Source organism: Alligator mississippiensis, chromosome 5, assembly GCF_030867095.1.
Source record: "Alligator mississippiensis isolate rAllMis1 chromosome 5, rAllMis1, whole genome shotgun sequence".
Classification (NCBI taxonomy): Eukaryota; Metazoa; Chordata; order Crocodylia; family Alligatoridae; genus Alligator; species Alligator mississippiensis.
The window spans coordinates 141,975,976-142,254,756 of record NC_081828.1 but is presented as its reverse complement, the minus strand read 5'-3'; the positions used below and the strand labels follow the sequence as shown (position 1 = coordinate 142,254,756).

Below are 278,781 nucleotides of genomic sequence, written 5' to 3'. Positions count from 1 at the left end.
GTTCCCTCTGGAAAAATTAAGTTTATTTCCTACCTATGGGGATTTTTTACCAGCTTTAATTTTCCCAGAGCCTGATGAAGGGTGTTTGAGCCTGAACGTGTGCGGGCCAGGAGCGGTCCGAGGCCCTCGGGGGCGCGCGGCAGGCTGTGGCCAGCAGCCCTGGCTCGCGGGTCGGGGAATGCAGGCCGGCGGACTAGAATTAGGCACGGACACATAGTGGTTGATTAAAGATTATTTTACTTACATCGTAGATGGTCACGGTGCAGGCAGGAAAACTTGCTTGAGTTGCAGTTACAGACAGGAAAGAAGAAAAGCGGACAAGAGTTCTAAACTCGTGAACTCTAGCCCAATCTGGTTGAAGGCTCTAAAAACGCGAGCCCGTCGTGTCAACCGAAGAAAACAACTCGGAGAAAGAGCTCTGGATACACTCACACGAAGTTTGCTAGGCTCCGTGGAACTTGCGCGCAGGGAAGGGGTTCGTCGAGGGATCGTTCGGCGACGGGGAGAGGCCAGAGGTTGATCAGACCCCTATAGCCTTCTTAAGGTACACACTGGGTCCGTTAGGCTCCGCAGCGCTTAGAGTTCTTCACAAGACGTGAAGTCTCCTCCTCCAGATGGTTGTGGAGTCCTCCCTTGCGGGGTTCTCCTCCGAGTTCTCCAACTTGGGCGGAAACCGCTCAAGCCTCTTATATGGCTAGCAAGCCAATCGCTAGCCGCCACGTGGGAATAATTTAGAACTGGCCAATAGTGGGACACAAATTTGCATGCGGGTGGCGGGAACTTCTTTGCACCGGGGTTTTCTCTTTGCAACTGAGAAATGCACCCTGCAAAGAAAGCTCCTTGTGGCGGGAAATAATTTAGCAGTGCCGAAGCACGCGCACACAAAATCACACCCTTGGGTTGTGACAGAACACTTGCAGAAAAAGATGATTTTGTTTTGCAATTTCCTAGTTGGTCTAATTAAAGGTATCATTTCTGAACCAAGAGTTTGAGGTGTTTGCATTTCTTTTAGTCTCAGACCAACACGGTTACCAAAAACACCTGAAGCACTTAACACTTACATTTCAAGAAGAGCAAAGATAGACAGTGCTTTTTTATGGAATAGTTGTAATGAGGCTGAAAAACTATATGAAACGTGGGCTAAGAGGAAGAGTGTAGATGCCTAAAGCTCTGGTACTAGAGGGCCACTCAGCACAGACCTGAATTTCACAGAGGATCTCAGCTGTGAGCTGGCAGCCCCCTTCCATGGCCATGGTGGGATGTACAGTATATATCACTCCCATCTACCCCTAGAGGTTTTGCAAGGTTTTCAGTAGGAAGGCTTGCAACTTGCAACCCCAGCAAGTCAGTCCATATTTGTTCTATTAGATGCAGTCTAAAAGTCTGCCTCTTTATTTTCCTTCGTACACCTTTTAGATACACAGACCACATGACTCAGCTCACATCTGGGCACCTTTTGAAGCTAATGGGATTCTCTGGGTAACTGGAAAAAACACAATCAGAATGTCAGGCTCATTTGGCCCTTGGGCAGCCATCGCTATCTGGTGATGATAGCTTGGCTCAGCACGCTGAAATAGTACAACCATCCATAAAGACTCTGGCTAGCAAGGAAGGACGGTCCAAAGCTGTGCTTCACTACAAACTTCTTCTGGCGTATCAAGGGGTCAGAGGTGTGACCAGCACATCTGTACCAGTAGAAATCCCTGGCACACGTATACTTGCACCAGCAGAAATATGCTTTCAGTAAAAGTGATAGCCTGTCTTGATCTGGGTGGATTGTTTTTCCTATATAATAACAGAGTGCAACTTTGTATTTATACCTGCATCTATGCCAGTGTGGCCTGTTGGTATTCTTGTACAGATGAGTCACTCCTACAACATGGTGTGGATCCCTAGAAGAAACCCAGGAGTCTCAGCATTGCTATTGACAGCCCCTGTCCCTGTCAAAGTGAGCCTTCCTCAAAGGAGTGAGTGCAAAAAGCAAACTATATTAAAATCTCCAAATAAGAATATTGCTAGCAAATAATTAATGTATCTAGATAATGTTTTCATCTAATGCGTATCAAATTAACAGAAATAAGCAGTTTTAAAATTCATAATCCTAAGAGTTCCTAACAGGTGACCAGTTTGTTAGAAAGATCTTATCCAAATTTGGGGACAGGGTTGTAAGAGGTGCTGGATTTTCATTCCATCTGAAGACAAGAACTTCAGAAAAAGAAGCAAAGCAATACAGCTCAGGGCTGTAACCCTCCCTTTGCAAACAAACACTTAACAAATGACTTGGTCATGACAAGTGTGCTTAAAAAGAAGATGCCCTTGTGATGCAGCTGGAAAGCCACTAATCAAGATCTAGTGTCCTAGAATTGACAAAGCCTTTCCTAGCATGTTCCTTGCTTGCAACTCAGAGTTCCTTTTATACCATTTTTCTTAATCTTGCTCACTCCTACTTGGCCTGGCTTAAATTTTAAAACAGCCTGAAGCCTACTAAAGAACCATGGTGAAAGCTAAAACTTAACCCAAAGCTCTATATGGTCCAGTAATCTGTACACATGCAGCTTCCTTCTTTATGACTTCTTGCCGAACAAGAGCACAGTGCTACAGCTGTGGCTTTTAAAGCTACAGCGGCAGCAAAAAACTCCATGAATCCTTTATGCTCAGCAGTTTGTTATTTATGACAGCTGAAGAATTATGTCTTTGTTATACTTCAATTAGACACACTTGGAAAAAACAAGAATTTACAGTTTCAATGTTATACTAGGGACAGCATTTTGTTGGTTCATAAGTAAAAGATACCTAGCAGAATGCTTATAGGTCAGGAATAACTGGCCCTAAATTAGCCAGGCTGCTGCTATTTTTATTGTAGTATTACATCCTCTGAAGCAGAGGTTCAGCAGACTTCCACATCAGCTTTCTTAATAGTGGGCTTAAGATCCCAGCAGTCAGAGCTTTATTAAAAGCTGGTGTTGCTATAATGCACAATGCTAATGAAGTTGAATAGAGTTTGGAAGAATGAAAGCACCTGGGCTCCTGAAGCATCAACAATGAAGAGCCTCTTGGTATTTCTACTAAGAAAACTGGAAACAGTGGGCCTCTGGTCTCCCTTGTGAACATATGCTTTTAAATAGGAGACTGCCCAGGAAGTCCACTAGTTTTTTCCACAATTCCTTAGGATAGTATTCCAAGACTATCCACTGCTTCAGGAAGCCATGCTAGTCCTTATGGAATATGGACTGTTTTCTAGGGTGCTATGCATGTCTTTAGGGCAGCGATTCTCAACCATGGTGCCTTGAGATCCTTTTAAAGGTGTTGAGAAGTGCCATACAATATTAGCACTGTTATGTGCGTGGTTCAAAAGATAACCCCAGAGCCTTCAAATAGGAATCCACAGTATTCTGACCTGTTGTGGTCGTTCTGAGCTTTTGCAGCAGCTGAATTGCTCTATTATTCTTTCATAGTCAAGAAATGAGTGAAAGCTAAGCACTGGCATTTTCCAAATGCTTCCTTGAGCCTGATGAGGGGTACTTTGAGTCTAAAAAAGGTTGAGAGCCACTGCTCTAGGGGAAAACTTCACCAAGTAGCAGGTACAGGTCTGTGGGTCTGTATAATTTGAAGTAATCTCTCTGTTCTTAATAGTAACTCCAGTAAAAAAAAACAGGGCCTCTGAAGCTGTTTTCATTGTGAATTTTTGCTTTAGCAAAACTAGCAGCAATGAAGGCCATAGCGCCCCAAACCTAAGAATCCTGTCTGCACTATTCTTCACCCCTTACTTTAAATGAGGCTAGAAAACAGTGGTTAAAAAAAGTATCTGAGTGCCCCACAGCCACTGTGAATTACACACAGGTGCTACCTCTGCCAGCATGAACAGCAGTGGTACAGACTGCTGCTCTATTCAACTCGATACAACCAAGGAATTGTTTGGAGGAGTAGATTTCTGTTTTATTGGATATTTATGCTGTGTCTTCCTAGTCCAATTCCAAGCCTCTCCTACAACAGAGCAGCTTCCTTTTCATTCTTTCCTGTTCTTCCCTCTCCCCCACCTCACCTCCTGAACTCCTGTGCCTATCATGGGAGCTCTTCATTTTCTGTTATCTTAATAGGTCCTGTTTCACATCATCAGCCAAGTAATTAGGAGTTCACCTGACCTCCTGTTGATGATGGCCACTATTCTGGTCTGCAGTAATGCATACAGTAGAGAGAAAGAGGCATTGTCCTGCAGCAAAGCAAGTCATAGATGGTGCACTGCGCCTCTGATAACCTCTCTGTGTCTACTCCAACACCAAGAATTAAACCTTTCAAAATACATGACAGTCACAGACAAAGGAGCTCCCATCCCAGAACTGATCACACCTCTGCAGCTCCACTTTACAAAAGTCATTGTTTTGTATCTGACAGGAAAAATATGAATGAAATGAAAACTCCTCCAATTAATGTCAATCAAATCCTTTTTTTTTCAGTTGTCCTAAGGGACACTTTAGAAGTAAGCAGTGTAGCAAAACCCCCAGTTTTTCTTTTTTTAATTTATTTTAAAATGCATTCCCTCCCCTTCCCCAACCATTTCTGACTTTTCTCTCCCTCTCTATTCCCTATAGATAAGTATAAGTAAGCTAAGATGTAAGATAAGCTTTAACATTTTATTTTAGATAGTAAGTTTTATTTTTCTCTCCCCTCTTTGCAAATAAGTGTCCTGCTATTTTGATATAGATATCCACTGTTTTATAAGTGATAGTTATTACGTTTTGTATTGATTTTTTTTACTGCTTTTATATTGTGTGATTAATGTTTTAGGCCTATATATGTAAGTTAGCAAAAGTCATGTAAAGTTTCCATCTTGTAATGTCAAACCTCCGTCTTATCCCCATGCCTGGTTGTGTAACCCATGACTCACACCTACCCCTCCTATGTAATTTGGTTCCTGAATGAATGGGGATGAATGAGGGTGCTTGAGAGACAATGGCAGTAGGTCTAAAAATAGCTCCCTCTGAATGACCAAACCATCAACACCAAAACCTGGACCAACAACCCAGCCCTTGGAACCACCCATCGGCATTCAAGAAACAAAAGATGAGGCAACCCACCATTGTGCCAGGCTGCACATGCTTGGTAAGAACACCTGGAGCCCTCTGGGACAGGACTGACATTGCCTGGATAGGCCCTCCCCATAGGAGATCAGAGGTAGTCTGCCCCATAAAAAGGGGTAGTGACTAACTCCTGGGGATGCCCTCTCCATCTGGACCAGCACCATGCAACACCATCTACCCACCCAGAGGCTCTGCCGGTGACCTCCCTCTGAACAACACCTGCTGGACAAAAACCCCTTTCCAGCCTGGATAGGTAACTATCACCCTCTACCCCCTCTTCAACCAAGGACTTGGACTCTGTTTCTCTTCCCTACCTGGACTCCAACCCTTCCACTGAGTCTCTTTGTCCTGCTGCCATTGTGTATGTGTGTGTGTGTGTGCGTGTGAACCAGTAACTTCATGGGGCTGTGTAGTGTGTGCTCTGTTTAATAAAACTGTTATTTGGACCCCTGAGTTGGGTTTTCCTTTACTACAGCCTGGCCCTGCTCCAATCTCTGCTCCTCGCCCCTCTAACTTCTGTCTCATTTCTCCCTCTCCCGTTTCTGGCTCACTGCCACCTCCAACACCTGTCCTGAGCTCCTCTCTGCTTCTAAACCCCCTGTTTCTTTGCCACTGTCTTATCCTCACTGCCTTTTCCTTTTCCCCTGAGCAACCAGGTTTCTGCCTCAGTTTCTTTCCTGGCTGTATCCTCCTTGCCACCACTTATCTGCCCCGCCCCCCAATATCTCAGCTGTCTGCCTCAGTTTCCAGCCCCAAACTCTCAGGTTTCTGTCTCTCTCTCTCTTTCCTGGCTGTCTCCTCCTTGCCACCAGGCTTCTTTTTTTTTTTTTCCCCCCCCATGCACCAGTGGCCTCGAGTCACCCTGGGGCCACTTGATCTTAAGTAGCCCCAAGCCTCAGTTCCTCAGTCAGCTTCTCTCTAGTCCATCGATTCTAATCATGGTTCTGGCAACTTTTACTCCCTACACTTTAACTCTCTCTCTCACCTTAACCTTCCCCCCAGTATCCCAGATACCCCAAGCACACACATACATACCGTACCATCCAAGTTGGGAACTTACCTATGTATAGGTGGGTTGTATGTGTGTGAACTGGTGAGTGTGTGTGTGTGTGTAATATATATATATATATATATATATATATATATATATATATATATATATAATCATTATGTGCATGATATATGAATTAGTGATCTGTGTATGTGTACCGAGTGTGCAGGTATTGACAATTGATTTTTGTTTAATTTTTAGTGTCTATGTGCTTGAATTGGTGATAGGTATGCATGTGCCTAGGCTGGTTTGGATGTGTATGTGCCTGAGCTGGTAGTGTGTGTGTGTGTGTGTGTGTGCGCACACCTAGTTGATTTGTGTGTTTGTATATGTGCAATTGTGTCACACCCTCTTGTCTAACAGTGCAATATTGAGATCCTGAGAGTTGGCCTAACCCCACAGGGCAACAGCAGCTGGTTTGAAACTAGCCTTTGCTTCACATAGTACATTTGTGTAGCAGCACTCATTATGAGAAATGGGGGAGATGAAGTCAAAACAAATGTAAAATTTGAAGGGGAAGAACTGAATTCACACTGCATCAACTGATTCCTGTTGGCTATTTTGCCCTCTTGTGGACAGATTTCACTACAGCAATTTTCTAGCTGCTTTCAGAGCATCACATACACACAGAGAACTTGTGCTGACAGCACAACAGGTATACAGTAATTAGCATACAGCTGCTTAACACCTGGAATACTGGCACCCATGTGAAACAGGCTCCCATGTGCCACAGGGAAAAGAATCCAGGACTATTGAGCTATTGTAATCCCTGTCCATTTCATCTAATGGAAATTGGCTTAACTAACAATGTTTAGCAGGAAAAAAAAAAGGCTAGGGAAAAAACAAACAAACTCATTCCCTCAGAGAATGAGCGAGAATAACTTGCTCTAGTGGCCTAGAGTACATAACTGCCCAGTATATGTAAGGAGGATATTAAATACACTCCGTTTGGGATGGTGATGAATGATGATAAATTGGTTTGAGGTAGCTTAGGCCTCCCTCTACACTTACAGGGATTATACAGTTGACTGGTTAATTGCACGATGAACTGAAACCAGCTACACCTGCAAAATATCAAGCCATACAAAGGTCCAGCCAGCTATAACGGTAGACATTGAAAATGTGTACTAATTTTATAGCTGGTTGCAATCCAGCTTGAATTTACACATGTAACAAAGAATACATTGTGTGATAGCTAGCCGCTGGGCCTCTGGCATCGCAGGCTGCACTGCTCCACTCCAGTGTAAACTTCTCTGAAAAAGAACAAGGAGGAAACCTCTGGCTCAGCACAGATCTGAGCCCCAACTTTATACCCCCTACCCAGCAGCATGAAAGACAGGACAAATACTGCCTCCACCACCACCTGAGCACAGAGCAGGCAAGCATGGGGGGAGGAGGAACCCTGCCGGCCACAGTGCAAACCCAGGGTCTCTGAGAGAGCAACAAGCTTGGGGAGAGAAGAAATCCCAGGCTGAGGCCAGGCAGGGTATCCCCAACTCCCTGCACCCCTGGGAAGAAGTGGGGAGGATTTCCCATCCCCCTGTGCATACTGATGCCTGGGAGAACCACTGTGGCTGTGTGTGTGTAGTGGGGGGGGGGGGGGGGGGCAGGGGTGAGAGTGGGTGTCTCCTCCCTGTCTGCCTGCTTGTTGCTGCCTGGGCTGCAATGTGGCTGGGCAGGGTGTCCCCCCAGCTTCCTGCACGCGCTTGCTGCTTCCCAGGAGATCCTGGGGAAAAGACTGCTTAGTAGAGGCATCCTTCAGTGGTGCTGCTGGCCAAGGAGAGCTTCCCCAGCTGTGCAGCAGCACAAGCTGTTAATGGCTTTTGTCCTTTCCCCCGCCATGCTTGTGTAGCTGTACACATGGCACCATGTCTTCATTACACAAGAAAAGCTATGCTGCTTGGAATAACATCTAGTTTCCTAGAATAAAGGTGGGCTGGGCGGTTAAAAAGGAAGATTTCCAAAGCAGCACAACGATCTGGGAGCACAAGTCTCATTAATTGGGCTCCTCGTTCCTTTAGGCATCTTCAAAAATCTCCCCTGAAGAGGTTTTTCTAAAGGCCCTTTCTTTGCACATTAGGAAACAGGAGTGAAAGTCAATAGGGCCCAGAGCATAAAAAGCCAGAGATCTTACAAGAGGTAGAATTCATTACTTAGAGAGGGAAAGGAAAGAAGTAGTTTCATAAGTATATGGGGGGGGGCTGGAGACCTATGGGACTTAACAGCCGTGCTTCTCATATGAAGTTTTTTGTAGATCTCATATGAAGACACATTCCTTTACTTTCCAGGTGATTGGTCTATCATTCACCTCCTCCAGTACCTGGGGACTGCAGCTGATAAGGCATTCCCTAAAAGCCCTATAGCTAAACTGCTCTTTAGCTCGTTTCTAGGCGTATCTCCCTGCTTTGCTCTGTTGGTAGTCAGATTGACAGGAAAGCCCCCAGAGAGGGTTTGATTGTTAAGCCCATCCTAGGAATGTAACAAGAATGAGGTAAACAGCCCAGGAGGTGTCAAAGTGTAAATACTGCTATTCAGTATTACCTCAATGAAGGTGCAGCTTCCTGAGTGATTTGGGAGTCAGACAGACAAAGAATGTGGTGAGCAAATGGAAATAGTAATGAATTGACAGGCAAGAGAAAGGCTAGTCTGTGCATCCAGCTGTTAGCTTGCAATTGGATGGTTCAAAGAACATATATAGATAAGTATTTTCTGGAGAGTTTTGGATTTGTGTTCCTTGGCATATCCCCACTCTCCATTGGGCTGATGGGGCTATTTCTTTCCCTTTGGTTTCTTTTATTCACAGCAGCAGCAGGGCTGGAGAGCTGCCTCTGAAAGTCACAACAGGTCATAGGCAGACAAGGTTCTTTAGGTGAATCTGATATCTTTTATTAGACCAACTTAAATAGTTGGCAAACAATTATTAAGCAAGCTTTCAGGTTCAAAAACCCTTCATCAGGCTAAGGAAGTTTCAGCAGTTGGTGTGTGCTCTTCCTGGATGGAGTGAAAAGTAAAGAAGCCAGAGGCTGGACTGGTATGCATACAAGACAGGTAGTCAGTGAAGATGTAGTTTGAGGAGTCAATGGGTGAGAGACAGGCTGGGTGGGCAGGGAGAGAAGGGGGATGAATAGTGGAGAAGTACCTGGGGAGTCAGATGTCAGGCAGGTTATAATGTGTCATAAATCCAATGTCTATATTTAGTCCATGATTTTTAGTATCCAGGAGGTTGATGAAGTGGAGTTCATAGGCTCGTCTCTGGGAAGTGTTTTGTAAGTTTCCTTTGAGGATCAGGACTGAGAGATTGGAGAGAGTAGTTTTCTTGTGAGAAATGTGCCCCCACAGGTCATTGGGTAGCAGTTATTGCACTGATGGTTGAGAAGGTAACCACAGGCCAAGCTGCGAGAAACCAGGGAATGGTACGAGTAGGCAAACAATGGAAGAATCTAGTCAGAAGCAGGGTGAAAGGTGTAGATGGGGTCTGATTATGCCTACAGATTGCCCTGGCACCATGCCCAAGAGTATGCATTGGCAGCTTGCCTGAATACATTTTAACCTGAATACAAATTCCATTGACCATTGTCACATTAATATACAAACCTTCTTTACCAGATGAGAAGTTGGCCTTTGAATTCAGTAAAGAAAAAAAGAAAAGAAAATCAAGTAGTTGACCTGCTTGGTTCTTGATTACCAGTACTAGAGAGCAGTGCTTCTGGCTGGGCTCTTTACTCTAAGGAAGCAGTTCTCCCCAAGTAAAGAAAGACACTTGGAAGGTGCAGATGTATATACACTTACTTGGCAGGGGAGATACCATATTTTCAGCCTTGAATGACTCAGGTGTAGTTAGAGGGCGAAGGCCTATCCCTTGCACAGTGGACAGGCTGGCCTGCGAGAATCTACAAATGCCTCCAAATGCAAGTATCATGGCTACACAATTGATGGTGATGGGAGATTGTTTTTCGGGCTTTCCCCCTCCTTTGGCATTTTGGCTAGGGACCAGGGAGGCTAAGGGGAATCTGAACTCCAAAGCCCCTGGGCATGCACATAGGATGCCTACTATGGATTTGGGAGTATCTGAAGCCCTAGACTGATGCTTGCTGGTGGTAGCGCCGCACAGACTTGAATGATTGAGCTGTGCTCAGTCAAAATTTGGAACTTGGAATTTTGGAACTGATTTGGCCCTGGAAACAAAATTTTAATAAAAGATGTGCATATATAGAAATTATATTTAAAAGGATGCAGAGATCATAGTGTAGCAAGAAACCTTTTTGCCTGCCTCCTCCATCAAATGTGAAGTTCCTCCATACGGCAAAAGCGCCTTTTGGGGATGCTGTCTCTTTTCTACCTTTTCTTCCTTCCTGTCTCTTTTTCTTTTATTATAGTATTATTATTTTGATATAATGTGTACTTGTAGTTAAAATAGAGCTTGTAGATGCTTTTACAAATGTATTTTAAGTTTAAAAGTAAGTTGTACCATGTAACAACGTTAGCAAGGGCAGGAATCTTTGTATGGAGTGGGTCCCTGAATGAGTCATGGTCGATTGTGTAACGCAGTAGCTAGTCTGGATAAACAAGTTAATGAGCGGCAATTAACACCTACATACCACAAACTAAGGAGAGGAAAGAATCAATACCGAGCCAGGAACTCCCTGAAACTTCACTGTTAAAGGTCCGGAAGCCCCAGTTTGAACTAATCAATGCTGGAAACAGACCCTTGGGGCTGAAATACCCCCTGATCAACCACTTCCAGAGCTTCCTCATGGCAGTGAATCAATCAAAATTCATCAACAGACTCCCAAGACTGCACATACCTGTGCATGTGACCCCTGGGGCTGACAGCTGCCATCCAGCAGCTGCCAAGAGAGACGTCCCTCAAAGTCAACGATCCCTGGATTGGGTAAGCCCAAGAATTGGGGAGCCACCAAAGTCTGCCAGAGAGGGATAAAAGGCAGCAAAGAATGACCCCCAATGGCACCCTTTGACCTGACCAGCACCCTGCCTGTCTGGTCAGAAGTACCAGCTGGTGACCCCCTTCTGAAGCAACATCGCACTGACAGAAGTCTTGACTGGCCATCAACGGTGGACTCCAGCACTTGGGGATAGGTATATCTTGACACCAGTAGTGTTCATAGCTAGCTACTGAGAGAGAGAGAGAGAGAGAGAGAGTGTGTGTGTGCACACGCGCGTTTTTGAGGGGATCAACACCAAGGTTTACAGTCCGACTTTTGCATCCGTCCAATAAACTAGAATTTTATGATGATCTTGTGAGTTGGTCCTTTGTAGCCAACAATAGCAAGCAGGTGCTGCCTGTGTATAATTGAAGTGAAACAATTGCTTTTGGGCTATACTCTGCCCTATTATACTGGTGTAACTCCATTGCTGTTCAGGAGTTCCTCTAGATTCATACCAAAACAACAGGATTTGCCATTATGAGTGGCAATACAAACTTTGTATCCATGAAACTATACCACGTGGTCATCCTACAATTTTTACATTGGTGTTGCCCTTGACTCCTGAGTTAGTTTGTTCCCTACTAATCCACAGCTGCAATATTTGTCTCTGGTTCCTTATGCTTGTGACTGACAGTTTTCTCTCATTAAAGCACATTTAAAATTAGCAGAAGGCCTTTTCCACAGCAATCCCTGACAAATAATACACTCTGACAACTTCGGTAGGGCCATGATTCCTCTCTCACTTCACAATGCAGAGAAATACCTCAACTTATTTCAGTTTCAATGAATAAGACTAAATCTGTGCTCTCAGAGCATATCTGCAGGCATGTCACCATAATTTGGGAGCTGTCATCATATAAAGGGCAGATAGGCTCAGTGGAATGGAACAAATCACCCACAGAACAATGGCAACAATAATAGCTTACAACTTGCAATTTTTTTGGCAGACAGCATTTCCAATTACAGATGTCCCCACTTCTGTTCCTACTCAAATGAGTAGTCTAATGACCTATATTCACTAAGTTAAGGTAGATGCACTTCCCCCAAAACAACTGTCTGGTTTGTGAAAGGAAGGATTATAAGTGTCACTCATTTTTTTCTCTAAGTGCCCCAAGGAAGAATAAAATATTCAGAAAAGCAGCATTGGCATGGGATGTTCCATGCTAACCTACAGGAAACTGCAGATGTGAAATCTGTTTTGAAAGGACTGTTTTAGCCCCAGGCTCTTGCCCACAGCAGTATCAACCATATTTCAGAAGATCCTTTGAGAAAACTCCCAGTGAAGTATCTAACTTTGCGGATCTGTAAACTAAATTCAACTACCCAGATCAGCACAGACAAATGGCCCCTAACCAGGAACTTTAGCATGAAGCAATTTCCTGCAGTTTCCACTAACAGAAGTGGCTACTAATACCAAAATGCTAGCAGCTGAGATGAGAAACAATGTGAGCAAGCAATTTGTTAATCCTTTATTTAAAATGATTACAAAATTTTAGAAATTTCATAAGACAAAAAAAATGCATCAAAAAGACCACAGGCTTAGAGAAGGAGAAAATACTTAAATATATGGAACCACTTTGATTGACATTTCAAGGTATGTGCAGCAAAAGCTAAAGAACCATATATAATTTACATATATAATTATTATATTTCCCTTATTCAATAACTAATAATTCTCAAGCCATGAAAATAACACACATTAATTTTGCTACCATTCAGAATTATCTAGGATTTTATAAAACTGGGGACGGTCATGTTTGGGGCAAGTGGTTGGACCAGATGACCTCCTGAGGTCCCTTCTGACTCTAATTTTCTATGATTTTATGATGCACACTCAGCATTTATAGTGACAAAAGAAAACAGTCAAAAGGAATTGTTTCCTGCATTAGACAAGGCACTGCCAGTTTAGTGAATTGGTGCAATTACATATACTTTTCTAAAAAAAAGCTTACAAGGATATGTTATTGGAGGTTTTACATTTCTATTGCACAAATTAGTTGCTGTGTTTTGAATAGAATTGAAATCAACACAAATACAACTGCTTTCAGGCCAAAGACTCTTTACAGAGCTCTAACCACACTGTGAAATATTCCCCTGCTTTCTAGAGATGGAGTAGAGCTTTAACAACAAAGTACCTTAAAAAGGATGCTGATTTTTTTCCTCTCACTGGTATTCAAATTTTAGGTTAAAACAATACGGGTTAAATATTAAGTAAAAAATAAGACTGTTTCCTCTAAACATTGTCATATAATATTCAAGGGGCTCCCAGTCCTTTCATGCCACTTCCTCCCTTTATAACTGGTCCTCAACAATCCCGTGTGCTCATCCTCATAGTACTTCAAGTTATACACATTGTGGAAACTGGTGGGAAGATTCATTGGCTCTGCCTGGTGTCTCAGACTTAGTCTACAATATAGTGTTTTGCTGGCAGAACTCTGTGTTCACATGCTAAGGCAGCCATGGCACCCTGCCCCAATCCAGCAGAATTATTTCACCTCTGCTGAGTGGAGGGGGGCTTCTCCTGCCACTCAGCTAACAGTTTGCATAGACATTCCTATGCCTTTGCCCAGCTGCTGCAGTCCATTCAATGCACTGTACAGCTGTGCCTCCAGGATGTGGAATGGAGCCACAGGGGCTCAGTGTGGCAGCTTCGGAGGAGTGGCTGCTGTCTGCTACCAGGACTTCAGAGGTGAGTATAGACAGCCTTACATGGGCCAGTTAGGAGAGACCAAAGCTTCTCACAGTGTGCTCAACCAGAGCAGGCTCATAACACCACAGAGCAGACGGCCCTCCCTTGCAGGTACAATGTACAGACTTCCTATAAAAATGATTCTCTTCCAGTTTTTATGATTAAGTGTTCCAAACAACAACACTTTAGTCCAGTTTCAATAGACACTCGCTCGCTCACTCATTCACGTGCACTTTGGAACCATGTGTTAAAAGCAAAACAAAAAAACCAAAGACCATCTGATCCTAGAATCGTCCGACGGGGAACGTCCAGCTGGTTCAAATTAGCTTTTACAGCAATAGAATCGCTCCACTTAGCGTACAAAGGTGGATTGGCTGGAGGATTTAGGCCAATCATTTTCTTTTCCCTGAGGTTGGTATGGCACTCTGCCTTATCCAAACTTTTGTTAGGAACTGTATATTGTCATCACCTTATAGATAAACTCAATTAAACAACTGCAGGCTGGTCCAGTAGTAGTTGCCACAGGAGATGGTTAGATAGCCAACTGTCTGGCAGCCAGGGTATTTAGGAATGTAGCAGGTCTCGCTTCTCTCCATAGAAATCTCCTATGGCTAATCAGAAGGCAAAACTAATTTATTTTCCAAAGGTCATCCATTCTTTTTTCAAAATGTAGTTGATTGTATTGTTTTTTCATTCCTTTCTATTGGAAAACGGCATTTTCAGCTTCTCCCTAGCTTTACAAGACAAATGATTTGACACTCCATTCCACATGAAGGTCACCCCAATGGCTACTGTTGAGGGTGGAAACCACACTACAGAGGCACTTAAAATGAAACTGGATAACAAATGAGGAAAAACTTGCTGCAAAAAACAATGCTGATTTTGCAAGAGGGAGGAAGAAAAACAACAATGGATGGCTTGGATGCTGCTTTATACTACAGGTGTCAAGAGTACTTGGCCTTTTAGCTAAAATCAAGCATTAGAGAAGGCATCCAAAACCCCAGGCCTCTGTGCCTGAGGCTTGCATGTAAGATACTAGCCTGGATATGAGGGGGGGAGGTTGGTAATCTGAACTCCCAGATCTGGCCTGGGAAGTAAGATGCTGGCCCAGCTGAAGTTATAATACCCATGGATTTTTGTAGACACAGTTAAACTCCAAATTCAATTGAGCAAAGCTCATTAATTGGCTATATAGGATATAAATAAAAAAAATCAAAGTGCTATACAGAGGTGGGCAAGCAAATGCATTTGCCATTTTTTTTTAGCAGTAAGACCATAAGACTGGGAGTCATGAGGGCTGAGTTCATATCACAGTTCTGCCACCCACTCCCTGCAATGCCTTGGGGAAAAAAATAATTTGAATTTCTCTTTATTTCACTTCCCTCAGCTGTAAAGTGAATATAATCATTATTTACCTTGAGCACAAAGCACTTAGATAGATATATCTGAGGACTCAAAACTATTATGTACAACTCAAAATTCTTCCTTTTGTAGAAGGCCTCCCAAGAATAGTGCTATTTAAGTCCGTATCATCCTGCAAATCAACAGATGTCTACCACCAGCAATACCTCCACTTCTGTACGGCACACTGGAAGTATATGGATTCTGTGTTGCCTGAGAGCTGAGTTCTAAACAGGCAGAACAAACAGGCTGGCTTTTATACAATGGTAACCCTCAGCCTTTCTAATATAATAACATTACAGTGCAATTTTTACATTTAGCTAGAACTTTAAAAAACAAATCCATAGACACTTTTGATATGAGGAACAAGAATCTAGTAAAAACAACATATAGAAACATTAACAGATACTAAGTAAAAAAAAAGGGACAATGTTCACTGTAGTGACAGATACCAATTTCAAGTTATGGAATTACATGTGATATTGCCAATAACAACATATTACATCTTCGGAAGTACTGTTTGGAAAGACGCTCTTTAGTTTGCTTTCTGAACACCCACAGTACCAATTCCCAACAGCAGTAATAACCATTTTCCATGTGCAGGTTGAGAGTAGGCTTTAGTGCAGATGTGCAGAAAATACGAGCATTCGTCTGACAGAACAGCCCTTTTTCCAAAGAAATAGAAAGAGAATACATATGCATTGCTGATGGCATGCTACAGAGTAAGCATGAAGCCCCATCATTCATGCAAACCACCCAATACCTCTTCTACATTCCTTCAGTAAAGTGTAGTGTTAAGGGTGAATCTTTGAGAGTAGACACATTATAAGAAAACAAACACAGATCCATCAGGGGACGAGAGCCTTGGAAAAGACTCTGATCTCATTTTCAAGGCCTCAAAGGCATTACTGCAACCTCCACATCTTGTTCTGAAAACCCGGTGAGAGTGCCTGACACCCTCAGTCTCAGTGCTGCTCTAAAAGTTTAAAGGCAATTGTTTCATCATAGGAAATGGTGAAGTGCTGTGGGGAAGTTAATGTCTCAAGCCATGGAAGACATAATGCATGTCGTGAAAACAGACAACTACTTTGCATTATCAGCCTTTTTTGTTTGTTCTAATATTTTGTCCCATCTCCTACTCTCCTTTTTTACTACCACTTACCCTGCACATATAGTTGTCCTATTTTCCTCTTCCGCCACCAGATCTCTGAGGAATGCCTTTCTACCTCTTAGCTCTCAAGTACAGCTCTATCGATCAGGACTCCAGCACTGTCTAGTCTTATAGTTCTCATGTAACTATAGGTTGTTGTTTTAAGATTAGAATTTTACACAGCTGTTTGCTTGGTTATTTATCCATTCAACAAAGCTGGACTGTAGCACAAGAATCTCAAACTATTGCATGTATACTGGCAATGAAGAAAATAAATGTAGGCTGTTCCTGGCCAAATTCATCTTAATTATGGAGAAGCAAATTGCGCAAGTTGTTTAATACATGTGATAGGCACTGGAGAGCATCTAAGTTCAATGTTCTCCCTGGTGAAGCTTAATAAAAATAAAAGCCTAAAAATACTTCTTGTGCTGCCTAGTAAGAAAAGGTGAGAATTTTTTTGTTTTGTTTTGGTAATATCTTTTATCAGACCAACTGTGTAGTTGGGAGAGATATTAAACAAGCTTTCAGGCACAAGGTGACCTTTTATCCCTTTTTCTGTTTATAGGCAATTCTGCCTCCTCTTGATTCTCTTTCATCTAATATGAAAATATTTGTCCCTTAAACTTGCTTCATAAGCTATTTCAAGTTTCTCTTGAAGTTTTTATGGCTTTTTAGCTATTTTAAGTGCATTAGATATGACTTCAAAGTTTCAGAACTGTGGAATGCAAAAATGGCTGCAGGATCCACAATGTGTCTATTGCCAAAAAACAATTGGCCAACTGTATCTTTCACTGGGTGCCTTATACTGACTGTCAGAGAGAGAATCTAGAACTAAAATAAGAATCAAACTGTTTCAGCAGCTAGAAACTTCTGTAAGATTCAAGCAATGTCCCTTTTATAGGTATAATTTAACTGACACCCCCCCAAACAAGAAACAACTATGCTGTACTAATTTATAGTAAGCATCTAAAACAAAGTTGAATGTCACCAACATAGATTAGTGAGAATTAAGCAGAATTCTAACCCTGCCCTGCTGTACTCCATACAATTTTAGTACTGTATTTTAAACATAGATCTTGAAATTCAAGCACACTCTATTGGTGTATATCATTCTTTGCTCTTAAGGTCTTATAAGTAAATGAGAACACTGATTAACTATTTTGTTTAAAGAAAAGAATTCTGGATGGAGACAGCTTCTTCCTTTTGAAGTATGCATCTTCAACAATTATTAGTCAGGACAAGTTATCTGGTGAATTGTATAAATCATGATACCTGAGAGACTGTTGTTAAGAAATGTAAGAGTCTATACAAGTTTTTGGTACTCAGTATGAACAAAGTTGGTTAGAAGGGAAAAACAGAAAGAAGACAGTAACTGTCAATGTAGTAAAGTATTTCATCTGGATTTAACTAATAGAAAGAAACAGACTTTTTAAACTATGGCTTCACTTTTCAGTGGCTGATTCTCTGGTGTTTCCTGTCGGTCTGGGTTCTCTGCTTTCTTTTCATTAGCTGGTTTACGTCTTTTCATAAGCATATAGATAAGATCACCCAAAAATGCTAGACTTGCCAGAAATCCAAACACCTGTGAAAGTGAAAGAAAAAGTTAGTTGTTTAACATATATGCATAAATATTAAATGTTGCTGCAGCATTGGCTGAGAACCTGATACAAGGGAACAAATCCTTTTCCACAGGGAAAAAAATATGCATCTTTTGTGTACTTTTCCTGCACACTAATGATCAGGGTACATTAAGCTTCCAGTCTCTTTATGCTCACAATTTAATTCTTATCAGAGACTGGTCAAAATGTTTACTTCTAGCACATCCTGTGTAGAAGCACTTCTTAATGTTTGAATTGCAGTTGGTGCAATTCATATTCATATTATGATAGGACTGAATATGTCATATTTAAAAAGTTTCTTAATACACTACCAGAGGCAGAAATTAATACATTTTTTACAGAAGTGCTGAATAAGGTGTGGCTTGGGCAGAAGCCAGTCAGTATTAAGTCAAAATCATGAAGGAGAAAATGATGCCATTGGAGGGCTAAGTAGATCTGCAGAAATCTTTACTGGGTATGCAAGTAAGAAAATTGCAACTTGATTTCTTGATTTATTGGCTTGCCATTCCTAATCGCAAGAATTGACTGGAACAGAGCGTGCATTTATGTGATGCTTTAAGAGAGTTACATTTTATAGAGCTGACCGCAACCAACAAAATCACAAGATTTAAGAACAAAAATTCCGTTTCTGTTCACTCCAGAAAAAATCTTATGGAAGTATTCAAGTCATGCTATGCTTTCACAAATCTATATTAAAGTATATTCCTGTGCACATTTATGTTCTTCCCACAAATGCAATAAGTCAAATTGAGTTTGGGGCAGAAGTTCTTAACATTTACCATTTTCTGTTAGTTCACGGATAACATTCTTTGATACTGATGGTTTAAAAAATGACAGAAGGTTTAACAGTAAACAAGGTATGAAATAGAAATACAGAATAAAAATACTTACTATTGCAAGAGTTTCAACAGATGACTCGTCATTGGTTGCAGCAAACACAATTGAAGCTAAGATAAAGAAACCGCTCACTATTGTTGTGGCCACAAAATCCTGCAAATAGGCAAGATTATTATTACAAATAAAATACCCATTAAAAGAAGTAATACTAGGAGTGCCCAAGGTAATCTGAGACTGAAGTCAAATGTGAGCCCAAACATTCTTACAAGCCTAGGAAAATGTGTCTTTCAAATAGCATATAAGAAAGCATTCAACTCCAACAGTTGGGAAAGGCATCTGCATTGCATTACTCTTTCTAGTCTGTCCCCATAATGCCTGGAGTCAATCTAACTTTTCTCAGAGTATTCTGTATTCAGGAAAGTCTGTTTAGCTTTCCTAATTTCATTCAATATTTAAAAGATATGGAGAAAAGAAAGCAAATTCATTCTTTCACTACAAATACTCTCCTATCTTTATCCCTTCAATCAAAGAACGTATAATTGTTTGCTATGAAATGCAACAATTCTCCAGTAGGAAGGATGCTTATATACACAATACTGTATCATGTTCTCTTTAACTATGCTCACCGACACTTACTGTCAGTATCGTATCTTCTGAAACGTAAGGAGCATAATTGGAGTCTGAAAGGAGGTGGGTAAGGGGCAAGAAACAATTGTATAAATTAAATTGAAGAAACAGACACATTCTAAATAATTAAATGAAATATTTTGCAAGATAAACCCACCAGTATGTGCTGGCAACATACTGTCCCCAAAGATATAATTTAGGAGCACTGATAATTTGCATGACAGAACATTAAGTCCTAAAGCCCTTTGCACAGATGTGCAGATCTATGCTACTGACTCATCCCAAAAGTAAGATCAGTCTCATTGCAAATCATTTCATTAGCTCCAACTCATAAGAATGAAATGCAGACAGTGTAAAAGGCAAGAGAGGATCTTTTACAAGATAAAATATGAGAAGTGGGGGTAAGTCACGGGAAATCTCAGGTGAGGTTTCAATTTGCTATTTAAGTTGAGAATGAAAGAAATCCCCATAAGCGAAGATGTGTTTGTGCAGTCAGGCTGCAGTGTTGTAGTTGGGATGATCTATGAAATATGTGGAAGCAAGGCTCTTAATACTATCTTTTACTGGACTAACTGTATAGTTGGGAGAGATGTTAGACAAGTTTTGGGGCATAAAATACCCTTCTTTAGGTCTGTGTGGCATGTTTGTTCACATTTAATTAAAGACTGTTTGCTTGTAAGAGTTTTGGTAAACAAAGGTCTGTATCCATGCCACTAACACGAAGGATTTTAGAATTATTAAAAATTAGAATATTTACATATTCTCTTAATCTCTCTTAGCATGACATATATAAATAAATGAAATCAGTTTTGTTCTTGAATTCTCAATAAAACTGTGTTAGGGTTAGTAAAGAATATCTGGCTTTTTTGAAAGAAACTATTCCCGTTAGAATTTAGCAAAGAAGCAAATGTATTTCCTGGTCTCACCTGTTTTTAAACCTGACCTATGGCTACCCATTTGACCGTTTTTGTTTGCAATATGGGAGAGAGACAGGAACAGCAAGGGAGAGTGTATGCACATGCACAGAAGGAGGGACTCTGCAAGTCTTGTACAGAAGTTCTACTAATTCTTTTCCTTCTAGTTTATTAGAGACAAGAAAGCTCAGATGAGCCCATCTTGGAATAGGGCTGGATTTTTTTTTTAAATTGTGTTTTTCATACCAAAGAAATCCTAACTCACTTTACACAACTGAGGTTAAAACAGACATAGCAATCTCCTGCAGAACCAGAAGCAAAAGGGTGAAATTCTTTCTTTTAAAGGGTTTGTGTTATGTAGCAAGTCAGACTAGTTGTTCATAATAGTCTCTTTTTACGTTAATCTAGGAAACCTAATGATACCAAAAGAGAGGCACATGTACGCTCAGAAAACCTGTTTAAAGAAATATGCTTAGTGACCCTTAACTAAACCTATTAACCCCCAGTCTGTTATTCATCCAAGGAAATCTTATCTGGATGTCCCAGCAAATAATAATGTTTACCACACCTTCCTCCTCAGAACAACATGCACTGGCACAGGACTTTTCAGGCAGTCACCAACCCCTTTCTTCACTTTCTCTGTTACCCACCAAATCAGGGGCATGGAAAAGAGCAACCCCAACTGAAGAGAGACTAAAAAGAACAGCCTGTTTCCGTGAAGAGCCAAGTGGTCTTCCTAGTTCTTGAGGCCCAAAAATGAAGCACCGTATCTCATAATTGCTAACATAAAAATGTAAAAAAAATTGTTTATGTAAAGGGGATTCTTAAAGTTGATTATGCTCCTATGTAACATGATGTTTTAAAGAGGCACATAGAAGAACAAGCAAATCACTGTATATACCTTGTTATCAAATAATATCAATCCTCTAAACTCATACATAAAGGTGGATTATGACAGAAAACTTAAATTTAAAGAAAAATAAATATCATCCTTACTGTTTTTCTGATACTGTCGTCCCCAAATCTTTCATACAAAGTAGTGCAATACACGACCAGTAGCAAGAGGCTCAGAAGCAAGGCACTGCAGCTTACAAATTCAAAGAAGTAAAGGCCGCCGCATAAGGTGCAGCTCTCCACCACTTCTTCACAAATGAAGGCTACAAAGGAAAATAACTGTGGAAAAATAGGAATTATTCAAGTTAGATAATTACTTCACTAATGTCTGTACCAGGCAATTGAGTCACTTATCTAAAACCTAGTGAAAATAACTATCTGGAAGAAAGAAGTAACATAGACTTGCAGTTTGTGACCTGACAAACACCAAACTAAATACTTGGTATGTGTAGAAAAGCTATATTGCTGTTAAAATTAAGCACTGTATCTTGTATAAACTAGGTCCACCTGAACAAAAAGCACTAAACCAGGCAGCCACATAGCTTCTTAATTTTATAGTAAAGATAAATAATGCATGTTTTCCTGTAACTGACAGGTAGAGGCCAACTGGAAATATAGGGTATAAAAAACAAAAAAATTCAGTCAGTGAATTCTCTGGCTGCCTATTGGCAAATTGTAAGATCACATGTAGTCTCATGCACACTGGCTGGTATTCACAGCCAGGAGGCAAAAATGGGAATGTTAAAGAAATGGCAGAAGATGATCATTCAACTGGGCTCCTACACTGCAGTTCTTCCTGCAGCGCTGCTGGAGTGTTTGAACCCTCTGATGTACTGCACATTGCAGACTAGGTAAACACTCCCCCCTAAACTGCATTTCCAAAGAGACTATGGCAGAAAGCAAATATTTCCATTTGGACTCAAGTCAGATACATGTGCTGTTCCGTCTACCCAGTGGGGGTGCATCAATAAAGATTTTTTTGTCTGATACCGACGGCTGATTATTAACCAGCCATATCGGCTGGTACGGGGCAATATGCAGCCTGACAGCTTGAAGAACAGCTCCCTGCCGGTAAGTCGGGGGCGGGGGACGGGACGGGACGAAGAGGGGTGGGAGCAACAGATCAAGGCCCACATGGTGAGGGAAGGAGAGGGGCAGGGGCAGATGCTGCCCAGCCAGGGCAATGAAAGCAACCCTACTGGAAGCAGGGCAGAGCCATGGGTGGCTCATCCAGGGGGCATGGTGGGGTGGGGCAGGGTGGCACCCCACCATTGTGCACACCCCTGGGGGAAGCATGGGGGTCACGGTTGGGCCAAGGCTGTGCTTGGGGCAGGCGGCAGCAGTGCTGGGAAGGGTGGCCACAGGGTGAGCTAGTGCCACTTCAAAATCACCAATGCCACTGCCACCCACCCCACTCCCGCCTATCCCAAGCACACCCCCAGCCCCATACCCACTGCTGGGAAAAGGCTGAGCAGCTCCGTCCCACTCCTGATGGGGTCGCTTTCACTGCCCTGGCTATGCAGTGCCTGCCCCAGCTCCACTCCCTCCCTCACCATAGAGGCCTTGCTCTGCCGCCCCCCCTTTACCGACCAGACACTGCTCTCCAAGGTGCTGGGCTGCATTCCTGGCTACATGCATGCTGCAGCTGCGCTCATGCACACAGCATTTACTGGTGACATTATTGACTACGCTGGCCAAAAAAAGCTGACTGCCAATAACGTTAATTTTCCTTTTATTGGTGCCGATCCAATAGGTGATCAATATATTGGTGCATCTCTACTACCCAGACTTCACTGCACTGTATATCTAAAGAAAAGAAGCCAATTACCCTTTAAAGAAAACTTTAAATACAAATATTTGAATACCAAATTTGAGAACCAGGCTCCCCACAAACAAGAAATGTTTCTCTGTTTTGAAGGAAGTAGATAAAAGAATCTTTCCCCTAGCTGCATACCCTCAACTAAAATTTGCTACACAGATGCCATTTTCTTCCCCACAAGGTTGCTATATCTGCTGTTGTAGGAACCATTTTCTATAATATTATTCTACTTAAAAGAATATTTAAAAATTGATGCATAATTTACTGTGCAATTCTTGATGCCTGTTCCGATAACAGGCTTGTCAAATGATAACAGAACTGAATAAATGACACTTGTAGGTCTATCAGATTTGTAAGCTATTTTATGATATTCTCTAAGCTTTTGTGCAACAATTTTGTTTGCAATTGTGTCATTTTGGCCACTGTCCTACTGCTAGACTTCCCCGCCCTACATAGCCAACATTAGGTACAAAATCTATTAGTGTGGCTTCACTTGCCTAAGACATTCAGGTACAGAAAACTTGACTGACCATAAAATTAAAAGTACATTGATAATGCCTTTTTTTTCCATGCCCAACCAGTCACCTCAGTAAAAATAATTCCTTGTATCCTAGGAAGCCTTCCTAAATGCTGGGCTTACCTTTATTTAGGCATTTACCAAATACTACTCTCTGGGAGCTCCCTGCTAGAAAAGAGCAGGACCAATTTAGAGTGGTCCCGTGAATACTAACCAGGTTTTATCAGCATTTCATTCACAGTCAACTGTATCAAAGGCCACTGCAAGATTTAGTAAGATCAGCAGGGCACAATTACCCCTGCTGATCTCCAAGTGAAGATCCTTGACCAATGCCATGAGCATAGTCTCTGTGCTATATCCAGGGCAAAAGCCAGATTGGCAAGGGTCCAGAAATCTGATGGCATCCAGATGCACCTGGAACTGTCCAGAGACCACCCGTTCAGTGACCTTTCACAAAAAGGAGAGACTGGAGGCAGGACAGTAACTGGCTGGGGGACAGTCAGCATTCAAGCTTACTGAGTAGGAGCTGGACAGGACTCTTGGCCTGCATTATCTAATAAAACATGTTCACATATCCACCACCTCTCACAGGCTCTATCCACATTGGCAAATTTCAGATTTATATTTTACATCTCTTGCTGTAACAGCAGAGGTTGCGATAGAGATGAGCATTTTACCAGCACTCTAGTTGTGATCATTTAACTCAGGGGTCGGCAACCCCTGGCACACGTGCTAAGCATGGCACATGAGGCCATTTTCTTCAGCACGCGTTGGGGCCAGGGAGGCAGCAGCTGTTTGCAGCCTCCCGGCTGCAGCCAGCTCCAGGTCTGGGTAGCTGCGGCCAGTCAGGAGCAGGCAGCTGGGATGCTGCAAGCCCTGCTGGGAGCAGCCTGGGCACCGTGGCTATCAGCAGCTACCCAGAGCCGGGGCCATCTGCAGCCTGGAGGCTACAAACAGCTGCTGCCTCCTGGCTCCAATGGGTGCAGTGCTGGCACCTGCTGCCTTCCCAGAGCCCAGGCCAGGACGGCAGCAGCTCTTTGTAGCCTCCTGGCTGCAGCCAGCCCTGACTCTGAGTAGCTGCTGATAGCCACGGAGTCCGGGCTGCTCCCATGGAAGCCCCGCTGCAAGCAGCCCAGGCTCTGTAGCTATCAGCAGCTACCCAGAACCTAAGGCAGCTGCAAACATCTGCTGCCTCTCCACCCCAGCCCCAGCTCCAGACCCGGCCCCAGGGACGCAGCACATACTGGCAATGCTCCCCCCATTGTACTGCCTTCACCACTTCTGCAAAGCAGTGTTGGAACCTGGCGTAGCAGGGCACAGTGGGGGGTGGAGAAAGCTGCCTGCTTGCTCCCAGCTCCCCACTGCCCTGCCATACTTCCCCTGCAGGTGGGGACATCAGAGAGGGGCACAACCCTGAGCTGCTGCCCAGTGTGCACAGGAGCAGCATGGGCAAGTGTGGCAGGGCAGCAGGGAGCTGGGAACAGGCAGCTTTCTGTGCCCGCCACTGTGCCCTGCCATGCCAGGTTCCAATGCTGCTTTGCAGAAGCAGTGAGGGCAGCACAGCAGGGAGCATCGCCAGTATGTGCTGCCTCCCTGGAGCCGGGTCTGGGACTGGAAGACAGCTGGGGCCATGGCCGGGGCCAAGAGGCAGCAGATGTTTGCAGCTGGCCCAGGTTCTGCATAGCTGCTGACAGCCACAGAGCCTGGGCTAGGGAGCAGCAGGGCTGAGGGGCAGGGGCTTTGGGTGGGAGGCAAGGGTCATGAGCAGGGCTGGGAGGCAAGGGCTTTGGGTGTGGGGCACAAGGCAGTAGGGCTGAGGGGCAAGGGTCATGAGCAGTGCTGGGGGGCAAGGGCTTTGGGTGGGGGGCACAAGGCAGCAGGGCTGGGGGGCAGGGGCACAAGCAGGGCATCCTGCCATGTACCCCCGCCCTCATTTTGTTTTTCTGGCATGCCAGCACTCCGGCACCTTCCAAGGTAGGCATCGTGGGGGTTTTCAGCACTCTGGCCAAAAAACGTTGCCTACCCCTGATCTAACTCTATTCTAAATAGGTGTGGGTAGAGACAAGAGTAAGAGACCTGTCTAAAACATGGAATCTGTTGATGCTACCAAATGCAGAATTGCAAAATAGCAAAATCAGGATCCTGTAATTCACCAGAGTGAACAAGATTAAAAGCCAATGGCATTATACTTTCAGCACTACTAATGTCCACCAGATTTAGTGAGAATTCAGGATTTAGTTGTAAGCAGCATAACACTCGTCCCTGATTCCAAAGTTATGTGCTTTAAAGTGTTCAATGGAAAAAGCAAAACTTGCAAGAGAGATGCTACAACTTAACATCACCTCCTGCCAGTTTAAAATTATTTCTTCTGTGCTTTAGAATGCCTTACCAAGCACACTGCTTCTTTCTTTTGACTGTGTAACTGAATTAGGTTAGATTCATCTCCAAGGCCAAAGTTCCTGTGTTAAAATGCTGGTTTCCCCAAGGTCTTCCAAGGCCTTGTTCATACCTCATAGTTTTGAAACGTTAATTGCTGGCATTTATTTGTACAATTAAGTAAGTTGAAGATAACATTGAATGCGTCCCCTGCAAAGATAAGAATGGCAGCCTTCATCCTGAATTTTCCTATGGTACATATTGGCTCAGTACTTGTGGATCGTATAAATTCCACGATTTAAACCATGCCCGAGAGACAGCACTTCAGATTAATATTTTATATTGAATACTTAACAGTAACAAATTTAATGCGTCTCAGGAATGGAAAGAACTAGAGCTCAGCAACTAAAACAATATGTCTATTTCTCAGCATATATTTCCTGTGTTTCTGGTCATAGATCCTATTCTTTACTAGCACTGAAAAGTTCAATCAATTGCAAGAGACAAAGAAAGAACATTAGATGAGAAAATACATGCTAACCCAACTCAGAACAGAGCTCCAAGATCCAAATAACCAGAGTCAATCTATATTAAATTACCGAACTATTAGGTGTAAGCCACAGGAGGTGACAGTGCCATTCTACTTGGTGCTGGTTAGGTCTCATCTAGAGTACCGTGTGCAGGTCTAGGCTCTGGATTTTGAAAAAGATGTGGAGAAGTTGGACAGTCCAAAGGCAGATGGAACAAGTGATACAGAGGACTGGAGACAAACCATACAAGGAAAGGTGGGGACAATTAATAAGCAAGTTTAGCTTGCAGAAAAGGCAATTAAGGGGAAACATGACAGTAGCCTTCAAATATCCAAAAAGCTGCTATGAAGAGGGAGACAACTTATGTCTCTCTTGCTGCAGAGGGGGCAGGATGCACAGAAATGGCTTTAAATTGCAACACAGTAGGCTTAAATTGGGTATCAGGAAAAAACTTCTCTCACTGTTAGAGTGAGGCAGTGGAACCAACTGCTTAGGGAAGCTGCAGAATCTCCTTTGACAGTTTTGAAAATGAGCTTGGATAAACACTGATCAGGGATGATTCAAGAGTAGCAATGCCTGGAGTGTACTGTGAATACAACTCAAAAGCTAGGAGACTGACCCCAAGACCTCCCAGAGCATTGCCATAAAGAGTTCTGCAGCCCAAAGCAGGCCACAGAAGGTGGAAATAGGAGACTACCATGCGTAGTAGCAGAAGAATGAAGCAGAACTCCATAACCGGCTTGGTTATGAAAAAAGATTAAAGGAGCTGGGGCAAGTTTAAGAAAGGAAACAAATGACAGAAAAGGGAATTCTGGTCTCTTATTTCAGTTATGCAATGTATTGAACTCTATTTGGGGTCCTCAGAGTAGAATAGAAGGGTCTGATTATCCCATGTTTTCAGGATCTGCTTGTTGCCATACAGTGTCTGGGTTGTCTTCCCCCCCCCCCCACCTTCCTCAGAAGCATTGGGTGTTGGCCACAGCCAAGACTGGAGATTTTGACTGGGGCGTGTTGATACTCCTGCTGGGACTGAGAAAACCAACAGATTTCAGGCTAGAGGGTCTTGCTTCTCTGTTCATGGAGACCAATCACCATATTTGAGATCAGGACACAGAGTGTGAGGTTATTTTACTTTCCTCTGAAATGGAAGGCATGGTCCTCTTCCTTGGATTTTAAGCATATTTTAACAAGCATTTTTTCTGTCTTTATATTAGCAGGACACTGACAGTGCTGTCATCCCCCTGCTTTACCTAGGGCAAGTTAAAAGGAGTCCCTTCCAGCACTACTTATCTATGATTCCACTACAAGAGGAGTGCACAACTGCTTTAAAAAAATCATACTTGGATTAGTTTTACTGCTACACTGTCAAACAAGGAGGACTTCTTAAACTGAGTCCCCAAAGGATGTGTCCAAAATCCAATACCGTTCAAATAACATTAATCGTCAGAGATGATCCAAGTACACTGGAGCATGTCTTACAGCAGGTGGATGGACTACAACATACAATGGTAGCCCTTGAGAGATTAGCAAGTGGCCTGTGGGCTCCTGTCATCCCCCCACAGAAGGAGCTGAAGTGCCCAAGCTGTGCACATGGCAAAGAAGGGACCCACTGTCACACTGCAAGTGGGTGGTGCGTGCAGTTGCGAGGGATTGTTGCAAGTGCAGCAGATGGTGGGGGGAAGCCTACATGGCTGGGAAAAGGGGGAGCTGGGCTGTCAGTGCTGTGTGCACAGCAGCTGCAGGGAGTGGGGTGCTGGGCCTCTGAACTTCCCCTTTCCAGATGCATGCACCACAACACACACCCTCCTGGCTGTGCAGGGAGAGCTAGGTTGCCTGTGTTGCAGAGATGCCCATGGTGCAGAGATGCTGTACAGTGGAGGAGGGGCACTAGGCAGCCCAGCTTCCCTCCTCTGCCAGCTGTCCATACTGTGTGAGCATTCCTCCCCTACCTGCTGCCTGTGTTGCCAATGTGGCTGGGAGACAGGGGGATCCAAGCTGCCCACACTGTGCCAGGGGGCACCCGTGTGGTCTGCAGCCCCAAGTCTGGCCTGTATGGTATGTGGACCCAGGGTGCCTGAAAGTTCAGTAGTCTCGGACTACATCTCTTGAGGTTCTTTCCAGCCCCTCCATGTGTATTACAACAACTTTGAAGCAAGAGTTGATGATTCTTTGTTTTCTCTAAAACCACAAGATTTATTAACGTTTGCTAACAGGATAGATAAAAATCAAAGTAAAAACAAAAAAAGAACTGGATGTTTTATTTAAATCAGATTTTTTTGATTTAATCATATGGGGCTTTTTTTTTTTGTTAGGATGCTTTTTAAAAAAAATAAACCTACATAAAGATAGTTTTAATTTAAAATATGTTAGAGCTCAAAGATATCATCATGGAATAAGGATTATAACTTCTAATTATATACTGCTGAAACAATATATTTGTGTCACTTTTTTAGAAAAAAATTATAAATAGGTCACAACAGGTCATGGACTATATTAAGGGCCCAATCTTATGAGGTTCCCAGAGGCTCCTCTATAGATCAGTAAAGATTAAAGAAAACCACTCAACCCAATGGGACTTAGTGCTCAGTCTAAAAGATCCCATTAAGCATCTCTGTGATGCTTAGTTTCAGTTTTCAAACTGTGGATTTGTGTCTCCAGAAATAACATCCTTGTTAACAGCAGTATAGGAGATGAGAGATAACAGACCTGACTACCCACCCATCAGCCCTATTGTCTCTGCAAGTTTGTGTACAGAGTCAAGCCCTTACCTTTCTCTAAAAGTGCAACATTTCAAGAAGTTAAATAAATGGGGGGGGGAGGGGTGTAGATCTGGAGAAGGAGGAGGAGTCTGGAAGCTAGGACCCTATTTTATCACTGTGTAAATATATGGGTTTTCCTCAAACAGGGACCAGGAGTTCCCACATAGTGCATTTCTGTTTCCCCAGAAGCACTGTCATGGATACTAATTTCACCTCCAAAAGCCTCCCTGGACAAAAGCACCTATGATGGACAAATGCCTCCACCCTATTTCCTTAACCCTTCCCTACAAGAAGCTTCTCAGAAAGCTATACTGCCATATTGAGGTCCCTGTCACCAGATACACAGCACATCTTCTCAGCATGACTTTGAACAGCAGTAATTTTGGTTTAAATTGCCACGAAGAAATGCTGTGACGAACACCTGCTCCAGAACTATAGATTAAACTGTACAGAGCAGAGATATCTTCTGCACTAACAATCAGGAAACAGGTACCCAAATTCTCTCCTGACTCGCCCCCCAGCTTTAGGATTACTACATCTACAGTATGCATCACATAACAGTGAAACATGTGAGCTGTAAAAGGCTTTTTGCTATTTTTAAATCATTATCCTTATAGTTCTGTCCACGCATACCAGAAATGAATACCTCCTTTTTCACTTGAGGGTAAAAGTCATTCATTGATGACATCATCATATATACTGCTAGTAGTTAGTTTAAGGATGTCCCATCTCTAAGATAGTCTTTCTACACAATGAAAAGCTGTAAAGGTACAGTGTAATTATTCCTATAAGACTGTAAGAGCTTAAGGACTGTTGCTGGAGTCTCAACAGTGGCACCTCACAAATGAAATCTTCTGGTTTAGAATTATATTGAAGGCTGCTATTCAAAGATTCTTCTGTTACAAGTGTCCTATATAGTACAGCTTGTGCAGGAACTGAACAACTAAAAAACCAGAACTCATCTCTCATTGATGACACTTTTTTAGTCTGAGGTTATGCATTGGTATTTTTACACACAAAATTTGTTTTTAATTCCTCAATTAGATGACAAATATTACTCCTTTAGGTACAAATTCAGATCTAAGATCTTGGCACAACATGTCTTTCCCTATCTACTTATGCAAAGAATTTGAACCAGATTTTAGGTAGCAAATAAGATTATTTTCATATTAAGCAACTGAACTCCATAAGAAACACAGTAGGCATGTCTACATGTTCAATAATGCGCTGTAAGTATGGGGCATTAGATTTAGTACCTGTAACGACAGGTACTAACTTAATGCACTGTATTTAGTGCTACTGCGCATTAGCGTAGATTAATCCTTTTTTAGTGATGTTAATGCACATTAGACTAAATCTACTGCGCATTAGTGCTTTAGCATGGGCTTTGCCTGCTGTGCTAATGTGCAGTAGAATTAGTCTACTGTGCATTAAGCGTCTTGTGTAGATGTGCCCATTGTTCCCAATATTGCTTTGGCCATTACATCTTTATGGGTGTAGCAGGGCTCCTGAAGGGACCTGGATTTATGTAAACAACTCTGCAGGCTTGGGAACAGAGGCAAGTCACCTAGGCAGAGAAAGATGGGGGGTTTTACAGGCAAGTAGAAAGGGTTTGAGGTATTTGCCAGAGGGCTAAGATGGTTCTTTTCTATTTAACTGGCACTGGTGGCTTAACCTTGAGCTCTGCTGTGGCAAGCTCAAGGCCTACTTAGAAAACTGGTAACTCAGGAGCCCACAGACAGAGCGGGGCCCAGTCAGGGGTCCAGGTACCTAGGGACCTGGACCAGAGGGTCCATGTGCCCAGGGAAAGATTGAGCCAGGTTAGAGGGGTCTAAGTTGGACTAGAGGGTCCCCAAGCCCACAGAAGGGCTAAAAGTTGGATTAAGGGGGCTGAGAGCCCAGAGGAGGGGCTGCATGCAGGACTAGGAGTCTGAGAGCCTGGAGGAGGGGCTGCGTGTGTAACCCAGGGGCCTGTGGCCTTCCTCTGAACTTCTGTAAGGGACCAGGGGTCCAGAGGCCCAAAGGGGCCGAGTGTATAAACAGGCAACACCAAAAAAAGAACCCCCAGGAGGTTTGGGTCATGGTGTTGGGAAGGCATGGAGCTACGCATTGAGCCCTTAAGGTTACAGGTTCCCTGGTGGGGAGATATGAATGTAGCCCTTAAAGCTACAGGTGCACTGCAGGGGCACAGACCAGTCAAGAGGGCCCTTTGAGCTTAAGGGTTGAACTGAGGCTATTGGGGGTCCGGGAGCAAATGGACTAAGGCTCACTCTTAAGGCCTGTAGGCAGCCTCCATTATTCAACCTCTAGTAAAAACAAGGCATAGCTGGTAAGCAATCAAGGGAGGGCTACAATAGAGACTGAGCTGGGAAAGAGCCACACAGCCATCAGGCGGTGTCATAGTTGCCCCTGGGGCACAAAGCTGCCACAAAGGGATCCAAAAATAAAGTGCTCCAAAGAAAAGCTTAAACAGAAGCAGTTAGTAATACACTTGTATTACCATGTGCATTTATAAATTAGGAGAAAAGTGATCCCAGAGTAATACCTGAATATGATGGAACTTAAATCTGGAAAGTAATTTCCTGCAATTGGTTTTACTGTATTTTAGGGAACACTGTAACAGTGAAGTCGCAGGTGATCTGATGAAGCAACATCCTACTTAAAAGTATGCTAGATAGTTGACTGTGCAATATTAACTTTAAGTTATTGTTATGCGTATTATTATACACAAAAGTCTCTAGAAATCCAAAAATGCTGCCTGGTGTACAACTACAGTAAGACAGTCTCTACCCCAAAAAGCTAAACAGAAAATGGCTCAAAAACAGACAGGTAACAAGACCTGACCAAAGCTGTGCAGCAGGTAACCAGTAGTTTCAGGAGTAGAACTCAAGTACCCTGAGTCCTACCTGAGTGTCCCATCCATTAGATCACTTTGCTTCCCAAAAGATTGCAGTATCATGTTTACCTGATTTTCAAACAGATTTTTTTCAGGATTTTTAATAAATATATTTTAATTCAATATATTTTAATAAAATATAAAGACATAGGTTTTCTTCCTTAGAAAGTGGTATGTCACTCACCTTCACCTATAATAATCAAAAAGACTGATTCATGATTTGTGCTCTGGCCAAGGACTCAACAACTTGTATATTTCAAGACAGGGGAGTCAAGGTAAAAGAAAAAAAATTAGCTGCCTATTGGGGAGTACAAAGGAAGTCTCGCTCTTGATACTTTCCCTTTTTGTCTCCCTGCCACTGATAGGCTCCAGTAATAAACTGCCAAAGCCTTAGAAATATCAAGTTTGCACCCATACAGGTCCACCAGTTTCCCGTCTTGCTTAAGATTGGCCCTAGTAATTTATTTCCTTCCTTCCTAGAAAAGCTTTTAAAAAGAAATGCCCCAGCCAAGTAAACGCAAGCATGTGAGCAGTCTACTACATAAGTCAACAGGACTGTTTATACCAGTCTAGGTGTTTCCAGAAGTTTGTTTTGTGATAAGCATTAAAACAAAAAGTACAAGTTAACCCCCAAAATAGCTGAAATAGTGTTAGCTTTGAGATTGTTACAGGGTTCTTTAAAAATTCTTTTCAAGTATAACTTTAAAAAACACTAAGTGCCTTCTCTTATCAGTACTTGGTATCTTTTCTCAAGTGATGGTCATCCATTTTAAAATTTTGATTGCTTCCTTTTCTGGCAATGCCCAAATAAAAACAAGAGGTGGAAACCACCTGGTGCTCTCATGGTGATGACACATTTCAGACTCAAAAGTCATGCACATCAGAGTCAGTTCCTATTAACTGCATCTATGATTGGATGCCCTTTTCCATTTGGGTTTCACTACCTCCTTGCTAAGGTCTAGGCTGCTGCTCTTGCCATTAATTACAGCAAACTGCATTTTCCGAGACTCCATATATGTGATATTTTGGATACCCTAGGACAGCGGTTCTCAACCTTTTTAGACTCAAGTCATCCCTTGGAAAATGCCAGCTCTTCACTTTCACCTACTGCTTGACTATGGGAAAATATTAAACTGCAAAAAACTCAGAAAGACCAAAACAGGTCTGAATGGTTTTGACACCAGATTCCTGTTTGAAATCTCTGAGTTTATCTTGTGAATCATGTTTAGGGATATGCATATCCTTAAAAGGATGTCAAGGCACCCCAGGATGCTACAGCACCCTGGTTGAGAATCACTGCTCTAAGAGTTAGGATTGAACACTTGTCAGATGCTATGCCAAAAACTCACTGCTGAGCTGATGCAGTAAAATGGATAAAAGATAAAAGGACAGAAGGATGTTCTAAATGGATTGTATCTGGGAGCTTATTAAAGTTCATTTCTGAGCTATCTCCCACATTTAAGAATAAAAATCAAGAAACATTATAAAATACACATCAAGAGCCTAAAGGGTTTAAGATTCTCTGACTTGAAGTGATGCACTGTATTTCCCCATCCATGCTACAGCTGTTCACCATAACAACCATCAGAAGACAGAAGTTCTGGAATAGCCTTCTAATGGTTTTTGGTTTTAGACCGAGCTTAAGACATGCATGAATTATTACATACTGCAGTTTCCTGTGTCAGGAATGGACTTGACTAGATGACCCAGAATGTCCCTAGAATGAGGTGTCACCAAGGTCTACTGCCAATTATGTTAAAGGATTTTTTTAGTGCAAAGCATTAAATTTTCCATGTGGGTTTAGCCCATTTTAATTTCAGATTAAAATGGTAAGAGCACAAGTATTGAGGTGACAGTTACACTGGCCTGTGCTCTCTCCTCTTATTTATCTGAACCGACAGCAGACTGAGATAATTTGAAACACAGCATGCTAGTACTGTGAAGATGCCTCCCTCTTCAGAGGCAGACTCCAATACTTGAATCAGTTGCAAATATTATATTATAGCTACAATACCAGTGAGTCATCTTCCTTCCCGGCCTTTAAAAGTTCATCATTTCTTACGCAGCACTGGATTTAGGTTATTTTGTCAGTGTTTTAATTTTTTAAAACTAGACTTTTTAGATAAAGTTAAACTCCCTCTGAAGTACATGGCAGCTGTATGAAGGATTTTATTTTAGGGTCTGTTTTAATTTGGATAGGATAATGCCCTTCCCTAACCTCCTTCCCTTTTCTGTACCAACAGGTGCACTTGCACTCCGTTTTTGTTTCCTGCTCCACCCAATAGCTAAAGACAACTGCCTGGCAGTGGCAGCAGCATTTTGAGTCAAGCAGTGCCCAGAGAGTCCACTGACTTCATGGCTCATTATAATCTACCTGCTCCTTTCTCGACTCTTCATTCTAGGCGTTGTTAAAAACCCTCTCTTCTTTTTAACAGTCTTGATGGTCCACCATTGAAGCTCACCTTTCTTCTGCCATCCTGTTCAGGTGCTCCTGGTCAGGAAGTTCCTCTATCAGCACCCAGCAGACTGTTTTAAACTCATTCCAATGAAGGTAGGTTTGTTTCTGCTTCCCCCTCAAACTGAATCACTGGGCCCTAAGGCCTTCATCTTAGTAGTGAAGCTTCCAGCTTAGTTTTAACTGGGGAAAAATATGTGTGGCATTGCACCTCGCCGCCTGCACCCCACTCTTCAAAATCCTAGATCCACCCACCCTCAGGTTTTGAATTACTCTTTGACTCTTGGAGAGGTCTGCAAAAACACTTAAACCAATTCACTGATTAACAAGTCCACCTAAGTGAAGGAGCAATCGGCTTGGAGACCCCCCAACATTATCATTTTTCACATCTTACAGGGGGGCTCTCCTCCCCTGTAATTCACACCCTGCCCACCCCCACTAGTATTGTTTTATATGGGGAGCAGCGGGGGAGACCAGCACCAATTAACAAGTTTAAGGGAAGAAAGCAGCTAGGGAACAAGAGATAGCTCAGGCATGAGGTGCAAGGGGTGTGGAGGGAAAAAGGGTCAATATAGTTGTTGGTTGTAACTGTGTGGGTCTAAGGAAGGGTGTTTGCACCCAAAAGCATTGGCGACGTGTAGGGGGTGCACGCGCACCCCCTGAGATTGGCCGTACCCCCCCCCCCCGAAAGAGGCGCCTGTGGGCGGTCTCCACCTCCCCGCTGCTGACACCGCTGCCTGCAGGCGGTCACCCTGCCCCCAGGGGGGGGGCCCGCGGCATTTGTGCCCGCAACCTTGCAAAGAATTTTTCCAACCGTTTACCCAGTCTAATAAAATTTATGGCACCTACCCAAAGAAATCTGTCAGTCAGTGTAGTGATACTGACAGCTTCGAGAGGCAGCCTTCACGGCCAAGCACCCTCCTCACAACCCCTCCCACCCCCCCGGCCCGGGGAAGGCTCAAGGCAGCCCCTGCCCCCGCCGGGATCCCCTCAGCCTCCGAGGGCCGCGCTGGGCACAGCCTGGGGCCAAGGTCCCCCGCCCCCGCCCCGCTCACCAGCTGCAGCGCCTTGAGGACGAGGCGCGGGAGGTCCAGCCGGGGGGCGCCGCAGAGGCGGGCGCGGGCGTCGTGGGGCTCTGTGGTCTGCTCGTACACCGCGCCGTTGTCCATGGCCGCCACCGACGAAGCGAAAGCAAAAGGCGCGGGGCGGGACGGGGCGGGCGGAAGCGGCCTGACGCAGCGGGGCCCGGCCGCCCCACTCCCTCCACAGCGCTCTCGCGCGGGCCGGCGCGGCAGGGCAGGGCGCGGAGGCGGCTGCGGCTGCGGCTGCGTTTGCGCGAGGGGGAGCGGGTCGGGGCTCTCGGCTCGCTCTAGTCAGTCCGCGCTTCAGACCGACGCGATACTCGGTCCCGGCCCCGGCCCCGGCCCCGGCCGGCCCCCAGGTTTACAACTGCTAGTCATGAAACAAACCCCGAGGTGTCAACACAAAGCCCTCAGGCGCAGGCCCTCGGCGGGCTCTGCCACAGAAATGCCGCTTGCTTGGTTTCCTGCCAAGAGAAGATCCGGGATTTTCCAAGGAGCGCCTCACCTAGGGGGACTGCTAAGGCCCGCCAGCACGGGGCCCCGCGGTAGCGCCGCCGCCTCCCTTCCCGAGGGGCAGCGCCGGCCGGAGGGCTGAGCAGGGTCGGCTCCAGCAGGGCGCCAAGCAGGATCCGATATTTTATTACACCCTACTCAGGTCCTCAAAAAAAAATCACCAATACAAAGAAGGTCGGGGGGTGGATGCCCCTGCTTTTTGTGACTCCATTTGAAGGGTCACTGCATACAAAAGTAGATGCATTAAGGGATTCTTCGGGGCCTTGAGAACAGGGTGGAGGAACAGGATCACACTTGATGCGCTCAGACACGTCAGAGGTAGCATAGGATCTGTGCTGTCAGAGCAGTGGTTTTCAACCTTTTTCCATTTGCAGATCCCTAAAAAAATATTGAACGGCAGCGCAGACCCCTTTGGAAGTTTCTAATGGGGTGCAAACCCCTTTGAATTGTAAATGGGTATTCACACGCTTTTGATTGATCACAGTCCTCTTTTGCCTTAGACCACAGGTTGAAAAAAAAACAGTGCTATCTATACCAGTGTTTCTCAACTTTTTCCAGCCCAAAGGCACACTTACATTAATACGATTTTTCTGTGGCACACCTGTTAAGGCATTCCCCATCCTCACACCTATTGTAGCTCATTGCCATGGCAAAGTTCTGCAGCACACCTGTTCATTTCTGATGGCACGCTTTTGTGCCGTGGCGCACTGGTTGGGAAACACTGAGCAATACCTTTAGTTTACCAGCTAAGTCAACGCAGCCCCCTGGTGTAAATACAGCGCATAGCAACACAACAGAATTTTCTGCTGGAGTAGCTAAACCACCTCCTGTACACTACTCACTAAACCTGACAAGCATCCTTCTTTTGGCATCGCTATGCTGGAGAAACTGCTGGTACAGATGCAACCAGAAGGGGGGGAGAGGGGAGAGGCAGAGGTTTAAAAAAAAATTTCCTAGCCAATTTAACTACACTAGCAACACTTTAGTATAGCCCAGGCCACATGAATCAGTAGCAAGTGAGAAAAAGTAGCAGGAATACTGGCCCACATCTCAGAGGAGGTCAGCCAGTAGCAGTGCCTAAGTTAGAACTTGTCCAGACCTCACTGGGAAGGTACTAGGATATGCAGACGATTGCCTAAATAGAGAAAAAAAAGAATCACATTATAGCTGCTATCAAGGCTGTGTCCAGACAAGCATGGATGTGCAGTAGGCACCACACATACAGGCGTTCCCTGGGCTGCTGCCTTGCAGCGTGGGGAAGAAGGGGGTTGATCCTTGGAGATCCTGGGGTCAGAAAACACATACCAAAAAAACAACTGCAGCAGCACGCACGGTGGCAGTGTGCACTGCCCAAAGCAGGAGCCTAGCTGCAGACCAGGCTTCCTGCTGCGGCTGCTGGCCGCAGCACAGTTGCTGGCCCCAGCCTCCCCTCAATTTACGTCTTCACTGACTGGCTTTCTTGCATGCATACCAGCCTTTGGCTTCTTTACTATTAATTCCATCTAGCAAGAGCACGCACCAAATGCAGATGCTTCCTCAGCCTGACGAATGAGGCTGAAGTTGGTTCCTTATTCCCAGTTCCTTATTCCTTATTCCCAGTTCCTGGTCCCAATAAAAACTTGTTCTTAATGAATTACACATCCTAAAGAGACAGAATTTCATTACCTATGCATATGTACTAATTAATATGTAAAATAATATCTCTTATCAAGAACGGAGCCCTAAATGAAGGTCAGATTAAGATGAGATTATAGGGCAAAATGCTTCTTGGGCCACCCCAAATATAGTGGTGATGCCACTGGGGGACTGTCCCAAAGAACCCTGACCACAGTTCTGCTCAGCCCAAAGCACAATTTGGCCATGCCAGGCTGCCAACTAACAGCCCCAATGCCCACTATACTCAGTATAATAGCTTGAATAAAGAACTGGCTCTCGGGCTGGGGTTATGGCTAGAAATTCTGATTGGGCCACCCATCAGAATACCTCTGTGCCACTGGGGAACTGTCCTGGACATCTTTGACCAGAGACCTACCTGGCCCAAAGCATGGTTTTGCCGTGCCAGGTTGCCAACTGTCAGCATGCCCCAGACACTGTGCTAAGTATATGGAACTGAATAAGGAACTGGATTTTGGCCAGGATTATACCCAGAAATCCTTCTTTAGCCACCCCATGCCATGCCTCTGTGGCACTGGGGGACTCTCCTCCACATTGCTGAGGACAGACTTGCCTGGCCCAAAGTGCGGCTTGGATGTGCCAGGCTACCAATTAACAGCCTCCCAGCCATAGTACAAAGTATATGGATCTGAATAAAGAACTGGATTTGCGCTGGGATTATACCCACAAAACCTTCTTAGGCCACCCCATGCCATGCCTCTGTGGCACTGGGGGACTGTCCTGGACATTACTGACCACAGACTTTCCCAGCCACTTCATGGTTTGGCAGTGCCAGGTTGCCTACTGAAAGCAGCCCAGCCACAGCGCGAAGTACATGGATCTGAATAAGGAACTGGATTTTGGGCTGGGATTATTCCCAGGAATCTTTCTTGGGCCACCCCAGACCACACCTCTGTGCCATGGGGGAGGGGCGCTTCTGGACATCTCTGAATAGAGACTTGCCTGGTCCAAAGGGCGGTTTGGCCATGCCAGGGTGCTAACTGACAGCACCCCAGCCACTGTGTTAGATATATGGACCCGAATAAGGAACAGGCTTTTGGCCTAGGATTACAGCTAGAAATCCTGCTTGGACCACCCCATGGCATACCTATGTGTCCCCAGAGGACTCTCTTGGACATCTTTGACCAGAGACTTGCCCGGCCTAAAACGCGGTTTGGCCGTGCCCTTCTGCTATCTGACAGCACTCCCCCAGCAGCTGTACTAAGGACAATGGCTTGAATAGGGAACTCTTTTTGGACTGGGTTTAGAAATGAAAATCCTTCTTGGCCACCCCACACTATGACTGTGGAACTGGTGAACTCTCCCAGACATCCCTGACCAGAGTCTTGCCTGGCCCAGAGCGCAGTTTCTTCATGCCATGCTGCTAACTGCAGCCCACAAGAGTCCCCCAGTGCCACGGAGGTGTGGTCTGGGGTGGCCCAAGAAGGATTTCTGGGTATAATCGCAGCCCACAGTCCAGTTCCTTATTCGGTTCCATGTACTTAGCACAGTGGCTGGGGTACTCTCTACTGGCAGCCTGATACGGCCAAACCGCGCTTTAGGCTGGGCAAGTTTCTAGTCAGAGATGTCCAGGAGAGTCCCTCAGTGGCACCAAGGTATGGTCTGGGGTGGCCCAAGAAGGATTTCTGGGTATAATCCCAGTATAAAATCCAGTTCCTTATTCGGATCCATATACTTAGCACAATGTCTGGGGGGTGGTGTCAGTCAGCAACCTGGCGTGACTAACCCGCGTTTTGGGCCATGTAAGTCTCTGGTCAGAAGTGTCCAGGAATGTCTGCTGGTGGCACAGAGACATGTTCTGGGGTGGCCAAGAAGGATTTGTGTATATAATCCCAGCCCAAATTCCATTTAATTATTCAGGTCCATTAATTTAGCATGGTGGCTGGGGTGCTGTTAGTTGTCACCCTGGCATGGCCAAGCTGCGTTTTGGGCTGGGCAAGTCTCTGGTCACAGATGTCCAGCAGTGTCCCCTAGTGGCACAGAGATGTGTTTTGGGGTGGACCAAGAAGGATTTCTGCTTATAATAGTCCGGCAGGACAAATTATGCTGAGGGGAAACCAGCACGGGTTCATGGCAGGCAGATCGTGCCTGACCAATCTAGTCTCTTTTTATGACCAGGTTACGAAACGCCTGGACACAGGAGGAGGGGTGGATGTCGTATACTTAGACTTCAGGAAGGCCTTCGATATGGTATCCCACCCCATACTGGTGAACAAGTTAAGAGGCTGTGACTTGGATGACTACACAGTCCGGTGGGTGGCGAATTGGCTGGAGGGTCGCACCCAGAGAGTCGTGGTGCATGGGTAGGCTTCGACCTGGAAGGGTGTGGGCAGTGGGGTCCCGCAGGGCTCAGTCCTTGGCCCAATACTCTTTAATGTCTTCATCAGTGACTTGGACGAGGGAGTGAAATGTACTCTGTCCAAGTTTGCAGATGACACAAAGCTATGGGGAGAAGTGGACACGCCGGAGGGCAGGGAACAGCTGCAAGCAGACCTGGACAGGTTGGACAAGTGGACAGAAAACAACAGAATGCAGTTCAACAAGGAGAAATGCAAAGTGCTGCACCTGTAAGGAGTGACCTAGAAAACACTACCCAAGACAAAGCAAACAGAATGTTATGTGACGAATGCCCATCTGCAATGATAAGGAGGAGACAGTCTGAGATAAAGGGGGCTTGAAAACAAAAAGGAAAAAACAGAGAACTGGGTTAAAAGGGCTCATTAAAATACTAAAAATCATGCCCCTAGGTGGGGAAAAAGTATGCTAATGAAACATACATGTATGTAAATGAGATACATAGCTAAAACACAGGTATAGAGACATGCTCAGTAAAGAACTCCTTGCATCACTCCTTACAACCAATCAGCAAACAAATACGCTGGTGAGAACTTGAAAACTCCTGTATAAAAGATGCTTAGTGGTAGTGATCTGGTGTGCTTGTTATGTGAAATTATTCCACTCGCACCTTTTATTGCTAGCAATAAATCTTCTTTATACTTTCACCCCTGGTATCTTTATTGGCCTTTGCATACCGGGCACAATCCCAGACTTGAGCTGGGGCTCAACAGTTTTTGGCGACCCAGATGGGACTGCCTTAGATAAGCTTTGCCCGGACTAACTGACGACCAGCTGATTACTCATCCAGAACGAATGTCAGACGCGCCTCGGGATCTCTTTTCCCGGTGAGACTTTTGCTTCGGGGGAGCTGGATCGCTGAGGCGGCAGTAGCCTAATGGTGCAACGCCAGAGAGTGAAAGTACCAGTAACAGGCACCTGGGTGAGAGGGTAGAAAGGGCATAAGGCCTACCGTCAGTACGCCTGCCTGGGATTATCTCTGTAAGTATTCTGTCTGGCCCGAGTCCAAGACCAGTGATTTTTCCCCTGTGAGGACGAGGACTAAGAACAGATCCCTGGATCCCAGGTAAGTCGGATGGTCAGAACCGGGAAGGCAGCCCTGAGATGGGTACTATTAAATGTACCCCTCTCTCTTGTGTATTGGGACATTGGGCAGAGTTTGGTGGGGATCCTATGACTAAGAAGAAAGCTAAATTCTTCTGTGAAACTGCGTGGCCACACTATAAGCTAGATGATCAAGAACATTGGCCTCCGGAGGGAAGTGTTAATTATAATACCATCTTACAATTGATTTTGTTCTGCCGGCAGAATGGTAAATGGGAGGAATTGATGTATGCGCAAGCATTTCTGTAGAGATAGAAAGGTTTTGGAGGAATGTGGATTGGGGGAGGGGGTTGGGATCTGTGAGATGGCAGTGGCTCAACCAACTGCAAATCCTGTCCTGGAATGTCCGGAGCCAGAGGCTCCCCTCCCTTTGCTGCTTCCACCTTATCCTCCTCCTCTCCCCCCTCCTCCTCCTCATTCATCTGATTCCTCGTTGGCATCTGCTTTTCCTGCTTCTTTCCCCCCCCCGAGGCGGAGGTTGAGAACACTCCCTGACCCAGGGATCTGGAACAGCACCAACCATGGCCGTCAGGTGCTTGGCAATCTCCAGAATCCCCGACTTCACCTGATATAACCCTGGGAGGTGGGTGGAGAGTACAGTTAGGAGCAGACTCCGTGGTTAAGGGAAAACATCACAGGGAATCTGATCCTGGCCGTGGGAAGGGAAATGGGGTATTTCCCCTAAGAGAACAAGTGGTACCCGGGCCTCTCGAAGATGACGGTGAGCCAACCTACCGTCGAACCTTTGTGCACATTCCTTTCACTACATCAGATTTGTATAATTGGCAGAACAATACCCCCAGCTTGAGAGAAGATCCTGAAAAGGTACGAAACCTGTTTAAAACGATTTTCAAAACCCATAACCCAACCTGGGCAGGTGTTCAGTCTCTTTTAGATATCCTGTTGACACCAGAGGAAAGGAGGATGGTAGTAAACAAAGCCCGTGAGTACGTGGAAAAGGAAATTACCACAGGGAACCTGCAAGGAAATAGGGACGATCATGTCCCCACCCAGGAGCCAGATTGGAAACCAGACCAAGATATGACCTCCATCCGTGCCTATCGAGAATATATCCTCCGAGGATTGAGAGATGCTGTGAAAAAACCTCAGAATCTCAGTAAGGTGTATGAGGTTCGACAGGAGACGAATGAGACCCTGAGTGCCTTCTTGGAAAGAATTTACACTACTTTCAGACAATACACTCGCGAGGACCCAGAGGGTGCATTGAACGCTCGTGCGATAAATATGATCTTCATAGGTCAGAGTGCACCAGACATTAGAAAGAAATTGCAGAAGACAGACGGAGCAACAGGTATGCCTATTTCCCAACTAGTAGACATTGCTTACCAAGTATTTACTAGCTGAGAAAGTGTTCAGGAAAAGCAACTGGACAAGAAAGAGGAGAGAAAGATGAAAATGCAGGCAGCCCTAGTGGCAGCTGCAATCATGGGAAAACCCAGAAATGAGGGATCCCAGAGACAGCCTCAGAGGTGGGGTCCATTAGAGAAAGATCAGTGTGCCTATTGCAAACAAAAGGGACACTGGAAGCGGGAATGCCCCTATCAGAAAGTAGGTGAAGGTGAAAAGAAAAAATAGGAGAGCAGTGGACTGTTTGCTTTTGGAAGGGATTCAGATTGAAGGGGACCGGAGACCCGGGAGGGAAAGATAACCCAGATCCCGGTGTCCCCTGATGAGCCTCTGGTTAAAATGCAACTAGGGGACAGAGATGAATTGGTAGAATTTCTCGTCGATACAGGTGCTGCCCATTCTGTCTTAACTCAAAAACTGAAACCTTTAAGTAAAAAGACTGTGCCGGTGGTAGGGGTCACAGGGAAAGCAGTAACACGACCCTTCCTACAGCCAATGACCTGTAATCTTGGGCAGGCTGAAGTCACCCATCAATTCTTGTACATGCCAGACTGCCCCGTTCCCCTTTTAGGGAGAGACCTCCTCTGTAAACTGCAAGCTACGTTATCATTTCAGGATGGGCAAATGTTTTTAACAGTGCCTCTTGAAAAGGGGTGGCATTTGCAGGCTTGCCTTCTCGGCCTTCTCCGAGAGGAAAGTGCACCGGATATTCCTCAAACTCTGCTCAATGCTGTTGTTCCATGGGTATGGGCAGGTCACCGACCCGGGAAGGCTAAAAATGCTGACCCTGTAAAGATTCAACTTTTGCCAGGGGCCCAGCCTCCATGTGTGAAACAATATCCAATGCGGATGGAAGCCAGGAAAGGACTGAAGCCGTTAGTTGAACGGTTCCTGGAGTATGGCCTTCTCCGTGAATGCACATCAGCTTTTAACACACCCATCTTGCCTGTGAAGAAGCCTAAGAGTGACGAATATCGTTTTGTCCAAGATCTGAGAGCTGTAAATAAAGTGGTCCTGAGTATACACCCGGTAGTTCCCAATCCATACACTCTGTTGTCTGCCTTAAACCCAGTTCATAACTGGTTTACAGTTATTGATTTAAAAGATGCTTTCTTCTGTATACTGGTAGAGAGGGGATCTCAGGAAATATTTGCATTTGAATGGGAAGACCCAGATACTAGCATTAAGACTCAGTTTTGCTGGACTGTCTTACCCCAAGGGTTTAAAAACAGCCCAACCCTATTCAGCACTGCATTAAGCAAGGATTTACGTAGGCTAAAACTGCCACTGTCCTGTGCTCTTTTGCAATATGTGGATGACTTGCTTTTAACAGCCACCACTGAAGCAAGCTGCCTGGAGGGAACAATTTGCCTCCTTAATTTTCTGGGACAGGAAGGATACCGGGTGTCCAGAAGTAAAATGCAATCAATATCCCAGAAGGTAACATATTTGGGATTTGAACTACAGCCTGGTCAGAGAGCCCTGTTGCCTGAAAGAAAAGAAGCTATATGCCGGCTAGCACCCCCAAAAATGAAGAAACAACTACGGGGATTCTTAGGTACAGTAGGTTTTTGCAGGATTTGGATTCCAAATTTTGGGGTTATTGCAAAACCTCTGTATGGAGCTACACAAGGTGATGAAAAGGTGCTCGAATGGACTGAAGAGTGTGAGCAAGCATTCTGCCAGTTAAAGCAGGCTCTCATTGAAGCACCCGCCTTAGGACTACCGGACATGAGTAAGCCTTTTTCCCTTTTTGTGCATGACTGAGGGGGGGTAGCCGTGGGAGTATTAACACAGAAATTGGGTAGCTGGCAACGACCAGTGGCATATTTGTCTAAAAAAATTAGACTTTGTGTCATCTGGATGGCCTGCTTGTCTCCGGGCTGTTGCTGCCACCTGTCTGCTAATACAAGAAGCTGAAAAGTTAACCCTAGGCCATGAAATGATTGTATATGGGCCTCACACAGTGCTTACAGTCCTGGAGCAGAAAGGAGGGAACTGGTTAACCCCGGGACGAATGGCTCGATATCAGGCCATCCTCCTAGATAAGCCTGAAATAAAATTGGCCATTTCTCGCACTGTAAATCCAGCAACACTGTTGCCACCTATGGCTGACACACCAGATCTTATACATGATTGCCTGCAAACATTGGAAGCTGTTTACCTGAGAGATCAACCCCTTGAAAATGCTGAACTGGAATTCGAAAATCCGGATACGCTATCGTGACTACGCAGAATGTGATAGAAGCAGGACCTTTAAACCCATCTGTTTCAGCTCAAAAGGCTGAACTCATTGCTATGACTCGGGCTTTGCAATTGGCGGCCAACAAAACTGTCAATATATATACTGATTCTAAATATGTTTTCCTTGTTTTACATGCTCACGGAGCGCTGTAGAAAGAGCGGGGTCTACTTGATGCTAAAGGAGCAAGCATTAAGCATAGCAAGCAAATAAAAGCTCTCCTCAAGGCAGTCTGGGAACCAAAGGAGGTAGCGGTAATGCATTGTAAGGCACATCAGAAAGGGAACGACCCCTCCACAAAAGGTAATCGATTTGTTGACGCTACAGCAAAGAGAGCAGCTAAAAGACCTCAGACAGACTTGCTGCCCAAAGTAAGTAATCTGTTACCGCTCCTCCTAGACCTATACCAGCCTGTGACACCACAGTATGGGGAAAGAAACAAATAATTGATAAAAGAGTTTCAAGGAAAGAAGGGGGAGCACAGGTGGTTAGTAGCAAAGGATGGCCGCATTATCATCCCAGCTGCCTGGGTTCATGTGGTAGTAAAGAGTGCTCATCATGGCACCCACTACGGACCCAGGGCCCTGGTAAAATGGATCAGTCACTATGTAACTGGAGTGGGATTAAGAGAGGCTGCCAAGAAGGTATCAGAGACATGTGAGGTCTGCCAGAGAAATAACCCAAAAGGAGGGAAAAAAGAAACTCCAGGACATCAGAGAATAGGCAATGGGCCAGGAGAAGAATGGCAGGTGGATTTTACCGAGTTGCCCCGGCAACAAGGGATGAGATATCTCCTTGTCTTTGTGGACACTTTCTCTAATTGGGTTGAGTGCTTCCCATGTCGGACTGCCCAAGCCCGAGAGGTGGTCAAGGCACTCCTACAAGAAATCATACCTCGCTTCGGACTTCCAAAAGGAATAGGGTCAGACAATGGCCCACATTTCATTGCACAAATTGCTCAGAAGGTTTCTGAGTTCCTGGGAATCAGCTGGCATTTACACACCCCTTGGAGACCCCAGTCCAGTGGAAAGGTGGAACGTATGAATCAGACCTTAAAAAGACACCTTGCAAAGATTTGCCAAGAAGCTCGACTCAAATGGCCAGAGGCCCTACCCTTGGCCCTGTTACGAGTAAGGGTCGCACCACATTCTAAATTGGGATTATGCCCATTTGAGATAATGTATGGTAAGCCTTACCCTCTGAGTCTGCCCATGGGTACTGAACAACAGTTACATGTTTTAGGAGAGGGAATGATTAGAGAATATGTATGGTCCTTGGTTTCTGTTTTGTCTTCCATCCATCAGCAGGTACGGGACATGCTGCAGACACAGGATCAGTCTCCTGCCCCGGAAAATCAACTATTACCTGGGAGTTACGCCCTTGTGAAAGACTGGGACGAGGAACCACTTTGAGCCAGATGGAAGGGCCCATATAGGGTACTTTTGGTGACCCCGACGGCAGCAAAGCTCGAAGGAATCAAGGCTTGGATACAGTCCAGTCGCCTAAAGCCGGTGGCTGGACCAGAACAAGAAGGAACCCCTGCAGACTCCAGGACTGGAGACAGAGAACAGTGGAAGGTGGAGCCAATAAGAGACTTAAAATTCCTATTCAAAAGAAAGGAACTTTAAATAATTTGTCAATCTTTGATCAAGTTTTACAGGCCTTATCATGAAATTGTTCAAGGTTTTATTGTGGGGCACCCTGATCTGTCCACTCCTTCTCATAGGAGGGGAAAACCTTTTACAACAAAAATTTGACCCTCAGGAAAATGTCTGGATTTATCTGGCCCAGGAAATTTTAAATAGAACGGACTTCTGCTTAGCGGGAGGGATCAATGCTCACCTGGTTTTTACCTCATGCTTAATCGCAGTACCAACCCCTTTGAAAATTTTACAAAATTATACTATGCTGGAAGATGTAGAGAAGGAAAGTACATATCAGGATATATATAAGTGGGGGACTATTGTAAAAGAGAAAAGCAGAAACATGTTCTCCTTATGGGTTCAGACAACAGCTAATGCTTCTGAATGTTTCCTAATGGTTAATTGTACTGGTAATTGCCTTAAAATTGAACCAAGGTAAATCAAATGATTTTACAAACAAAGAAAGCTGATGATACTAGATTTTTGTTAAGCCAAATTGAATGGAGCAATCATAATAATAATTAAAAATGCTCCATAGGGGGGAATGTGAGGAGTGACCTAGAAAACACTACCCAAGACAAAGCAAACAGAATGTTATGTGACGAATGCCCATCTGCAATGATAAGGAGGAGACAGTCTGAGATAAAGGGGACTTGAAAACAAAAAGGAAAAAGCAGAGAACTGGGTTAAAAGGGCTCATTAAAATACCAAAAATCACGCCCCTAGGTGGGGAAAAAGTATGCTAATGAAACATACATGTATGTAAATGAGATACATAGCTAAAACACAGGTATAGAGACATGCTCAGTAAAGAACTCCTTGCGTCACTCCTTACAACCAATCAGCAAACAAATACGCTGGTGAGAACTTGAAAACTCCTGTATAAAAGATGCTTAGTGGTAGTGATCTGGTGTGCTTGTTATGTGAAATTATTCCGCTCGCACCTTTTATTGCTAGCAATAAATCTTCTTTATACTTTCACCCCTGGTATCTTTATTGGCCTTTGCATACCGGGCACAATCCCAGACTTGAGCTGGGGCTCAACACACCTAGGGAGGAAAAATGTCCAGCACACCTACAGCCTAGGGAATGACCTGCTGGGTGGCACGGAAGTGGAAAGGGATCTTGGAGTCCTAGTGGACTCCAAGATGAACATGAGCCAGCAGTGTGACGAAGCCATCAGAAAAGCCAATGACACTTTATCGTGCATCAGCAGATTCATGACGAATAGGTCCAAGGAGGTGATACTTCCCCTCTATCAGTCGCTGGTCAGACTGCAGTTGGAGTACTGCGTGCAATTCTGGGCGCCGCAATTCAAGAGGGATGCGGATAACCTGGAGAGGGTCCAGAGAAGGGCCACTCGTATGGTTAAGGGCCTGCAGACCAAGCCCTACGAGGAGAGACTAGAGAAACTGGACCTTTTCAGCCTCCGCAAGAGAAGGTTGAGAGGCGACCTTGTGGCTGCCTATAAGTTCATCACGGGGGCACAGAAGGGAATTGGTGAGTATTTATTCACCAAGGCGCCCCCAGGGGTTACAAGAAACAATGGCCACAAGCTAGCAGAGAGCAGATTTAGATTGGACATTAGGAAGAACTTCTTCACAGTTCGAGTGGCCAAGGTCTGGAACGGGCTCCTAAGGGTGGTGGTGCTCTCCCCTACCCTGGGGGCCTTCAAGAGGAGGTTAGATAAGCATCTAGCTGGGGTCATCTAGACCCAGCACTCTTTCCTGCCTATGCAGGGGGTCGGACTCGATGATCTATTGAGGTCCCTTCTGACCCTAACATCTATGAATCTATAATCCCAGCCCAAATTCCAGTTTCTTACTCAGTTCCATATACTTAGCACAGCAGCTTGAGTGCTGTCTGTTGACAGTCTGGCATGGCCAAACCATGTTTTGGGCTGGGCAAATCTCTGGTCAGAGATGTCCAGGAGAGTCCCCCAGTGGCACAGAGACATGGTCTGGGGTGATCCAAGGAGGATTTCTGGGTATAATCCCAGCCCAAATTCCAGTTCCTTATTCGGGTCCAGATATTTAGCACAATGTCTGGGGGGGCGTGTCAGTTCGCAACCTGGGGTGGCTAAATCATGTTGTGGGCTGGGCAAGTCTCTGGTCAGAGATGTCCAGTAGTGTCCCCCAGTGCCACAGAGATGTGGTCTGGGGTGACCCAAGAAGGATTTATTGGTATAATCCCAGTCCATAATCCAGTTCCTTATTCAGTTCCATATACGTAGCACACTGGCTTATAGATTCATAGATGTTAGGGTCGGAAGGGACCTCAACAGATCATCGAGTCCGACACCCTGCATAAGCAGGAAAGAGTGCTGGGTCTAGATGACCCCAGCTAGATACTCGTCTAACCTCCTCTTGAAGATCCCCAGGGTAGGGGAGATCACCACCTCCCTTGGGAGCCCGTTCCAGACCTTGGCCACTCGAACTGTGAAGAAGTTCTTCCTAATGTCCAATCTAAATCTGCTCTCTGCTAGCTTGTGGTCATTGTTTCTTGTAACCCCCGGGGGCGCCTTGGTGAATAAATACTCACCAATTCCCTTCTGTGCCCCCGTGATGAACTTAAAGGCAGCCACAAGGTCGCCTCTCAACCTTCTCTTGCGGAGGCTGAAAAGGTCCAGTTTCTCTAGTCTCTCCTCATAGGGCTTGGTCTGCAGGCCCTTGACCATATGAGTGGCCCTTCTCTGGACCCTCTCCAGGTTATCCGCATCCTTCTTGAAGTGTGGCGCCCAGAATTGCACGCAGTACTCCAACTGCGGTCTGACCAGCACCCTATAGAGGGGAAGTATCACCTCCTTGGACCTATTCGTCATGCATCTGCTGATGCACGATAAAGTGCCATTGGCTTTTCTGATGGCTTCGTCACACTGCCGACTCATGTTCATCTTGGAGTCCACTAGGACTCCAAGATCCCTTTCCACCTCTGTGTCACCCAGCAGGTCATTCCCTAGGCTGTAGGTGTGCTGGACATTTTTCCTCCCTAGGTGCAGCACTTTGCATTTCTCCTTGTTGAACTGCATCCTGTTGTTTTCTGCCCATTTGTCCAACCTATCCAGGTCTGCCTGCAGCTGTCCCCTGCCCTCCGGCATGTCCACTTCTCCCCATAGCTTTGTGTCATCTGCAAACTTGGACAGAGTACATTTGACTCCCTCGTCCAAGTCACTGATGAAGACATTAAAGAGTACCGGTCCAAGGACTGAGCCCTGCGGGACCCCACTGCCCACACCCTTCCAAGTCGAAACCGACCCATCCACGACTCTTTGGGTGCGACCCTCTAGCCAATTCGCCACCCACCGGACTGTGCAGTCATCCACATCACAGCCTCTTAACTTGTTCACCAGTATGGGGTGGGATACCGTATCGAAGGCCTTCCTGAAGTCTAAGACAGCTTGGGTGCTGTCTGTCAGCAGCCTGGTACGGCCAAACCATACTTTGGGCCGGGCAAGTCTCTAGTTAGAGATGTCCAGGAGTGTCCCTCGGTGGTCCAGGGGCATGGTCTGGGGGGGCCTAAGAAGGATTTCTGGATATAATCCTGCCCAAAATCCAGTTCCTTATTCAGGTCCATATACTTAGCATAGTGTCTGGGGGTGGTGAGAGCTGGCAACTTGGCACGGCAAAACCGTGCTTTGGGCTGGGCATGTCCCTGGTCAGAGATGTCCAGGACCGTCCCCCAGGACCACAGCGTCATGTTATGGGGTGGCCCAAGAAGGATTTCTAGCTATCATTCCATTCCAAATTCCAGTTCCGTACTTGGGTCCATATACTTAGCCCAGTGGCAAGGGTGGTGTCAGTTGGCTGCCTGTCATGGCCAAACCATGTTTTGGGCCAGGCACATCTTTGTTCAGAGATGTCCAGGAGAGTCCCCCAGTGGCACAGAGGTATGGTCTGGGGTGACCCAAGAAAGAGTTCTGGGTCTAATCCCAGCCCAAATTCCAGTTCCTTATTCAGTTCCATATACTTAGCACATTGGCTTGGGTGCTGTCTGTGGGCAGCCTGGCACAGCCAAACTGTGTGTTGGGCCAGGCAAATCTGTGGCCATAGATGTCCAGAAGTATCCCCCGGTGGCACAAGGACATGATCTGGGGTGGCCCAAGAAGGATTTCTGGGTCTAATCCCAGCCCAAAATCCAGTTCCTTGTTCAAGTCCAGATACTTAGCACAGTGTCTGGCAGACGGTGGCAGTTGGCAGACTGGTACAGCAAAGCCACATTTTGGGCCGGGCATGTCTCTTGTCAGAGATGTCCAGGAGAGTTCCCCGGTGCCACAGATGTTTTGGGTGGCCCAAGGATTTCAGGGTATAATCCCAGCCCAAAATTCAGCTCTTTATTCAATTCCATGTATTTAGCACAGTGCCTAGGGAGTGCTAACAGTTGGCAACCTGGCGCAGCTAAACTATGTTTTGGGCCAGGTACATCTCTGTTCAGGGATTTCCAGGAGTGTACCCCGGTATCACAGAGGTGTGGTCTGGGGTGGCCTAAGAAGGATTTCTGGGTAAAATCCCAGCCTATAGTCCAGTTCCTTATTTGGTTCCATATACTTAACAGTGGTTAGGGTGCTGTCTGTTGGCAGCCTGGCATGGCCAAACCATGTTTTAGGCCAGGCAAATCTGTAGTCAGAGATGTCCAGAAGCATCCCCTGGGGGCACAGAGACATGGTCTGGGGTGGACCAAGAAGGATTTCTGGGTATAATCCCATCCCAAAATCTATGGGATAATTTTGTTTCCATGCAAAATCCATTATTCAGTTCCATCCATTTAGCACGGTGGCTGGGGTGGTATCTGTTGCCAGCCTGGCACAGCCAAACCATGCTTTAGGCTGGGCGAGTCTCTGGTCACAGATGTCCAGGACAGTCCCCCAGTGGCACAGAGGTATTCTGATGGGTGGCCCAATCAGAATTTCTAGCCATAACCCCAGCCCGAGAGCCAGTTCCTTATTCAAACCATTATACTGAGTATAGTGGGCATGGAAGCTGTTAGTTGGCAGCCTGGCACGGTCAAACTGTGCTTTAGGCCATATGGGACTATGGTCAGGGTTCTTTGGGACAGTCCCCCAGTGGCATCACCACTATATTTGGGGTGGCCCAAGAAGCATTTTGCCCCATAATCTCATCCTAATCTGACCTTCGGTTAAAGCTCTATACTCAATACAGGATATTATTTTACATATTAATTAGTATATATGGATAGGTAATGAAATTGTCTCTTTAGGATGTGTAATTTATTAATAACAAGTTTTTATTATGTCTAGACTAACTTTGAAAATAGGGAACTGGGTATAAGGAACCAACTCCTGCCTTATGCCTGACAGAGGGTATTTATACCCAAGAGCTTGCTAAGAAATTTTCCAGCTTTTTGAGTTGTTCTAATGAGAGATAGGCAGACATGGTTTTTTGGGTAAATCTGATTATGTCCTTAGACCAACACGGCTACAACCTATACCCCTTTAATCCTTTGTATTCTTTCTATGGTTATTTGATTCTTCTGTAGGATTTTAAAAAGGGCAACAAGCAGTTCAAGGTCTTTATTGATACTGAGACTCCTCTTCAACTAAAGAAGTTTTTCCTAAAATTGAACGCGAAGATGTGGGGTTGACATCAATTTACAATAGAAAAAAAACCAAAAACAATAGTTTAGGTAAATCCTACACTAATTATTGACTTGAAATTCCCAGTGCTTCAGTCGTCAAGATTCAAGGACATTCAAGCCTACTGCAGAAAGTACAAGCTACATTAAATGGCATTTGAATCACCATGTGCACTGGAATGTAAGGAGGACAGGTATTTAACAATTAATGTTTCCTTTTGTGTATTGAGGTGCTTTTTTAGAGCAAGTAATAAAATGCTTAGTTGTAAAAAATAGTTTCACCTGCATCAGTTGCTTGTCTTTCCCCCAATGGAATAAACAACTGCTTTATTATCAAGTACTTTTAATTACAGTTTTTGGCATATTTTCCTCAAAATGAAGATGAAGAACTCAACTACTGAGGATATCCCAACATCCTTCTAGGTCTTCTTTTATCCCTGCAAAGGAACAGCTAGGATGATACTCAGTAGCTTCAAAATATATCAAAATAGAATTTTAGATTTAATGAAATTTCATAAAGAAATTTTAATTCTAAAAAAGAATCCACAAGAAGTGTAATGGACCTTATCCCTTCTGAAGTGGGACAAATAACTCCAGGGTTATCTGATCCTCTGACTTGAGACACTTGAACAAAACTCAAGTGTTTGCCAACTGAAAGACTTTCTGGCAAAAACTGAACAGTATAAAAATAGCGTTGAATTTAAGTATGCTAAAATTCTAAAGTTTCAAAACATGATGTGCTGTGGTACTGTGTACCACTGAAATTTAGACAGGAAAACACACTGGTTTCTTCAAGAGCCAGGCAAATTCCTATACGTATGTTAAATACCATGCTAAGAAAGTACACATGGGCACACAGAGCAGGTTGGCTAAAGAGTGACATGCCATGGGTCAATGACTAGAAAACCTTACATGAAAAATGTTTTTAATTCTATATTTTTATTCCTGTTGGGAAACAACTGGATCACTATTATGGTGGCAAAATTTCGCTATCATTGCATCCTACATTTGTTACTTCCAAGATTGAATAAAGCAACTCAAAAGAATAAACAGGCTACTATTTAAATACTCTGTTAGCTAAACCGACTCCATTTACTCTCAGATCACTAGCACTGATAAACAGCCAAACAACCCCCCTGGAAGCTTAGGCAAAAATAAAGCAAATAAAAGTGCATTGTTATGCTGGTCTCAAGAAAGTGAAAAATGTTATTTAGGTATACAGACAACTCTGAAACTTTTTGCAACTCCGGTTTGGAAATAGGAACTTCAATGCCTAATATCACTATACTCAACAATAATATTAGGATGTAAACATTAAAAAGTTTTATCGGGAAAGACTGGAATTGAAAAGAAAATTCTATTACACCAGTACTTTTAGCAAAATTATTTCAGAAAAAAACAAATATATAAAACCACCCCACTTGATCACACTACTATCTGTCCATTTTTTAGTTTCACTACACAGTGAAAACTCTGTACCACTGTTACCTTGGGTAGAACACTACACTAATTAGGAAGAGGGCATATTTGCTGAGGTGTAGTCATGCTAGTAAGGTTATGCAGCTTTTTGTACCTGAGCTAGGTCAAGTACTTACATAGCACTACATTCTGCCTGCAGTAACTTGCTTAAAAGCTTACTAGTTGAGCTTTTAACAAGCCAACCCATAGAACCATAAAGAATTAGTATTTATTGGTTACTTTAAGAAAAACTTGAGACCATAAACTCAATATGAGAGAGATCTCTCACAAACTAATGAGGGGAAGAGGGAGGAAGCATGTGCAAACAAACGAACCAAACCAACCACACACACACACACACACACACACACACACACACACACACACACACACTAGGTATACTACACACAATTTGCTTATTTAGAAAGTTACTAAAAAAAAGCATTTGAAGGAAACTAACATCTCAGTAGTGTTGCACTGTGTTGTGTAGACAAACCACATAAATGACAAATCTGGCAAGTTTGCTTCACTCCTAAAAGTGTTAGCACAAGATGGTGTTGTCAAAATGCAGACTCAACAGTTTCTTTGACAGTGGCAAATCTTAGGAAGGCTTAAGGCTGGACCAGTGTCAGTTAGCAGAACAAAAGCTGAACATTAAGTATTTAGCGTTTGAAAATTAATAAATTAAGTTTTTCAATTAACATACAAACAGAAGGCAATAAGAATTATTGAAATTTGAATGCAGAGAATACTTTATTAACCAATTACAGTTTTGAGGACTGATTTTAAAAACCATAACTTGTGTGGGAAACAAGGGGGATGTTAAGGCTGAGCCATATATATTATAGACAAAAATCAGGATACTGATAATCTGTACATTTAACCTCTGCTTTTCTCTTTATACATCTTTTATTCGGTGTCGGAAATTATAAAATAAACAAACCCATAAGCTGGCCAATACTTAAAAAAATTATTCTTGAACGGAAGTTTAGCCAAAATTTTTGGATGCTGCATAAATCTCACGAGATCAAATACGTTTGCAGCCATATTCCAAATGAAGTATTAAAATTTTTACTTAATTTATTGTTGGTGCGCAAAATTATAAATGATTATCTTCCTTTCAAGCAAAACTAGTTCTCTCCCTCAGAAGTTAAATCTGTTTAAGATTGCATTAAACTCAACTAGAATAGTTTGGGATACCAATATAAATTAAGTGCCCATGTTGCATATCCATTTTTCAACTCTAGACAGCCTTTAAACAGTATATGATTAAGTGGACATACTTGCAATATTACAGAAATTACATAGACTTTCCAACAAAATTCAGGAATTAGTTAATTCTTTGTCAAATTGCACTAACAGTAGTCCAACACGGTGTGGTATTTTTCCCCATCTGTACAGCTCCCTTTTGTGAAGTTGGGCAACATACAAGATCAAGATAATTGTTTGTCCTTCTCTGAGAAAGGAATTTCAGCTCCTTAGTTCCAGTCACTGAAGGAAGAGGCAGAGGCAAGTTTGAATTATCCCAGAAAAGAAACAGAATAAATGGCTTTATTTGGTGTCTTCAAGATGCTTCACCTTCTGTAGGGGACGTAGGTGTTGTAGGAGAGACCAGTTCAGGTTTTCGTGAAATTCTGTCTAATTCTGCCTGAACATCTGTTAAGACTGGCTTTTGGCCTATTAAAAAAAGAGAGTACATAGGAGTTAGGTTTAAAAACAGAAGGTACTTTTCCCACAACCACATTATTTCTTAAGACCATCCTTCAAATCAAACATTTAAGGTTTCCTTGCTTACTACAGCTCATTTGCCACTTTACTTATACACTTCAAATGTATTGCAACAGTACAAGACCAAGTCATCAGTAAGAAAACAGAAACCACCAGATTTAACTTTTATACTACAGACCCCTCCCCCCCCTCAAAAATCAGTTCCCCACCCCCAAATTGGGGTGCATGTCTTAAGGGGGGAAGCCAATTTCCTCACGTGGAAAAGCAGGAAGCTTGGAAGCAATGCATGCTACGCTGCTGTCTTGTGATAATCCTCTCAGCCAACAGCTGAACACCCGAGGCAGCAAGCAAGTTGCTGGTAGTGTCTTGGTGAGGCTTGTGGTGTGGAAACACTTATTTACAGGAATGTATAATAAAGAACTATTTACAACAGAAAAGTAACACATTTTGCAACTGCCCTTGTAAGGTTTTAAGGCCTAACTTCATGGGACAGAGTATGTCCCCTGAGAACACAGTCCAGGAAACATGGCATTCCAGGAGATGGCTTAGGTGAGGCAGCAGTGACTTCTTAGAAGTCCCACACCAGGAAGTTCTGGCTGCCTCACCCAGACTGTCTCTTGGGATCCCATACTTCCTGGACACTAATGTTCCATAGGGACTTACTACTGTCACAAAGTCAGCAAGGACTTTGGAAAAAATTCCTACATTACACCTTCCCAAAACAAGTGTGCATGTGGTATGCGAGAAAAATATAGTACTGTAATCTGCACCTTCTGCCATGTTTCTCTAATAGGCTAGTACAGGCATAGGGAACTTTTTCCAGACGTAGGACACAATGACCTAGGATGGGCCAGAGGCAGGTACCCACAGACAAAGCCCCCCCACTGCCAAAGCTCTACATCTGTAAGCTGAATCTAGCCCACAGGCTGTAGGCTGCCAACTCCAGGGACTAAAACTCACAACCTAGTTATTTGGGAGCTGGCTTAGAAATGTGTAGTGACCTTCACTGCAGGATCAGTGATACAATAGAGTTCATATACTAGTATGTTAGCATCATCTTCCATATCATCTGTGTTTAAAAAAAACCAAACTTAAACATGACTCATTATCAGAATGATTCATAATTCCCATCATTGCAAGGACTTCTTCACACTTAAGTGTTACGCACACTTCTGGAGCTAAAGTAAAAATGATTTCATTCTGTTACATTAATATGTAGTTACAGCAAATTAGTTCCACATACAGAGATACAAGAATAGACAGATTAAGAGCTTTCAGCTGAATGCAACCCACAAAATAATGGTCTAATTCATAACCACTACAATGGATGTCCCCATCTTTAAAATGTAGCTACACAGACAGATCAAGATACATGCGCAGAGTAAAAAAAAACAACCTGTATTCTATACTAGTACTCACTCTCGAGTCAGAAGTGGATGAAACAATATTAACTGAAGAGCCACTATATGACTTGTGACATACAAATCAACCCAATTAAAAACCTCAGAAGCTACAGAATAAGGCACCACAATTGATAAAAGATAAATGCAAGTGTGTATTCATGATTGCAGGAAGATGTCCAATTTATGCAGTAAAAAAAAAAAGTTAATTTTCTTGGAAGGAGTGGAGATAAGATGTTAAAAGGCCACTTTTAACTTTTAGCTTCCTAATGGCTGCTGAAGAGCTGGGGAAGGGACAAGGTTCCCACACGCGTCGCATCAGCTTGACATTGCCGACGCAGCGTGTGTGGGAAGAGGAGTAGCCACGTGCCTCTCGGGACAGGATGAGCCCAGCCGGAGCAGCAGGGGATCAGCTGTACTTTCCCCCTACCTGGGCTGGTCAGTCCCAAGCAGCACATGGCTCCGCTGTCACCTCTGCTGGCTGGTGCCAACCCAGGCGGGTCTGTCCCATCCAGAGCAGCATGCAGCTGAAGCCAGATTCCAATGTGCTGCTGGTTGGAACCAGCCAGCAGAAGCAGCAGTGGAGCCATGTGCCACTCGGGACTGACTGGCACAGGCAGGGGGAAAATGAAGCTGAGCCTCTGCCCCTCTGGCCAGGCTCATCCCATCCTGAGCAGCACATGGCTCCACCGCCGCTTCTGCTGGCTGGTGCAGACCCGGCCGGGCTCCTTCTGTCCTCAACAGCTTGTGGGAAGTCAGCTTCAGCTGTATGCTGCTCCGGATGGGACGGACCCAGCCAGGTCAGCACCAGCCAGGAAAAGTGGCATGGGACAAGTGACGGGACGAGCCTGGCTGGAGCGGGAGGGGCTCAGCTGCATTTTCCCCCTGCCTGTGCTGGTCAGTCCCGAGCGGCACATGGTTCTGCCACTGCTTCTGCTGGCTGGTGCTGACCTGGCCAGCCTTCTCCCATCCCCAGCACCACGTAGGAAGCCAGCTTCAGCTGCACGCTGCTTTTCCTGGCTGGTGCCAACTTGACTAGGCCCATCCCATCTGGGGCAGCATGAGGCTGAAGCTAGCTTCCCACATGCTACTGGGGATGCCCAGCTGGGTCAGCACTGGCCAGCAGAAGCAGCAGTGGAGCCTCCTACCTTTTGGGACCAGCTGGTGCAGGTAGGGGGAAAGTGCAGCAGCACATGGGGAAGCCACCGCTTGACAGGGGACAGGATGGGCTGGCCAGGCTGCACCAGGGAGGAAAAGCTGTGGCTGAGCCCCCTGCAGCTGTGCTGTATGCTTGTTTAAGACTGAACAATATGCTCAAGAATAGAGCATGAAAGATCTGGGCTCCAACGTAAATTTGGAGCAGGTAAAAATCTTTGTAAAGACACTGTCCAGTGTTTGGATTGTTTGCTTCTGTTTCTGTGCGTGTGGGATTGGGGGTTCAACTTGTTAAAGATGTGTTACTAACAAGTTATTAATTCAATAAATCTTGAAGATTATTCTCAAAAATGCCTGTATTTTGTTGCTTTGATTAGTTTCCACTCTGGCTGATATCTTTTCCACATTTGATCTGTTGACTTGCATTATGCGTCTTTCATTCATTGAGAAATGAGTAGAAGTGAAAGTGTTTATTTTAGTCAAGCGTTTGGTATTATTTCATTGTTGCTTTTATATTGTTTTTATTTTGGATTTTAAACCACATTTCATTTTCACTTCCTGCAACTTCATTGGTGTCAAAGGTCACATGCCTTAATTCTTGCCTGTAGAATGCACTCCAAGTGGGACTTCCTGATGTGATACCGCTTCCTGTGAGGTCTTTGAATATGGCTCACCGGCCCACTGGGTGATAAATTCATGATCCAGCCCCACATTCAAAAAGGTTGGACACCCCTGGTGTAAAAGTTCTCAACTTCTATAAGGTTACACTGTATTTAGTTATCCCTTCTAACTGCCTGCTGGGAAATAAAAGAAAATAGCTGAAGAACTAGAATGCTTTCAGAATAAAAACAAAGTACTTGGAGTGCATTCTACAGGCAAGAATTAAAAGACAGAAGGCACTGGAAAAAGACTACTAAGCCTGCATAACAGCCAATTTGGACCCTAAAAGGATAAAGGAATAAGAGACCAAGGCAATAACTATTTGGAGACAGTCCATTGTTACACTGGCTTCTATCCTATCATAGATAGGTAGAGATAACGTATTCTCCTGTATTTCTGCCCTACTCCATAACCACACACCGTTCCAAATTTGATATCATTTTAGAAACTTTTCTCCTCTACAACCAAATTAGTAAGTCTTCCATTAAGCACATCTACCACTATTCAGCAAAGCTATGTAAAAGCTTGCTACAGAAAACACTTATCCCAAAACACAGTATTATGGACGGTAAAAGTTTTCTGAAGGCAAGATGCTTGCTGCTCTTAAATTTTTTATTACTAACGACCAGTAGGTTTGCATTTAGCTTGAAGACAACATTTAAAGGGTATACTGTACATATGTGCATAGGTCATGTTGTGACTTCGTACAAAAATGACTAGTAACAGATAAAACCAATAGTTTTACAGGCCCTGGCTGTAGTATACATTGCAAATCAATTCACATTATAGTAAAAATCTCATTTAAAAATTATAGAGCATATCATAACAGTGTATTCTTCATTAAAGTACTGTATTTCAATACCCAGTTTGCATGAGTGATTAAAGTGATGGTTTATCCTATAAGCCATTTATCATAGGGTAAAAATCATATGGATACAACTCCATCTTACACAGCTGGGTAACAGCATGAAATAATTTAATCCTCTTGAGAGAGGACCAATACTATCAGTTGTAAAGGAAATGCGCTTAAATCCAGAAAGTGATCACTTTAGCAAAACAGTTACAAATTCCAGTAACTCTTTTGCTCTAGTGACCACCTGCTGGATTTAAATGTTTGGGAATTTGTAACCAAGTCAAAGGCTAAGGGACATAGAACTTGTAAATTCAAGTTACACAAGCAGTCATTGCATTTTAAACAACTGCAGGCTAAAGGAAATTTAAGCCTTTCAGACAGTACTTTTCCCTGTTTAAGAAGCCTTACACTGTAATAAGCTATATGTAAATGTAGCTCTATCTTGTGGTATGCTTTCAAATGGAGTTGAAGTTGTTTGTTTTCCATGAAGATTTTAAAAGAAATGCTGTCAATTCCTTAAAGAGACATTTTGGATGTGAACAGTGAAACACTAACAAAACAACCCTCCTTTCCCATGCACACAGTAGGTCTTCATAAAAGCTTAATTTTAGTAAAGAATTCATTTTTAAACTTAAAATTTAAAAGGATGATGGCAGAGCCAGCCAAAATCTTAAGTTTTAGTCCTACATACCAGTACTGTATTTGCGTCCAACACACCTTAACCTAGATTTTAGGTATTACATCAAATATTCCACTATTTGGAACTATCAGAAATTTTGTATTACGAACGGAAACAAAGTTCTTAGAACAGTATTTTTCTCCCCTAAGGATTGCTGTAATCTTGTTAATGAACAGCAATAAAGGTTTCATATTAGTGCCATATTAGCTGTCAATATAATTGGGTACATTACAAAAGATTAAAATCCATTCTACAAAAGAAATAGAGCACTAAATTCAAATTGCACCCAAGCTGTCTTGTATACTAACTCCAGAGAGAAACAGGCCAAGTATAGTAGAATCCATTATCTAAAATTTCCACAAAATTAAATATTTATGTGTAGGTTCCTCATCTACATTTAGCTATGAAGCAATTTTTACAGTTACTCTTTAACATACCCTGTCGGGCATTGAGAGAGTCAACAGTTCCCATTTCATAATGTTTCTGGAAGATTCACTTTTCAGACTTTTCTTAAAAAAGATTTTACCATGCTCAAGACCTTTAGACTATAATGTTGTGACAAGTTATACACACACACACACACTTTAATATTCGGTAAAATGTAGCAAGATACATATACATACATTTTACCGAATATTAAATGCTAGAAGTAAAAAGGATTCTACAAAGTTGCAGATGATGCTTTATGAATAATCATACCTGATTTTTTTGCTGAGGCTGGTAAATTGCTGCCAGCACCTCCAGTACCCCCTCCTCCTCCAGGGCTACCACCACCAACGCCTGGACTTCCTGGAGAACCAGTTTTTTTACTCAATAAACTGTTGAAAAAGTTTGCAAGGACTCCTTCACTTGTGGCTCCAGCTACAGTAAGAAAAAACAAACAAGCTACATTCTCCAAAGAAATGCTGATTACACTTTAAGTCAGTACAATGAAGGGCAAAGATATTTTTGCCCGCTTACTTAAAAAGGCTTAAAAAATTCCACCTGCAATATCCCTGCCTACCAAAAAAGTTACCTTTCATGTTAGGATCAATTTTTTTTGACCCAGTAGGAATAGGTGTAACACTGGCAACATTGGATGTTACAGATCTGTTTGGGGTCCTAGGAGATCCTCCGGGAACTCTTGGCGAGGCATCCTAAGCCAAAGCACAAGATAAAATACTCAACTGCTGTTATGTTCTATGTCTATTATAGAAACTGAATTAATTATATTCCATTTTTTTACGGTATGTTATTTTTATACTGTAATACAATAGTGAAATGCTGCATATGCATATTTTTACAGACTTCATGTTACATGCTCTAAGCCCCTGGTACTCATTATATTTAAGATGCAATTAATCAGTTATAGTAACCCAGCTACATGTTCAGGTAATTAATGGTACAATAAAACAAGAAATAAGCCACAGAATTGTTCCACAAGTATGTGCAATAATTTTGACACATTCCCATAGCACCTTAAACTAAACATGTATAGCAGGGTTCCCCACTATGCTACATTGCAGGCCTCTGGGACAATACTTCAGTGCAGATCCAAAGCTGGGACCCATAATCAGCTGACTATCAGGTCTCAGTCACATAAGTTCACTAGACACCCAGCTTTGTTTGCTGGTGTAGGGGGAACCCAAGATCACTCTGCCAGGCTCCTCCTGCACTGGCAAGTAGTAACAGCACAACTTCTGGTATTTGGCTCCCCCAAAATTATACATCCTACCACACATATGGTAGGAGAGGAAGTGTGACTGTTGGGATCAGGGAATAATAGATCCCATCACACCATTAAGTAAACATATGCTGGGGACATAGATGTACATGCCCTGTGGGTACATACATACATAGTTCCAAATGTTAATATTTCCATTAATGACCCTAGACCACAACTGGAAGCAGTACAGGTGTGATGCAGTTCCTCAGACTGGCATACAAAGGGAACACCTTGTCAGGTGTCAAGTCTCTGCACTGCCTGGATTAGGGGTGGCCAACCTGCAGTATGCATGCTACAGGGGATACTAGCAGCCTCTGTGTAGGGCACATAGCAAATTGGGAAGGGAACAGGTTGCGCAGTGGCAGGCAGGGCAGCAAACAAAGCAGAGAAGCACATCAGACAGAGGAAGGGGATAGAAGTGGCACTCAGGGAGGGCTCATTTATGGCACGCCTGTCAAAAGTGTGGCCTCCACTAACCTAGATCATGGAGAAGCTACACCCAACTCTGCAGGCAAGTAAGTTGTCACAAAATGTGGGGAAAGTCATTAGAGAAGCAAACAGCAGGGGAAATGAACTCTAGGGAGAAAACGCGATTTTTATCATCTTACAAAAAACCAGTGTAGTCACTCAAATTCAAGCTTAAAAAGGTTCTTAGAAGAGTGATTAACTACAGAAATTCATCTAAAAATCTTGGTCAATATTTCCGTGTCTTTAGATGCACTCAGTCCCCAAATAAACTGAGTAAGTCTTTTTAGAGCAATAAGTCTGAATATTTATTTTAGTAAAACAAAACCCACAGATTGCTTAATATTTCATCATCCTATTAGCAAACTCAATGTCCCATTTATCTATTTTATAAAAAGAAAAAAAAGTTTTACTAACCACTGGCCTTCCAGCTGCAGTCGGTGGTTGTTTTGCTAGTTGAGACTGAAAAATAAGATCAGAGATATTATTAGTAAGCTTTTTAACTGTAACCAAGAGAAAACAATTAATAGACATTATTAGAAGGATAATTAGTTGCTTAGCCTAAAACAGAAAGGCACATACATACCTGTTGCTTCATAAGAAACACTTGGTCATCTTCTGCTACTATTTCTTTCTCGTGAACAAACTGCAATATAAAAACATTCTAATATGTATGTGACGGAGAAATTAGGATACAATTAAGAGATAAATACTCTCCCTTTATACCTACAGAATAGTATGACCAAGCGCAAAGAGGTGTAGTGGAATCAAAACATTGTCTTCAACCTAAAAACCACTAGAAAGTATGTTATATCTTCACTTCTGCATTTATTTGACCAATGTTTTTATTAATTACAACTAAAGACAAGATGTGAGATGGAGAAAGTATAGTTAAATATTTAATATAAGATGGTCAGTTTATATTCAAAAGGTGTACTCAGAATGATTGCAAGACCCTTCAAAGACTGGATGGTGGCAACCTAAGAAGTGTACGATTTAGATTTAAGAATCTCAAAAACGCATGTCCAGAGATCAAGTATTACAGCTTATGCCTCATCTTAATTCCAAAATTCTAACATTTTGGCTCAGGCATTTCTGATATGTTGACTTTTGTAGCTGCACTGACAGACGGCTATGCTTTTTAATACATCACTCCCATTTGAAGCTTGGACACAAAAGTTGGCAATATTTCAGAAGCTACCTGGATAGCCAGTGTGATAAAACACATGAGCAGCAGCAGCAGCAACCATCATCATCATAAATAAAAATAAAAAGCAAATCCATATTCCACTGGATTTTTTTTTTTTTTTTTATTAAAAAGAACCAACAGCTAACAGTGCAGCTGCTTCAGATATGCTGTCAAACCATTACAGCTGATCTTTCCTTTACATTTGTAGCTGAAATTCTTGAAATTATTTTAAAATTACTTTTTTGAACTCAAGAGAAAAACTAAAGCACTCCACACTTGTGATCCATCTCATTTTTGTAAATAAAATCACAAGCTCCAGTAAAACAGAAAACCAATATCCCTGCATTCTACTACCTACCACCAACTACTATATGAAAGCAACCATTCTTTAATAGTGCACCCCCTTATATTGCAGGCATTTCATTCAGTTTGCTAGCTTTTGTAAAAGCTACTTTTGGAAATTCCATTTGAAAACTAACTTAAGATGCCAAATGTTCACTGGTACAAGGTACTCTGATTTTCAAGTGTACCTTTCAAGTAAGGCTCCCTAGGAGCTTTACTTTTGAGCACGGAAAAATGTATAAAGGTTTAATCCTGTGCCACACTATGGGTCAACTGCACTGGAAATATCAGGCAATGACCATGAACACCTAAGAAGCAATTAAGTCAAGATTGTTTCCTTTATTGCAATATTTCCAATTAAAGTATTAAGTGAATACTAAGTGAAAGAATCCAAGGATAAATCAAATCTGAAACAACTTGTTATTTGCAGGTTCCACTTTGGAAGAGAAAGAAGCCCTATGCATTAAGTGAGTTTCCCAGGTACTCATTTTACTCTATCAGTGCTATTAAAAGCAGACCAAGTCACCTGCTTGGTAGGAGTAACAGCAATAAATCTGTTTACCTCAGGATTTGAGTATTTGATAAACTATTGAGTTTACGCAGTTTGAGACTGGAAAAGTAACTGACATTTTGACCATGGCAGCTCTATTGAGTTCAGCTCTGGACACAAGTAGTTAGGCAATATTTTCTTTCCTCTTTCTATCTAGTGGAAAGAATAAAATGCGTCTTGGAAGATACTTTACCCGATTACAGTTTCATTTTTCAAGAGGCTTTCTTCCAAGATTGACCTCGGGTTCAGCCTTTAATTTTCAACAGGTATCTTTCCCCTGAAGAAAGATACTGCTAGTCAGGATAAGAGGGAAAGATCCACAAAAAAACTGCACTGGGTGAAAGAGAACTCTGCCTATTATGGGAGAAGCTGGTGACTGAGGGGAGCAAACAGAAGACCTCACATCTTTTTTGGAGAGAGCTTTCATGATGGACCATGCATAGTCTCACTTTACACTGTGTTCCAGACTTCAAAGTGAGAGTAAAGATCCTATGGGTCAAGTGGTGCTTTATCTTCACATATGCATCACACAGAGGATAGTCTGCAGATTCAGTTTAAAGAATCTCCATAAGGACACAACTTATCAGAAACAACCCAAATTAGTTTTTGTGCCATTTCCAAACTTGCTGTTGGAGTCAGCACCTGCTCTCAGACAGAGCAGAATAAGCTAGTTGAGGAAAGCATTATTACATGCAGAAACAGAACCTTCTTCCTCTATAAGTGTTGAACAGAAACAATACAACAAGGCAAACAGCTGGTGGCAAACTGTTAGCTTCCATTTATCTAGAAAATATCTAGAGAACTCACTGAAAAAAAAAGAGAGGCAACAGAATGGACAAAGTTTTGTCAGTTGATGGAAAATAACCAACAGTGGGGAAAAGGAACGTTCTAGAGATTAGTTAACTACTTCAGTGGGATTGCTAAGTATTTTTCTTTTAAATATACTGAAATAAAAGTTACCTTTCTGACAGGAGGCTTTGTTATTATATCTTCAAAACTGTCATCTGCTTTTAGCGTCTGAAAGTTCTCATGTAATATTCCTATCTTCTTGTCATTATCCCACCCTGCAGGACTGGAGGCAAAAAACAGTCACTGTTCTTCAAATTCATTCAAGTTTATCCCTCATTCATCCAATCTTAAATGTCAAAGTACTACCACTGCTAAAAGCCAAAGACCAAGAGGTCTAACAACTTTTCCTCCATTCCAGTTAGTAGTCAATACTGCTGCCTGAGTAGTTCTTATTTGCTCTGCAAAACATGGTAATGAAAGTGTTCATAGTGAGTAGTGTATTTTAAAATCCAACTATGAAAACTGAGTTTACATTTCCCCTTAGAGTTGCAATTGCTCATCAATTCATTAAAATTAACCCTCAATAAAGGACATGCCTGTTCTTACACTTAACTTGTAACAACATACTGGTTCCAAGCTATTTCTATATCAATTATTTGTTTACATGTTGTACTGGATACTAAATAAACATGGATAATGTAACCCACTTACATAAATACTGCATCTTTTTCCACAACAACAGCTGGTACATTAAAAGGAAATCCATATAATTTCTGAACTATATATTTATACACTAAATCAGTATTTTTATTTTCCTTTACTGAAGTGTAAATGAGTGCTGCCCCATCTGAGTACATTTGTTAAAGAAAAGCAAGAACCAAAAAGGCTGTTAAACAAGTTAAACTGACTTTTTTAGAACTGCTTCAGAATTGAAATTTGATAAAACTACTTCCAGCACCAACTCTCAGCTCTACAAACTCATTTAAACAAAGATACAAAATTTTGTAATTTGTTTGTCTTGCCCCACACCCCCACAAGAAAACACACAGTACAGTCATCAACATTAAAAGGATTGGGGGGGGGGGGGGGGGGGGGAGGGAGAAGAGAGAAATGCTGGTATCTTCAGAACTGTCAGCTGAGGCTCTAGCTGTTAAAACTCATTTGATTCCTCTCATAATGTGCTTAAAATGGAAGACAAGACAGTTATGCCCTATAAAGTGAAGTCCTTTGGAATCTAGGGCTTAGTTTGTTTAAATTTAAATGAGAATTCTTCAAACAGCTGGATGCTGGCCCTTACATTTTTTTTTTTTTTTCCCCAGATAATGAAATCTATACAGGCAGTCCTCAGACTTACAACTTAAGACGTGGTTTTCAGGAACCAATCATCAAGTCGAAACATTGCAACTCGGAACTAATTTTCTCATAAGAAACGACGTTATAAATGGTGGACTGGTTCCTGAACCAAGGCCTGATATCCTATTTTCACCAGAAATACCCCAGAATTTTGTACTTGATCAATTATAGATGAGTAATATAGCTACATTAATGTACTTATATTGTAAAATAGCAATCATACTGATTTGGAAGGACTTCTTTGAGGCAACTTTGCTGGACTTTTTGAAGGGCTTTTGGCTGGAGTCTTCTCAGGCGTCTTGGCTGTAGGTTTTTCTGGAGTCTTGTCTGCTTTCTTAAAGAAGGTGCCCAAGGAAGTTTAGACAGATGTTCTCAAGGGAAACAAGTGACACAACGAACTTGTTCGCTAGCATGGATCAACCATTATAAAGTTGAAACTGATGTCATAAAGTTGAAACAGGGTGTCAATTTATAAACGTAAGTGCGAAACGTTGTAAACCAAAACGTTGTAAATCGAGGACTGCCTGTTTAAAAGATTAGCATAAAATAGTGTTGCAATTTTAACAGAATCAAGAGGTGGCCTGAGAAATTGAGAACTATTCTCTGGGATTAGAAGCTAAGTGTCACTAAATTAAATTAGAAGTGCATTGCAGCATATGAAACTCTACTCTTTCTCATAACTGCTAGGCATATACATACACACACTGGAATCTGACATTCACTTGAGGAATTTATGTTTAATATGCAAATTAATCTTGTACACACTAGAACACTGTTTCATTGACTAGATGCCATTTTTTTCTTTCTTTTGTTTCACCCACCTGTAGTCTCTTACCCTGGATCCTAGTTCTGCAACCAAGCATGCCAAGTCTCAGCTGCAAGACTGGGAGCCTAAGGTTGAAAACTAGCAAGTTGGGCATTGTTCCAAGCCTGATTAGGGCTTCAGATTTTTTTTCCAACTTTATGTTCTTCTTTTCTATAGTCTTTCTAGTCTAAAGCAGTGGCAGGCTGGATGGGTAGTGCTTATTCCATCCATGGGCTGGATCCAGCTGGTGGCTGCGATCTAGTGCCCAAAGCGGGTGTGGCAAGGCCCCATCCAACAGCGGTTGATAACCCCAACCAGGCCCTGCTGGGAGCAGGGAGGGTGGTAATGGCATGTCCCAACCCTAACCCCGCTACGCAGATGGAAGAGAGCATGACACAGGCTTTGATCTGCTGCAGGGCTTGGGATTTAGGAATTTAGAATGGGAAGGTGGTCATTAGTAGCTGCTGTTCCCTCGCTGCCAAATTTTGACCACTCAGAGCCCCGCAGGCCAGAGGTTGAGTACCCCTGGTCTAAAGAAATTCTCTTTAAATTTTCTTTTTGCTGTAGTGCTAGTCAGAAGTATAGTCTAGGGCACTGGATATTTTAAGATGCCACTAGCATTTTAAAACATTATTTAGACCTTCTCTCAACAAGGTCAGATGACTATACAATGCTGATTTACAGTACTTTTACTGGTATTTGAACAAATGCAAGAATAGCAATAGCTTGTACAAGGACATCACGTACATGTGCCCAAAGGAAATAAAGTCAATTGATCTTTCCCTGCAGCACTTTTCAATTTTATGTGCCTTTCCATTACACCCCTTGCCTTTTATTTATTAAGATTTACAGAACTGTATTGCAAAGAATTGGAACCACTGTCAGGTCAAAATGAATGATATGCCTTACAGCTGTATAGAATTATATATAAATTCTTGGGGTGGTACGTTACCATTTCAGGGAATACCTTAAAATCCAAGTTTAGTGGCCTCCTGGTCCTTAAGTTACCTGATCAGCAGGGAACCAGGTTTTCCATTTCCCATGGAAGAAAAGTGGAGAAAACCATGGATTCCCTGTTTTTAAAGTTGGAGAGAATGCAGATTTCCCCTTTTAGCAGAGAAATCCACCAATGCTCTGCTTTTGCAGAGTTATTGCAGGCCAGCACAGTTCCAGCTTGCAAGAGCTTGTTGCAGAAAGGGCAGGAAACCCCCAGCCCTGCCCAGAGGAAGAGGAGGAAGGGTGGGGCCCGAGCCTCTGAGTTAGCCACAGCAGGGCTCAGGCTCGCCCTTTGCCCCTGGAGGTAAGTGGAGGTAAGGGGATGCTCCAAGCGCCACTGCCCCCAAGCAGCACATCGCAGCATCTCCCGTCCCCCCACCTCAGGCCACTCCCAGAAGCAGGGCTGGGGGCCAAGGGCAGGGGTTCCCTTCTGCAAGCCACAAATGTGCTAGCCAGCCAAAGGGGTTTGCACATAGTGGCTGCCACCGCACTGCTACCACCATGCCCCATGCTGCCTTCCTGCAGCCGGATGCACGGCTTTGCAGGCAAGCAGCAGAGCAGTAACAGTGCGGTGGCGGCCACCATGTGCGGGGCGCACACATGCTACCTTGTTGGCTGACTGGTGGAGGGGGTGACTTGCGTGCAGTGGCCACCACTGCACCACCACTACCGCCCTGCGGCCAGCCAGTTGGCTCCATGGGCATGGCTCTGCGGCAGCATTGACAGTGGCTCTGTGCCAGCTGGGAGGTGCTCGTACACGGCAGCCATAACTGTTTGCCTGTGGAGTTGTGTGGCTGGTTGCGAGGTGGCAGCAGCAGTGGTGGTGGCAGCTGGAGCTGCAGCACATGAGCTGCCATCCCCCCAACCACAGACTTACCTTCTAGGATAGGTACCTGTGTCTGTGTGGGGCTGGGGAGCTGTCATGTGAGAGTGAGGGGCATCAGGAGGGCTGAGAAGGCTGGGGGAGGGGAAAGTGAGGCAGACCTTTACATTTTAAATCAAATCATGGATTTTGGGTTTTAAAAATTTTTAAATCAGAGAAAACCAGGATCCCTGCTGATCAGGAAAGGGATATTGAAAGGAAGTCAGAGAAACCATAAGGGAGGCAGCATACAAGATTTGTTCCATTACCCTGTAAAAAAAGATCACAGTAATTTATAATACCAAGGAAGCAAACTGGACATGGCCTAGTATACCAGAATCTAGTTCTATTTAAAATAGTTCCTAACTAGTCTTAGGCTAATTTCTAGAAGAAATGTGTTAACATTGTATCAAAACTGTTTGTAATTTGCACACTTAAGATTACAGGATATGCAATTTTTCTCTATACATTTTGAATATTAAAAGGATACACTGTAAACAAAACCGTCGAATATGTGACTGAATGAAGTCGAAGTGCTCATCTCTGTAATCATGTTCTTTTTCCAGGACACTAATGGCATCACACTGTCAAGTTAAACACAAGTAGTATTGTACATTAAGCACCTTATTAAATTAGCACCATCACTTCTCATCTTGAAGTAAAAAAAAAAACTGTCAAAATACTTTTATATAACAATTCAAAGAAGCATAATGGAACACATCAAGAATCCCATTTTGAGTAAACTCCCTGCAGGGTAGTTTTAAACAGTGCAGTATCATGGCCACAAGATTATCTGGGCAGAAAAATATTTTACCCATGATGAGTAAAAGGCAGAACCACAGATAACTATCATGGCAGTACCACCTGCTGCAAGAGAGGAAAGATCAAAGAAGCACCCCAACTGAGGAATAATCAAGGCAGAAAGCACCCAAATGATTAACAATCACTCCCCCCACTAACTATTTACCATCTCCTCCATCTGAAAATAGAGGGTAGTGAGCGAAGGGAGGAAATCAGAAGAGTAAACTTAAAAAAAAAAAATCATTTGTCATATGAAGTTTAGCAGGATGGGAAAATCCTACTGATAAGACTGTATTATTATTTCTTTAAACTTAGTTGATTTAGTTAATTTTAAAGAGAAATTCTACAAAGGCTATAAATTAGTGAACAGAAATATCATCCATGTCATATTTATTTTGGAATGTATGTTACAGACCTGCTTCTGTTGACACGCCCATCAGTAATTCACATAGACTAGTAAGACAAATTCCACAGCTACCTTTTGTCCACAAAAAGCCACTTCCAATTTGACATGATTTTATCCTCATCTATTTTCTCTTCCTGTACAGTAAGAGTTCTTTTCTCTACAACTGCCATTATGTTTTGAATATATTGGAAGTTTAATTAAAATAGCACCCCAACATCCAGACATTTATTGATCAGTTTTAATGCTCAGAATTGTGTTGGTCTGTTCCAGGAGAAGAGTTTAATAATTAGCTCTCCCACCCCCAAAAAAAGAGGGTTTTTTTAAAGCATACATACAAGCAAACCATTTCAGAGTCAGCATGCTTTCTCCAGTTTAAAGGTATTTCCGCCTCAAATCCACACCTGCCAATTTGTTTTAATTAAAATATTCAAAAATTAAAAGTCTGAAACAAACCTTTGTACAAACTACTACTACTGGAATGCCTAAATTGCATGTTAATGTATCTGCACCCAGAGGTAAAATCACGCTGTCATCTTTGTCTTCCTGTAACGAAGTATTTCTTCTCTGTGGAGAAGCTGGAAAGTCCTCTCCTGGTTCTATATATTCCTGGAAGTCTCTTACCACTGAAAGGAAAAAGAAAAAGAAGAGCAGTATTAATCCACTTAATGACTTCAACAGTTTCCACTGGAAAACCTGATTTGTGTTTCTTCATCTTCAAGTTCAGCAAAACGCCTGAGACACTGCCTATTGCTTGGCCTGTACAGAACAAAGGACAGCTAATATAGTACCTACTATACCTACGACTAATGAAGAAGACATTAAAAATTTGCTAACTATATAAATTGTAAGAGGATAATATTGACCCAATTGTTTAATATTTACTGTTAAAGTGCCTAGATGCCTCAAATCAGGTCCTTATTGTGAAAAGCCCTGCACATTAGGGCTGTGCAAAGCTTTGGATCATGAATCAGGTATGATACAGATGCCGAATCTATGAATCCGAATCAAATCATGGTAAGCTTTAGGCTTTCCGAATCAATTTGGTCATAGGGTATAATGGGGAAATCAATGAAATATCTATAACTTCCTTGTCTTGTGTCTGATTCAGAAGAAACTTGCAGGGACCGTGGCCTCTGCTGAGGGCATGATGTGTGCCAAGTTTCAAGGTGATAGGTGCAGGGGTTTCTGGGGAACTGCACCCGAGTTCTGAAAGCAAAACCCATGTCGTGTATGTGTGTTAAACCACAGTGGGGTGAGAACTGCAGGGATGGTAGCTCTTGCTGAGCCCACAAAGCTTGCCAAGTTTCAAGGAGATAGGAGTAGGGGTTTGGGGGAACTGCACCCCAAATTCTTGAAAGCAAAAACACACGTGACATGAGTTAAGCCACAGCAGGGTCAAAACCGCAGGGGTGGTGGCCCCTGGTAAGGCCACAAAGCCTGCCAAGTTTCAAGGAGACAGATGCAGGGGTTTGGGGGAAACTGCACCTCAAGCTGCAGACAAGCAAAACTAGTGACATGGGTGACAGTGTGTGTGTTAAGGGCCCCAGAACCCCTGCACCTATCTCCTTGACAGCTGGCAGGCTTTGTGGCCTTAGCAGGGGCTAGCAGGCCTGCAGCTTTCACCCTGCTGCGCCTTACACACACACACACACACACACACACACACACACACACACACACACACTGTCACCCATTTCACAAGTTTTGCTTGTCCACAGCTCGAGGTGCATTTTCTCCCAAACCCCTGCACCTATCTCTTTGAAATTTGGCAGGCTTTGTGGCCTCACCAGGGGTTACCATCCCTGCAGTTTTCACCCCCCTGTGGTGTAACACATACATGTGACAAGTTTTGTTTTCAAGAATTTGGGGTGCAGTTTTCCCCGAATCCCCGCACTTACCTCCTTGAAACTTGGTAGGATTCATGCTCAGCAGAGGCTACCACCCCTGACAGTTTCATCCAAATCAGACAAAAAACAACAAAGTTATAGATATTTCATTGATTCCCCATTATACCCTATGGCCAAATCTCTGAATCAGCTTCGAAGCTGATTTGGCCAAATCAAAGCAGGAATCTGATTTGGAGCTCCAAATCAAATTGCTGGCATCCAAATCAGCCAAATCTGAAACCAAATCAAATAGTTCCCTATTTACACAGGCCTACTGCACACACATTGTTGAACAAGGTGACAGGGGAAAACAATAGAACAGATATACTAGGTAAGTATCAATTAGTGTTTTTTCCACAGACAGCCAGATATACATAGGACTACAGTAAAGCATGTTTGTATATGATACAGCAGGACAACACATGTCTTGTACATAAGGTAATTGGGCTACTGTAATAACTATGCTTAAAGAGCAGGCTTCATGCAAACCTGCTGTCAATTTTTCTTGCGCATTTACCATAATTAATTTATGAAACTGCTTCTCTTCAGCTTATTTAAATTCCCGAATCTTGCACCATTTTGGTGGTATTCACTCAAGAGCCTCGTCTCACTCCCTAAATGAGAAGAGAGCCCTTAAAATTTAGCATAGCTGGTACACTCCACACACAAAAAAACCAGAAATCACACTCAGTCATCTCGCATTCCTTAGCAGAGCTGAGCTAGAGACTACATACAGGGCAAAATTTTGAGCAGTCTACAATTTGCATGAGGAAGCCAAGAGTTCTGCACAATTCCCCACCCTACTGCCCCACTTCTCTCCAAACTGTTCAGGCCTTTGTACCATTAAACAGAATGTATTACACACCTTAACTCATTTCAGTTACTCTATTTGCCTCCTGAATCATTTTCTCTACCAACTTCAAGAAGGCCCAGTAACAGAACTCTTGTGCCATTTATGGTGTATATTCATTGCATAGTTAACTCTGACTATCACTTTTTGGTCCAAAAAAACAGCCTTCCTCTCCAAGTCTGGTGGTGCTTTCAAGAGTGGACTATTTGGCTCATCTGAGTCAAGCTAAAACCCAAGCGAGATTGTTCCCTCAAGCTGATATCCCCCCCACTACGGGGTGAAGAATTACCAAAAAAGAAATCATCACTGAACAAGTTTGCTACAATGCCTTCCTACAGACTTACACAAAACATTGTCCCACAGCTCACTAGGAATTTGCATGGTGCTCAGACTACAAAAAACCCCTCCGTAATTCATCCATCTAAATAAACCAGTATATATTCCCTTTACGTGTTCCACCACAATTTGATTTCTAGCTTCAGCAACCTACATTTGAAAGCCACAAAAAAGCCAGCAGTGAAGGAACAATTTAAAGTGAACCAACTGCAATACTATAAGCATGAAAAAAAGCCAAGCAGGAACAAAAAGATTTGTACTAGCCAAATACTTGTCAGGAATGATGGCGGGTGGTCAGGGACAGAGCACTGTACCACCTCCCAGGACTCTCCCACCCTGCACTGCCTCCCAGGAGCAAGGGGGAGGGAAGCTTGCCCTGCCATCCCCTCTGTCCCCCTTGGCCAGCACCCCATGCCGCTGCCACCTCTAGGGAGCAGGGCAGGGCCAAGGCTGCTGGTCTCACCCCCTGCCCCGCTTAGTCCCTGCCATCATGGCAGAGCACCACCACCACTGCCTCCTGTCCAAAACACTCTTGGAACACTCTGATTGGCTGCCAAGACAACCAATCAGAAAGCAAGTAAAGTGACAGACAGACAGGACAGACAGACTTCTGTTAGAAGACATGTTAGAATTCTTATTTGTATTTTATGGCTCCCATGCCTTACGATGAATAAAAACATTCCCCAGTTAAAGGCTGCCTTATGATTCTTTTGTCTTCCTGAAACACAAAAAGCTACCATCGCTGAACTTGCGGTATTATATAGGCAAGTCACAGAATTTCAAGCCTTGAGAATTTCAGTGCAATACTAACTGACTATGTTGCCAAGAGCTTTTCTGATTTTTTCCTTTAAGAAAGGAAACTGATTACTGCATACTATTTGTGTTACTGAAATATATTATGGTACTTAGATATTTAATATCTGAGCTCTTCAAGTAAATGAAGACTAGTTTTTAAAGAAAAAATAAAATAAAGAATGGATGTTAAATCCCACAGTAAGGCAGAACTTATTTTGAGGATGGAACATTGAATCTCATTGTAAATGCTATAGTCATTAGCCCAAAGCATCCACCTCAATATAAAAGGAAGCTGCCTCCATACTGGTTCTAATTAAGGACAAGATTCTGGAGCAATATTTTTCCATCAGTTTAAGCATTTTTTGTGTAGCAATTGAACAAAACTAAATTATTTTGTTGTAAAAATGGCCTCAACAGATATTTAACTAAACACACAATGAAAGTTTCTTAACATGCTGCATCATTTCCAGAAGTTTGAGCTACTGTAGTAAGCCAGTGATGCTCAACCTCTTTAATTGGCAAGCAAAATGGGTAGTACCAGGTCTGTCCACAGACCCAATCAAGCTGGTGGCCCTGATCCAGTGCCCAGTGTGGGTGCAGTGAGGCAGTGGGTGCAGTGCAGAGCATGGCAAGGAGCAACCTGACTAATGGGAGAAGAGAGCTTGACCTGGCCCCACAGAGAGGTGATGGGGGGGGGGGGGAGGGGGAGGGGAGGGAGGCCTTGACAGCCCCAACCTAGCCCTAGCAGGGGAGAGGGGGCAGGGTTCAGCCCAGAAGGGCTGGGGGAGAAAAAGGCGGCTTAAACACTGCTCCAATGTGCCCTATGGAGGGGACGGGGTCAGAGGAGGAGGCGGTGGCAAGGCCCAGCCCCAATCTAGTCATGTTAAGGGAAGAAGGCATGACAGGGACTCTGACCCATTAAAGGGCTTGGGAATTTGGCAGCAGGGAAATATGGTCATATTAAATGGCCACTGCTCCCCCACTGCTAAAATTCAGCCCAGAGCCCTGTGGGCTGGATGCTATGGCTCTGCAGGCCACATTTGTCCATTAGGCTGGTACTTGAGCACCCCTGCAGTAAACAATTTAGCATAGCATACTTCTAGCTTCTAGCAACTTGATAGCTGTGATCTGTTTCCTCAAGTGCATCATAGCAGTTGATCTCAGCCAAGTCTGAGGGCTATGATTTAACATTGCTTACATATAATAATGAAGGATTCTTATTTTAAATATCCTTCTCCTCTTTTGAGAATTCAGTTGTCCTCAGACTAAGAATGAGTTCAGTAATCCCTGTATGGAAACTACTACAGCAACCCAGAGTTATTCTTTTCAAAGTTAGATGAGGAGTAACTTAGTGTCAAAACATGCTGTTGATGTCACATGCACTTTGTTCAAATATAAATGACTGTTTTGACACTATCTTGTGTTTTGTATATCTGAAAGCTCTATGTGCACATCTACGCAGTTTTGTATACTTCTCTGTAGTAGTACAAGAGTTCAAACACTGAGGAAAAAAACTTCAGCCCTAGATCATGGCATATCCAAAACAGCTATTCTACTGATAGAATTTTGGACCCATTTTGTCCAAGGAAGATACGGTTAGTAACTTGACCGAGACAGAATGTGCTTGTATACTGCCTTTTAAGACTAACAGCATAAATCTAAGATGTATTATTTGAAGCAGATGTTTACCTACATACAGTTTTGAGAAGCAAAGTTTTTAGAAGGGTTTCATTGTTTTGTTTTGTGAAAGGGAAGGAACACAGAGAAAGTTACTAAAGCCAGAAGGTATTTTAAAACACCTGAGGCAATATTAAAAAAAACACAAAAAACCAGAAAATTGGAATGCTACAGTTCTAATTTTTCTAAGTCCTAATTGTATTAAGTTTCCAAACCATGCAAGAGAGACTGAATCAGAACAGAAGTTAATGATTCCAAAGGTCATTAAGTACACTTGACTTCAGGTTTTTCCCCCCCATGCATTCCGAACACTCACACGTTTGTTCCATTTCTTTAATTTCTTCAGGAGGAATTTTTAATTTGTCAATATGCTCTCTTACAACACTCGCCCATTTCTGTAAAGAATCCAATGCAGTCCAGGGCCTAGACATGTCAACCACCAACATAATCAGAGTGTCCTTTAGAGAGCTAGCCTCCACTGCAAATTTAAGGAGGCCTTTATGATATAGATCACCATCCAAGATCCACACATTGCATCTTGTTTGATCTGTAATAAAAAAAAGACAATAGTTTTTAGTTTACATTTTAAGAAAAGACACTTTATCCAGCAGACTGTTTCTAAGTATTTTAAAACTGCTCATTCTAATTTCTGCTCATTCAGCCAGATCTGTGGCAGCCACTGTGCTCTGGTTCCAGCAGGACAGGAGCAGCTGAAGGCCCCTTCCAGCAGGGCAGTTTGGGGAGTGAGGGGTACCAGCAGGGCCAGAGAGCTGTGAGTCAGGACTGGCCATCAATATTTTCAAATATTTTCTAATTTGGTCTCTTCCCAAGAAAAGGTTGTGTAACACTCAAGGAAAATAACCTATGAATATAGAATGGGCATGAGGGAGATTTTAAATAAACTAAATAACTTTTAGACAAATTAAGATACATTTAAGTGGGCTCTCTCTTAACAAATAAGTTTCCTTAAGCAGATACCCAAAGAAGTTAAAGCCCACCACAGCCAACACTTAAAGTATTCTGCAGTTTCAAAAAGTTAGTACTCATAGCATTAGTGGGAAAGAGTGCTTCATTCTCAGCACTCAATATTTTAAAGAGTAAGATCAGTGGTTCCTAACCTTTTTAGGCTTAAGGCACCCCTAGATAAAAAAAAAAAAAAAAAAACTCAGCTGTTTGTCGGTCCCAGGCCCCTCACTGCAGTCTTCCGATCATATTACCTCTGTGCAGCAGTCTGACATTAGCTCAACATGTTAGCTAATACTACTCAAGATACTCCTCGCTGATTGAGATGCTCCTTGCTGGGAAAGTGCTAACTTTGCTCTGGTATGATAGCATTTAGCACATTTTACTGCTTGAATGCTCAGCTGCTAGTGTTAAGTACAGTTAACACGTCCTAAGTGTCTCTAAGGGCCTTGTCAGATGTTACCTCAATCCTTCCAGCTGACACCACCCCTGCATCTCTCCCCCACCCCAACTTCATCAGATCACAAGATGGTTTTTGGGGTCTCCCTGCAAATCCTTCTAACCTTCTTTCTGCTTCCCAGTCTCTCTCCCTCTATTACTTTCATCTACCATCCATATCGGCTTTCATCTCCAATTTTGACAAACTCCCTTTCCTCATCTGATAAACTCTACCCTCCTCTTGCATCTGCCACCTCTTAATGCATAGTATCTCACAAAAAAGGACAAAATGCAATGGGACAATTCACCTCCCCTTGGTTTCCCTCGTTCCCCTTTTGTAACTTTTACCACTGGCTGTTATTCTTTAAAACAAACAAACAAACAAACAAACAAACCCCCCTTACTTGCCCTAGTAAACTAATCTCATTTTTCAGTTTATGCTAATCCCCACTCCCTTACTTAACCCACTTAAAGTGGGTTGCAAGAACACTTGAAAGTGTTGTGAGCAAGTCCCAGAAAGATGTGGGAAAGCATGGGTTTCACTCAGGAGGCTGGCAGCATTCCAACCTGCAAGGAGCTGCTTAAGGCAACTGGAGGCAGTGGGCGCACATAAATTTGCATATGCACACGACCAGCATGCAGCCAGGTAGGGTCATGGGAGCAGCCCCAGCAGCTGGATGCAGGTAAGTATATGCGAAGTGGGGGATGGAGGTCCAGGTCTTGGGGACTGTCTGGCAAGGGGGAGTGGGGAAGGGGTGGCCAGGTGCCAAGGTGAGGGAAGAGGCACCTACCCCTCCAGCAGGGGAAGGGGGCAGTGGGGAGCTGCATAGCTGGGCTGGTGGCACTGGGGCCAGTGTCCATCCTTGCAAGGGCAGGGCACCTAGGAGACTGCCTCAGAGGTGGGGGGAGGGAGGAGCTGTAACCAGGCTGCCTGGCTCAACACCAGAGCCCCAGCCCAGGGCAGAGGCGTGCCAACAGGCCTCCCCTCCTCCTTCCAGCCCATGCTGGAGCCAGACACACTCCACAGCCACCTACATAAGCCAGATCTGTGGCAGCCACCGTGCTCTGGTTCCAGCAGGACAGGAGCAGCTGGAGGCCCCTTCCAACAGGGCAGTTTGGGGAGTGAGAGGTACCAGCAGGGCCAGAGATCTGTGGGTCAGGACTGGCCATCGATATTTTCAAACGGGTTCTGGTACAAAAAAGGTTGAGAACCACTGTGCTAAGCAACTTCATTATCCTCTTTCCAACTTTTGTTTGCCACAATGCCTGCAAACTAATTTGATGGCAGTTAGGCTGCTAATGTGCTAAACTAATACCCACAATTCTGACAAGCATCTCACTATTTTTATGCATGTCATTTTTTGTTTTTGTCTTGCAGAACAAGCTCTCTCTTAGCTTGTAATAAGACAAAGCTAAGATAGAATTTGGGGAGAAACTTGCTAGGAGACAAAAGGTACCAATACATGTTTATTTAAGTACATTAGAAGCCAAAAACCTGTCAGGGAGTCAAGTAAGCCTTTGGATGATCAAGGTGTAACAAGGGGGCTAAAGGAGGATAGGGCCATTGCCGAGAAACTAAAATACATTCTTTGCATCTGTCTTCACTGTGGAAGATGTTAAGGAAATTCTAATCACCAATTCACTCCTCTCTAAGGACAAGTCAGGCTGACTCAAACTGAGGTTTCAATAGATGAGGTCATAGAGGAAACTGATAAACTAAAACAGTAGCAAATCACCAGGGCCTGATGGCACTCACTCTAGGGTCCTAAAGGAGCTCAGATCAGAAATTACCGACTCCTATCTGTAGTATGCAACCTATTGCTAAAGATACCTTTAAGTATGCTCCAGAGGACTGGAGGTTGCCAATGTGACTCCCATATTTAAAAAAGGCTCTAGACTCTACAGGGAATTACAAGCCAGTAAACCTAACTTCTGTTCCTAGAAACTGGTAGAAACAATAATAAAAAGAGCTGTTCAGCACATGGATGAACATCATAGAATCATAGAAGTAGGATCGGAAGGGATCTTGTAGATCTTCAAGTCCAACCCCCTGCCTGGGCAGGAGGGAAACTGGGCTCAAATGACCCCAGCCAGGTAGGCATCAAGCTGCTTCTTAAAGACCCCCAGGGTAGGAGCCAGCACCACTTCCCTTGGAAGCTGGTGCCAGATCCTAGCCGCCCTAACTGTGAAGTAGTTCCTATGGATGTCTAATCTAAACCTACTCTCCAACAACTTGTGGCTGTTATTCCTTGTTATCCCGGGGGGCGCTAGGGGAAACAAGGTCTCCCCCAAACCCTTCTGGTCCCCCCTAGTGAGTTCATAGACGGTCACCAGGTGCCCCCTCAGCCTTCTCTTGTGAAGGCTGAACAAGTTCAGGTCCCATAGCCTCTCATTGTAGGGTCTGCCCTGCTGTGCCCGGATCATGCGGGTGGCCCTCCTCTGGACCCTCTCAATGTTGTCCACATCCCTCTTGAAGTGGGGTGCCTAGAACTGGACACAGTACTCCAGCTGTGGCCTGACCAGTGTCGCGTAGAGGGGGAGGATCACCTCCTTGGCCCTACTTGAGATGCAACATGACTTGCTGGGGAGGAACCAGAGCAGCTGTCAAAAAGAAGATCATACCTCACCAACCTAGAGTTCTTTGAAGGTTTCAATAAGGAGGTGGATCAGGGCAATCCAGCTGACACAGTATATTTGGACTTTCAAAAAGCCTTTGACAAGATCCCCCACCAGAGGCTTTTAACTAAATTAGGTAGCTATGGGATCACAGGGGATGCACATGCATGGATTAGAAATTGGCTCCATGATAGAAAGCAAAAAAAACCAACCAACCAACCAACCAAAAAGAATAAATGATCAATTTTCAGAATGCAAAGAAGTAACAGTGGAGTCCCCTCAGGGATCTGTGTTGGAACCAATGCTGTTTAACATATTCATAAATGATCTGGAAAAGGGGGCAAGTAGTGACATGTGTCATTGGCAAATTGGCCCAATTATTCAAAGTAGTAAAGACCAAGGCAGACTGTGAAGAACTGCGAAGGATCTGGCACGATTGAGCAAATGGACACATAAATGGCAGATTCAATTCAATGTAGATAAGTGTACAGTTATGCACCTGGACAAAAAAGTAACCCAAACTATACCTACACTATAATGGGCTCTACATTAGCTGTTACCACATGGGAAAGATCTGGGAGTCATTGTGGATGTGGATAGTTCACTAAGAACATCAGCTTGGTGCTCAGCAGCCATCAGAAAGACAGAAGTGTTAGGTATTAAGAAAGGACCTGTAAACAGAAGTGAAACTGTCATTATGCCCCCCTTTATAAATCCAGTGCATCCATGCCTTGAATATTGTGCCCAGTTCTGGTCCCTACACCTCAAAAAGGACATAGAAGAAATAAAGAAGGTACAGAGAAGGGCAATAGGGATGATTAGCAATGTGGAGGGGCTTCCATATGTAGAAAGACTAGGCTAGACCTAATCCAGTTTAACGTCTGAGGGAGACAGAAGGGTTTACAAAATAGTAAATGGCAAAAGAGAAACTGAGTAATTATTTACTCTTACGACAAGAACTAGGGGGTCACAAAATGAAATTAGTAAGTAGTAAGTTTAAAACGAGTAAAAAGAAGTTCACACAGTGCAAAACTCATCGTCACCAGATGTTGCGGAAGCTGACAATTAAGCCAGATTCAAACAAGGACTGGACATATTCAAGGAAGAAAGGGACATCAGTAGCTATTCAGCATGGGAGTTAGGGATACAGCCTCTGAATTAAAACTTCTTAGAGCAGAAGCTCTCAAACTGGTTTGTGGACCACGCCACCAGTCCACAGAAAAGTGACCCAAGGCTAAAGCTGACAAAAGATTATACCCGACTTCCCACAACTTTGCTCAAAAAAAACCAACCAAACAAACCAGGCACATCCATCACATTAGAAAGGTAGGACTACTGATATTAAAATACGAGTTGTGCACTTTGATTTGTAAAACAAAAAAAGGTTTAAGTGGTCCACCGAGACCCTCAGCGATTTTCAATACGTCCGCAAAAAAAAGTTTGAGAACCACTGTCCTAAAGCTTAAGTGTTGGAGACTGCAAGTTAGAGGGAAACAGTGGAGTGGGGAAACCCTGGTCATACCCAGTGCACTCTCCCTTTCAGCATCCACTCTGCCACTGTGAGATGTGGGATACTGGGTCCATCTCGTGCAATAAGTGGCAATTCTTATGTTCTTATGATTTTGATCCTTTTGTGTAATACCTAGCACAGCTGAGTTCTGGTCCTTAATTAGGGCTCTCAGGATATTTGTATTGCCATACCACCCAAAAGAGCCACACTACTCTATTTTCGTCTCACCACTCTATTCTCATCGAAAAAGAAGCCAACCAATATATGTATTATAAGTTATGCAAGAACCCCTTTATCTGGACTTTAGACCTATCAAAAAAAGCAAACAACCAATTTGAGCAAGTTAAACGCACTATCTTACTACTAGACCTTTCAGCCATTCACTCTGGAAGCAAAATAACAACTATTATAGATTCACATGATACCTACCATCTCTATCTTCATCATGCACATTTAAATATAGATATTCCATTCCTCTTCCTTTCTTGTATTCTTCTATTCCTTGAATTTTTCCTATTAGACTAGTTTTGCCTGCTCCATCTTCCCCTAGAGAGAAAAAAAGAAAGAAATTATATTGTGATTTTTTTTTTTTTTAAATGGCTCATTCATTTGTCCAAAAAAGGTAAGTAACCACAGGAATCACTCAGCTGAAGACAATCTAAAAACACTGGTATTGGGTCAACTATTTTTTTTACAAAACTTATGCATCACTGTCCAATATTAAACAGTAATATTTACATCATGTCATTAAGTACCTATAGCTTGCATGAAAAGGAATTTCTACCATTTGATGTTTAATATTACACACTGAAAAGTTAACAAATTTTGGTTACCCCTACACATTTAAGTGAATATTTGAAAGGTAAGAAAAATTAATTTCTACAGAGCAATATATATTTCATGCTCATTAACACTAACCTGCAACTGAAACAGAGAAAACTTTGGGAGCTGAAGTTGCTTTTTCTTGCATTCTAGAAAGCCTACAACCTTTGTGTCAAGCTTAAAGTCAAGTGAACACTATTTCAAATAATATGGAATAGTAGGCAATGACACAGCACCCAATGACATGCTAGTTTCTTGTATCCTTGTCTTGTAAGAAAGCAAACTTTTTTTTTTTTTAAATATGCAAGGCCTAGGAAGGAGGAAACCACTGCTTTAGACTACAAAAGCATAAGTGTGTGCCTACCATTCTTCAAGCCAAAAATATTAAAATAACCTTGATATTTATTATTATTATGACCAAGATTAAAGCATTTAGGTATATTTACAGCACTAGTAAGAGTGATACCAGACACCGTAATATACTAGGGTAAGACTAGGGAGAATACTGCTATACATCTCACTTCCAAAAAGCCCTAAAGAAATTAACACTGCAACGTGACCATAACATTAAGAGTTAATTTGAATGCTGCCAGCAATTATTCTCAACAAGTCAGTGCTTCCCAAATTTCAAGGAGTACAGTGATACAACTATACATAGTTAGAGCCAAATTGAGACGTACATATAAATGTAAGGATTCACCACTCACACTGGGTGCATCGATACATGCGCTTTACTGCAGACCTAATTAGTCAACTCCGCAGTAAAGCATCACCATCCACACGTGCATCAGTATTAGAGTACAGTAAAATTAACTCTGCCATAAAATAGTACCATCAGGGACAGTGCTATCTTAGGGCGGAGTAATTAACTGCAATTAAACGTTCCTGCGGACAGTGACTGCCAGGCGCAAGTTGCACTCAATCAGTCCAGCCAGCCAGGGACCAGACCCCCTGCTCCAGTCAGCGCCACTATTGCCACCTGAAGCCGGCTCCCAGTGCCTGACACTGCCCGCCCTCCCATGACCCTGGCAGCCCAGGGCTGCTTCGCCCCAGCTCTAATTGCCGCAGTCCCAGATGCACGCGTAGACCCCACATCCAGGAGCAATTAACATCGACACAAACTGCTCCAGAGTTTATTTCATTGCCTTAATAGCACGTGTAGATGCACCCACTATGGTCTAAATGTATGCTTGCAGAAAGTTATAAACACTTATTCAAGTACAGAAACAGTTTGAGAAATCCAACCATTACCTAGTTATTAAAAGTTTGGTACAAGGTGGTAGGCTGTGTCTTCTTAGGTAGTACAAAAGATTTTTCAAACTTGTCATATACTATGAAAACTCACTAGTCTTGAAGAATTTTAGGAACTATTTTTTACTATTACTCTTAAATATAATTTCTTTTTCAGCAGGTCTATATATGTAACTAAAATTCTATTGAAGTTTATTTCTAATCTACAGAATAATTTAAAATTGCGTTTTTGCTGCCTTTATTATTTAAAAAAGGATTTCAAGTTAACCCCAACCTCTCACTTGGAAATTAGCTGTATGATGTTCCTAGTTTTAAAATTCAGAGAGGGTTTTTGTGACAGGAAGTTTAAGAATGTTACTAAAAAGAATCCCTGCTTACCCAATTACAGTGATATAGTAGATTTTGGTCATATTTTACAAGATTAATCTTTTGGGATGAAAAAAGCATGAGAGGTTTTGTTTTTTGTTCTGAAAAAAAGAATTGAATCTTGTATTTTTATGAACTCAAAAAGCCACAACATAGGCAATTTTCCATTGCTTCTAAGTTTAGCAGAAGTAGAGCCGTTGCTCCAAGTGCAGCACACTTTTTACAACTTAAAAAAGGGGGGCAGGGGGGGGAAAAAGCATATTTTTGTTCTTGAATCATTTCTTTTTTTGGTTGCATAGAACCAAGCCAGTAGTTACAAGTCACACATACAAGATGTCTGTCTGCTACAGTTCAAGCTTTCCTTAGTATGTGAATAAAGTGCCCAGAGCTGATCTTTGTTTCTAATTTCAGCTGAGTTTCCTAAAATTGTTATCTATAAACAACTTGAAATAGTGGCTCTTAAGATCTCCCAACATATAGGTTGCTTAAGTTAACACAAACTATTACCAAATTTCTTTGAATATTATAATTTTTGTAAGGATACAGCTTCACTTGCCTCAGCCAAAGTAACGGCTTAAGAGGTTTCATTATAGCTACTGTTTAAAAGTGAGCACAACCCAAGCTCAGGGCTAGAGTCAGAGCTGCAGCAGTCACCTGCCCCTTATGCCACCCTGTACTCAAACCCAAGATGCAAGATGTACCCCCCTCCCCCACATTCCAAGTGGGAAAAAAACCCTCATCTTGGAATCAAGTAAATACAGTAAGTACCGTCTTGCTGGGAACTATATTAAGCGCCCCTTATATCAGGGGTTTTCAACCTTTTTTTTTTTAAATAAGTGTACCAGAATTGGAGCGGGGGGACGGGGAAGAGTGGTGGAGCATTGGCTGTGCAGTGTCTGCATGGCCCCCCCCACACCACCCCAGTCCTGCTCCTGTGAGGCAACCGCATGGAGTGAAACGACTCCATCCATGCCTGCCCCCGCATACCCCCTGGAACCTTTCAAAGTACCCCCCCCCACACCCTGAGGTATGTATACCCCTGGTTGACAACCCGTGTAGCTCTCATTTGCTAAACTAATTGAGGAATAGACAGATTTAAAAAAAAATACTGAGTTAAGTAAGGGTAATTTCCCTTCCTTCACCCTCTCAAGAGGGTCAGCTTTTCCACCATAAACTCGTGTGCACCCCGTGGAAAGTAGAGAAAACCATTACTGTCCGCTAGTCCACAGTAGTAGCCTCTCCTTTTAACTAGCTATAAAAGGCATTCATACCTTAAAAGTTATTTTTACTCTTACAAAGTTCTTCAGAACATTGCTTTCCATGTTATGAAAATGTGTGTTCTGAGCTACACCCTTTTCCTGAAACTCAGTATTAACATTGTGGAGATCAGCTGTAGGCAAATTGGGTTTTGTTTTGTCTGTTTCCCCAACCCCACCTCCTTACTTAAAATTTTTGGTTTTTAATAGATACAGAAAAGTGAAATAGTTGATACATTTTCTCCAAGTTAAACACTTCGGTCATACACCTTACTAAAATAAATAAAGTTAATGATTATGATCTTCTAGCACAGAAGTTAAAGCTACTTCTCACTTTTCCCCTTTGTACTCCTTCCTACCTTTTCCTTGGCAGACTCTCAGATGTCCACCCATTTGAACTAGCACAAATTGGAGAGTGAGTCATAAGAAATAAACTCGTGTAATAAAATCATATTTACTGCAGGGCATCATAGAAGTTAACTCCCAGTTAATTTAAGAGGAGGAGGTAAACACATCTCTCAGATAGTGCTTTATCTACAAAGATGAAAACATTTTCAATGTATTGAATTGTTTAAAAATATACAATTACTAAACACTTGCACTAGTTTGTTTTTAATAATACTTTGTATTTTATGTTTTACTACTTAAGATCTCCACGCTAAGTGATATTTGAATGTTTTCAGGTAAGCTATTTTAAAAGGCTGTGCCTTTTAAAAAGAAGGGTGGCTGTGCCTAAAGGAAACGATCCTTCGGGCACAAAGTATGACGATCCCCGAGCGAGGCAAAAGAGGGAAAGGGGCCAGGAGGCTTCCATGGCTGACCAGAGAAATCCAGGGCAGCCTAAGGGCCAAAAGGGGAGCACATAAAAAGTGGAAACAGGGTGAGATCACTAAAGATGAATATACCTCCTCTGCTTGTGCTTGTAGGGAGGCAGTTAGGCGGGCCAAGGCTACCATGGAGCTGAGGATGGCAACCCAAGTAAAGGACAACAAGAAATTGTTTTTTAGATATATTGGGAGTAAAAGGAAGGCCCAGGGAGGAATAGGACCCCTGCTAAATGGGCAGAAACAATTGGTGACAGACAGGGGGGACAAGGCTGAACTCCTCAACGAGTTCTTTGCCTCAGTGTTCCTAAGCGAGGGACACGACAAGTCTCTCACTGGGGTTGTAGAGAAGCAGCAGCAAGGCGCCAGACTTCCATACGTAGATCCTGAGGTGGTGCAGAGTCATTTGGAAGAACTTTAAGTCGGCAGGCCCGGATGGGCTCCATCCGAGGGTGCTGAAGGCACTGGCTGACGTCATTGCAGACCCACTGGCAGGAATATTCGAACGCTCGTGGCGCACGGGCCAAATCCCAGAAGACTGGAAAAGGGCTAACGTGGTCCCCATTTTCAAAAAGGGGAGGAAGGAGGACCCGGGCAATTATAGGCCGGTCAGTCTCACCTCCATCCTTGGTAAAGTCTTTGAAAAAATTATCAAGGCTCACATTTGTGAGAGCCCGGCAGGGCAAATTATGCTGAGGGGAAACCAGCATGGGTTTGTGGTGGGCAGATCGTGCCTGACCAATCTAGTCTCTTTCTATGACCAGGGTACGAAACGCCTGGACACAGGAGGGGGGGTGGATGTCGTATACTTAGACTTCAGGAAGGCCTTCGATACGGTATCCCACCCCATACTGGTGAACAAGTTAAGAGGCTGTGATGTGGATGACTGCACAGTCCGGTGGGTGGCAAACTGGCTAGAGGGTCACACCCAAAGAGTCGTGGTAGATGGGTCGGTCTCGACCTGGAAGGGTGTGGGCAGTGGGGTCCCACAGGGCTCGGTCCTTGGACCGATACTCTTTAATGTCTTCATCAGCGACTTGGACGAGGGAGTCAAATGTACTCTGTCCAAGTTTGCAGACGACACAAAGCTATGGGGAGAAGTGGACACACCGGAGGGCAGGGAACAGCTGCAGGCAGACCTGGATAGGTTGCACAAGTGGGCAGAAAACAACAGGATGCAGTTCAACAAGGAGAAAGGCAAAGTGCTGCACCTAGGGAGGAAAAATGTCCAGCACACCTACAGCCTAGGGAATGACCTGCTGGGTGGCACAGAGGTGGAAAGAGATCTTGGAGTCCTAGTGGACTCCAAGATGAACATGAGCCGGCAGTGTGACAAAGCCATCAGAAAAGCCAATGGCACTTTATCGTGCATCAGCAGATGCATGACGAATAGGTCCAGGGAGGTGATACTTCCCCTCTATAGGGCGTTGGTCAGACCGCAGTTGGAGTACTGCGTGCAATTCTGGGCGCCACACTTCAAGAAGGATGCGGATAACCTGGAGAGGGTACAGAGAAGGGCAACTCGTATGGTCAAGGGCCTGCAGACCAAGCCCTATGAGGAGAGACTAGAGAAACTGGACCTTTTCAGCCACCGCAAGAGAAGGTTGAGAGGCGACCTTGTGGCTGCCTATAAGTTCATCACGGGGGCACAGAAGGGAATTGGTGAGGATTTATTCACCAAGGCACCCCCGGGGGTTACAAGAAACAATGGCCACAAGCTAGCAGAGAGCAGATTCAGATTGGACATTAGGAAGAACTTCTTCACAGTTCGAGTGGCCAAGGTCTGGAACGGGCTCCCAAGGGAGGTGATGCTCTCCCCTACCCTGGGGGTCTTCAAGAGGAGGTTAGACGAGTATCTAGCTGGGGTCATCTAGACCCAGCACTCTTTCCTGCTTATGCAGGGGGTCGGACTTGATGATCTATTGAGGTCCCTTCCGACCCTAACATCTATGAATCTATGAAAAAGTAACCTGAGTATTTTGGGTGTGAACATACAGCGTATTTACCATTGGAGTAAATTAACTACTCCAAGTTAACAATGAAACAGACATATGGCGCACAGCTTTACACTGGTGTAGACTACTCCACTAGTGGGCACAATTACCCTCATTAAGATGGGAAGTTGCTATATGCTGGTATTAGTTCCACAAATGTACTAGCTGTGTCCACTAGTCTATACGCATCCCTGACCACAAGACTCCTTTCCTGATATCTAACACCCAGGCACCGCAGCCAGTTTGGGAGGGTTGTCTGTTCCTTAGTAAATTTACTCCATAACAGAACAAAATCAGGATAAACTATTTTGTAGTAATCATGCGTCTTCACCATAAGGGTAACTTTTTCAAGTTTTGCTTATGGGTGCTGGAAACACTTTAATTTGCACACAGAAAACCCCCTGGTTTTTGACTTCTCAGTCACAATTCTGACTTTCAAGTACTCTTTGGGATAAATATAAATGAACCAACTCAACTGCAAATGGCTAGCTGTTACAGCTTCCAAGGATCAATACACAATTTAAACAGCATCTGTCAGCACCATTTTAAAATACTGAAAAAGATATGAAACTTGTTAAATTACATAGACATAAGAAAATTTCAGGGGGAGGGAAGAAAGAAGAATCCATATAAATTTCACAACTGTGGTGTGGCAGGATTGTAACATCTTTTCTAGCACCCAAAGGAGTATGAAAAGTTAGAGTATTTAGGGTTGCATCTCAATACCCTGCTTCAAACATGTAAAAAAACAAACCCAAATCTGCTTTAACACTTCAGCATCATGGAAGCTTTTACGAACGGACAGAGGAAACAAACAAAGAAACCCAACAGGCAGAAAAAACAAAAGGCAAAAATCAGAAGCAAATATCCCTTTTTGTTCTGGCTGAATTATTTCTGTCCTTATATTGAGCAGTGGACTGACCATGAAATTTCAGTAAAATGTCTATAATAATTGAAATGTTCTACATTTTCAAGCAACATGAAAGAACAGGAGACAGAACAAAAGGTTATTTGGGAAACACGTGCTACCCAGTAATTGGGGAAGGAGGGGAGGGAGGTGGAATCTCACTAGTAATATCATATGTAGAAATATTTGTAACCTGCCACAGAGGGAGAGGTACGCGCGCGCACGCACACACCTGCCATAAAAGTTACATTTGTCTGAAAGAAGAAGCCTTCGTGAGAGGAAACACCAATTCAAATTAATCCTGGTGATACAAAGATTAAAAAACTAGAATTTTGGTGATTTACCAGCAACTATTACTGAACCTCTACTGGCATCCTCCCTATGGATAGTATGGTGCATTCTTTGTCCTATTTCACTCATGTAGACCTGAGCAGTAGCCCAACCCCACTCCCAATTTTTGTTTAATAAGGAGATTACAAGATACAATATATGCTTTAACTTTTAAGTTGGCCAATCAGGACTTGCTCCTTTACTTAATTTAACTTTATAAGCAATCTGAACTCCCATTTGGTACAGCAAAAGCTGCCCATCTGTTCAAATTAGAGCAGAGCTGAAACAGCTCGTATCCTGAGTCAGTTCCCTCCCCCCAGCAAAACAAAAACAAACAAACAAACAAACAAACATCAGTATTAGTAAAATGGTATTTTCTTCATCTGCAAAACTTACACTTACTTAGTAAGACCAGACTCTACGTCTAACAGAAGAAATATTCTCGCTCGTACAGCTTTTGAAGAACTAAGAGGTACATAAGCATTATATGTAGTTCAGAAGTTAGGAAAGAAGAATTGGCTTTCCAAAGATCACAAAGCAAGTTAGTAACAGAATGAAGAATCTGTGGGGATTTGTCCACTGGAAACCACTCTTATTCTCTGAAAGGATCAGATGTTGCAGCAAACTGACAGAAAAACTCCCAGAAACTGGAAGTAAGGCATCTAATGGTAGGAGAGTCCTGTATATGAAACTGGAGGTTAGGATGGATTTATATTCAAATCCTAGTGCACAACACCCCATACCGTCACCCCCTTCTTGCTCTTGTACAGAAAACTAAGGAGTTCTCCCTTACTGTTAAGCATCTCTTCAAGTCAGACCTCAGAGTCCCCCATATGTCAAACAGCAGTAATACTATAAATAGCATTTGGAACCTAGATGTTATAGTGATGGCAACAGAAATGTGATAGTTTAATGACATTAGGTATCAATGTATGATCTACACTAAATCTACACTTTCACAGTAAAATTGCATGATAAGTATAAGTGAAGCTACAAAATAATGAAAACTGAAGAAAGAAACAAAGATGACAAGAATAGCACAACTGCTAGTATATACTATGTTGAAGCATCTATGTTGGACAACTGTCTAATTTTAACATGAAAGCCAAAGGGCATTTCAGAATGTCCTTTTTTCTCCCCAGTCACTCCCAATTCATACTCAGTCCACTGCCTCCCTTGCTCAAATCAAATTCAGGTTTCTGCTTTCCAGATATTCTCTGTCCAAGGTGCTATTTATACTGCGCTACAAAAGTAAAACCTGCAAAAAACCCCTTAAAATAAAGTTGTGTGCAATTCTACCAAATGATCTAGAGCAGAGGTTCTCAAACTGTGGTCCACAGACCACACTAGTCCACAAGCTCCATTCAGGTGGTCAGCAGACAGGCTGAGGAACAATTCAGAGTATCTGTACTTGTAAGGCAAGACTACTGATGTTAATATATGATTTGTGTGCTTTGATTTGTAGAACAAAAAAAGTTTAAGATCCTCAGCAATTTTCAAGTGGTCTGTGAAAAAAAAAAAAAAAAAAGTTTGAGAACCACTGCTCTGGAGTATAATATGCAGCGTCCTTAAAATGTAGCAGCGCTTCATTTGTCAACCCTCATCAGGTACAACTGTACAGCAGGGTCACTGATGTACAATACCATCAGGGCCTCTTTCTTTAGAGAACATAGGAAGACAAATTCACTTAATTATAAATATGAAATGAAACTTTAATCAGAATATTTTTGCATTATGACAATCATCAAAACTTTGGTAGAAAAAAGTAATGACAGACAAAACAAAAAAAAAAAAATCAAACGGTGTATTCAAAGGACAAATCTGAATTCTTATTTGTGCTTCTAGCTTATATTAAAGAGTCATCTTAATAAACTGATGAAACTTAAATGTTCTGTGCTTTTATTTCTCTTTGCACAATGAAAACATGAAACAGTTAATTCTCTCATTTTTATTTACAATTCACCCAAAAAAAAGGGTGCTAGGAAGAGTTTGAACAAAATTTAAAAGTTTCTGAAATCTCATTTTAAACAAATACTAACTTTGTAATCCATTTTGTTAATATACACTCATCACAGTCAAAAACATTTTAATAGACTAGCTCAAGTATTTTCAAGCTGAACGATGCACTTTAGGCATTTGTCAGGAAACAATGACTATAATGAACCCACCCTTATTTATTTGATTTATATGCCACTCCAAGAAGGGCTTAGGGAAGTTCACAATAAAAAGGCATAATAACTATTCCTGCCACACCACAGTTGTGAAACTATATAGATTCTTTTTTCTCCGCTGTGAAATTTTCTTAGGATGTCTATATAAATTTAACAAGTTCCATTTTTTATTTTTTATTTATTTATTTTTTTACAGATTCTAAAATGGTGCCGAAAAATTGTTTAAATTGTGTATATAATAAAAACCAAAAATAGCTAACAAAACTGTAACAAACTCCCTGGACCATACCCCAACTTAACTTTGCTTGCTAACTGCCTACCCAGATAGAGGTGTCTAGGCTCAAGAAGGCCACAAAGGAAAGGAAGTCCAGAGCAGTGGAGCCACTACCGAGAACCTCATCCCACATTTCTGCCATGCACAAGGTTGCTCTCAGCTGACCTTAGGGACAGAAATAGAAGACAAGGGACCACTTTTCTTCTTCAAGTGCACAGGGCCCAGACCATTTAGGGCCTTATAGGTAAAAACCTGAAATGGCACCCAAAAAGCTACTGGGAGCCAGTGCAGACTCTAGAGCACTGAAGCAATTTACTCATGCAGACCAACCTTGGCAGAAGAGACATTGCTGCATTCTGCACCAACTGCAGCTTCCAGACAGCCATCAAGGCTAGCCCCACATTTTCTAGAAGTTGGCTTCCAAATGTAACAAGTCTCACTTTCACTTCATCACCAGTGTGAAATTACTAGAATTAAAAATTTCTCTCCTGCAACATCAGTAAAATTAAACATGAGTTAAGCTTCTCACAGGAGAAGTGCACATGAAAGGGACAACTGGATAAGTTAACAAGGCTTTCAGTTCAAAACAGCTTTTATTAAATACAAAGAACTTGAAAGCTTCAACTCAAACCCTTTAAATTGTAGAGCACCTAAAAATGGAATTTCTTTAGGAAGAATAGGGCAACCCAAGTAAGTCACAAGCAAAGCAAGCCATTTCACTCATTGGGTAGGTCCTAGCTACCCTTCATATCAGGAAGTTCCCACCAAATTTTTGCCTTGTATGGTTCTGGCCCCATCTACAGCTTTAACAGCCTTCATGTTACACACAACCAGAATCAGGAGTAAACTCAGCCAAACTGGTTACAGAGCTATTTTCCTTCCTCATTTTTTGTCTGCTATTCTCTGCTTCAGCTTAGCATTTACCACTTTTGTTTTTACTTCTTCCTTGCCATGGTATTTGCTTTCATGTACCCTGATTATATGCCATTTTGTTACTAAACTACAGCAACAAATAAAACTGATAGTTTTGCAGATTTCACTGTGTTATCATAGGTTTCTTCAGAACAGCAAGTCAGCCACTGGTAGGGCAGAGGAAAAAGTTATCCTCTTACAACCCTTACAATGCAATGAGAAATAGAAACCAATAAAAATATGTTATAAACACGCACACTAAGTTCTGCTGTTGGCAATACTCTACATGACAAAAAACTAGAGTTAATTGTATTTAAATGATGTTTAGCAATACAAAAAACCCTCCAAACACAGTTTAGCTTCTGCCATCTTTGTTAGCAAGACCTAAGAAATGTTTCATTTTATGCATTTTTCACATGGGGGGGGGGGGAGGAGAAGAGTTGGATCTTGTCCTCTAAAAGAGGAGTTAAACATCATGATGATTTCAGAATAAATAGGAATACAATGCCACATCATCAGAAGTGAGCTAATTTCTATTCTCACTGCTTAAAGTGTAATTTTGATCTCAGAAAAATCATGTCATACTTCTAAAACCAAGTCCTCCAACAAAGTCAGGAAATATCACACATACCCGCTTCTGATGAAAAAGCAAGCAAAGTTTCCTAAAACCTTTCATGCCACTAAATATTTAACTAAAAAAGAAAACCTGGATATAGACTTTTGCCACTTCTTGGAAGGTTATCTTCAAGGGAACTTTAATTACGCAGGGAATCAAACACTTTGTCCACACAGCCATTACATTAGTGAAAAAACAGTTAGCAAAGACTTTCTACTGCTTGTAGAAATAAGAATATAGATTTGAGATATACAAGGTATTATATCATTATGAGATCTTGCTTTACAGAAGGCCTTTAATCTGAAGCTCAATATCATCTGTTATTTTTAACATGATTCCACAGCCAGAATTAAGACGTTCTGATCAGATTTGCATATTCTATAAAATCACCTCACATGCAAGTTATGAACAAAGATTACACATAATTCACCTAAGCCACATTTTTTACTCTTGGGAAAGAAAAACAACCCCACAAAAACAAAAAAACAAGAACACACAAACCCATTTCTCCAGATTAAGTTTGCTGTATTGAAGTTATCTTTTCTTAAATAATTATTTAGGTGACTTACAATAAAAGAATGCTGCTGAAGTGACTACATGGAAACACATGAGATTATGTAGTTATCTGACTAAAGAATTTAAAAATAGACAGGCATTAATTTATGAAAGAATTGTCTTACTAAAAAATCTAGCTTCACCCACAATTCCAGAAGGCCTGGGTATTCTAGGAAAGGAATCACAGATGTAAAACTGGTTCTGAAAAGGAACAGCAAATAGCTAAAGACCACCAGGAAGGAAGATGAGACCAGAAAGTGGTACAATTTGTTAGAGAGCTATTCCTGGACCTTTGCTCCTTCTTTGCCTCTCGCTAGACCACATACAGTTGTGGAAATTGGGAAAATATAGGTATTCAAAGGTCACTATCAGAAAGAAATTGTACTGTCCCCATGAGTGGGATGTCTATCACTATGTCCAACCCAATCTTTCTTCTGCACAATGAGACACTACTGTATCCCTTTGTTATCCTTCATCATGAAACCACCTGAAACTAGCTTCAATACCCACAATAAGTACTTAAACAAGTAGTAAGATGCATTTTAATGTGATTTAAAATCAAACTTTACACATGCCCCCAGAACTCAGAATCACAAACTCACTAAGCATTAAATTTAGTTCCTTCACTACTGCTAACAACTTCCCCCAAGCAGCAGCAACATTAAAACAGTTCTGTTTTAGACTTAACCCATATTCTGAAGACTTAATTTTGCAATTATAAGGTTTTAAACCAAGTCCTATTCTGTGTGAAAACCCAGTTCTTGCACTAGCCAGGAGTTCACTTGCCACTGGAATTTTCAAGCTGGTGTTGAATATAGTTTATGACTCTGCCAAATATTAGGTTTTAGGGTTAATACCCAACTGCAAAAAAATGGGACACCTCAAATCTGTTTCAGTCTACAGTCTGAAACAGGATGGTTCATACTATTCTCTCCTTGTTGAAAGTGAAGGATTTGGAGTTAGGGGGGTTGAACTGGAAGGAGTGTCCTGAAGTTGAGATTAAGTTTTAAGGTGGTGTAGACAAACATTGTAAGTACCTGAAAGATTTATTGTGGTTAGGAATGGCTGACAAGCATTTCAGTGAAAATATTCTGCAGATACTGAGAGAAATTTAAATGAATGATGACCAGAGAGGAAGAAGTTACTTAGTTCCATCACAGACAAAAAGGGGCCTTTTTCAGTTCTTTTTATGCATATTGGAGCAGCTGTATATGCTATTGCTTGAATCCAGCTTCAAAATTCACTGAGAAGTAATAATTTGAATCTCTGAACTAGGATTTACAGTACTCCATAATTAATCAATATAGAAAGGGTGAAAGCAATTCATATTGGTAATAAATAGCTTCTCCCTCCATTTAGTGTTTATACTGCACTAAGCCATAGAAGACAAAAGCCCTCTCTCGCAAAACTCAGTTCCTCTCACGACCACACTGTTCTGGAGATGATACAGGTTAATTCCATTACTGAGCCAAACAGAGGAAATACTAGTCCAAGCAGACACTCCTCTAGGTATCTGCAGGGAGCAGGCAGAGACAGCATTAGGCATGCCCTGCTCTCCATACAGCAAAAGTTGGCAACGAGCTCTCCAGAAGCTTGCTACCAGGAGAAAACATAACCATCATAATAGTAATTCTCTGTTTGGTCATTATAACATTGCCTGTAAAACAGAACATGTCTAGAACACTATGGATTATGCAAACACCACCCTAACATTCAGAATTATAGAAAAATACCAAAATCTTTATAAAAGAAACCAAAGGCTCACTGAGTGAATTTAAGGGAAATGCCAGCCATCCAAACCAGGAGAAGCTGTTGTGCAGTCAAGTACTGTACTCAGCTTCATCTCACAAAATAATGCTTCTTTTTCTAAAGTCAATACTCAACACACAGCTTCAAGAATCCCAGAATACAGGACAGCTACATTTATAAGAGTGTGCTGCATAAAGATGAACAAGAACTTTTATCAAAGACAGTATAGTGCAACTGATACCTCAACTGTTTCTATGCTTGGTTCTTCAGTTTTTCAAGGTCTCAAATTACTCTTATTTTAGAATTTACTGAAAAATAACAAAAATATCTGAAGAAGCCATGTCATACATTAACACTAAACAAGCTCCCAGAAAAGCTAGGCATGCAAGTAGAAACAAAGCAGTTTCATTTTCAAGCCTTAGGCAAGTGAATAAATCTGTTTTGAGAAATGACTGAACGTATCCCAGTAATTTCTACACATTTTAAGAGACACACAAAAAAAGTTAAGCACTGCATCCTTCTTATTACAAACAAAACTTCTGTAAGTTTGCAGAGAGCAATCCACAGCATCTGCTGCTTTTTGTTTAATAACTCTCTTCATAAAAAGCAGAGTAAAGTAACAAAATCCTGGTCAGTTTTACAGCTGGTATTTTAGGAGTCTTTCGGAAATCGACAAAAATCACATGCTAAGACTTGCCAGAATTTTGAGTAGCAGCAAAAGCAAACTATGAGCTATTAACAAAGGATGAGGAGTCAGAAATGAATGAAGCACAGAACAGTGGAGGTCATTGCCTATACCTGCTTCTTATTGACACCAGGATGCTCCAGATGAGGAAACACAGAAAGCTTAGTCTGCAGCAACATGAACTCCAGATAAGTAAAAAAAAAAAAAAAAATGCAGAGGTCACAAACACATGTTTAAACTTAGCCACTTCGGGTAGTATAAGGTTAGGATTCTCACTGTGACTTTACCCACAGGCTTCTCTGCATCCCCAATACTAAGTTTTTGGATCTACCAATAAACCTTAACAAGAACTAATCTTAGAGAGAAAAATAAAGAGCATGAGTTGGGCATGAGCAAGCTAGATCAAGTGTGGGTTATGGAAAAAATTAAGCTTTTGGACTTCTAAGAGAGCCCCAAAACACCCCAGGAAAAAATGCTGCAGTGTTTAGTCAGTGTATTTTTTGTTTGCTTTATAGCTGGAATACAGAACTTGGACCTGGGGGACAAACACAAGAGAGTCATCAGCAGTCTGCTACATTACAATTACATTTAAGTAAGGAAAAAAGGAAAAATCAAATCAGTTCTTCGTATATTTCCATAATGCTTTTTCCCCCCTTTGTTCTTAGAAAAAATCCTGATTTTCAGCATACAGAAAAGGGTACTTGCCCAGGTATTAAGACACAGAAAATAAGTAGTGAAAACATGGATTAAACTGTACCCCACTTGGAAAAGTTCCCTCCCCCCATTCCAAGAAGCTATTCAAAAAGTTTGTTTGAGCTTCTTATAGAAAAGTGCCAGGAGAAAAAAACCCAAACAAACATGAGTGTGCGCAACAAAGAGAAAGCAAGCTCTTAAAGAAGAGAGAAAAACAAAAATAAAAAAACCTTGACATTTCAAAGCCCTGCTTGCCTATGCCTACACCATAATGCAGGGTGCAGTGGAGGGAAAGAGAAGGAGGCAGACCCAAGAAGAGCTGGAGAAGCAATACTAGGGACTGGATGGGGCTTCAACTGAAGGAGTGCACAAAGCAAGCCAGGCACAGGGCCCAGTGGAAGAGGCTGTTACAGGATCCAAGGTGCCCCAAGGGTCCCAAGGGCCTCGGAGCTGCCTTGACCAGGTTAACATATGAAGAGACAGATCAAAAATGAATGTCGCCTAAACCAAGCCCAGGAAAAACTTCCTTATATTCACACCCCCCCAGCCCCAGAACTGGGAAGCTGATTAACTCAGGGAGGAAAAAAAAGCAAGACCGGCTTTCTTCTGAAGACAGAAAGTCTCAATACGTCTCAGTGGGGCAGGAGGCAGAAAGTCTCCACCCAGGTCTTGGCCTGAATCCACCAGAACGGGTCTCCTACCGGGTCTTAACACCTCACCACCCCCTCGGCCCCCTGCACACAGACCCCGCATTTGTGATACCTCTCCCTGCCCCGCCCAGCTCGGACAATGAAGCAGCGGCACACGCGGACGCACGGCAGGGACCGAGATGCCGCAGCGCCCGCAGGCCCCGCCCGCCCGTGGACAGATGGCGGGGCGCAAGGACCGCCGCCCTCCCCGGCCCGCCCCCGTGCCCGTCCCCGAGGGCGCGGCTCACCCAGCAGCAGGACGCTCTTCCCCGAGGGCAGCTTGGAGCGGGAGCGCGTGGACACCTCGCTGAGGATGCAGGACCTGCGGGGGAGGGGACAGCGCGGTCAGCAACTGGGCCCCGCTCCAGGCAGGGCGGGGCCCGCTTGGGGCGGGGGTGGGGTGGGAAGGGGTCGGCCGTTATCGGCCGCCGGCGGTTACCAAAGGTTCTGCCCGTCGTCCTCCTCGCCGCCGGCCCGCACCTCCGAGGCCTGGCTGCCGCCGACCAAGCCGGCTCTCGCCGCCGCGACCGCCATCTTCGCTGCTGCTGTGGCTGCCGAGCTGGGCCCCTGCCTTGTCCCGCCCCGCTGCTGGTGCTACAGCTGCTGCCGCCACTGCCCCTTTCTCCTCTCCTTCTCCTCACTGACTGAGGCGCGGCTGCGGGAGGGACCCGGATGTTGGGAACCAGGAGGGGGCGGAGCTTACGGGCGTTCGGGAAGCTCCGCCCCCTCTGTCCAAGCCAGTGAGGCGTGCCCCCCGCGTGCCCCGCCCACCTCGCCGCAGATGGGGGGAACTGGCCACGTGGCGCCCGCGTGCGCCACGCCCAGGTGCGCGCCCTCCCCTCTCCCTTAGGAGCGTGGGGAGAGGTTATTCCCGCCGGAGCTCTTGGGTGGCTGATTCTGGACCCGGCGTGTACTGAGGGAGGGAGGGAGGGAGGGAGCTAAGGGCCTGGTTCCTGCTTTGCTCCTTTTTCCAACTATGCGCCCAGCCCAGGAAGGGCCTGCCTGAGCGCTATGACCGTGGGGGCCTTCGCCTCTGGTTGCTTCTCTTGAAGGGCCAGCAGGACTGTGGCTGTGGTTCACCCCCACAGCTCCCAGCCCCGAAGGCAACAACCATAGGCCGGAGGACTGCAAGGGGGAGAGGAACAATGAGGGGACAAAAACCTGGTCGGACCTGGTTTCCTCTCAGCATCCCCTCTTTGCCTGTGTGTGACCCTGGAGACTGGACACAATGGACCCAGTCAATGGCACTTCTGCAGAGCTAAACCCGTTGCTCTCATTTGCCCTCTACCTTTTTCTTTCCCTGGCCAGGATGAAGGTGCTTGATACCCAGAAGCTTATCTGGCCTGTCTCTCACTTAGGCCAGTTGGTTCAATTAAAAGATTTGATGTCTCAGCAAAATGCTCTTAAATCTAAGAAAACTGGGGGGGAAAGGTAAAACACAGGTTTTCAAGGACTTGCTCTAGTTGGCTTGTTATCTGTCTGTTAGTGGCTTTTAACATGTGAAGAAGTGGCCTTGTGGGGGTCCAACATGTAGGATCATAGGAAACTAGGGCTGGAAGACACCTCATGAAGTCATCTAGTCCAGCCTCCTGCCCAGGGCAAGATCATTCCTTGCCTGAACTTATCCCTGTCAAGTGTACCAGTTTATCTGTGAGGAGACCCACGGGCAGTTGATGATGAGGCAGGCAAGTAGGCATCTGAGTCAACTTCACCCAGATGTGCTGAGAGAAGGAAATGTCTGCCAGGGTAATAAAGCAAAATCTGGAAATATAAACCATCTTAAAATATTCAAAGCATCAAACATTTTCTTACTGTGAAAAGGGTCTTAGAACCATAGGCAATATAACGGAAAGGGGAAACACCTCCCTGTTTTTCCCACCTGCCCAAAGGTAACATGGATATTTCCTGGAGTACTTCTACCAGACATAAAAAAGGTAGAAGTAGCAGAATAAAAAAATTAATAGTACCACTCTGGGGAATGTTGAGTAGGTATACATGCTACATACCTCTCTCCCTACTTAAAAGCAGTTTTTAAAGATATGTTTGTAATTCTTTATGCAAAAATCTTTTTAGTCCAGTGAATTTACTTAAGTTAAAATAAGCGCTATCAGTAGCACACTCAATCTTTTCTTTCAGTCTGTATGTTCTATCAATAGTTTTCCAATGCTCTGTAGCTCTACCTATAACCTTTTTCCCAGTTAATGTTATGGTGGAAATTGGATAATGTAGCTGAAAAGTATAGAAGCCAATAGTCATCCTTTAGATGACGTAAAGATACATTTCATTTTTGGAGTAATATATCTGAAACAACAAGAACCAAAACAGGCCTTTCCCCAGTACAGTTAGAAGTAGAGCTATGTGGGCAGAGGGTTTTTGCTGGGGCTGAATTAAAATGCAGGGGCTGGGCATTGTTTGATGGTGGTGCATGGGTATGTAGGCAGATGCAGCCAGATATTGGTAAAGAAAAGCATCTGGAAAGCCAAGGACACAGCAAAAGGAACCTCTGATCCTTACAGAAAACCAAGAGATGTTTTTGGGCAGTGTTAGCTGAAAAAAAGGCTTGGAATCGGAAGCAAAGAAGCTGCCTCCTGTTTTCTGGGAAAGAGAACCTTATATACATTTCTTTATAAGACAACAACTGCATCAAAGATGTGCCTAATCTATCATTTATTTCTCCTAATTGAAACATCTCAAATGCTGACTAACTTCCTGGGTCAAAGGGGTTAATGATATACTTAATGTGATTTTAATTTAATTTGAAAAGCATATTCCAAGCTGCCATTTATCTTGGTCTGCAATTGTGAGCTATTTATGTTGCTTTCCTGCTGAAAAAGAGCATAATTTTTATAAGCCCAGGAGTTACCTGCTTACAAGTTTCCTGATTTGAATGTAGATGCTGGAAATAATGAGAATTGTGAATGCTCAATCTTTCCTATTATTTTAAACCAAATGTGCTGTATCATGTTGTGCGTATGGTATTGAAATATCTTGGGCTACATAAATGCCTTCTGCCTAGGATATGCATAGTATATACATACCACAGCAATCAAAATTTAAATAAGCATTCCACTGCAGAAAACTAAGAAAGAGACAAACGGTTGAAATAAAAATATATAACTGTGCTGGGGAAACGTACGATGATGATGAAAAAGGGAGTGCTCTGAGAGTGAGCTGTAGAGATGCTGCTGTTGTTCTGCTCTTCTGTTTTCATGTAGACCATATTATTTTCTAAAAAAATATATCTGATGACAGCAGACCTGCCAAATCTTGTTCACTATGAAAGAGAGCCCACCCCTTCCCCCTCCTCCCCTGCACCCATTCATTCATTGATGATTTTTCTTAAGGTAGCTTTTTACTATTTCATCCACTCTTAATGGAGGATTTTGCCATGTGTTTTCATGGGGGTGTTAAAAGACCCACTTATACATTTCTGAAATGTCTTTTTTCAAATTGTTACAGCTTGCCAGCCCTGATGTTGGCTGTCTGGCATATTTGCTTCCTTTTCCATGTACAGACACAACCTGTTTTATGTCTTCCTCAGGAGCTGCAGAAGAGAATTTTAAAAGAGAAATGCTTGGTCATTGTGCAGTCTTAAATCAGTAGGAGATCTAGACTGAAACAAAATAGTGACAGAATCAAGCTCCCAGCAGCTGTTTCATTCTGGTATATAAATCTTTGTGAATAGTCAAGATTCTTGTTATACAGAGATTGCTCTCCACAGTGCTCCCTATACTGTCTACAGCCGTGCAGTGTGAAGAAGAACAAACATGGTGAAAACTGGGGGAGGAGAAAAGGAGAATAGCTACATGAGAGACTGTGTTTCCCCCGTATATCTGTCCTATCTATAAATAAAATAATACTCTATGTGGCAAAGGGGTGTGTACTTGGTTATTAAAGGGATGGAGCCTTTCAATATTGCCTGTTCCCTTGAGATAGTTACAAGGAATATTAAAGGTAATGCTGTTTCTGAAAAATTAAAGGTCTGATTTTCTACTTTCCCACATGTCCTTCAGTTATTTACCCATTCAACGTAAATACAGGGTGCATTTCTTTATTTTTATTAATTTCTTTATTTTTAAAAAGGGAAGTTTGCTCTGTTATTTGCATCTTTGCATGTTGAATAATTGAAGAACATTAATAAAAATGTTTGGTTCTTAAAAATGTCATAAGTTTTAGCATTAATGATTAGTTATCTGAAATCATCCAATCAGGAACCAGGAAAAACACATATGTGACTTCTTCTTTCCTAGGACATTAGATTTGGAAGTCCAAATCTATGAGCTACTGTCTAGTATTATCACTCTTGTGTGTGGATTCCATCTATCCCATCTTGGCATTCGTAAAGATTGCAGCTTTTGATTAAGTGCTATGCTGCTTGTTGGACACCGCATTCACACAGGGGCTAATTACACAGCACAAATAGCAAGTAGTCAAAATTAAGAGAGTAAGAGCAATCTGCAAGTTGACATCTGTGAGCACAAGCTACTTGGAGAATTCTTAGGAAAAACACAGGGGATACATTCATAATAAATATATAATACATCTTGCAAAATTCTGAGCACTTCCTAAGAGATGCTATATACCTTCAATTCTCACTAACATCATTGAAGCCCATCATTGAAACTTGAGAACTTAGTATTTAACCAGACTGAACTCCTTAACAAGAATATTCTCAATACTGTATTGGCATCCTTATCTTCATTATTTAATTTAGTGAGTCTGATAGCCTATACCCATTAAAACCAATTCCATTTCTGTTCCAGAAGTTCTGTTTTGTCACTTGGCTGTTGGCAGATCTATTTTGCTATTCATAAAACAACCTTTGATATATGTTTGTATGTTTACATTAGCCAATATGTCCCAAATGTTATTGATCTCTGAACCTCTATCCTTTCCTTCTTAAGAGTCTGTTGTCTAAACTACTGATGTTTTATGGAGCTTAAAAACTGTTCCCTTCAACTTCTGTGTTGGTAATTGCTACTTTAATGCAGTGATATGTTGTCTCATGGTGAAGATATTCATGGCAATATTTCCCCTTGATTTTGTAGGACTAATGCATACTGTATAGCCACTAGGAACCCAGTCTTTTGGGGTATTGTCTACACCATGTCCCCAGTACTCTCAAGGAAGGGACATGCTCTGGCATGTTATGCCATCTGCTCCCATTTGCACATGCCAAACCCAGAATACAATGGTGAAACTTTTCCACAGGGACCCCATATGGCCTTGAGACCTCTGTCTCCGGTAGGGTCAAGAGTGGCTATGTGAGTTGCTTCCAATTTGGAAGTTCCAAAATGGTTTTCCCACTATTTTTTCAAGTTTGGTGCAGATCAACAGGGTGTGTTCAGGAGCATCACTCTCCAAGAGCACTGGGGATGTGGTGTAGACATACCCTAAATCCTTAGTAAGACAAAACTGCTTATTCATATGTACTCTCAATACAACATAAAAAGGGTGGCTGCTTGGTGCAGACAAGGTTCTTTTGGGCCTTTCTACAGTTTTATATGGGTGGGGTAAGGGGAATAAGGAACTTTGCTTCTTTTGTTCAAAGGCAGTGTATAACTGCGTTTTTTGTATTACAGTCAACCTAGGTACTGCTTTTGGGGGCGCAAGGTACAGCACTGGTGATCTAAGGAAGATGAGATCAAGTCCTTACCTATTTGTTACTATGGCCAACAGGGTTACCTAGTCATGAAGAAAAAGAGAAGCTTGTTGAACCACCTAAGAGATGGGTGGTTCCTGAAAGAATTGTGCCTCCTGAGGCATGATCTCCACATGCCGCAATTGTAGAGACATGGCAGTTAATAGCACAGCTAAGACTTAATTGCATCAAAAAGGAAAATTAAAAATAATCTATGCTTTGTTGATTGCTCTACTGGGAATTTTTTAGTGTCCATGCATCCATGGAGCTTGTCCCAGTATTACCAGCCTCAAGCATTAGAAATCATGACACAGGCCTCTGAAAATCATAAGATTAGCTTAAAAGTCATGAAGGTCTTTTTTTAATAGTACATGTGTTGTTCTTTTAGTTCCTTCTTTTGGCTTCCACTCTATTCATGTTTTCAAGCTTCTCTCTCCCTTAGCAGCGTGAAAATTTTACTTTTTCCTTTAAAAGAAAGTTTGAATATTATCACAATCAGCAGGAGCTGGGGCTTTAACAAAAAACTCCAGCTATAGTTAGACTTTTTTAAATGGTGAGTGTTGGCAACCTCACATGGAGCACAAACAGAGAGCTTTTGAAGGCACCAGGAAGAAGGGGAACCTGCCACAGAACTAACAGTCCCCCTATCTAATGCCATTCTAGTCTTCATTTGCAAGAGCAAAGGGGCTTTTGTATCCTATAATATTGAATGATTTAGAAAAGCTCTTGTATACAGATGGTAGAAGGGGAAAAATGAGGGTTTCCAACTTGAGGACAGACCCAAGAGGAAGAATACTATATTTTTAATATAGAATTATAGGTCTTAAGTGGGTCTTATAAGTCTTAAATGGTGAGAAAGTCTGTTGTAATATTTTGCTCTATGCAGGGGAGTTACCTGCACAGAAGATGATGATAAGTCAGCCCTGAGTACTATTAGGATGTGCTATTCAGTCATGATAATAATATGCAGGACTATATTTGTAAAGTAAAACAAATAAGCAGAAACCCAGAGTCCAGCACCTGGCCTCACTCAGTAGCTAGCCTGAATGATAAGGTCTGTAGGCCCAATGGTAGGGAAGAAGACCATGCAGTGTCTCCATGGAGGCTTGCTCCACCTGAATGGCTAAAAGAAAATTGTGCAGGCTCTAACATAGCTCTCTTTCCTCTTAAAATGGGGGAGGACAGGAACAGGTGCACCAACAGGTGTTTCAGGCTTGTTCCTGCCCCTTTCCAATCCTGGTTGGGCCCCCCAGACCTAAAGATCTTTCCCAAGGGAGGCACAGTGCCACATCACTTGTTACTCAGCAGGGCTGTAATTTAACAACAAACTGTTCAGTCTACCTCCTACAATTCAGTCCCTGGCTTATTTAAACTACTGTACTGCCAAGTGGGCCACTATATCTAAAGGAGAGGAGTGTGTTTACTTCTAAAATGCATGGCAGCCCTCAATCCTGCCTTAGGTAATGTCACTGGGGTTGAACAAAGGTAGCTATGAATATTAACTGGGTCTTCAAAATAGTTACATGTTTTGCATCTGAATATAAAAACCTTTATAGTTACATCATTTTCATCCTACTTCAAAAACTAGAGACAGAAAAATAAATCCTACAACCCCTAAGACAAACTTTGTTTTCTTCAATAGGAATCTTGCCAGAATTAAGACTGAAGCATCAAACCCAAAATAGTTTGAATGGATCTATTTCATTTTCCATTCTTACCTTTAAAACTCCTCCAGAGCAAAAAATACCTGAGGCTTAGTTTTATAAGCCAGGAACAAGGAAGGAAGGAAGATCACTTTGTTTTATTTAACATTACATGTTTTATAACCAATCCAGTGTTGTAGCTAGAAAATGTTAATTTTTTGCTGATAGACCTATGGGTGATAGCCCGGTATCCTGTCTTGCTGGGTTGCTGGTTTTGGTCCATTTTTTTTTCTTTTATTATTACCTTCTTTTCTACCTGCACTAAAACTTAAAAAAAAAAGAAGATTTATAATAAAAACCTGATGACTTTTGAATATAACAACACAAACAGAATATATTTCAGAAGTATTCAGGAGACTTTGGGCATGACTGCCTCTGAAATTAATATTTATTAATACAATGTTCAGTAGTTTGGAAAAAAGATTAACAGTGACACTCTAGATTAAGAGTTTTGTCTAGACTATAAGCACTTTATAAAAATCATAGAGAAGTAGGACTGGAAGGGAAGTCCAGAGGTCATCTAGTTCAAACCTCTGCCTGAGGCAGTATCATCCCTATCCAAACTAACAATCCAATATAAACACTTCATAAGACTATCCTAAACCCTGAGACAACACAAGACCTAACACCCTAACCTGCCACAGGTAAAGCAGGGAAATCACAGCAGCCAATATCCTACTTCTATAAAAGGTTGTTAATATACACTCCAGAGATCACAGGTAGAGGGCCATGCCCCCTGCTCCAGAGAGGAAGGCAACGCCTGCAAACAATCCATACCAATCTGACCATAGGGTAAAATGTTTTCCTGATCTCAAATATGGTGATTAGTTTCACCCTGCACAGAGTAACAAGACTGTCTATCCAGGAACATCCAGCTTTGCTCCTAGCAGGAGCATTGGTACAACCCAGTCAAAATCCCAAGCCTTGGCTGCAGCGAACACCCAGTGCCTCTGAGGGAGCCTTAAAAACACCCTGACACATGTAGCAGAAAGGGGTGGTGGGGCAACCAGAAAAGCCCAGAAGGATGGGAGACTCATAGTAGAACATAAGCATAGCTACACCTAGAATAGATTATCCCTAACCAGTGGCTGTCCAACCTCTTCCTGAACACCTTCAATGATGGCAAGCTGACAACTTCCTAGGCAGTTCCATTGCCTCACTATTCTCACAGTGAAGAAGTTTTTCCTGATATCCAACCTAAGCTTATTTTACTGCAACTTCAAGCCATTGGTCTTTGTCCTCTTCTCTGCAGCAAGAAAGAAAAGGTGCTTCTTTATGGAAGCCCTTCGAGTGTTTGAAGACTATGTCCCTTCTTAAGCACCTTTTCCACAAGCTGAACATGCCTAGCTCCTTCAGCCTCTCCTCATAGGGTTTGCTTTCCAAGCCCTTTATCATCTTTGTTGCTTGCCTCTGGACCCTTTCTAACTTCTCCACATCCTTTTTAAAACATAGAGCCCAGAACTGCACACCATACTCCAAATGGGACTTAACCCTTAAGCAGCCCTTAGCCCGGCAAGTCTGCTGCTTCCCAGGGGCCTGCATCCGGGACATTGCAGAGAGGATCCCCAAGCTCCTCAAACCCACAGACCACTATCCCATGCTCCTTATTCATGTGGGCACCAATGACACGGCTCGGAGCACTCCCAGCCAGGTCATGAGGCGCTACAGGGATTTGGGAGCGGGGCTTAAGGGTCTGGGGGCACAGGTGGTGTTCTCGTCGATCCTCCCAGTCTCAGGCTATGGGCTGAGAAGGGAGAGGAGGATCTATGTGGTCAACCAAAGACTGCGGCGCTGGTGTCGTCAGGAAGGCTTTGGCTTTCATGACCACAGCCCGCTCTTTGGCGAGAGAGGCAGCGAGCTGCTGGGAAGAGATGGTCTCCACCTCTCTCCCCTAGGGAGGAGGCTCTTCTCAGCCAGACTGGCTGACCTGCTCCACCGGGCTTTAAACTAAGCCCGCTGGGGGACGGGGGGACTACCGCCACTGCTGGCCCGCTGAACAATCCTTGCAAAGCCAGCGGATCACGGCACTCAAGGGAGCCCACCCCAGCCCCAGCCCTGGTAAAATCTGTGGGCAAGGAAGGAGCCCCCCAGGGGGCACTTGCCTGCCTGTACACAAATGCCAGGAGCTTGGGGAATAAGCAGGAGGAGCTCATCCTCCTGCTCAGTGCAAACAATTACGATGTCATAGGGATCACGGAGACCTGGTGGGACTCCACCCATGACTGGACCACGGGGATAGATGGCTATACCCTGTACAGGAGGGATCGTGTAGAGAAAAGGGGCGGGGGTGTAGCTCTCTATGTTAAGGAAAGCTACGCGTCCCTGCAAGCCGATATTGGCGACCAGGGTGGACGGCTGGAGACCCTCTGGGTTAAAATCCGTGGGGAACACGGCACAGGGGACACAATGGTGGGAGTCTATTACAGACCTCCCACCCAAAGTCCTGAGCTAGACCAGGAGTTTGCCCAGGAACTGGCTGAGGCAGCTTGCTCCAGGACCATGGTTGTCACGGGTGACTTCAATTACCCAGACATCTCGTGGGAGGATCGCTCAGCAAAATCTGAGCGGTCGCAGAGCTTCCTCTCGTGCGTGGATGACCTCTACCTGACTCAAGAAGTCTATGGGCCAACGAGAGGCAAAGCGCTGCTCGACCTGGTGCTGGCTACTGGGGAGGACCTAGTCGGCGACCTAGTGATCGATGGGAAGCTGGGTGACAGTGACCATGAGCTGATCACCTTCACCATCCGCTGAAAAGCTGGCAAGTCAGTCAGCAACACGCAAGTCCTTGACTTCAGGAAAGCCGACTTTAACAAGCTCAGGAGGCTTGTCAGTGAGGCCCTAAGGGACTGTGACCACAGGGAGAGGGGAGTTCAAGAAGAGTGGTTGCTCCTCAAGGGAGCGATCCTCAATGCACAAACTAAGTCTATTCCATCTCGGAGGAAAGGCAGCAAGAGGGCACAGCAGCCCCCCTGGCTCTCCAGGGACCTAGCAGACCTCCTGAGGCTAAAAAGAAAGGCCTACAAAGGATGGAGGATGGGAGTCACCTCCAAGGAGGATTATTCTGCACTGGTCCGGTCCTGTAGGGAGCAGACCAGGAAAGCCAAGGCTGCAACTGAACTCCAGCTAGCTTTGAGCATCAAGGACAATAAAAAGTCCTTTTTCAGATATGTGGGGAGCCGGAGGAAAAGCAGGGGCAACGTTGGACCCCTGCTGAACCAGATGGGGCAACTGACGCCCAGGAAAAAGCCAACCTATTAAATAGGTACTTTGCGTCGGTCTTTCATCAGCCCCATGGGACGCCCGTGCCCGCTACAGGGCCGGGAAGTCCGGGTGAGGGTGATCCCCTGCCCTCCATTAATGCTGACTTTGTGAAGGAACATCTTGAGAAGCTGGATACCTTCAAGTCAGCCGGCCCTGACAATCTTCACCCCAGGGTAGTCAAGGAGCTGGCGAGCATCATAGCCCAGGCTCTAGCGCGGATCTTTGAAAACTCTTGGCGCTCTGGTGTAGTGCCCGAAGACTGGAAGAAGGCCAACGTGGTGCCTATCTTCAAGAAAGAGAGGAAAGTGGATCCGGCTAACTATAGGCCCATCAGCCTGACTTCTATCCCGGGGAAGATCTTCGAAAAGTTTATTAAGGAGGCCATCCTTAATGGCCTGGCCGACGCCAACATCTTAAGGGATAGCCAGCACGGGTTTGTTGCGGGTAGGTCTTGCTTGACCAATCTCATTTCCTTCTACGACCAGGTGACCTATCACCTGGACAAGGGAGATGAGATTGATGTCATATATCTTGACTTCAAAAAAGCCTTCGATCTGGTGTCCCATGATCGTCTCTTGGAGAAACTGGCCAATTGTCGCCTTGGATCCTCCACGATCCACTGGCTGGAAAATTGGCTCCGGGGTCGGACCCAGAGGGTAGTAATTGATGGAAGTCTCTCATCGTGGTGTCCTGTGACCAGTGGGGTCCCCCAGGGCTCTGTCCTTGGACCCATACTGTTCAACATCTTCATTAATGATGTGGACACTGGAGTCAGAAGCGGACTGGCCAAGTTCGCCGATGACACCAAACTTTGGGGCAAAGCATCCACACCAGAAGACAGGCGGATGATCCAGGCTGACCTGGACAGGCTCAGCAAGTGGGCGGATGAGAATCTGATGGTGTTCAACGCCGATAAATGCAAGGTTCTCCACCTTGGGAAAAAAAACCCGCAGCATCCTTATAGGCTCGGCAGTGCTATGTTGGTTAGCACTATGGAAGAAAGAGACTTGGGGGTCATCATTGACCACAAGATGAACATGAGCCTGCAATGCGATGCTGCGGCTAGTATAGCGACCAAAACGCTGGCTTGCATCCATACATGCTTCTCAAGCAAATCCCGGGACGTCATTCTCCCCCTGTACTCGGCCTTAGTGAGGCCGCAGCTGGAGTACTGCGTCCAGTTTTGCACTCCACAATTCAAAAAGGATGTGGAGAAGCTTGAGAGAGTCCAGAGAAGAGCCACGTGCATGATCAGAGGTCAGGGAAGCAGACCCTACGATGACAGGCTGAGAGCCCTGGGGCTCTTTAGCCTGGAAAAGCGCAGGCTCAGGGGTGATCTGATGGCCACCTACAAGTTTATCAGGGGTGACCATCAGTATCTAGGGGAACGTTTGTTCACCAGAGCGCCCCAAGGGATGACGAGGACGAATGGTCACAAACTACTACAAGATCGTTTCAGGCTGGACATAAGGAAGAATTTCTTTACTGTCCGAGCCCCCAAGGTCTGGAACAGCCTGCCACCGGAGGTTGTTCAAGCGCCTTCATTGAACACCTTCAAGATGAAACTGGATGCTTATCTTGCTGGGATCCTATGACCCCAGCTGACGTCCTGCCCTTTGGGCGGGGGGCTGGACTCGATGATCTTCCGAGGTCCCTTCCAGCCCTAATGTCTATGAAGTCTATGAAGTCTATGAACCAGTGCTGAGTAGAGAGGCATGATCACCTCCCATGTCTTGCACCTAACGCTTCTATGGATGCGGCCTAAAATTTGCCGTTTATACAGCTACATACTACTGCAGACTCATACAGCATCTGTGATTTGGAAAAGATTCACAGATCCTTCTCCATAGTGCTGCCATCCTGCTGTCATTTGTGTTTTTGATTATTCTCCCAAGGTGTAGCACCTTGCATTTGTCCACATTGAACTTTATCCTATTACCTTTAGCCCAGTTTTCCGATCTTTCAAGATTCTTCTGAATTACACTCACATCATCCATCGTGTTCACAATCCTCCAGTTTTGTCATCCACAAACTTGCTTAACAAGCTTTCTGCACCAGCATCCAAATAATTAATAAACACATTGAACAGCACCTGGCCAAGGGCAACCCCTTTGGTACTCCACTCAAAACCTCCTGCCTTTCTGACATGGATCTGTTAATAATTACCCTTTGCTCACAGCTTTTTAGTCAGTTATCTATTCACCTTACAACTGTTTTGTCCAGCACATTTTTTCAATTTGTTTATGAAAAGATCGTGCAGGACCTTGTCCAAAGCCTTGCTTAAGTCCAGGTACACTGTATCCACAGCATTCCCTTCATTGACCCACCTTGTCACTTTGTCAAAGGAGATCCGATTTATTTGACATGATTTGTTCTTCATGAATCCATGCTGGCTGTTTGTGATCAGCCTTTCCTCCTTCAGAAGCTTGAAGATGGACTTCCTTAGGATATGTTCCAGTAACTTTCCAGGTAATGAGATTAGGCTAACCAGTCTATAGTTCCCTGGGTCCTCCTTTTTGCCTTTTTTAAAGAGGTGCACTACACTGGTCCTTTTCCAGTCTTCTGGTACATTGCCCATCTCCCACAACTTTCTGTAGATTATTGCCAAGGGCTCCAAAATCTCCTCTGCCAGTTCCTTCAGTATCTTGGAATGAAGTGCTTACAGCTCTGCTGATTTTAATTCATTCAGACCCATCAAAAGCTTTATGACTGTCTCTTTCGTTATCTCATCCTTCAGCTTGCCCCTTTCTTTAGTCAAAGAATCCTTAGTAGGTGTCTGACTGCAGCTTAATTTTTTAAGGTTCTGGAATGACTTCCAATTATAGTAGTGGGGCCAAAAAACTCCAAACTAGTTTTAAGATGGAGCTTATTATGTCTATGATTGCAATTATATGAGATAGGTGCCTGTGATAGCAGGGGACTAGACTTCACGGTCCAAGAGGTTCCTTTCACCCATATGGTCCTATGCTGCATGATTCTGTTTAAATTGTGGAGTGGAGACAAATTTTGCTGCCCAAGAATAAAAGAATACCATGGCACTGTTTATGGAAAACAAACACATTTCTGTTAGTACTGTGTATTAGGGGCGTGTGAAATGGGCCATATTCAGTTCGGATTTGGATTTGCCCTGAATCAGGGACAGTGATTTGATTTGTTGATTCAGATCACTGTCCCCGATTCGATTTGGCCAAATTCGAATCTGAAGATTTGATGCTGATTCAGAAAATCGTGGCTTGTGAACGCTGTGATGGTAGGGAGCATGGAGTGTCCCACAGGAGTGTGGGGGGGCCCCCCGCCTGCTTTGCAGCAGACCCGGACCCACTTCCAGGTCTGCTGGAGAGTGTGCTGGGGGGCTCCTGCAACCCCCCAGCTCGGCGATGGTACCCCCCCAGACACAGGAGGCACCAGTCGCCAAGCCTGGGGGGGGCAGGTGGTCACCCCACATGCACTGCTCGGCGGACCCAGAAGTGGACTGGAAGTGCTTCTGGTCCACTTCCAGGTCTGCTGCTGAGTGCACTGGGGAGTCTCCCATGCTCCTGTGGGACGCTGCATCCACCCCAGCATCTTAGCATTCATGAGCCATCAGGTACCTTGAATTATGTAGAAAAAACATTTTAAAATGTGTCTATGTCTGAATTGCCAAATCTCTCCAAATCAATTCAGAGGGTTCCGATTCAATTCGGAGAGATTAAAAGGTCTCCTGATCTGATTCAGAGATTTAGCCACCGAATCAGGCCGAATCTCCACCGAATCGGATCAGGGACCAAAGCTTCGCACAGCCCTACTGTGTATGTCTTTTCCATTCTTAGTTCTGTACCTCTAGGTAGCAGGCAGCTTGTGAATGCTGCGATGCTGGGGCACATGGTATAGCAAGAAACCCTTTCGTCTGCCCCCCCGGTGAAGCTCCTCCATATGGCAAAAGCCCCTCTTTTAGTGTTTGCCCCCTTTTGGGGATGCTTTATCTTTTCTATCTTTTCTTCCTTCATCTCTCTTTTTTTATTATATTATTATTATTTTTATATAATGTGTACTTGTAGTGAAAATAGAGCTTGTAGATGCTTTTACAAATGTACTTTAAGTTTAAAAGTAAGTTGTACCACGTAACAATGTTAGCAAGAGCAGGAATCTCTGTATGGAGTAGGTCCCTGAATGAATCATGGTTGATTGTGTAACACAGTAGTTAGTCTGAATAAGCATGTTAATGAGCGGCAATTAACACCTACAAAATCAAGGACCAAGGAGAAGAAAGAATCAATAAAGAGCCAGGAATTCCCGGAAACGTCATTGTTAAAGGTACAGAAGCCCCCATTTGAACTAATCAACGCTGGAAACAGACCCTCAGGGCTGAAATATCCCCAATCAACCACTTCCAGAGCTCTATTCATCACATCAGTGAATCAATCAAAATTAATCAACGGACTCCTGAGACCGCACATACGTGCGGACGTGACCCCTGGGGATAACAGCTTCCATCCAGCAGCTACCAAGAAGGACGTCCCTCAAGGACAACGACCCCTGGATTGGGTAAGCCCGAGAATTGGGGAGTCACCAAAGCCAGAGAGGGATAAAAGGCAGCGAAGAATGGCCCGCAGTGGCCAGAAGGACCAGCCGGCGACCCCCTTCTGAAGCAACATCGCACTGAAAAAAGCCTCGACTGGCCATCGACAGTGGACTCCAGCACTTTGGGATAGGTATATCTTGACACCAGTGCTTAGTGTTCAGAGCTAGCTACTGTGAGTGTGTGTGTGCATGAATGTGTGCGTGTTTGAGGGGATCAGCACCAAGGTTTATGGTCTGACTTTTGCATCCGTCCAATAAACTAGGATTTTATGATGATCCTGTGAGCTGGTCCTTTGTAGCCAACAATGGAGTGTCCCACAGAAGTGCAGGGGGCTCCCCAGTGTACTTGGCAGCAGACCCAAAAGTGGACCAGAAGCACTTCTGGTCCACTTCTGGGTCTGCAGGGGAGTGCACAGGGCACCCCCCCCCATGCCCTCTAGCTCAGCTGATAGAGCTAGGTAGATGCTGAGCAAGTATTCCTTTACAGCTATGCCAATTAATGTAATTTCTGACTAGTTATTTTAGTCTCGGCCCATCTTAAATGTGAAAAGTTCTTTATGAAGGAGGCAAATAGTGCTCAAATAGCTCTAATAGTGTCATCTTTTCTTCTACATAGTGAGCAGTTTTTGTCAATATTTGTTTATATTTTGTATTAATGGATGCATTTGCTTATTAACATTTTTAGTGAATTCTCAGGATGCAGTTCTACTACTCAAAGGATGTATAACGTAACACTTAGAAACAAGAGAAGAGACACTGACATTTATTAATATTCTATCAATCATTTAATAGACTCAGCTATTTAATGACTGGCATAATTAGCATTTCAGTTTCATATGTATCAGAGACTCTGATGCTGCTGCATGCCAACAATTGAACCTGCTTGTTAGAAGATATTAAAAACAAAAGATTTATAATAAAATGCTCTTTTTCTGCATACTTGTATAAAAAGATTTCTTTGAGTGGCTACAATTTTCTCTTGGTTCAACTCAACCATGCTTACTTATTAAGCTATGAATACCTGAAAATCCTTTAAAGGATTAACTGTATCTGCCTGTTAAGCTTTCAGAGTAGTTAAAAATAACTACAAGCTGATCCTACTGACACACTGAAAAATAGACCTACTCCACATTTTTCATGGCATTTACTTCTGTTTTGACTGGCAAAATACTATCCACTACTACTTCAATCTTCCATGAAGCCTCATCAGCAGTGAGTGCTGTTAGAAGTAGTTCTTATGGCTAGCAGCCATTTTCACTTTTCAGTCTTCAGAAAAGGAGTCAGTTTTTGTTCTATCTGACAAGAAATACCATGTAAAATGAAAAAAGAAACTCAGCTAATTACTAGTACATTAATGAGGGTGCCCTTCAGAGAAATACCAAGGCTTATGGAAGATGGTCTGTTTAGTTCCAGCAATGAAGTAGTGCCTGCCAGATTGTTCTGTGATCTGCTTGTATTAGCTGCTTTTATGACCTCAATTAAATAGCACCAAAGAAAACGTGAACCTTTATATGTTTGGGAGTATTGTCATATTCTCATTAAATATGAATATTTGGGTTGGACTTTGCCTAAAAGGCATTGGGGCCGGGGTGGAGTGTACCAGTGGAGCCTCAGGAAGAATTCTGGGTGACTAAGTTCTGCTCAGAGCTCCTGGGGAGTATATTTTATAGCAAATGCTCCATGAAGCTTTAAGCAGTGCAAAAGGTCTAGCCTCTCTTTCCACTCCTAACCAGTCCTGCTGGCCACTGGGGAAGAAAATTCAGTCACACTTTCCCATCTCTTGTGGGGAAGCTAGAACAAGAATTAATACGAAACAGGGTCTCTGCTCTTGAGAGGCACTCTGACAAGTCTTTGCGTAGGAGTGTTTGGACAATGGGGAGAGGGGGTTTATGTCTCTCTTGTTTTGTTAGGCACCAAGACAGGGCCAGCCACAATCTGGCCAATAATCTCTAGAATTAAGGTCTTGCATTCCAGTTTTCCTCTCAGCTAATCCTTTAATATCATAAAGTGTAAAAAAAATTCAGTACTACATGAAGTGCATATATAATTAAAAAATGAAAAGGGTTGCTGATACTAAGTGGTGTGTCCATTGGGAAGAGAAAATATTTCCACTTTGAGAACTGGCAATATGCCAAGTAAGAAATTTAACTCAGATATGGACAAAACCTCTTACTGTAGTCAGAACAAGAAAAAAGATGCTTGTTACTGGCAAGATTGATTATTTTTACCTAAATGCTGGCAGACAATTTAGCACATAATAATGTAGCTGGGCACTCTGGACAGCAGCCCCACACAGGGGCACCAGTGACTTCTGGTTGCTGCTGCTACCATGATTACAATCCTACAGCTGTGGCAAAAGCTGTTTTCTTCCCCCACAACCCCATCAGCAGCTGGGGCAGTTGTCCCTGTTGCCCCGCTCTAGTTGTACCACTAATATTGTATTAGTCTTCATAAATATTCCTACTGCTATCACAGAGAAGAAAACAAATTCTTAAAACAAAACACATGGTTTGAGTTACTGGTGTGCTAGCACAAGAGGAAGTACATGAATTAGTTACAGTTTCTTGAGGTCCTTAAAGGTGGCATTAGTACTCACGGCTATAAGTAATAAGTAATCTCCCACTTCTGCCAGGGTCAAGAGTGTTTCTTAGCAGCTTTGAGAATCATAAAGCCATTTTTGCCTCTAATGATCAGATCCTGGGCCAAGCAGAGCCTGGCTGGACCCAAGGATTGGGACAGATGTGATATTGTAATTCTGCTGTGAGGATAGTTAAGGTAGAACTTTGAAAACCAACTTCAGGGTGAGATGTATTTCCAGGATGTATTCTGGTGGCATTACTTGCAATGTAGCACTACTTGCGAGGTAGTGGAAAATTGCCCCATAGCTTGGTTCTTAACAGGCAAAGAGGCCATATAATGGTGGTGTGTGGAAGTACAAATGCTCACTTGGCAAAATGTATAAATGCTACATGAGGCACAGAGTAACATGATTAAATCTTCAGTTCCCTGAAATATATTTTATTTTTAAAAAGGTTGTGAAACTGTTATACTGTTTAGGGACTGGAAACTGTAAATGTTCTCACTTTATGTTCAGATCTCTTAATTCAGCACTTCCAAACTCTCCCCCTAAGTCAGAGGTTCTCAAACTGTGGATTGTGACCCCCCCTGAGGGGGGTCACGAGCAACTTAAAAGGGAGCTGCAACTTTCTCTTCCCTCACCACCATCCAAACCCTCTGCCTGCTTCCCTCCGCCAGCAGCAATGCACATGTTCTTGGATTCGTCCTCACTGGAAGTGTCTCTTTTGTTTTCTAATCTTGGCATGTACGGGGTAGTGAAGCTCAGTATTTATCTGTCAACATTTCGATTGACTGTGAGTTTTTTTCATAATCTTAAAAGTTCTTAAATTTTTGGATTTCCTGAATTTTGGATTAGTGTGCAAGCTGAGTACAGAGAAGTAAGCTAGAAAGCTATGAAAATACTGATTCCCTTCGTAACATCCTACTTCGTGAATCAGGGTGTAAAAGGGAACCCTAGCACCAGGAGGGCATGGGTTAAAAGCCCAACCACATAGCCCGGTCAGCTGACCGGCAGGAGATAGGGCTCTGGGCATATATAAACCCCAGGGCCAAGGCTGGCAGGAATTAGTTCTCTGGCAAGCTGCCAGGGGAAGGAGCTCCTGCAGGGAAGAACTACCCAGGATCGCTGTGGCTGCAGATAGACTGTTTACAGAGCTAATGAGGCTCCAGGAGTCTACAAGGTACCCAGGACTGGGAGGCACTCAATACTCAAGGAACAGTTTAGGATTTTAAAGAGGCGGAGTGTGGCTTGTGCAACTCATATTACATTATAGTCCAGGAACTCATATTTATGTTGTTGTTTTAACCGTTGGACCGGACTGAGGCTATTGGGGAGGAGGAGGCCTCATTGAGGGGCACACTACGATATACAGCCCCAGCAACAGAGAAGGCGCAGAGGCAGGGCTGCAGTGAGCCCGAGGCTGCTCAAGGCCAAGTCAGAATTAAAAGTGCTAGTCTTTACACACCATCTGTGAGGCTTGGGCCACCGTGTAGGGGAGGTTCGGAGCAGTGGATAGTGACTCCTGGCATCAGGGTAGTAAATGGGCAGCCTCCTGCCTGAGTAACATCATAATTATTGTTCCATCAAGATGTGGCAGGAAAGAAAGGTGGGTGGTTAGCTCAGAAACAGAGGGTCAGGCCAATGTTGGACAGGCCCAGGGATGGCCCCCTGTCACACAGGGTTTTCAGCAGCTGCTGCTATAAAGAGCAAATACTGGTCAAAAATAAATGTGGAGAATGAAATGAGACTGGCAGTCTCAAAAATAAAGTCCAGGTTTGAAAAGCTAAGCAGTACCAAGCAGGATCATCCTTCTCATTGAAAATTATTGACAGTTTTAAACTTGACAGGTGTTTTGTTTCCAGTGAAACAGTTTTGAATTTCATAAACTTTATAAAAGTGTTTTTTGACAAATATATTTAATTTAATATACAAAGGTAAATGTGCTTTATTTATCTCTTACCTAATCCTAATGAAATCAATAACATTAATTATGGGGGGGGGGGTCATGCAAATTTATATAATATTTTACGGGGTCGTGGTATCACAAAGTTTGAGAAGCCCTGTCATAAATATTTTAACAAAGTTGAATGGAACTATTGCAAAATACAGTATCAGTAGGGACCTACCGAAATTGCCATGGAAGTGCATTGTGCAATGGCTCCTTTAATCTTGCAGCTTCCCAGGTACCTCCCCTCCCCACTGGTGCTGACTGGCAGAGGGTCCTCGCTGTTCACTCCTGATCTAAGCAGGGAGGTGAAAACCGCAGTTTTAAATATGGCATGGTTTTTGCTTCCCAGACGGTTAGCAACAAACAACACAGCTACCAGGGGCCCTCAGCCAATCAGTGGCAGGAGGCAAAAACCACACCATATTTAAAACCATAGTTTTTGCCTTCCCACCTATTAGGAGTGAGAGGCAAATGTTGAGCAGCGGATCCTCTGCCAGTCAGGGGTGGGGGAGCACAGGGGAAACTGCAAAATTAAATAAGCCGCCATGCAGTGCATTTCCACTGCGATTTTAGTAGGTCCCTAAGTATAGGATAGAGTTACCCAAATTAGAGATTGGAGAGGGTATGATAGTCTGGTGAGAAGTGTGCCCGTACAGGTAATTGAGTATTTTTGCCTATGATAGATTTTCAGCGTGCGTTCATTCCGGTGCGCAGTTGTTGTTTGGTTTCTCCTACATATTTTCCATCAGGGCATTTAGTGTACTGGGTGAGATGTATTATATTTCTAGAGGTACATGTATAAGATCCAGGAATGGTGATGTTTCTGTTGTGGGATGTAGTTATTGTAGGAGAGATGGAGATATGTTGGCAGGTTTTACATTTCTTGTCCCTGCATGGTCTAGATCCATTTGCTGTGTTTTGAACTGTAGGAAGTTTGCTTCTAGTGATGAGATTGGTGAAGTTTGGTGCTTGTTTAAAGGCTAGGAATCGTGGGTCTGGGAAGATCTCTTTAAGAATTGGTTCTTCTTCTAGTATGGGTTTCAATTGTTTGAGGATTTTCTATGTAGGTTCCAGGAAGGGATGGTCTATCCTAACTAATGGTGTGTGATTCATGGGGATTTTCTTTTTGTACTGCAGCAATTCTTCACGTGGTATCCAGGTGGCTCTTTCAAAAGTGTGATCTCTCTCTCTGGAGGAGTGTCCTTGTTGAGTGGATGACTTGAGATCTGTGAGGTGATCATGACAGGTGTTCTCCTCAGGGCAAATATGGTGGTATCAGAGGGCTTGGCTGTATATTACAGTTTTCTTGGTGGGTTTAGAGTGATTGCTGGTTCCATGTAGATATGTATGTTGGTCCATGGGTTTCTTATATATGGTGTTTTGCATTTTACCATTCTGGATATTGATCATAGTGTCTAAAAAGGAAATGTTGGTGCTGGAGTATTCAAGAGATAGTCTGATGGAGGGGTGATGAGGGTTGAATTTGTGATGGTAACCAATCAGATTGCAGGTTTTCAGTCCAAATTATGAAGATGTCATCTATAAATCTCAAGTATAGCATGGGTTTGATGGTGCGGTCATTGAGGAATTCTTCCAGTTGACCCATAAAACGTTTGGCATATTGGGGAGTCATTTTGGTGCCCGTGGTATGGAGGAAGTGTTGGTTAATGAAAGTGAACTTGTTGTGTGTGAGGTTCAGTAATATCTTTAGGTCTGTGCTCTGAGTTGTAATTTTGCTCTTGTAGATTGTGACAGGAGCAAACTTTCACACTCAGTTCAAGCACCGACCTGCCTCCTATGGGCTAACTACCCACCTCACTTTCCTGCCACACCTCGATGTAATAGTATTGAGATGTTAATTAGGCAGAAGGCTGCCCATTTTGAACCCCAAAGTTTAGGGGAGATATCCACAGCTCCGAAGCTTCCCTACACTGTGGCCCATGCCTCGCAAATAGCATCTATGATTATAAATGCTCCAACCAGAAGCCAGACCAAACTCTGCCCCATGTTGGGCTTCTTCCACTCTCTCATTCATACTGCCGCCTCTCACCAGGCCTCACTCACTCCACCCCCTCTCACAGGGCCTCTCTCATTCCATTCCCCTTCTGGGCCTCTTCCACTCTGCCCTGCTCCCCAAGTGTGGCCTTCAGGCCATCAAGCTTACTCACACTCACTCTGGGCAATCAACCCTGCAGCTTTCTGGGTGCCTCTAGCAACCTAGCTCGCAAGTGATGGTCCATGCCTAACCCTAGGCCGAATCTAGCTAATGGCCCCTTCCAGGGCACTCAGCTCTTTCTGCCCCCTCCTTTGGGGCCACTCTCCACCCCTCCTTGGGGTCACCTTTATGCCCGTCCTGGGCTCCACACTGCCCCTTCATGGACTTGGGGTCTTACACCCCCAGGGGCTCAGATGCCTTTCCCTCAGTGTGCCTGGCCTCATAGTTCATATATTCTCCACTAGCTATTGGGGGCTGAGGTTCTGAGGTGTCCCTACCTGCCTTTCACTGGGAAGGTAACTGGCCTGGCACTTCCTGGGGGCTCTCACACCCCTAGGAGCCTGACCAGGCCACCCATCCCCAGCAGGGTACAGTGTCAAGTCATACCTAGGACCAGAAGCCTCCAAACCATCCCTCGTAGCTCCTACCAAGGTGTTCCAGGAGCAGCTCAGCCCAATGTTGCCTCCTTGGCTGCTCAACCCAGACTGCTGCCTTTCTGGCCTAAGTTTAAAAATGTCTGCTGTAATCAGCCACCTGGCAGCTCTCTGCTCCAGCCCTTAAAGTGACAGGCACCACAGGTGCTCTGTCACATAGATACGCAAGGCAAGCCAAGAAAACCAATACCCCAATAACCATTACACAATAGCATCTCATGTAGACATGCCCAGTAAGTACTAAATACTATTAATCCTGTGTTCCATTTATTTCTAGATTCAACAAACTAATGCTAACATTTTAAATGATAGTTAGTTAATTATAGTTTATTTTTCTATTTATTCTTTTAAAATGTTTTACCTGCTATTTAGCTGTATCTGCTTCTTTTTCAAACTAAAGAGAGGGCATTTCATGTCTGTAGGCTTGTCTAACATGTTTTCCAACTATATAGCTGGTCCAGTCAAAGATATTACTTTGCATTTGCAAATTACAGAGTGAACACCCAGAGTCTCTAGCAGAGCTTTTCTACTGAAAAAAACAGTTCCTTCAGTAACAGATGTCACTAGATGCCAGAGACAGGAAAATTTCAGAAGATAATTTGGTTTTGTTTTTTGCTATAACAGTAGCTTGTAAATAACATATTACCAAAAACAACTATATTCTACTGAAATTTAAATAATATAATTAAGATAGTAAATGGGAGTAATGTAATGAAGCAAAAGGCAATCCCAAAGTAACATAATATATTAAACCAGTGGTATGGTCTGTTTCCCCCTCAGGGGAAATTAACAGAGATTTCCTAATTAACATAATATACTGACGGATGTGATAATGGATGTTTCCCATCATTAGTTTGCTAAATAGAAAAACAGTATTACTAAGAACCAAATTCTGACACATTTCCTTGGATTTAGTAGCAATTTATTCCATGAGTAGTCTCACTCATTTCAGTTGGCCCACTCATTAACGTCCTCTTCATTGCAGATATGTGCAGACATTCTGGGAGGTCAGGGGGAGGTTAGATTGAGTTAAAAAAAAAAAAAAGGCTTCCCAATCCAAGGTAAATTGGGATGGGGGGCTAGTGAAGGGGCATCAGAGGGATTGAAGGGGCAAACAGGGGGATGGGAGAAGTTAATGCAGTTTGCTGTGGGGGCTTGGAGGATCGGGGCAAATGGGATTGATGGGGTCCAGGAGGGTGAGATTGCAGGGGGGACTAGTGAGGTCTGTGGGCAGCTACCCTGGTGGACAGCTGACCAGGAGTAGATTTTGTTCCCGGTCAGGCATCTACATGAGCATTACGGTTTACTGTGAAGTAAGCATGTGCATGTGTAGACACATGCTTACTTTGCAGTAAACTATGCTAAGGTGAAGTTAAGTGTCTCATGTAGATGTGCCTACTGTGACACATACAACGGAGCCTCTTCAGCCATCTGAAGATTCGCTGAAAGATTCAAATATGCTGTTTGGCCCCCAATGCATGAACAATTCATTGTTGGTCCAAGCCTAGACAAGTATAAAACGTACACAGTGATTTGCTGAATCCACTGGGTACCGCTGAGCTTTCTGACAATTCTTATGGGATATTCACTGACGTACAGTCTGTGTTAAAACCTTCCAGTCTCTAATCAGCCACTCTGATGGTTGTAATAGGCTTTACACTTCTGTATTCAAGCTGTCCAGGAAATCTGCTATTGATTTCCTGTAGTATGTGGATGCCAATTCATTTCCTTTCTTTTGTGGCCATTTGATTTATAGGGCTTCATATGTGATTGTGGCACTCTTACCAGTCTTTGTTTTTCTGCTTATTTACAAACCTTGATGTAAAAGTATCATATTATTAAAACTGAGCAGAAGTTTTAAAATTGAATTGCATGGAGTTATTTTTAGTGTGAAGCTAAGAGTCTGTAGCAGGCTTACCTTTCAGAGCTTGGGTTGAGTCCCAGGCTTGAGATTCTGCTGTTTTGATTGGTGAAGCCCATCCACCAATCAGGAAGCAGCCAGAGAAATAAAGTCATGCCCCTTCTCTGAGGGGAGGGGGAGAAGAGCTCTCTCAGACCTGATTGAAGACTGCAACACTGTCAGGTCCGGAAGACTTCAGGGGTGGAGCCCTGGAGAGTATAAAAGGAGCTGCATGCCCAGCACGGGGGAGATGCATCGGGGACAGAGAAGAAAGAAGAGTGGGGCTTAGAAGAGCTTCTCAGCAGGGTGAAGCAGTAGCCCAGGAAGAGCCCCCGAAGACTTCTATCAGCAGGGAGCAGCGGACAGCTCCAGCAGTTAGGCTCTCAGTGCACAGCACTGCGCATGGTGTCCAGACCCTGAGAGCTGTGTGAGGTGGCTGATGCACACAGCAGGATCTTTGGAGCCCCTGGGTCAGCTCAGGTCCCCAACCTCCAGCACAAGGCTGAGAGCTCGGTGTAGGAGGTGCTGCATGGAGGGTAAGAGGCCCTGGGAGCCACTTAAGATGGCTCCGGTCTACAGCTGCTGGCACGGGGCAGCAGCTCAGTGCTGATGACACTGCCCAGAGGATCAGGGAGCAGACTGAGCAGACCGAGCCCCGGTGCTGCACAAGGCTGTCCAGGCCGCACAAGGCAAAGCACCCACTACACACAGCGGTGCATGTGGCCCTAAGCCAGGCCAGTGGCAGCAGAATTGGGCAGCAGGAAAGCCTGGCGGGGAACAGAGCTCAAACTGGAGAATGGGAGGCAACCCTCCAGGCCTGTGGAATAGTAAGTTACCCTGGAGAGAGGGTCCCCACAGTGGAGGGACCCCCCCCAGGGTTGGGAAGGGGCACCATGTGGGCTGTTCCTGGGTGATAGGGGCATGGGGTGGGGAGAAGCTTAGGAGTCTTTGAGGTCTTCCTCTCCTTTTCTTTCCCCCCACCTCCTTTCCTGTAGTGGTACCTTGGGAGTGGGGCCCCTGCCCTGGAGGGCACCCAGGTAGTTTAAGGATTGCTTGTTATATTTGTAGACTGTGCCTTTATAGTTTATGTGAATAAATTGAAGTAATAGTTTGTATATTAATAGTTATAACATTGTCTGATCAATATCCTTTGTTCTGGGTTTTTCTATTGTTTATCTGTATTTTGAAATAAAAAAAAATATGGTATAGGGTTTATTGTTTTGTAAATGTGTACACACACACACACGCACACACATTCTATATATATATATAGAGAGAGAGAGAGAGTCCTTACCCTTTAATGGTTTTGTTGTAATAATAAATTTGTATATAGTTAAGTAATTGATTGACTGGGCCTGACTCTATAGGGGACTGAGGCGGCCACTGGGCTGTTGTGTCCCTCCACAGCACACTGCCCTGCCAATAATTCCCTCAATTGGAGAGGGGAGTACAAACCCATGTACACCTGGGCTATAAGTCTAAATTATGGCTATATGCTATTAAAAAAAAATCATTACATAGAACACATGATGAAGTGATGGTTATGGGCAGTGACCTTAAACAACATGACAGGGTTTTCTAAAAATTTCATAAAATAAAATATTTTTTACCAGAAAATTCAGTTAATTTTTCTGAGCTTTGTTGTACTCTTATCCAAAATAAAATATATTTGCAATGTCTGTCTAGACATTTATACCTAGTATCTGGTCATACTGGTACCAAACTCACCAGTGTGCTTTTGAGTAACTAGATAACTAAGGATGTGATTAAATAAAAAGAGATTGCAACATTTTTATAAATATCAACAAACTGAAGCAGGGTTAAAACATTGAATATATTGGAATTAAGCAAGTATTTTAAGGATAAGCTCCCTCTTGTAATTTAAAAATTTTTCTTGGCATTTTCATGCATCATTGTTTTTTTAGGTCCCATGTTAAATTACATGTGACACATTCTACTCTAGGTTCCTACATACATATGTGTTTTGCAAGGAAAGGGATGGAAGACTCATGAAATAAACATCTGAACATCACAAATCCAATTAATTGTGACAAGGCTAGTAAAGTCGAATTAATAACAAGGCAATGCCGTCTAGAAGTAGGCTTTATATTTTGAATCATACAGGACACCAGCTGGACATGGCAAAACACTCCAGGCTGCTGGACTCTGTACCCTGTCTTATATCCTGACTGGATCACATAACTGAATGTCAGATTATCTTTCTTCACTGCATTTCATAGGCAAATAAGGGAAGACAGCATTCCCCACAGAATACAAATTATGTGTTCATGTCCTTACAGGATAATTCACTGAACCAGAAACCATGATTTGTAACATCCCAATCCCGAATTCTTAACAACCACCCTGAAAAAAGATTGTCATCCTAACTAAGCAATCTGGAAGGGAGCTTAAGTTAATGCCTGTCAGACAGTAAATAGTACTCCTGAGTGTTGGTTTTTTTGGGGGGGCGGGTTGGACCCAATACATAGGCAAATCCCCCAGAGTGTAACTAAGGAGGAAGAGGCCTCCTTTTCCAGCAGCATACATATAGGCTGGGGGACTCCCTTCTCGAAAGCACAGTAGCAGAAAAAAATCTTGGAGTCATTATCGATTCCAAAACGAACATAGGCCGCCAACGTGAGGATGCTGTCAGTAAGGATAACCACGCCTTGTCACGCATCCACAGATGCATCACAAGCAGGGCCAAGGAGGTGATCCTCCCTCTCTATGTGACACTGGTCAGGCCACAGCTGGAGTATTGCATCCAGTTCTGGGCGCTGCATTTTAGGAGGGATGTGGCCAGCATTGAGAGGGTCCAGAGGAGGGCCACTCGCATGATCCAGGGATAGCAGGGCAGGCCCTACGAGGAGAGGCTACGGGACCTGAACCTGTTCAGCCTTCACAAGAGAAGGCTGAGAGGGGACCTGGTAGCCATCTATAAACTTACCAGGAGGGACCAGCAGGGTATGGGAGAGACCCTGTTCCCCTGAGCACCTCTCAGAGTAACAAGGAATAATGGCCGTAAGTTGTTTGAGAGTAGGTTCAGGCTGGACATTAGAAGGCACTACTTCACAGTCAGGGCAGCTAGGATCTGGAACCAACTTCCAAGGGAAGTGGTGCTGGCTCCTACCTTAGGGGTCTTTAAGAGAAGGCTTGACAGTTACCTAGCTAGGGTCACATGAGCCCAGTATTCTCTCCTGCCCAGGGCAGGGGGTCGGACTTGATGATCTACTTAGGTCCCTTCTGACCCTACATCTATGAATCTATGAGGCAACTGGGGCACCAGCCCTGGGTGCCAACATGAAGGGGAAGGCACAAATATAGTGGCTGCTGCTCTCCTGGCCCCTGCACCACTGCTAGCAGCCTGGCTCTGGCTACTGCCCCATGTGCTGCTGTTCAGGGACCAGGGTGGAAGACTACCCAGTTATGCCTTTAGGCAAGACAGAGGCTTTGTTCTCAGTTTTTGACACGCACAGATTTTATTCCTTGTTCATGTTAAAGGAAATTAGAGCATTAAAATGCTTGCTTCAGTGATCCGTTACGTATAAATTTGCTTGAGATTCAAACATTTTGGGCCACCTTCTCATCTTAACTCCACCTATGCCAATCTCGAGTCACTCCTTTGGTGCCTGTGTGATATTACTTTGGAGTTAAACTGGTACAACTGAGATCATTTAGTTGGTGATATAGTCCATTCCCTACAACAAGATTATTTGCATAAAATAATGTTTGGACTACACATTGAAGTCATATGGCTTTGATCTTCTGGTCATTTACTCCAGTTTCACAACTGAGCAACCCCGTTGACTTACATGCTGCTACTTCTGATTTGCACTCGTGTAAGGAAAAATAGAGTCAGATCCATCCATCAACAATTTTATTACCATCAGGATTATTACTGCATTGTTTGTATATGACCACCCATTTAATTTGGTTGTCAGAATGTGTCAACAGAATAGCTTTGCACTAAAATATTGCAGCAATGAATAACCCTCCACGTTTGGCTCTCAAATCTTTAGACAGCTTCATGGGGTCTACATCTCTGAGTCATGAATTAAGCAAAATGAACAGTGAACTGGTTAAAGGTGATTGGGTATTTTAATATTTTTCTCTGGAAATAATTACTCTTGAAATATATTGGTGTCAACAAACTTTCATTGGGAAGATTTCTTACATCCATGGCATAATTTCTGTCAAAAACAGGCAGATACAAAAGAATATCTCCAAATGTAAAAGGCTAATTTTTGTTCCAATGTAGAAAAATAAGAAATATTGAAACCTTCAACACTTCCATTGAATTCCCTTTTTCCCCCGTCTGCTTGAGCTGGATTAGAGTTTCCTTACCGATGATTAATAGACATAAATTAGCATGGGGAGAGCCAAGTAAATTGAAAGGATGCTCCCAGAAACCAGGACAAGAGAATAGGGGTGAAAGGAGATATTGTATGAAATGCAGTTGCAGAACTGTATAAGTAACATATGGCAAAATACTTTGACATTGCATATTGAGGATTACATCAAAACAATACCACCATGTAAGGACATTAATACTCCAGCAGAATACAAAAGATGTCACTCCTTCTTGGCTCTAGAGATGGCTTTCTATATGGAATAGGGAAATATACCAGATATTTATATTTTTATTTTAAGAAGCTAATAGTTTCCAGAGAAATACCAGTAAAATCAGTTTAATAGCAACTTGGTAGGTAGATTGATTATACTATTATTTTCTTTGTATTTGTGTTTATTCTGCATTGCTCATCATTAGGAAAGAAAGAAACACTTTATTAGCAAAGGCTTCTTCCATGGATTGATCCAGAGTTGCAAACAATGGATTTAATTATATTACATAGTAAGGCATGTTAAAACATATGCCAAGAAGAACAAGAACTTGCATTTAAAAACAAAAAAATTAAAAAAAAAAAATCAGACGGCACCAAATTATTAGATTTGGAAGCCAACAAGAACTGCCCGAGTAAGAATGGTAGGTTTTAGCACAGAGAGAACACGGGAAATCAACTACCACATATTTCTCCATTTGGTTTTATATATGTAACAAAAAATGTTGATGTCATTCATGTGGTCAGCAGATGTGTATTATAAAAGCAGCAGTGAGATAATTTTATACGTCTTTTTGTAAGACTCCATATAAACAAAGCCTCTTTTATAACTATAAAAATAACTCCATCATAATATTCCAATGCCTTCTAGCAAATTGCATGCCTTACCAAAATATAGCCATCCTTATATTCCAAAGGTCAAAAAAGGCTTGGGATAGGAAAAAAAATCCTTTAATTACTGAAGCATTATTGAAACTTAAAGCCAAGATAACTGGAATGAAAAAGTATATTGAATTTTTTCTACATGTAGGTGAAAAAAATCCATTCTGAGAACCATTGTAGAAAATATTTGTTTTCCTTATTTCTGCAATATCTATGCACAGAGCCCTTTTTAGTTTGCTGTCCTAAAAAAACCCCTGAAAATGTCCTATCAGTAAAGCTCGAATCCTCCAAAATGTTATAATAGGACAAAGATGGTAAAATGGGTAGGACTTGAAAAAGTGGTTTGTTTGTTTGTTTTATACATACACACACACACATTTTGGGATAAAATGTCATCATATCCATTCTTTAACGTCCGGTAAAATGCCTAAAACATTGCAAGACAAGGTTCCTTGGGTGAATTTGATATCTTTTATTAGACCAACCCAAATAGTTGGAGAATATTTATTAAGCAAACTCCTAGAACATTGCAAATACTTTCAGAATCAAATAAATAATAGCCTGCAACTTTTCTCCTTTCTTGTTTATTATTAATGTTAGACAACTTGTTAATATAATTTCTCACTAAGCATCAGCTTCAGGAATGTTTCAAATACCACAAGGTATCCAATGCTCACATTGTGCTCCTTGCTGCACTGCCTCCAACAGAATGAATCCAACAAACAAATTTATGAAGTAAAGGAGTGAAAAAGAAAAAACCTCTCAAGAAATCAGTTCAACAAATCAATATTTGTTCTAGGTCACAGACTGATAGATACAATACCCTTAGTTTTCTGTATCTTGGAGCACTCTGCAAAGGGTCAAAGTACCCTGCAATGTGGCAGAGTATAAAGTACCGTGCAGATGTATTAGACATATATAAACTTGTCATACAGACCAGGTAGTGCACTGAGTGTGTGGCTTCAGAATTTCTGACGTAATCAAGAGGCATTAGAAGGTGCATTACGCACTGGTCTAAGGAGGTGATACTTCCCCCTGTGTAGCACTAGACTAGTGCATCCAGTTTTGGGCACCGCACTTCAAGAAGGATGTGGATATTCTTGAAAAGGGCCAGAGGAGGGCTACTCATATGGCTAGGGGCCTGCAGGTAAGGTCCTACCAGGAGATTGAGGGCCCTGGATCTCTTCAGCCTCCACACTAGGAGGAGGAGATGTGACCTTGTGGCCGTCTACAAATTCATTGGGGGAGGGGAGGAGGCAGCAAGGAATGGGACAGTGTTTCTCAACCTTTTAAGTAGCAAGTAGCCCCTAACTTATTAACATTTTAATCAGTACCCCAACACTCAGTTTTCCAGGGGATTTAATATTTACAGACTAATGTGTGTCATCTATGAACTATATGTTGGAAGAAAGGCTGTGTATATAAAGGCCATGATATGACAGGTATCTGATCTAGTGTGGATAGGGTTGCCACCTTTTATACCAGGGGTGCACAACTCGAGTATGTACTTGGGCTAGAGGTGATGTAGGCCAAAGCTAGGAGAGCTGAACCCAGTGCCATGCAAAGCATAGCACACCAAATTATTACTTGGAAATTTAAAGAGCCGCACAATACACGGCGCACCAAATTTTTTGCCATGGTTTTGAGAGGAAGAGGGTAAGAGAAAGTGTTGGGGTACCCATGTACCCCCTGCATGTGTCTCACGTAGCCCCAAGGGTTGTGGTGGGCCAATAGGGGGAGCTCCTGTGTTGAGCCTCCCACCTCACCAGGCCAGTCCACCTTCCGGACTCCACGCATCTCTCCAGGGGCGCCTAAGCCCTGGCAGACCCCCTTTTGAGCTCCACAGCAGAGTACGGGGGTAATGTGTGCTGCCACCACCCCAAGAAGGGACTGTCTAGGGCCTATGTCCTCAGGGAAAACACAGGCCTAATAGTGCTATGGCTACTTGACCCAATATAAGAACTTAGGGCACTTCCCCAAGTTGGGGGCCAAAAAGGATAGTCTTCCTTAGTCTGCTGACCCAAGGGGCCTCCTGGGCATAATCAAACCCACCACTCAATAAGTCTCCCACACTAGGTACAAAAGGAGAACTTCATTGGTTACAGAGGGTAGGGTTAGAATAGGGTACAGGGTAGAACAATATCAGAGAAATCCCATAGAGCAAACTCCTGTGGCTGGGGTAGCCTTTGATCATGCATCTGAGTTACTGCAAGCTATACATCTAGTTAGATCTCAGGTAGCTTACTCATAAGTATCATCCAGAGGCTGTTGGATGATTCCCTCTGGAAGCAGGCAGTTCCTTGATCATGAGTTTTGAGAGATGAGCTATTCCATCTGAAACTTGCTCTCTCTTTGTCCCCGAGTATCCCTCATGGCTACTGCCCCGTCCTCCCGGGCAGTCCTTAACTTATCCCTTGTGACCTCATTTACCTGGTCCAATGGAGGCCAGCACCTGTTGGCTGTGAGCCAACAAATTTGAAATGCATCACTGGTTGCCGGGCAGACTCTAGCCCACCAGGAAGAAAGCCCCTCACCCAGGTATGTGATACTAGAGCAGGTTTCCCCCCTCCCTCAGGAATGTATCCAGCTCAGGTTACCTAGAGAGATAGGGTAAGGATGTCTCTCTCTGCTGGGCCCATCCTTATCAAGTTGTCAGAGCAGAGACTTTGGGGAGAGACAAAAGGTGGCTTTCTGCCACAGGGGTACGCGTACTAGTTTGAGAAACTATGGAACAGGAGATGTTGTTTACCAGGCATCTCTTGGAGTACCTAGAAACAACGACCACAAACTGACAGAGAACAGATTTAGATCAGATACCAGAAAGAACATCTTTACAGTAAGGGTTACAAGAGTCCAGAACGGACTTCCAAGGAAGGTGGTGCTCTCCCCTACCTCGGGCATCTTTAAAGAGGAAACTGGACAAGGACCTGGCTGGGGTCATCTGACCCCAGCACCCTTTCCTGCCTGGGGCAGGGGGGTGGACTTGATCTAAGGTCCTTTCCAACCCTAAAAAAAATAAAAAACTATGGATCCTGGTTTTCCCCATGTTTAAAAAATAGCAAATTCTCTGATAAAAAACCAAGTTGCAAGTTCTCCGATTTAAAAACCCCAAATCCATGTTCTTCTGTGATTAAAATGAAATACCACTATATATAGTTATCAGTTGAACACAATGTTTTATTGATATATTTATAATTTAAGGCACTGGTAGGCTTCAAAATTGCTTAATTATAGTAAAATAAGTTCTAAATAACTATAAAATTTGACATTTGATTTTGGGTTTATCACAGAAAATCAGAGCTCCCCCTGTCCCCTTAGCTCACCAGTTTGCAAGTCCAGTGGCAGCTGTCATGCCTGCCCCCCTGTGGCTCGAGCAGTCCCAATATGCCAACGCTTTGCCCATGTCATTGCCCCGTACTCCCAAGTCACAGCTCCCTGACCCTTCCAGTGTCCCTCACTCCTGATCCACAGGTCCCCCAGCCCTGCTGGTGCCCTTCATTCAGGATCCACAACCTCCTGATCCTAGTCTCACTCCCCACCCACAGCTCCCATGGCTCTGCCAGTCCCCTCACTCCCGACCCACTGCCCTCCCAGCCCTGCTGGTGCCCCTCACTCCCGACTCACTGCACTCCCAGTGCCCCTCACTCCCGACCCACTGCCTAAGCCCACAGCAGATAGCTCGCATCTACCCCCACCCTGTGCACAAATCTGAGGGGCATGCGCCCCCGCATAGACCCCAGGAGTATAGTGGCAGGAAGCCACTCCCCCCCCCCCAAATGAGCTGCCTATAGCTCCATCCCACTCCCTGCCCTCCCCCCCCCCCCAAAATGAGCTGCCTATAGCTCCATCCCACTCCCTGCCCTCCCCCAAGGCCACACATTCCTGCCCCAGGCGCTAAGCCCCATGCACCACGCTGGCTCAGCAGAACCCCCAGCCCTGCCCAACTCTGTTCCGTCCTCACTAATGGAGGACTTAATTTCCCCGCCCCAACTTACCTGCAGGGAGCTGCTCTCCATGCTGCCTAGCTGCAATGTGCATGTGTACATATGCATGTGGCACCCCTGTCTGATCACCCTTCTCCTGCTCCCCCCCCCCATTCACTTGCAGGCTGGAACTCAGCCAACTGGCAAGGGGAAACCCACTGTTTCCTGCATTTTTCTCCTTTGAAGGAGAAAATTTGTTTCCTACCCCCTCCCCACTTAAAGTGAGAAAAATCCACATTTTATTGCATTTTTCCATGGCAAGCAGAAAACCCTATCCCTGGTAATCAAGCACAAAAAAGGCCCGATTCTTTAGCTCTTACCTATGGAAGCCTTGAAGTTAATGGAGATCTTGCCAGAAAAAATAGCTGAAGGGTTGGGCAGTAGTGCAACTAGGAGTAGGCAGACAGGGCATGAGTCTTGGGTGCTGGTTTAGAAGGGTGCCAGAATTGTGGTCCCCAGGGAGCCACTGCAGCAGCTGCCCAGGCACAGGGATATAACTGCTTGGCACTCCATATGCCACCCCCCTGTTCCCTCCCAGGCATCTTTGTTCAGGGTCCCAAAATTCCTAGTTATGGGTCTAGGCCCTATATATATTTCAACTGGTATATCTCCCCGACTAGGGCCATCTCAGTGCCCGTGGACCAGTCAAGTCATGCTTAAGAATTGTTTTGAGCATGTAAGTGGGATTTCAGGGGGTTTGTAGTCTATTTGCTGACCCTCTAGTCAGGAGAGCATTTAACCCAGAAAGTACTGGGCTCAGAACATGAAGATTCTAGTTTATCTTCTCCAAGTACCTCGACTTTTGGAAGTATTGAAACTGGGGGCTAGACTTCCATGGGCTAGTACCAGAATTGAATAGCTGCAAAGGCATTTTTGTTCCCCATGCAGGGGACATTAGGTACCATTCATCTGCTCCTAAGAATTGTGCCTGTTGGTGGAAAGAGTACAAAGGAACTTTCAGGGGAAATAAAGGATATAAAAACAAAAAAACAAAACAAAACAAAAAAACCCAAAAAAGAACAGAAATACACAAGGAAGTTAGTTATGCAAAGCCTTGAAAATGAGTAGTAGATGTCAGGAGAAAGATGGTTTCAGTCTTTTCCCTTTTCAAGAGGGAAAGGAAATACTCAAAATTTATTTAGAATATTATAGCATCAGTATTCCACAGACTTCATTTATTTTTTCTCCACATCATAAAAACAACCAACCAACCACCCACCCACCCACAAGCCAAAATGCATCTTGGGACAATTTTTTCCCAGGACAATGTCCTTTATTTCAGTCCAAAAATTCCAAAATGATAACAGATTCAAGATTCAGTAGTATGACTCTTGAAAGAGAAACAAAAGCAGACAGATAATTGCCAGATAAAATCTATTGGCTACACCTGGCATGTTCAAGTTCAGACTAATTGCCTTGAATCATAACTATTCGCAAGAGGAGAGCTTATTATTAAGATACCGGTATAAGTGCCACCTAGAGGTCAAGGGCTTTTCAGATATGATAAAGAGAAAGGAAACATTGTTTAACCTATAAAATATTTATTACATTACAGCATCTCCCTTGGTAGGCTAGTTTTGTTTGCTTTACCAAGCAAACAAAAGGAAAAAAAAACAACAAAAAAAAACAAAAAAAAAAAAACACACACACACACACACAAAAACCCCCCAACCAATAGGCTCAGTACAACTTTCCATTTCACTTTAGAGATAGTGATGTGACTTTTAACTGGAACTTCCTACTGAAATTGAGAATACACCTCAGCTATTTTTAAAGACCTGAAGGACACTTTTGTAACTACCAATGATTTGTGGTTAAGTACAAATTGTTTTTGTACTCAGCGTTGATTTTTCTCAGTATCCAGTATTTCAGGAAGTTGCCTTCAATCTGGAAGTGAAAATACAAGTCATGAACAGATGCAAACACAAAAAAACAAAAAAACAAACAAACAAACAAACAAACAAAAAAAACCACACACTTGATAATTTGGTCCAGATTTGCTTTGAAATTCCAGGAGAGGGGCAAAAACCTGGAGAGTAGTCCAGCATAGACACCTGCCTTTCACACAATACTTTGCTAGCTAACAGAGAGGAAACAGGTTTGTTGAACTTGGGGGGGGGGGGGGGAGAGGGAGTAAAATTACATGGTCTTTAACCATCTTCTGGCTCTGAAGAAGTTCTATCTTGTTGTCCTTTCACAAAGTACTGTTTGTAATTGGTTCCCATCAATAAAGCCTAGAAGCATGCTGAGGTGGCAACAACAACAAAACCCACTCTTTATTTTCATTTGGTTTTTCAAACGAAAAAAGAAGTTTGGTTTGGGACTTGATGCATGTAGATTTTCATCCTGATGGACTGAAACCCCATTAATAAAAATAAAGGTAAATGTTATGCATGCATCTTGTCTGCTCCCTAAAAAGTTATTTAATTTAATTAGGGATCAGCCCAAGCAGGTGACATACCTGCATCATTGATAAGAACAGATCAAGTAACCGTTCTGCACCATTCCCCATTTTACAAAAAGCAAGGACTAGTCTATCAAACAGAGTACAAATAAGAAAAAATACCTTGTCCTATTCTTGTAAGGAAGGCAAGTCTGGCTAATACCCTGTATTATTTTAAAAAGGTAAAAAGTAAAAATTTCCTTTATTACATTGAATTATTTATATGAACCACACTCCTAACAAGCAGAACATTATGACATAAAAAAAATGATAGCATTGATAATTAATTTTGGAAAACTATTTTTTTTTGTGGTTGAAGATCTTTTTCACAATCAGAGCATGATAAAAAAAAATTAAGCTAATAAAGTAGTTCAGCCAGAGCCTTGGAAATAGAATATAAGCATTTTTGAGTTTGAAAACACAATTAGAAAAATACCCCCAGATAGTGGAATCTTCTCTACCTCAGTGCTTTGAGCACCACTCAGCCTGAAAATGGACTCTGCATAATGTATAAAGTCAGCTTTGTGTAGCTGTCCTCTACATGTCAGGATACAGAAACAGTTGGAAGTTCGGCAGCAGAAGTTGGATACCAGGTGTGTCAAACTCCCCCAGTCCTGTGAGCACTTTCTTGTATAAGCTGTGTTGCACTAGGAGAGAGTTTGCCTGCATAGTTTTACTGCCATCTCTTTTCCAATGCAGGGATGGTCTAATAGTCTAATCTTGAAACCCTGACTCACAGAAGCAGCCAAACTCAAGAATTCAAGAACTAGAACTTGAGAATACTCATAAGTAAGGATTCCAAGGTCTGCTTTCAGAAAGGTCAGAAAAAACAAGCCATGGACTCAAGATGGTTCGGTGAAGAACTGGGACAGACAGAGCTAATGGAGTTCAGTATTCTTCATGTTTACAACAAATAGTTTAAACTTACTTCTAAACTTGCAAGACTCAAAGTAAAGAAAAAAGAGTAAAAAGTTTCTGCCACTCTAAAAAGCATCCAGTATGAAAAAAAAAAAAAAAAAAGAGAAATCTTACATGGATCACGTTTCCAAGATCTCAGTCAGTGCAGTTGGGAGATTAATGCCGTCACTATGCCCATCAGTGAGAAGGCAAGGTAGACTGGCACCTTAGAAACTAAGCCATTCAGAAAGGCATAAGCTTTCATACATGATAGCCTACTTTGTCAGATGCTATGAATGATGTACACCATCACCTATGAAAGCTTACACCTTTCTGAATGAGTCTCTAGGGTGCTACCCTGCATTTTGTCTGACTTCAGACTAACATGGCTAATTACTTCTTTTCTTGTCTACCAGGAAACTTGCAGAGTGAAGTTGTGGCCAGACTGAAGTCAATAAGAGTTTTGACACTGACTTAGAATCACTGGAAGTGAGGGTTGGAAGAGACCTCAGGAGGTCTTCTAGTCCAACCCCCTGCTTAAAGCAGGTCCATCCTCAACTAGATCATCTAATCCAAGGCTTGGCCTTGCAGGTTTTTAAACACCTGGCTAGGATAGAGATTCCACTACCTCTCTGGGTAACCCATTCTAGTGTTTTACTACCCTTGTAGTGAGAAAGCTTTTCCCAATACCCAACCTAAACTTCCCGTGCCACACCTTGAGACAGTTGCTCCTTGTTTTGTCATCTGCCACCACTGAAAACAGTCTAGCTCAGATTTCTTTGGAAAAAACCTTTCAGGTAGTTGAAGACTGCTATTAAACTTGTAAGGGTACGGGAGTTCAACTCCAATTGTTATAGAGATAAAACTGCCATAGTTAAGTGATAAAGATTGGCACACTAAGAGTCATAATTACTATCTCAGGGGCTCAGTAAACTTCCATACAGCTATGTCAGTGTTTACCAGCTGAAGATGTTACCCAGCACAGCTACATAAAGAAAAACAGTATATGGATTATCCCCAGGTCAAGACTAAACATGTATGAATGTTACACTTACTACTATTGGTAGTCTCAATGCTTTTAGCTTTACGTCATGTACTTAAAACAAAACTACAAAAAGGTAATAAAAGTAGATTATGAAAAGAGCTGATTGACTCGAAGTTTAGGGGTTTTTTCCTTCAAATTGAATAGCCTGAAATAAGGTTTCATAGGGATGAGATGAAGACTACTGGGAGGATTAACATGGTCCTCAAACACCAATTTAAAAAGGAATTTGGGATTCACATAATGCCATGTTATCAACTTTAAGTGATATAATGAGCAATTTATCAATACTTAAATAATCCATGTAAAACAATGCAGACTGGAAAGTTTAGGAGTGATCCAAGAACAAACTGAATCTCAAAATTTGATTCTTGTAAGGAACCTTGAATGGTTTTTTACTTGATTGTCAGCATAAAATGAAAGCTCAGAAGAGTGGAACCAAAGGCACAATATATTGCGGGGAGGGGTGAGACAGAAGACAGGAACCATCTTATTCTGATTAGTGCATTAGCAGAAGAACTTTAGTGTTGAAAACATCTGAGCCAGTAAGGTCACCAGCATTTTGAATACTGTGTAATTTAACCCTGCATAGGGGCGCAGACCAGCACTTTAAAAACATCCTTGTAAGGTAGGAATATAGTAGGCTATAGAAGAGATGTCTTTGACTATTTCGAATTAATCTGAAAACTGTGTTAATAGCTTAAATTAGTGTACTTGTTCCTGAGTCCTTACCAGTTACCTTAATTGAAATATGCACACATACCAAATGTTTCTCCTCCCCTTTGTTTGAAAGAACTACATAAACAGGAGAAATGCATCACCAAAAGATAGCCTGAGGTTTTAAAAGGTTGTGTGCACCTATACCATCAGGTGACTTAACTAAAATGTGATTACTTGCTGAAAATCTGAAAAATCAAGCCAAAAATGGTCACAATACAAAAACTGAACAATATAGAGGGAAAACAGGCTATTTTTGTTAACTTTGTTCAGTTATAACCTCAGGTATATATCCTAGACCAGTGGTTGTCAACCAGGGGTACTTAAAAAAAAAAGCTGTAGGGGATACACAGAACTGATGTGGCCGATAAATGCCACATGTGTGCATGCAGCCACAGTGCAGCATGCAGGCAGCCAGGAGCACAGCCTGGCAGTGTGAAGAGCAGCTGGGTCTTGCTGGCAAGTCTGCTGGGGGCAGGGGTGGGAAAAAGGGGGCAGATCATGGCCCCAACAGTGGGCGAGGGAGTGGGGCAGTGGCAGTGGCTGCCTAGCCAGGGGGGCAGCTCCTGCCACTATGCACAACCCTGGGAGGGCATGGTGGGGTGTTTGTCCCCAGATCTGCACATGTGGTGGGGTAGGCTGCTGCAGCTGCAGGCTGGGGCAGTGCTGGGCTGTTCAGTGGGGGTGTTGAGCTGGGCTGCACTCAGGGTGGGCAGCAGCAGCAGCACTGGGAGAGTGGGTGAGGTGTGGGGGCTACGGCAAGTTCTGGAGTGGCTGCAGCCCTTCCTGTAGCCCCACTCCCAGCACCACCACCACTGCCCGCCCTGAGCACAGACTGACCCAGCCCCAGCTGGGAGGAGCCCAGCACTGCCCCAGCCCACAGCAGCAGTCTACCCCATCCCACGTGCAGATATGGGGCACTAGCCTGTCACAGAATGGGGGTCCCCAGGAATGACTTTAATACCCCTAGGGCTCCTTGACCATGCCAATCTTGCCCAAAGGGCACCCTCTTTCCTGCCACACCTTGCTGTACCTATAATAGATGAAGAGGCTGCCCTCAAGTTTGTATTTTTGGACCCCACTGAACCCTGTGGGTTCTTAGACCCCTTTTGGATCCTACTCCCAAATGGAGGCCTCTCAGAACACCCTCAGCCTTATGGGCTAGATGTGTGGCTCCAAGTCACCCCTTTTCCATGCCCCAAGCCTCACAGATGGCATTCACACAGTGTCTCTCCAAGGCTTTAGTTTAACTTGGCCTCTCGTCATCACTAGGCTCTCCACAGCCCTGTCTCTCTCTCTGCACCCACACTGGTACTGGGGTCTGCTCACCCCCAGATACTGTGCCCACACTGGTGCTGGGGTCCCCACACTGCAGTAGGCCCCCAATGAGGCCTCCTCCTTCCCCAATAGCCTCAGCCTAATCCACCAGTTTACAAACAGAAACCAAAACACAAGCCCCTAGGCCAGAACATAATGCAAGCAGCTCAGGGTGTGCTCTGTCCCTTTAAAAGAATCACCCTTCCCCCCAGCACTACATGCCTTGTAGGCCAGGGTATCTGTTGAGCTCCTGAAGTCCCTTAATCTTACCAGAAGCCAAATAGGCAGTCAAGCCTCTTCACTTAGCTTCATCTTGGAGAACTTCTTCCCTCTTGGCTGCTAGCACAGAACTGACTCTCTGGTCCCAGCCCTGGGGTTTATATATGCTTCAGGCTCTGCCTCTTCCAGTCAGCTGACTGCCTGCAGGTGCAGGCTAATTCCCTCATTCCTGCTGCCATGGTAACTGGCAGCTGAGGGGTTCCTGACTGACTGCTAGGGCTCTCTCCCTAGGCAGTTTCAGCCCTTAAAGGAGCAGGCACCTTAGTGCCCTGCGACACAGCCCCCATGCCCTCCCAGGGTGCATGCAGCGGTGGGAGCCACCCTCCCCTTCCTCACACCACCCAGACGAGCCGCTCACAGCTCTATCCTATGCACCACCCAGGCTGTATAGTGCCTGCCCTCACCTCAGCCCCACTCCCTCCCTCACTATGGGGGCCTCAATCTGCCCCCACCCTGCCCCTTAAAAACAAGAAAGAAATATGAAGCTGAAACTTTGAGACAGAAGGAATACACTTGTTAAAAAAGGTTGAAAACCCCTGTCCTAGACTACGTAGCAAGAGCAGGTAAAAATGTCCAGACAGAAGGATGGAAGTGTTCTTTCAAAACCAGGATTTTGTACTAGTATCATAATCACAGGGTAATCTTATAACTGCAACAAATTACTTTTTACAGATTCTAAGCAATAAATAGGCTGTAGGATGAACATATTGTTGCACAAACGGCTAGTTTCGTGCCCCTGGAGGCTTTTCCAATATACCTCAAGGAGAGAGTCATACACACTCAGGCCGGGTCCAACTCTAGTTTATTTGTTTGCAAACAGATCGACAAGGGATTTCAATGCTCAAAGCCGAGTCGACCCCTAGCCACGCCCAAAGTTACATTTTTATACGTCTCATGAACAAGATTCCATTGTGGCAATCTGTGATTGGCTACAGTTTTCTGCAAAGTTTTTAGTACATGCGTAGTCCTAAAACGAGCAAGTAACAAGGGTTGCAAAGTTTATGTGCAAAGCAGGCAGTAACTAATCTTTGTGTTCCCACAGGAATCAGCCTTATCGTGAAGCGAGCATTTGTTCGGACTGTTCTTTATTATGCTACTGATTATCTAGTGCAGGAAGAAAGAAGAGAAAAAGAAACAATTTGCAGTTCTCAGCTGTGAAGCCTTTTGTGCAGTGAGATTACAGTTCTCAGCTGTGAGGTCCTTTGTGTAGTGAGATCATGAGACATTTTTGCCACAATTCCCCCCTCAAGATGCTTTCTAACTCTAATCTTAATAGGTTTCAACCAGTGCTAATTTTTGATAATGCACAAGCATTTCTCGGTTGAAGACTGACTGAATTGTTTGTTTTATGAGGGCTATGAGACAGGGTAAAATACAGGGGAGCAAGCAAAGCATTGACATTAGCAGGCACAAGATGAGGAAAACTCCTTTTAACCATCTAAAAGTGGGAAGCCAGGATGTAAACCAATCAAAATTCCACCCATTCCATGTTTGGACGGGGACATGTGCAACCTTTTCCATTTTATCTGCTAAGGCTTTGATTACCTCACCATTATCGTTGATATTGACACAACAGTTTGACAAGTTCAGCTTTTTACACACCCCTACTTCACTTGCAAGTAAATAATCAAGACCTAAGTGATTTTGCAGTCGTACTGAGCCTTACTGAGGGTTGCAAGCTTGTTTTGAGAACAAGTACAACAGGTGGACATAACCTTTGGGTTCGATATACTTAAAAGGGACAAGAGTCCCAACAAATAGACTAGGGCCCACATCTTTGCAAGCGTAACTTCAAACCTCCAGCAGGTTCACTTTTCCACTTGTTGGCTTTTTGTTCCCGGGTGTTATCAGCTTCCGGAGTGACCACACCCTGGGAGTTGGTGTCCTCCTGATGAAAAGGCTTTACCCACGAGCAATGGGTCCACTTATCGCTGTTTGATAAGCGAACAGCTGTGTGTGTAGTCAGCAGCACCTGGTAGGGTCCCCCCCACCTTTCCGCAAGAGGATCCTTTCTCCACTTCTGTACCAGGACCTGGTCACCTGGTTTAAAGTTGTGGATTGGCGCATCAAGCGGGAGACTCTGGAAAGGTGCAGCGAACCTGTGTAGGGAAGACAAAACAGACTGCAAGGCAATAACATGTTCCCAAATTTCAGATTTTCCCAAATCTACAGTAATCTGTTCCCTCCACCCTGCTGGCAAGACTCTGGGAGGCATACCAAACATTAATTCAAAAGGTGACAATTTAATCCCTCTACGTGGTGTGCTACAAATATGAGTTAAAGCCAGTGAGAGTGCCTGCAGCCATTTCAAATGAGTCTCAATACAGATTTTCGTTAACATCGCTTTCAGCGTTCTATTCACGCGCTCCACCTGACCTGAACTCTGGGGTCTCCATGGAGCATGGAGTTTCCATGTGATATCTAAAGTTTTGGACACTTCCTGTACTATTTTCCCCACAAAATGACTTCTTTGATATGACTCAATAGACTCAGGCAACAGAAATCAGGGTATTATCTCGTGGAGTAGTACTCGTGTCACCGTGGATGCGGTAGCCGTTCTTGTGGGGTACGCTTCCACCCATCCAGTCAGTTGATCGACCAATACCAGCAGATAACGGTAATGACCTGACTTAGGAAGTTCAGCGAAGTCAATCTGCCAGGCTTGTCCAGGATAATGCGCCCATGGTCTTCCTCCCATGGGGGCTGGTGGTCTTGGGGATTTTGGGTTCACCTTTTGGCAGGTCGGGCACTGAGAGGCCACTCTCTGGGCGTCAAAATAGAGTCCTGGAGCCACTATCTGACGAACTAACAGATCTCCCATGGCAGTGCCCCCCATATGGGTGGAATAGTGTAACTGGTGAAGTACATCCCCTAAGATGCCTCGGGGTACTAATACCTTTCCTCCAGGTACGACCCACCATCCCTGAGGATTTTTGATGGCTTTGAGGTCTGCGGCTAGCTGATTTAATTTTGGGCCATATTGTATTTTACAGTCTTCTAAGCAAAAGGGCACCCCGTGGGCCGAACCCTGAAACACTACTTCTCCTCCCGTCTGTGCTGCCTCTTTGGCTGCCACGTTGGCCCTTGTGTTTCCCCTTTTCTGGCGCTCGTCTGCAGCCTTGCCATGGGCTTTTACGTGTACCACGGCCACTTCTTTTGGTAGCCGGAGGGCTTCCAATAGCATTACAATCTGTGGCCCATTTGCAATCTTTTGTCCAGAGGCCGTGATAAACCCACGTTCTTTCCACAACAATCCATGGGCATGTACAGTGGCAAAAGCATATCGCGAATCTGTAAAGATGTTCACTCTTTTATCTTTACCTATTTCCAACGCGCGTGTCAGGGCAGTGAGCTCCGCTGCTTGTGCTGACCAATTTGCAGGGAGCTTTTCTTTCCACATAGTCTTAGTCAATGTTACCACAGCACACCCCGTATGCCGCATGCCATGTATTACACTACTTGAACCGTCTACGAAGAATTCCTCCTCCAGGTTCTCAAGCGGGTCATCTGCCAAGTCAGGACGAATCAGTACTGTCTGAGTCAATACCTCTAGACAATCATGGCACGGGGGTCCTGGTTCTAGCATCAGGGTGGCTGGGTTCAAAGCAGTGGTGTGCTTGAAGGTAAGGCCTGGATTAGATAGGAGAAAGATTTCATATCTGGATTGTCTGGAGGGGTTTAAAATTTTTCCTCCCTCTCCTCCAAGGATTTGGGGAACTCCATGTGGGGTATGTATTTCCATATCAGCTCCCATAACAATCTTTTGAGCCTCCTCTACAAGAGTAGCTGTGGCAGCGACAGCCCTCAAACATGCAGGCCACCCCGTCGCCACCGGGTCTAGGACCTTGGAGTAGTAGCCCACGGGCTTCCAAGTTGGGCCCACCGGTTGAGTTAAGACCCCTGAGGCTACCCCCTTATTCTCATGCACATACAGTCTATAGGGCTTGCGCCCATTTGGAATCATCAACGCTGGGGGTTGCAAGAGGGCAGCTTTTAACAACTCAAATGCATGTTGATTTTCCTTAGTCCATTTCCAATTTCTGAAACCCTCCTTTGTGAGGGATTCATATAGGGGTTTGGCTTTTCCCCCATAATCGGGAATCCACAGTTTACAAAACCCGGTTAGTTCCAGGAAAGCTCGCAGCTCTTTGGGGTTTTTGGGAGCGGGCATATCCTGTATTGCTTGAATTTGATCTCTACTCAGAGCCCAAACCCCCTCCTCAATCTCATAACCCAAAAAGGTGACCTTTGGCTGGCAAATTTGAGCCTTTTCCCATGACACTTTATACCCTTTCTTTCCCAGGGTATTCAGCAAGGATTCTGTCGCTCTCTTTCCCATCTGCACATCGGGACTTGCTACCAATAAATCATCAACATACTGCAACAACGCCATCTCAGGGTGTCTCCCTTTTCAGTGCTCCAGGTCTTTTTGCAATGCTGTTCCAAAGATATGGGGGGATGAGACAAATCCCTGGGGTAACACTGTCTATAACAATTGAGTCTTATGATACGTGTCTGAGTCCTCCCATTCAAAGTCAAACAATTTCTGACTATCTTCGTGTAGCAGAATAGAGAAGAAAGCATCTTTTAAAACACCTTGGCATCTGCTGGAACTTGGGTCAGAATGCTGTGGGGATTTGGAACCATAGGATGATCCACTAAAATCTTTTCTTTTTTTTGTTTACAGTCTTCAGGTATTATACCAACCTGAAGGAGGCGCCATCTGCCCTTATACACGAATCAACATTCTCTAAAATCTCAATTCCTTTAGCTTCTGGCACAGTCTCGGCTGCCCAGAGGGCTATTTGGTAATTTGAGCCGTGTTTTACTGACAGCCACATTACAATCAGGTTTTCACAGAAGAAGATTTCAGGCAGGGGAAACTACAAAAGCATGCTCCAACATGTTATTCCCAACTTTCGTGAGGAGAGGCTTACACACAGGTAATTTAATTCGCCTTCCTTTAATGCCTTCTACAGTTACATGCTTTCCGCTTTCTTTAGCTAAAGGGAGCTTCCCGGTCCCCTTCAGCTTGAATCTTCCCCCGAGGAGTCCACCCGCATCTGGCACCCCCCCTGCTGACTTTCCTTCTGTTTGTCCTTCAGCTTAGGGCAATCCCTTTTCCAGTGTTCCTTCTCTCAACAATCTTAGGTCGGCCTTTTCCTTTCTTCTGCCCCCCCTCAGGTTTCTCCTTTCATCCCCCACCGGTACTTGTGCTTTTGCCTAAGGCAGCTGCCAGCATTGCCATCTGTTTTTGTCCACGCTTTTCCTCTTGTCTCTAGTGGGTTATGGAATAGAGAAAATCCCACACAATTTACTGATTCGTTTTGATGCACTGGCTGGGGGAGTAGTTAACTGATTGCACGATTTCACAATGATTACACACTTAATTTATACAACACAATTTTATTTTAAAACTGTTTGCTATGTATATAACACTGCTTAGCTTTAAAAAACACCACAAACATTAAAAACACAATAATTACATATATCAGAAACAATGCTCCGAATGCACTTCCTTCCCAAACAATACTATAAGAATTAGTGTTACAAAAACAACTACAATTACAACTAAAAGTTAAATTTGAATCAATACTATTATTTTCATAATATACTTACAATCCTAGAATTCCAAGAAGCCAAATACCAAAATATGGTTTCATTCCTCAGTAGTACGATTTAATGGGTTGGCCTCAGTAGTACGGTTCAATGAAATGGGCTCAGCAATACAATTCAATAGGCTGGCTTCAGCAGTGATAGGACTAAGTCCCCTTCCTTCAGTCCCTTTCAGGTGCTCCGCGGCTTCAGCGTGAACTAAGAGATTCGTGTTCACGGAGAGGGTAGTTTCAGGTGATCAGTCTGAACCGGGCTATACTTGCGATTTTTCCTTCGTTGTTCTACAAGTATAGTCACCTCCAAATTGGGACAGCAAGTTACCGTTTTTATTGAGCGAGTTGCCATCAGCGGGCTCCTCCTACTCAATATATCATTGCTCCCAAATTTGGGTTCGGATCTTACTCAACAGATTCTTTTACCTTTGTTGAGCATTTTAAATTACCTTTGGGAAACTTCCATATCACTGCAAATGCCCTTTTCTTACCAACCTGGTCAAAAGGCCTCAGGGTTTGATCTCTTGGAATTCAGGATATTTGCTCTCTTTGTAAAAGATTTCTAAAAGATTAAATTTAAATTAAGACTTTAAGCAAAGTCAGGATCTTTTGCACGTAGTCCCCAAAACAATGAACTAGATAAGGAGATAAATCTTATCTTCTTCCTGAAACTGGCTAATGGGCAACCTTTACAAACATTCGAACTATTTCATTCAATATGACACCTCTCTCTTCTCTGCCACCTGATCACGATTCCCATAAACTTTATACGCAATCTCTATGAGTTCTAAAAGCGGTTTACCTGCTGCCCCCTCAGTCTTTTGCAGCTTTTTCCTCATACAGGGGAGGTGTTTTAGAACGGCTTGCGTCAGCTATCCCTTCCTGATCCGTTTGGTCTGTGTCCGGTGGCGTTTTAGCCCCATCCCTGCACCTTAACCCTTGAGTCAGATCTTCCCTCACTATCAGAATTAAAGAGGACCCGGGGCTTTCTCCCAGCATCCTAGTTAATTTACGACAAGCCCGACGTGCTGTCGGATGAGGGCGCTTTGAGCAGTTTTTCCCCGAATACAACGTATGTTATCAGACACAAAAATAGGATCCTTTACCAGACAAAATTCTAGCCGGCAGTAAGGTTTTAAACTGACCCGTACTTAATAAGGTTCGGATCCAGTCACCATGATTTTGAACACACAAAAAGACACAGGAAAGGCTTATTTAGGACGTCCGGGCTGCTCAGTGCCTTGACCCGCAGTCTTTACTGCCCAGACCCAAGGCCACTGACCCGACACCGGCTCATACAGTGGAAGGAGGGAGGGAAACACAAAAGGGATTCTTTCACTCCTGCCCTTGACAGAAGATACTGGGACAACAGATTTGGAAAAGACAAAATCACTCAGACACCTGTCCACTGGGTCACAAGGTTCCAGCTGAGCCCCCTTGCGTTCGACACCACCTTATCAGGCAGAATCGGGGCGGCTAGACTCAGCCTTAGTCCCAGACCTGGTCAGTGGCTCATTTTTCTAAATACACAGACACACATTCATTCAGTCAGACCTACCTCCTCCCCCACACCGCCTTAGCCAGATTCACATCGAAAGAACCGGCATCTGGCCACTCCAACTGACAAAGAGTAATCAATCTATCTTTTGACATTTCTACCCCGTAATCCCCTTTGAACTTACTAAAGTTTCTTAGCATGCATCCTAATGGGGTTGTGGAGTTTTCTTCTCGGGAGCTACCCGAACTCATTGTGTCAATCAAAATTCAGACCTATTTGCTGAACTCTAAAACAAAATCACTCAAAACAAAGTCCCCGGGGCTAATGTCCAGACTTATATACTGAACGTTCCAAAATTCCAAATTCCCCGAAAGACTACCCAAATGACACAAGGCAAACGAATACTTACTCCGTCAACACCCTGGCGCTGTCTCTTTGGACCCACTTAGCCTGGTTGACTCATTTAAGGGAGAGCCTTTAACCTCCCAGGTGTCCTGACTCACGGTTCCAGTGCCCGTGACAGACTCCAAAAGCGGTCTGGTGCGCACTTCACGGACACCTTTTCTGGTCTTGTCGTCCGACCCCGGGGTGGTCCAAGGGCAACTCCTGGCTGGCTCGCCAAATTGTTGCACAAACGGCTAGTTTTGTGCCCCTGGAGGCTTTTCCAATATACCTCAAGGAAAGAGTCATACACACTCAGGCCGGGTCCAACTCGAGTTTATTTGTTTGCAAACAGATCGACAAGGGAGTTCAATGCTCTAAGCCGAGTCGACCCCTAGCCACGCCCAAAGTTACATTTTTATACCTCTCATGAACAAGATTCCATTGTGGCAATCTGTGATTGGCTACAGTTTTCTGCAAAGTTTTTAGTACATGCGTAGTCCTAAAACGAGCAAGTAACAAGGGTTGCAAAGTTTATGTGCAAAGCAGACAGTAACTAATCTTTGTGTTCCCACAGGAATCAGCCTTATCATGAAGCGAGCATTTGTTCGGACTGTTCTTTATTATGCTACTGATTATCTAGTGCAGGAAGAAAGAAGAGAAAAAGAAACAATTTGCAGTTCTCAGCTGTGAAGCCTTTTGTGTAGTGAGATTACAGTTCTCAGCTGTGAGGTCCTTTGTGTAGTGAGATCATGAGACATTTTTGCCACAATATTTAAGGATGGGCTTGGAAAAACATTAAATTAATACACTATATTGACCTTATGATGCCTATCTTATCCATTCCAATGTGATAACAGAAGAATATTTGTGAATGCTTGAAAACTGTGCCTTAAGGAGAGAAATCAGCTACTCAAAAGTCTGTGTTTACTTGCTGAGATGTCATCCTCAACTGAATCCTTAAAAAATCTATTTGTATAACAGTACTGTCAAAAACAATGAAAGAATAAATATAATTTGATTCAAGTATAACATTTTTCCAAAGTTTTCAAGAAGAGGTTAACAACAGTTTCTTTAAACATTATTTTGCTTTTTAAACAGTCAATGCCTTGTCTTTCCATCAAATGTCAGAAACTTGGAAAAAATCAATTATTACCTTGATTGTTATTTAAATTACTTAACCTGGAGAGCATCTTTAAATTTTGTCATTTTTTTCCTAGACCAGGAAAAATAAGTTTTGAAAATACATGTTTTAATTAGGTGCTGTTTAAATAGTATGGCACGTAGGGCCAGATTCTATCCTACTGTTTCCTAATGTAATTGGACTTATGTACCTAAAGGCAATTCTATTCCATCCTGCTCAAAACATGAAAATCCCTTAATGCACTTACTGTTGTAATGCGCCATCATCTTACTGTTGAGATTAAGTCACAAAAAAGCAGCGAAGAAGAAAAAGACCCACCATGCACTGGCAATATGGTATTATTGGGATCTGACCCCATGTCCCACAATCACACCTCTTGCCAGGCATGTGTAGCATGGCAGGAGGCATGGTTGTTGGGCGTGCAGTTCAGAGCCCATTGCACCTTTAACTGAATGTCTGCCAGGGGCATTATATGATTTATAGGTGGAACAAAGTCTGGCCCCAGGTGTAGACTCAATTTGCCATGGTCAACCCTAACCCCAATCCTGTTTATGAAGGGGTGAAAACCTGCCTTCATGTTTTGTTTTGTTTAAAAGCATGTTTATTTCTAGGGTGGACAAGATAATGCAATTTATTTTTCTTTTAGGTCATGTAAAAAAAATATTAACTATCACAGTTTAGTGACCTTGATGTCAATTGTGACTTATACCCTCAATCTGACAAGGGCAATTGTTCTTAAATATATCTTGATGTTAAACATGATTTATACCCTCAATGCAGACAAGGGCAATTGTGCTTAAATGTATCAGTTGCTTGTGACTCAAACCCAGGATGTGCTGACCAGATAACACATTTGACATGCATTTGTCCCTGCCTGCAGCATGGGCTAAGCTGTTTAACAACATATTAGTGACACCGTGCCACACACTGATCTCATGGGATACATTTTCTCTGGGTGGGCTTAGCATTACATGACCACACTGTCTTCACAGCTATGGCTGCGGTTTACATCAACATATTCCAGTTAGTTTTAGACAGCAAGCCTTGGAGCTGGATACCTATTCAGGGGAGTTGAGCTCATGCCAAGTTGCATGCTGCTGTGACTACTTAGTGATGGATCCAGACTGGACCCTATCGCCTTTACACATTGGACCCAGTTTAGACTGAGAAAGTCGCTGCTGATAACAGAGGGACAGCTCTGCTAGGTGCCCTCATACTGGAGAGGAAGGGGTTTCCCTGTAAGTGAAGATCATTCGGGTCCTGAGTTAAGGTAGTAGGGCAGCAGGGTTGGAGCACTGTTGTGGCTGCCATCACCCACGGGACATGCATGCAGAAAAGGGTTGGGGGGGTTTTGGTGGTCTCTGGGAAAGAGGCTGGACAAGCTTTCAGGCAGGGCCCTTGGTGCCCAAAGGCTTGCCTGACATCTCCCAGAGCCATGCAGCTGGGCCAAACAAAGGAAGCGCCCCCTGGCTTTGACTTGCTGACACGGATGAAGGTAACGCGGGACAAGGAACGTGTGTCAATCTCAAGCTACAGGTGGGGGGGGCCCTCAGTGCGCCAGCGAGGCCACGCCCCCGCGAGGCGTCCGAACGCCCGCAAAACCCCGCCCGTGCCCCTCTCCTGCCTCCCGCATCGGCCTGGCCGCGACGTGCCCACGCTACGTAGGGGACGTGGCGCCGCCGTGACGTCATCGGGAACCCGGAAGCGGCGGTCCGACGACGAACGAGTGGCGCAGTCGGCCTGGGGGTTCGCGGGGGTGCCGAGGAGGGAAAAAGTAGCCCGCGGGGAGGAACGGAGGCGGCCGGCGGCTCAGCGTGGCCGAGATCGCAAAGGGAAGGGGCTGTATAGCGCAGGCGTCCGTGGGTCGCGGCGGGAGCTTCGCGGCCATGGCAGCGGATAAGGCTGGTGGTGAGTAGGCAGTGCGCCCCGGCGGCTCGCCCGCAGAAGGATACGTGGGGAAAGGTGGGGGCGGCTGACGCGTCCTCGTAGGCGGAGGGACGGGAGGTTCCGACCTCTCATAGCAATACCGCGTCGCATCTCTCCGCCGCGAAAGTAGGGCGGCTGCCCTCCCCAGCCTGCCCCGCCGGAGGGGGGCGCTGATTGGCTGTGCGAGCGTGGCTCCGCCCCCTCCCCTGGCCATGGGGCAGGCGGTGGAGACAGCTGCCCTACTGCCTTGGCAGAAGGATACAGCCCCTACAGGGATGTGTGGGGGAGCTGGTCTGGGAGCCTTTTTGCCCCGCGGGGTGTGGCAGGGTCCTGCCCAGAGCAGTCCTGGAGAGAGGTGGGGGTGACTTGGGGTGACTGCCCCAGGCCCCATGCTTTGGGGGACCCCACGGAGCCAGGCAGAGCAGCCGCGGTGACTCTGCACTGCTGCTGGCATTGCGTCCAGCTGCTCAGTACCCCTGCTTTCCCTCCCCCTCCCCTGCCGAAAATCCGGCGCATCCGGCTGCTATGCTCGGTACCGCCCCCTCCCTCCCGCCACCAGATCCGCTTCTGACTTCCTCACATCCGGGGCCGGGGCCCTGCACAGGCTGATTTGCCCTAGGTCCCATACCCTGTTCTGGTCGTCTCTGGTCCTGCTCCATGGGGCCTTGGGCATCACCCACCCCTCGGGCGGGAGCTTGATGGTGCTTACAGGCTGTGCAGCAAAGGCACCTGAGGATAGAGGGGTGGGAGGGGGTGACTGCATTGGCCTTGGCTTGGGGGTTAATGGGTGAAACGCAGACCCCACCCTAGGTGCCGCTCCAGCTCCCTTTCACCAGGCCTGGCTGAGGTTGCACGTAGTGGCCTGGACTTAGTCCTCAACTGTCAATTGACCCATTTCCATTGACGTTACTGTTTTTTCTTCTTTAAGGTTTCAACCCCCATATAAGTACCACCGCTGATAGAGCTACGCTGCCGTGCATTGACAGGCTGCCTGTGTCTTTGGTTTTTCTAAGAAGTTTGTATAGCAAGTCTCTTCTCCGCTCTTCCCGATGAAATCATCATTAGTCACCAATATAATACGTGTCTGATCCGATACTTGGACTGTTCTGGTGATGTGGTCCAACAGCTGGAGTTTATCCTTTCAGCAAGTGAAGCTAGAATCTCCAAAGCTTCTTAGTTGTTAAAATCCTCCATCTACTTTTCATGGATGATTGACTTAAAACCAACTTTATTTCTTTATTCTCACAGGGTTGAGGCTAAAACATTTTACTTCTGGTTAGAAACTTGTGAGGCCAACTTGACCATAGAGAAATTCAGTGAAACAAGGGTTTATCTTAGGAACCAGTTTAGCCGTAGTTACTGTGTTACTAGAAGCGATGCTATAATCACTATGTCAGATTGCTTATTCTTTGTGAAAATGATTGGCACAGTCTCTTTCAGTTCAGACATTGCAGAAATGCGTGTGGCATGGATGAACCTTCATTGCATGGGATGATAACTGTGTTTGCATGTGGTGAAGTAGCTTTTTAGATATTAAACTCTTCATGAGGGGGAAAATCAATGCCCAGTACTTAAGATACTAAGAAAGATGTGGTTATTACTGTAACCAGTTGGCTCAAAGAGAAGTCTTACCTGATAGTCACCCATTGAGCTCGAATCCTCAACATCTTGAGTGTCTCTCTTGACTTGCTGCTTGTCGCCACTGCATACTGGCTGTTACCTATAGGTGAACCATCTGAAGGAATGGTGGCTTTCTTTCTGTACCTCTTTGTCTGCTTGGGGAACTCTGGCAGCATGGGACAAATTATGACAAGATTTAATGATCTTGTAAAGGACACATTTTCCCTGCTGGGTGCACAAAATAACTTGGTCTGTTTGTTGGAAATGGAGGATTATAATAACTAAGAAGTTTTGGAGAGTTCGGCTTCATTTGCTTAAAGAACGAGCTCCAGTGGTTGGACCAGGTCAGTGGGTGGTCCAAGCTTTGAACCAGATATGTTACATTATTTTGCTGGCCAATGGTGGCTTTGTCTGGCAGAGCAGAGAAGAGGTGTGGCAATGGATGCAAATTTATTTTGGATAAGAAATTATCCTGCTCAGTACTGATAAAAAATAATTTCCAATTGGAAGGGATGTAAAAATAGGGTTAAAAAGAAAGGTTGGGGTGGCAAATGGATACCTTTCGCATTGAAGTTGTAGCTGTTAGCTGTGGAGGAAATAGATTCTGATGCATCTCTTAACCTGAGTGGATGGCAAATGAGCAGGCGAGTCTGTGGCCTGTTTAGGCTAGGTGAGTCTTCAGGGAATCCAATCTCTAATGTAATATCAGGGGAAAGGTTTCTGTTGCATGAGGTTACATCTAAGAAGTTTTTGCTTTGATATCAAAGCTGTCTGGAGCTCAGGTTGGTCTTCTGCAGATACTTTAGTTTGTTGTGTGTTTAAAAAAAGTACTGCTTCCAGAAATGAGCTGAAATAAGTAGGAGAAATGGATCGAGGTTATGGAATGATTCAGTGGAGGACAGTTGACGTTGACTTTTCTAATTTAGATATTGTAGTGAGCAGAGTTTAGCGGTATCTGGGTCTTCCCAACAATGCAAGCTGTAAGGCTGCTGAAATGAGTTGAATAATTTCTTGATTTCTTCAATCAAGCCCAATAAAGAGGTGTTATATCCTAAGACTTCAGAGGATTACTAGGATGTTCCACAAATAGTCTAGTCACTGCCAGGGCTGCCTGCTCTTTAAGGGTATATATATTTAAAAAACACGTTCTCCTAAACCTAATCTTCTAAGTTGTTCTTGTTAACTACTTCCTAGAGAATTATTTTGCCATTAGTACAAATAAGAAGTTTTAGAATACAAAAAGGACAACCAACTATTCACTGTGTCCACAAGGGAAAAAGCCAAAAATGATGGGCTGAAGTTGCAACATGGGAGGCTTTAGGTTGGACGTTAGGAGGAACTGTCTAACTATGTGGTTGGATAAGTACAGCAACAGATTACTTTGAGAAGTTGTGGAATATCCATCACTGGAGGTTCTTAAATGCAGGTTATTTTGTTTTTCTGGTTTAGCTTCTGAGATAATTTGAGCAGGCAGTTGGATTAAATCACCTTCCAGCCTTGTTCTTCTTTGATTTATAGAATACTAACTTTCTGGCTTTTACTTGACAATCTTGTCATGCAATGTTGAGAGAATGAAGTGGGCATGCCTAATTTGGGGAAAAGAGATTAAGGGGACATGATGGCGGGTTTCAAATATTTGAAAGGTGACCATAAATGAGAACACCTGTACTCTTTTACCACAGATGACAGAATGCAAAGCAGTGGGTTTAAATTGCAGTAAAGAAAATTGAAATTAAATCTCCAGTAAAAAAACTTCCTAACTCTAAGAACTATAGAAAATGAAGCAAGCCACCTGAGAAAGATGTAGACTATCCTTCATTGGAGGTTTTCAAGAAGAAGCTGGATGGGTATCTGTATTGGAAGGTTTAGTAATACTGCATCCTATAGCTTCACAGGGGGATTGGACTAGATCAGCGGTGTCCAACCTTTTTGAATGTGGGGCCGGATTGTGAACGTTTTATCACCCAGTGGGCAGGCGAGCCAGATTCAAAGATCTTGCAGGAAGCGGTATCACATCACCTCCCCCCTGTGCGCCCCCCCCCCCCCCCCCCCAACAAAAGTACACTGTTTACTTTTGTTTCCTGTCACAGCACCTCGGGCCTCAGAAAACGGCTTGGAGGGCCGCATAGCGGGCCGTATGTTGGACAAGCCTGGACTAGATGAAACTTGAGATCCCTTCCAACTCTATGATTCTGTCTAATTTCTGTACTGTGAGCATGTGTGGTGGTTGGAAAGAAACTGTAGAAACTCTTTCAAGCTTCCTTGACTCATTTGTTGAATGGATGGTAGGACTAGCTAAGGGCTTTGGCAGATGCAGGGTTTTAGGTCTAATGCAGGGGTGCTCAACCAGATCCAACCAGCAGTGTCATGTCATTTGGTCCACACTGCTTCCTGTGTTTCTGGAAATTTGGCAGTGAGGGATCTGTGGCACCACTCCCTGCCAAATTTCCAGACCCATGGAGAGCCCTAGTCCTGCGTGCTGTATTGGGCACCTGATCCCAACACACAGGGCTGGGAAAAGGTGGCACAGGGCCCCAGGGAGGCTGGCAGGGATGTGGAACCCTAGGGCCCAGTCCTGGTACATGGGGGCCTGGAAGGGACAGCCTTAAGGCCTGATCCTAGCAGAAGAGGGTGGCACCATGTCCCAGGGTCTAATCCAGCCCCACACTGCTCATCCCGCCTGTGGGGCCAAAACTTGAGCACCACTCATGAAAGGTAAATCTAAAAAATATTACATTGAGTAGAATTCCAAGATCCCCCAGGTATTTAACTAGTCTCTTTCCTGTGTAATCTTCAGAATTGTGGCTGGTACTTAAGGTGATCTTATCATAAACTTTGTTTTTTATCTGAAGAGTTTTCTCTGTTGTGACTTTCACAGTTGGCCTCAGCTCTGGTGAGTTTCTAGTTTTTGAATTGTGGGCTCAAATTTTAAGTTAGAAATAAGATGATGTTATTGAAATGTGTCCTTCTATGTTGTAGAATCATAGAGAAGTAAGCCTGGAAGGGACCTCCAGAGGTCATCTAATCCAACCCCCTGCCTGAGGCAGGTTGGTTATCCTTATCCAAACTGTCCCATACAAACCATAATCTAAACTCTACGCAAGTCAGCCCTGAAATAATATAGACCTAACACCGTAAATTGCCACAAGTAAAGCAGGGAAGCCATTGCAGTCAGTGTCCTGCTTCTGTGAAATGTTATCAACATATGCTCAAGAGATGCCAGATAGAGGGTCAGGGTCATGCCCCTTGCTACAGAGGAAGGCAACAACCCCCATAGTTTGTAACAGTGTGACCATGGGGTAAAATTCCTTCCTGACCCCAATTCTGGCAAATTGGTCTGACCCTCGGTGAACGGACAAGGCCCTCTAGCCAGGAACCTCTGGCAGGTTCCAGCAGGAGCACTGGCACACCCCAGTCAATTAACGTGCATATACATTGGTGAACAAAAAATATTAAATATGTAACCTTAAATAGTGTCTATCTTCCTACCCATGCGATACCTTCTATCGTCCCAGCAAATGATGTACATTCATGCTAAATGTTAGCTACTGAAGATCTGTAACAGACAACCTATTCCAAACGATTTAACACTTAAGAGATACCAACCAATGAATATTTGTTTTCATCCATTTTCAGTTTAAAAGTTAACCCCTTCTAAGTTAATAATGCAAAATCTGAAATATATTTCCTGAATAGGAAAACCTATTTGAGAATAGTTCTGTGAGATGAATTTTACATTCTTTTTGGGGTTCTGATTGTATATTCAGTGCATAGCAGTGGAGCGTTTTGCTTCTATTTTTAGTCATCTTTAGCATGTACATTTGCTACATTTCTTAACATTAAGGGAACTTAGCAACTGGGGGACAAGTAGTAGCATACAGATTAAATTAGGTAGCTATGCGGAATGAGAGAGATTCCTACAATAGTTTTTACCAGCTACTGGTATCAAAATGTAAGTAAACAAAATGTACTTTTTACAATGTAAAAAAATTCTCCAGATATTTTGGGGGGAGCAACTCAAACTCCAAAGTTGTTGTACTCTCCAAATTGAATTTAGCAAAGATAGTGTTGTAGTTATGTGTAAAGGTGCCCTAAGTATTAACAAATGGATTTTGAGGGAGGGAGGAATGAAATATGTAATAAAGATACTGAATTATTTTTATTAAATTTAATTGCACATATGATGAAAGCTATCTATTTTCTCTAACCCTTTTAATTTTACAGATCAGGGAACTGAGAAACATGAAGGAGCCACTACTACTTCTGGAATTTCTGATCAGGAAAAGGAGTTGTCAAATAATGCACTACAGGCTTTTGTGGTAAGAAAAGTCTTCAGTTTAAAGATTTCTCTTATATAATTTTGTTCAACATTTACCTGTTTATTCCCATATTTCCTAGAATATTAGGACATGTACTGAGATACTAATTTTGTTTTACTTTCTAACAGCAGCATTATGAAATAATGACCATCACTTATATGAACTTTGATATCTGTTGTCAGACAATAAGAAGAAATAGAGCCCTTAGATTTAGGGTTACCTAAACAGAGAAATGCAAGCACGTTTTTGGTTTTTTTTTCTTGGTTCCCAGAGTTCAGTCATGAGCTTGGCAAAGTAAGCTTATATACGTAGTCCTGGAAACACTCAGACAGCAAGCTTTTTAATTGAATCTTTTACTCCATAGTTTGTGGGTGCACATTTCTTATTCTCTATCTCGTTTTGTGTAAGCCATTATTTTTTGGGTCATGTAGATTATCTAAATAATTTGAAATGTGTTATCTTTCATCCTCCTTGTCCATTTTGTATTATCATAAGTCAGCACTGCACAATATTTTTTCTAAGCTGTTAACATGAAATGAACAGATTTATTTGTAAGACTGGGGAATGATCAAAATATCATAACCCAGTATTAAATGTTTCCACATTCACCTGTCCTGTTTTTAATATCCCTTTTGCTCATTTGAGGCATGATCTTCACATGATGGGAAGGGGTCCTGAGGGGATACAGTGAAAGAATTTCTTACAATTATTCATACCTGAATTGACTTTGATCTCCTTTTAGTTTCATCTCCAGTTCTACAATTGGCCAAACGTACTTTGCTCATCTATGTGTGATAAGACTTTAACAATCCTCTAAGCACAAGAAAAGATAACGGGTTGTAAGGTAGTGATGAATGCAGACAAAATGAATCTAGACTCCTAGTTGTCAGTTTTCCTTTAGTATGGAGTTATGTCAGATAACCTTGTTAACAGTTTTGCCTTACTTCCAGCACTTTTTTTTCTCATTTACTGCACTTATTTTCAAGTTACTTGGTGTTGGCAGAGTGGAAGAGTAATGCAAAGTACAGTAGGAAGCAGTTAAATTAGACTTGATTTAATAAGTATTGTCCAAGGTGACCAGAACCTGTGAAGGGCTAAACCAGGGGTAGGCAACTCCTGGCACAGGTGCCAGAGCATGGCACATAAAGGCATTTTGCTTGGCTTGTGTGCCTTGGCATGGACAGTGGGGAAGGGAGCAGGGCTGTGCTGCCATAACAAGGATTGTGGGCCCCTTATGGCTCCCCCTCCACTTACCCCTGGCATGCCAACATCTTCCAAGTTAAGGTTAAAGGTGTTTTTGGCACTCTGCCCAAAAACATTACCAGTGCCTGGGTTTAGCAAGGCTTTAGATACGGTTTCCCGCAGCATTCTTGCAAGCAAGGTAAGGAAGTATGGGCTGGATAAATTGACTGTAAGGTGGATAGAAAATTGGCTGGAGCATTGGGCTCAGACAGTAGTAATCAATGGCTCGATGTCTAGCTGGCAGCTGGTATCAAGTGGAGCACCCCAGGGATTGGTCCTAGGGCTGGTTTTGTTCAACATCTTCGTAAACAACCTGGAAGATGACAAAGAGTGCACCCACCACAAATCTGCAGATGACATCGAGATGGGGGGAGTAATAATATGCTGAAGGGTAGGGCTAGGATTCAGAGTGATTTAAGCAAATTGGAAGATTGGGCCAAAAGAAATCTCATGATGTTCAACATGGGCAAGTGCAAAGTCCTGCACTTAGGATGGAACAATCCCATGTACTAGTACAGGCTGGGGGCTGACTGGCTGGGCAGCAGCTCTGCAGAAAAGGACCTGGGGGTTACAGAAGACAGTAAGCTGAATATGAGCTAACAGTGTGCCCTTGTTGCCAAAAAGGCTAACGGCTTACTGGACTCTTGGTAAATGTGTTGTCAGTAGGTCAAGAGAAGTGATTATTTCCCTCTGTTCAGCACTGGTAAGGCCACATCTGAAGTGCTGTGTTCAGTTTTGGGTCTCCACTACAGAAAGGATGTGGACAAATTGGAGAGAGTCTAGCAAAGGAACAACAATCTCAAGTTGCAGCAAGGGAAGTCTAGGTTAGATATTAGGAAGAATTTTCTCGCTAGGAGGGTAGTAAAACACTGGAACAGGTTAGCCAGAGAAGTGGTGGTAATTCCATCCTTGGAGGTTTTCAAAACCAAGCTAGATAAAGCTTTGGCTGGGTTGATCTAGTTGGGAATGGTCTTGCTTTGAGCAGGGGGTTGAACTAGATGACCTTGTGAGGTCCCTTCTAACCCTAATTTTCTAGGATTCTGATTAAACCATTCAACCTGAATTGGGACTAGGATCTGTGTGTCTGCAGCCTGAATTTAAAGGGATGCTTCTATCAATATCCTGGTTCAAGGACTAGGAAAGAGCTGGTGTGAGTCTATTAATATACACTACAGAAGGATAGTGACCTGGGAAAAGAGGCAGCTCAAGCACTAAGATGTCCCCTGTCCTCCTCTGGGGGAGGAAGCAGGGCCAGAAGCCTAGGAGCACTTCAAGTGAGTAATATCAGTAGAAGGAAGATTCAAATCTTCCTTTAGATAAAGGGGAGTAAGGATCTTGTTAGATTTGGCCATAAGAATAGTGTATGAAGTGGCGGTAGGAGTGGGAAAAGATTCTGCAAACTAAACAAGCCAGATACAAAGCAGCCTTTTCATGAATGGAGAGAGAAGAGGAACTTTGGCCAGAGTAGGCACTAGGGCTGTGCGAATCGGTAGCTGATTCAATTTGGAGGAGATTCAGCCCGATTCGGGAACTGAATCTCCAAATCCAAATTGAATCAGGAGACCAATTAAAAGCTCCAAATCGATTCGGAAAAGCTTTGGAAAAGATTTGGCTGCTTTGGAAGTTCAGCCATAGACTAAACAGGCAGCTGATGGCTGCCTCCAGCTGGTAAGTCTGTTGGGGTTGGGGGAGTGGGGAGGGAAGGGGTGTGGGGGAGGGAGGGATTGGGGCTGAGACAAGGGCGGAGGGTGCGTTACTTGGTTACTTGGAGGGGGAAGCTTTTTTTTTTGACTATATATAGTAGTCAGTCCTGTGTTTGTTTGCTTTTTTCCTCAATGCATATTGTTGTTTTGTGTGCTGCTTACAGGCTGGAAATTATGAAGTTTGTCTACAACACCTTAACACTCTGCAAGATATAAACAAAGATGACTACAAAATAACTTTGAATACTGCTGTGACAGAGTTCTGTAAAAGTAACCAGACTACAACGGACAACTTGAGGCAAACACTTAACCAACTGAAGAATCAGGTAATGTAAGAATAGGGACATAATATCTTAATTAAATTACATTGTTGTATTAAATCATGATTTGGTCCTCTGATAGATTAGGGGACAGAAATGTGTGTATGCATCTCTTCCTCCTTCCCCCTCCCCCCCCTTTAGTTTGTCATTTGTGAAATAAGGATTGAAATGATTTAATTCAGACTTAAAATTTAAGAACCAGAAGGAGAACTTTAACAGTCTATGCATTACTTTTGCAATACTAACGTTCTCTGGAACCACAGGTTCAAATCCTCAATGTGACTTGTGCCTTCATTCTTTTAAGGTTGACAGACTTCATTCCATGTAGTGTGTTTTATTGGTGCCTTTTGGAAGAAGCCTTAAAAACACCTAAATCCTGTATATTCTGCATGGATGCTTAAAATTCCTGTTGTTTTTCTTGTGATTAGAAGTGTTCTGATGTTTTTGGCCTTCCGATGTTCTACGTAGTTGCCAGTTTGCTGTCATCTCTTACGAAGTATCTAGCAGTATTTCAGTGATGTTTTGTATGTGATCTTGAACCACTTTGGGATCCCTTGGGATGAAATACGATATGTAAATGTGGAATATTTCATTCATTGAAAAAATTAAGTAACTGAGAACACTTGTTTTGATTGAGAAGAAAAATAGTAAATGACAGTACATTATTAGTATTGATTTGATCATATGTACATGCAGTACCCTAGCAGTAAGAAAAAACTGCTGCATCACATAAATAGTTTTCTAATGGAAAATCATTTGTGAAATTACTTACTGGAAAACAACATGTTGGGTATTACATTTCACTTTATTTTAAATTCTTTGCTTGTAATAGTGACTACCATAGTGACAAAATATGGATACATGTTACGTGTATGTGAGCTAGTAAAATCTTGTTTACTTGCTTGTCCTTCTCAGTATTGTAAATATGGATTCTTGATGTGTATGAAATGTTGCCCATGCTCACAATGAAATGAATCTCAATACAAGTCACATTTTTGGTAGGTTCATTCAGCTGTTGAAGAAATGGATGGATTAGATGACGTTGAAAATAGCATGCTCTACTACAATCAAGCTGTTATTCTGTATCATCTGCGTCAGTATACTGAAGCCATATCAGTTGGAGAGAAGCTCTATCAGTTCATAGAACCTTTTGGTATGTAAATAGCAAGGCAGGTTGGTTGTTTGTTTTATTTTTAAATCTCTGATGTGCTGAAACCATCAAACTGTTTCCTGGTATAAAGCACCATAGTGGCTGATCTAACTGATCAAATTACTGATGTTTGTTCATAACTTTATATGGATAAACTGTCTTTGTAGTTTCTTTCTTAATAAGATTTGAGGAGCCTTATCCTATCCATCTGTAGATATCTTACAGCTAGATAAGGGTCCCCAAATCGTTGGTTGAAGAAGTTAGAATTAAAGATTTTGATGAATGTTTATCAAGAGTAGCATGATTTGACAATGGAGGTATGTCTTGTGGTAGGCATAGAGATGGATGTTAAGGATTGACATCTTCCAAAGATGTATGATTATGGTATTTATGCATACATATAGCATTTAGTATTTATGTGATCAGATATGCATACAGCCAGTAGGGGAGTTTTTATTTCTTTAAAAATAGTCCCAATCTTCCAGGGTTTCATGCCTTAATTTAGACACCATTTTCAGGGAAGCATTTATGATATTTGTAGATTTGTTTATCAGCATACATGATGCATTAAAATTCTTCTACCAATGTATGAGGGCACTTAAGTAAATAGCTTATCTGTAGTGCTAAATTAGATATTTAACATACTAGGTGCTAAATACATTAAAACAAGAATAACTTATTTTTTTCTTTCTTGTAGAAGAAAAATTTGCCCAGGCTGTGTGCTTTCTCCTTGTAGATTTGTATCTGCTAACTTACCAAGCTGAGAAAGCTTTACATTTGCTTGCTGTTCTAGAAAAAATGATTTCACAGGGCAATAATAACAGCAAGAATGGAAAAAATGAGGTGAGTATGTTTTAAGACCTTCTGAAATCTTAGACACGTTCACTGCAGTGCGGTTTAAACTAATCCAGAAATAACTAACTGAAGCTTGTTCGTTTAGTTTATTATAGTTAACTGTGTTTAAAATTAAAAGGTTTTTAATCTTAGATGGCATCTGATCACTTCCTTATCTGTCCACAAAACAGAATACTTAAGTCTTACAGATTTAATTTGAGGTGCTTTTATTGTGTGTCAGCAGATCAGTGGTAACCATTTCATGTGTGTTCTCTATCCTGCAGTAAATGGATGCTAAATCACAGCAGTTTATCCAAAGTAAAATGCTAAATTGTGGTAGTTACCTTCTACTAGTTGCAGGTTAGAGCAGGCAACCAAATAAGTTACTGTGGCTCAGCTGATGCATGGTAAACCTCCTTCCTACATTAATTTGGGATAATTTGTTCATGTCTATACCTGTAATTGCATCTGGCAGTTGTATATTAGCTTCTCTCTGAACCAAACCAGGGGCTGAGAGAGAGGTGTTTCCTCCTGGCAAATTTTACATTAATGAGGCAGTTCAACTTTTCAGGACCGGTTATACCCACTTTGTCATCCTGGAAGCTTCTTTGGGTTGCAGTCCTTGAGCAGGGGAGAGGAGTTTCTACTGCATGGTTGTGTGTTAACAGGAATCTTTGAGTATATATGTCATAACAGTGACATAGAGTTGAGGTATAATCTGTTCTGGTGGCACTGAAATTTCACTGCTGCTGTGTATAAAAAGTACTAAGGAGATAGGGAGTGGCTTCAAGCTACATAGGACCTAAATGAAGGTATTTTAATGTTCTAATGAAATAAAATGTCAAGGAAGTAAAATTAGTTTTTTCTATATTAAATGTAAAGTCCTCTTCCTGAAAAGTCTGAAAGCAAATGAAAAATCCCTTGAGGTCTCATAAGAATGTATTAGTTTCCAAAAAACATACTTGGTTGATGTGGTGGCAATAGTAGTTGCCTTCGCTATTGTGTAAATGTAGAATGTTATTCTTAATAATTTGGCAGGAGCTGTCTTAGACTTCCATGTCATGACTTCCTTTACTTACTAACTTTTGCAATTTTCAGTAGGCTTGTTTGGGTTTTTTTTTTTTAGAATTATTACATATCAATTTCTTCTCTGATAATAGACCTAAGAAAAATAATTTCATTTTAATTTACAGGCTTTTTTTAATAGTTCACAGTCACTATCCTCTTTCATTTGATATTCAGACAGGTAACAACACAGCTAAGGAGTCATCTAATCATAGAACTGAAAGTGGAGTTTTAATAGAAGCTGCAAAATCTAAGATACATCAGGTGGGAAACCTTTTCACATGCAATTTTCACATGTCAGTTTAATTTTTATGAATATTTCAAATCTAGTTAATTTTCAAAATGATAGAAAATTAGGGTTGGAAGGGACCTTGGTAGGTCATCTATTTTTAAGGAGCCTCTAAAACCTGTAAAAAGAAAAGCTTAGATTTCTGCATCTTAATTTTCTCTTCCCTGTTTCTGTAAGACCTCAAAATGCAGCAAATGGTTTAAGCATCTTAGGGTCAGAACCTCAACTCATAAAAACGTGTCAGAGTGCTTTTAAAATCAGTATGGCTATAACAGTTTACACATGATGGACTTCTGATAGTTTACACCACCTGAGGATGTGTCTGACACAGCTTTCAAATGTATCGAACAAATGCTTTTCTTATGATATAGGTGTTAATTGTTGCAATGGAAGTTAAAAGATCTCAACTGTTTGAGATCTTTACTATTTGAAGAGCTGATGTTCTAGGTTTTGGGTTTGAATTTGTTACTCTGCCAACAACAGTAGGAAGATTCACTAAGAATTATTTTTAGACAAACACTTAATTGTTCTTCATATTCTGAACACAAAGTCTGTTGCCTGAAACCAGTTTTTAAATAGGTTTTGTTAGGTTTGAGTTTTAAGTAGACTATAGCAAATCTAGGTATGTTGCACCTCATAGTCTACATCACATTGTATAACTTACTAAAATGTTCTTAAAATTATGCTTAAAAATGTTAACCTTGACTTTTATTTAACAGTACAAAGTGAGAGCCTATATCCAGATGAAGTCTTTAAAAGCATGTAAAAGGGAGATCAAGTCAGTTATGAATACTGCTGGAAATGTAAGCTATTTTTACTGTATTCTTTGGAATTTTTGTCGTGTTTAACTTTCTTCACATTAAATTTTGGACATCCGGGGAAAGTCTTAAGTTAATGGGCTTTCAGTTGCTAGCACTAGTCAAGTTTATAATTTACTTTTAAATAATTCGAAATCACTAGTATGGAATTTGTCATTTAGATTGTCTAGGATCCTGTATATGTGCTTAGGAAATTATTTGTTGTTCTTAATGATTTAAGAGTAAGAATGAAGTACTATGTAAATGAATGCTTAACTGTGTTTTATAATACTCTTAATGGAGACTGTGAGTATTGCCACACACAGAGTTAATTCCATACATAGTATAATCATCCAAGAAAAATTAGGGAATCCAAACTCCATTGAATTATTAGGAACCTTAATGAACTTGAGTAGGTTTTTGTTTACTTTTTTCATCATATGTAGGATGAGATCACTCCATAGTAGATATGTAAGAATAATAATTTGGGATATTAAAATGGTTTTTGTTGCATTGTCCATCACTCATGTAAAGGCAGCCACTGTGTATGTTAAAGCAGTTTGTTACAATTCTAGGCTTTTTAAAGGTGATTATGAAAACATTCAGTAATAAGTCAATTAATTAGTGGCGTATTGATCATGTACCTGAGACAAATGTTGCTGCCTTAAAATAAAAGGGCCCTTAACCCTTCTATTTTAAAAATAACAACAGTTGTCAATAACTTCCTAGAGCAGTATACAGGTCTATCAAGAGGGTGCTTAAAGCAATTTATTAATTAACTTTGTTGTTTTCTTTTCAGTCTGCTCCTTCACTCTTTCTTAAGAGTAATTTTGAATATCTGAGGGGCAATTATCGGAAAGCAGTAAAACTGTTAAACAGTGCAAACATTGCTGAGCATCCAGGATTCATGAAAACAGGTAAAACATAAGACCTCATTCTGCAAGCACTTATAAATATAAGTAGTCTAAGCTCAATGAGACGATTCATTGCCATTTAAGTCGAATGTTTGTATAAGTGCTTGAAGGATTAAGACCTTAAATACCAGGGTATTGATTTCCATTGGCATCTTTCCATATCCTCATCCCCAGCCAGCAGATACAGTTTGTTTGGGGGTTTTTTGTTTGTTTGTTTTTGGTAGCGGTGCTTAAAAAAAAAAAAAAGTCTTTAAAACTAACTTAGTAGCTATTTAGGAAAATTGCTACACAAAAGGATATGAATTGTTGTTGTTAACATCTGTGCTTGGGCCAGTGGAGACTAACAATAGAATTGTAGGGTTGCTGCTAGACAATAAGGTTTTGTGTTGCACCTAGAGCACTCTGCAGCGTAAATTCAAGTTTGCATGAAGTATTAGGTGTATATGTATAACATATATATTTGTATATGTATAAATGGCTTCTTTTCTTAAAAAAAAGTTTTCTTTCAAGTGAAATGGGTGGCATGTAAGTAACATGTTAGTCATATTTGGTAATTTATAATGTGGAGTGAAGAAATGGGGAAAACCCATGCAAAATCTAAATTCCAGTTTTGTACAACAAAAATTGTTGTTCCTTCATGAAATGTAAATGTTAAAGCTGTTAATTACCTCTCTTTCCACTTTAGTTTTATGTTTTATGGTAGATTGTTCTTCTGGAACACCATGAAACTCTTGCATCATAAATAGGGGGTGGGTAGGGATTAGAGGGCAATCTGGGAGAGCAGAACAAATATTTTTGGGGAAGTGTTTTATTTTTGGGGGTTTGTTGGGGTTTTTTTGGTTGCTTTCCTTTTTATAGAATAAGTGAATGTGGGTTGGGAATTGATGTTGGGCTGGGTGGTGGGATGCTGTCCTTGGTCAGAGACAGGGGAGCAGGAAGGAGGGGAGAGATATACATTTGTGTGTTGAATTCTGTGGTTTTGAGGTTTTCATTGCATCTTCTTCAATATTTTATTGTTTTCTATACATTTTTGTCTTCTATTGCAAACTGCCCTGAGCTTTCTTTGGGAAGGGCAGCATATAAATTAAATAAATATATAACTAAATAAGATAGGAATATGCTGAAGAAATTATAGTTGGATACTGGCAATCACAGAATTTGCCCTGGGAATATCACTTCATTTATGACTATAGTAAAATCAAAACAACTGCAGTAATTGGGACTGACCTCTGCATAGTTAGGAAACCATACAGTTAATCAGTAGTCAGTATGATTGAAAAAGGGATGTCATGGCTGGTTGGACTGACTCTGTGGCAAGAGGAGTGAGTACTGGCAGCATTAACTCCTTGGCTGTGGGCTCAGATGCAATAGCTTTTCCATCCAAAGCGAGAAGCTAGATCTGGAGGTGGCCTGCAAGAAGCCCTATGGTCTGGACCTGGCTTGACAAATCATTTCAGTTTGACACTTCTGATTTAAAAGGCTAAAATATGGAAACTCAATAGTTTTTCATGATTTTGTAATGCTCTCAACTGGCAGTTACCAGTAAATAAGTAAAAACTTAAATTTGCTGTCTTGCATGTTTACAGTGTACCTATCAGAATATATCCAAGGAAGACTGAATTCTTAGTCTGAAAAGACTTCATTTCTTCGGCTTATGTTGTTGGGTTAGCACGGTTGTTTATTTTATACAACAGTGGCAGATAATGTCATTGAAGAATTCCTTTCTTACAAGAACCATCTGTCAGAAAACTGCAAGTGTTTACATGTGAAACACTAGGAATTTTCAGATTGATGTGCTTTAATCCTAAATCTGCCAAAGTGGTTTTATACCCTGCTGCTTTAGAGCATGATACATAAATCCACCAAACACTTGATACTTTTAACTTGAAATTATTTAATGGATATATTCAAACGAAACGAAATGGCATACAGAAATAGCAGGGGGTTCAAACATAGATTGGTTTTAACATCATGACCTGATGTGAGATGTTGTATTGTATTGCAGTACTTCATACCATAATCACTTGAACTGTTAAAATGTGTGACTTTTGTTAACCTGATCTTTTGCTGTTGTCACACAGGCGAGTGCTTAAGGTGCATGTTCTGGAACAATCTTGGCTGCATCCATTTTGCAATGGGAAAGCACAACTTAGGAATTTTCTACTTTAAAAAGGCCCTGCAGGAAAACGATAATGCATGTGCACAACTAGGAATGGGTAGCACAGATCCAGGTATGGCTTGTAGCATGAAGAGGAATGGTAAGGGAAGGATCCTTAAATCAAACTACTACTGTGAACTCTACAATATTACCTTTTTGGTTAACTACTGTTTGGCAATCTTTGGGGAGAGGATAAGAGGAAAAGGAGCTGGTAATGTACTTTGAAGTCGAGATATAATTGCCGTCAAAAGTAGTAGCATGCACTTTATCATCTATTTTCTCCCAGGTTTCAGACCACTTGGGAAGCCTTGGTAATTATTTCTAGACTTGTTTATATCCTTTTGATTGTCAACCAAGAAGATCTGGAATAACCACAGATTTCTTGATGTTGTGGATAAATTGCCAAGACTTGGAAATGCCTCTTCTTTTTTCTTTTGAAAGATGCCTTAACCATGCAGTGCTTTTTTAATAGAAACTTACTTGGACTGTATGGTTTATGTCAATAGTCGCATAAAATTTAATCATACTTGTCATTTTCTGATTTCATCTTTAATTTACAGAAAAGTAAAGCAAAGCCTGATAAGTTGGTGATATATCGTGTCTTCTTAACATGTCAGATGAATAGCAATTGACCGGATTGTTTTTTTTTTTAAACAAGAAATCATATATCAAACCTACTCTTAAATTCCCACTTTGCCTAAAACCATGTGCTTTAAGTATCCTTGTGTAGGTCATGGTGAGGCTGCCTTTGTGCTGACATTACAGTCTGAGGCCATTTGTTACAATCTCCTATTACACTAGCAAAACAGATATTTTGTCTTTTTTTTTTTTTTAAGGCCAAACTAATATAGTAATTAAAAAAAAAAAAAAATAATAAAGAAGGCAGGTGAATTCATAACAATCTGGGTTAGTGTGTCTCCTGTTAATACTAACTTGAGAAATTAGTTTAGAGTTTGTTTTATCCTTAGCTATCTGCTGAGTGATTTTGATTAATAAGTCTACTCCCTGCGTTCAGGTCCAGTTTTAGGGAAAACAATTTTTTTTCCTGAATATAAATCCATAGCTACAGATAAAGACCTTGAAGTGCCATAATTTTTACTGAACCCCTCTTCAGAATCAAATAACCAAGGAAAGGACCTGGAGGTTTAAATATATTAAAAATACTAAAATAAAAAATTGAAAACAATTCTGACTTTGTGTTTATTACATGTACTAAAATATTGTAGGTGTAAAAGTCAGGACTTAAGCAGCAATTGTAAGTTGGCCCTGTGTATAAGTCAAGTGCAGTGTTTATATTTTTTTAAAGTGAGGAAAAAGGGTAGAAGATAATGCAGCATATGCTAAGGAAAAAGGGGAAAGGATCAGTTCTGAGATGGGTGGAATCTATTTACAGAAGGACGGTTAGTGAGTTTTATATAATGAAGTTTTGTAACAGGGCTCCATGATCTTAAAAGGGATGCCTATCTTTCTTACAGGCAAGAAATTTTCAGGGAGACCTATGTGTACACTGCTGACTAACAAACGGTATGAGCTGCTGTATAATTGTGGAATTCAACTTTTACATATTGGGAGGCCCTTAGCTGCTTTTGAATGCCTGATAGAAGCTGTCCAAGTTTATCACTCAAACCCACGCCTTTGGCTGAGACTAGCAGAATGCTGCATTGCTGCCAATAAGGGGGTAAGTATGTTTGCTTAAGATTTTCTTAACATCTCTCACATATTTTAAATAATTACCATGACATTTTTAAAGAAGAGTGATTTCCATGATTGGAACTGTCCCAGGTTAGAAGCATGAGTCTGCAACACTTGCTTAAGCAAATAATATAATGCTGAATTGATAGCGAGCTCCCAATGTGAAGGGCTTAATGTGCTTTACAACGATGGAAATCAGTATCTCCATTTAGAGCTCAAGGTCCAGAGAGTAAATTATTTTTCTGAAGTCCCAAAAATGTGGGAGCTATTTTGTTATGGATAACAGGAAAGCCATGTAAGTTAAAGTATTTCCTCCTTGAAGTTAAAAGTATTATGCATGTTAGACTAGTTAAACATGATTTTGCCATAGCAATTTTAAATATTGCATTTAGGTTGTACTTAATAGTATTGATAGCTGTATTTAATGCGTTTGCAGCTGATTTTTTTTTTTTTCTCCAGGGCTCTGCTGATGGGTTATTTCATTTTGCACTGAATTTATTTTGGGACTGAAAGCAGTTATAAAGAATTCATCGTTCAGCTGTATTTGTGCAGTGTGGCTTCATCTCTTAGCAAGACACAATATAGAACCCCAGGGTGATAATAAATTAAAATGCAGTATTGCTCAAACTATACTGATTTATTGTTTACCTCTGAATGTAGTGGTATCTAAATTTGTAGGAAGTATTGCACTGGTTCTGACAGATGGTCTGTCTAGTCCAGGGGTGGGCAAAGTCTGACCTGTGGACTGAATTGGGCCCATGGCAGACTCCATTTCACAGCAGCCCCTGCCTGCATCACTGCAGCAGGTTTCCATGGAGACCCCAGGAGCGGGGGCACTGTAACTGCAAGGCCAGGATTTTCCTGGAGCCTGGCCCCAGTGGTGCTGGCAGGGCATACAGTGTGGGGAGCAGCCCCAGGGCTGGAATCTTGCAGCAACAACAGTGTAGTCCAGAGCATGCCGCAGGCAGCAGATTGCAGCTCTGCCCGGGCTCCAGATCCCACTGTCACCACTGCAAGATCCCAGTCCCGGCCCCTGAGCGGCTCCCTGCCCCACCACAGCACCCCTGCTCCTGGGGTCTCCATGAAAACTGGCTGCAGCAATGTGGTCAGGGGCTGCTGAGAAATGGGAATCCGGTTGCCGGCCAGATCCACCATTTTGCCCGCCCCTGGTTTAGTCTGAAGTCTGACTGTGGTCATATACTATAGAGGAAAGTTGCAGGAACCTTGGAAGAGTCTGCAACATATGGTGAAATCTGACCTGTGCACATGGAGCTTCAGTGGCAGACGGCTTTGGCTGTAGCTTGTCCCATGGAGTGCCCATCTACTCACCCACCCCTGAACTGGAGTTGGTCATTCTGGCGTGCAGCCACAAAAGATTGCTTACCTCTATTGTGGAAGAGTATTAAGGAATAAGTGGCCCAAAAGGAAGTTTCTGTCTAACCATCATCAATTAGCATTTGCTATGTGCCCTGATCCATGAGGGTAGTGTAACATTTTTAATCCTAACATATATTTGTAAATTATAATCTAGTTGGTCTTGTTTGCACTCTTAAAGTAAAGGTATAACTACATGTGGAACTTTAAACTGGGCATAAGCAACAGATCTCACTCTTGATTTAGATGGAATCCTGGCTTATGGCCTTTTCTTTTCCATTTAGCCAGAACAGATGCAGGCTTTCCTCCTTCCCCATTTTGATTGCTTTGACCTTTTCATCCCTGATTTCTGTGGAATCAAGGCCATCTGTTTGAGTTCTGCATCTTCCCCGCTCCATACCACACAACACCTTTTTGAAGCCTTTCATTAGCTCCTCCTCTTTCAAAGTATCAGTTCAAAGTATCATGCCAAGGGTAATGATGCCCCCCCTCTACCAGCCAGATGGTACCATGTTGAAACACTGCTGCCCTCCAAATCGTAAAGCTAGTTATCTTGGATATATTACATGCGAGTGTGACCTGCACAAGTGGGAGAATTGTGCCACACACACACAGCAGTATAGTGTGTTTCAGCACAGGACTGCTTAGTGCAGGAAACTGGCCGCATATAGACATGCCTAACATGCCATCTGACCCCGGCACTCTTTCCTGCTTAGGCAGGGGGTTGGACTCGATCTGTTGAGGTCCCTTCCAACCCTAGCATCTATGAATCTTTGCTAAGGTCAAAGTGTCTGCTTTTTAATGTCCAATTTTATTGGCTTAAGACCTGATTATCCAGAGTCCTTAATATTATTTTGCACTTTATATGGTTGCAATTTCTTGCACCAACCTCCTAGTAAGAAAGTTTTTCCTAATATTCAACCTAAACTTCCCTTGCTGCATCTTCAGACCTTTGCTCCTTGTTCTGTCATCTGCTACCACTGAGAACAGTCTAGCTCCTTCCTCTTTGGAACCCCACTTCAGGTAGTTAAAAGCTGCTATCAAATCCCCTCCTTGGTCTTCTCTTCTGTAGACTAAATAAGCTCAGTTCCCTCAGCCCCTCCTCAGAAGTCATGTGCCCTAGCCCCCTAATCATTTTTTGTCGCCCTCCACTGGACTCCCTCCAACTTGTCCACATCCTTTCTGTAGTGAGGGACCCAAAACTGGACACACTACTCCAGTTGTGGAGTCACCAGTGAACCACAGAGGGGAATAATTATTTCCATCTTATCTGCTGGCCACGCTCCTTTTAATGCAGCCCAGCATGCTGTTAGCCTTCTTGGCGGCAAGGGCACACTGTTGACTCGTGTCCAGCTTGTCCATTGTAACCCCCAGGTCCTTTTCTGCAGAGCTGCTGCTTAGCCAACTGGTCCCAAGCTTGTAGTGGTGCATGGGATTCTCTGTCATAAGTGCCAGACTTTGCACTTGTCCTTGTTGAACCTCATGAGATTTCTTTTGGCCCAATCCTCCAATTTTTTTCGGTCACTTTGCTAAATGCTGTTTGTACCCCTGTGTGATCTTACTGCTAACAGATTGATCTTTTGCCATGAGTTGCCTACTAAGAGATTTAATGCTGTATTCATTCTTTTGCGATAATGGCCAATATTTCTGACGCCTTTCCAGATTATTATGACTTTATGAAGTCAAAGTGTGGGCTCAGATGTGTGTTTCTTTCTCCTTGCTTCCATCCTAGGGGTTTTTAATATTGTTTTTCAGTAGCAGTATTTAACACATTTAGTGTAACTTTGAATATTGCTACAGTCTGGACTTAAGCTTCGTATGAAATGGTTTGAGACCAGTGAGCAGTGTTTTCAGATGCTCGTTTTAAAACTGTGTAATATGGTTGGTGTCATTGGTTAACAGTAGTTATTGCTAGGTTGCAGTATTATCCAGTTGCATTTTATGTGGGTTTTTTCTTTGTCCTAGTATTTCAAAGCTGTGTTGTGTTTTTTGTTTTGTTTTTAAAAACAATTTCTTGTTTTACTGTCATTTTTCTTTCACAGCAAAAGGAAAACTAGATCAATTGGCCATTATACAAAGTGTCAGATTCATCAGAGTTAGGGTATGTACAGTAAACCTCTCTGCCTTTATAAGGAAATCAACATTGTAGAGTTCCTTATTCTTCATATTTGGTCCTCTACCTTTTCCTGACAAGTTAGGTAGGCTCAAAATGTATGTAATTTGCTCTCCCAGCCTTTAAAGCTGTTTGTTCAAGCTTTTCGATATAATCGGCTTCTTTTGTATTTTCTCCTTTCTTTAGACATCAGAGCAAGAAACAAAGGGTCTTCCAAGCAAAAAGGGAATTGTGCAATCCATAGTAGGTCAAGGCTATCACCGTAAAATAGTCCTAGCATCCCAGTCCATACAGAATGTTGTTTATAAGTAAGTATATTTTCTGTACCCTAATTATACATGTAGGGCTGTTCACCAGAAAGCTTTTTAAATGAATGCGTCCTCAAGCATGAATAACGTTACTTAAATGGGTGTTCCTGTTGATTGATACAAGATTATGTAGGTGGTTAAAGTTACGTTGTGTTGAAATGTTTTTAGAAGACTGGGGTCTGAGTCTCTTTTGTTAGTGTACTGGCCAGCAGAGGGCCTGCTTGTATGTTTAATGAAGCTAAAGTTTTAACTGGCTGTAACTCCATCTCTACAATTCATGTTTTCCAGTTAGTTGTATACATTAATTTGTTTTACAAGAAGGGAAATGTTTGCCAATAAACTATTCTAGAAAGTAGTTTGGAAGAAGAAGCAAGCCAGTAAGTTTTCTCTAAAGCATTAGGACTTGTTAGTTATATTGTCTTCTCTTGTAAGAGCTGTAATATTTCAAGAAGCAATATGATAAATAAATTGTTTGTACTTCTCAAGTGGTGGAATTTATTGGCCACAATATCATGTATACATGGTCTTATTCTTGCATATCTTGCATTGCCTTGTACAAGCAGCAATGCTTGAATCCAGTGTACAAAGAAGTGCTGCAAGTATTCTGTTAGAGAAAAACACAGTTCGTTCACATTTTGTTTTTCAAACAAGTAGGACTCCTATGCCTGAAGTGCTTCTGGGATCAAGCTCTGAAGTAGAATGTGAAGGATTTCGTTGTCTGCAAAAAAGGAACGTTTATGCTTAAGCTTAATTCTCCACTAGTTTCATAGGATAAAGTTCTTCTATGTTTTTCTGAATTTGCTTTTTAGAGCTCTTTGTGTCTTAATATTTACCTGTTAATTTCCATCCTTCTAAGTGATGGCCAGTCCTCGGCTATCCCTGTAGCCAGCATGGAGTTTGCAGCAATTTGTCTGAGAAATGCCTTGCTGTTGCTGCCCGAAGATCAGCAGGAGTCAAAGCAGGAAAATGGATCTAAAACTAGTAACCAGTTGGGGGGAAATGCAGAGAACAGTGAAAACAGTGAAGCATGCAGGTAAACAATAGATGTTTTAGTTGCATCTCAAACTTTTCTGTCCACCACACGTGTAGTTGACATTCTGTGCCTGCTGGCTAGCCTGTGTGATGTGCTGAAAAATGGGAGTGCAAAATTTGAATCTCAAAAGCACACTGAGGTCTCCATGAAATATATATCAGTTAGAGCAGTAGTAGTTTTTAGTATTCGTAAGCAAACTAGAGGAGAAAAAATTGACTGGAATTTCACCAGTAAATGGAAGGGAATAAAAACCTAAACAATGAAATCATCCATTTTACAGTTGTTTTCACTGTACATTCTTTATTTGCCTTCTGTGAATACTAAATACGTGTTTTGTTTTCCCACGCACCCCTGCAGCGCACAGTATATTATATTTTTCTAGTTCTAAGTGAACTCTCAATTGTTACAGTGACATAAGGTTTTTCCTCTCTAGTTGTGCTTCTTAGTTGATTCAGGGTGTATTTGTGTCTAATGAGTTACCTGTACTTGCCCAAATTGGTCATGTGTACAACCCAAGAGTCTTTGTTTACTGCTTTGCTTGTTTCTGAATTGGATAGAGATTACATTAGTAGGTATGGGAGAAAGAAACAGAGTTGGCATTTGCAAAAATGACATACTAACAAAAAGAATTTTAGAACAAGCTCCGTTGGCTTACCAAGTTTCTAATAACTTACAAAGCTGACATTCTAGAACCAAAGTCAAGAGGACTTTGGTTCTCCCTCCCTCTCTCTCTCCTTCTTCCTACACGCACTTTTCTGAACTTCCATAAACCATCTGGGATGTTACAGAAGCGTACTGACAACTGTGCAGCGAAACTTTCTTGGTTTCTGTGCGTGCTGTCCTTATGCCATGAACCCCCTCCCTTTTCGGTAGCGCAGTGAGGAGGGAAAAAAATGTAAATCTAGCTCTGGAAGAAAGGCCAAGTAGCTTTGGAATTTTACAGTCCTTTTAAGAAAATTTTAATAAAGTTGCATCGCTTAAATTCTATCCTACTTCAAATATATATTCTAAAAGTGTGGTAGACCCATGTAGTAACTTAGCTCTTAAGCTGTTTGCTTTTGTGGTAGGGTGTTTAAATGACACCTCCCACTTGTAGAGGTTTTTTGCTTGCATTTAGGGAAGATGATAAAAAGAAATTGTCCCACTTAGTAATCCTCGATGATCACAGTCCAAGCATTATCATTTTTCTTATGAGTTTTCCCCCCCCCTCCCCCCCCAGTATGGCCTTTTACCTTAATCAGAGTGAGGAAGAAAAAGTATGCACTGTACAAGAGGATTTCTTACTGTCTCAAGATCACAGGCTGTTACAGTTAATGTAATCACTGCCTTCCCTCCCAAGGGTCGCAGATGACCACAGGATCCAATAACTAAAGCTGTTCCTGAACTTACATTACTAAGTTTTTCAAATGCTTCCTTTCTGTTCCTCCCAGCTGGGAACCTTCCTTGTTTGGAGGAGAAGGGACAAACAAAGAACTAGAAGTACAATTCACATGGACCGTGTATAACACAAAACTGTTATGCACAGTGAACTGTGGCATAGATTCCCTTAGTGAAAAGTATGTGCGTTTGAATGCAGTGACAAAGAGATTTTTGTCTTAGAGTTTTTCATCAAGAAATCAGGCTAATAAGTTTCAACAGTAATTGGTACAGGTTTTCTCCTATTCTGTACTTGCTGGTTTTGATGTTTGCTTTCAGTGACCATGCTTATGCCTCTAAGTATATTTATTAGGCGGTGCTTGTGTTAAGTCAGGGGTGGGCAATTGTTTTGGGCAGATAGAATGGCCTGACAGGCCACGTTTTGCCCACCCCTTTGCTAAGTGGAGGTGAGGCAAAGCTTAGCTTGGGTGAAAAAATGCTTGGTGCTTGCTTTCAATTGAAAGATTTGGGTCTTTTCAAATATTTTGGTTTTTGTGCAAAAATGCAATTGTATCCTTCACTACTTCAGAAAGAAACTGTTTTGTTTTTTTTTCAACTTATAGTTGAATGCAGTTGTGTATTTGTCCACATGGAAAATGGTGCTTACTGCCAACAATAGAGGGGGGGAATGCAAGTTTGAGACGGAAATCACTCTCATTGTCAAGTATTGATGCATATTTAAATCTTTTATTAGCACTTTACCAAAGGGAAAATGAATCTCAGCAAAATTGGACATACTCTTTTTCAGTAGAGGTGTGTATGAAGAAATTAAAGTTGTAGCGCCTCCTAGATGGGCCTTTTTACCAGTTGGTAAAAAGAAATATGGCTTTGCCTTTCAGATGCATACCCCACTCGCACTGCTGCTACCAATTTTAGTACTCTCATAAGTGAATTTAAAAAAAACTTTAAAGCTGTTGTAAGGTGTCATTGATGTGGATTTTCTCTCTTTGTGGATTGATGACAAGTTGTTACCTTTCCCCACCTCCACTCTTCTCAAATGGCAGTGATAGAAGTTCTTGAAATATTGCCAGCCCTCCATTTTTTTTTTATTTATTTTTTTTTGCCCAAGCCTCAATTTCAGCATACTGAATCTTTTTTTCTTAACAAACTGGATTAGTGTCGATGTTAGTTTCAGTTAGATTTCTTTCTTTCTTTGTTGTTTTTTGTTAAGGCCTTGAAGATCACTGTTCATAATTAACACCCTGCTGTCTTCCTTTTAGCACTAAAAGTCATGAAGGAGATAAATTCATTCCAGCTCCACCTTCTTCACCTCTGAGGAAACAGGAGTTAGAAAATTTGAGGTAAGTTCTAACATTTTTAATAAAAGGAGCATCACTAAACAAAGACCTGACAGTAACTCCAGAATGTCAGACTGTGCTTTTAAAGTTTTAAAAAAGTTTTTATGCTGCACCTGAAAGTGATGTCAAAGCTAGTATGCTTGGATCAAATAATCAGCAAGTTACCAGGAGGTTACATAATATTAATCTAAGGAAGCTTTTGCTTTGCCTTCCTGTGTCTGTGCCATTGAGCAAACACTGTCTATAAGCTAAGCATAGAGCAAGGGTTGGCAGCATTTTGAACGGCAGGCTAGCACTTGCAGCCTGGCTGCCATCATAGGCCACCTAACCCCTTTGCAGCGCCCCAGCCCTCCCTGTTCTATGCCAAGTGCTGGTTTCATGGACCCTCCTAATGAAGCCTCCACTTACAGAGCACCATTGAAAAGCATGGCCACTAGGGGTAAGTGAAGCGGGCCCTATTCATTTCGGATTTGAACCAAATCGGGGACAGTGATTCTATTCATTGATTCGGATTGCTGTCCCCGATTCAATTTGGCCGGATCCAAATCTGAAGATTCAGTGCTGATTCAGAAAATTGGTGATTTGGACATAGATGCAGCTTTAAAAAAATGTTCTATATACCTCGAGGTACCAGTGCGGTTTGTGAATGCTGCGATTCTGGGGCACATAGAGCATGCCACAGGAGTGTGTGTGGAGGGGCCCACCACATGGTCAGCGGCGAACCTGGAAGTGGACCAGAAGTACTTCCGGTCCACTTCCAGGTCTGCCAGGGAGCACATGGGGGTTCCCCCTGGATCAGCTGCAGAGGGACCCGGAATGCCCCCCCCAGATCCAAGAGGCCCAGTCACTGAGCTGGGAGGGTGCAGAGGGGGTGGTTTGTATGCTTCCCAGCAGACGCAGAAGTGGACTGGAAGGGCTTCAAGTCCGCTTCCACGTCTGCTGCCAAGTGTGTCTGGGGAGCCCCCTGTACTCCTGCGGGACGCTCCATGTGCCCCAGCGTTGCAGCTCTCACGAGCCACCTGCTACTTAGAAGTATGTAGAAAAAGCATTTAAAGCTGTGTCTGTCCAAATCTTTCTGAACCAATTCGGAGGGTTTTGGTTCAATTTGGGGAGATTAAAGGGTCCTCTGATTTAAATTTGGATTTATAGATTTGGCCACCAAATCGGGCCGAATCTCTGCCAAATCGAATCGGGGACCAAAGCTTCACACAACCCTAATGGCCACTACCAGTGGGGAGCAGCTTATTTGGTAGTGAGGGTGAGAGGAATTCTGGGTGGGCACAGAAACCAGTCCTCAGCAGCAGGCACCTTGAGAACAAGACTCCTTTAAGGGGCTGGTGCTGCTGAATCTCACCAGTTTCTCTGGCCCTCACACATGGACTGGATAAGAAAATTGCAGGCTGTATGTTACCAACTTCTGATGACAGGTGCAGGGAAGAAGACAGAATGAGTCTGCTTTCTCTTTACTATACCTTGGTTATCTTTACCTTACAAAGTCAAAATCAAGAATCTGCTTCCTGCTGTCATTACTGGAAAGGATTGAAACTTTAGTATGTGACCTTTTCCTTCTGGGGCTCATGCAAGGCTAGTTTTGATGCCAGCCTATAATGTAGCTTGCTTGGATAATGCTAAATGCAAAGTAGCCTAAACCCTGGTTTTGTGTTGGGTCTTGTAACACAGATGATAATATAATAGACTGACTTTTTGCATTACATGCAATGGCCATTTAAAAAAAAAAAGCCATTGACAGTGACTACCAAAATCTATTAAACATTCTGCTTGCTCTATATATTCTTCAATGATGATTAGTAAAACAAAGGTTTTCTAAGGCTTTGTTTAGTACTTGTGTGGTGTTGGTATGTGCCAACTGGTATGGTCTGAAGAACATATATCTACTTTTCCTCCATCCGTGCCAGGCAGCACTGTCATGAAGTACACTCTGACTTTGTGCTCTCACTGCATGCATGCATGCATGCATGCATGCATGCTAGATCCCAGAAATGAGACGGTGCAGCTGCCTTTGAGTGGTATTGTATGCATGCCATTGAGTGTGCTAGAAAACAAAAGCTTGAAATTAGTTCTGGGGCATGTGCTCAGCACCTTGTGGCCTCATTTCTGGAACTTGGTGTGGGAGGAGCAGAAGTGAGCAGGTGGGTTATGCTTCGCAACAGGGCTTCACTGTGCTATAGGCGTCCCTAAAGTCCAGTATAGGCAAAGCACATGGAACTCAATACGCGCAAAACTGCTTCCTAAAAGCTTGCCCCTTTATGTCTTCCTGTCCCAGAGCTAATTGCTAGTTTACATGTCTGAGGAACTAGTCATGGAAATGTTTGTTGGATATCAAACAGATAAGTGCCCTAGATCTGCCTTGGTGGGTAGGTAATATGTAATGGCTAGTACTTGTAGTTTCCATTTTCTTCTTTCATGAGTTACATGTATATGCCAGGGAGTAAGCAAGAATGCATTGAGAATCTTAATGCTTCTAGTCCAAGCATATTTAGTCTTTGACTTTACAGAATGAGTAACCTAGTTTGAAATGATCTCTCTCCTCTTTTATTTTGTAATATTACAAGTGCTGCCTCTTTCTTAAATTCCTCAGTAGCTTCACTTTGCTTCTGCACACACCATTTGAAATATTAAACAGTTCCTATTCTTTACTCAGAGTTGCTGCTATTTGGCACAGACCACTGAAAATTGGGCATGTGGCAGATGTCAGGGCTGCATTGTGTGAACAAATGATAGTGTGGTATTAAGTGTAAAAAATCTGAGTGCACATCTGTCCTGTGTGGTTAGGCCAAGCCATTGCTGGAAACCTCTGGCTTGTTTTTAATGCCATGTTCTAGTTATTCTTTGAAATACCAAGCTGGAAGGCTAGCAATAGGCATTTTTTTAAACACTGGGTTTGTTACAGCTCCATTCCTTGGTCATCCTGGCTGAGTACCTTAGGTTAGTCAGTGAAACATGATTAGGAAATGCCTGTGACCTTTAAAATGCAATGCTTAAATTCCTCAAGGATATATATTTTGTTGTATTTTTTTCTTGTTTCCAGCTTCTTGCCTTCAAGCACTACCATTCAGCTAAAGCAGAATGTGAAAAATTTCAGCAGATGTTGTTGGAAAACGACCTAAAGTTATAGAAACCAAAAGCTCAAAATAAGAAATATTGTATTTGATTGTTAGTTCTACGCACATTTCTTTTCATACATTTTAGTTAAGCAGGCATACCCTCTTGTTTATTTGTTGTTGGTTATTATCAGGCCAGTAAACACTTGCCAAGAAACTCCTTGTGATGTTCCAGAGCTAGACACCATATCTGAAAGTAAATTGAATAAATTAGACAGAAGATGATGTGGGCAGTCCTCTCCCCTTTCCCTGATGAACCCCACCAAAGTTAGGCAAAGTACTCATAATTTAGGGTTGCCCATTACTCCAAACTGAACCTTGCATGTTGCAATTCGTGCAGTTATGCAAATTATTGAAGGATCGGGGTAATCATCAGTAGCACTGTACATAAACAGAAGGCCAAGTTGGCTGACTTGGAAGGAAAAGTTCAAGCATTAGACCTCCAAGGCAGAGCAGTGGAAATATGTCAAGATAGTGACAGAGCTTCTGTTCCCATCCTTTTTAGGATAGAAATTTAAACTGGTAGTAGAGAGGAAACCAAGAATCAGTTTCAGGACTCTTGGGCTAGCTAGGGGACAGAAATTACACACAACCCAGTATAAGCAATTGGAAACTGGTTCAGATCTGTAACACAACAGATATTCAGTGCACATAAACTGCTTTCAAAATGGCCAAAATCAGTTTAAGATAAACCTGGATAGATGTAGTATCAGACGGTATTTATACACATGCTCCAAAGAGAGTGGGAGGGGACAGACGGGGCTTTAATTAGAGCAGCTGCAAGAGCTGCTCTAATTAAAGCACCCCGAGTGTCTCTTTGTATCAGCATCTGTGCACTGAAAAAAGGTGACAGGGCGCTTTAACTAAAACTTGTTGAATGAGCTTTAGTTAAAGTGCCCCCACCACCATTTTTCAGTGTACAGGTGCTGATACATGAGATGTTGGAGTCTGCTGGAGCGTGGTAATTACTCAATTTAATCAAGTCTGCTCCAATGCATTGTAATTACAGCATGTTGGAGCAGCCTCGCTGTTCGTGTATAGGCTCCCACACTTAACTGATTTAGGTTAAATCGGTTTATTGAACTTTTGTCCCAGATTCCCTCTACATTCAAGTTAACTCCCAGTCCCCCAGTATCCCAAAATGCTTTGCACCTCCTCCTCAAACCTCCCCTTGCAAGATGGGCAGGCTAGCCTTGGCCCAAGCTGTCTTCAGCTGAGCAAGGAGGGATGTTGTAGCACCCCCTGGCTTTTGGCCTGGGCCACTGTAGGCATGTGTCTGCCTTTCTGGAATCCAGAAGTGAATGTTCAGTTGCTTATTGGTATAATCTGTGCAGTTTAGGCTAACCTGCAAAGATTGAATCGAGTCAGCGTCAGGCTTTTTGACTGTATGTACTTACCCTTAATCTCTCACCAGCAGCCACTCTTCTTCACAACCTCTTTTCGGTTGCTGAGGACAACATCACCAGCTACCTTCAACTTGGAGGTCTCTCTCAGTCTTAACATCCAGTCTATATTTGTCTTCTATATTGTTTCTGTGTAATCTCTCTAGTCTTTTAGGCCTATACATCCAAACAGTTAAAACCCTTGTTTAGTTTTTCATAGTCTCTCTTTCCATTTGCTGCAACATCCTTTTCTCTCGCTTTCACAAGTGTCATTTTGGCCTGCTCATGCTTATCCCAGGAATTACTTCAGAGGTTGCCTGCATAGCCTATTGCTTGAACCATTTGTGTCTTTCCTTCCTCCCCTCTTTTTTTTTTTTTTAATCTCATGTAATGAAAGCTTTTCTCTTCATTACATGGCCTATTCTCTCTCCATCCATCACCTTTCTATTTGCTATCAGCTCCTGCCTGTGATCAGACCATGATGCCAGCCTCCAGTGCCCACTTACAAAAGTACCTATATGAAAATGTGTCTTCCCCAAACTGCCCAGAAACATTTGCAAAGCTACTTTGTTGTTTGCCTTCAACTCTTTTCTTAAAAATGCTTGGCTATGATGCCTACAAAAATTGGCAATAGTTAGGATGTTGCTTTGCTGAGATCACTGCCTGTTTTGTAGATTATACTGTCTGATTTTTTTTTTCCCCCTTTGTTTCTCTTCCCACCTCCTTTCACTGCTTTCTAGTTTCTTATAAGTTCTTCAGGACATAGACTCTCACTTTTTTGTGTTTTGTTTGAACAGTAGGTAAACCAGTGGGGTCCTGGTTCATGACCTAGAGCTCCAAAGCACTACAACAGAACAGGCAGTGCAACAGAAACAGACAACTCTAATCCCATAGCTGTTTCCTCTTGTGTAAAGTGTGAACCTTTGAAATGGGTCCAAATTTTAAATGCTACTTCTTCGAAAACTTGTGTCTTTGACGACACTGATAAGGAGCAAGGAAAACACTTGTGTGAGCAGGTGCCTCTTGTTCTGAACCAAAGCCCAAATGTTGTGTGGAATCAAATTCAGCCTCTTCCTAGAGTGAGAAATGTAATGATAGTTCATTTTCAGAAGTTTAAGACTGCTTGGTCCATGGTCTAATGCTCTCTTTACAGAGCTATTCTACTTCTTTGACACCAGTTGAGGAAAGAGGTCCCTTGCAACCCACTTAAGCTTTTTCCAGCAGGTTCAACACTTGCTAATATTGCAGAGAGGTTTGGCCAACCTGTTAAAAACTCCCTTATGTTTACAAAGCTTGATGCATTGTCAAATTTCGGGAAATGTCATTAAGAATGGACTAATGAGTACGGTGCTTATCCTTCTTACTGCTTATAATCAGAAATTTGGTATAAAAAACTAAAATGTATCTTGCTTCAGCTGTCTTTATTTCTTATCAAAGCATGCTATAATCTCTTACTTAAACTCTTTGGCATACATTCTGTATTCTGGCCTAACCCTCAGGTAATCTGTTGTGATAATGGCAAGCTTAACTTTTGCTTTCATCCAGCTGTGTGCAGGAAATTTAGTTTTACTCATTTAAAGGAAGGAAGTGTGAACGTGTGAGAAGTCGTTACTGACTTCTTGATTATTTATTCTCAAGCCATAAATAGTGTAATAGTTGAGATGAGCAGTATTGGGCTAAAAACAAACAGCGTGGCTCTGATCAAGTAAACTGGCTTCTGTATGTCAGAATTACATGGTATCATGTTGTAAGAAAATGAACACATGTAATCTTTTCTTTCCCAATCAACCATTATTACCTACTGATGAAACTTGACAACATGTCAGGAAAAACCTGTCAGTACAAGAATTATGCCATGTCTGGTAAAGAACATCATACTAAACAAGAAAGAAAGAAAAACATTGACTTAATTGCTGCAATATTTGTTTTGACTGATGGCTAAAACTGCACCTCTGTACTTGGTTTCCCTAGAGTCTGACTCAACAAAACTGTTTCTAAGCTTCTGCACGTGGTTGTAGAATATCTAACTCTTTACAGAATCAAGTGATAGTTCTTCTTCAGGTGAAGCTGAAGGCAGTGAGTTAATTGAACCAATTAAAACTCTTACCTGATTAGTCAGTTAAAATGTAATAAAGAATCTGAGGCCAGCAAGAAATCTCTGGTAGGGAATATGTATATACTTTAGATTTATCCTGGTGATAGTAAGTTGAAAACAGTAGAAAGCTCCATTCATCCCAGTACTCAGATGTGCTTTATAATAGCTTTTGAATTGTTTATACAGAACTGCATATATTCATAGATTTTAAAATATAATCTTACTATCATTTGGGGGGGGAGGAAGGGGAGATTTTGGGGACAAAGTTAGGAGTCCCATCCAGATAAAATTCCCTTGTCTGCTGTTTCATGCATATACTATTTGGCAGTTGCCTTAAATTTCTCCCACACATTCCAACTTTTTTACCATTGCAGGCAATCTCTGTAACACACATTCCGACCTATCGCATGAAAAATTTTCAAAGGGAACAAGTGTGTGCAGCAAATGTACAAACAGATCAAATACTGTTGGCATTAAAAATGTAAGGAAGCAAGACATGTAGGGACATAGAAACTCTGAAGTTTCTTCTAGTGGAGTTTCCTGTAAATTCTTCTCTGGCAATTGTTTCTTCAGCCACATAGGCTCTGCATAGTCTTCATGCTTTGAATAAGGAGTCAATCCTTACCTTTTCTGCTGCTGCCCAGAGCAGTTCCATATAGTCTATTTAATGTGCTGGAACAACCCAGCTCTGTTCAAATGCAGTCAGGACTGGGGGCCGTCTCTGGGCCATAACACTAAATGTGAAACTTCTTTAAGCTCTTCTCCCTTAGAAGAGAATTGTTCATGTTTGACCATTTAAAAAAAAAAAGGGCACTTTATGGTTTTTGTTCTTGGATGCAGTTACACCTGAAAGTCTCTTTTACTTAAGCTTCTTCCAGTATAAAGATTACTAGTATCAACTCATGGTCTTAAATACTGATGAATTTCCAGTTTTAGAAATCCCGTCAGAATGTTTGGTACTCCGTCGACTGTCCATGGATGCGTGTTCTGCTAAAGATTAGGGGGGGGAAACAAAAACCATTATAGAAAGATGAAAAAGGAGAAAGCTACTAAATTGGAGAGAAGACCAGGAAAGAATGTGAGGAACAAAACAGTTGTGTATCGTTTTTGTCTCTCAACTTCCAATTTGTAATGTTATTCTTTCTCTTATTCGTTTTCTATGGATTCTGTGGGAAGTTTCCAGTCCTGTTTTAAAGAAAATTTTTTGTGGATTTTTAGGGCAGAAGGGACCATTATGATCTACCCACATGTATTGCATAGGCTCTAGGACTTCGCTGAACTAATGCTGTGAGTCTAATCAGTGTGCTCGAATAGAGCATCTTTCTTACGAAAAACACCTAGTCTCAAATTAAAAATACCTACTGGTAGAAAATCTACCACAATCCTGGGTAACAGTCCAGTGGTTTCACAATGTAAAAACTTGGGACAGATTTCTAGTCTGTTTGCCTACATTCTGCTTCTGACCATTGGCTCTTATGCCATTATGTGCTGGATTGAAGGATCTTCTTTCATATTTTTCTTTCCCATTTAGGTACTTGGACTGACCCCAGGCCCCCAAGTTTTTTTTCATGAAAGCATGCCTTCCAGCACCTTCATCCCTCCTTCTTTCCACCCCCTTGCAGTTTTCTGAACCCATATTTACATTATCTATGGCATGTGGACACCAAAACTGGACATGCTATTCTAGAAGTGATTGCACTGGTGCCAAAAACAGAGGTATAAAATGATCTCCCTCTCTCTCCCATACTTAGTATTCCAATACGTACAAGGATTGCATTAGCTTTTTTGGCTACAGTGTTGTATGAAGAACTCATGTTCATGACCCTGAAGACTTTCAGAGTTGTTGCCTTTAGAGTAGAATCTACCCTCTGATAAGTGTGACCTACAGTCTTTGTTCCTAGATGTACGTCCTTGCATTTGGCTGTACTGATACGTGAAAGAACAAAACATGGTCTGCATTACGTGTTTTATGTGGTAGGTTAAATTTTATTTCAGTTTGCTGGTTGGGGAAAAAGCCATTGTTTGTTGTCTGACTTGGATAGCAGTTTACATTTCAGAATGGTAGTGTGCTTCGTTACAGTAAATACATGTAAATGTCTGGTTTAGAGTCTATAAACTCTGCCTGTGGAGGCTGATATCTTACTACTGTGTCTCATGCAATAGATTGTATGTCATGATTTGGGAATTAAAAAAAGTTCTCTTTTTCTGTATGAAAGACAACTGTAGGTAGCTCTGAAATGCAATAATACTGGAACTCCCCACTTCTCAGAGGCAGCCTGTTGAGTTTTGTCAGAGTCCTCATCAGGGGGAAAAACTAGATTAGATTGTCTGCTCTCTTGTGATTACAATTCTTCCGCTCTGATTAACTGTCAGATCTCTTGAGTGTTTGGTTTAGCAAGTTCGACATTGATTCAAAGTGTGTGAGAGGAACAATATGGCAAGCAAAAAAATGTGATGTGAGCTTCTCCTCCCCCAACCTTCCCTCGCCCTGTCCTCCCCAGGTGCTTGTTGCTATACATCCTTCTTGTGTTCCTGCAAATACAGAGGCGAGATGGGCTCTCCCCCATACACCAGGAATTTCACTGAACAGTTTTGCTCATCTCTGTTTGAATTTTCTCTCCTTTCTGTGCTTTTCTTAAGATTTGGAAATGTTTCAAACCAAAATTGTACAAGTGTAGCAGTGACCGTGTGTCAGTACAGACCTGGTATATGCAGCTATAGCATCTCTCTTTGTTTAAAAGTAGCTATTCCTTGAGGCAGAGAAGAAAACAGTCCACTTAACAATTCAATCTGAGATAATGGTCTTTTTTTTTTTTTCTCCCAGTGGCAACCTTTCAAAAATATTTTTGGTTTGGGACTTGAGTAGGGGAAGCCTTCCTCCCTTTCTTGAAAGCTTTTGTATGTGTTCAGATTTGATGTGACATCTGGGCATGGTAAAGAGGAAGTGGGGGATGAGGGGGAAACAGTGGTGAAGTTTCTTATCCTGCTTGTGCATAATTAAAGTGCATGCCTCCTGGGAAACGGGAATAAAGGAACCCCAGGTCCTGCCATGAATTACATGACTTACTGCTGGACCCAAAGTGGGCTTGACAGTTGCCAGAAGGTTGGAGCTGTAATAGCCCACCTACTGGCAAGAGAGCTGAATATGCGCTTCTCGCAGTTCTCCCAACACAGGGATTCACTCTTCCTTCCTGCAGAAGAACAGAAGCTTTTCTCACAGCTAGGAGTCCCAAGGGGAGGAAGGTGATGGCACCTTCCCTGAGACAAGGCAGCCTGCATTAAGCTATGTCTTGTGAAGTGGAAAATATCCCAAAGTGTGTTGCTGGGGACAGGGGGAGGGGGAGGGGAAGGGGAAAAATTACAAGCTGTAAATGCTTGACCTAATGCTGACATCCTGATTTGGGATTATTACTTGAAGATGTGGAATGAGTGGTACATATTTTGTTATAAAACTTTTTGGGCATTTTATGCTAGAAATGCTCAAAACTGTCCAGTAGTAACATCTACAAGGCTGTATTCATAGTAACAATAAAAAGCCACATACATTTAATCAGATTTTTCTGACACAGGGCTAAAGTTCAGTTTTAAAATCATTAGTAAAACTAGAAGACTTGAAACCATTACCTTGATACTTGTAGATTTTTGTTGTCCGTTGTGCTGTGGAATCAGTCTGATAGACTCAGTGTCAATTAGATAAGACCTCTTTAAGGCAAGGAGTTGACAAAGAGTTACAGATTACAGCAGTCTGCAGACCTGACATACCCTTTGTAGTGTTATAAAAGAGGAGGGAAAACATAACTGAATTTCACTGCTAAAAGAAGCTAGAGCACAAATAAAATCAAAATGAGTGCATTTTCTCCCTGCATGTACATATGCGTGCATGTATTTACAGTATGCTGGGGGTCAGGATTTCAGAATCCTACTGATCAAATCGGTAACAATCCTTGACTTCTGCTTGTAGAACATTTTATAATTAAGCCCAGTAATCTGGAGAATGTGCTTCAGGTTGTATTTTGACAACAGAAATTCTGCCCCTCTTCCTTTCTGATCCAATGTGCTGACGTTGGTATGAAATTATAATAGCACCCTGCAGTTTGATAAAGGAATGTACAATGAGTGTGACGTGTTTGAACATTTGAAAGTGCTGATTAATTGTGAACTTTAAAGCTTTTATTTTTACTGAATAAATTGTATTCCATCTGCTAGGTAACTCTGAAATCAAGATGTGTTGAACCAAAATGTACAGAGCTTTTTAATCTCTCTTTTCATTGGTTTCATTGAATGTAGTAATAGCTGCTTTGGAGAGAAAAGTAGAATTCAACAGATAAAAAACTGCTTCCCCCCCCCTTTCCGCTTTGACAATTAAAATATGACCTGTAAAGTTGAATGCTTATAATATTGCTAAAGTTCTGAGTTTACATGCTGATATTTTATCCATTTAGCCTCCTTAATCACAGACTCAAAGTACAAGACTTAAAGTCACTTTTTGAGGCAACTGGGCCTTCTATACAAGTCAGGTCTGAGAGAGGATTCAGGCTGTGTATATCATACCAACAGCCTAGTTTAGCTTCTTTCTAGCTTTGTGCCCAAATGATCATAGTTTGACCCAGAGTCACCTTGTGCATGTGGTATAGATTGATTCTTAACGTAGGAATTTTATAAGGATTTGTGCCCACAGAATTCTTGGCCAATAACTTTTTTTTTTTCTTTTTCCCCTCCAGGTGCTCAATACTTGCCTGCAGTGCTTATGTTGCTCTTGCTTTGGGTGATAACCTTATGGCTTTGAATCATGCAGATAAGCTTCTTCAACAGCCAAAGCTGTCAGGATCTCTAAAGTAAGTCTGACTGGACTATCCCTGTACTTCTTCTGCATCATACTCTGAATTGAAGCTCCAACACTTTTAACTCCTTTCCAGTTCTGCCTCTACTGTAGTGGTTCTCAATATTTTTAGACTTGAGGCACCCCTCAGATAATGCCAGCTCTTAGTTCTCACTTGTTTTTTGACTATAGATAAGGAATAAAACAATTCTATCGCAAAGAGCTGAAAGACCACAACAGGTCAGAATGTTTTTGGCACTATGGATTCCTATTTGAAATCTCTGGGGTTATCTTGTGAATCATGTTGCACAGTGTGCCAACACTGCATGGCATCCAGCAGCACCCATGAAAGGGATCTTGGGGCACTGCAATGTGCTGTAGCACCATCATTGAGAATCACTGCGTTAGTGTAAAGAATTGAATATCAGGCCTGATCCTGTTTCTGTTGAGGTCTGTGGCAAAGTAAGCATTAACAAGGGCCCCTGACAGATTCCATTTAAGATGCAATTAACAGGTTAAACAGTAACTCAGCCACATGTTCAAGTCAATTTAAGGCATAGTAATATGTAACAACTATGTGGCTCATTTGTATCATGCCTTAACTTGAATGTGAGGCCAGTTGGGACTGGCCCATGGCCGATCCAGATGCTCACTTAAGTGTCAAGATCCAGCCTGGGGCAACCCAGGGCTGGGACACAGCTGTCCCCTACCCAGTTCGGTTGGGGGCAGAACCAGTCCCTGGACTCTTATCTTGGGGTGAGGTGAACCTGACATTGGAAGCATCTCCTCAGTCTCAGGCTCATTGCATGCCAGACCTTTAGTGATGCATTTTTTTTCTGATGATCCCCTAGGCTTGAGGATTCCAGGATCAGCGAGCCTCTCTCCTTAATCAGTGATCACAAAGTCCCTGTGTACCAGGGATCTCAGAAAACTGTGCGCAGCCCAGCTGCACACCTGTTTTATAAAGATCCCAGCATGACATGACTCCCAAGATCAGAGAGATTCTCCATCCCCGTGCTTCAGGACCGGTAAAACCTGGTTGCCCCTGTGCATGGGGACCCTGGGATCATGCTGTGGCAGCCCAGTCCCAGGATCCCCATGCACTGGGACCTGTAAAAATCAGCTGGTGTTTTGACAATCAGGTGATTGTTGCATGGGGCTGAGGACCAGACAGGCCAGTTCCAGACCCTGGTTCAGTCCCTGGCCCCAGCTGAGAGTCAGCTGATTGTGGGTACCCAGCTTTCAACTTGCTAGTGCAGGGGGAGCCTGAGATCTTACTGACAAGTAAGGCGCATTTGGGAACTAATCCTTGATTCCAAAATCGTGCATCTAGTTTCATCATACCTTTATGTGAACATCCATCAGCAGCCAAGGAGTCATGAGCCCACTTATTTACATATGGAACCACTTGTAGTTTGGTAATTTTGCAACCTGCTTTTCACAGCAGATTGAAGAATTAAGGATGAGCTGTTCATCTGTTTGCTGTGGCTCTTATTTCAAAAGATGCCACTTCTCTGATCAAGTGGACCTTATCCGTGGTCCACCACAGCTGTTTGGAGAAGCAGCACCCTTTGAAATAAAGCTGTAGCAAACAGCTCAAGTGCCTCCATGGTCCCACACAGCCACTTGCTGTGGCTTTGTATATCCCTGCCTGGTTTGCAAGCTGTCATCTAACCCTTACCCTGCAAGGTACCTGGGTTCTACCCTAACTGGAATCTGTCACAGTTTTTTCATGCTCCTTGCTATATCTTTTAGAGGAGGGAGGGTCCAGTGGCAAGGGCAGAAGACTGGGTCTTATCTTAGAAGTTCTAGGTTCTCAGTAACCAACTGCTTTTGGATCTGTTACTATTATAGGACCCCAACTTAAAAAGTGATGTCAGAGTAATGTCTGCAACAACTAGGACAACTATTTAACTTTACCCTGTAAAATTAGCTGCTGTTCAGGTTAATCATTCCTACTTCCTTCAGAGCTTTCAGGGAGTTGGTATTTTGCCTGTTGTCTTTGTCTCCCTGGTCATATTTTTCTGATAATGACCTTTGCTGCCTTTTACAAGATTAATGGCTTCTCTGTACTGATCCTCAATAACACAAAGCTCCTGGATGATAACTTGACATGCATTCTAGACTCTTGGACATCTTGGTTGTGTACATGAACATTTTTACTTAACATTTGCCTGGTAGCTGGGTGTTTTACCTTTGGTGATACAACATATGTAAACTTAATCCATATAAAATGTGAATATATTTTCAAGGAAAGTGGCAGATTTTTTTTGTAGCTAAACTAGAAATGGCAAATGAAAAGCTTTTATAACACTAGTTGAGTTGAAGGATCAATTTAGTATCCTCACCTGTCTTAGGTGATGTACAAACATTCAGGACAGCAAGAAGAATTTGGTAGTCAGTCCTCTTCTTTGGAGGATAGTGTGTGTTTGCAATGTTGTTAATTTTAGGAACACTCTAGAAGCAGTTCAGCAGCTTATCTTTTGGGTATAAAATTCACTTAAGCTTTTTTGTGTCTCCGTATTACAGGTAGAAAAACTAAGCCTAGCATCCTTGGGAAGTTACTATTTATTTAGATAGTGTTCGAGCAGCACCAATGTGCTAGTAAAACACTATATTAAATAAATAGCAACTGACTACTTCTGAATGTAATCCTGACCCTCCCCAACCCTGTGCACAAGGTGACTTTTCAATGGGACCATTCATGTACGCAGATGATTGCAGTCTTGGGGTCCACGATTGCAAAACATCACCATTATAAGTCTATTATTAAAACATCTCTATGGTACTCCATTTTGGTGCGAGTGCTTTCAGTGCAGCAAGCCTGTTGCTCATGCAAAGAAATATGTTCTGCTTCTCTTCTGGAGAGTAATTTAGAGATGAGACTTACTGCCTTGCTACAAAGCTTGTAACCCAGTGTTTTTGCGGTTGTAGGTTTCTTGGCCATTTGTATGCAGCAGAGGCGCTCATCTCCCTAGACAAAATCTCTGATGCCATTACTCACTTGAACCCTGAGAACGTCACTGATGTTTCCCTGGGGATCTCTTCAAATGAGCAGGATCAAGGTTAATGAGTTCATACTTGATTAGAACCGGTCGTACTTTCAGCTGCCTTCCTGCTGCAACTTGCAATTTGTATAAATTTTTAAGGCAGTCTGGTTTTGAGTCTCTAGTCAGTTTTTGGTTTGTTCTGTGTGTGTTCACTCTGAAGTAGTTAATGCCTCAAATGAGCGGTGCTGCTAATGTATTTCTCATTAGTTTATCTAAACTTCGTTTTTGTAAGCTTGTTATTCACTTACAGTTGAGCTTCAGTTTCTTTCCTAACCTTCCCCATCCCTCTGCCCTGCAAACCAACTTTGGGGATTTAAGTGAAATCCTACTTCCTCCAAGCACAGGGTGGGGTGAGAGGGCAGGGAAATTGAAATCTGTATCTTCTTGCAGCACTTCTAAATTGTGAGCATATGTAAACTGTAACAAAGTGTTACTACAGCATCAGCATGTGTAATTCAGTCTTCAGTAGCAATTCTGGCTTGAATGATACATTTCCAGTTTAAACCTCATTGCTTGCTGTCATACTGCAGTTATAAAAGTTCTTTTTAAATAAGCACATCTCTTAAATGAAGATTTAAAATTGCAAGTGCATTACAACTTCTAACCACATTGCTTTGTCTTCTGGGTTGTCCAGTCATTTTTGATTTTCACTTCAACTTGCTGTCATGTAACTATAAGCTTTAAGAAATGAGCTCACAAAACTGACTTTTGGTTTCTTTACAGGGTCTGACAAAGGAGAAAATGAGGCGATGGAGTCTTGTAAGTAACAGTCCAGAAACAACACAAGCCTTTCACATCGCGATGGGGAATAAAGAAAAAAAGTGTAAAGTAACTGATTTTTTTTTCTTTTCCTCTCTTTGAAAGCTGGCAAGCAGACACCTCAGTGTTATCCTAGTTCAGTCACTTCTGCACGAACAATGATGTTGTTTAACCTGGGCAGTGCCTATTGCTTGCGAAGTGAATATGACAAAGCTCGCAAGTGCCTCCATCAGGTAACAATAACAAAACTAAACCCAAAGCAAGAGGTCACCAATATGTATGCAGCAGCCTTTCTTCAACCACCTCATCTATATTTCACCCAAAGAAACAAAGCCAAACTTCTCTTAGAGCATAGGTTTATCAGTACAGTTCCCTTGTTATTTTGTTGGTGGTTCTAGAAAAAAACAAGTCGGTGAATATGGGTGCTTGATAGTACAGATTAAGGGACTCTGACTTTCCACTCTTGTAACAGTTTTTTCAGCTTTAGAGCATGTTTTGATATTTCAGTTTTATTTTTCTGGCTTTTGTTCCCCCTTACTTTTTTTTTTTTCCTGAAAACAACAGTAGTGTTCTCTTCTGAAGAACTGAAAGGGATTTTTTGCTGAGTAACTAGTCATCAAACTTAGCTGCTGTCCACAGCAGGGCTTCAGTCTACAGTTGAAGCTATACAAAAGCTATTCCCTCCTTCTGGTAGAACAAGTCCATAGAATTAGGTGCTACAACACTGGACTGTGTGCAAGAAAATGCATTGAAGGACTGCTATGGACGATATCTGCTGTGCTCAATGCCGGGTGAAGCCAGCTAGTAAAGCACTGAGCAGCAGCACCATTGGCACACCTAGCAGAGTGAAATAGGACTTTGGGTGCCAAGTTGCATTAACTCTTTAGAGGTCACAGATCAATTCTGTTCTATCCAGATATGACCCTGCTATCTTTGAGCAATGGGTGTGCTTTTCCAACCTATATACAACTCGTAATATTGAGGAATGTGCTCCTTCTTGAGAACTATATCCTCAGCTGAACAAATTCTGGGACCAAAAGATTTGTAGCAAATGGGCTTCTAACCTTGACATTTTAAGTGAGGATTCAGCTATTAGTAGTTGAAGCATCTCTGATATTCTGAAAATACCTTGTTCACATGTGCAATGAAACTGCAAAATAAGCATCCACTGCTGAAAGAGGGTCTTAGTCTTTCGTCCCACCATCTTTTTGCTCATCACATTTTCTTTGTTCCTAGCCTATAGGGTGTCTTTATTGCAGAGTAGCTGCAATATATGTATTACCCTGTTCCATTTTGAAACAAGTTAAATGTTTCAAGAAAATTACTTCAAACCAAGAAATGGGTAAATTGGCTCTTTAACACCTGTCAGTATGGGGGCACAATGTTATATGGTTATTGAGCTGTATAAGAGATCATAATGGTAGTCACTCATAGCATCTAGAACTAAACTACCATAATTCCATTATAGCCAATGACATATTAACATAATTGTTCCCAATCTGCAGGAAGTTGTGAATATAGTGTCAGATCTTCAGCTGGTGCTCATCTGTGTTTTTGTTGACTTCATTATTGATAAAGCTCTTTTAACTTCATAATATAAACTGCTCACCCACACAAATTATTTTCCTCCTGTTCTCTTACCCTTCCACCAAAAGTTCTCTAGACTGTCCCAAAAATAACACACACATTTACAAATATGAAGAGCAGATGGTGTTTCTACTGAAAGTCTTTAAAGGCAGGTAATCTGTTAGCACTTTTCTGCATATAAGAGCCTAATGGAAGATCTTTAATCTTACCTTCTTTAGCAGCTACTCTGTGTAGTGGTGAAGAGGGCATGGTTAGTCTCCCTAGCCCAAGATTATAACTATTTTGTCACCTGGCATTTCTTTACTGTTGAATTGCATTAACTTTTTTTTCCTTTTGGGGTTTAGGCTGCTTCACTAATTCATCCTAAAGAGATCCCTCCTGAGGCTATTTTGCTGGCTGTGTATCTTGAATTACAAAATGGTAAGATTTTTACCCTATCTGAAATTTGGTTTAGATTTTGAATTCCCAGCTATGGGGCACACCAAGGCAGGTTGTCCAGCTGTTGCCCAGAATTTCAAACTAGTGTTTTGACTTTGTATTACTCTTAAGGGTGTGTGGGTGTGTGTATTACTCGTATTCATATTGGATCCTTGGGGCTCAGTCTGTATACATGGGGTTTTTTTAATTGTTTATTCTGTAACTGGTTGAATATCTTTGGGCACAGACTCTCAGCTGATTACACCAACTGCAGTTAAGACTGCAAAACTGCATCTAGTGTCATTCTGGTATAACAACACACTTACCTTCCCAAAATACTAATCTTTTCGTTCCACCATCTTCCAAAATTCTTGGAAAGTTTGAACAAAATCCTATTTTTGAATGAGGTGCAGTGTGGGAGAACGAAGACTGGCTGGTGGGGGGGGAAAAAAAATCATGCATCACAGTGGCTCCCCTTGTAATTTTTTTAAGTGGAGGATAGAGGGGTGGGGGTCTAAGGTAATGTCATCTTTCACTCTTTTCAGAAATGTGTATCTTCAGATATCTCTTGAGTCATGCTGCTTATATTGGCAATTCAAAATCTTTTTGCCATTTATTGAAGCACCTGTGTAAATAGGCAGCAAATCACTAAGCTTGAGTTGCATCCATACAGGGCAGAGTCATGTAGCAGCAGAGAGCTCGAGAGAAGCCATCAGTGCTTTGGGCCCAGAGCTTGCTTAAGCAGAACAACCCGTATACATAGGCTAATAGTGCCTTTGCCATGGTACATACACAGAATTATGTATGTCTTACACTTTCACATCCATTGATGTTGTACAGGTTGAATATCTGGTTTGGGAAGATTTTTTGAGTGCTGTAGATTCTGAAGTCACAGCTTTAAAGGATCTATCCTGCAGGTGTTACAGTGCAACCATTTGGGTTAAGAAGCTAAGCTAGAAATGAGCTGTGCCAGTGCTTCAGTTGTGTTAGAATCTGGTACCTTGTCATGAAATGACATGATAGCCAAAAAAAAGTACAAGGGATAGACTATAACTTCAAGTGTCTGTTCTAATTACCTGCACTTGAGGCTGTCCCACAGATTTCTAATTCAAAACTGTTTTGTAGGTAACACACAGCTGGCATTGCAGATCATCAAAAGAAACCAGCTTCTCCCCTCAGTGAAGACGCTCTCTGACCTGAGAAAGAAGCCAGTATTCCAGCCCGTTCATCCTATCCAGCCCATTCAGATGCCAGCTTTTACCACTGTTCAAAGGAAGTGAAGTCTTGCTAGCTCATGACTGGCCCAGTGGAGAAGGGCTTGGGATTTTGTATATTTTTTTTAAATTCAGCCACCTGAATAGCAGGAATATTGGAGTGTGCTGGTTTATGCAAGTTTTTAATAAAACATTTCAAAGTCTTGTTTTGAAGAATTTTGTAAGAGGTGTCAGAAGAGAGAGAGAACTCTGAAATGAGGGGCAGCTTAAATAAATTTTGTAAAATAGCTCGTGTTTTTCATGGTCTTCACGAGTGGAGCAAGTTTTTAAATGTGGCTTCTGTAGCAGCCAGTCTACATCTCAGCCAGAGCAAACACTCAGACATTCATGGCCTGTGGTTTGGAGCCCAGTCCCAGGTAGGTGAGGCTTATGTGAGAGTTCCTATATAAGCTATTTATCTTCTTTTCATTCTTCACAGTTAGGTCTGGGTAAGGAGTTAGAGGTGGTCATTCAAACACTTTGGTGACCAGAAGCATCCATTGGGTTGGATGAATGGACTGCAAGGTGGATTGATGGCTGGCTGGATTGTTGGCCTTGATGGGTCAATAGCTTGATGTCTAATTGGCTAATTACAGTACAAGCCTTTGACTTCTCTCAAAGTCACTTCTCTCAAGTGCTTCCAGTTTCAATGTTGTTACGGTGCTGGGCCTAAAGGTTTTTTCTCCTGAAGTTATGCATAGCAGGAACCTTGGTGAACTACAGCCTCGCTTCTTGCAGACGTGGGGAGAAAAAACAGCGCTTTACTTTTGCCAAGTGCAGTACTTGCCCAGAAGAGGCACTGCGTTAGTTTGACGTGGCTTGCCCAACGTCTATCTAGATTGGGTGCGTCAGCAGGGTATTTCGGCTCTATCCAATAGCTGATTGAATCAGCTTTAGATAAAAGTGCCAAAAAGTCCTGCTGAAGTGCCCAATCTATACTGATGCTGGGGAGCTGGGTCAAAGTAATGTGCTTCCTCTTCTGGTAAAGCAGTGGGGTGGGTTAGTTTGTTTGTTGTTTTTTTTCCCCCCACGTCTGTCAGCAGCATTTATGTAACTAAAGGTTATGGCTAAGCATTGTGGTGCTGTGCTGTAGCCACAGCTGCATCACCATTTCATACTTTTAAAGTTAAACATTATATTATTGAAGTCTTCAGTCTTGGATACTGAAGTTTTTTACTTGCAAAACCAGAAACTGCAGTCTAGCCATGTTACTGCCCCCCACAGCAAATGTTAAATATTACTGGAAGGGAAGACTAGATGGGGTACTTGACACATTACTCTGCACTGTCCAGCTTCATGTGAATAAACTGAAGGAGGTACTTCACTGTCTTTTTAAGGAGAGATGCTCCTTCCCTTTCACAGTTACAGATTTAAGGTAACTTCCAGGCTATGTGGGCATTTGACCTTTCTGGACAGGCTGAGTAATGCCTAATTTCCCCAGGATCCAAGCTGTTTTCTGTGTAGGAATATGCAGGGATAGTCACTTCCAGAAAAGCTATTCTAGCAGGATTTGCAAAAGACTTCTAAATTAGCTCAGTTCTGCTGAACTACATAGATGGGGGGGAAGGGAGAGAAGGTTGTTGCTTATTTGAAAACAATTTAACCAGGCTACATATAACTAGTTTGAACCTCTTCTTAAACTGCTCTGACAGAGCTGTAGTACTATAAAAGCTCTCTTTGCTGCAAGAGTATAAAGTGTTTATAATTTCCAGCAGTGGTGGGTATAATGGTAGAACCTGCATCTTGGATAGCTGCTGTCAATTTTCTGCATCTATTCCCCTTTTCCAGCTGGGTCATGCAGTTGTGATTGATCAGGTAGAGAAACAGCAGAGGCAGTTTTTCAGAGGGCTAAGTGGTTCCTTAACTGACCAATATCTGAAACTAACGTTTGCTGAAAGTGAAGTGCAGAGCTAGTGCAGCTGGCTTCATCTGTCAGCAAAGGGTATGTATGCAGCATCAAAAATGTTTAACTTCACCTGTGAAGTCAGAGTTGTTTGTCCCTACTCCCTCCTGCTGTGGCAACAATGCACTCACACCAAAAGCTGTTGTGAAATCCACCCAACTAATGACCAGTTTTCCTTTTTCTAAGTTAACAGGTGATCAGGAGCCTAACAGTTATAACCAGGAAGGGAGACTATACCTGAAGTTTACCTTGGGTGTTCCTAGTATCCAAATGCTGCTGGAATGTAATAGTCAATCTCAGTCCAAGCAAAGCCATGGAAGGGAGTAGCTCCATTTAATGCAGGTGTTTGCACAGTGTTGTTGAACAGCAGATGGTTAACCTCTGAGTTGACATGCCTCTATTCACTGCAAAGTGAGAATATTTTAATCTACAGACAGATGTATAGCTTCATAAGAACTGAAATGCCATACTGCAGCAGACCAATGGTCCATCTAGCCAAGTAGCCTCTCTAGACAGTGGCAGAGGTAGATGCTTTAGAGGGAAAGCATTGAACCAGATATTTCTTGAATATTCTATTCCCTGTTTGTTACCCTCATTGGCATCCATCATTATTGGCTTAGTGCCAGAGGAAACTCCTCCACCCAGTCTGTTCAACAGCTGTTATTAGATCTATCATCCCTTAATTTGTCCAGTCCTTTCTTGAACTTGGTTATGCTATCTGCTTCAAACACCTTCAGTAGCAATGAATTCCACAAGTTAATACATAGTGCATAAAAAGTACTTTCTCTTGGTTTTAAACCTGTCTCTGGGTGCCCCCTAGGTCTAATATTCTGGGACTTGGTACGTAACAGTTCCTTTCTTATTTACTTTGTCCATATCTTCCATGATTTTACTGCATCTCCCCTCAGCCTTCTTTTTTCCAAAGTGAAGAGTCCTAATCTTTTTAGTCTCCTGCTATGGCAGCTGCTCTGGGCTCGTTTGTTCTGGTTGCCCTTCTCTACCTTTTCTAATTTTAGTATGTGCTTTTTGGATATGTGGAGTCCAGTAATGCACACATTATTAGAGACATGGGTTCACCATGTATTTGTATAATGATGTTGTTCTATCTTCATTTCTTAATGATGCCTGACATTTTTTAGCTTTTTTTAGTTACAGCTACCCATAGAACTGATTTTTAGAGAACTTTTTCTACAGTGGCTACAGGGTCTCCTTCCTGAGTTGTGATGGCTAGTTCAGAATCCAGCACATATAGTTGAGGTTATTTTTTTTCCCCCCCAAGTGCATTACCTTGCAGATGAACATCAATATCAGTAAGTGCCATTTCTTTGCCCACTCAGTGAGCTCCTGTAAGACCTTTTTGCAGTGCCTCTCTGTCAGTTTAGGATTAGACTACCCAGAATAACTTAATATCATCTGCAAATTCGGAAATTTCACTGTACGTTCCCACTTCCAGGTCATTGATGACAATGTTGAAACAAAATCGGGCCTAGCACAGATCCCAGTGGGACTCTAGTTTTGACCACCTTCCATCCTGAAATGTGACCATTTAGCCCTATCCTATGCTTCCTATATTTAAACCAGCTCTCAGTCCACTAAAGGACTCTCTTCCAAACCTGTGGTAATGCAATTTTGTTTTGTTTTGAACGTTTCGGTGAGGGAGCTTGTCAACATTTTTTGAAAGTCTAAATATATTGGGTCATTTAGATTCCTCTTGTCCACATGCTTCAAAACACCTAGAAAGAACTCCAGCAGACTGAGGCAGGACTTCCCTTTTCAAAATCCCTCTTCCCCAGTAGAGTACATCTGCCCATGTGACTACTGATTTTATTCTTTATTGTTGATACTACCAACTTGCCAAGGATGGAAGTAAGGCTCACTGGCCTGTAGTTCCCAGAATCACCTCTTGAGCCCCTTTTTGAAGATTGATGTTATGCTGGTAACCCACTAGGCCCATGGCATAGAGGTCATTTGTAACAATAAGTTGCATACTATTACCAACAGTACTACAACTTCATTTTTGAGCTCTTTCAGAACTCATGGGTGAATGACCACTGGTCCTGGTGCCTTAATAGTATTTAATGTATTGATTTTTGTTCTAGAACAACTTCTGTTGTCACTTCAGTGCAATCTAACGCTTGACCTGTCTGTTAGGAAGGACCGATCTGGCATGGGAATTGCTTCAGTATCTTCTGGTGTACTTTCAGAGCCTCTTAAGACAGCATTTTTAAACAGCTTCCAAGCTTCCTTTAGGCCTTAAATTTTTTTGGCTGTTCCTTTTAACTTCCTTCCAACCACCTCACTCATGTAATTTCCCCTTTTTACTGTTGTATCAACATCACTGGGTTTTGTTTTTGGTTTTTTTTTTTTGCTTATTCCTTTTTGCTGGAATATTGTATGCAAGTATAATAGTAACCATAACAAATACCTCTTTAACCTGGTCCTACACATTAGGGTTAGGTCTAGAATATCCTGTTTGTGGGTTCTAGGACAGATCGTTCTAGAAAGCAGTTGTTTATTACATCCAGAAAAGTTATTTTCACATCTTGCCCTGATGAGGATTTGCCCAGTCTTTGAAGGTAGTTGAAGTCTCCCATTATTATTGCTGATTTCTAATACCCTTGAGCATTTTGTAAACACCTTCATCTTTTCATGGTACAATCCCTAATACTATTTTTTTTTTTTAATTCAAGTACAGAATTTCTACCCACAGGGATGCTAGGGTAGCTTTCTTTTTCAGAGGAGACATTTGTACTGTTACTGTTTGTACTATCCCTAATGTACAATACCATTCTTTCACCTGCATGCCCTACCTTATCATTCCTATATACATTTGTAGCCTGGTCTAACAGTCTCCTATTGATTACTGTCCTTCTAGGTTCCCAAGATGTCTGTTATGGTCAAAGTCACTATTTAATACCAGGCATTCTACTTTACCTGTCTTATATTTTAGACTTCAGGTCTTGAGTATGCAAGCACTTGGCCTCCCCTGCTGCTTTTTTTAAGTGCTTACCTTTTCCCTTCAGTAATATCAGAATTAAGTCTTTTTCCCCAGATTGGAACAGCTTTCTGCACCATTTCAGTAACTTGACAAATAATTTCCTTTTTCAGCATTGATGTATAAAAGGTCAAAGGGAAAAAATGTCTTACTGGTGTGACTGCTATTGTCTTTCTGGCCCCAGGAAGAAAATAGAAGGTAGGCAAAAAGGCAACAACACTTTGTCAGAAGGCAAAAACCCACAGAATTCAGGAAAAGGAGAGTAGAATGAATTACTTGAGAGAAGAGAATAAGAGAGATACAAAGCACTTGGTCTCTCCACACAAGATAAAAGGAGCATCAGATTTAATGATAGAAAATAAACTGATGTGCAGAAAGATTCCCTTTAGTGCAGCACAGTTGGCTACAATGCACTGAGGCTAAGCTTTTAGTAAGGGTCAGAAAGGGACTGAACTCCAAGTTCTGTTCCTAATATTCAGATAAACACTAATGCATTCTGAAAGAGATAATAAGCCACATGCTTCAGGACTTACTGTTCTTGAGGGTTAAGCCAAGCAATGGTGCTGGTGGGAGAGCAGGTTGGTCCTAGAGCTCTCTCTCAGGGTGCTTCACTAGATGCTGGTCGCTAATCTTGGTACAGAGACCTTTGCCCCATGACAAAATTACGTCAGTTCAATGGTACATTGCCTCTAGGACATACTTGCGTGCTATTTTGCCAGCAATTTTCATGCAGTCATCATTTGAGCCAGAAGTACAGGAAAAAAAGGGCAGTTAGTTAAAAGAGCAGTCACAATGCACTGAGGGGCAGGATAGTTGCTGCAGTAGGACTGTTATACAAGCACTTGCTATCCCTGCTAGGTCTGAGCAAGACTCTCATCCTGGCTTATCCTAGCCAGCCAGGTGTAATAGCATGGTCACCTGTCAAGCCAGCACTAATACAGGACTAAATTCAAGTCCATATTAAAAAGCAAAAATAAGCAACTTACAGACATGAGTGAAAGCTGCCAGCTTGCTGCTCGCTCGTTTTGGTACAAAGATCGCTTCTTGGGTGATTGGCTAGTATAGCAGCAAAGAAGCCACAGCCAGTTCTTTGGAAAGGGAGAAGTCATGATGGTAGCAATTTTTAAAAAGGAGAGCTTATTGGCCTCAGAAGCCCTAGAGAGAAAGGGGGTAGAGAAGTGCTGACCAGGTCAACCTAGGTTTTCCTGCTATACAATCTAGATGCACTGCAGAGATTTAACTTTGCTTCAGAGTGAATATTTTTGCAACATGGAAAGTGTGCGCCCCTTGCCTTCTATGCCATTTTGGAGTCATCTGATCCAGACTTAAAGGAGGTGCCATATAGTGACCTCTCTCTGAGGAGAAGAGGTTTGAGATGCATCTTTCAGGTCTCAGTAGATTGATTAAATACAAAAAGGTTAAAAATGCTTTCTGTGTGGTCTTGTATCCTGAATAGAGTGAGGGTCTTCCCTCCCTTCCCATCCCCCACATAGGAATGTAGGGCATTCACATGCAAAAAATGCTAATGCATTGTTTCAGCATTTCCCAGCTCAGCTTGAAGGCATGCAACATTACACTCAGCCAGTTGGAAAAAGGATGCAGTTGTTCCCCAGATACCACACATCTTATCACAGCTGCATTTGCATGTGAGCAGAACTATTCATCCCTTAACTCTCCATTAACAAAGAATGCTCTTCTGCCCTAAGGGAGGCTAAGCTTGCATTCCCTAGGGAAGCTTTGGTGTTTTCCTGGCTCTTGCATATTATTGTACTAAAAACAAACATTTAAAATAAAGTAATGAATCAGTGTTACAGGTTTCAGCCAGGGTTTAGCAGACTGCTCAGACATTCCCCCCAAAACAAGCTTCTAAGGGTGTCCTGACATCTCTCCTTTAGTGACATGACATGTTTGTCTGCATGGTAAGAGGTAGCGCTGTAGCTCTGCTTTCCAACACTGCCCCTCCCCTCCAACAACTTTACCCTCCTTCCAATCTTTAGCTTCTAGGGCAAGGGCTGCCAACAGGGAAATTGCTAGCTGCCCCAATGCAACTAAAGGTATTGTAAGAAAAGGGTGATGGCATTTGAAGTTCAGTACATTAGTATTAGGTGTGAACTTTATCCCCATCAAAACCTGAGAACAAGGCAGGCAGAAACCCTTGTAAGATGGAAGAGTCCAGTTTCATTAAGCTTTGATGGTTGAAGAACGAGGAGGAGTCTCACCTCTCCCCCCCCAGCAAACAAGAAAATTAAGAGTACTTGACATTAGGATTAAAAATGAGTGAAAATGAAACATGTTGATTCCTTCCAAGTGTATATGCTGTGACTGCATCAAGATGGCATCTCTGGTCTTCTCTTTGGCTTTTGCTGGCATGCTGAGGACAGGCAGTGATACCAAGTCACTTACCTGGAGTGCTGACAGCTTCTGGCATCTCAAATTCCACAGGGGGAAATGACACTTAAGAGCACTGATGCAGACTGAAGTCCAGGTGGACATCCTCATTCCCGATTACTGTGTCAGCTAGCCCCTGTAACTGGTGAAGTGCCAATGGCCACTGACATTTCAAAGTACTACTAATATTTCTTTTGTTACTTGTGCCAGAGTTGCTAGATTGGTGGCAATAGTTCCCACTGTGGACAAAGATTACATTGTATTTTTGTATTAGGCACATTTCTTAGGTACCAACAAGCTGATAGCTTCTACTCAAGTGCTTATGAATGATTGTAAGGGATGACCAATAGGACTCCACTGGACTAGATACTGTACAAACATGGGGGAAACAGAAACCAAAGAAGGAAGTAATGACTTGTGTGGGGGAAGGGTAAGCAAACTGAGAAGACACTCCAATCTCAGAACAATAAGGTACACAACTTACTTTCTTCATACTTAATAAGCTACTAGGTCCATCATTAAAACTTGCTCACACATCTGATCACTTTTAAAATTGGATGTAGGCTCTTGTTAACAAACAGCTCTGCAAAAATGTGTTGACAAGACTAATGTGTACATTCTATACTTACAATCATAGAAAATTAGAGTTGGAAGGGACCTCAGGAGGTCATCTAGTCCAACCACATACTCAAAGCAGGACTGTCCCCAACTAGATCATCCCAGACAAACCTGTGTCTAGCTGGGTCTTAAAAACCTCCAAGGATAAAGATTGCACCACCTCTCTGGGCAACCTGTTCCAGTGTTTTACTACCTTCCTAGCGAGAAAATTCTTCCTAACATCTAACCTAAACTTCCCCTGCTGCAACCTGAGACCATTGCTCCTTCTTCTGTCATCTGCCACCATTGAGAACAGTCTAGCTCCATCCTCTTTGGAACCACCCTTCAGGTAGTTGAAGGCTGCTATTAAATCTCCCCTCTATCTCCTCTTCTCTAGACTAAATAGTCCCAGTTACCTCAGCCTGTCCTCAGAAGTCACATGCCCCAGTCCCCTCACCATTTGTGTTGCCCTTTGCTAGTCTCTCTCCAATTTGTCCTCATTCTTTCTATAGTGAGGGGCCCCAAACTGGACAGTGGCCAGATGTGGCCTCACCAGTCCTGAAGAGGGGAAGAATCACTTCCCTTGACCTGCTGGCAACTTGCCTACCAAAGCAGCCCAGTATGCTGTTAGCCTTCTTTGCAGCAAGGGCGCACTGTTGGCTCATAGCTTATTGTCCACTATAACCACCAGGTCCTTTTCTACAGAGCTGCTGCCCTGCCAGTCAGCCCCCAGCCTGTATGGGTGCATGGGATTGCTCTGTCCTTGTTGAATCTCATGCGATTTCTTTTGACTCCCATTTGTCTAGGTCTTTCCAAATCCTTACCCTACCCTCCAGCATATCTACTAATCCTCCCCCTCCCCCCCCCCCTTGATGTCATCTGCAAGCTTGTTGAGGGTGCACTCTGTGCCATCTTCCAGGTCACTGATGAAGACATTGAATACCACTGGCCCCAGGACCAATTCCTGGGGCACTCCATTTGAAGCCAGCTGCCAACTGGACCTTGAGCCATTAATTACTCCTCTCTGAGCCTGATGCTCCAGCCAGTTTTTCATCCACATTATAGTGCATTCATCCAGCCTGTACTTCCTTAGCTTGCCTGTGACAACATTGTAGGAGACTGTATCAAAAGCCTTGCTACAAAGCAAGCTATACCACATCCACAGAGCCAGTCACCTCATCATAGAAGGCAAATCAGGTTTAGATTCATAGATGTTAGGTTGGTCAGGCATGACTTGCCCTTAGTGAGTCTGTGCTGACTGTTCCCAATTACTTTCTCCAAAGTGCTTGGAAATAGATTTGTTAAGGAAGGATCTGCTTCTTGATTGTTCCAGGGACCGAGGTAAGGCTGACTGGTCTGCAGTTCCCTGGATCCTCCTTTTTTCCTTTGTTAAATATGTGCACTGTTTGCCCTTTTTTTAATCATCCAGGACCTTTCCTGATCACCATGGCTTTTCAAAAATGATGGCCAGTGGCTCTAATCGCATCAGTCAACTCCCTCGGGTGCATCCCATTCAGCCCCATGGACTTGTGTGTCCAGTTTTCCTAAATAGTCCCTAATCTGTTTTCACTTGCATCTTAAAAGAGGTCACTTCTTAAAACTCCCTACACCCAAGTTTTTTTGGAACTTTTACTTTTTCAAGGACCCTCATGTTAATTCTGTATTCCATTCCCAGCTGTAGAATTTTGCCCTTTTGTAAGTTTTTTGCTTTATTATATACTACTGTGAATATTGTAGCCTTTCCCTTGTACTTGCTTTTCCAGGCCTAGCATACATTTTTAGTTTGGTCTAAATCCTTAGCTTCACTAAACTTCATATTCCAAAGCAGTTGTTTTCTACACACTTTAGAACAATTTAAATGAGAATTCATCTAAACTGGCTTCTATTAGTGTTTAGACCACACAGAGCTGCTGCTAAAAGAAAAAAAGAAAGAAAAGTGTCAAGTTAGGGAACATCCTTACTATTAATGCCGAAACCAGGACAGCCAGGCTTCACTTGCTGATGTTCCTTTTCCCATGGTTCTTCTCCTGCCTGGCCGTCTCCTCTAGGGCCTCCTCCCATCCCCCTTTCCACTTATCTATGCTAAGTGGATAATGCTATGAACTATGCTAGAACTTGCAAGTGGGGATCAGACCCCAGCTAGCTGCTTTTGCAGGAAGCTGCCAAGCCCAGGGACATCATGAAGTCAGGACAGCAAGTTGGGAACTTCAGCAAGAATTGCAGCATCCTTATTCCTAAGCATCTGTGTGTGCATGCAGATGCAGAGGGGTTTGGAGGGAATGGAGCAGCTGATATATATTTCAATACACCTTTCTGACAGTGACTAACTGCACCCTCTGCTTTCCTATTAACTGGTGTCTAGATGCTGTCAGTGCTGCAGTCTGTACAGCCTGGGTCCATGCTGCTGATGCTGTCACACCATCCCTCCACTGTTCCTACAGTTTCAGGTTTGCCATGTCATCTTTTGTCCCTTTCTTCTGGGATGCAATAGAAAGGAAGAAAACAAATAGACACACACACAAGCTTGCCATGAAAAAACTCCTCACATTTATTTGATTAAACAAAAAATAAAATAAACTGCATAGGAACATTTTAAAGTCCAAAGAGACACTGACTTTGTTTTAAGGCTGCTAGTAGCTGATACATCATCTCCTTGCTACATCCTTCAGCCTTCTCCATGGACCACAAAGATACATTCAGAAGCCTCCGTTAAACACAAGAGTTTTCTAACATTGTTAGCTTGTTCTACATAACAGTTTGCACATGACCTGTCATGCTTTCTCCTCTGCAGTATGTAACATTTGTAAGTTAAAAACCTAACCAATTTTTTGTCCTAATAGTGAAGTGAAACTTTTTTTGGAGGGTGCAAATTACTGCCATGGCCTATTTTATTAATCAATCATAAGGCTCTGAGCACCTAGTTAAAAATCAGAGCAGTCTGCCATCAAGATGACCATGCTTCCGTGCTAGTAATTAGAAGATGGGGCTTTATCTTTGGTAAATTAAAAGGGGGCATTTAAAAAAAAACTGTTCAAGTTTGTTACATTGGTTTTATTTGGCAAGAGTTGTCTTTTTTGCACTGTTGCCAATTTTTGCTTATATGTGCCTTTAGAGGGCCACATTAAGGTTGTATACATACGCTTAACACTTAAAATGCATCCATCTGTAATCAAGCAGTGCATGACAGGTAATACACAATGTGAACAAAGAAAGAAACCCTCCCCCACCAATCTGGTTTAACAAACTAGTTAAAAACAAACAAAAAAAATACCAATTTTAGTTGCTTCGGAGGAGGGAACCTAAAAAACAAATCCAGAAACATGACAAAATTTCTTCCTCTGAAGGAAACTGCTACATAGACTGAAGTATTCTACAAACCTATAAAGGAGTTCACTGGTCTGGTAGTTCAAAGAAAAATATCTACCTACTTCATTCACTACAAAGACACTTAACATTCAGTCAGTAAGGCTCTGCGCAAAGAGCTTAAAAAAATATCTACCTGAGTTTGTAAGTTGATACAATCATTAAGAGGAGGTCTAAGACCATGCAGGTACACAAAGCTTTTTTAGAACCATTACTGGTTAAACAACGATGGAAAAATGCCAGCCTGGCCTGTTAACCCGTAAGATCATAGACACTAGGTACATTTTCCACCAAAACATTTACCAAACCCAACCTGACACTTGATCATTAGTGGTTTGCTATACTCACTTTTCCAACTGTTGTCACTCACCCATATGACAGAAAAAAATTAAAATTTTCAACGCAGTTATTTGATTATGTGCTTTTTCAACTTCACTCCATTTGTAAAAACACTAAGCACACTTAAAAGCACCACTGCTCAAGATCAAATAAAAGCCCAACACTTGAGCTGCCATTGGCTGTAAGGACATTGAGTCTGAAAAGCCCTGTAAAAACAAGAACTTGGTTGCATGGTCATGGTGGAAAACATCTTGTTGTGTCAAGAAGTCTATATATACAATCACCGAGTCAAAAAAAGTCTCATTCCCTTCAAGCATTTGGTGTAGCATTGTGTTTAGAGAAATTATACCCTTAGTCTCTTCTAACAGGATATATAATGGAAGCATGCAAAAAGTACAATTATTTTTCCTCTTGTAGAGAGAAGACCTAAAGGTCTTAAGGACATAAGAATTCTGCAAATAAAAATGTCATGTCAACCAGTAGTATTATAATACTGAAACAAACCATGATTTAAGTTTGCATAATTCCTAGTGAAAACTCATACTTTAAGAAATTATTCATATTTGCTCATAAGACTTGCCTGAGTGTGGGAACATTTGGTTTTATTTACAGTTTCTCTAGCAAGGGCAGCCTAGCATTTCCATGGGAAGGCAGCAAAAGACAAATGAAAAAAAGTTGCCACATTGTTCTCAGTCAATAATATTCCTTTTAAATAAAAATGTTTATTCAGCAGCTGGATGTACCCTTTACCCCCTCCCCCCCATGCAGATTTACATTTACTTCCAAGACCTGTTTGATGCTAAATTGAGGTAGATTATTTTTCCAAAGTGAGGTAGAACTTTAAGGAAAAAAAAAAATAAAATGAGTGGCATTTGTGCATTCTGTACCACAGCAAAGTGGGTTTCACTCTCCAACAGTCTCAAGGACCAGAGTATGATATTTGTCTACCGCAAGTACCAGTGTTTATTTTTTATACAGCTCCAAACTGTTTGTCTAAACGTCTTTTTTTCCTCTTTTTATTTTTTTTATTTTTTTGCTTTAAATACCATGTTACCTTTTGGCACCATTTGGATAGGCTCCTTTAAAAAAACAAACAAACAAACAAACAAACAAACAAACAAACAAAAACCCTCAAAAAAACCTTTGGCACATTTTTTTTCTTTAAACCTGAACTGAACATAGAAATCTCATGACCTTCAAAAGAAATTAAAGCAAAGATATGGCTGGATCAGGCCTAAAGACTGTTCCTCTAAAACTAAATTTTGGTTTAACTCTAAAGAGACTGAACCCCTCTCCAGCAATTCCATTGGAGTACCACATTGAAGTGCCTCGTTCAGTTTCCCACTTGACTATTTTTGCCCTTAACATACACTAACTTTCAGGTTTTCTGCTCCTTACAGTATATGTTTGTGGGCATCCCCAGCAAGTTACACTTTAAAGGGTTCTAATTTAAAAAAAAAAGAGTGAATTACCTGAGGATCCTGCATCACCCAGTATCATGGCTGCTTCTAAGCCCTCAGCCAATACGATGTTGAAACTTTCCCTGAAATATAGTCAGATCTGCTTCATATGGCTGAATTGGGAGAATAGTGAGTTTTACTTGCTGATCATCTTCCACGAAACGGAACGTTTCCTGACAGCCAACATTGGTTTAACCCAGCACAATTAAAAATTCCTCTGCAAGTTTCTAGTGCACAAGCCTGTAGATCCAGAGCTGTCCTTCTTCACTAAAGCTAGAGCTTGGAGAAAGAGATAAACCAGCCTCACCTTCCCTGCTGAAATCCACTCACCAGTTCAGAAGATTGTACTGAACAGTAAAGAACAAGCACAAAGTTGCAACTCAGCTTCAAACTTTTGTTCACCCTTTCACACACACACAGTCTGTATGTCCAACACTTAGTCTCTACACATATTAGGATACTGGGGCATTATCTAATAATAGCCTGAGAACATGCATAGAATAAAATTTTGAGCCAGATTTGAAATCCTATGAATTATATAACCAAATAAAAACCCCTATGGGGCACTCAATGTTGGCATTTTACTTTCACTAGAACATCATGCTAACTTTATTTTATTGCATTATAAACACTCCATCTGAAAAGCTAATACTCTCAAATGAGATCAAGTGTGCTTAGCACTATCTACTACAGTAACAGTTTAGGAATTAATTTGGGTAGCCCTACAGTAGTGTTTTAAAAACCAAAGCTTCCCAACATGTGAAATGAAACACTTAGAGGCCAAATGGTTTTTGTTTGTGCTGTACGCAGATCCACTGAACTAAGTAACAGAAACTTAAACAAAAAGCACAACATTCCTCCCTCAGAGATTTGCGGCCTTCTTCAAGCTTGTGCAACGACAATGCAAAATAGCAAAGGTCAATGGAAATTCCACCAACCAGCAGCCCTTCCACACTACAGGGATGGTGAAGGACAAGAGCAACTTTTCTACAATTCGACACAAAGAATGCCAGAAGCAGCTAAAGCAGTTTCAAATAACGCCTTGAAGAAAGGAAATCTGAAAGGGCAAGGCCAATAAACAATAAGCACAATAGCTCTTCTGGTATAATCCAGCACTGACAGCTATATGGGTCAAGGTAAAAAAAAAAAAAAAAGGCCAAGTATTTTTAAGACACAAAATGGGATAAATGCAAGGATACTGCAAACTAAAAATTAAAGCTTTTAACCAGTTCTTTGGTATATAGATCTTTTAATCTAATTAATTCCACAGCCCAAGAAACAAACAATTCTCCTAGTGAAGAACACACAAACATCTTTCACAAGGAGTCAGACAAAACCAGATTGTGAGTGTTAAAAAGGAACGGCTTGCTTTCATGCATATGCTCTGAATGGCCATATTCAAATTTAAATATATGCATAAAAGATTATCCTTGATATTTAAAAAAAAGGTTTTCAACAACACTCTCCCTTAAAATTAAAGGCCAGCTGCAGTATGTTGCTTTGAAGAATTTGCTTCATGAAACTTTGGTTGAAGATAGAGTAGTTGTTCTATATTGTGTAATTTAGGGTTAACTCCTCCCTATTTTAAAAAGGGGAATTTTGCTATCCCAAGTCTCTTGGCTTCACTTCCAAAGTAGCTACTATCATGGAGTGTGAATGTATAGGTCACACGGATTTCTAAAAACAGGAAATAACTTTCTTGGAAGTCTGATAGTAGGAAAACGCAGTGAAAGAAAATACACCATTAACATGGACAGAACCCTTCAATATTCTAGGTTGCTTTTGTGACTGGGATCTTGGAGAGATGAACACTTTCCTTCAAGGGTAGCAAGGCACTTTAGCTTTTTTAGATAATGACCTTGCTCAATCTTTCAGCGCAGCTCTTGCTGGAATAGAAAATGCAATTTGTACAGCAAAGCAAGGAGATTAGTCACTGATGCATGAAGTCTTCAATCCCCACGATGGGAAAGCTCTTCATGCTAACTACATTAGCTCTTTTGGTTTGCAATCATGGGCCCTACCCAGAAGACAAGGCAATATATGTCTTGGGAGTCCCATCCCAACTTAGCTGTTAACACTGGCATGAAGATACTTAAGTGCAGACTGTAACTCCCCAAGAACTATAATTCATGTGGCTTGGTAAAGCAGCCCTCTCCACAGAAATCTCTGCTTCTCCAAAAAACAAGAATCCCTTCTTCCCTAGTTAGAGCCAAGCTTTGCAGCTTAAAAATCAGATTCAGAATTTAATCAGAATTCAAAAGTTTTGATTTTGGCCACTGTCCCCATTTTAAGCAGAAGTCTTTGGTGCTGCCCTGGAAAAGATGCACGTGGATCCATGGTGCTTTGTGTTAATTACTTAATAATCAGGACTAGTACCACAAATCCATGGGGCCATTAGGGTGTCCTTGCCTCCGAGTCTTTTGATCCAACTGTTTGGAAGGGGAGGAAGGGAGGGGAAGAGGAAGATGTGAAAGGGTGAAGGGAAAAGAACAAAAAAAGTTCCATTCTTGTCACTGATTAGTTGGATCTCTGAAATGCACCCTGAATTTCCAAAGTTGTGCTTGTTTTTGGAAAACGAGACATACTAATTTGTCCCAGAACAAATCTATTAACTCAGTTATTCTAACTAAAGTCTTAAATGGAAAGAAAAAGGAAGACTAGCTATTTCACAAGAAACAAAAATTCAAAATCAAGGGTTCACTCTTCCTTGTTGCCATTCTCCTTGTAACCACCAATGGTATTCATAGTGGTTAAAACACAAGAGGAGGGAAGAATGGAAACTTGTTTTTCAAAATATAGCTAAGAGTCAACAAAAAAGACTAAAAGAAAATTAAAGAATAGAGAATACATTAAAGAGTCTTGCTTTTTCATTAAATCTTATAAACTAAGCTAAGTCACCAGAAGTGACTTTTTTTTGTTAAAAAACCCAAAAAACAGAAATCTGTGCATTTTCTTAGCTTCATGTTGTGCTGTGGGATTACTACTCTTAAAACACACACATGCCAAAAATGCAAGCATGCTTCTTCTGGCTACTGAACCCCACCCATTTCCACAAAAAGATCAAAGTCTTCTGGGAACAAGACACTATGTTGAACAGTAAATCAAACACATTGAGGTATTAAAAATAATAAAGGAGAACAAGAAAGAGTTCTCTGCTGCAGCAGCAATTAAAAAAAACCACCCTCCCAGCCCAAGCCACAGTATGATCAAGAACACAAAATTCTCTACAAATAGCTAATGCTACTGCTTCCCCCCCTCTGACCCCTTCTATATTTAAAAAGATACATAGAGCCTTTTTGGCTTAGTCTACAGAACTCACTACACAGACCACCTAATGTGCACAGCAACACATTTGTGCATGATGCCCCATCTGGGGGGAAGAGGTAAAAAATTACTGAACTGTGTGCGCAGGGAGTGGGGAGGGGGAAGGTAAGGGAGAGGGAAAAAAAAAAAAAAGGATAATGAGGTAGATAACTTCACAGGATCACTCCCTGCAGAAAAAAGAAGTACATTCATCTGTAAAAAAAAAAAATAAATAAAAAAAAATAAAAAATAAAGATGAGGTAGGTTTGAATCAACGTTGTATTTTTTCGTTATCTTAAAAAAAAAAAAAAAAAAAAAAAAGAGAAAAAAAGAATTTCCCTGAGACAGTTTCTTCCTAATTCAGACAACAAATTAGAAGACGAGAATCCGATTGTTTCCAAAGTCGACCACAACAATCATGCCATCAGGGGTGACTGCTATACCCGAAGGACGGTCCATCTGACCAAAGCCACTTCCCTGAGTGCCAAATTTGCATAAAAAGCTACCATTGGACTCAAATATCTGCACTCGGTGGTTCCTAGAATCAGCCACAATGATGCGCCCCTCTTGATCCACTGCCACACCCTGTGGGCGCAGGAACTGGCCATTACCAGTGCCTTCTGACCCGAGGAAGCGTGCTGACTGGCAATCTGGATGGATGACCAAAAGGCGATGGTTGTTGAAATCTGTGACTACTAAGTGGCCCTCATGATTGAAAGTCACACCCCTTGGGGAATCAAAGTGCTTCCAGAGTGCCCCTTCAAAGCCATACTTATTCAGAAACACGCCATCAGGCCCGAAGAGTTGAACTCGGTGGTTCCTTGTATCAGAGACCAGGATTTTGCCTTCAGAGTTGACTGCCACATCCCATGGGTAATTGAATTGCCCATTCTTGGTTCCTTTCTCCCCAAATTTCAGAATGAACTGCCCGTCAAATGTGAAGATCTGGATGCGATGATTGTCCTTGTCAGCCACAACAATCCTACGTGAGATGTCACAGGCAACACCCGCAGGTCGATCAAACTGGCCAGGCCGAGAGCCTAACGTGCCAAATTTGTGGTGAAAGGTGCCACAAGGCTTAAACACCTGAATGCGGTTATTGCTGCGATCAGCAACAACGATGTAGCCCTCTTTGTCTATGCTGACTCCCCAGGGACGACACAGCTTGCCGTCACTATCTCCCTCACTGCCAAACGAAAGCCCTGGTAGCCCAATGCCAATGTAACTGCGCCCAGATTTCACCATGACCTTGAATGGACTGTTCTCAATGTGCTGGTTGCACATCATGACTGAAACAAGATGCTCTCCCTCCAGCTGTGGCCTGTAACTGACCACGTAGGTCCCATTTTGCTGATCGCTAACATCGGCTCCAAACAGGTTTCCATCAGGGCCCATCACCACTGAAGAGATCATATCGCCTCCTGAAAGGCGTGGCTCACCATCATGGTCGTATCCCATCACTGTGAAGGAGGCCACTTTGCCCTGTAGTGCACGTTTGAGACCTTCCCCAGTGGCTTTGGTCAGAGGAGCAAAAGCCCCACTGCTAACAAACCCCATTGATTTTATGGCCATGTACAAAGCCTGGTCAGGTGGTGTGAACATGATTCTGTCATCCTCCTGGGGCTGCAGAAGGCCTCTCACATTCTTCAACTCCTGCACCTGAGCCAGCATGCGGTCCCGGGCCAGAAGAATATCTATGGTGCGCCCCTCCTCTAGGACCTGCTGAACAGCACTAATTGTGTTGTCCAGTTTATTCAGGTTCTGACGCAACTTTTCAACTTGCAAGTAGAGCGACTTGGCTTTGACTTGACGAATCTTTTCCACCTTAAAGACAAAAAAGATATAATGCCTATATTAAAGCAGAGGAGTTCTACAGAAATAGTCTCTCATAGTAGTATCTTGCACAAAATTGTTGTTGCCATAGGGGTGAGATAAGACTGAAGAGAGTAAGAGTGGTCTGCAAGATAAAAACTTATTTAAAATAAGCATCCACTCTGAATCTCTTAAATTTTTCCTAATATAGGTTGCATCTTAATATGGACGTTTTTGTTTTAAAGGATTGTAAACTCCTTCTGCCAGAGACACTCAACATTGTTTCCCTTTCCCACTGACTGCCTTTTTCTGCTATGAGAGGGGGCTACATTGGCATGCCACTTAAAATCAGCAATTTTTTTAAACCGAAAGAAAGTCTCCCTTTGTGTTATCCCATATTCCAGGCACATAAGGGTTCTTGAAAAAGCAGAAGCAACCTCATTTAAAACACAGAAGCTTGGTCAATCCTCACTGCAGCTCAGGCGTAGGAGATAGCCTACTTCCTATTATCTGTCAGTAATGCTAAAATAAAAAACCTTAAATGATGCCTTTCTGTATGCCGTTAGAAGATCGGACTTATCCACTATTTTTTTTTTTTAAACTAAAATAGTGTTAATAACAACAATGAAATCAAAATGGTTTGTGTACGTATTGTGACTGCAAGCACCGAAACAAAAATTTTGGAGCCAATTACCTTATGACAAAGCACCTTACACCTGATTCACCAAGGTTTAAAAATTGGCTATTGGCTTGTAAACAACTGTTGGTCTACTTTACATAGAAATCTATGTACCTGCATTTTTGTATATGCACATGCACACTTTCCCTCATTGCTTGATATCAGTACTTGCTAAAACCATTTAATATTTTGTGTGGGAAACAATACAAATAACCTATTCCTTATAAAATTAATGACAAGTATAACCATTACATTGAGGAAATTATGCGAGTATATAAAAACACTACAAATTTTCTTTCACATAGTGCCTTGGAAGTTCCAAGAAAGCAGATTTACTCATTCCTTGGCAATCTGTTCCCCTCCAACACAAAGTGCCCCATAAAAAAAAACCCAAAAAAGCAAAGAAATTCTGTCAAAAGCTCTTACTGTTCAAATAATCTTGCACATAATAAACCAAAACAGCAGTTTAAAATGAGAAGCGAGTCACTATTAATTTATGATTCTTTGAAAATAGTTAAATTTAACTTTGTTGGACTACTTAACTAGAAAAAAAACCAAAACATTACTAATTGTCAAAAATGCAATTGTAAACATTTTGCTGCTCATTCAGGTCAATTTTACATTGCTAGACCTAAACAGAAGAGGAGAGATCACTACTTTAAAAAACCCAAAGAAAAACAAAAACAGACTCCAGCACAGATACTTCCTGGCTTGCAGGAAGTCCTCTCTAACCCTTAGGATCAAAAGCACTGTTTGATCAACTTTCACAAACCAGCTCAAGCCTTACAGTTTAAATATTTAAAGTCTTCCTTGCTTTATGAAATTTGTTTTTCCTCTATCTTCCTAAAACAGGATGGATTTATATAGACTAGTGTTAGGTCCCACAGTATGTTATATATAGACTAGTGTTAGGCCTGTTTTGTAGAACATCTTGTTGCTAATGCCACTTGTTGTTCTATCGTTCATAAAATCTCTCCTTGACTGCAGCTTGTTGCAGACTGAGATTGCAGGAGAAGGTGGGAAGACAGTGGTGAAGTGGTGTCCTCTTATTTTTACCTTTTCATATTCCTTAATTCAGAGATGTACAGGCACCACCAGCCAGCCAATGATAAAAGTAAGCATAGTTTCTGATGGCTCACTAGCTGCTGTCCTCACTAGCTGTAGTGACCAGAAGTTATCATTACAGAAAGCAATGCCAACATTTTTATTCCAAAAAGCAATACAGAGGCATTCTTGCAAATGAATTCTTGCAACTACAAAAGTAAGTTAGTCACAGCTCTCTGCACAGACTTTTTTATTGAAGATAAAGGCAAAAAAGAAAGAAAACTATCTGGACAAGTGTGGAAAGTAGCTTTTACATGTTTCAGTATATTTATATATATTAATACACCATACCACATTGTGTCCATTTGCTATGACAGAAAGGTGTGGCCTTTACCAAGATCTGGCCTCTTCAATGAGTGGAAGGAATAGTCTTGGTTATTAAGAAAAGAGATTGATCTCCCCCCAAAACTTTTTTTGGATAGCTTATTTATTCTAAAATCAGATAAACACCACTTCTCATTTTATGTTAGCAAGAAAAATAGACTGGGCATAGTTCTCTCCATTCATTGTATACTTAATGTGTAGGGGGATAAACACCTGCAGTTAAGTTAGGCCTACTCTGTTTAATATTGCTGCAGGTGGAATAAGATGGTTCCCAGGGTTCTGATGTATTGCTGCATGCCCCCACCAGAGGGACCTCTCCTATTGCTTGTGGGTTACTAGAGTGGGCTCCCTGCAATTCTTAGTCCCTCTATTTTATCTCCAACACATACATAACCCCCACCCCACTTTTGGTGGGGAATACCACCGTCATCCTGAAGATGATTTTCAATGAGATTACTTAATTTAAAATACTCAGTCCAAAGGCTTATCAGAAATAAGACCATTTACTAGTTCAAAAAGGATCAAATTTCTACCTTAAGGGTTATTTATTAGTAATTCAAGTAAATTCAGTTTCTTTTTACCTTCCATAGCAGTTCACACTCTCTTTCTTCCAGGGCCTTCTTATGTCTAGTTGTCACAGCTTTGACTTCAGACTGCACCATTTTAGCTTTCATTTCAACTTGCTCTGCCACTGCTTGGGCCTGTTCAATACTCAGCTGGAGAGGAAAGACATGTACTGCTTAGGCAAACCAATTAAAGTTGTATTAGGCAAGGGGCTCTTGCATTTACCCAACTCCTCCAGCATTAGAACAGATAGGTCAACATGCTCTCACAGTGCCCACTGTAGGACAAAGTTCAAAGAAGCTGTTTTCATTTAGTTTTACTGAATGCCTGTCAGGTTCACATACCAGAGGCTGGAACTCCTGAAAGATGTGCTCCAGAAGATCAACACCGCATTCCATTTCCCCCTGCCCCCCAATACATTCTGTGCTGCTCCACAGATACCAATTTACTTACACAAAGTTCTAGTTGCAGAAAAATGTGGTCCAATAAGCTTGCTAGTTAAAACGACAAACCAGAGAGAACCAACCATATAACACTGGTATTAATAAACTTTACTGAATTCACAGATTAAAATTTTACTACCCATGAAATTCTGACTAACATTATGTTATATAACAAGTGGCTTCTATTAGAATTCCAATGAATACCACTTTCTATGCAAGTCTACTATAATATAGACAGCCACCTCTGACTTCCTTATGAATAAATGAATCTGTTGTAGAGAAGCATCTGTGCATGAAAAGAAAATTAGAATAAGCACTTTAAAACTGGACTGACTGTTGGACACAGCTTGCCATTTCAACTCCTTTAGACAAAGTAATGCAGTAAACCTGCCTACTTTATTTTAATAGGCTAGAATTGTTTGTACTAATGCAATATATGCCAATGGTATGCAAAAACATTAAAAGCAATATCAATCTACAAGGCATGCTTGGGAAGATAACAAACAAATAACATTTAAAACTGAAGAATTAAGAATTGGCCTGAAGACTATCATGAACCTTAGGCAATATTTTTTTGGTCAGAGGTGCCTTTTATTTTAGTTAAATAGAATATTTGGGTCCTCCCTTTAGCGATTAAAATCTCCTGTGAGTTTAAGGGCTACTCTGCCAGCCCCATCAATGAATGCCCCACCAGATCCCAGTGTCCCAGCTTAAAAAAAAAAAAAAAAAAAAAAAAAGAGCTCTGCACTCACCAGATGCTGCAGCAGCTTCAGGGTTTCTGGGGGTTCGTGGCAGAGCCCCCCCCACAGCACAGGTCAGTAGGGGGCAGGAGCTGGTGAGTGCGGAGCTTTTTTCTCTCTCAAAGTGCTGGGATGCTGGGGCCAGGCAGGGGATGGGCCTATTTGATTCGGAGATTTGGCCGAATCTATTCAGGACAGTGATTCAAAAATCAACAAACAGAATCGCTGTCCTCCGAATCAGCTGAACCCAAAGCAAATACTAGCTGCTTTGCACAGGCCTATTTTAGAGTAGGTTTAAAGGTCTTACGGTAAAAGGTTCGTAACTAGCTTAATAGGCTGGGTGTTTATTAGAGGTTGAGACATCCAGTTTAAAAATTTGAAAGTTTTCAGTAACGTGATTATTATCCAAGATATCCAGAATGTGTGGGTGGCAAGTCAGCTGGAAGAACAGTACTTACGACGAATAGTAGAACATCCCTTCAATAAATGTAAGGCTAGACAGCCAAAAAAACCCTAAAGTTCTAGACAACTAAGTTTAGCATTTCAAGATGACCTGGGGAAGGGCAGGGGGGAAGAAGATTGTTAGGTTACAAAACTGCAGCCTTAAAAAAAATTCATCAGGAGACAACAGGGTGATGAGGATGACTGAGAAAGTAAAAACAAAAACATGAGAGAGAGAGAAAACGAGAACCAAAGTCTCCTTTCCTGTGAGCTTGCCCCCACCTAAGCAGAGTCCCCTTTCAACTAAAAAAGGTTAAGAACGTGTTCGATGAGGAACTGGTTCCATTTCCCCATCTTGTCTCTGCTGACAGCCTTCTACAATGCTTCTGATTTCAGTTATGAAATGCATGGTCAGTTGGGGATGGACTGTCTGGAAGGATATTTCAAAGCATGTTTTAGTGTTCAAAACCAATGGACAGCAGAAGGAGCTCAGAGCGAGAGAGAGAGGGGGGATGTTTGGCTGGATCTCTACAGGACAGATTTAATCCTAAATTCTAACTGAAGAGCAGATCTAGTACAGCACCAAAAGGCAGACCTATTGTAAATATGCAGCTTTTTTTTTTTTTTTAAATAAACTTCTTTAGCAAAATTGTTAAACCACTGAGAAGAACAAAACAAAAGAGTTCAGTCATATCTGAGGTGTCAAAGTGGAATTGCTCTATGCTTCCACTTAATCCATACCTTTAATCAGCTGCCTTCCAGCATTCCCTCTGAAATCAACCTGGAGTCTTCCCAAGTAAAGACAGAAGTACTCCTTTCTTCAACTAGAGGGATTTGCCCCTATGTTAGCTGTAGCTCTATTTTACAAGGACACATTGTCCCCACTATTTTATAACTGAAGCTCGTACACCCAAGACTATAATGTTCTTGAACAGCAGTATTGGTTAGAACTGCAACCTGCATGCTAGATACCCTGGAAGCAGAAGGCATAAGAGCATGGAACAACGGAAATATCCTTCCAGTTTCATCACCAAGGCAAGACTGAGATAGCCAAAGACATCCCCACCCCACCCCCAAACAATGAAGGTAGACAGGATGGGGAATCCAATATAGACAAAATTGCAAAGAAGTCCACATGCCACATAGGCCTGAGAATTGGTCAGATAAGACTTCTGACCACTATTTACCTGGTAGGGCATCTCTCAAGCTTTTGATCTATGGAGGTTTCACCCCCACCCCCCCAGTGTTTTCAAAATTATTTACCTAGATGATGAAAATGCAGTGCTCAAAAGATAGAGACTGGTCTTTCAGGATTTGACATGCCCTCTGGCTCAAGTTGTCTTTTTTTATTGCCATTTTCCTGTTTTTGAAGTTTAGGACAAAAAACATAGAAAGATGCACTGCCATGAAAAGCAAATCACTTCAAAGCCCCAGCAAACTGAAGGAGCTGGAAATGAACTTATTTCAAATTAAGAATGTCTGTGGCACTGAAATACTGACAGTCAGCAAGGTACTACAGCAAAACTGCCTCTTCTCACAAGCCCACTTGCATGTCACCATAGCACAGTGTGCACCAAACTCCACTAGCAGAAGAAAACATCTGGCTTACTAACAGTATAAAATTGCTCAAAAAATTCAAAAGCATTTGCTTAATTACTGTTGGAGTACTCTTCAGGCACCTGGGAACTTGCGAGAGGGTATGTCATTTTTCAGGATGCCAGCAGAAATTCATTATTTCATCTTAACATGCACAGCATTTTACAGTTTTGTTTTCAAAGCACAGACACCACACATCAGGCCTGCAAACAAACTTAGTGTGAAGCATGGCCTGGGCTCCTGTGAGCATATGTACAATGTTTCGATCAAACATTCCATTCCAAGGTGAAACAACCAACCCAGACTTGCTCAACCTGTTCCTATGTACAGTAGCCACTTCTAAGAGTAAAAATCAAACTGGTATCAGAGCAAGTACAGCATAGAAGAGCATCTTCTAATTATGCAGGACTATTCTCAGCTAGATTGGGAAAAGGCTGAGCCTGGACTGACTCCACAGGACATAAAAGGGGTGCTTGCAGTTACTCTCATAACAATACCAAGGGTACTGCAGCTAGATGCAGGAGTAGACTGGGCACTCATAATGAAAGGGACCTACGAGTGCCCAATTTCTCTTTAAAGACAAAAACAAAATAGTTCATATCTGTTTAGGAACTAGATGTGATATACAGGTCAGTCGCATCTTACGCGGGGGTTAGGTTCGAAAGTCAGCGCATAAGGCGAAAAATCGCGTATTACCGTGCCAGCGGTGACTGCCTCTGCCTCCAAAACCTCCCACCGCAGTGGTGGTGCCATATTTAGAGCTGTGTGGCAGCGCGGGGTGGTGGTGGGGATGGCAGCACGGGGTGGTGGTGGGGATGGCTGCATGCTGCCTGGCGGCTGGTCACACAGCTCCGAGCACAGCTCTATGGCAACAGCAGGAGGTTTTGGAGGCAGTGGCCATCACCGCCATAATGGGCCTCCAGGTAAGTGGCAGTGCCACATGCAAACTCAAGCCCCCCCCCCCCACCCCGCATATAGTTGAATTCGTGTACGTTAAATGCGCGTATGATGCGACTGACCTGTATAAATTGCCATTTAAAGAGTGAAAAAACAGTCACTTTGAAACTTGGGGGACAACCAAAATAAATAACAATTTTCACATACGTGTGTGAAAGAGTTATTTATTTTGGTTGTCCCCTAAGTTTCAAAGTGACTGTTTTTTCACTCTTTAAATGGCAAGGTAAAAGTATATCACTCTGCTCTCCCAATTAAAGGATTGGGCCCTCAATCAGTGGTACAAGATTTTCTAGAAACTCAGTTCCATCCTAATTATTTCCCACCAGAAATAGTTAGATTAGTGCCACAAGTGTGGCTTTAGAAACTTTATTTTCTTCTTGTTCCAAAATATGATAGAAAAGCTAGTGTAAGCCTCTACAGCTATACTTACTTCAACAACACTATAACCATTCATGAGTTAATGGCAAATAAACTGATACACATGAGTAAAAGAGCAAACTGCTTTACTTCTCATTTTCAGATATATGCTTCTAGCTTTATGAAGATGCAAGTAAGGGATAAGTCCCAAAAAATTCAGTTAAGCCCTACAAATTTTAAAAAGGCAGGGTTGTTGTTCATTTCTGCTTCATACTGACACCATGCAAGACAGGGACGCTAGTTGTAACTTCAAAATTTCAAACATTTAAGTTAAAAACAACTCCAGGAAGAGCACACACCAACTGTTGAAGCTTCCTTAGCCTGACGAAGGGTTTTTTGAACCCGAAAGCTTGCTTAATAACTATTCTCCAACCATTTGGGTTGGTCTAATAAAAGATATCAAATTCACCCAAGCAACCTTGTTTTTAAAGCCACACTTTCATTTTTCTTCTGTGTCACTAGAGGAGACAGCCAAAGTTTTAGTGCACCTTAAAACACATTTCCAAAAAGCAGAACCCTGACTTTGAATGTCCTTGCTTTCAGAATCTTGGAAACATATAGAATTTTGTAACGGAACTAGAGGTATGTACTCTCCAAATGCACACACTTTCAGCTGGAGTTAAAAGGTTAAATTTTCTTTAATAAAAGTTAAAAATTGTCAAGTGTGCACCAAACAGTTAAGAAATACCGCATGCAATATTATTATTTGAAGATGGTATATATATCTTCCTTTTTGTGTGAAAGGAAGTTTTTCCAGATCCCTGTGGCTGCTTTATCCCACTTCTGAGCAGCACAAGCCACCCAGAGTATACTAGCTAGATTTCCTCTGTGTGCAAGTGTATATATGAACGTGTTATAAAGCATGCATACACATGCATGCATGCCTCCTTGTCCCAGTTTTTGCTCCTACCTAGACAATGAAGCAAGCTTGGTGGAACAAGTAGTTTACAAGGAATTAAAACAAACAAACAACAACAAAAAAAAACACCCAAAAGTCTTTTGTTTTGGGGTGGTTTTTTTTTTGCAAGTTGCCATCTTCATAAAGGAAAGCTTATTCTTCAACTTCTCTTGAAGGTTCATAACAGGAAAATATTAGAAAGTGCTATGGGGGGGGGGGGGAAGGGGGAGACATTTTTCACATCCCTTTAGTTTCAAAAAGTTACAACTGGCCTTAGCAGAAGGTGCTCTCTTTCAAAACATCTAACAGCTTCCCTTGGTTCCAACTAGTTCAGATAGAATCGTAGAAAAGTTAAGGTTGGGAGGGACCTCAGGAGGTCATCTAGTCCAACCCCCTGCTCAAGGCAGGACCATCCCCAACTAGATCATCCCAGCCAAGGCTTTGTCTAGCTGGGTCTTAAAAACATCCAAGGATGGAGATTGCACCACCTCTGGATAACCTGTTCCAGTGTTTTATTACCCTCCTCATGAAAGTGTTTCCTAATATCTAACCTAAACTTTTCTTGCTGCAACCTGGGGCCATTGCTCCTTGCTCCATCATCTGCCAGCACTGAGAACAGTCCAGCTCTATCCTCTTTGCAACCCCTCTTCAGGTAGTTGAAGTAGCTCCATTTTCAAAATCAGCCACTTTAACTAAAAGAACCCTCACCCCTGTTGGGAACAATGGGAGGCAGTGTGAATATAGGCACTTTTAGGAGGTCCAAGTTACTTTGCAAGTAGAAATTATGAAGCTCAACACAGGCTAAAAATAACCAAAAGGTAAGTTCTAGAAATACAACCACTGATAAGTGGCATCTCTAGATTTATTTTGGCTTGTAATGCTTTGCCTAATTAAAACAAAAACAAAACTAAGTTGATGGTGGCTGGAGTGCTAAGACTGTTTTCAATGCAGTTCCATTCTTATTGCAGAAATCAATATCCCTGCACTATTCTTGTTCAAGAAAGCCCACAGTTTTGCCTATATTACATTGTACCGGTTTGGTTTTTACAGTGACTTAGCTGGATTAGTTTAAGTTAATAGTAGTTACAAGGGCAGACCAGCTATGAGACTCTTCCCTTTACTTTTCCCAAAACAAAGGATAAAAGAAAGGGAACATAAAAAGGAAAAAAATACCCCAATGTACATGCAGCATCTGCCCCTGCCCCCACTGTGAACAAGGATCTTTGATGAAGATATGGCTGAAGGCTAAACTGCATTTCAAATCAGAAGCTGACATACTAGAAACTATTCACTAAGCTCCATCTTTAGAGCACCAACATCTCACTTTGTTTTGTATATTTACAAGTATGCTTCCCCCTCTACCCCTCTCCTCCCCCAAACTGTAGGTGCAAAACTCATTTGCACCTTTGGATTAATGTTTGGGAAGGGGGTAGTTCTCAAGCAAAGCTAAAGAATTTGCCACAGCTGGCTACCCAATTCTTAAAAGGAATTCAGTCAAAACCTAAGTTCGGTAGGCAAACATTTTTCTGCCACCTTTAATAAAGAATGTAAGATTTAAGAGTAACAATTTAAAATTCCTTACCATTTTAAAATTTTTCAGGCTGTACAATTAAAAATAGCCAAATTGTATCCATTTCCACTTTTGTTTGGAGCATTTCAATTTGGGTTGGCAAAACTTAAATATTTAGGTTTGAACCTTTGCAAGGGGATAGCTATTTTTTAAAAACCAAGTACACACTTGCACATACTTTGGAACAAAGACAGGAAAGGAAGATAGTTTGTGTGAAGAGATGCAATGGTAAGAAAGATAATCAGAAGAATAGGACAACCCTTGAAATTTTAAATATTTACTGCCAGTTCCTTTTGTAAAAGCAGAAGCCCTAACAAGATATTCTGAATTGTTGGTTGAAGAACATAGGCAGACAAGGTTATTTGGATAAGCGTGATAGACCAAAAGAATAGTTTGGAAAAATTGTTCTTTGTAAGCTTTTTCCAACTATTCCGTTGGTCTAATAAAAAAGATATCACATTTACTAAAAGAACCTTGTCTACCTACCAAAGCACTAGCATTTTCAACACTGTCAGCACATCTACACCTGTACTTTAATGCACATTAGTCTATTTTAATGCACGTTAAAGCATCACTAAAAACAGCCATTTAGTTAATGCACATTAAAATAAGTCAATGAGCATCAAGCAGTTATACCGTGATCTTTTAGTTAATGCGCATGAAGACAGGCTAATGCACATTTTTGCAGTACTTCACAATGGAGGTACTAGATTTAATGTGCATTGACTAAAGTGTGCTAATGCATGTGTAGTCATGCCCTGTGTATCATTTAAAATACAGCTTACTGCTGCTGCGTAGACTTACACTAGGATGCTAGTGACCAAGAATGACCCATCTACATTACAGCAGCTCTTAGTTTTACAAAATAACCTACTGCACATAAGGAAAGTTGTCTCAATCTAAAAAAAAATAGTTCTAACAATCTAAAAATATAAGATTTAAAACTCATTTCTATTAAAGCAAAAAACATCAGCTCCAGCTTAAAAAAAAAAAGAGCTGCACACAGCCAATACACCCAGTGCCACCTATGAACTTCCCATCCACATAAGCTAACTGCAGGAATAAGGTGGATTTGGGAGCCAGCATGGTAGGACTGATCTGTTTTTGCTATTGGACTTTGCAAATTCCTTTTACTTAAGTGTCACATCAGACTCCACCCCATCTGCTCCCCAGCTGGATGCTTCTTATTGCCTTCCCAACTGGCCTCCCCACAGCAATCCTCAAAATTTATTTCTCTGAGGCAGAAAGACATTGCCCTAATGGCCCCCTCTACCAACAGCTCTTCTGTCTTTGATGTTCAAAGATAACGGAATCATTTCCTCTGTGTTCTGCTAACGACCTAGCCCTGGTGCAGTCTTCAGCTTAAATAATATACTGTCAAAACAGCATGGCAAAGGCAGCCCAGGGCTTGCCCAGGCTACGACAAAGTAGTATTTTAAAAAGACAGTTATTTTAACCAACATGTTTAAGGAAAAAAAAGCCTACATAGGTCATGCTGTATTTTAACATTTTGTTAGCCTAGTGATTACCCTACAGAGCAAACCCAAAGTTCACCCTGGATATTTAATGTGTTAAAATACAACCTGGCCTATCAACAGGAGGGTTCTGAAAAACCTCTTCAACACACTTTTTAAAGAGACATACACCTCTTCTCTTAATCTAGAGCAGGGGTAAGCAACATTTTTTGGCCCGAGTGCTGAAAAACACCATAATGCCTACCTTAGAATGTGTCGGAGTGCTGGCATGGCAGAAAAACAAAATGAGGGCAAGGGGTGCATAGCACGATGCCCTGCTTGTGCCCCTTGCCCCCCACCCACAGCCCCTGGCCCCCAGCCCTACTGCCCCCTGCCCCTGAGCCAAGGCCTGTGTCCACCAGCCCTTATACCCTTTGCCCCCAGGCTTACTGCCCCTTGCCCCCCACCCAAAAGCCCCTGCCCCCCCCCAGCCAGGCTCCATGGCTGCCAGCAGCTACCCCAGCTCTGGGTAGCTGCTGGAGCCCAGGCTGCTCCCAGCAGGGCTTGCAGCATCCCAGTTGCCTGCTGGGAGTAGCCCGGGATCCCGGCTAGCAGCAGCTCCCTAGAGCTGGGACAGCTGCAGCTGGGATGCTCCAAACAGCTATGCTGGGCTCTGGCATCAGCTCCACACTGGCAGATGCAGGCACACCTCGGACTGGGCAGTGGGGGCGGGGCCTGAGGCAGCGCAGCCCTGGTCTCCCCTGCTCCCAGCACAGAGGTGATGAGCCCAACGCAGCTGGTTGGAGCCAGCCCAGGCTCTGGGCAACTGCAGCAAGCAGGCTACAAACAGCTGCACCAGGCTTATCATCTCCATGCCGGGAACAAGGGAGACACTGGGGCTGTGCTGCCTCAGGACCCACCCCCCACTGCCCAGTCCAAGGTGTGCCTGCATGCGCCGGTGCGGAGCTGATGCCAGAGCCCAGCACAGCTGTTTGGAGCCTCCCGGCTGCAGCTGTCCCAGCTCTAGGGAGCTGCTGCCAGCCGGGATCACGGGCTGCTCCCAGCAGGCAGCTGGGACGCTGCAAGCCCTGCTGGGAGCAGCCTGGGCTCCATCACTGGCAGCAGCTTCCCGGAGCCATGGCATGCCAAGCAAAATGGCCTCGCGTGCCACACTCGGCACGTGTGCCAGGGGTTGCCAACGCCTGATCTAGAGGCTACCTAGATGCACTTCAGGAGTAGCAGACTGAACTCATTTGCAACAACATTTTCAGTTTCAGGTTCTTAAAAAATGTCAAGACCTTTTCTTCAAAGCCGCAGAAAGTTTAAATAATCCGGTCTCTCTCTCCCTCAGTCCTTCAGCCAGGGGAGCTGCAAATTTTCTGGCAGACTCAAAAGCTTGATTCCTCACTGCCCCCTACACACATTTTTTTTTGCCACCCAATGAGCTGGTGAGGTTTTCCCCAGTATTGGGAAGTGATAGGTTTTCCTCCCATGACACTCATCTCATCTTTAATGGCTACCCATCATTCCTTTCAAAACACTGCCACCAGTCCTTCAGTCTTAGTGGGGTGGGGAGTGACCTGAAATAAACTCATCTGCCAGGGTTGGACACTATACCTCCGCAAGGTAGTTCCACACTCCTGCTTAAGCTTGAATCATCCCCTGCACAGTCACTCATCCTGGCCCAAATCAATAAATAAATGTGTCTGGGGGGTTTTTTTGGTTTTGTTTTGTTCTAGTTTGGTTTGTTGGGGGTTTTTTTTTTTTGGGGGGGGGGGGGGGGGAGGGTATAAATCTATATGTTTGTGTCCATAAGGTATAGATGCATCCTCTTCTAGAGCCTGGTAACAGGCTAACTCAGAAGTTCTCAACCTTTTTTAAAAAGACTTGAGGCACCCCTTGGAAAATCCTAGCTTTTACTTTTCACTTGGTTTTTGACTAACAGAAAAAGAACAATTGATTGCAAATGGCTCAGAAAGGACCACAAGTTGGGTTTTTGACATTATGGATTTCCACTGAAATCTCTGGGTTTAAATTTTGTGAATCATCTTAGCACCTTGTGGCATCCTTGAAAGGATAAATCAAGGCACCCTCAGGGTGCTGTGGTATCCTGGTTGGGAACCACTGGGTTAGCTAGCAAAGTGTTAAAAAAAATTGTCCTGCACGGGCTGAACATGCAGCATCACTACCACTGGGAATGATGGGGAACAGAACATTTAACTGTTTCTTTTGAGTCACAAGATGAATAAACTTTTGGCTTGATCTGAATGTTCCTTATACATTTGCTCGCAGTCCTTCCGAATCATTTGCTGGATTCACATTCATAAGATCTTTTAGACTCTGCATAGCCTATTTTTGCATTTTCTGGTCCTAAACTAACATTAATGGGTTAGCTCAGTGTTGCACATCTTTTGCCAGTTGTTTCAAGCATGAAAGATACAAAGGGAAAAATATACAGCAAAGTTAGTATGGTGGAAACAAAAAGTTCACATGACTACTAGCAGAATGGCATTCAAAGCCTCGTGGCTAATTTCTGCTTTAATTTTTAAGAGGCACGCACGTTCTGCTCCTAAATCATCTCAGTGATGCTTTATCTCTACCAACAGTACTAGAGGTCAAAAGTAATAATCTAATTACTAACAGACTGCCCCTTGTCTAGGCCAGTGTTAGGAAATTCAAAGCACTGTTCCTCTTTTAAGCTACCATATCCCTACTCTTTGCTCAGACTCGGGACATCTTAAATGCTTCAATATGGTTTCCACAGAACAGTCCTGACAGTCTTGGGACTGTCAGACCATGAGTCAGGGTGACCTTTAAAGCAGGTCTGGGGAGAAGTTGCGACTTCCTGGCACCTCCATGAATAACTGAGCCATTTGATGCCAAGCTCCAAAAAGCCCTGTTCTGGGCCCCCATAATCTCCAGAAATTAGGATGGTGAAACAGTTTATAATTATCTATGTTGTAGTATGGCCATTTTACTAGGCACTATACAAACTTAACAAAGATCTTACCCCAGAAAGCAGGGGTATACTCATCTGGCCCTATGGGCTGGATGAGTGGGATGGGCCCAGCTTCACAGGTCAGATCAGGCCAATAGATATCCCCACCACCCACCAGATATCCAGCATCCCCACCCTACAATCCTGGAGTCGCCAGAGTGGATGTTGGATGCAGCACGGTGGGGAAGAGGAAGAGGGGATGGAGGTGTGCTGGACTGGACCTACATGCAGCACAGGTCATGGAGCAGGCACTGTGTGTGTCCCAGACTGGCCAGGGTGGGCACCTTGTGCCCTGGGCCTTGCACACAGGGTCGGTACAGTGCATGTTGCACACAAATCTACTCAGACCCAGAGGCAGCACCCAGGACCAAATGATGGGGCTCCATGGCTGGATCAAGCCCACAGGCCATATTTTTTGATACCCTGCTATAAAGAATTTAGATCAATTAATGAAACAATAGTTTTCTTTATTCTTCTAGCTTAGGTACTTACATGGCACTCATGATCCTACTATTCATGAACCTTAGAACCAAATTTACTTTCACAATGTCCCCACAAGGGAGGGAGTTCTTACCCATTTTAAGGGCAGAAAGTTGATGTTGAAAGAAGTTAAGTCACTCTGAATCATATGAGAAACCAAGAGCAAAGCAGGGAAATGGAACAGGGTCTCCTCTGTTTCTCCCAGCACAACACAAGCCACTTCCTTTCATGAGTGAGCAGCATTTGAGAGCATTAGCCAGCTTTTGTTCTTGATGACAAGAATTTAATGATTTACCTCTTAACCATCAAAATCACTATGATGCACTCCATTTTAGAGTTTGTCTTTAGCACTTATGGAACTCAAATTGATGCCATCAAGTGACTTCTATGAGAGTTCAGACCAAATTTTAAAAAGTTTAAATTTTTTTGTTGTCAAGATTTGCTGAACATGAGTTGGCTGCTGAAACCTTCTCTGGAGCCCCACTAAGCCTGTTGAATTAGGTTTTTACCAATTTGCACCTCTCCATCTTTTTATGAGCCCAAACACCCTACAGTTTTCTTCCTTCCTCTTCTGCCTGTTGAATCCAATGTGGTATATTTTGAAAAATATTTTTACACAACGATGACTGTTCTCTTCTTCCCTTCCCCCCCAGAAGTTTGGCAGCAGAGACTGGACCTCTTCAGATAAGTGCAAATGACTGCCCTCTTTGAATATGGCTGCTTTCCTTCCACTGTCTTCAGGTGGGACTAAAGCCAGATTATCCCCTTAGAAAATGGCAGCCAACTATTGTCAGGATGCATGGCAGAACACTGAGGAATAGATAAGTGAGGGGACAGTAGTTTTTGGCCAGGGCATCCTGCGGCATCAGTCCCACAGAGAAATAGGAATACCCGTCTTTGCGGAAGGCTGGGTCAACGTTGCCCCCCCCCGTTGCAGAAAAGCTTCCAGGTAGAATGGAAAGTAGTAACTTTTAAAAAAATTAATTCTTCAAATTTAGCCTATATACAATTATTTCAGTGAGCTCTAGCTACATGGGAAGTTTACAATGTGTTCCCCAAGATTGTTATGGAATGCCAAATTCTAATGAGGTATTCATTGTGCACGGATAACCTCTACCTGACTCAAGAAGCCTACGGGCCAATGAGAGGTAAAGCTCTGCTCAACCTGGTACTGGCTACTGGGGATGACCTAAATTGGCGACCTAGTAATAGATGGGAAGCTGGGTGACAGCGACCACGAGCTGATCACCTTCACCATCCACTGTAAAGCTGGCAAGTCAGTCAGCAACACTGAAGTCCTTGACTTCAGGAAAGCTGACTTTGACAAGCTCAGGAGGCTTGTCAGCGAGGTCCTAAGGGACCACGACCCAAAGGGGAGGGGAGCTCAGGAACAGTGACTGCTCCTCAAGGGAACAATCCTCGATGCACAAGCTAATTCTATTCCATCTCGGAGGAAAGGCAGCAAGAGGGCACAGCAGCCCCCCTGGCTCTCTAGGGATCTAGCAGACCTCCTGAGGCGAAAAAGAAAGGACGGGATTCACCTCCAAGGAGGAATATTCTGCACTGGTCTAGTCCTGCAGGGAGCAAACCAGGAAAGCCAAGGCTGCAACTGAACTACAACTAGCTTCGAGCATCAAGGACAATAAAAAGTCCTTTTTCAGATATGTGGGGAGCTGGAGGAAAAGCAAGGGCAACACTGGACCCCTGCTGAACCAGATGGGACAAGTGACACCCAGGAAAAAGCCAACTTATTAAATGGGTACTTTGCATCGGTCTTTCATCAGTCCCATGGGACGCCCATGCTCACTACAGGACAGGGAGGTCCGGGTGAGGGAGATCCCCTGCCCTCCATCAGTGCTGACCTCGTGAAGGAACACCTTGAGAGGCTGGATACCTTCAAGTCAGCTACAGCCCAAGGTGCTCAAGGAGCTGGCTAGCATCATAGCCCAGCCACTAGCACGGATCTCTGAAAACTCCTGGCACTCTGGTGTAGTGCCCAAAGACTGGAAGAAGGCCAATGTCGTGCCTATCTTCAGGAAAGGGAGGAAAGTGGATCCAGCAAACTATAGGCCCATCAGCCTGACCTCTATCCTGGAGAAGGTCTTAGAAAAGTTTATTAAAGATGCCATCCTTAATGGACTGGCTGACTCCAACATCCTGAGGGATAGCCAGCACGGGTTTGTTGCAGGTAGGTCTTGCTTGACCAATCTCACTTTCTTTTAAGACCTGGTGACCTATCACCTGGACAAGGGAGGAGAGATTGATGTCGTGTATCTTGACTTAAACAAAAAAGCCTTCGATCTGGTATCCCACGATCACCTCCTAGCAAAACTGGCCAACTGTGGCCTTGGGTCCACCACAATCTGCTGGCTGGGAAATTGGCTCCGTGGTCGGACCCAGAGGGTGGTAATTGACAGAAGTCAATCGTCATGGTGCCCTGTGACCAGTGGGGTCCTCCAAGGCTCTGTCCTTATTATTCAACCTCTTCATTAATGATGTGGACACTGGTATCAGAAGCAGACTGGCCAGTTTGCCAATGACACCAAACTTTGGGGCAAAGCATCCACACCTGAAGACAGGAGGGCGATCCAGGGTGACCTGGACAGGCTCAGCAAATGGGCAGATGAGAACCTGATGGTGTTCAACACTGAAAAATGCAAGGTTCTCCACCTTGGGAGGAAAAACCTGCAGCATCCTTATAGGCTCAGCAGTGGAAAACAGACTTGGGGGTCATCATTGACCACAAGATAAATATAAGCCTGCAATGCGATGCTGTGGCTAGTAAAGCAACCAAAATGCTGGCTTGCATCCATAGATGCTTCTCAAGCAAATCCCAGGATGTCATTCTCCCCTTGTACTCGGCCTTGGTGAGGCCGCAGCTGGAGTACTACATCCAGTTTTGAGCCCCACAATTCAAAAAGGATGTGGAGAAGCTTGAGAGAGTCCAGAGAAGAGCCATGTGGATGATCAGAGGTCAGGAAAACAGACCTTACAACAACAGGCTGAGATCTACGAGGCTCTTTAGCCTGGAAAAGCAGAGGCTCAGGGGCGATCTGATGGCCACCTATAGGTTTATCAGGGGTGACCACCAGTATCCGGGGGAACATTTGTTCACCAAAGTGCCCCAAGGGATGATGAGGTCGAACAGTTATGAACTACTGCAAGACTGTTTCAGGCTGGACGTAAGGAAGAATCTCTTTACTGTCCGAACCCCCAAGGTCTGGAATAGCCTGCCACCGGAGGTGGTTCAAGCACCTACATTGAACACCTTCAAGAGTAAATGGGATGTTTATCTTGCTGGGATCCTATGACCCCAGCTGACTTCCTGCCTCTGGGGCAGGGGGCTGGACTCGATGATCTTCCAAGGTCCCTTCCAGCCCTAATGTCTATGAAATCTATGAAGTTACTTTAGAGGGCCCTTAAAAACCTAACTTTCAACCCCTAAAAACAATGTACTTAAAGAAGCCTCAGAAAGTGTATTCTACAAACTCACCATGTGCTGTTACTCTTTGAATAGAGGCAGAATTACTGCTTTAAGAGCAAAGTGCAGTGTTCATGAAGGTGCTTCAAACTGACACCTATTATGGAAGCACCAGTTTCATAAGCATGGCACAAATCTCAAAATTGTAAAAAAAAAGAGGCAACTAGAAGCAACATCCTTTAGGGCAGGGGTTCTCAAACTGTGGGCTGCGACCACCCCAGGGGGTCACGAGCAACTTAAAAAGGGGGCCACAAACTTCCCAGGTGGCACGCATGGCTGTGTGGAATGGTGGATGGCAGCAGTGGCTGCCGCGTGCAAGCTCACCGTCCCTTGCTGCCATCTAGCATTCAGGGTTGTGGTATCACAAAGTTTGAGAACCTCTGCTTTAGAGCAAAGGTATTTCATGCTGCTATTAACTATAGATGGACCTTTCAGTTATTTTCTGTATTACAGATTTAATCATCTTGAGATTATAAACGGGGAGGCAGTTAAGTGCCTGTTATTTAGATTTGGGAAGTGCAAAGTACAGTGAGTGCTGGTTCATTAAATGGCTCTTTACTACTACAGCAACAAAGCAAGCCACAGCTATTATGTTGTAATGTTACCACCATTCCTATACATAAGGCAGGGGTTTTCAACCTTTTTTGGTCAGGGTACCCCCAAGCAACAGGTTGAAAAGCGGGAAGGGGGGGTTCCCTGGCAGCCAGTTGCAGCGGGGAAACCGTAAGTGCCAGTGGCTTCTCCACACTGCTGCCGCATACCCCCTGGGGCCTTCCAAGGTACCCCCAGGGCTATGTGTACCCCCCCCAGTTGAAAACCCCCGACATAAGAACCTGCAGATATTGTGCATCCCTATCTGAAAAACAAAAGGTTAGTTCTGAATTTATTTCAGAGTAAGATAGGAACCACTGCTTGACACTGTCCTTTAATTTCAGGTACCAAACCAGATTAAGGCTTTTCAGGCTACAGAGAATTCACATAGCATTTCAGTACCAAAGTGTGACAGCTGAGAATGAGGCATTAGTCTTTATTTGTAGAGCTGCTTCCTTTTTAAAAGTGTGGTCATTAATACTGAAAATGAACTGGAAAAAAAAGAAGTATGCAGAAGTAAAACAGAAGGTTAAGTTAAATTGGCTCTCATGGCACTTGTATATGAGCTAGGATCTCTGGGAATAAGGAATAGCCTAAAAAGTAAATTTGTTGCAAAAACACTAGGAAACAGTATACCAAGTGATAATCCTGGATCTGCTCTGGTTTCTCAGAAGAGACCACCTATATACAAGTCATTAAATCTCAAATTTCAAGAAATATCCTCTAATTTACATATCAAATAGCAAAGATAAAAGGCCCGACTTATCGGAGATTGCAATTATCAGATTCAAATAAAATCCATGGTCTTCAGCACCTCTAAAAACATGGTTGTAGGTTTCCAAACTTGAGGCCCTCCTTTGAAAAAAATCTAGCTTCAAATACGTGAACTGCAGAGCAACACCTCTCTTTGCAGTTCTGATACAGGTTCCAAAAAAGCAGAGGGTAGACTGAAGCCACTCAAGTGTTTGGCTTAGAAGGAAAAAATTTAACCCCCCAAGTCTCACTGATTTTTTTTTTTTTTGTAAGGCCTAACTATTTTGGATATTTGAGACTGGCATTATCAACTACTCCACAAAGTACGAGAAGTATTATATTTACAGGGCTTTGACAATGGGCAGAACCCTGGAAGTTATAATAACATAAATCACTTGATTTAAGGGGACTGTAGTTTATAGCCCAATTCTGCCATATGCATCTCAACAAGTAGCACTTCATTTCAGGAGAACTCCTACCATCAGCAGAATAACCTGTACTACTGGTTAAATTCCTTTCTATCTACTGAAATTCCTTCTGCCATTTGGAGGGGTATGGTATTTTTAATCCCACCCTGGTCCAATATTTAGATTTGTTGTATGCTCTTGAACAGCTGTTGCATTCCACAAATGGCACCACTTAAGCTAGGGGTGGGTGAAGGCATTTTTTACATGGAGAATGGCCCCTGAATGCAAGGTGCTATATGACTAAATTCATCCTCATTCAAAGGATCAGAAGGTTATACTTGTAACAGAGCCCCACTCACCCACACAGTGAAATTGAGATCATTCTGATCCAAGTACTTGATGCTTCCTATTCATCTTGTGGCAATGCTAGAAGTTTCTAACCCATGTTTCAGACTAGCAAGTCCCTGCTCTGAAGAAATGGACACACTTACTGACAGTTATATAGCTGCAATAAGGCATGTGCCACCTGCCAAGCCAGTTTCACCAGTTTAGAACACTGAGCCTGCAGTGTTCAGAACAAGTCACAAGTTAAACTGCCCAGCATTTCAAGCAGAAACAGTAAAACATCATTATTTATTAATTACACTGTCTTTTCCTTAAAGATGTATGTAGTTAAAATGCTGGCATTTCCTTTGATTTTTTACTGCTGACAAGGTGGAGACTGCATTAACCCATGAACAGAAATGGGGCAAGAGAGGCACACTGGAACACTAAGTTAGACACTAGAGAGAAAAAGAATAGCGCACATTAGTCTTTTCATTTACAAGGGATGCTCTAGCAGCAGAAACTGCTGGGAGGGAGAGGGGTGAAGGAGCAAGGTTCTTAACCAAAGGAACATCTTACCTGAATAGCCTGGCGTCCTTGCTGAGCATCTGCTAGCAGCTGGATGGTGAGGGTTCTTGAATCTTGAAGGGCATCTTGGAGGTAGATAAAACTATGACCTACATGTCGTCCCATGGTACATTCCCGGCAGATTGGGACAGAACAAGTGTCACAGTAGAAATGCAGCACCTGAAAGTAGTATACAAAAAAAAAACAACAAACCATGATAGTGAACCAAGCCACAGTAAAGAAGAAAGACGCTACCTTAGCTAAACAAGGAAGGGAGGCAGAGGTAGTAGTGATAAAGGATGTTTGCAATACCAGCAGTTTCCATGGGGGGGAGGGGAGAGCTGTCTTTTGTAAGGGGCCAATCAGCTGGACAGGAATAAAATTAAAATATTAGGTTCTCTTTGCAGTACAATACCAGGAAAAAAAACAAACTCACTAATCCACCCCATTCCCCTCTCAAGAACAGAAACCATCTGCCAGCACTCAGATTTGGACATGCCATCTACTTACTACATGCTACAAATTACTTTTCTTGCATATACAAGCATCATGTACACAGATACTAAACCATTTAATTTTGCATAGTGCAAGGATAATAATTACTAATTACTATCAGGGCAAAACAAATGAGCCTAAAAACCAAGTGTTATCATCCCACTAGTTTTTGAGTCTATTGGCAGGACAGAAGATCCAAGGCAAGGACAGATTGGATGCAAATGTTTACCTTGCATCACTTCTCAGTCAAATGTGGTATTGAAGACAGAAAATTTCAACAATTCTCCCATGTAAACCAGCACCTCAAGTGGCAGTTGCAGTTCTAGGAAGAGCCTGAAGAATTTTAAACAGAAACAGAACCCCGTTTTGACTAGTACCGAACACAGACAGCAAGTGCTTGCACTGCACCCAAAGTTTCACCCTAGACTAGTGGTTCTCAACATTTTAGACTCAAGGCATCTCTACATATGCTCGAAGAACCCCTTGGAAAATGCCAGATCTTATTTTTTCTATAGGCAAAAAAGTAAAAACTAAAGAGCCATTTTCTTGTTGCAAAGAACTCTGAAAGGCCACTATGGATTTCAATTTGGCACCCCACAGCACCTTGAAAGGCACTCAAGGCACCCCAGAGTGCTGTGGCATACCTAGTTGAGAATCACTGCCCCTATAACCCGAGTAACAGCTCAGAAAGCCTCATTCACCCCTCCCTTTTCCTAGGGCCAGATACAAATTCTAGTTTAATCAGCAACTTGTACTGTTGAATTCCATCCAGCAGAGGGGAAAAGAGAGAGAGAGCGAGCTGTGAAAAAGGCTGTCTGGAGGAGTGCAAAAGCCACCATAATTTGAGAATAAAAGAGGTCAGAGTGAAAAATCTAACTCCACACCTATACATAGAATTCTTGAAGGAGGAACCCACCAAAAAAATCTAATACTAAAAGAAAGTTTTTTTCAGCAGCAGCAGCAGCTTTAGCTGATGTCAGAGGAATGATTCAAAACCCATAGAAGAACATGGAGCGCATGGAAGATTTTGGGGCAAACACTGTACCAGATAAAACAACTTTGAGAGGCCAAACATCCCAATTCTCTTCCAAAATTTTAAGTCCAACGCCTGATCAAATACACCAGGAAGCTAGATTCAGAACTCCACAGTGAGTGTGTGCATGTATGTTAAAAAGCACTCTCTCCCCCCAAGTATCCCCCTGCTCCCATAGAGGCATCCAAGGAGATGCATGGGTTAAAATTTTCTCAACAAAAAGGTTTTAATCAAAACAGTATTTTAAAGTGTCACCTTAGACTGTTTCACTAGAAGAATCAGACTCAAACCTCTCAGCATCTACATGAAAAATCTGGTGGTTTCAGACATTCCTAATCTTAAATGTAATTTTATACAACTATATAAAAGTTAAATACACACACACACACAATGGGGGGAGGGGGTTACACACACTTTCAGAACTGATTTAAAATTTCCAAACATCTTCCACTACAAAAGTCCTCCTCTGTGTATGGCATGTCTGTATGAATTGGTGTACTGAACTGAACTCTCTCCCCCCCCCATTTGGCAATTTTCAAAATTACAAGGAACATACATTATGTATTGCTTGACTACAGCTTTAACTATTAAAAAGTAATGAGGATGAGAACTTGAATCTGTTATCCTTCAAAACACAACAGAAATTGTGTGTTACAATTGAGGAGGGAAGTTAAAGAAAATGGGAAGAGCCAGAGTCCAGCAAGTTAAACCTGCCATTAGTCCTCTGTAACAGTCAATGCTAGAAGCAAAGCTAGGACAAAGGCCAGGCAACTATCCTGACAGATCCAGATGCTACTGCTGCAAGAATACAATGCAGAATATTGGAATTATTCAGCTGCTCGAGCCACAGAGAGCAAAGCTAACCAGCTTTCTCCCTCCATCCCCCAAATGAATATAGATGTACATTCAGTGGTTTAATTTTAAAATATAACCATAGGATGAGATGACTATATTTAAGAGTTGAAAGTTACATATGGAATGTCTTAAAATCTGGAGCCAAAACTGATAATCCTACCTTAGTGAGTAAAGAGGTTGACTGACAGCATTTGCTTCTCCCTATTCACTCTCAGAACTTTACTCCTAGTTTCAACACCATCTACCTGACCCTGTAAATCTTACAGTAATACAATCCTTGTAGTTCAAAATAAGTGTCTGTTTGGTTCTAAATAAAGAGAGACCAAGGTGTAAAAACCCTCAAATGCAGACCTTGCACCCAAATGCTGTACTGATTATGTACAAAGCTGATTCAGGTGTGCAAAGAATCCTTCATTCAAATACCTAGAGCAGCAATTCTCAGCCACTATGCCACACATTAGCACCATTAAGCATGCAAGCGATTCAAAAATTAAAATCCAGAGACATCAAAACAGGAATCCAGTGTTAAAACATTCTGGCCTGTTGGTGTCGTTGAGCTCTTTGCAATGGAAGAATTGCTTTATTAGTAAAAAATGAATGAAAACTAAAGAGCTGACATTTTCCAAAGAGTACTTTGAGTCTAAAGGAGATTGAGAACCACCAACCTAGAGCAGTAGACTGAAATGAAGAGTCCGGGACAGTGGTTCATGGAAGCAAGTTAGTAGGCAGTATGCACCCAAAATAAAAATCAGAAAGATCAGTTTGTTGCAGTGCTGCAGGTCAGATACTGGACTGGTGCAGTCTAGATTGAGCCCACAGAACAAACCCCTGCCTCCCTGTTAGATCCAGTCCATGCAACACTCTCCTTCCCACCCTCAAGTCTGGGACTGCGCCATACATGGTGCATGCCTGGACTAGTGTGTAGCAAGGGAGGCTGTGGGGGAAGGAGGAGGGTGATACAAGTCCCAAATCAGCCAAGACAGCAGTCCATTCTGATAAGTCCAGGACCCAAACTGCCCACTGAGCCCTTTTTGGCTGGTCCATGGGACCTACACCGCAGTGCCCAGGGGATCTGTGCCACCCCCACCCACTGCTGTCTACGATGCATGCTACATACCATGCTGTCCTGGACTGGGGTACTAAAAAAATAAATAAATAAATAATCTCTTCCTTAAAACTAAAAGTGTTATAAAGGACCATGCTTATTGGATTTAAGGATTGGTTCTGTAAGATTATTAACCATCTGTCCTGCTCTATAGTATTTAAGTATAAAAATTCCCATAAACACCTTAAATACACTATTCTACATTTGTTTAAAAATCTGGGCAATTTAGAATTTGAGAAGACTTTATGTAATTGATACACTTTTTGTACATAAAGAATTTCACTTTGTCAGTACCTTCCCAAAGGACCTTTGAAGCTTTCAAAAAGGAAAAACAGTCTAACAAGGAGAAAAGGAAAGGAATATTTTTAGCAGGTCTTAAGAAATTATTTATTCTGAAAAGAAATTAACTGTGGGTTGATTATTTCCCAAACAGGAAATATTTCCTGAATTGGTCATACTATTTTAAAACACAAAACAATAAAAAGGAGCCTGGTGCAATTTAAATGAAGTCGGTCAACCATATTACGGGGGTATCCATCTTTTACAGCCATAGAAGCCCAAGAAATACGACAGCAAGGCCGTAAATGTGATTGCTTCAGGAAAGGCTGTACAGTGCACTGTAAAAACATTTTATAACAGCAGGAATTCCTGGGCGTCGTTCTCCCCATTTTTGGTCCATCTGCTTTCAAAAGGGAAAGGGGGATGGGCAGAGGTGTTGTTAAACCTCCCCTGGGATTCCATAGCAATCAATCAGCATCTGATGAATGGCCACTGAAGTTAAACTCTGACCCGACTCTACAATTCCCACACCAGTTCTCCCCTCCTTACTGTTGACCAGCTTCCAGAATGCCCCACCCACCTTCCTCCCCTGACCAAAATTTCCCAAATACCAGGCACAGACAAAAGCAGTGGAATGTAGTAGCCATTATGAGCGAGGAAAATTCAGAGGAAAATTCAGTGAAAACAGCAGCAAAGGAGGCTTTTCCTTAACCTCTGTTTAAATAATGGCCTTTCAACCTCTTCTTCCTTCAAGCTCATACTGAACACTCACATTTCAATTTCTGTCAAATATTTTTCTCTTCGTGTTTGTGAATGCACATCAATGCATCAAAAACAGGGTGGGGAGACAAAGCCTTGTGTGTGCATGCACACACTCATTTCAATTGTAGTAACGCGATATTATTTACAAAGATACTTACAGAGTACACAGATGAGATTAATTTAGAAATAAAACCTACAACATTCAGAATCTGTATAAAGGGATGCCGTATCTGAAGCCAAACATCTTCACTGCTGTAATGTTTACACTTGCTCTTCATATGACCTTGGATACTGTGCCAAAATACATAACAAACAGCAAAGATAAAAATTCAGCACTGTTTTACACTATGTTTGTGTGCAAGAAAGATCTGGCCATGAAAATTTGACACAAATGCAAAGCCGATCAGCTTGTACCATTGTCTGGGGGGGACAGGAGAGACCCCCCCCCTTACCAAACTATGTGGGAGCTCAGCTTTTACAAAAGTATTACTTGTTGACCTTTGACTAAAGAATAGCCAAGATGTCATCTGACTTTGCTGATGGTGATCATTTTGGAGAGTGGCTTACTGTTTTTACTATGGGTGCAGAGTGGGCAGCAGACAGTAGATTAAACGCCATTCCTCTTTAAAAAGGCAGGTTAGCACAAAACTACATTTCCCTTTACTTTTTTAAAAGGAAAAAAACCCCAAAGTATTCATTTATACTAGTCTCGGATATATATGAACATAGTAAGTAATTATCAAGGCTCTGCAATTCAAACACTGGTTTAACACTAAAGCACTAATGTTAAGTCAAAATACACTGTAGAAAATGCTTTCTTCATCCAAATACTTGAGGGCTCTTAAGAAGACAGCTCTGTCATGAAATCTAGAACACCCATGATTTCTCTTTAATCTATTTGTCTTGCACCCAAGCAGACCATGTCATTACCACTACTGGATAATACTTTAGTTTGAATACCAGTCTACACAGAGTCCATTTGCAAACTAGGACAAATCTTATTGAATAGAATTTCTACAAAAAACTAAGAAATAAAAAGCATCTACATGGTCCTAAACCTGAGGAGCTGACAGGACTTGCCACAGCACCGCACTGGGAATGTATGTACATTACTTATCCATTATGATAGGGATGTCAAAGATGCAGCCCACAGCTGTTTTCACTTCGTGTGGGGTACTCCAAAACAGGCTGAGAATTTGGAGGCACCCAGTTTCCCCAAGGTATGAAGCTCTGCTGAGGGAAGATGGGGTGCTAACAGTTGGGGGAACAGGAAGGGGAAGAAAGAGGCAAACAAGTGCTGCTCAGCTCTTCTCTCTCCCCACCCCCCTCAGATCAGCCTGTAGGGCAGGGGTAGGCAATGTTTTTTGGCCAGTGCCGAAAAACACCACAATGCCTACCTCAGAAGGTGCCAGAGTGCTGGCATGGCAGAAAAACAAAATGAGGGCAGGGGGTACATGGCAGGATGCCCTGCTTGTGCCCCTTGCCCCCCAGCCAAAGCCTCTGCCCCCCAGCCCGGGCTCTGTGGCTGCCAGAAGCTACCCCAGCTCTGGGTAGCTGCTGGAGCTTGGGCTGCTCCCAGCAGGGCTTGTAGCATCTCAGCTGCATGTTGGGAGCAGCCAGGGATCCCGGCTGGCAGCAGCTACCCGGAGTCGAGGCCAGCTGCTGCTGGGAGGCTCCAAACAGCTGTGCCAGGCTCCGGCATCAGCTCCGCACTAGCGTGCGCAGGCACACCTTGGAGCAGGCAGTGGGGGAGGGGTCTGAGGCAGCACAGCCCTGGTCTCTCCCCTGCTCCCGGCAGGGAGGTGATGAGCCCAGCGCAGCTGTTTGGAGCCAGCCTGGGCTCTGGGCAGCTGCAGCAAGCAGCAGGCAGGGTAGAGTGCAAACAGCTATGCCAGGCTGCACAGCTCCATGCTGACAGCAACTGCATGGGCACCTCGGGGTAGGCTGTGCTGCCCCGCTGTGCGCACACAGTCACCGCTAGCACAGCTGATGCTGGAGCTGTACAGCCTGGCGCAGCCGTTTGCTGCAGCTGCCCAGAGCCCGCGCTGGCTCTGAACAGCTGTGCCAGGCTCATTACTTCAATGCCAGGAGTGGGGGAGAGACCAGGGCTGTGCTGCCTCAGGCTCCTCCCCCACTGCCTGCTCCGAGGTGCGCCTGCACACGCCGGTGCAGAGCTTATGCCAGAGCCCAGCACAGCCTTTTGGAGCCTCCTGGCCGCAGCCAGCCCTGGCTCTGGGTAGCTGCTGCCAGCTGGGATGCTACAAGCCCTGTTGGGAGCAACCCAGGCTCCATTACAGCAGCTACCCGGAGCTGGGGCTGGCTACAGCATGCCAAGCAAAATGGCCTCACATGCCACACACTGCATGCATGCCAGGGGTTACCAACCCCTGCTGTAGGGGCTGGTTGAGTTCGACACCTCTGCACTATGACTAGGGGTGCACACAGATTTTCTGGGCCGATACCAATGGCCAATTCTTAAGGAGCCATAAATCAGCCAATACCGATCCAATTCAGATATGCAGCCAGCCAGCTTGGAGACCAGCATCAGGCTGGTAAGTCTGGTGTGTGGGAAAACAGGTTGGGGGCAAAAACTGAGGCCCCCCCATGGTGAGGGAGAGTGGGGCAGGGGTAGGAGCTGCTCAGCTGGGGCAGGACAGAGTCACAAGCAGCTCATCCAGGCTCTCACAGTGCACACACCCCAGGAGGATTGGGCCCCCCCCATGCCCCCTAGATCTGCGTGGAGTATGGCAGGATACAGCTGCAGGCTGGGGCTGCGTTGTGCTGCGCTCAGGGTGGGCATGGGCAGTACTAGGAGCATGGGTATGGGAGGGGACTACAGCCACTCCAGAATCTGCCATAGCTCCCCCAGTGTCACTGCCGCACAGCCTCCAGCCCCAGCCCACCGACCCACAGATCCAGGGGTGCCCTACCAGAGTGCAGCAGTGGGAGCTGCCTTCCGCTCCAGATGAGCTGCTCACAGCTCTGTCCCACACCCACCCCAGCTGAGCAGAGCCTGCTCCAGCCCCACTCCCTCCCTCACCCCTACACTAGACTTACCAGCCCGATGCTCGTCTCCAAGCTGCTGGGTTGCACTCCTAGCCACATGCATGCTGTGGTTGTGCGCATGCACAGGGTATTTATCAGCCACATTAGGCAAAAAGATTTCCGATACTTTCAATTTTACTTACATCAGTCCCATATCTGATCAGCATGGATATATTGGTGCACCTCTAGCTAGGACATTAGATCCTACTCAAGGAATGTCTTTACTCCTTGCTTTTGGATAACTCTACATCTGAGTAAAGCAAAAGGCATTTTTTTTGAACAGCCTAGGCACACTGAGCTATACAGGTGGGCCACCATCATTATCTACCTTTCTGCCAATTTTTAAATCAGTACCAAGCTTTTATCCTTACTTCTAGATCATAAATGAAGAAGTTGGCCTTGGACTTATTACAGATTCCAATAAACCCCTACTAGAAACATTCCATTTTATTATTACCCCTTGAACATTGCTTTTTGAAAGGGCATTTGGTTAGTACTCTATTTAATGGGTGCTTTGTTGATCCATTTTATGTTCTTAAAAATCAGCATTGCATGGTGCTAAATAAAAAGCCTAGTTTCCTCAACAAATGAAAGTGGCCTTGCTTTACAAGGCTGTTTTTTCTTAAAAATCAGATTGACTAGAGTTCCATCCTTTTATTGAGTATTAGGATTTCCATTATTTTGGTAGTCTACTGTCAAGCAAGTGGAATGACCTGGCTACAGCCTTTATACTTACTGGTACCCTTACTAGGTCACCTAGCATTTCTACTATTTAAGTGGGCTAGGCCCATTCCAAATTTAGGTTGAAGGCACTGGATAGGAGGGAAGGGGAAGAAGGGTGGAAAAAAAAGGGGGGGGGGGGGGGAGCAATGAAGAGAGAAAGGATGCATGATCTGCCAGATCTTCATTATGCAATGAAAGCAAATAGCTTCTCCAAATCCCTTGCTTCCCATTTTTTCCCTGTCCAAATCTCCCTGGATTCAACAAGTTTTTGGTACCTTTGTAGATGGAAAAGATAGTTCCTATGTTTTCCTGGAATGCTGTAGAATTTAAAAGGCCCTATGTTTCATTATTTAAGAGACTTGCTATTTCTTCCAAAAAAAAAAAAAAAAAAAAAAAAAAAAAAAAAATTCCCCTTAATTTAATCTGACACACAAAAATTAACTGAACAGCAATCAACTCTTCGGAGCAGCCAATCACTTTGCCTGGTGCTATGTACATTATGGTACTATAGATAAAGAATTAATTGAATGAAGTAGGCTCTTCTTGCAGTCGCTTTGTTTTGTGGCAATGCAGTTTATATGTAAATATCATCATCTGAAACCAGATCATACATGTTTTGGGCTGCAGTCACTACTCTGCAATTAAAAATGTTGTATTATAAAACTTTTTTGATCACAGAAGTTTTATAATTTAGAGACAGTATAAATAATTTTATAAACCTTTTAAAGAATTGTACCTAGGTTGACCAAGACAAAAGGGAAGGGTAATATAATCTTATGCTTTAGGATGTAAACTGATCACCTCAGATATTACGAAAGAATTCCCCTCATCTGCTTTCCTGGTGCAACATTGCACAATTGGCCAGGTTCACTGGGGGAAGGGAATCTTCTTCCTCCAAGGCATTAGCTGTTGGTCACTATTAGAGGCAGGACAGACTGACCCATTACTTTAATGAGGTGCAGCACTTCTAGCATTCCATTGCTTCTCACCTTCCCAAAGACCTCTAAAATATTTGCTGTAATAATCAATTATTGAATTCCTAGGAGTTAGTTCTACAATTAAAAGGGATTTATAGCAGTCTATTTTAAAAAGTATCAAAATATGCTTGTACCATATGTACATCAAATTCTCACCAATAAGGAATACAATACTGCTACATTTCATTAGCAAGTAAAAGCAAGTAAAAATTGCTTTGTCTAGCAATTGATTTATAGCTAGTTTTCAAAACGTCAGGCTTTATGGTGCAGTAAGATTCTGGTTACTGCTTATTTAGAGAAGACTGTGTTGAGAGCAAATGAAAGCAGATTTGAAAGGGTCTACTTTTTACTGAGGAGAGGAGATTGCTTCTCCTGCAACAATGTGCACCAAGTTCTCTATGCACCTTTCTTAACCATATTTTAAATCATCTATTGTTTCATAGATCAATCACTCACATACTCATGATGGAACAAAAGCTTTGGAGCAATAAAGTTGTAAAATATTACGCTCCATCTATGAGATAAAACAGACTTTCAGAACTCCGTCACTGTACATTAAAATGGGGGCATCCAAGACAAAATGATGGAGGAGCTGATATTTTAAAGGAGTGTCAATATCAAGTCATACTACCTTAAAAACGACTGGTTAAGGAGGGTACAGAAGGAGCCCCTTTATTACAGGTTCCGGAAGTTCCAGCTGGAGTTTAACAGTTAAGTTGGAGTTGTACTTAAACCATAAAGCAACTGTATCCTTGTTGAAAAGCACTCATTTTCCATGTTTCAGAGAAAATACTTCCACAGAGACATAAATAATTTACTAAAAAAAAAAGGTACCACATCACAACTGTTTTATTAATTTAACGAGTTGCGCCATCCAGGTCAAATTATTATCTGGCCTTAGTTTCTCACAGAATCTCTCTTCCAGAGACAAGTTCCCAAATTGTTCTGCTCCAAGTACAAGAGGTATTTCCAAAGCCATGCTTATCTATACAAAATTAATATGCTTGTTACTTCTCCTCTGTGCTAAGTTTTAAAAAGGATGCCCCAGTGGCTCCCAATTGCAGCGGGGGCTGTCTATCATGCAGCCTACCTTCTCTGCCAATTGGAGGGGTGGGGCCACATAACAGGCAGCCCTCTCAGCCAAATCAGCAGCAAGAAATGGGGTGCGGCAGGCAGCATCCCTTTGAGCCAGCAGCCCCCTCCCCTCTGCAGCACTCAGTTCCTCCCCCCTCCCAGATTCCATGGGCAACCAGTAGTCCATAGTGATGGTGCACCATTACCTCTAACTGAGCTCTTATAGTTAATGTTTGTTTTGGAAGACCTAGCAGTTTTAATCGCCACAGAGGCATTTCAATAATCATATAACAAGCATTACTGTAGGTTATTCTTTAATCCCCCCCCCCCCCCAAGAGTGACAGGAGTGAATTCTTGTCCATTTATTATGACAGCATATGATTGTTGCCAAAGTCCTGTAAATCAAAAGAAACAGATCTAAAAATAAAGAGATCTGCTCTCAGAAGCCACCCACTGTTTACTTAGACTGTTTTATTCCCATCAACACATGGAAATAAAATGTTTAAATTACTTAAAGGTTTGTACCAGACCAAAAAGTTGGAGAAAAACGAACACTAATAGTTTCTTTTTTTAAAAGTTCAATTGATAGTATTTTTTTATTCAGAAAAGATCAGGTACAGATTTATAATACATTTAAAAAAAAAATCTTAGGATCAGAAGCCCAGAATCTCTAGGAGAATAGGAGGAATAATAAGTATTAAACTATTAGTCTTTTGTACACAGTCCACCAACCCACTGCCAAAAAATGTTAAGGCTCTTCTTGCATTTAAACCAACTGGGCTGAATTTCTCAGCACCAAAACCTCTTTCCAAGCAAATAATTACTCAAAGAAAATTACAGAATGGTTAAGTTTTACATCTTTTCTCCTTTTCCAAACCAATTAAATATAGTCATCATTCCAAGCTCTTATTTAAGCTAGAAATGCTGCAACCTGGATTTCAGCACTGTGTTCATAATGCAATTACTGGGAAAGGCAGTTTCAATTTTATGAGGGAAGAGATACTTCATTCACTGCCTCCCCAAAGCTCAAAAATCCTGGAGTCATCCAGCCCAACTGCATACTTTGTATTTCTCTTGCACCCTATAAAAATCCGGCGTATATCAATACTAATGTCAGTCAGTCTACAAGTGATACCTTGGTATCATCCCCAGACAATAAGATCCAAAGTGTATTATCTATAGCGTTAACAAAGAAAAAAAACCCCAAACAACAAGAACTCTTTGCGGTAGCGGTTTGGGGGAGGGAGGGAGAGAAGTAAGGTAACCCCCCCCAATTAAAAAAAAAAAAAATGCGTTAAGATAAATGCACCTTTTTTTAAAATGCTTATTTGTTTATATTTGCAGGGCATGGGATTCCAGTCTATTCCATATGCATCAACAACACGGGGTTGGAGGTGTGGCACTCACGTGCACGTTAAGTTTTATAAGTTAGCATGAAGAAGAATCATAGTGTACAGTATTAGTTACTCTAATAATTCAGAATTCAAATATACCTTTAACCTTCACCTTAAGGACAGTTTTTGGATTTTTTTAAGTGGCCTTTCTACAAAAGCCTCATTACTGCAGAGATACTTTAAGCTTATTTTAACTCTATGCTAAAAGCATATAAAGATTTGAAAACCGCAAGCATCTTGATGATCTAGTCTGACTACCCGTATAAATAAAGCCCACAGGAGACAACCGTAAGAGATAAAAAGGAATCCAGGAGAGGTGCACTGTGTGTCAGGCACTGACAGTCAGGTGTGGGTTGGGACAAGCCTTTGCAAATGTGTCCTAGTATGAAAAAGATTGAGAACCACTGTTCTAGAGTGCACGCAAATCTTGCATTTCAGTTGTGTGCAAGCCCCATTTAGTCATGCATTGACACTTACAAAGAGTTAACTATCTTCTTGAAATATGGGATGTTTGGCAATAGTTTTTAGCCAGCTTTTTCCTTTGCCAATGTAACATGGGTCATCAAAACCCTGTGGAAGCATGTGGTAATAGAGGCGCACCAATACATTGGTCCAATATCAGATTGGCACGGATATAAAGAAAATTGACTGTATTAGAAATCAGCCTGATATGGCCGACATGGCCAATAAATGCCTGTGCATGCACACAACTGCAGCGCAGCATGTAGGTGGCCACAAGCACAGCCCATCAGCATGGAGAGCTACATGTAGCTGGTAAATCTGTTGCAGTAGATGGGGGGAGGGAAGGGATGTGGAGGGGGCAAATCAAGGCCCCCCACAGTGAGGGAAGGAGTGGGACTAGGGCAAGGTGGGGTGCTGCAGCTCATCCAGGGGGTGGGGAGGGAGGTGGCTCCTGCTGCTACATGCACCTTGAAGGGTAGGGCGGCATGAGGGGGGTGTTGCTGCTGCAGGCTGGGGCGGTGCTGGATTCTTCCTGGCATATAAGGGTGTTGGACCACAGCTGTGCTCAGGGCAGGTGGCAGTGGTAATGGGAGGGGAGATTATGGAGGCTACATTGAATTTTGGGGTGTCTTACCACAAATCCACTTTAGCTCATCCTTGCTTCTGAACAAGAAACTTCTTTAAAAAAAAGTTTGTAGATGACTGCTACCTTCCCCGCCCCCCATCTTGTCATAAGACTGTCCTGCAGCCCTTGCAAGTAGGATTAGGCAACCAGAAAATAAAGTATTAAAATATTCATCACTTTCTTACCAAAAGTGTTGCTCTGCTGGGGAGGAAGGGGACAGAAGCTCAAGTTAAACTTGAATGAAAAAAAGGAATACATGAAAACTCTAACCACCAGTTACTCAAAAAAGTTTAGCCAGGAACACCTACACTTTTTAAAAAGATAAAGCTGGGTTACAGAAGGATTTTTCCTTGCCTATTTTTCTTAAATGTGTCTTGTTGGGGGAGGAACTCAACTAAATAAGTCAATGCAGGTACTTCTGTAAAGAGATTATTGCTCCCTAATTCAGTACTGGGATGCTGATTCATTCTATTATTTCAAGAAAATGAATAACTGTTGCATCAGGAACATCATCACTTCCTGCAACTCTCCTTTCAAGTAATAAACAGACCAACTGATTCACTTAAGATTTAACAAGATCACAGCTTGAGGCGAGATGTCTGCTTAACAGGAATGGTAGGAGTCCATCTGCTCTGCAAGACTAGTACCCACTGCTAATTTAAAAGATTAAAGTTTGTACCCAGCTTTCAGTGTCATGCTGGAATTGGGTCAATAAGGAATCAAACACTAATGCCTTGGATGGACAGAAGTCTGACCAAAACAAATAGGAGATTTACACTTTGAAATGTCTTATCTTTTCCTTGTGGAGAAGGGCATCCAGAGTCTTTTCACAGTGTGTATAAAGACTGGCCACCACAGGCTGCCTCCTCTGCCCTTAGCATTCCTGGTGTATCAAACCACAGCCATGATTTTATAAAAGAATAAACATGATGCAATTTTCACCTCAAGCTTGGCATGTTGAGCTGAACTAGAACTTCACAAAAAAAAAAAAAAAATTCCATTAGAATAACTAAGTCTCTCAAACTGCTACAGAAACTCCCCAAATCACACTGAAAAGTTCTGGTGGCTAGTACTTTGACACTTCACACTTCCTCTTCCCCCACAGAGTCACCCTTATTTTTGATTTCTACCCCAGGGATATCAAATCACCTCCCTGGGTTTTACCAGTATTATCTTCCACAAGTGAAGGATATTAACAGAAGTTAAGCTTAAATGGCAAAATAGCTCTTACTAGCCATTTTTGAAGAAGATAAGGAAGCTTCCATCTTTAGTCATGAATGTTTTGTGCAGATTTAAAAGAAATGGCAAGTTTGAGATAGATAAGCTCCTCTCTCAGGTCAGGATTAAATGTCTGCAAACATTCAAATTTTAACATCAGGAGCTAGATATTAAGAGTCAATAGTAGGAAAAAATCAACATGCTTACAGGAAGATGCACATGGGAAATAGCTTAAAAAAAAAAAAAAAGCAGTCCACATTCTGCATTTCTTTTCTTGGAAACTAAAGGGGTTTTGTTGCTTTGTCCTCAGTTTAGCTCAAAATGTAAGATACATCTGGAAACGGACAAAAGCCAAATGCCCAGCAGAATTGGAAAATTAAAACACTGGGTCAGACTCAAACAGAGTAGGAAGCCAAAGGTCAAAGCAGCATTAAATCATTAGTTTCCCAGCTGCCACCAAGGCACAGGGTTGACCTTTGATTTTGTAATAAGTGGCCCAAGCAATTTTCTGGTGGCAATATGGACAATCATTAAAAAAAATAAATAAATAAATTTAAAAAAAAAATTAAGATAAGCCTTAAAGGCGTTAAACTCTATAACCTTTTCACTCAAGCAGAGAGGCGCCAACTTTTCAGGCATCTTAATTTATGTTATGTTATTAACTTCATAGTCATGAGTTAACTTGTGCGTGGAAGTGACCGCTTGTGGAACTACTTTTCCAGTATATTTGAAATGGAAGTGGACAACAAGTGAAATATGAAATTTTAATATTTAAAACTTAAGATTCCTTGTATGCCGAAATATTTTGGTGGTAGGTTTTTGTTGTTTGTTTTTTTATATAAAAACCCACAAAAAGCTTTCAAAAATGCCTGCTAACTTAAGTCATGTCTACTATGGATAACAGTTTTACTGTTACAAGCAAATAATAATAATAATAATAATAATAATAATAAAGATAGATGGAGGGGGAAGGGAGGAGTCACGAGCATATTGCTTTATGCTGTTTCTTATATACCTAGGGAAGGGTTAAGGCTAAACACACTAAAGGCTAACTTCTTGATCTTCCCTTCTTGTAGCCTCCATTATTTTGGTGTTCTGTGTTAACAGCTCCAGTACCAGTCTCTGATGTTGCTCCTAGCTGTGCCAAGCATCTGCCAAACAGCCATCATTCCTACAACTACCCATCACATTCTAAATAGCACTCAGAGATGGCAAGTTATGATACTGAAAAAAAAAGACTGAGTTCAAGGAGAGGCACCTGGACCAGTTTGATCAGGAGGGGAGAAAAAAAATAAAGTTTTTGGTTAAGTCAAATGGGGACCAAAAAGAAAAACAAGCCAGCATGAAGCTATTTCTGAATGAAGACAATAGCATATAACATTAATGCTTTTAAATATATGTATTTGCATTATGTACCCTTTTATATGTCTAAGCAATTTCTAAAAATCCCCTCTCTTCTCCATATGATATAAAACCAAATGGAAGAACTATACTGGTCCTCTCTCTAAAAGAATAACCCTGTTAATAAAAGGTAGAAAGAAAGGGCCCAAATGGGAGAAGTAATTGGATCTTTCCTCCCCCAATAATTTAACTGGGCATCTTTTCTTTAAGGGAAAAAAAACAAAACAAAAACAAGCAAACTAGCTCTTGGCATCTTCAGTGTGCCACACTGAAAAACTGAAGTCATAAAAGTATTCCTATGCTCCTTAGTTGCTGGAGAGCACACTATAAAAACAGGACTGATACTGATGGAGCAATAGGAAAAAAAAAAAAAAAAAAGGAAAAAAAAAACACAACTTATTTTTACTTCTTTCAAAGTTTTTCTTCATTCTGTTGGGAAGGGAGTCCAGAGATGAGTTAAAATAATGTATCTACTTGCATTTTGTTGACAGGAAACAAAGCATTAGTATGAGAATACCTCACCCCTGAAGTTCTCTGAAGGCAACAGCTGCCAGTATAACTTTTTATTTTTTAAATTAAAGATTGCATCAATTGTACCTTGAGGGGGAGGGTTCAACAGTGTTCATGTGGTGCAGCAAAATCAAATGTTCAACTAAATGAAGACAAGGTTCCTTGGGTGAATCTGATATCTTTTATTAGACCAACCCAAATGGTTGGAAAATAGTTATTAAGCAAGCTTTCGGGTTCAAAAACCCTTCGTCAGGCTAAGGAAGTTCCAGCATTTGGTGTGTGCTCCCCCTGCAACTAAATGAAGTGAACCCAAAGTTCGGGGTGTCAATTTTTCTCTTTCAACTCATTCATTTTTCTTAATATCAAAGTTGTGTCTGTACACCTCGTTACTTAAAGTTTAAGGAAGCACAAACAAGTTTAACATGCTGAAGAACTCAAAAAAAAAGTCTCCAGATCACTTACAAATAGGTATTTTTCACACAAGTTTCTCTACAGGGTGAAAAAGCAGGCCTGTTTGTTACACAGCAACAGTGCAAGGGTGAAAAGCAGGATCATATGAGCCAAATAGGAATGTCCATATATTTGTCAATCTGATCCCAGAATAGTAAACAGCTACAAAACCTACTTTAGTCAGTGCTTTAAAAAAAAAAAAAAAAAAAAAAAAAAAAGACTGGATAGCCAATACATACTGCCCATGTAATCACCTAGTAGCACTTGATACAAGAGACAAGACTTCTCTGCCCAAAAACTGTCTGTATCACTAATGACTTATGCCCAATCAAAAGGTGTCTCAATTCTGCTTAGGAATGAATTTTATGACAATCTATGTGCAGGTCTCAGAGAAACTCCTTAAAAATCAGGGATAGTAAGAATGATAGATGAAAGGCCTACTTTGAAGAAACTCTTGCACTTCTCTTGAAAATGCCAAAAACACTACACGGCAGACTTGACCTTTTTGCTTAGGCACTCTTATAGCCACATGGAGACTCTCTTGGAAGGATTTGCCGAATCATACTAGAGTCCTATTAGGTTTTTTAGGGCCAGTGACAGAAGGGTGATAACTCTTTTCATCCAAATACTCATTCCAAAATCAGCCTGATCCCCGGGTGGAGACCTTACGTTCCAAAACCAGGTGTCCCTTAAAAGCATCTAAAAAGAGACTTAAGTGTGATTATTCAAGTTTGAAGACATCTTCAGCCAAGTACATATGCCATGATTATACTTTTGCTTTTCAGGTCTTATTTTAATAGTTTTGACGAGTAGAAGAGGCTTAAAAGGCATAGCAGGGAATTTACCCAACACCTAAAGAAATTACAGGATGCTTTATGGTATGGCTTTGAGTATAAATCAGCAGGAATTACAAGACAGGTCTCATGGTCTTTAGCATGTTTGTGTAAAAGATCAGCATTCCCCAAACACACTAACAAGAACTAGAATTTTGGCCACAGGGTTGTACGTAACCCCACTTATTTTTCTGTCATTAGTTAACACATCCCAAGATGAAGTCTTGTACCTAGTACTACACATCTACATCCCAAGCCTATGACAGAAACCTGACATCACAGCAGTTATCACAAATGTAATATGCTCCAGGCACCATGTCACAGTGCCTTCCCTATTTTCTGTGTCTGTACTAAACCCAGATTACAGGAAAAAAGTTATCTAAGAATACACTTCTTAAATCCAAGATGAATGCTACCATGATCTTGGCAAAAGCCATAGAGAAGGGGTTCCCAACCTTTTTAGATTGCAGACCAGCAAACTGTGGACCCGGAAGCAACTGTGGACCAGTCCACAGACTGGAAGTGGCTGCAGACTGGCAAACCGAGGACCAGCCAACTGCAGTCCAGAAGTGACCGGCATACTGCGGAGTGGCAGCCAACCCTTTTTATACTCAGGATAAAAGAGAGTTGGGTGCCGGTTCGCAGTACGGTGGTCATTTCTGGACTTCCAGTCCAGTAGCCAACCCTTTGCAGCCACAGCCCTGGGGTTGGGAACTTCTGCCCTAGAACACTGATCATTAAAATGAAATAAACCCCCCAAAAAGTAAAGATCAAAGTTGGTAAAACAAAGCCACCACCCATATGGAAGACAAGAGAACTGCCCCGGGGGCTGGGGGTGGGAATCACAAAACAAGAATATGAAGACATGCCAATTCCAGTTTAGTCAAATATTTTATAAAAGTCCTGCAATTATGACAAGGGTCCAAAGTACTCTCTCTGGATAAGCGTCTGCAAATCTCATTTTGAAAACATGCAGGTAGTCATTTGCTCTAAAAAAGAAATAAATAAATAAATAAAAAAAAATTAGCTGGTACCAACTGAACGTCCAGCTTCAGAGCAGGTCATATGGATGGTTTCTAACCCAACCACCATGGACCCTACCTCAGAAGCCTGTTGTAGCTAACACCTACTAAATGATGTTTTCCCCCTGTCCTTTTTGAAGATATAACATTAAAAGTTGCCAGGTGCCTTGAGGGGGTTAAAAAAAAAAAAAAAGTTATATAGCTGTCACATGGCAGAAGCTAGAACTGCAAATTGAATTTTGCAATGAGACTCTAAGGCATCTCACTGAATCAGAGAACTGATTGGACTGAGCACCTAATCAGAGGCCAGATCTTAGTCACCCCTTTAAAAGATTTGCAGCCCTAGCTTTTCCAGATAGAAGCCCTTAGGGCAGGCCATGTGAACTTTAGGTTAAGTGGAACAGTTTGCAATAACATCCAGCTACCTGTGGCATGAAAAGGCACTTCAGAGAGAGATGTGTCAGTTCACTGTTTTTTGGTTTGGTATTTAAAAGTTAGTCGTACTGAGGTCTGGTACTGTAGCAGAGTTTGGTCAATGAACTGCACAGAATAGCACTGAGCTGTTTGAGTCTCCATGTTTTTTTGTTTCAGATACAGCAACTATCTTCTACTGAAGTTCTGTTCCCAGGCAGCACAAGAAAGAAGATGGCTTTATCTTGGACAGCATCTGTTCTGTGTAATAGGGTTCCCCCAGACCCCTGTTATAGCAGGAGTGACAGAAGAAGGGAGCCAGAACCAAAGGCATTCTAGTATTGGTCATATTCATCCTGGGTCTAGTGCCTTTATCTGTGGCTTAAGGGTAGGAAACAGCAGAGCTATGCAGTTTAGTGCCTGGATGGCACAGGCTAGCATGAGCTAAAATGGTTTTGAGGCACAGTGTTCTATGCTGCATTTCCAGCACAATTCCCTGCAGATATGGAGAAGCAGACAGCCCAAAGCCCCTATTTAAGCTCTTCCTACCCAAATTTCCTGCAAGGACTGAAACACCAAGGCAATCCTACCCAAACTGAGCTGATAAGGGAAAAAATGTTTTTGCCCAAGAAGTCAAACCAAGCTCCCCATTGAGAAGCTGGATAAAGGACAAAACTGGAGACAGATCTTCCAGCTGCCTCTGGCTTTAAAACCCAGCTCTCTCCAAGGTCTAAGGGATACCAATACAACACAAGTACCTTCAAAGGAAAAAGAAAATAGAGGAGATGGTCTCTCGTAAAGGCAAATAAAGTCCTCCAACACTGCTGGGAATTAAGTAAACCTTTTAGGCTTGATGCTGTTTAACTATTAGAAATACTGTCAAATAAAAAGCTTTGCATCTCTCAAAACTCTACAGTAAGGTCTAGCCGAGTTGCTAGGGGAGTGGTATCTTTACTGAACAAGGCCCTGTTGAAGTGATATACCGTCTGTTTCTTCCTGCCAGCAAGCCAAAATATCCACTGTAAAACAAGTATGTCAGCCTTATCCCAGTGGGGAAAAAGGGCAGAAGAGACAGACACCAAGGATGCTGTGATCAGCAGCATTGTACATACTTAATCTCTTCTGTGGGGGTGCAGCCAACCAGCTTCATTGATGAATTCTGGACAGTGCTTCTGGTTTTCTGACATACTAAAATCAAGTATCGGCAGTACCATCCAAGCCTAAATGAATATAGTGACTATATCAGGGTAGCTTCTTCAGTTACTAAAAGCCCCAGAGTAGGCCAGGTTTTTAATATTATGTATTTAATATAAGTTTACTTTGCAGGAAACTTTACTGATCAGGATCCAACAAAAATAGGAAGGAGTGGGAAAGAAGCATCAAAAAGGAAGAAAAAAAAAAAAAAGAATAATCAAAGAATTTTAAATGCAGGAAGTGTTTATTAGAACACTTCTTTCACTACTAGTATGTGTGTATAAAATAGGAATGAAAAAAAAAATACAATATACATACCACACCACACAGGAGCAAGGTTGTGTGTCAACATTCTGATCAATGCAGTATGTTAGAGAAGAGAACAGAAGGTCAAGAGGAAATGATTAATCCTTTGCAGAAAATGGCAGGATGGATCCTGGACTGACTTACCAAACAATGCCCTCACTAATAAGTAGGTCAAAAAGATCCTTATAGAGAACAGAAGCCATGGTTACACTGTACACCAATATTCTTCCTTCCCCCACAGCTACATCTGTTCACTACTTTACTCTGTATCCAGTTGTTTTGGTTTTTTTGAGACAAAGAAAATAAGATACTTGTGGTATATAATGTAACCAGGAAATAAGCATGAAGAAATGCCTGAAATAATTTAAAGTTTAGTAATGACAGACTTTAAAACTGTAGCTACAAGTAGCAGACAGGAAACACTCAGGAGGGAAGTAGCTGAAGACACTCATTTAAACTCCAGTTCTATGCATGACAGCTGCAGCAGGCCGGGGGGGGGGGGGGGGGGGGGGGGGGGGTGCTTCTTGGCATGTTAAAAGCCCTTCATGGTTAAGGAAAGCTTCCCAGTCTTTGAAAGAAGAAGATGTTGCTATTCACTATAACGAAGTAAAAACAAATTAAGAAGATTTAGTGCAGGCGATACTTGAAGATGACTTTCAAAATTATTAAATTTGAATTTTGCTTTTAGTACACTAAGGAAATTAAAGGGTTATGTTTGCTCTTTCTAGACTTCCCTGGGTGATCTGCATGTTTAAATAGATTGGAGGATGGTGGTTGGTCTATAAACAGTGCCCTCAACTCAACTGAGAATGCAGGCAGGGCTATTACAGGGCTACAATAATGGTGGAGGACTTCAAAAAGTAATATATGCAAACCCCTGCAAACACTTGGTCCCTCTTGGATTAATTCCTACCAAAACCTCAGTATTATACTACCCAACACAGATAGCAGTAGTCAAGATTACTGAGAGATCCTGTATAACCTCGCACCTCTAGTTCATTATAGCAAAGATTATTCATCTAAAGTTGCCACACTGTCCAGTTTAATCTAGACATGAAAACAAACAGTCAATACAGCACTCTTCATATTTATTATTTGCCTCCTGGTTTATTTTGATAATCATTTGTATTATTTTTATACTGGACCGATACATTCAACATTCCAAAAACACACTGCAGCAAAACCAAGTTTTTCATTGTGGCACTTGTCAGCAAGAAAAATGAAGCTGAAAGTTTTCTGCAGCCAGCTGGGGAATAGGCAAAGGTAGAAATACCCAAGAAATGCTTAGGTTTGATGATAAGAACATCTTTAGAATTAACAGCCTATTGCAGTTAAGTAGCCATTGTAAGCCTCTGACCTAGGACAGCACTGCAATACTGAAGCTCATTCACTTTTTAAAAAGTCCCCCCCCCCCAGCCTTTATGGTCCCAAGGGAAAATGCAAGGCTTAAATCACAACACTAAAGGCTTCACAGCTTTAAATGTATCAGCATTAAGAGTAACAAATATCCCCCACTATGGAAACAGTTACAAAGGCACAGCTCACACCATTCTGGGATTGTCATGGGTATTCAGCACTGACTGTCTCAAATATGCATTTCTTTATGCATTAAAAGACTACCAAGTAACCAGATAAAACATTTAAATATTGGATTCAGTTGGTGTTCAAACTTCACTGGAATTTTTTTTTTTTTTTGAGATTGGATAGTTGTTGTAAAAAGGTGTCAAAACAAATGAAAGCCACACACCCCAGGATACCCTTCTAGCAAGCAACAACGTTAAGTTTGCTATAAAAACATACACCTGCAAGTAATTTGATGCACTGTATAAAGCAGTATAGGTAATTTTATTTCAGTGCTATGTATAACTGCATATCAAGCACCAGAACCTGCTTAATATTAAAAAATAGAAACAAATAGCACAGGCTGAAGTCAGTTCTGCATCCTTGTGTACTGTCAAGAAGCAGTGCTTCCAGCAGCAAGGGGTTAGTGAAAGCTAAAACATATGTAGACTGACCAGATAACTAGAATTCCCTACCCCATCCTGTGTCTTAATGAACTGATGCATAGGAGTGACCTGGCAAGCTGATCTGACATATCAAATGTAGGGGTATTAAAAGCTCCAAAATGACAACCTTGACTCTCCCACGTGCAGCACTTTCCTCCATCTTCCCCACAAAGATGCATCAAGTAGATTTTAGTCGTGAATCAGCAGCACTAAAACTGAGAAGACCCAGAGCCTAAATATGTACGATACCAGTAAGAAATCTTTCCTGAACTAGCAGTAGTCCTCAGTATTGTGTACTTACAGACTGCTGAGTCACCACACTACTATGCCAGAACATTTCAGACTTAACTTGTAAGCCCCACACACTCAAGTCATGCTTATTCCAATTTTTAAATCAACTTCCCACTGTGCCAGTGCCTTTTTAATCACTACAGATGATTACCTATTCAAAACAAAACAATTAACATGTGAAAATAGTGGAGACCTTTTGCATATAAGTACCTTTCAAGCACAGGCATAAATACTTATTATAAGAGCAGGAAGACTTATTTTTATGCTTTATGATGTTATCCTGTTGTTCCAGTGTTTTACTAAACATACTCATCATACATTGTAGGGGAATATTGTGATGTGCAAGTACTAGTCATGCTGCTGCCCAGTTTGTGATGGGGATTTGGAGAAGCCCAAGGGTCACTGGAGGCTAGAGTGCACAGATTTATGAGCTGCAGACAGCATAAACAGCTCATAACAGACTACTCAATGTGAAGGAGAGCATGCAGCCCAAGTACTAGGCACAGACCATTCATCCCACTTGGCATTTTTGATGTCTACATCTTTACAGCAGCAGTTAGCCAGTCCTCTTAACTATCATGTTCCAGGTGAAGCACACATGGGTAGATTTTAAATAGAGCAAATCAACTTGCCAAGGAAAGTTACAGTGCAAAAGTCTGCAGCACTTGGAAACAAAACTAGTAACTTCTTATTCCTATCACTTAATCAGGAAGTCAATCTGCAGAAAGAGTAGTAGTGACTAGAATCTATTGCCTTGGTTCAGCTTGATTTACTCTATTATACCCTTCCACCCTCCATACCAAGCAAGTGCACTGGAAGAGAAAGGGCTAATATGCAGTTTTACTCCAACCCCTTGAAGGGCTTAGCCCTTCCAGGCCTAAGCTTGATTTCTTAGTTCTAGCATCCTGCAGAACTAAATTTTGTGAAGGGGGGAGAGAGAAAGGAGTAGAAAAAAAAAATTGACTCTTGAGTAGAGCCCGTGGGCCCCCCTCAAGTCAAGAGTTGGCAATATTTCATTTGACAGGTAATAAATGGTAAATCAAAAACCACTCCACCCCTCAAAACAGAGCTAACTGCACTCTATCGTGCATAAACAGGTGCATCATGAACAGGTCCAGAGAGGTGATCCTTCCCCTCTGTGCAGCATTGGTCAGGCGACAATTGGAGTACTGCATCCAGATCTGGGTACCGCACATCAAGGAGGGATGTGGATGACCTTGAGAGGGTCCAGAGGAGGGCCACTCGCATGGTCAGGGGGCAGCAGGATAGGTCCTATGAGGAGAGGTTGAGGAACCTGGGTCTCTTCATTCTCCACAAAAGAAGGCCAAGAGGGGAGCTAGTGGCCATCTACAAATTTGTCAGGGAGGGGACAGCAAGGGATAGGAGATGCTCTGTTTACCAAGGTGCCCCTTGGAGTAACTAGAAACAATGGCCACAAACTGACAGAGGGCAGATTTAGATTAGACATCAGGAAGAACCAGGGGCAATGAGTAGGGGGTGCATATGCACCCCCCCCACCCCCCCAAGTGTGGTGGTAAAAAGCGGTGGTGCCTGCAGGTGGTCACCCTTCACCACCCCACTGCTGACACCACCGACAGCATCTGCAGGTGGTCTGTGATCGCTGCTGGCTGCTGCCAATGCTGCTAGCAGTGCCTGCAGGTGGTCGCTGACCCCTGGTCAGCACTTGCCACACCCCACTTGCTGCTGGCAGCATCTGTGGGAGCTCTGTGCTTGCTGCCACCATGCTCCCACCACCACCACCAGCACAGCCGTGCCCCCAAACTGCTGGGGACTTGTGTCGTTCATGGGGGGAATTTCTTTATGGTAAAGGTTGCCAGAATCTGGAACGGGCTCTCAAGGGAGGTGGTGCTCTCCCCTACCTTGGGAATCTTTAAGAGAAGGCTGGATAGGCATCTGGCTGGGGTTCTGACCCCAGTGCTCTTTCCTGCCCAGGCAGGGGGGTCAGACTCAATGATCTGCTGAGGTCTTTTCTGACCCTGAAAAATCTATGAAATCTATTTCCATTTCTAAGATGTTCAGCTTTCTGACAGAAACAGGAACACCTGCCCCCACCCCAAGCACATTTTTCAAAAGAATTGATGCCCCTCCCCACCTCAGTTTGAGTATCCATCCTCCAAAACAATAATATTTCTTCTTAATTTCTGATTATTAAAGCCCTCACACAATTAAAAAGCAGGGAAAATACAGGAGTTTCTCTTATGACCATCAGAAGTTCTTACCCCTACAGCCACTTTCTGTACATTTAAGTACCTCTGCTTCAGTTGGTCCAGTCATTTCTAGGTAGTAACTGAAGCTTGACCATTAGGGAGGCAAGGCAAGGCAAAGCAAGGCAAGGCAGATGCCATTTGGCTATAAAAGGGGGGGGGGGGGGTCTTTCCTGTTCAAATTCAGTGAAGTGTGTCAAAAAGTGGCTTTTGGGAAGAAGACCAAACATGTTTGAGATGTTAAACTCCTGTACTAGTATTCAAACTAATAGAAGGTTTTTTCCTCAACTTACCATCCACACCAACTCTTAAGTGCCTGCCTCTTACTGCCACCTCTACCATCTGTGTCCCGTCCCCCCCCCGCACCGCTCTCCCTGTTGCAGAGGTGGTAAGGATGAATTTAAGAGGATCCTCCAATAAATAGATTCTATACGTGAAGAATTATAATGTTCATAATTTCTAGGTGTAATAAATTATAATTTTCCATGCATAGAATGTAATTATTGGGGGGGAGGTCCATCTTAGATTTGGGTAAATATGATAGTTACATAGTTGTTAAACAACTTGCCCATGGGCACACAAAGTCCTGTCTTTGGTGATGACTTCTACTTATTTTGTGGCAGTACTTCAGTACCTTGTCTACCATTTTTACTTTAAGAAAGTTTTGCCCAATGATTGCTCAAAATAAAAGAACAAAACAAACAAAAAACAACCTTGGAATAGGGACTAGAACCTACGACTTTGACTCAGCAGTTAAGGCATAGGACTGAGCGGAGAGTAGTTCTCATCCTGGTCCAATAACATTTTTAAAAACTTTAAACATGAATAGATATACTCTCAGATAAGGGGAGATGCATACTTGAACCCAGGTCACATGACTCCAGGAGGAGTTCTCCCTACACAGTAGCATCACACTCTCTCAGCAGCCCTCTCATCTAGAAAGATGAATGTCTGCTCCACTTCTGCAAGAAAAGGAATCAACACCAACCTTAAAAAGAACATTCTGGGCCATGGAGCAAGGTGCCTCCCCAATACTGCCAAGTGCCTCAGTTGAATAAAGGCCTGGGGTTTAAGCACATAAACCTTGACACGTGCTTCTCTACTCGCTAGCCCAGGGACAGGCAATTATTTCGGGCAGAGGGCCGCTTACTGAGTTTTGGCAAGCCATCAAGGGCCTCACGATAGGCAGCCAGGTGCAGATAAAAATATTCATTTTCTAGATTTTTTTTTAGAGGCCCTGTGGGCTGGATAGAATGGCATGGCAGGCTGCATCTGGCCCACAGGCCACATTTTGCCCACCCTTGGGCTAGTTCATCAGGTTTGCAAGACAGGGAGAGGGAGACAGATGATACAGACCTTTTCAACAGATGCATGCACTGCACCGCCCCCCTCCCTTGCCTCAGAGTGCTATCCTAGGGCTGGGGTCTAGCAACACTCCCACCCTTCGAGCAGGTGTGGGGGGCGGGGAACCCGAGTCAGTGCAGGCAGGATGAGGATTTAAACCCCGCCCTAAATTGGTGTCCTGCTGGGGCCTGGCCATGCCCCCCTCAGCTCAGCACTGTTAAGTGAAGGAAGGGCTGCTCTAGCACCCTGTGGCTCCTACCTTAAGCTACTGCAGGCATGTGCCTGGATTTCTGGAATAAAAAGGGAATTTCTATCCACCTCCAAATTAGTTCAAGCTTTGCAGGTTAGACTAACCTACAAAGATTAATTCAATTCAGGTTCAGGCTTTTTGAATGTCTGTCCCTAGCCAATTTATGATCAATTATGCTCTACAACTTGCTACTTAACTAAACTAAAAAATTGCACCAAGTAGTATTCATCACTTCATTTTCCTGGTGATAGATATATGCACAACATTAATACAGACTCTAGTACAGTGATTCTGAACCAGGGTACTACAGGATCCTTTTAAGGGTGATGCACAGTGCTATGCAATATTACCACTGTTTAGTGTGCAAAAACCTATATGGAGTCACAGGATAAACCCAGAGATTTCATATAGGAATACAGTGCCAGTATATTCTTACCTGTTGTGGTCTATCCAACAAAAGAATTGATCTATTATTTTTCCATAGTCAAAAATCAGCAGAGGATAAGAGCTAGCATTTTTTGAGGAGTGCCTCAAGTCTAACAAGGTTGAGAATCACTGCCCTAGTAAATATAAATGGCATATACTAGCAACAGCGAGATCACTTTTGAGAGGCACGGTAAGTTTGACTGGCTTGCTACTGTTATTATTATTATACATTTACTTCAAGTTATGCTTCCCTTAAGTAGAAAGGCAGCAGAAAAAACAGATACCATTTATTCACATACCATATGCACTCCCTCCCAAATCAGTAACTGAAATGGGGGTGCATGTCTTAACAAAACTGATTTCCAAACAATTTGGGTAAAAGAATGTTTTTGGCATAATCAATGTGTGACCCAAATATCCCCATGCTTGCATATGCTACAAGACTGATTTAGCAAACATCTGAATAAACAGCATGTATTCTATAATTTTAATACAATAAACTTACTTCTTTTCAAGGAAAATTTTTCATTTCTCATTCTGTCTTCCCAAAACAAAGACATATGTGCGGTATGTGAATAAATATTTATTATGATCCAACATTTAAGCTCTTGCACCTTCTCAAACTATGCGTCACCACGGAATTTAAGTTGTGACACCATATATTGGAAGATGCAGTTTCAGTTCACATCAAGTCCAGGACCAACCATAGCTTTTAAAAGGTCACAAGCTCTGCCAGACCATGATCAGAAACATTCCAGGGAAATATTGCTTAATCCATAGCAACAGGTTATTTAAAATCAAAAGCACTCAAGGAATGGATATCTCTAGATCAGGGGTCGGCAACCCCTGGCATGCATGCTGAGCATGGCACATGAGGCCATTTTGCTTGGCACGCCACAGCCAGCCCCAGCTCCACGGAAGCTGCTGCCAGCGACGGAGCCCAGGCTGCTCCGAGCAGGGCTTGCAGCATCCCAGCTGCCTGCTGGGAGCAGCCCAGGATCCCAGCTGGCAGCAGCTCCCCAGAGCTGGGGCAGCTGCAGCTGGGAGGCTCCAAACAGCTGTGCTGGGCTCCGGCACCAGCTCCACACCGGCAGGTGCAGGCATGCCTTGGAGCAGGTTTGGGGGGGGTGGAGCCTGAGGCAGCACAGACTCGGCATCTCCCCCACTCCCAGCACAGAGGTGATGAGCCCGTCACAGCTGTTTGTAGCCAACCCGGGCTCTGGGCAGCAGCAGCAGCAAGCAGCAGGGGCCAGGGGCAGCAGGGCATCCTGCCATGTACCCCTTGCCCTTGTTTTGCTTTTCTGCCATGCCGGCACTCCGGCACCTTCCGAGGTAGGCATTATGGTGTTTTTCGGCACTCCGGCAAAAAAAAAAAAAAAAAAAAAAAAACACATTGCCTACCCCTGCTCTAGATGAACACATGAAAAGAAGATAGGCAGGACAACCTACCATGAAAGGCAGTTCAACTGCAAGTGAGATTTTAAGGGGCATTTTAAAAGTGGAATACTCCAATATATTAAAAATTCTCTCACACCTTCAGAAAAAGCAGCCACCAATTTCTTGAAGTGATTTCAAATAAAGAGTTTTTCATATAAACTGCTTTACTTTTCTTTTGGGAGACAGAAACACCCAGTTCCCAAGCAATTTATTTTGCTTCAAGCTGATCACCATTCACAAAATAAAGAACCAGAATTTCAAAGGTATTTGATGTGGACACAAATGTGGCATTAACTTCATCTCTGCTACAGAAAATCTTGGAATTGGTAATATGAAGATGAAATGGTCTGTTTTAGCAGATACCAACAACCAACACCTAAGACCCATACACACAGTCAGCTCCCCATCCTCCAAAAGCTTTACACCTTGAATGCATCAGCAGCCCTTTCTCCAAGAAGGGAGAAAGGGCTGCTCATAGTCACAGAAGAGGAAAAAAATAGGAAGTGAAAATATACAAGTGAAAAAGAAGAAAACAAAACAAAACAAAAAAAACAAACAAACTTATCATTAAGTGATACAGCCAGTTAATTAAAAACACATTAAAACCATCAGGGTTGGCAGTATGAAACCCTAACAAAGGAAGCCTATTCCTTCATTTATTGACAACAGCCACCGTAGCTCTATCACATGGCCTCAAATGAAAGTCATAAAACTAGTATTAGTACATGGATATTCGTCCCATTTTTGATAGCACTGGCCCAAAAATATGCCCTCCAAAAGCCTTCTGGTGTCTCCAATTTACAAAACAGTTGTTTCACTGAATGCCAGATCTATTATGTAGAACACCTGTTTCATGTTGGTTTTTTCTCTTCTAGTAAGGGCAGGAAAAACCTAACAAAACAAGACAAAAAAACCCACAAAACAACAACAAAAAACACAGTGAACCACCTCACATCTGCCATTTGTTCACCCTTGCAAATCAGTCAGTGGTTTAAATATGCACCTAACATGACATCTATTTCTAGCCTTTTGTCCCAGGATAAACTGTTTATCTAGTAATCTTTTTTATCCTAAGACATTGCAAGAGTGCATCTGAAGTTATCCCAGGATTGCATCATTGAATCAACAGTCAATAGCAGAGAAGCAACGGTGCATTCAGACATTCACTAAAACCTGATTAGAAGGGCAGTCAATTTGGGATATTTCAGTTCTGGGACAAAACACAGACATAGATTGTCCCAGAACAAATACAATATCTGTTCCTACCTTTAGTTTTGCGCACATTACTCTTTGCTGCTTGCCAGTTCCTTAATTTGGCAAACGTTTTGCCCCAGCACTACAAGCTACTAGCTAGCAAGCACCAGTATCAAGTATTTCACTGACTAGTCATAAGTCATACTAGTGCACTGAACCATGCTGTAAGACAACTTTGACATGGTAGCAAAAGTGTATTTAAGGTTTAAACCCAAAAGCTTGCCAAAAAGAATTTTTCCAACTATTTAAAGTTGGTCTAATAAAAGATACCAGATTCACGCAAACAACTTTGTCTGCTTATGTCCATAGACCTACATGGCTACAACCTACACCCCTTTAAGCTTTCAAGAAATGTTTAGGCTGCTGGGGGGGCGTGGCTTGACACTTTGTAGTTAAGGCCATGGAAGAGCAAGAGATCCTGAAAAACAAATAAGCAAACAAAACAGTAGCCTCTGAGGTTAATCCCGTCACTAGGAAAAAAAATCTAAGGACATACATCAGGGGCGGGCAAAATACGGCCTGCAAGGCCATTCTATCTGGCCCATGAAGCTCCTAAAAAAAAAAAAAAAAAGTTGGAAAATTAATATTTTGCTGCCCTTGGTTCCTGTTGAAAATGACAGGAATCAAGGGCAGTAGGACCCAGGGGAAACCCGATGGGCTCCAACAACAGTGGGACCCACCTGGCCCTGCCCCACAGCTGGAAGCCCCAGCAGGGGTTTCTGGGCTGGGAGCATGTGGCTGCCCTGATGCTGGAAGCTGGGGGGGAGGGAAGGGGAGGGAGGGAGAGAGAATGGGACACCCCAAGCAGCAAAAGAGCGGGGGGGGGGGGGGGGGGGGGGAGAAAAGTGGTTCCTCCCCACCCAAGCCTGTTGCCCCATGCTGCAGCTGTTTGCAGCCCATGTGCGGCTGCCTGAGCCAGTCCCATGCAGGCCGCGAGCGCCTGCAGCGCAGGACGCCAGGCATGGGGCAAGGAAGGGGCTGCTCGCCCCTGTGCTCAGCTTTTCCCTGGGTTCCTTCCTTGTGCAGAGAAAACCAGCCCCTCGCCTGCCCTGTGGCCGGCGCCCCGTGCTGCAGGCACTCACAGCCCATGCGGGGCTGTCTGGAGCAGGCAGCCCCAGGCAGGCTGCAAGTGGCTGCAGCATGGGGCGCTGGCCGTGGGGTGGGCGAGGGGCTGCCTTCTCCCCTCCCCACCCCCCCAGGCTGGCAGTGGGGTGGGTTACAAGCTGGTGCTCAGCATGGGGAAAAAGTGGCCCCACGCCTGCTCCATGGCCAGTGCCCCGCACTGCAGCTGCTTGCGGCCTGCGTGGGGCTGCCTGTGCCTGCTCTGGACAGCCCCGCATGGGCTGCAAGTGCCTGCAATGCAGGGCACTGGCCATGGGGCAGGTGAGGGGCCACTTTTCCCCCCCATGTTCAGCACCAGCTTCTTCCCTACTGGCGAGCAGGGGGTTGGGGCTGTGTGCTGCCCCCCACCTGTACCACGGGGCTGGGGGGCACTGGGTGCGAGTGGACAGGGAGCCAGTGGGAGCACGGGGCCTGCACTGGTGCCCCAGAGCCAGTGGGGCCCAGAGTAGGGTGGCAGGAGTGCGGGGTCCCAGCTGGCAGGGGCTCCATGCAGCCAGGCCAGCTCCCCCCTCCCTGCTGGTGCAGCCCAGCCCAGCTCCACGGACCCCTGCCAGCCTGCGCCCCACTTCGGGCCCCAATGGTCCTGGGACATTGGTCCCAAGATGGTGACCAGGGGGCAGGACTACCCAAGCAGCCCTCCACAGCCTGGCAAAACTGGGTAAAGTAGCCCACCGCTCAAAATAATTGCCTGCCCTGACATACACGAACAAAAAAACCCCATGCTAACAGATGGGAAACTTCTGACAGTTTCTGAAGTTCAACAGCATCTCTGGCCATTGTTTTCCAACAGCACCAGCTCCATCATGTAACAGCCATGTGGCACAGTGAGAATTTCATAGATATTAGGAGCTGGAAGGGACCTTGTGAGATCATCAAGTTTAGCCCCCCCCCAACCACAGGCAGAAAGTCAGCTGGGATCAAGTGATCCCAGCAAGAAAAATATCCAGAGGTTTTTGTTTTTTGTTTTGTTTTTTTAAAAACAAGAAGTCCAGAATAGGTTCTTGCACCACTTCTGGGCGGAGTTTGTTCCAGACCCTGGACACTCGCACCATAAAGAACTTTTTTCTTATGTCTAGTCTAAAATCAGCCTTCCTGGAGTTCATGGCCATTAGACCTTGTTATCCCTTGGTAATGTCTCATTTGAAGATCACGCATGTCAGTCTCATCTCAATTACGATAGAAAAACTAAAACCATTTAGGATTTAGAATCATAGCACTTCCATAGTGTGACAGTGTTCGGTGGCAGTGGTTTTCTGGGTGGGGCAGACCCCTCTAATGCACCAGTTACCACAATGTTAAAAAGATGCCCCAAATTATTTAAGGTTGAGACTGGCACACCTTTTGTATTCTTTCTTTTAGAAAATGGTTCTTACATACAGCTAAGCTATAGAAGTGTAGATTTAATTGCTGCATCTCTAGCAAAGAGCACATACTCTCCCCGTGACCCTAAAGCAGAGATTAATATTGTATTGTTCCACTCCAAGAATAGAGGACTGCTATTCTGACAACTTCCTGAGGCATATTGCGCCTGAAGACTCAAGTCTCATTAGCAACTAGAGGCCTGCTTTTTGCCACCATAGCCATACTGGTTACTAGTGTAGATACAATTTTACCAGCAAAAATGCCCTTAAGTATAATTTATTCTTTCTGAGAAGCTATTTAAACTGCACCTCTGCTAAGGGATTTGCCAGTATAGAACTATTTAAGTCTTAAATACAAATTTTCTGAATTTGTGTCAATTTATCTTCCAATAAAGTCTGGAACAAATTTTCAGCTGTTACTAGAAGGGCACTACATTTTCCTGTAGGCAGTCAAGTAGCCTGAGGCAGAGTATGAATAAACTCACTTTAGGACTAAACCTTACCTGCCACTCAATGGTGTGTGTACACCATACTTTCAGGCAGAAAGGGATGTTAGAAAGAGTAGAGAGCAATGAAAAGGATTAGAAGCCCAGGAAATTTGACTTATGAGGAAAGGTTGAAAAGAACTAAAATTATTTAAACCTGGAGAAGAGAAGAATTGAAGTGGAGAGATTTGATAATACTCTTCAAATACCCAAAGGCTAGTTATAACAGGGGCGGGCAATTATTTTGGGCGAAGGGCCGCTTCCTGAGTTTTGGCAAGCCATCGAGGGCCACATGACAGGCAGCTCAGGGCAGATTAATATTAATTTTCTAAATTTTTTAAGGGCCCCACAGGCCAGATAGAATAGCCTGGCGGGTCACATCCACCCCCCGGGCCACATTTTGACCCCCCCCCCCCCCCGAGACAGAAGTAGGATGGCAGCAGACTAATCTCTGCGGCTGCAGGGGACAGAACAAGATTAAATCAGCTCAAATTACATCAAGGGAATAAAAAAGGTTGTGTATTAGAAAAAACCCTCACTATGATGGTTGTTAAGCACTGGAACAGACTAGAGAGATTATGAAGTGCCTATCCTTGGAGGTTTTTTAAACAGCAGGTCAAGCAAACACTGGTCAAGATTTATAGATTGTAGTGTCGGAAGGGACCACAATGGATCATCGTGTCTGACCCCCTGCCCCTGGCAGGAAAGAGGACCAAGGTCAGATGACCCCAGCCAGGTGACTATCTAGCCTCCTCCTGAAGACCTCCAAACTAGGTGATAGCACCACCTCTCTTGGAAACCCATTCCAGATCCTGGCCACCCTTACCGTGAAAAATTTCTTCCTAATATCTAACCTAAACCCACTCTCAACTAGTTTACATCTGTTATTCCTAGTCATTCCCTGAGGCACCTTAGTAAACAGCACTTCCCTTACTCTCCATCTGTCTCCCCTAATAAATTTATAGGCGGTCACAAGCTCTCCCCTCAGCTGTCACTTGTGAAGGCTGAAGAGATTTAGCTCTCTCAACCTCCCCCCGTAGGGTCTATCACAAAGGCCACTAATCATGCAAGTGGCCCTCCTCTGGACCCTCTCCAGATTCCCCGTGTCCCTCTTGACATGCAGCACCTAAAACTAGACACAGTACTCCAACTGCAGCCTGACCAGTGCCGCATAGAGGGGGAGCATCACCTCCTTTGATCTATTAGTCATGCACCTGCTAATGCATGACAAGGTGCAAGGAGGCTTTGTTGATGGCCTTGTTATACTGCCAGCTCATGTTCATCTTGGAGTCAATTATGACTCCAAGATCCCTCTCTGCCGCCGAGCTGCTGAGAAGGACACTCCCTAACCTATAGGTGTGCTGGGGGTTCCTTCTACCCAGGTGGAGTACCTTACATTTATCTTTATTAAATTGCATCTTATTTCTCTCCGACCATTGATCCAACCTGTCCAGATCAGCCTGAATCTGCTCCCTGCCCTCCGGTGTACTAACTTTGCCCCATAACTTGGTATCATCAGCAAATTTGGAGAGGGTGCTCTCCACGCCCTCGTCCAAATCGCTGATGAAGATATTGAATAATATCAGTAGATAGTCAGGGATGGTGGTACCTTGGGCCAGGGGCTGGATTAAAGTGGCTTCCTGAGGTCTCTTCCAGCCCTACTTTGTTTCCAAAGTATCTCAGAGTCACAACCCTTGTCAAGATGTAGTGAACAGATGTTCCAAGTATTTAAATAAATACACCACTATCTGAATCTATTATAAATCCCTGCAATTCTTTAGACATGCCCCACTAGAGGTGCACCGCTACATGGGTAAAAAATTTACTGTATCAGAAATAAGCCATATCAGGCTGATAAATTTAGCCAATAAATGGCCCGTGCATGCACACCGCGCAGTACAAGTGGCAAGGAGTACATCCTGGCAGCTTGGAGAGCTGTCTCCAGCTTGTAAGTTTGTGGTGGAAGGGGACAGGGGAGGGGGAAGGGCAGATCAAGGCCCCCATGGTGATGGGTGCTGGGGAAGGGACAAGCACTGCTCAGCCAGGGCAGGGTGGGCATGACCCAAAGCCACAGTTCATCTAGGGGGCATGGTCTTACATCTTGTCCATCTGGGCTAGAAACAGTACTGCCACTGCTCCCTGCTGCTTAACAAACAAACAAACAAACAAACAAACAAACAAACTCTATGGGGTAGGGCAGAGCCAGGCCACAACCCTCCCCTGGTACAGCCAGATCAGGGCCAGATCATACCCCCTTCCCTCTTCATGGCTGGGTTGGGGGCATGGCTGTGCCCTCTCCCCCTGGACAGCTGATTCAGGGCCAAGCCCCCTTCTCTTCCACAACTTTCCCTGCCCCCTGCTGGCCACACCTCCTTCCCTCTGGGCCAGATTGGAGCCCAGCCACAGCCCCTCTTCCCTAGAAGGTAGGACCATGCCCCCTCACCCCTGCCCAGCTGGTTCTGGCCAGGTCATGCCCATTCCAGGGATGTCCCCCTCCCCACTCTGGTGCCAGACAGGGCCCCACCATACCCATTCCAGGTGCTGGATTGCCACTGCATCCAGCCCATGGAGAAGACAGGCACTGCCTCTCCAGCCTGCCAGCCAAGATTTCATAGACATTAGGGCTGGAAGGGACCTCGGAAGATCATCGAGTCCAGCCCCCTGCCCAAAGGGCAGGAAGTCAGCTGGGGTCATAGGATCCCAGCAAGATGAGCATCCAGTTTGCTCTTGAAGGTGTTCAATGTAGGCGCTTGAACCACCTCCGGCGGCAGGCTGTTCCAGACCTTGGGGGCTCGGACAGTAAAGAAATTCTTCCTTATGTCCAGCCTGAAACGGTCTTGTAGTAGTTTATGACCATTCGACCTAGTTGTCATCCCTTGGGACGTTCTGGTGAACAAATGTTCCCCCAGATACTGGTGGTCACCCCTGATAAACCTATAGGTGGCCATCAGATCACCCCTGAGCCTCCGCTTTTCCAGGCTAAAGAGCCCCAGGGCTCTCAGCCTGTCATCGTAGGGTCTGCTTCCCTGACCTTTGATCATGCATGTGGCTCTTCTCTGGACTCAGTTGGGCACCACTGAGCTAGAACTTTTTCCTGGATCACAGATCAAAATAGTTAACCGAGTTCCACTGGGAAAACATGTTAGTTATCACCGTTAGAGCCTGCATACACACTCTCAAGTTCTTCTTTTTAGATGCTTGTTTCAGCTGAACTACAGCTGTTGATGACACTCAAGTTCCGTTTTTGACAAGGATGGTCACATTTATTCTGCATGCACAAAATCCTCAGCTTTAACTACTCTTCAGTTAAACAAAAAGAAAGCAGTACATCTAAACCTAAAGTTTAATATAACCAGAACTAAATGAGAAAAGTTTATATTTAAAAGCCCAGTTGAGCTAAAAAATGTAGCACTGTCAACTCTTATAAATTAAATAGTGATCTGAGTCTGGAAGAGAAGTCTGGATGAAGATGTAGAAGAGAGGGCATACAAAACACACTTCTACTCCTGCAAGCTTCTGAAGAAAAAAAAAAATGTGGTGTAGACAAGAACCCGTGGGACATGATCACTTTTGCTAGTCAACCCTATGAAATAAACATAAGGAGGAGAGAAGCGTGTGAAGAGCTGTAACTCAGTCTATTGCATAGGAAGAAAGTCCTGGGGAGCAAGGAAAAGCGTGCATTTTGGAAAACGAGGAGGAAAGTTTAGTTAATGGCCCATGTAATTTGGGTCTGGACTCTACCCCAGAAGGTGCCCCTTCCAGTCTAATGTTCTTACATTAAGAACGATGATTTTGTTTTTAAAAACTCACTGAATACAGAACAGGTTTTTTAAGAAATATTTTAAAGGACTAAGCAGCTGAGTTCAAAATGGGTTGTGTCGCAGTGTCAAACTGTGACCTACAACAGTAACTCTCTGGTCTTACATCTTTGTCCATCTAGGCCAGGTACAGACATTACACTTTTATCAGTCTAAGTGTGATCAGAAGCTGGTCTATACCTGTAACAGACTAGAAGTTTGGTACATAAAAGTCAGACTATGTCTGTAACAGAAGACAGGCATTAAAAAAAAAAAGTGGTGGAACCCAGCATAAAATTTGCACACACACCCCCCCCCCCAGCACCAAAATGGTGAATGTGTGTTCTGTCTGCTACCCAAACCAAACTATGCCACTTACAGAAAACTACGTAACTTAAATCAATTCTGTCCCGGGCTTTTGAACGCCTGTACCTAGTTTACAGTTTGTATTGCAGCCCATCAGTTCTGGGGTATTTCTTACCTATACACCTTACTTCTTTGCTTAAAAAGAAAAAAAATGTCATTGTTTATCAAATTTAAAACAAACTGGGATTGGGACAAAAGGCAAATCAAGAAGGCAAACAATATAGAATGGCAAGATGGAGACAAAATTCCCTTACCCTGAAGGTATAAGAAAATAGAATCCAAGCCAACAAAGTCAGGGGATGCATATTTGTACAGCTCTTTTCAACCTGAAGTTCTCTCTTGTACCTCTGACAGAGAAGGGAGTTTGTATATGAACTAATGACAGGTTGGGGGGGGGAGGGAGGAGAAGAGGGAGAGAGACCCAAGTCCCCTAAAACCATGAGATTTGCACAGCCTTGGTATTGCCAAGGAGAGGCAAGTTTCTAACAGACGCACAAAATAGCAGCTTATATGTACACGCAATAGAAATATCTTCCTGTATTCAAGACATCCTTAGCAATTTCTGAACCTCTGCCCACAGATTTCTACTACACTAGAAGTTGCTAGCTTCTTTACAAAAAAAGAGAGACCATATACACACACCCCTATTACCAAAACTTTAGGGGGTTCAGGTTTCTATACAGCTTGCCTCAGCAGAAACTGTTTGAAGTCATGCTTATTTGGGTTAATTAGTAGTGTTGTCAGAATTTACTGACACCAGAATAATAGAACATCTTCTATTTGTTTACCCAAAAATGTTGGGAATGTTTGGGAAACAGACTGCATGGTGCCAGCTATCATAACAAGCAAAGCCAACTTCTCACAAAAAAAAAAACAAAAAAAACCAAAAAAACCCTTGTGAAAAGTAGTAACCTCAATAGGATGAAATGTAAGACAGAAAGATGACAAATCTGCCTTTGACCCAGATTCATTTGAAGTCACCTTATAAAGAGTCTGGGACTTTTATGGAAGAACTAATGAGCAACACAGCCATCCAACCTATGCTAATCTTATGGGGGAGGATGGAGAATAGACAAGTTCTTGGTGTAGTATAGGAGCACCACTGTCTTTCAGAACTATGTTGTACAATTGTGCAAGCTTTCTTTTAAAATGAGAAAGGGATTGTTTTTATTTTAAGCATATGTGCTGGGCATGAGGGAAAGGAGACTGGAAAGTGATCCAATTTATTAAAGTTTAGGCTAATGTATTTATTAAGCAGCTAGTAGAGATGGTATACTGGTCTCAAACTAGCCATAATGGCGTGTAGCCTTGTCACAAACTATTTTTGTGAATGGCTAAGATCTTAAGAGTGAATTTGGCTTCTCCACACAGAAAAGGTAATTTCCAATCGTAAATCAGAGAGTCTTAAATACCCGCGTGGTCTTTTACTGAGGATGAAACACCACTTTTTGCAAAGAAAAAAGTGAAACTCCTTGACTAGCCTTCTCAAGCAGAAGCACCATTTTTTTTTAATTGGTACTTTCAGTTACTACCTTAAATTGAGATATCACATGTACCCTGCTTTTCAGAAGTGTGGGACACCTAGCTGCTCCCAATGATTTTAACACTGCAACTGTATACAGACCATTTTATTTTATGCACAGCTACATATACTTGGAGTCAAAACATTCCTCCAGATCAGATAATCTTGCTATTAAAATTTCTACTGGACTGGAATAAGTGACAACCACAGTACTCAGAATGAGCTGTGGGGTTGCATTATGAATGCTTTGTGCCCAAAAAGCTTGCAGTTAAAAACAATGTTTTTAGCTTATTAGACCAACAAGGTTTTTGCAATCATCTCTACTAAAAGTCCTGACTGCCAGAACCCGATACATACACACACACACACCCACCCGCCTTACAGCATTAAGCAGATAGGAACAGCTATTAAACATTACCAGAAAGATTTTTAATAAAAAGCCTCAAAACTATGTGGCAATATATTTTGGAACAAAAAATATTTAAAAAAATAAAATAAAAATTAAGTTATTTCCAATGTTTAGCTATTCATTTAGGATTTGGCAAGAGACTGAGCTATACAACATAACACTGTGCCAAGGAAAGGTTAGGTGGGACTTCCATTAGAAGATTTGGGGCAGTAGTGACCAACCTTCTTGGCAGGCATTACATAAGCTAAGCCCTGCCCCACTGATCCCTACCTTTAGAGTTATACCTTATAAAGTCTGCACCTTGAGGGGCTGGAACGGAGGCAGGGGGGAGCTTGATCCCCAGGCTGCATGGAGCAGGGCAGGATGCAGATGCAAGAGGTATTGCTACCATGAACCAGATTAACCCTTCCCTGGCCCTACAACTGCTTGTTTTATAGGGCAAAGATCCAAATCCCCAATTTTGGCAGCAGCTGAAGTGCCAGGGAAGGGTTTACCCTGGCTCTTGGTAGTGACACCCAACATCTCTCAGAGCAGAGTCTTGCCTCAGTTTCACTATGTGGCCAGAGACTGAGCTCCCTTGCTTCCAAGTGCCTTGCTTTACTGAGTACCACAGGGCAGCTGTCCATGCCATTTGTGGCACACATGCCACAGGATAGTCACCTGAGTTTTAGGTGGCCAATTTAAAAATGCACTAAAATCAGCCTTCCTTCTTTCAACCCACATACTCTCCCCTCCACTCACCAGTCACTGGAAGAGTGGGAGGAAAAGGAAGAGGGACTCAAGTGACCATTTTAAAAATAACCAGGAAAACGTGCCATTGTTCAGTTACAGCACACACATACACAAAGTTACACTTGCTAGTCAGTAACAGATGGCATACCCAACATTAATTCTCAATCCAAATCTATTTGAAAGAATTAGCTTTAAAAGTTGGCATTTTAGACACACAACCACCACCAAATGCATATTCAAGTAATCTATTATTTCCATTTCAATTAATTCAGCACACAATTCTGAATAACTGACTAGTAGAAAAGGTTCAAACAACTCCTATCCTTGGGGAGTCACTGTCAGACTTCTTACCTTCCATCCCACATTTTCTAAATGAAGCTCAACCTGGTGAAACAACCTCAATGCCAGCCATTGCAATAATACCAATTGCTGGAATTCGATTAGCCACATCAAAGGAATTTTAGCTGAATTACTATCAGATCCAAAGACCAATAGTATCTGTATGGCGACTTTACATCTCTATTAACAAAAATACTAGCTATACATGAATCTAGAATGGTTGCAACACTTAAATGGCTGTACCCATACAACTGCAAATTACAAGCTTTTTATCAGAATACTTCTAGTTAGGATTAGTAAGAAGGGAATTCTAGCAGTCCCATGCTGGCTGGTTCCAGAAGATCAGCTCCCACTAGCAAAGAAACTCTCTCTTGGTTCCATTTAATCCTCCTGGATTTCTCTAGAAGTCAAAAGACAATACAATGCAATTAGACTCAGACCTAGCTGAACTTCTACATATACCTACCTTAATTATCCCAATTAAAAACTTTTGGGGGGTTTATTTCTCGCGAGAGCTTCTTCCTAGCCACCCTTGGAGTCGATGCTTGGCATACCAGTCTCCTCCTTGCAATTCGTTCCTCCCCCTTTCTTTCTTATATTAGTACATTTATGGTTCCTGGGGTGTACTTGGTAGCCATGTTGGTCCGAGACAAGAAGAAGACATACAAAAAAAAGCTAGAACTCTTGGTTCCAAACTGATACTTTTTTTTGTAATTTTGCAGTTGGTCTAATAACAGGTATTTCAGCTCACAAAGACACTCATGGACCCAGAGGGACAGCCTTCCATCTTTAGTTCCCTCTGTGCAAAAGTGAAGTTTATTTCCCATCTATGGGGACTTTTAACTATCTTGTACCGTCTATACTTTTCCCAGAGCCTGACAATAGGAATTTAATCCCAAAAGCTTGCAGGAAAAGACATTTATCTTGCAATATACCAGTTGGTCTAATAAAAAGGTATTTATTCTGGAACCAAGAGTTCTAGGTTTTTTTGTATGACCTCTATGGCTCCTCATACTTATCTTGACTACATAACCATCTGACTGCTTCTCTGCAACTGCCCTGCTAGAATTGTCATGCTTGCCCCAATATCAATAGGTAATGGGATGTTTTATGTTACATTTTCCCACTTCCTACACCAATACAATTGGTAACTGAAGAGTATTGGGTCTGTGCTAATCCTCCCATCCTTGTTGCCAGCTAGAATGGAATTGCCATTCTAGTGACTGAAGAATCATGGAGAAAACCCCACTCTACTGGCGAGACTTTAAGAAACGGTAAGCTGTTGTTACTATTTCACTTTGTGCAACAGTAACATCAGAATTGTTCAAGTTCCAAGTATTTATGTTCATGACTTGGAGACAAGATGAAACACTGGTACAAGCCAGTGTTCCTTTTTAGATTTACAAAACTTTTATTGCCAGCACTTATGTGGACAGAGGGAGAGAGAGGGAACAAGCACACTTCAGATACTAGGAGCTCACGCTGAGGACTTTTCATATAAATCAGCTGGGCTCGTCTGATACTGTTATCAGAGACAGACTAACTCACAATGCTTTCCAAGTATGACTTTACTCTAAGAAGCTTTCAAAAACCATCATCACACAGTGATGCCACTATATTCAATCTTTACCATTAAAATAATGTCCCAAAAACTAATATTTCTAAGATCTTAAGTTTGATATGTAGTGATTAAGCCCCAATCAAACAAGAACATTTTAACTAATACGGAGTTCTCACAGCAGTTTTCAGCTGTGTAAAAGTAAGTCTCAGGACTGTTTACAAAGCAACACATTCATTGATTTAAAAAACATAAGAGACACAAAGGATCAGTGACTGCTTCAATTTCAGTCAGAACATCCACATCAGGGATAAAACCAAAATCTAGGCTTGGCATTTATTGCCGTGGACCAGAAAAACATTGTATATACTCCTCTTCCCCCCCCCCCATGAAAGTCGATACTTCATACTGAAAGCAGTGTTTAGAATTCCATCTTATTTAGATTTTGCCAGTATAATTATAGCCACTCCCCCCTTCCCAAACTCATTGAGCATCAGTAACAATGTGCATGACTACTACTTTACAACACTGACTCTTAACCAGGGTGCCACTAGCTTGAGATCCTTGTCAAGAAGGACAGACAATGGTTCGCACACTGAACAGTGCTGAATGACTTGCACAGTAAGCCCAGGAGATGTCAAACGGGAATCTGCAATATCAAAAATATTACAACCTGTTGGTCTTTCCAAGTTCTTGACAACAAAAGAACTGTTGATCATTTTTCCTGTAGTCAAAAGCAGAGTGAAAACTAAGAGCTGGCACTGACCCCCAAGGGGTGCCTTGGGTCTAAAAAGGTCAAGAACTATTACTTTCCAATATATTGTAGTTATGTAACTTTCTGTACATCAACATTATAGATCAGAACAAAAAAAAAATCCAACCAACTTATCCACGGAAACTTTTACAAACAGGCAGCATGAATCTTGAAGAACCTACAGAAGAACTAACAACTTTGATCCTGTTGTAATTTAAAGTTTGCACTACCAGAGGCTGTGCATTTTAAGTCTGCTTCCCCTGCCCTCCCACCTCCATTCTCCAACCTCAAGTCCTCTGTTTGCATCTGCTGTGACAGAGACCCTACCAACATCAATACTTTAGTTTTCTTTAGTAGGTTGATGGAACAAAGTTTGTAACTTAAGAAAGCTTTCTTTCAGTGTCAAAAAAATGCATGAGTAGCCACTCATTTTTTCTTTATTATTTAAAAATCACTGACAATATTTTAGAGAACATGGTCACTCAAACACTTCGTTGGAATGTTCTGCTTTGTTAAATCAGAAAACTATTCATTCACATGAATTTATGTTTAGAACATTACTTAAATATTCTCTGGGACAGCTGTTTTCCCCATCAGAGGCTCCTAAAATGGGAACTATTTTTAAGAACGTTTAACAAACCAGTAAAAATTCTCACCATCTCTCCGTCGCTCTTCCCAATATAGCAAAATTTTGGCGTCATACATCTTTTGTGACAGGGATTAACAGCACAACTTGTTCTTGATTTATCTGGTTCCCACAGAATGAGCAGAATGTTTCTTCCAAAGGTTAGTTTAAGTATTTGTAAGTACTTAAAAACTAATTCACTGATCAAGCATTGCATGTCTAAAAGTTAATACAGCACCAATACCAAAGGAACTAGTCAGTGGTTCATTAAGCAGATCCCAGAACACACATCTATAAAAGCTCCTCATGTGTCCCATTCCCTCTTGAATTATTCTTTTGCCAAGAAGTCTCCATGAAGCATCACCAGAGGTTCTGAACTTTTTCCACTGACAGGTAAAAAATAAATAAATAAATAAATCAATCAATCACACACACACTGTAGAAACTGACTGTTCCATGAAAAAGCCTTGCAACCCACAAAAGTAATTTCATTGGAAGTTGATGCTCTTTGGAAGGACACAGTATATTAAAGTTCTCTGGGCTAAATCTTGTGATGGAAGACTATTTTACCATCAAGTCCAAGAAAAAGAAGTCTAAAATAAAGCACTTGATGCTGAACATGTTTTAACTATTTCAAATACTAAATCATCCTCCATTTGGTTCTAGATTTAAAAGATCAATGATTACGTCTGTCCTTTAACATTTTCACTAGTAGGTAGAGAAGTATTTAGAAAGGACTAGAAAGCTCTGTGGGCAGTCCAATAAGGAGAATTGCTCATTTCCTCCCCAATCACCAAACATCAAACATCTTTCTAGAACAGTCTTTCTAAACGTACACGTTTTCTTCCCTGTTTCTATGGTGTTCAACTGCTGAAGTACCAAATCACAGTTAAGTTGGTCCTCTTAATTGAAATTAAGGCTTCCTAAAGTGCATTCACACCTTTTCTTAATAGGAAAAACACTAAATATTTGTTCAAATGCCCTTGTAATTTGTCTTCATTCAGTTAGTCTTTAGACAAGGATCGGTCTCTCTTAAAGTGGTACAGAATCAAGCAAAACAACAAAAAGAACTAAATGAAAAAAAAAAAAAGGGAGCAAATCTTACTTAACAATAAAGTTACTGGAAAATTCCACCGAGATGCCACACTACATTCCGTGGAAGGAGGGACCGAGCATGCTGTTTTCCAGTTTTAAAGTTAAAATTCAGTCCAAATCACTATGTCACTGTATTAGGTTTGGAATAGGCCTAGACATTTTATCTGCGTGTTCCAGATACTGCACCTTCATTTATAAAGCCTAGAGAGAATATTTTTAAGAGGTGCTACATTATAGAAATTTAACACTTTATTTAAACTGGATTAAACAAGAGCATCTTGATATTGCCAAACTATGTTCTTGCAATACAGATTACATACAGAACGTATTAACCAAGAGCATAAAAAATAAGTCACAGTTAACAGAGAATGAAACATCATTACCCCTCTGAAAGTTAGATTTTCCCACTACACCACATTCACCCTCTCCTGACACCTACTTGCTAGTTTCCTGTTTCTTTAATTGCATTATTCCTATCACTAATGCAACACCAACACTTTGTAGATGCCACCTTTGTATTTTTTATGAGTTCCTTCAAGCTCAGGGAAAGATTTCTTGCAATCAATTTTACTGTATTAAGTGGTGACAGCCTGAATATTACTTGCATTTGAAAGGGAGAAACAAACCAAACCAAGACAAAACAACCCCTTCTCCCCTCCAAGAAAGGGGCAGTTTAAATAGACTTCTAAGACTTGGTTTCTACCCTGGGGCAGAAGGGGGAGTGCACATGTGAAGTGCTCCCATATCCCCTCAACTCAGCTTACAATAGAGGTTTTGACAAAGAGGTTTTCAAGTTGGTGGGGGCAGGGATGGGGCTTAAATTGCTAATGTGACCCAAGTGCAAAACTTCAAAGCACATTATGTAGGAATAGTAATAATAATTTTGCATGCAGTTCAAGAGCTCTGCAAGAATGACCACAGGTCACATCTGTGGTGGTACCCCTGTCCTCACATGCTTTCCTACCACACAACAAACAAACAAACAAACAAACAAACAAACAATACACCGGGAGGTCCCTTCTTGGGAAGCAAGCAAGGAAACGGCCAAAGCTTTGAATGAAGCAAAGACCTGCCCAGATGCAGAAGCCAGTTGTAGGCCTTATGTGGTCACAAGGCCACATTTTTAAGCCAGCAGCTGATCTGATCTAATTGTTCAGAGCCAGTGACATGGGGGGGAGGGGTAGAAGGGGAGTGCTCAGGTGGGGACTAAAACATCTCCATCTGTGACTAAAAGAGAAGACCAGCGGCACCACCCAGCAAGCCCCTTCCGGCTGGGGCATTTGGAAGCAGGAGCATCCCGGGGAGTGAAGTCAAACTGGAGGTTTTGGGGAGGGAAACAGCTCAGGCTTTTGAGAGCAGGAGGTTAAACGGGGAGGGAACCACAGCTCATGGCACGGGAGCCAGAAGCCTTGAAACCTAAGTCCCGTCCCCCCCATGCTGCCTTACCTGGCTCTTTTCGGTCCTAGGCCTGGGGGGAGGGGGGCACAGGCCAGCAGGGAGGGAGGGGGCAAGAGCTCACCTCGTCGTCGTGGTGCTGGCAGTAGCTGGCGCGCTCGGGGAAGACGGAGAGGATGCTGTAGGGCGCGGCGGGGTAGGGCGGGCTGAGGCCGAGCTGGGCGGCGCCGGCGGGCCCAGGCCCAGGCGCGGGGGCCGCGAAGCGCTCGATGAAGTGGTCCTTGGTGAGGCGGACGCGCTGGTGGGCGCGCACGCAGTTGTCGCACAGGTGCTCCTGGCAGTCCAGGCAGCGGGCGCTGGCCGCGTTACCCTCGTCGCACGAGCTGCAGCGCGGCTCCCCCTGGCGGCTGTGCGGCCGGCGCAGCAGCAGCGGCCCCGACGGCGCGCCCCCCCCGCCGCCGCCCGCGCTGGACGACGAGGACGAGGAAGACGAGGACGAGGGTGGCGGGGCTGCCGCCGAGGCGGCGGGCGGGGGCGCGGCGCGGTGCGGCGGGCGGTGGTGCCGGTTGTTGCCGCCCGGGCCCTGCCCCGGCCCCACGGCGCCGGCCCGCCCGTTCTTGTGCTCCTCGGCGGCCGCCGCCACCACCACCACGTCCAGCAGGTTGCTGAGGAGGAAGTTGGAGGAGGGCAGCGCGTCCATGCCCGACGGCTCCGAGATCACCACCTTCTGGTCGCAGACGGGGCAGCGTAGCTTCAGCGCCTCCCCGCCGCCCGCGCCCCGCTGCGCCTCCAGGCACTGGCGGCAGAAGGCGTGCAGGCAGGGCAGCACGTGCAGCCGCCGCGACGGGGCGCCCCCGCCCCCGCCCGACGAGGAGGAGGAGGAGGAGGAGCCGCCGCCGCCGCCGCCGTGGGAAGAGGAGGAGGAGGAGGAGGAGCTGGACGAGGCCGAGCCGCACGCCTCCTTGCACAGCGGGCACACCGGGAAGTCCGCCTCGCCGAAGGAAGCCATGGGGGGCGGGACGCGACGGGACGGGACTGGACTGCCGCTACCTGCGGGCCCCGGCGCCTCGCATGGGCGGGCTCAGCGCAGCGGGGCCGGGCCGGCTCCCGCCGCCCCCCTCCGACGCCGGCTCCGCCACCGCATGGTGGAGGCAGTGGGCGCCTGAAGCACGCAGGGACCCGGCTGTGGGGGCCGAGCCGGGCCAGGGGCGCCTCCGGGCGGTCCTCCGCACGCGGCTGCTCCACTTGGCTCCTAGCCGCGCCGGCGGGAGGCGGCGGTCGGGCGGCTGGGCCGGGCGGCGGAGCGGCGGCAGGTCCCCGCCGGCCGGCCTGAATTATTCATGGAGGTGTATTATGTCCGCTCGCACAGATGAGCGCTGCCGCCGGTCCCGCGCCCCCTCCTCCTCCTCCTCCTGCTGCTCCTGCCCGGCCCGAGCCCCCGGGATCACATTTCCTTTGTCATCTCGCCGGGTGCCGGCGCGCGGCTGCGGAGGGGGCGAGAAACGATAATAATCGAGAAGAAAAAAGAAAAAAAACGCGGCGGCGAGCACGGTCCAAAAATAAGAGCCGCTTCTTCACCTCGCTGCTCCCCCCCCGCCCCCCAGCAAGTGGCCGGCACCGGGTTGCAATTAGCGGCAGTGACTCACTGAGGCGGCGGGAGCCTGCGCTGCGCGGCGCGGGACTGCAGCGGAGCCATCGCGCGGGGGAGCTGCCGGTGGCCCCTCCCGGCCGGGGGCTCCTCCAGCTGGGCTGGGCTGGGCTGCGCTCCTGCCCCGGCTCCGGCTCCGGCTCGGCCTTGCCTCTCCGCGCTCTCCGGCCGCCTGCTCTTGAAAGTGATCGGAGTTCGGGACCCTTTTAATCTCCGAAGTAGCGCGCTCACTTCCGCCTGGGCGCCGGGGGGAGGCTGAGGGGCGGGGGTGGGGGGCTGAAGGCAAACAGGAAACATTAACCCTCTTGCTCCTCGCTCGCTGCCTCCTCGAGAGCCGGAGGTTCCTGAATCTTCTAGTATTCCGCCTCCCCGGGCTGTGGGAGGGCTGCTTATCTTTCACGTTGCCACCCCTTTGTTTCCCAGCCCTTGAGCCTCACTTGTCCCCCCTCACCTCCAGATCCGTTGAACAGAAGCGGAGCCTGCTTCATTTTAGGCTTTCCCTCCCCATCTTTTAATGCAGTCTAATTGGATCCCCTCCAGTAGCTTGTTATAAAAAATTTGTCCCTTTCCCCCGTTTTTAACAACTCTCTGTCACACTTCTTTTTTCTTTTTCAAAAAAGAACTTCCCTTGAATTAAAGAGAGGGTTGGACACATGACAGCTCTCAATAGGACACTTTTGTAACGTCCTGGTGAATTATTCGGTTTTTTTTAAGTTGACGGCTGTAGAGTTTGCATTAAAATGTTGTCCCTGTTTGGATTTAAACCAGAAAAAATAAAAAGATTCTAAGGGCAATTGCTGGACAGGGAACAGAAACTTCCTTTAAGAGCTCATGAAGCAGAGAATAAGTGGTAAATAAGTGGTGGAAAGGCAGTGTTCAGGTTGCCAAAAATCAACCCCCTT

The 278,781-nt window shown here is 42.9% G+C and overlaps 4 protein-coding genes across 6 annotated transcripts; 1 reads left to right on the top strand and 3 right to left on the bottom strand.

The window, feature by feature from the left end:
* Nucleotides 1–12,521: 12,521 nt before the first annotated feature.
* On the bottom strand, nt 12,522–35,769 carry CMTM6 (CKLF like MARVEL transmembrane domain containing 6). Its single transcript, XM_006267280.4, has 4 exons — nt 35,614–35,769; nt 21,309–21,485; nt 18,826–18,924; nt 12,522–17,897 (listed from the first exon to the last, which is right to left on the bottom strand). Exons 1-4 carry the CDS (start codon nt 35,725–35,727, stop codon nt 17,745–17,747), a joined length of 543 nt encoding a protein of 180 aa, XP_006267342.1. The 5' UTR covers nt 35,728–35,769; the 3' UTR covers nt 12,522–17,744.
* An 18,542-nt stretch (nt 35,770–54,311) lies between these two features.
* DYNC1LI1 (dynein cytoplasmic 1 light intermediate chain 1) lies at nt 54,312–98,172 on the bottom strand. 2 transcript variants are annotated; one of them, XM_006265992.4, is made up of 13 exons: nt 97,929–98,172; nt 97,738–97,811; nt 81,825–81,941; nt 76,185–76,415; nt 70,778–70,947; nt 69,608–69,701; nt 65,813–65,948; nt 65,273–65,384; nt 62,818–62,877; nt 62,649–62,693; nt 61,077–61,197; nt 60,761–60,922; nt 54,312–55,263 (listed from the first exon to the last, which is right to left on the bottom strand). In XM_006265992.4, the coding sequence occupies exons 1-13, from the start codon at nt 98,021–98,023 to the stop codon at nt 55,151–55,153; spliced, it is 1,530 nt and encodes a 509-aa protein (XP_006266054.1). In that variant the 5' UTR covers nt 98,024–98,172; the 3' UTR covers nt 54,312–55,150. The 2 variants fall into 2 exon arrangements, with proteins under 2 accessions (XP_006266054.1, XP_019353584.1); XM_019498039.2 differs by lacking the exons at nt 97,738–97,811; nt 97,929–98,172 and adding an exon at nt 96,221–96,243.
* Nucleotides 98,173–147,925: 49,753 nt separating this feature from the next.
* On the top strand, nt 147,926–192,482 carry CNOT10 (CCR4-NOT transcription complex subunit 10). Of its 2 annotated transcripts, none has more exons than XM_006273246.4 (19): nt 147,926–148,169; nt 154,032–154,126; nt 157,236–157,397; nt 158,394–158,544; nt 159,239–159,384; nt 160,618–160,704; nt 161,449–161,532; nt 162,326–162,443; nt 164,522–164,671; nt 166,074–166,276; nt 169,964–170,085; nt 170,942–171,118; nt 173,755–173,835; nt 185,153–185,266; nt 188,185–188,315; nt 189,024–189,059; nt 189,165–189,292; nt 190,991–191,066; nt 192,189–192,482. In XM_006273246.4, the coding sequence occupies exons 1-19, from the start codon at nt 148,148–148,150 to the stop codon at nt 192,341–192,343; spliced, it is 2,238 nt and encodes a 745-aa protein (XP_006273308.1). In that variant the 5' UTR covers nt 147,926–148,147; the 3' UTR covers nt 192,344–192,482. The 2 variants fall into 2 exon arrangements, with proteins under 2 accessions (XP_006273308.1, XP_059584797.1); XM_059728814.1 differs by lacking the exon at nt 147,926–148,169 and adding an exon at nt 153,497–153,759.
* A 10,241-nt stretch (nt 192,483–202,723) lies between these two features.
* TRIM71 (tripartite motif containing 71) lies at nt 202,724–278,277 on the bottom strand. The gene is made up of 4 exons (XM_019498109.2): nt 276,356–278,277; nt 231,277–231,444; nt 213,165–213,299; nt 202,724–210,488 (listed from the first exon to the last, which is right to left on the bottom strand). The coding sequence occupies exons 1-4, from the start codon at nt 277,238–277,240 to the stop codon at nt 209,037–209,039; spliced, it is 2,640 nt and encodes an 879-aa protein (XP_019353654.2). The 5' UTR covers nt 277,241–278,277; the 3' UTR covers nt 202,724–209,036.
* Between the last annotated feature and the right edge of the window lie 504 nt (nt 278,278–278,781).

What these genes read in the sequence shown, in the direction of transcription:
- CMTM6 (XM_006267280.4), bottom strand. Translation starts at nt 35,727, where the DNA reads ATGGACAACGGCGCGGTGTACGAGCAGACCACAGAGCCCCACGACGCC. An exon ending in TCCTCAAGGCGCTGCAGCTG is followed by an intron (nt 21,486 to 35,613) that starts GTGAGCGGGGCG and finishes ATTTTTCCACAG; the next exon opens with TTATTTTCCTTTGTAGCCTT. An exon ending in ACGACAGTATCAGAAAAACA is followed by an intron (nt 18,925 to 21,308) that starts GTAAGGATGATA and finishes GCCTATTTGCAG; the next exon opens with GATTTTGTGGCCACAACAAT.
- DYNC1LI1 (XM_006265992.4), bottom strand. Translation starts at nt 98,023, where the DNA reads ATGGCGGTCGCGGCGGCGAGAGCCGGCTTGGTCGGCGGCAGCCAGGCC. An exon ending in GAAGAGCGTCCTGCTGCTGG is followed by an intron (nt 81,942 to 97,737) that starts GTGAGCCGCGCC and finishes TTTTCTCTCTAG; the next exon opens with GGGAAGATGGAGCAGGCAAA. An exon ending in TAAAGAAATGGAACAAACGT is followed by an intron (nt 70,948 to 76,184) that starts GTGAGTGTTCGG and finishes TTTTCCTTTCAG; the next exon opens with TGGTAAGAGACTTCCAGGAA.
- CNOT10 (XM_059728814.1), top strand. Translation starts at nt 153,705, where the DNA reads ATGCGGAATGAGAGAGATTCCTACAATAGTTTTTACCAGCTACTGGTA. An exon ending in CCAGCTACTGGTATCAAAAT is followed by an intron (nt 153,760 to 154,031) that starts GTAAGTAAACAA and finishes TTAATTTTACAG; the next exon opens with ATCAGGGAACTGAGAAACAT. An exon ending in CAGGAGTTAGAAAATTTGAG is followed by an intron (nt 173,836 to 185,152) that starts GTAAGTTCTAAC and finishes TTTCCCCTCCAG; the next exon opens with GTGCTCAATACTTGCCTGCA.
- TRIM71 (XM_019498109.2), bottom strand. Translation starts at nt 277,240, where the DNA reads ATGGCTTCCTTCGGCGAGGCGGACTTCCCGGTGTGCCCGCTGTGCAAG. An exon ending in AAGGACGCCAGGCTATTCAG is followed by an intron (nt 213,300 to 231,276) that starts GTAAGATGTTCC and finishes TTTCCTCTCCAG; the next exon opens with CTGAGTATTGAACAGGCCCA. An exon ending in AGTGTGAACTGCTATGGAAG is followed by an intron (nt 210,489 to 213,164) that starts GTAAAAAGAAAC and finishes TTTGTCTTTAAG; the next exon opens with GTGGAAAAGATTCGTCAAGT.